Raw genomic sequence first — 276,958 nt, forward strand, 5'->3', positions numbered from 1 at the left:
AGGGACATTTGGTTTATCTGAGCCTCTGTATCATAAAAAATTTCTCAATAATAGCTGACTACAGGTTATTGCTCACAAAAACAGAGGTGTGGTGATGTGTTTGGGCAGCAGCATGGCATTCACTTCTCATCTGCAGTGCACAGCCAGAGCATTCAACTGGCTTATCCTGTCCTGGGTGTGAAGTTGGTGTCTTAGAAGGACTCCATAACCATTTAGCTGTGAGATATTCTGTGACAGTTTTGTTTAACGTTCAAAATTTTTTGAAATTTCACCACTGAAAACTTAGAATTCTTACACAGATCTTTGTGTTTCAGGAAAGAGTTTTAGGAGAAAACTTCAGTCTCAGATCTGAAAGGTCCCACAGTGTTCTATGGAGGAGCCCCCCGTAAAGGTCTTGGCATCATTCTTTAGAAAGAAATACCAAAAAGGCAAAAATGCACCAGTTGGATGAAGTCAATTTGTCTTATCTACCTGTGGCCATGGGAATAGATTTTAAATGGAAGCCTACTTCCCACTGAGAACCTGCTTGGGTTCCCATGAAGTCCCCATAGTTACTGTCAGTGATTTCAATGAAGCAGTGTCAGCTTTTTATTCAAGCTCTTAGGCACCTTTATTAGCGCTCATACATCATAGCAGTAACTGTTTCATTGTGGGGATGCTAATTATTTATATGACTGACAAAGACTTGCATCTCAATCCTCTGCTGAAAGTTTAGGTCCCTCCATTGCTTGTGATCACAAAAGATTTTACTTTGTTCATTCCTTGATGAAATGCCATAGTTGGTATTTTTCCCAAAGAAATATTTATATTTAAATATTCTGTCCCAACAGAGGCAACATGTTCAGACCCAAGATAAAGAGAGTCTTAATTCTCAAGGCATGTTTTCAGCATGGGCACAATGTACTTCCACAGCTGGGCAGACACCAGCAATGCCATACTGTACTTTCTAAAACACTTAATAATTTTTAGCCAGTTGGACATTTGCCCAGGTTAGTACCTGAATTGAAGTGCAGTTGGTGCTAAAAATGGTGAGGTTAGTTTTGGGAAGATCTTTAGTTTTCCTTTGTACTCTAGTGATCTCTGACAAATGCTTGTAGGCAGAACTGTATTTGGGAAGGAAATGAAAGAGGGGGAACAAGGGTCTTGGGGCAAGTTTAGAGGAGCAAGTGCTGTCCATATTGAATAAGCTTTGGGAAGTCTGTACTCATGGAATTTGGAAATATTTACTGTATTTTTCAAAGTACATTGCTAATTAAAGAGTCTTCATAAGGCAGATATTTTAATTTACCGAGTCACCTGTGTTTGTAGATATATATACTGCTGTTTTTTACCTGCAGAGAAGATTAAGATCCTTCAGTGAAGAGCCTGCTCATAGACTTGATAGTGCAAAAAAAAAACTTTGTAGAACTAGCTTTTTTTTTTTTTTCATTTTCAGCTCTCTTCTCAGAATTCCCACATAGGAATGGTCTGTGCTCAGGCTTGATCCGAGGTTAATGAAAATGAATTCCATGGACCTCAGGGGAAGTAGGATCAGACTCTTAATGTACTGACATCACTATTTCAGGAATGTAACAAGACCCAGTGCTGCTTGGGGAGGATAAGGCTCTGCTTGACACCATGGGAAGAGCAGCTTAATGCCCTGCCTGCAGCTACAGCTTTGAAGGTTGGGAGGCACGCTGGGGAGGTCCACAGATACTGCAAGGACCAAGTGTTCATTTGTTCCCTCCAGAACCTGTGTTAGTGGGAAAAGGCTCACCCAGTACTGTGTGATGTACTGATGTCTGATGTGATTGCCTCATGTCTCCATGGGAACCCAGATGCCCATAAAATAAAAAGGAAAATGTCAGTGGCAAAAAAATCCGTATATCAGCAGAGAAAAAGGATGTGCAGATTTCTGGAGGGAAAAGTTGGAATTTCTATTTTTGAACGTCTTTTTTTCCCAAGCTTGTCTTGATATTTCTGCCTTTCCAAAGAGATGCGGTTCATTCAGAGTGTCCTAAATGTGCATTGCATGTTACAAGTTTTACAACCCGCACACACCCAGTGCACTCCCAGTTTTGTAAGGCTGTGAAGTAATAGCTGTTGCCATGCATGAGGGTCATTTGGCCACATGGCTTGGGAGTTATGAAATCCATAAGAAATGTCACATCATTCCCGCATTAAATAAAACTCCATTAGCACTGTCACTCTTCTCTGTGAAAGCTGGGCAGAGTTAGGCAGTGCTGAGGGTGCTGAGCTCCCCCAGGAGCACTGCTGGGAGCAGAGGGTGGTGCAGCTGGGACATGTAGGCTCCTCATACAGTGCTCATTCCATTTGTGTCATAAATAAACTACCCCTGCATACAGTCATAATATACAGTGAATGAATTGCTTCATTTCTTCAGCCTCGTAATAAACAGCTTCTGCTGCCTCTCAGACTGCAGAATTTTTGGTTGTTCTCTTATTAATGACCTTGCACTGCCCTCTTTATTCATGGTAACAAACACGAACTAGATGTGAAGAAAGATTATAAATCAAGAAAAAGTGAGTTGCCGGCTGTCTAATACATGAGGATAGTAGTATTTGTGACAAACCTTGAGAAAAACAAAAAGCTTATCAGGCATTAGATGTTTGTGCATAGGTGAAAAATTACTATTCAAAGACAACAACTGTTTGATCATTTTTCAGCTTTCTGAAATGTATTAAAATATGTTGTGGTTTAGAAGACATCATAAAAAATACTAAAATTTGTTGCCGGACAATGTAAAAATAAAATTTAAATTGACTCTACCAAACTGTATGATAAATACATATGTTTTTTCATTCGTAGCATTATGTGGGGTAAGCTGTACAATCAACAAGTAGCTTTGCCACTGTGTAACACAGAGAGATCAGTAGGGTTACCATGGTACTTAGTGTAATTTATTCCCCATATCAGTGTTGTATTGCACAGTACAGTATTGGGGTTTTTAGTTTGTTTTCATTTAAGTCAGGAGAGTTAGAGCAACATAAAGCTGCAGTAGTTCATGGGTAATTGAAGCATGTTCCTCCAATTTTGCCTTCACTTGCACAAGTACGTATTCCATTAGCACCCCGGTGACAAGAGAGGAGACTGCATTGCTCAAAAGACTGTCTTGCCATTTCATTCCTTATTTCAGAGAGGTGCTTACAGATAGATGTCTGAGTACCTTTATTCGGGGTCTGAAATCTTTCACAATTTTCAGCTCTAAGAGTTACAGTTAGGTGTACAATTGTCACATTTCACATGATGCTAAACATGTTGCATGTTCTGAGAATGCTTTTCTGTACTTGTAAACAGGATGGAAGAAAACATTTGCTCTTGGAGAGCTCAGAACAGGGCTCCTTTGCTGTTAAGCTGATAGTTCCGAGTTTGCTTTTATGATGTTGACTAATTAAGTCATAAAACTTGTGCTGCAGACCCTTTGGGCTCTGTTGCCCTTCTCTGGACACACTCCAGCACCTCAATGTCCTTCTTGTACTGAGGGGCCCAGAACTGGACACACTGTTCAAAGTGTGGTCTCACCAGTGCCAAGCACAGGGAACAATCATTGTCCTGGTCTTGCTGGCCACGCTGTTGCTGATCCAGCCCGTCCAGATCCCTCTGCAGAGCCTTCCTACTGTCCAGCAGGTCAACACTCCCAGTTAACTTGGTGTCATCTGCAAAATGACTGAGGGTCCATGTGATCTCCTCACACAGATCATCAGTAAAGGTACTGAGCAGGACTGGCCCTTGCACTAAGCCCTTGGGAACACCATTGTGCTGGCTGCCAGTGGGAATGGAATCCATCTACCAACAGACCATACAGCCAGTTTTGTACCCAGTGGTCCGTGCACCCATCCAAGCCATCAGCATCCAGTTTCTCCAGGGGAATGCGGTGGGAAATGGTGTCCCTGGCACCCAGATCAGAGTGGACAGGCCTGTAGTTTCCTGCATCCTCCTCTGGTCCTTGTAGATTGACATCACATTTGCTAACTTCTGCTCACCGGGGATCTTTCCAGTTAAACAGGACTGCTGAAAATGAAAGGGGCTTGGTGAGCACTTCTGCCAGCTCCCTCAGTGCCCTTGGGTAGATGCAATCCAGCCCCATGGATGTGTGTGTTTAAGTGGTGCATCAGGTATCACACCATTTCCCTGTGGACTTTGGGGTTTAATTCTGCTCCTTATCCCTGTCTTCCAACTCAGGGGGCTGGTACCCAGAGAACAACTGGTCTTACTAGTGAAGAGGCAAAGAAGGCATTAAGTACCTCAGTGTTTTCTTCATCCATTGTGACTATGTTTCCCCGCCCCCCCACCCCCATCCAAGAGAGGACAGAGATTCTCCTCAACACTGATGTTGCTGATGTGGTTATAGAAGGCTTTTTTATCTTTCTTGTCTTTTCTGGCAATGGCCAGGTTAAGTTCCAGATGGCCTTTGGCCCCTCTAATTTTCTCCCTACAAAGCCTCACAATATCCTTGTGGTTGTCCTGAGTTGCCTTTCCCTTTTTCCAAAAGACCTAAATAATTTTTTTTCGTATATATCTTTGTGGATTTTTACAAAATATCTCTGTGTTTTTCTGGAGGAGAATCTGGTTTGCTAAAAATTACTTGGCATCCCTTCAGAAGAAGCTTCTGTCATGGCTATGCATCTTTCTTTCACCATATGTGTTGAAATATCTAAAAATTCAATGGTTAAGTGCAAAAGATGATAGTTGGAGGCAAAACCAATCATTCTGATGTGTGGGCCATGATACGTGCTTATTTTGAAAATGTTACTTCCATATATAAATACAGCTGGGAAAAAATTGCTTTTTTTCTCTCCAGGACACATGGAATTGATGCCAGTTGAAGTGGAAATATTTGAAAGACCGAGCACCACTGACAATATTTTATTGTGTTTGAGAAATGAATGCAACTAATCAATTAGCATTCAAACACTGGACTCCTACACGTCTATTGTATGTCTGTTCTTGCCTCATTTAGCAATCAACCTGCTCAAAATTCAGACTGGTGGTCTACAGCTTCCCAAGCTCTTGAATATTACTCTGAATAACTATTCCAATGAGGCATTAAAAACATGCTCAGATTTTTAAACTAGGCCATCCCAGGATAAAGCATACCACGCATGCATGTTTTGGTAGATTTTGGTATTAAAACTCTCAGTGCAATCCTACCTGATGTATTGTGGGCAATTGTTGACTAGGTACTTCCATTGTTTTATTTGAGTTGTGTCTAATTTTGACCCATGGCAGCACCACATTTAGACTTCATGTCTAATATACGTCTTTCAAATGTCACATGTTCTGGTGTGAAAATATTCTGATTTCAGAGTTTAGATCAATCTTCTTTAAAGCAAAGTATGTGGATCTGTGATGATCCATGAGAAGAGGATATGGATGTGAATTTAAATTACTAAAAAAGCAAAGAGACAAAACTAAAAAGAATTTGCAGGTATCTTCACACACAGCAAAGGAAACAAGTAAAATCAGAAGATGAAATCACAAGTGAATATTCATAATGTTTTACCAGTTGAACATTTTACCAGTTGAAAATGAAAGCTAGTGCACCAACATGGCAGGAAACATAATAATCAGTTGCTCTTTAAATAAAAAAAGCTGAGATACTAATCTAGTAATCTACTAATCTAGTGCAAAAGAAGCGTGAAGGATGCTACAAATACTCAAGACCCAGAATGGATTTTCCTGTGTAATTTTTCGGGGGTGAGGAATATGGGAAAGGAATTCCATCAAGTTGGTTTCAATACTGACAGGTGTAAAGGACTGTGCTGGTTTCATTTAAAACTACTTGATATGTAAATCCTTTTTGCCTAAGATGGAACTCCTGGATTACATAGCAGCTATGTTATGGGTATACTGTGTATGTACAAATACAAACCAAAAATTGCCTTGAAATAATTTATTACCTTTATTTTTTACCAAATAAAATGTTCTTTTAAAGCTCAGCTCATTTCTGTGTTCATTTTTTCACTGGCTCATACTGTTATTAGCAATTCTCATTTCAAAAGTTTAAACATCTTCAAAAACATGCAGACATCAGAAATGTTGAGTGAAATGTGAAAAAAATGAGGTTTCAAAGCTATTTTGTGGTAGCATCACTGTTTTCAGAACTGTTGCACCTTCTAGGGGACAAGAGCTCCCAGAAACCACAGAGAAAGGACCAAAGCCAACATCACTAAAATAAAGTAGCTGGAATAAAATATTAGTATAATAATAATGAAAGTAAGTGGGATCAAAAATGTAAGGGGGTAAGGTCCACAGTGTTAGTATCCCATGTTTGCTTTCAGAGCCTTCTCTCACTTCCTTGCTGTAATATTTTGGGTTTGATTGCCTTTCTGTTAATTCTGCCTTGCTAGTAATGTCAGGTTCTATAGTGTTTTCTTTTCCCTCCCAGCTCCAACTTAATTTCCCTATTTAAATAAAACATCCTTCAGAAAATCTGCTTGACTATCTCTTGCATCGTACTTGCTACTGGAAAAATAATTCCCATCACATGGCTTATGAGAATTAACTTCTGACAACTCCATGCATGAGTTGTACCATGGGATGGCTCATGAGAAATTGATTTCGAATCCTTAATATTTGCTCAATACCTGTAAAAAAACAGTAGAAAATATAGTAGCCTTTCTGAACAGCTTATGGTCTATATTTAGACTTAATGAAGGAAGGAAATGAAGAGAAAGAGAGGAAGTTTGTGCTTTTTCAGTTGTAAAAGGTTATAAAACACTGAGGTGATTTACCACATATGGGGACTTGGATGGTTGGGGTTGTGGCGTGGTGTCTGCAGGCACCCATGCACACACCTGTATGCATAATACTGAGCCTCCTGCTTGTGCAGGAACTTCTACTTACATTGTAATTTAAGTAAAACTCATCATGTTTCATTTCCACTTTTGTGTGTGGGAACTGGGAAAAGACTGAGTTCAAGTCTTTTCCCAGTTCCCACACACAAAAGTCATTATAATAATTACTGCCTCCTCTCCTTTACTTTGTGTTTTCCTTACTTAGGACAAATGTATCCTGCCAGCAACTCTGTGTGCATCATTCTGAAATGTGTGATCACTAAGTAAATATATAAAAACCAAACCCTTTTTCATTTTTGGGACATATCAATTGAATTGAGAAGGAAGGTATGCGTATATCCTAATGAGGACAAGACCAATGAATGTATGAGTTGGCGATTTCTGGCAGGAAAATACTTGCATGGCAGTTATTATTGAAAGTCAAAATGTGAGAAAACATTTTTTCTCAAAAATTTATTGAAAACAAGAATATTTAGAGTTTTGGCAGAATTACTTTATTATCCAATAATTCCTCGTAGCTGAGTAAGAGCTGTCATCCCCTTTTGGCATATGGGAATCCCAAGCTTTACTGCTGCATGCCAGAGAAGCTGTGGCTGCTCCTTGTTTTACTTGCATTTGGCTCCACTGCCTTAAATTTACCAATAATATGGTGACTTGGAGAGTCCATTTCCAGCTGTGCAAATTGGGTCTTGTTTAGCACAAGCACATTCCTAAAATCTTGCTAAAAAACTAAAATCTTGGTAAAGTCTGTATCCATAGACTGGACTCAATTGATCTCAGAGGTCTTTTCCAACCTAACTGATTCTGTGATTCTGTGATTCTATTAAGTGCCTGTAAAATTGCAGATCTTTGTATATACTAAATGGCCTTTCCCTATGTATCTCAAAAACTACAAACTTTCACGCTGTATTTGTGATACCCAGCTATTTTTATCTTGAAGTAGTGACTAGTAGGACTTGGGGCACTATATTGTGATAGATGTCAGTAAGTAGACAACCCTTAAACAAAGAAAAAAAATAACCATTACTCTGTGTGCAGTGGCCAGTTTCAAATCAGTTAGCCATGGTCTTCACAATTGTTCTGCTCAACTTGCTCATCAAAACAAAAATATCTTCGTGTTTCTAAGGTGGGACAGGCATGTGGCTCTTAAGTCTGTTCAAGCCCGTTTATGCCTACACCAGAGTGATGCAGAAGACTCAGCCTGTAAGTGGATAAATCAATGGGGCAGACAGGCCTTGGAGTCAAGATGTTCTCAGAAACTCCTCGTGTTTGTTTCCCTAACCAAAAACATTACAGCAATCAATGCAGGCCACAGGGAAGCAGGTGGTTACCATATATTTATTCTCACAGTTAGCTAGAGAAGTTCCTTAAAGATGTCATGCACGCCTCAAGATTCATATCCTCTGTTCTTCCTTCTCTGATGAGAACAAGGGTTTGGGGGAAAACTGAAAAAACTGGAGGAAAAAAGATCTGGGGAGATCAGAAGCCTGTTGGGCAGCAGATTTTTTTCTCATGCTACATAAAAAGCCTTTAGGAGGACAGCATCTGTCACTGGTTACTTGACAAATAAGTAACTGCTGGGTTTTAGTGACCTCGTTGACACCCATCTCGGGCTCATACAGTCCCTGCACTGCAAATTCTTGGTGGTGGGAGGAATATTCTGGAGCCATGCATTGTATACAGCCTCTTTTCAGCCAGGTAACTCTGCCACTGTCCAAGGGATTGCACCATTGTCCAAGAGATTGTGTCATTGTCCTTAGATGCTGCAAATGTTTGGGCAGAGATAGGACCACAAATCATGGATCTGTAATAGTATTCTTCTCACTGGCTGGGAAGACATGAGCTGTGAAAGGAAAGCTTGTTTTGTTCTGCAGATTTCAAGAACAGATGTTCCACAAATTAGCTTTTTTTTTTTTTTTAACTGAATTTCCTTTTTTTTTTCATACACAGTGTGTAGATTTCAAGCAATAAAACTTCTCAAACAATAGTGTTGAACTTTAGGAGATTATAAGCAGAATGAAGGTTTTGCCTGAAGCATTTTTGTCCTTTTTTCCCCCCACCCGCACCACAAATGTATCCAGAGAGGAGAAAACCCCATGAAAATAAGAGTAAACCAGAAGGCATATTTATATCTCATACTTGCTCATACTTTTTTCCTAACAGGACTTCTGTGCTAGCTATTGGTTTTATGTCTCTGCTGCAAACCTGTCAGCTCAAGTTGCTCCTCTTACACTGCTCCTCAAACCCACATTTCACAGACTTGTGTTTAGCCCTGCTTTCATCTCATCATATTACTTCTTTCACCTCTCTGAGAAAAGCATTATCTATATGGGAATCTATTTTTCCTGAGGAGTATTACTTGTTATAGAGCTAATATTTTAAGGGTTATCTATATTCCATGCATACATTCTCACATGAGCTTATTTTCCAGCTTGATCAGCTCTTAAGACAAGTATATTCAACAATGGTCTATAATTCAAAAGAGATTACTTTATCAGTAGATAAAAATTTACAGTCTATAATCTTTAGGTTAACAAGGAATATTTGATTCGGCCAACAAACCAGTAATTTGTTTGGATTATTTTTCAGGTCAATTATTTATAAAAATGTTAATCTCATTACCTTGAGAGTTTAATAATAAATGAAGTTGATAGTTGACAGTTTAAATTCAAACAACATTTACTTCATCTGCATTTCCTTGAGCAAGTATTGTATGTTTCTTTTTTTTGTAAAGAAACCCGTTTAATTTTTCATTTCCTAAGATCAAAATTATTTTATTAATTATTAGATCTTATTTCTTTGAATTTTAAATAATTCACTCCATTATAATCACTGCCTTGGGTTCCAAAATTATTGAAACCCAACTGACATGACTTTGCAATTTTTATGTACCTTAAGTTTCAAGAAATATACCATTAAGCATATTTTAGCATGTTCCTTCACAAATAATGGAATGCTTTCTTCTCTTATTGAGAAACAAGAGCCATTATGCTCTTGAACTATTTAGAAATACATTTTATGTGGGAGGAAATGTAGGTCAGTACATTTATATCACAAAAATTGTATGCACATCTGTACATCTGTTAATTAAATGCAAAAAAGAATCATAGGGCAGAAAGATATATTAATCCCTCCACTTGCTTAAGGCAATCAAAATGTACATTGGCATATTTTAATTCCCTGCCAGCAGCCAGCCAAATCAGCAGTGCTTCAAAGTGACAAACAAAATAAGGTGGCAACTAAAAATCTCATAAAGCCCAGGCTAGCATTTCACTCAGAGCACTATGCTCCCCTGTGCCTTTAGTCTTTCACACAAATCTCAGATGATTACCAGAGCCAGACCCCACTGTTATTTTCATGAGCAGAGAGCAGAGTTTGCCCACTCTGAGCAGCAGAGGTGGGCAAAGCCCATCCCAGCAGCGTGCTCAGCGCACAGCACAGGGGATTCCTCACCTGGCATTCTTAGCATTTCCCAGCAAGGGCATGAACTCCTGTCCAAATGCTCTGTGTGTATCCCCTAGCCTCCCTATAATTGCTTTTATTTGTTTGAGTGTGAAGCTCAAAACTAGAAGATCTGTATCCTGTTCTGACTCATGCACTGTCAGATAAAGCAGTTAGAAAATTGAGTCCCAAAACTTTTTCTCTTGATGCTGATGAGTGACCACACCAGGCTTTAGTGAGATTGCTATTACTGGCAGGGAGGCTGTTTGATAAACTGAAACAATCTTCCTAAATATCACAAAAAGGGAGGAAGCAAAAAAAAATCTCTCCTATCAATAGTTTTTATGGGGTTTTTTATGTGAAAGCAGACTGTTGTGGCAGGGAGAAGTGCTGAGAAGGCCAAAGCAGGAACCAGTGGTGTGATTTTTCACTTCTCCACTGGAAAGCACACAAAGTGACACAAAACCATACAAGCAGGAATCTGACCCTGTGAGATGAGTTAACAGCTATTCCTGAAAGCACTTCTGAGAAGTCTCAAGCAGGTCTGCTCTGTGGTGTTTGGTGTCTGATGAAAATTTCACAGATCAAAACCACACAATCATTGTAAAGGACCTGGCCTTCAGTTTTTCCTCATTTCCTGGAAGAAATTTTCTTTTTTTCTCCTCACACTGCTACCCATGCATTCATGGGTCCAGCACAGCATCAGTACCAATGCATAATGATACTCCAGAGAAATATGCAAGATACAGTCAATTTTCCAGGTGTAATGAGGCTGCTAAAATATCTGAAGTGCCACAGTTCACAGCCTGCTCAGATATCCCTGTTCTTTAGCACTGACAAAAGTATACACATGGCTACTGAAGAGAGGACAAAACTGGCATTTAAGCCACCCCCAGTTTTTGAGGTTCAGTGTCAATGTACCAGTGTGATAGTAGTCTTCACAGAAGTGATTATATCTTGTGATATTTTTGTACATATAAAATTTATAGAATTAAATAAATAGTCAATACTTAATACTGATTTGTTTGATCTGACAAGGTAGTAAAATACCCCAGAATAAGGTGCATTAATTAATAAACAACTGGTTTTGCAGATGGTTCCTTACTGACCTTCAAGTAAGAACAGAGTGTTCTTTGAGTTTTACTTTAGCTAGTAATCACTTACAGGAAATAATACTTAGGAAACATGCAATTAATTTGCTTTCAGTATGGTGATGATGCAGGCAGAAAAACAGGTACAGAAAACAGCAACCTGATGACAGAGTTTTTTAAACATCTTTTTGGGGTTTTTGTTTGGGGTTTTTTTGTTTGTTTGTTTTTTGTTTTGTGGTTTTTGTTTAGTTTTTTTTTATTGTTGTTTTTCTTTTGTTTGGTTGGTTGGGTTTTTTTGTTTGGATTTTCTTTTTAATGTATATGATGCATACTTCCTGTGTAGATGAAAAACTACAAACCAATCATAAAGTGAAAGTAGCACGAATGATGCATTCTGCTTGCAGTAAAACAGCAATGTATGCATTACTTCCAGCTAATACTAGAGCCCACAGCTGCCACATCTAAACAACCCTAAGGAAATTTCCATGATGATTTACACCTAAGACAGGGCAGTCCCAAGTCCTGATTTTCAGGATGGGCAATATTTTTAAATTAAGTACTGGACTAGCATATGGGAGATTGAGATTCAGCAGCTCTTACACAGGTTTCTTATGTAGCCAACTAGGATTTGATTTCTAAACATCGCATGCAACCCCATTTTTCTATATTTTGTTGGTCCTCTAAGCTAAAATAAAGAAGCAGCGACAGATACAAGGACCAAAAGGAAGGATTTCTTCTTCCAACAATCAACAGACACTCTTCTCTTGTCCTGGCCTGTTTTACTACCTGATTGCTCATCTTCATCTGTGGTGCTCCTACAGGGGTAGCTCTGGGGAGATACTGGTTCTCCTTCAGCTCCATGCTGACTTCTTTTATCAACTAGGGACACAAAAAGACCAAGGATAGATGGAATAACTTGATACCTTAAATGCAAAAAATGGAGGAAATTTAACTGAGAAATTTTAAAGGCAGAGATACAGGAAAGATGAGATGACTGTCTCTGTGCCAGCAAGATCTGGGCCCATTAGGGGTGACCAAAGCAGAATTCAAGTGGTCAGAAGACAGTTTATGTGTTTGCAGTGACTTTCTAGTCTGGAAGAAACCAGGTTGGCTTTTGAGGCTTAATAACTTAAATCAATGTGAGTAAATTGGGTGTTATGCTGGAGATACTTTAGCTGGGGTAGTTTCTGGTCCATTTTTGCTCCTACTGTATGTAGTAACCACACTGTAAAAGGAAAAGAAACAAAAAACAAATGCAAAACAAAAACAAAAGCAAAACAAAACAGATAAAAAACCCCCATCCAAACAAGAAGACCCAAAAAACTCCCTAAAAAACCAAATGCTCTTCCATTTACCTGTCTGCATCATACCCGGGGCAAAATACATCTCCTGTGTCCATGGTACAGTTGGTGGCTGCAGTCTCATATCTTTTCTGTCTAGACAGTAAGAAATACTAAATTGCCTCTTAATGCATCTCTTTTTAAAATTGTCTGAGTTATTATAACCTTCAGGACAGAGTGATGACAAAGTTTCTCTTGCTTCTTCACTAGGTGAAACTGCTTCTATAACTTACAGCTCGGTTTATTTGAATAGGTTGAGTGTAACTTTACAGGTTTATGAAAAAAGATGGAATCATCTCTGCTGTATAAATATCTTTAACATTGGTCATTGCAATCTGCAGCACTTGCAGCAGTATAACTAATAAATATCTGTGGATTTCTGGAATTTTTACTAAGAATGTATGTACATGGCTTGTTCTGCAATAATTGTATTTGTTTCAATGGTGCTCTTAAACTAAAATGCTTGATTTTGGTTTGAAAAATGTACTGTGGCAACAAAACAATAATTCTAAGTTTGCTGCTTTTTAAGGTAACATTACTTAACAATTGTAGAATTAATTCCACTCTGTTGATCGTTTTTTTTCTCACAATTTTCTGCCAAAGTGGAAAAATGAGCTGACAAGTGCTAGGCATCTGTGTGTCTGCTTCTCCTCATGGCACTGAGAGCAAAGCCAGTGTGCTATAGGGAAAGGAAGGCTGCTGGTGATTCCCATGGAATGGAGAAGGATGTTGGGGGCTACTGGGCCCACCACTCAGAAGGGAGGGTAGAAGATGTAAAATTAATCCCCAAGTCTCTGTCAGTAGCTCCCAATGTTTTAAGGAGGATTTTGTTCCTCATTGCTGCTTCTCAGTTTCATTTTGCCCCTTCAGAGTGAGCTATTTTTATGAATTTTTACACTTAAAAGTATTTATGAAAAGTTTTCCAAAGCAGCTTGACTACTGCATTGAGTCATTCTGGAAGTGGAAATTTCAGACCAACCAGTTCAAAAAGGAACATTTACTTTCAAAGAAGAAGAGTGTACAAAAGGGCAAACATAAACAACAGTCAAAAGTGATTGACTGGAATGACTTATCTTGAAATGGTTCCATCTCTCTTGTGTTGTTCTGTGATTTGGGATATTTTACAACGGCTGACTTTGTGCGGCTGCCCAGCATCACTGAGCTCTGCTGAGCTTCGGAAGCTGCCTGGAGTGCAGCAGTACAGTGAGGTTGGTGTGTCCCATATCTCTCCCTGCCCTCAGCCCCAGCGCCGGGCAGTCCCTGGGTCCCACAGGAGTCACAAAGGAGCTGGGCAGCGTGGCTGGAGGGAAACTCAGCTGCCCCCCTGCCCTGCTGCTGGGAGCCTGAAACTGCTGCTGCCAATGGAGCTGCTTCTGTTCTTCCCACCCGGCAATATTTCTTCCTTGAGGGAGGATCCTCAGGGGATGCACGGGTTATTTAGGTTATTTATTGTAACCTTTGGGTTTAATGTGCAAGCTGCACTGTGCACTTCATGACTCTGTTGGAGCATCTGCAGACCATGTCTATGTAAGCCGCCTCTGTGGGCTCTGGGATCTTTTTTTAACAGATTCAGCGTTTCCTGATGCAGTTTAGCATTATTCAGTATTATTCACCTGTGAGTTCCTGTTGCTCCACAAAACATCACAGGTGTTCCACAAAATTATTTCAGACTCTTCCTCCTTCCCACCCCAGAACAGAGGCCACAAATAACCCTCCTGTGTAGTCAGGTACCAAATGAAGCAACATGAGTGAAATCAAATATTAAATGAGAACTTTAAATTTAGACCGTTGTTATGTGTTGAAAAGAACAACTTTGTGTTGGAAGTTTATGAATTAGTCTTTCCTTTTTCTCTGTAAATAGTAGAGAGTCCTTGAACAAAATAACTTGGCTGACAGGCCAGTAAAACAAAATTAATTTGCATTTTGTTTTAGAAACTTCAAAAGCCTTTTTGCACTTTACTGATATTCCAGCCACAATATAGTCCCAAATTGGGCACTTAAAATTTCTTAGCCATATTTTTTTCAAAAGTGTAGCTTGCTAATAGCAAATAGGCTAATAATGAGATTTTTTACAAATTTGTGTGTAATGGATAAAACCATGAGAAAATTTCTTTACCATTAGTATTTCTGTAATTGCCAGCTATGATAGCAGCTGCATTAGACTTTGCTTTCTGAAACAGAAGGAAAATATTGCTTCTTTTCAGGTCTGTGTTAAGAACATCGTGTGGAAAAATGTGTTAGAATACCTCTTAGGGAGTGTGAAGGATAGGTGTTGTGCTTTTATCCCAAACAGTACTTTTGTTTTCAGTTAGTATCTTATCAATACATCCTCAGAGAAAACTTGCAGTTAGCCCCAGATGCAGCTCCTGTTGATAAGCAACCTCTCCTTAACCTGGTTTTAGGAGAGCCTTGGGGTGCTTCCTTCACCCATGGCCTCAGAGCAGGGCAAGTCAGGGTGCTCACTCTCACGGGATGGAGACCATCAGCAGCTGAGAACATATTTCTCAATTAAACAAAGCAGTGTGTTGTTGTCTGAAAGCAGTGCAGTCTGTGAGGAAGGCTGCTGTGTTAGTCCCTGGACAGCTGGAGAGCTGGCCAGGCTCCTGTCTGCAAACCCCAGCCAACTCCCCTCTGCATCCCAGCCCTCCTCTGGCACAGGGTCGGCTCTCCCTTTGCTCCCTTTATCTGTTTTAATCACCTGATGCCTTTGAAGTCACTTCAAAGGTCTCCTGTTAAAAATTCATATCCAGTAGATGAAGCTTCCTGTTGTTTTAGGCAGGAAAACTGCCTCAAGTAATTGTCCTGTTGGTGTCTTGATGCTTCATTCAACAGCTGGCTACATTTCCCTGCATCTCCTTGCCTCCCAACTTTGTGGTTAACCCTTCAGAACCTCTTACAAACAGCAAGCAGGAATGAAGACAAATAGTGAAGACAAAGTGTTTTATTGCATTTAAATGTGCAACTATTGTGCCAAGTTTGCCAGGCATTGTTTGTGAATATTGCGCAGTAATGATTATCACAGGATCTGGAGAAAACTGCTTATTTTCCTACTAGCTTTGCATCTGAACAAATCCACTGGCCTTCACAGTGATTTTCTTACATTTCAGTGATGTGAGATTGCACAAAAGTTTGCGTGTTTGTTCCTTACAGAGGATTTACTGTGCCATTGTGTGGGTCAGGATCACCCACATTGAAATCATTACTCACGGTCATATTCCATAAATATTCCTTTACTGCTGTTAATGTTGTTATTTTGTGTGAAGTTGTAATTATTTCATATTCACAATTAAAATCCTACTCAGTGTTCTCAAGGTATAGCTGTCAAATGTGCAGTGAGGTGGTTTTATAGGACTAAAGCTGAGATGCCTTGGAGCTATCAACTGGTGAGCCTTACCAATACTCCAAAGGACTCAGTAGGGCCAAGAGAAAAATGTCAGGCCTCACACATCTGTTTTGGCCTAGGTAATTTACTAGAAATGGCAAACTGAGGACTTCCTCTGTGTTCCTTCTACTCTCAGCAGTGTCCACTTCTGTTTCAGCTTGGTCACCTTCCAGTGTAGGTGTCTGGGGAGGGAGCAGAGCCCAGAGCACCACTGATCTAGTTTCTAGTTCTCATGTTGCTCTCTGAATTACAGCTAACCTAGATACTCTCTTGCTCTTCTCTCAGCTGTGAATATCTCAACCCTAGAGAAAAGATGACTCATTGTGTGCTGGGAGTCTTCATTTTATCACATATGTCTGGGAAATTTTGTGCACTCTGTAATAAAATCTTCATGTTTATGAACAGACATTCAGTACATATTTTGATATTTTTTATAAAGTGCTAAACTGATTTATTTGAATCAAAGTATTTCTCTTGAAAACACCTGGTTCAGATCTGACCTACAAATATCAGTCTAATAAATAATTAGCCTGCAACATAAACTCTTAAAGGAATGCAAACTAAGGCAAAGGGGATGTTGCTCAATTCTTTTCTAAAATTTCTTCTCTGAATCTACCCTGGTATGACCTAGTAGATGTCTATATTCCAATAGAAAGTGGGGCCTGCAGGTGTCCCCTGTGCAAAATGTTTAGCTCTAAGGAGAGGAGGAATCAAGAACATGCCCATAGTAATGACACTGGCACAGCTGAAGAAAAGGTGTGACTGCAGAAAATAAAATTTAAATAAAATTTAAAGGGTTTTCACTAGAATGGCATTTTTTATTCATCTACTCTGAACTTTCTTAGGCTCTCCTCAGAGATGTCACACCCAATGAAGACTCTGAAGTCTGCAAGCCAAGCCTCTTGATTATGGGCATGGCTATCCACTTAAGCACACTCCCTGCTGACTCACCTGAAAGTGCAGGTTACAAAATGTCCTGAAAGGCTCCTATTCATTGAGGCAAAGTGAACAGGCAGAATTTCTCTGGGGTGATTGTCTTGCATGCTGCACACCTGCCTAATAACAAAGAAGTAGAAGTCATTCAGGGATGAATGCATTCAAAACCTTCATCTCCATGGAAATAGATGTAAGATTAGTGCAGAACGAGGAACAGGCCTTCAATTAAGTCATGAGGTACGAAATCTAACCTAAGTTAGCTCTTTGCAATACTTCTGAGGCATGTTCATTACTGAAGATGGAAGAAGTGTAATTCATTGGGATATGTTTATCTCTCCCTGCCCTCAAGCCTGCTTGGCTAGAGAAGGGAGTTTATTTTCTGATGTCACAGGAAAATGCATAGTCCTTCATGAATATTCAAAGTTTTAGTCCCTACCACAGGTCCTCTTGAACTTAGCACATGCTATTTTCTTGACTGTGTTTATCTTCAGTTCTACCTCAGGAAGGAATGTGTAAATATCATGCTTAATTATAATTTAATTGTTCCCAAACTGCAATATTCCCAACTTAGAGAAAGCTGTACTCCAAGCAGCAACCAAATTGGAGGCAAGACTGCCCTGTCTGGTATGATATCTCATTCCAGCTCTGCCAATAGAAAGTAAGGATAGAGGGCAATACAACAGCAAGATTTCTAAAAACAACACAGGAACTGAATAGTTCTTCATTTTATTTATTAACCCATCAGCCCGTAAAACTCAAGCCAAGGCGTGTCATGAGGATAACACAAAGAGACAAGCCATAACATTTCTTATCTTACTGATAACAGAATCAAGGTGACTTTTAAAGCGGAATCTCTGAAATTATGAATACTGCAGGATAATGAAGACTGATTACCATCATACAGAATCACAGATTATTCTGAGCTGGAAAAGATCATCAAAGGATCCTGAGCTAGGGTCATCTAAGTCCAACTCCTGGCCCTGCACAGGACACCCTGTGCCTGAGAGCATTGTCCAAATGTTTCTTGAACTCTGTCAGGTTTGGTGCTGTGACAACTTTCCTGCCTGTTCCAGTGCCCAACCACTCTCTGGGTGAAGAAGCTTTTTCTAACATCCAACATACACCTCCTCTGACATAAGTTCAGGTCATTCCCTTGAGTGTTTATGCCATTTAAATGACACACAACTTTCTTGTTAAGCCATTTGTCAGAAAATTTAAAACATGAGCAAGCTAACATGAATAAAAAAATCTTAATGTATATATATTTTTTCTTTTAAAAAATTCATCTTTCTTTTAAAAAATTCAACTTCATGCAGAAGTTGTGGGGCTAAGAAAGGAGAGGTGGGAAGAGATGTGCACCGCATAATAATATTCTTACTATTCAAGTGTGAGCATGTTTTCAGCTTGACAGATCTTCTTTCTGACAAACTCTTATGCTAGTCAGACAACCATGATTATGCCTGTGAAGAGCTGATTTTGGGTAGATTCTGGTAGAAAAGCTGATGACTTTGCCTCTGCTTGGTCCATCTATTTAGAAAGAGAGGTATTAGATATGTGGTGGGGGGCCAAGTGTCCTCAAATTTCACTTATCATAGACCTCTGGAGTCAAGGCAATCTCTGTACATACCCATGAATTTGTGTGCAAAAAACCTGTTTGTGGTCAGGAAATATTAAATGCAACATGGTTGAAACCTGTCTTGTATGGATATAGACTTATCCTTTATCTCTGTGTGTCTTTTGGTTTATGGTCTACCTCTGACTCTCCGGGTACCACAGTTAAAAGGGATAACAGAAGCCTGCTACAGCAGACTCAAGTCCTAAGCCCCTTTACTTGTATTGTTATAATATGCTTGTCTCAGATAAGCTCCTTCTTTGCCTATTCTTGAATATTTTCTTTCTTCCAGAAGGATAAATTAATCAAAATTCCCTTTCAATAGGAAATAGCTGGATTTTAATTTAATCACCATTTTAAACCAGATCCTTTCTATAACAGAATATTCTAGCAGAGGCATTCAAATAGCGTGCCATCAACTTCAGGAAAATTCTAGACAAAATCAAGAGAGTATTTAAGTAGTTGTCTGTGTTAGAGTGTTTAGAATTCTGTAGCTACATCTATGTATATATGCTACCATGTGTAGAGTGGGCAGAAAGCACTTTTTATTTCACTTCTGCTTTTCTGATTCATAGCAGAAAAGCAGAAGTGAAATAAAAAGTGCTTTCTAACTGCAATCTGGAGATCAGTTTTCAAAATCAGAATGATGCAGAAGTATCTAACAGTCACTTGATAGGTTTGAAAAACATTTCATGCTTACCTTACACCAACTTAACTGCCATGAAATCAAAGAATTCTCTTCAAGCTAGTATTTTGGATTGGTGTGGCAGTTTTCACAAAGACTGAAGAGTCTTAAGATCTGTATTTTTCAAAGTCAGATGCTCTGATGCAGAAAAGGCACAAGTACCAATGTCGTGTGTGAGTCACTTAAATTACTTACCTATTTTCTCGCTCCACCAATGCAGTAAGAAGAAAAGCCCTTTAAACCAATACACTCATAAAATTTGTCCAAAATTATTTTAATTCCTCTGTGATACCAGAAGGAGACTGTAGGTCATAATGTAACAAATTCTCTCTTTACAAGGTGTTCACATCTAACATGTTAGTGCTTCTTATTATCTGTGTTATGGTATCTTGATAATCAGCACTTTGGTTATGACATGTGCCATTTGGATCTGCTGTTGGAATGAGCATGTGCTGTTCTATTCTGTGTTGTAGCTCTGCCCTGTCCTACAAATTGCCTTGAAAAGAAAGGCTCCTGTAGGTTTTGCTCAAATAGTCTCAAGTTAGGTGTGTTTTGTGGCCTAGAGCCTGGAAATATCAAACCCTTTTCTGTGATTCTAATAATTGTAATCACTGTAGTCTACTCTTATATTTCCCATTAAATATGTTCCAAAATTTAATGTGTTAATTGGGCAGTAAAGAAGATTTAGAGTCTATCAATCATGAATCAACAGAAAATAATATATCATCTTTCATGAAAACAGAATATTATTTTCTTATTTAAAAAAGGTACATTTACTACTTTGCTCAGATACAATTGTAATGTTTCCTGCATGATATAGGTATGAGGAAGTCTGCCCCAATAATTATTAAAGGAAAAATACAAGGATTTTAAAAATGCCAAGTTTGTCCTGAAAGTGAATTAAGTGACTGCTTGTGCAAGCACACTGGAGCATTCAAGCTAGAAATGGTTGAGCCAGCTCCAAGACTGGAAGAATGACAGATGTATAGGCAGTATGCACCAGCCTTATTGAATGTATTTATTTGCAAGGATGCAGTGTGGAGCAAATGCAGCTGTAGAAATCTTTGACATGTAATTGGTACATCCCTGCTGCTATATATATATGGCACACATAGGGCAAACATTTATATAGCAAACACTTAGGGCTAATCTGGGACTTTTTATACATTGTATTCGCTAAGGCTCTTACAAAAATGTTACCATTTGACCTGGACCACCACTGTATATATTGTGAAGCCATTGGCTTCTCTCATGTCTGTACCTCAGAAGCCAATGGCTTCCATCTCAATGTTGAAGATGAGCTTTTGTCCACATCTGGTTCTTTTTCCCTATCAGGGCCAGTTCCCATGTATTTGTATCCTATTTGAGCTTCCTTGTCTTTCTGTGTGAGGGCAGGGTGCTCCTGTTTTGTGTGCTGCACAGGGAATTATAATGTCCGAGGACTCAGTGCTTGTAAAACCAAATGAAGGTGTGGGTGCAGGTAGGTTCCCATTAGCCCTGTTGTACTCATACTGATGTCATAGGGACACTTCCAGCCTCTTCCTTTCCAGTTTGAAAGCCAGTCTGAGTTCCTCCCTCCAGCATCCAATCACACCTTTCCCATCCTTTATGTGATTGCAGTCTGCAGAGTTCTTCCTGGGGTCAAGCCTAACTAGAAACTGTCTCACCATGGGAACTTGAAAGAAGCCAGCAAGATTCCTATACATTTCAGAACACTAGTCTGTAGCTTGGACCACTGATGCTGACAGGGAACCCAGAAGGGTCATATAATTTTTTGTATGACCTTTTCAATTCCAATTATATACTAAATACATTTGAATATGTTGGCATGTTCTGTGACCCATTAATTCATATGCTAAACAACAGCATGATACAGCTTGCAGAATTTGCTGTCAATACTTATCATAATTCTTGCTGGCATGATTTAGCACTCAGAGACTGATAATTTTGACCTTGTAGTTCTTTACTTTAAAACTGTAGAGGCCTATCAACCTTTTCTTTAAAAATGCTGTGATTTCTGAAGTCTGAAAAGTTTGCTTTTATGAATGACCAAAGTATTCCTTACACAGCTTGTATTTTTCCCTGTATGGGTGTTCATGGCAAAATGCAAGGTCTCTTTGCTTTTAGGCATTATTTTATCTCCTGGCATGAATTATGCATCAACTAAATGCTGCCATCTCTTAAATCTGATATTATTGCTATCTGGATCCTCTTAAAGAGACAGTTTTCCACCCACAGTGCAGCACTTTGCTGACAGAAAACAGCAACTTCATGTGATCATTATATCTTAGGTTATGGCCAACTCGAAAGTTTGGGAACTCTTTTACTGTGTGTAATACCACATCTTCTTAGTGTTGCCTGGAACTGCTCATCAAGAATGCAAATCTAATGCAATGTATTAATTAATGTCTTTCACAATGTGTTATGATATATAGAATTAGGCCTCATATTCATTCTATTCAGCAAAAGTTATCTAAGATGTCTTCTTTTCTCTTATGGCAGTTTGTGACTAAGTTGTCTGTCTTCACAGAGAACTGGTAGAACTGTCCCCTTCCAAAAGCATTTCTTTTGTCAGAGCATAACTCCCCTCTGTGACAGTTACCGTTGGAAAATGGCTCTTTTATTGAAAAGCAATCTAAAAAAAGGCCAAAAAATTCTGAAAATATTTTCACATTGACCTAAAATATTTATTATTTTTATCACTGAATATAGTTTTGTTGTCTTCTAGTCCTGGATTTTTTTCAGATTTGACCTTATAAATTTTTGCTGTGTTTTATCAGCGTCATAATTTTGACCATGGTTTTGATATTTTCCTGCCAATTCTCTTTAACATTCGGAGGCAAATCTCACTTTCTCTCAACAGGCTGTCCTAGAAACTAGGCTGCTATACCTCACAAAATAAGCCTGTTATTAAGATTTTCTCCTTGATTTTCTTTGTGGATACCAGATTACCCAACTCTGCAGCATATCTACTGTCTCTGCTGATTCTTGGTTTTAGTTTTAAAAGATAAGGCAAAACAGTCACCCAATTATCTCTTTGCAATCTCTCTCACCAAACTTTTAGCACTGTTACAGTGTTCTGAGCATCATTCCTTTGGCTGCACTTCAGATCTGTTTGTTTCATGAGTCTTTGATTTTAAACTGAGATTGTAAATTGTTACTTACTTTTATAAGGTGTAAAGAGATTGTAAAGCCTTACTTATTTTTCTGAACTTAATTTTCTGATCTCTATCTTCCAAGGGCATATCTGTGTTTCAGAGTGCTTTGTAGCTCATAAAATCATGCAGCATTTTAATCTGCAAGACCAGTATTCCCATTGGTCTCATTCCCTGCAATCTATTTTCTCTGCTTCTCATACCTGTCTGGCTTCCTCATGGATCACACCTCCTTTTTTGCAGGTCTAGCTAAAATGTGTGATGCCAAACAGCTAGCTAATAGCACAGGAAGAATCCCTTTCACCATGAGAGCAGGTGTTTGATTTAAATGCCAATTTGCTACAGCCTAAGTAAGTTCAAGTAACAGTCATGAAGAAAAGCCTCTGAATGCCTTCTTACTTTTGCCTCCATTAGGATTTTGATGCTCCAGTTCACAGAGGCTGCAGTATCCCAAAGCCAGTTGGCTCTGCATCCTTTGGGCATTATGGCTGGATAGTTCAATGATCCAGGACATCAGTTTCATGTTGTTCCCTTCTATCTTCAATTGACATGCAAGCCTTGTTATGAGGTAATTGCAGTTTAATTAACATCTGTTTTCAGCTGTGCTCAGCAATAGATTAGGCGATGGGCTTGGTTTCTTAGCTAAGCCTTCAACTTGCCCTGACACTCCTGAGTGTAAACTGGTTCCATGGCAGCTCTGTCAATGCACAGGGACAAAATATCTCCTCATGTAAGTTGTTTGAATGCCAGCAAACACCACGCACTAATGTGATTTTAATCCTTCAGGCGCATCTGGCATACATAAGCATAGATCTGAGGAGAGATGTAAACATGAGGGCACAACTTGAAAGAGGTTTCTCAGCTGTGATACCAGGTCTGTGAGATGGTAGGAGCTGCATTTGCCATGTTTGAGAACCAGGCCAAGACTTCAGGAGTGATTTTGCCAGAGGAGGATGACAAAATATGGCCTATGTAGATATTCTTTAAAGACTTATATAATGCTCTTTATTTCAGTCTTCTTTATACTCAGTCCCATGCCAAAACATAGAATACAAATTACAGGACATTAACATGTTTTATAGGGCATGGGATATTTTTGATAAGTAACTTCTCAGAGGATTCCACAGTATATAAACTCGGGAGTTGTTATGGAACATGGTTGTTAATCGGTGTTGTGCATTTGCAATACTCAGGCATCCTGGAGAAGTAAAGATATTGAAATATTGAAGGGGAGCCTGAATTTCCCATGATGTTGTTCTATGGCATATCAACATTCAGCTAGGAAGTCTGGAGTTGAGGTATGACTCGTACAGAAAAATCCTATGGCTTGTGGCCTCAGTCTCCAAATATGAACCTGGTTTGGTTTTAAAGCAGATGCATTAAATTAACAAATATATTGTGTAGAGTACATCGCTGTGAAAGAGCAGGCTCAAGGACCAGATTCTAGTGATAATTTGGGCTCAGATATTATTAAAATAACCTATTTTTTTGATGGTTTCTTGATATATTGAGAATAAGGTATAGAATAAAATAAAAATAGAGTTTTTTATAGACAATTATTGCTTAATTAAAAGAAGTAAGAAAATTCCCTGTCATATGCATAGAGCTTTTATGCAGGTCCACAGAAGAAAAGAGGTTCACCAATAAGGAAATAATTGTAGGATTGGTGTCATAGATTAATATAGGCAGCACATAAAGGAACAAATACAAATTAAATAATTAAAAATTACCTCAAGCATCATATTAAATAATTTACAACCATCATAAGATATTGCAATAAATGAATGCCATTAAAATCATAAGCAATGCAGACAGGCCAGATGCCAGGCATAAAGATTCAGCAGTGCCTCTTTGGCTGCACTTCAGATCTGCTTGTTTCATGAGTCCAAAAGCATAGACAGAAGCCCGGTAACCCAGAGGACAGGGTCTGACCTTCTCTTCTGCAGTGGCTCTGCTTTGCCAACTTGCTATAATAGTTTCACTAACTACCTTGTCTTCCATATAGGCAGGATCTTTTTCCTAGATGTTAGTTGATGCTGAGCTGCAGCTGGTGCACTGGACACCAGCCACCTCTTCAATCTCTTCCCCTTTTTAAACCTAAAAACTCTTCTTTAGGTATGGTAGTTTTTGTTTTTTTTTTAATGTTCTTAGACTCTGATTGTATCTGTTGTGTGTCTTCCACATTTCTGTACATCATGGAGAGTTTTTGTCTCTTCCCTTTCCACTTTCACCCTGTGGTTGTTTTGATATGCCTCCTCCATTTCTTTTGGTCTCATCACCCCAAAATGTGGGTAGGTAGAGTAAACTGAATTGCTGGCACTCACCACAAATGAGGCTGTGGAAATTAAATGTCTCAGTATACCGACAGGGACTGAGCTGCATAGACAGACACAGAGTCCTTGCATGTGCATAAGCACCTATGCATGTGCTTATGACTTAAATTTCACTAAAACTCTGAAAGAGAAACGTCCTTTTCCTGACACTGTATGACCTTCCCAGAAACAGAATACACTGTTTGAATGGCACTGTTTTGTTCACTTGTGGGGGATTTTTGCAAGGCTTTATTAGAGTTCTGTTTGTTCACATGTAAAAAAAGCTGCAACATTTGCTTTGCTTTTGTGTCTATACTTAGCTCGTGATGGTACCTTATTTTGTGGGTTCTATTTTCAAATTCCTCCCTTTCAACACTGTGGCATCTCTTCCTTTATAAACACTGAAGATGTCTCATCTAGGCTGTATGTTCAGTCTCTGTCCTGGGCCAGAAGTCCTCTGTCTATCCTTCATGAGGACTAGGGGGAAGAAAACTGAGCATCAATCTTCCAGGAAGCTGAACTGGGCTCCTGGCAGTGCTTGCTGAAGCATGTATCCAGTGAGCAGCACTGTCTCTGCCTGCAGAGAAGCAGAAAATGTCTTTATCCTGAACTTTATCCTGATTTACACTCACAAAAGGTTGTCCTTGCAAAATGGAGACCAAGCTTTTTAATTTTTATTCTGTAAAATGTGCTCCTTAGGAATGTAAAAAATTTCAGGTAATACTAATCAAGAAATGTGAGAGAAAACAATTGTTTGTCATGTTACTTGCTTTCCTCTGTCCCGCAAGCCAGGATACACGAGACAAGAGCTTTAGCTCCATCTAGGAGGCAGAAAGACTATTACTGTATCTGCATGAAACCAGATCCCACAGGTTTTTCTCATTTCTAAACTGCGTTTTAAAGGCTTCAATGAATTAGTCTTGCTGTATCTCCCTGAGTCAGACTGCCATTTCTGCCATCATTTTTGTGCATGAAATTCTGCAATGCAGAGCCAAATTTTTCCCAGTCTAGCAGCATCGAAGTTACCATTTTATATAACTCAGTTAAGATAATGGAACAAATAGAAAATAAAAAAGATATTTCAACCAAAGTATTTAATGCCTGAAAAGGGGGGGAAACAATTCTCATTTATTTACTGAAAAGAAAGATCCATTTTAATAAAGCATAAGAAGTACATTTGGCCTTGGATACCTCATTCAAGGTCACACAAAAAATCAAGTATATAGCTGGAGCCAGCCCCCAAAACATCAGGCCCCAAAAAACCTTCTCATACTCTACTCAGCAGGTGATCCACTTCTTCCCAGTCAATAGGAGCCTCAAAGGATCACAGAATCATAGACTGGTTTGGGTTAGAAGGCACCTTAGAGATCATTAGTTCAAACTGAGCGAATTCACTCCTACAAAGAGATTATATTTTTCATTTTTATTAGGCTTATTTACTTTTGTGCTGTAGTATCAGTACAAAGGAATGGTGGATTTTTACCTGCCTGATGTAGTAATTATCTGAATGTCTTCTGACCATCAACAACCTTTTTTCATTCTTTGTATGAAAATTTATCAATCTAATCAGTAGATCATGAACTTAATTTCCCACTTTTATGGTAATCTTCCCTCTCTCTTCTCCATACACACATTCTACCTACAAGTACTGTCTGTTCCTTATACCAATAACTGATTGCCCATCTTTCATTATTTTTTCCTGCTTGACAGAGTTGTCATTTTGCAACTTTTTCTGAGCTTTAAAAAACGCCACAGAGAACCTCCAGTTCTTTTCACTTAAACTCTCTGGTGAGCTAATCCCAATTGCACAGGTTTTTGGCAAGCCTGGGAGCATGTCTGCAGTTTTCTGATGTCTTAATAAAATGTAATACATGGCTTCTGACACTAAACTCAGACAGAGAACAGAGGGAGAAATAGGAAGGTTACCACTTTCTGCCTAGTGCATTTTGTATAACAGTCCAGTCTAGACTACCTAATTTATTATCATTCTTCATAACATGTATTCTGTATGCACACATAGAGTCAAAATGTAATTCCCAAATTCAATGGGAATTTAAGAAGCTGTCTAATTTTAATAACTGTTTCTGTCTACTAGCTTTTCTGTTGCCCTGAACCATTCACAGAATGAAAGTACCCAGGTGAACTCCATTGCTGTTTTGTCACAATGTTTAATTTTTGTCACAAAATTTCACAAAACACATATAATCATATAAATTTCTTCTCCCTGTAACCATTAAAATTTATATCACTTTATAATAACAAGATCTCTTTACAGCAATTTATAACAGAAGTGGGAAATACTTCTCTGGTACACTTTCTATTCCAAAATTTACAACTGCAAAAGAAGTAGCAGAGATATAACTAGATGTATTGGTTTATTCACAAAAAAATAACAAGTAGAGGCCTTGACTTAAAGTTTTCAGCCCACCACTATCTAGTGAGCAAAAAGGGGGGCTTGTTATTAAAAATGTGAATATATAGCTTTGTTGTCTTCCCTCACTTGCTTTTTTTTTCTCCAAGACTGGTGCTAATATCATAAATTTTTGTTGGTTTTTCACTTACATGCTACAGAGGTTCACATTTTTACAAGTTACATTTTGTACTTTTAATATCATTATCCTTTAGAATGCAGGTACACAACAGATGGAGATGTTCTTATATTTAGAGTAAATATATTTTTTATTTCTTGAAATTGCCATTTTACTTTTTGGATCAGAAGATTAGATCTATTTATATAAATACAGCTCTCATGTGTTTCTATGAAGGAGAGAATTATGAAAAATTAGTCAGGGCCAAATGAAATATTCTAGCCAGATTCAACCTGCAGCTGAATATGTGCAGACACATTTAAATAGTAAGAGCCAGATACCCTGTAATTTTTTTTTTCCTTAGTCAATAAATCTTTCAAACTTCCAGACTTTCATTTCCAAAAATTATCCTTTTACTTGTAATGTTTGCTGTAAAAATGCATAATGTAGCCAGCAAGGTTACGAAACTGATAAGCAGAGATATTAGGAATGAGCAAACCATAATAAAGTCAAGGGCAGAGGATACATGCTGAGAAATCACTTCTACGGTGAAGCCATGACCTTTAAATTAATGCAGTAGGATTTCACATGTAACTATCCATACACTGAAAATGATCCAATTTACTGAAACATAATTACCAAGTATAAAGATTTTTTCTTTTTCTACTTTGAAAACCATAATTATATCTGTAAATTTTGTGCAAAAGCATCTTATTTTGAAAAACTTGCATAAATATATATTTTTCCACCTGGGATTTTCTGCATTTGTTAGATTTTATTGCATTTACAAGATAAATTTCAATTGTTGTTTGGCAGAGTGTCTGCTAAGGTTTAGCTTCTCCATAGTATGACTATGAAATTTTTACTGAAAATATTCAGCAAAATATTTGAAGATTTCATTCAAAGTTATCTGAGAGTGCTATGCCGATGTTTAAATAGCTAAACTTTCTTAAAATTCAGAGGTTTTTTTCACATCGTTGCATGCAGTCATGGTTTCCATGATCTCTATTTTCATTCCCATACAAGATCCCAAGATATTTTCCACAGAAAAAATCAGCTGAATTCGGTGAATATTTCAGTGTTCATCAGTATTCATTCAAGCCCTGAAACTCTCTGCTTTCAGAAGAATATATCTGGTCAGAGAGTTTGTTTTCTTGTGCTTATTCTTAAGGGAAAAATACTGGGCCATACTGTCTCTCCTGTTGGCAGCTACAGTGGAAAATTAGAATCAGGAGCTGTATCTGCTCTTCGTCTTCTGCTTCTTATGAGGGATCACCCTTGTGAGCATTAAGGAGGGAATCTGAAGGCTGCTGGCAATTTTTAATGTGAGGGAAATAAAGACAGGGAGAGTAGAAAGGATGACCACACCAGTCCATCTGATTCTGCATCATCTCTTCACCAATGGCCTTTGGGAGATGCACAGATTACCAGGAAATCAGGATACTCTGAATGTTCACCACCCTGCAGGTCAAAAATCTCTTAATGAAGAGGTATATGTAAAAATCTCTTAATGAAGATATGAATTTAATGAACACAGCTTACACCTGCACTAAGAAGAACCACCTTCTCTTTTGGAATGACCAGCCACCCTCTGGGTTTATATAATTGCTCTTATTCTTTTGTTGGAAGACATGGTGAGCAATTCCTTATTTGTTTGCATTTTAATCTCTCATATGACTCAGGCTGTTTCACCAATTCTTCTTCCCAGTCACCTCTCTTGGGTCCTAAGGCCTGGTCTGGGTGCCCTAAAATGCACCCTGAAAATAACGAAAGTAGGTACGGTATCCAGAAGGAGGCACTCACTGCTGGAGCTGTAGAGGTACACAATCCTTTATAATGCCAAAGGACTTCAAGTGACAGGAAGCAGGCTGCAACACCTCTCTGCTCCAGCTGGTAGTTGAGAATGGATGATGAGTTTCCCATTCCATATTCATACTTTCTGTGCGCTGATTGTATTTGCCAGCTGCTGTTTTCATATAGTAATAGTAAAATTAATCTTAAAGGATGCTATTTATCATATTATTATTATTATCCCTAGCTCTTATCCCCCTTTTCTCTCTTTGCTCTTCATCATTTACTCTGGCTAACAAGCTAAGAAATCAAGAAGTAATGTCCAAAATCAATGTTGGTTGTGTTAGAGGTTATGTTAGAGAACATACCTCAATTAGAGGTATGTTTTCTGTCCTCTGAAGATTGACAGCTTTAAAGAAACTCTAGTGTACTGAATCAGTATTGCCTGAAGCAAAGTACTGCATCACTTCATATGAAAATTAACTTAAAATCCACTGATCCCAAATGGTAAACAGCAAGAATAGTCTTCCTTTTGGAAATGCTAGTATGAACACTAATTACTGTTCTAAGAACTAATAGCTGCTGATTCCACATTGATCTGAATATTTGTAGCTTACTTTATAGGTCATAAGATCAGATTTAATGAATTGAGAGCCTTGAGTGTGATTTTAAGGGACTAAGAAGAAATGTATTTCTTCTGAAAGCTGACAATACTCATGCTCTCAACAAAAGTTTCAACAATTTTTTAAATAAAAAATTCCTTTATTTTTTAAAGAGTTGTAGCAGAGGAGAAAGGATTGTGACCTTGAGGTTTTTATGCTTTCCATGCTCCTTTGACATCTGGCTATTGAAAAAGGATAAGGGATGGTGACCTTGCATCTGTCTCCACAGCTGATGTGGGAAAAGTTTCCATATTTAACAGACAGAATGTAATTTGCTCTCATAAAAGAAAGGTTATATAACAAACCTAGCTAAATCAGAGCCAGGAAATACAAAGGTTGGAGAAGTTGCTCAATTTTTAATTAAACATTCCATTAAACAATTGTGTCAAGTGCCAAACCCAATTTGTTTCTCAAATTGACTAAATTACTTCTAAAGTTCCTGGTTATTTGGTCATGAATACATCTCCACAATTCATTAACTGGCTAAACTACTTTGATGCATGTGAGTATAATTTCTTGGTACTGGGGGCTTTTTTGCATGTACTTCTCTGACGTTATAAATGAGCAAATTTAAACATGATAGGTATATCATGAGATAAGAACTACCTGTTTGTCTCACAGAAAGCCTTTTGGTAGTGGTTAAGTGTCACTGTCCTTGTTAAAAACACATCTCCAACATCTCTAAGGAAACCTACAGTGAATAGAAAATCTAATACACCTGCAGATTAAGGAAGACATCACTGTAAACCCATATGTTCCCCAGTTGTGATATAGTGCCTTCTTTGCTGAATGGATTGTGTTAGTTAGCTCTAGAGGGTCCAAGATTCAGTCTGGTTTAAATATTGCTGGTAAGATCTTTTGGATTAATTTCCTCTTTATGGGTTTAGGTTCTTCTTTCTCACTCTTTTCTGTATCTACAACCCAATTTCTTGAGAGGAGCTGGATGCACACCATGCAGTCCTAACTATGAGCAAAGGTGGAGTCTGGTGTCATGTACTGATCACTGCACATATTGTCATCTGTCGTGAGGTTGTTCTCATCTCTTGTCCTGAAACAAGAACATGGTGTCCATAGTGATCTTATTAATGATACTTATTGAAAAATTGCCCATAATTTGATAGTTTCTGTGGATGACTAATTAAATCCTTTTCTTCCTCATTCTCAGTCTCTTCAGGACTGCATGCAATGCCTACATATTTCTGAAAATTAAACATCCTGAAATAAACATTCTAAATAACATTCTGAAAGGAGCACACAAAGTATATGAGTTCTGCTTGAAGTTCTATTCCTTTTGGACCAGATTGTCCAAAAAGATCGAGCAGGCTCCATCCCTGGAGGTTTTCAAGACCTGGATGAAATAAGGGAATGAGCAACCTGGTCAGACCTCAGCTGACCTGCAGTAGATAAGACAATAGATTTCTGAGATCTCTCAAACATGATTTATCCTACTTTGATCTACTATATAAACTCTATTTGATCTAAAAGCTTCTGAAGCCTCTAACAACTAAAGAAAACATGGGATATATCCCGAATAAGACTATTTATGCAACTGCATCTCAGTTAGTTCTTAATCTTTCAGGTGAAGTAATGTAATTTTATAATTCATCTACCCATGTCAGCTAATAACAAAAAGTTTGTTACAGCTCATGCTTCTTATCACATACAGAGTTTCTGTAACAGATTTTGGAGGCAGAATTTGTTCAAGACTCCCATTTAGGTGTTTAGGTGTGCTGTATGTGTTGAAATTTTCTTTTCAGCAAGAGGAGTGAGTTAGTTGAAGCAGTATTATGGGCAGGATTCAGCTGCCTCTATGTAATCCCCTAGTGCCAGTTCAGACACACTGGGAAGTGGGTTACACCTCCTGAGGCACAGATTGCATGAGACTTGCATCCCTCTGAAAACTGGAAACCAGGTATTGTACCATACACCGACTGAGAAAATACTTGACACCAATATATAGGCAAGTGAACTTCATTGTTGGTTACTGCTGAAGGATGAGCTGCTTTCTCTACAACTCCACCTCCATGGACCCTAACAAAGAATGAGATGTGCCTACAGACACTTATTAATTTAAATATCTTCATCTTAGATTGAATCCCTGCATAGATACCCACCTGTTCTGCATGTAGAGAAGGGACATGGCTTAGCACCATGTGGCATGGCCAGGGTGGAACATCATCACTGGTGACATGGTTTAAGCGGGAAGAAAGAATGAATGTATCACTAGAAGTGTGACATTTTGCCTCACTATCTCCATCAGGGAGGTTGCTGGGATCAATCCTGCAGACATTGTCCTCTGTTGCGGCCTGTACCCTTCCCATTCCCCCAGGACACAGCTCCAAGGAGTGGTGCTGAAAAGTGGTCCTGGTGTGGGAAGTATCCATGGGCGACAGAGCAGCAGAGGTGAGCCTGGTCCCAGCCCAGCTGAATGGATCCACACAGAGCCAAGTGGAGTGTGGCGGAGCAGTGCAAAGCAATGGCACCCTGTGGGATTGAACCGGCAGAGCACAGGGGCCCAGAAAATAACAGTGACACAGCACAGATGGTCCAGATTTTGGGCCTTTGTCAATCATTGTTTTTCATTGTCTTGGGCTCAGGGTCTGGAAAACCATCTGCAGGGAGCGGCTGCCATCTTGTCTTTGTCCCAGGGGCCGTGCGGCCTCAACCTACAGGGAGCGTCCTCCGTCCTGCCTTTGTCCTGGCAGCCACACAGAGCTAAGGCAAGGAGCTGAACAGCTTTTGTGTGTGAAGCACCTTCTCCTTCCCTATACTGTTGTCATTTATATTGCTGCTGTTACTGTGTGCTCCTTATTCCAAAGCTGTTTCCTTTCAGTAAATTGTTACCTCAACCCACAGCCTCTGCCTTTGGTCATCTCTTGTTGGAAGGGGCAGGGGGAAGGGGACTGGCTTATTTGGAGTCTAATTTCCAGATGGTGTTAGACCACCCCACCACCTCAACTTGATTTTCATATTTATCACAGTTGATGAAGTATATCTTTGTCTGGGATGAACACGTGAAGTATTCAAAGGCTGATTTGGGGATGGTAGACAGAAATAACTGCAGAGACATGTTAACATGTTCAGCTTTTATTTTGTGATTTCTGAGCCATAGGAAATGAACTCCCATTTCTTACTTCAGAGTTTGTTTACACATTTTTATAGCTGAATCCTTTACCCTTTTTCTACTTGTTTAGACATGCAATTGTTTGGACACCCCAGATTTTCAGTAAACTAGAAATTATTTTCTTTATAAGGCACCTAAACCAAAATAATATTTCACTTCTTAGTTTTTATAAGGCAGCATGCCCTCTATTCTCATGAAATCTCTGCTTAGCCTTCTGTTTATTTTTCTTGTTTCTGGGCTTCATCTACTATTGAAAATTAGTGTATTGGCATACTCTGTTACCAGTCAGACTCTTAAGCTATTTCTCATTTATTTTATGGTGTTATAATACTATATAAGCACTTACAGAATGGAAGATGAAGGCAAAAGGAACAGCTGGGTAGCACTAACATTATGTTCACACCACATATTTCCCTCATAACAAGGCTGCTATCCAGAATAACATTTTAAGTTTTAGTCCTCTCCTGAAACCAGAGAATTCAAGTCCAAAGTCACACTGGATATTTTCATGGCACTGTAATTTAATCACTGTAATTGTGATGCTCTTAGTGTTGTGCTGCTGAGATACCTGCCTACATCTCTAAGTACATTTATTTCTTTAAACAGGCTAGAGGACAGACCCAAGCAGCATTTTCCTCACCATTCATTTCTCAGCATTGGCCCTGGCATGGCTGGGCATAACAGCAATGTCCCAGCCCAGCTCAGGAATTAGTGCATGCTGTAGATCCATCCAGTGTAGTTCAAATGTGTCCACCTCCTGGGTTTGTGGAGATAAGGACTGAACAAGGAGTGTCAGCTGGCCTTCAGTGCATGAAATATCAGTCAATCCATGTTATCAACCTCTAGGTTTGCCAACACCATTCGCCAGGAACCCTGACTAACAGATTGTTAATGGTGTCAATTATGTCCCAGCACGGCCACAATGTGCTGGGAGCTGGCAGGAAGCTTAGGCATGGACGGCCAGAAAATATTTATTACTTCAACGGGAGGAAAGAGAACAGGATTTTGGAATTACATTTCGTAACAACAAGCTCTTAAAATTTTGCCAATTATTCCTTTTTATTGTTGTCTAATCTTCCTAATAATCATTAAAGTGTTTGATTTAATTCTCCTTTTACAGTCGCAGGAGTATTTTCAGCTGCTTTCCAACAGTCAGTGGTGAAGACTCTGCAAAAGCATTCTGTCAGTATTCTGTCAGCGTGTTGTAGAAGGGGTCTCTTGCTTTTAACACAGAACTCTAGCAGCTATCTTTTGACCATGTATGCAGTGGGAGATAGGGGTGAGTTTCTCAGTCTGAGAGGTGCTTTTGTCCACAGACTAATGTGAATGAGAGTGATAGAACAGAATTCAAAACCAGCCTACAGTGGTTCCAAATGAAGAGTTTGAAACAGGCTGGAATTATCCCCCCTGCAGGGCTATCACAAGAAGTGCAGAGAGCCTCAGGGTGGGACACAGCTTGCTCTGGTAGCTCCAGAGACACTGGTCCATACTGGGGTCACAGCCCAGATCTGGGCACAGGGCATGACGGGACATGCATTGAGGACTCTGACCCAGTCTGATGTGCCATGGCATTATACCAGGGCAGCTCAGCACAGAGAAACACAGATGGTGCCACGGGATCACATGGTGGTCTGTGCAGGCTTGCTCTGAGCACTGACTACAGGATTGCTCCCAAGAGATGGATCAATGGCTGGCTTCTAAAATGAAATTCAATATCTCTGCAAGAGCTTAACATTCCCCCACCTCTTCTTATGAACTGCTCCAACATTTAATTTTCATCCTCAGGGAAGTGGCCTGAATTCAACTTCTAGCAACTTTGCAATCTCATGCTCTTTTCTCTAGGTTTGAAATATTTCTCTATATAGTAAAATGGAAATTACAAACACACATTAATTGTTATGGACCAGTAACATCTATGACTTCTCTCTGACTAGCTGGATAGAGTGTGCTTTTAAAGTTTTGCATCGCGAGGCTCTTTTTTCTTTTTTTTTCCTAAATCTGCCCTCTTTTAAGACTGTGCTTTGAACACCTTGCAAGGGGTGAAGTGTGAGTATATAGTCGGTCACTCAGTGTTGGTCAGTTACATGTAAAGTCACTGCTGCTGGCCCTGAATTAGCTATCACATTGTTTAGAAGTGATGCTTCATTTCACCCTTTTTATCATATCTAAATATTGGAAATATATGAGCAGATATCTTACAGAGGGTTTTTTCCATATTCAAAGATTAATTCCTAATATATAATTCATTAAACTATATTATGTTCACAGAGCTTTCTGGCTCTTTTCTTTAAGGCCATTAGGTGTAATTTGTCTGGGCCACATGATGCCATGACCTGAAACTTGCATCATGCCAGAACACTTTTATTGCTCATAAAATAAAAACAAATAAAAATTTGTTTTCTACATATAAAGACTTATAATTCAGATGTTGCACTGGGCTACAGATTTTCCTTTTAAATTTTTTTTAAACATTTTCTTTTGCCATTTTACCTACTGGTATTTACTTCAAGCCCTTTTGCTACCTCCATATTAGTAAATTAGGCAGCATGGTAAAAGAAACTCAACTATTTAGTTGTTATAACCCTACCTGGCAGCCTCAAACAATAATACTCTCCCAAGCACTTCCCAGAGTTTGGAATTTAGCCTAGTCCAAACCTTCTTTCCAGAAGATGGGGACTTTTAATAGATAGCATGCCTACGTTAGCCTTGGAATCTCAAAACTTTTAGCTTGCAAGTTAAGAGGCATATTTCAATATGTAAATGTAAGTATTCCCCCCATTTTTAATGGGGATATTAAATGCAAAGTTAGAAGTGATGAGTAATTAGGTAAGAACTAAACTTTTTAAAGATAATTCAAATATTATTGACCAGTCCAATGACATGAAAAGTTTGCAGGAAGTAAAAAAAAAAAAAATGCAAGATATCAGATAAGTGTCTTTCACATGGAGATTACCAAAGCCATGACCAGTTATCTTCTATACTTTATGAAGAGAGATGAAAGACTCAATTTAATCTTAGGATATCTGCAGCATGACTGTAACATATATGTAGAATGAATTACAAAGTCACATACACTGTAGGTCCTTTACAGCAGGCTGCTACATATTCAGCTATTTCCCAACCTTATTATTATTAAGGGATCATTTTTCTCCAGGAGCAGAACTTTGCACTTCTTTTTGTTGAACTTTGTAAGGCTTCTCTTAGCTCAGTCCTCAAGCTTCTCAACTCTCCTCTGGATTAAAGCCCTCCAGTTTAGCCCTTCACCCTTTATTTATCCTCACCAGGTAATCTACTTACAGTCATGTTGATTAAGCAGGGTTTGCAGGCTGCCTGTTCCTTATTATCTTCTTGTCTCTCAATAAACTGGAAATAGACTGCAAGAAAATGTGCTCTGAGACCTTTCCAGGGACTGAGGTGAGGCTGATCAGCTGACTGTTCTCACTGTGATTCTTACTTCTCATGAAGATAAGCAAAGCTTTAAACTTTTTCCACATGGCAGAGAATTTCTCAAGCTCTCATCTACTTTCTGCAGATAATAGTCAACGTCCTCATAACAATCTACCATTTCAACACCCTTGAATTAATCTCTTACAGCTCCATGTATCTCACTACTATCAGCTTCTCTAAGTAGCCCCTAACCTGTTGATTCCCCACTTCAAGTTGTTCTCTATCTCAGCAAATTTGCAGAGACACCAAGCTGAGTGGTGCAGCCGACACAGCAGGGGGACCCGGATAAGCTTGAGAAGTGGAAATCATGAGGTTCAACAAGGCCACATGCAAGGTGCCACACCCAGGCTGGGGTAACCCCTGGGGTCAGTAAAGTTTGGGGGATGAAGGGGTTGAGAGCAGCCCTGCTGAGAAGGACTTCAGGGTGCTGATGGATGACATGAGCTGGCAATGTACATTCACAGCCCCAAGACCAGCTGCATCCTGCCTCTAATGCAGTGTGGCCAGCAGGGCAAGGAGGGGGATTCTGGCCCTCTGCTCTCCTCACTGCACTCTACCCTGCTCTGGTGAGGCCCCACGTAGAGTGTTGCATCCAGATATGCAGTCCTCTGCACAGAAAAGACATGTACTTATTGAAGCAATTCCAGAGGAGACCATGAAAATGATCAGCAGGGCTGGAGTACCTCTTGTATGAAGATAGGCTGAGAGATGTGGGGATGTTCAGCCTGAAGAAGAGAATCTCTTGGAAGACCTTATTGCGGCCTTCCAGTAATGAAAGGGTACTCATAAGAAAAATGGGGATAGACATTTTAGGAGAGTTTGTTGCAACAGGACAAGGGGAAGTGGTTTTATACTTAGAAAAGGGTAAATTTAGACTAGATATAATGAAGAAATATTTTACAATGAGGGTGGTGGTGAAACACTGGAACAGGTTTCACAGAAATTTGGTAAATATCCTAACCTTGCAAAGATTCAAGGCAGGCTTTATGGGCCTCTGAGTAACCTGGTCTAGTTGAAGATGTCCCTGGTCATTGCAGAGGGCCCGGACTAAACAACCTTAAAATGTCCCTTCCAACCAAATATTATATAATTCTATGATTCTGTGTTCTCAGACTGTACGTGAGAATGACTGAAAGCCAATTTTTACTGTGAAGACTGAGACCACAAAAAGTATTGAGTACCATCCATAAAAGGTACCATATTCTACAAGAATGTCCTCTTATTACTAGCACACTGATGGGTTCCTTTCTTCTTAGCCTTTAGCAAGCTTGACCCTCTTGCTTTTGTCCCCAAATGTCTATGCCTTTATGACTCTCCTTTGATAACTCTCCTTTTTTCTCAACTTCTTCTATGCCTTTGGGCCCATGTCTAGTCTATACTCTGGGTAATTCAGAGGGAAAGATAAGTTATATATTTGATCATCTCAATGAAAGGTGTTGGCTCCTGTATGACAAAAGCAGATGCCAGTATCTCAAAGAACCTCCAAATTATGCTTTTTTTTTTTTTGTGCCTTGAGCGACTGTGGCTGACAATCAAAGTGCTCCTTTCCATGAAGACATGAAGACTGAATTGGTGCAGACCCAAAAGAAAGCAATCTGGTAGAGATAACCTGCCTCTTCTCCAAAGAAAGCTATTAAGAGACATCCAGGGTGAAGTTAATCTGAGAGGAATTAATTTCTGATACATTTTTGACATTAAAAAAGTAATAGAAAAAATAATATTAGATTTCCAGTATCCCACTGAGTGTAGCAGGATGTTTGTAATATCAAATGCAATTGCCTCCACCAAATACTCCAATTTTGACTATGGTTATAACCAGTGCTTTTCTAATTTTACCTGTGTGATCTTTGATCTACTAGCCAAATATTAGCAACTCCAGCAGTGATGTTTCTTTTTTTTATGGATGAAGGCCAGTACACCATTAAAAAAAATATTCTGTTGTCATATACTGTCTTCACACTTACTTTCAGATTTTCATGGCTATCTTAGTATATTTGATAGCTGATGTGTTCAGCAGGACCTAACAGAAAATCAGTTTCTCTGTGTTTTTGAGCAAATGCCATCAGATGGGAACAGAAAAGGAAAGGCAAGAGTACATAATGTTCTGTTGTTAAATCTCTCTAAATTAGCTGGGTGAAGAAAGAACAACCATTTCTGCACTGATTAATTTCTAGTCAATAGAAATGGAATTGACATCGGTGCTTCCACACAAGGCCAACATAATTTTAAGTGCTATGACAGTCATATGTTTTAATGTTATTCATAAAAGAAAAATGGCATTTCAGTTGACCAGAGACCTCAACAAACCTTCAGAGAAAATTTTTGATATTGTTGGTTGGATTTTGTTTCATTTTTTATTTTACCATTCTCGTGAACTCAACCTGATTTGTAGAGCCTCAGGTTATATTTACCTTCACAGCTGAGTCTTTTGATTCAGCATTCAAGTATATCAAATAAGTTCAAAATAAGGCAAACAATCATGTTTTCATCCTTCTTTGCTGAAACAATACTTCCCTACTTGCCAAAGACAGTAAAAGTGGTCAGGTCCCTGACCTGCTTGCAGTGGCCCAGTCCCCTGCAGGCAATTTCTAGAAAAAATGGAGGTTTTAAGTTATGTCTCTAGGCAACCTGTTCCAGGGCCCCATCCTTGCAGTAATAAACATTTTTTCCATATTTAAATGGAATTTCCTGTATTTCTGTTTGTGTCATTGTTTGTTCTCCTTTTATTGAATACCAATGAAAAAAGCCTGACTCCCTCTTCTTTATATCCTCCCGTGAGGTTTATATATCGCATCATATTGATGAGATTCCTCTTCTTCAGCCTTTTTTTCCTCTAAACAATCCTATCTCTTTGAGGTTCCCTTTGTGCATTAGATATTCCTCTCTCTTAACCATATGCATGGTCCTGAACCAGACCTGTTCCATTATGACCACGTCTTTCTTGTACTGGATAGCCCAGGACTGGGCACAATACTTTAGATTTGACCTCAGCAGAGCTAGCTTGATGAGGGACCACTGTGTCCCCTTGTCCAGGTAATGACAGTGTTGACCAATACTGTCCAATACCCTCCAGTAAGCCACAGCTGATGGCCTGTTACTGAGCTTGCAAGGGTCTCAGGGGTGAAGAGAGAGACGAGAATGTTGACCTTATCTTCAGAAGGCTTGATTTATTAGGTTATGATATATATTACATTATAACTACACTAAAAGAAATAGAAGGAAAGTTCTCAGAAGCTAGCTAAGCTAAGAATAGAAAAGGAATGAATAACAAAGGAGCCCTCTCTGATTCTGTCCCAGAGAGACCTCCGTCCTGGATTGGCCACTAACTATACACATCCAACATGGGCCAATCGCAGGTCCACCTGTTGCATTTCACAGCAGCAGATAACCATTGTTTACATTCTTTTTCTGGGGCCTCAGCTTCCCAGAAGGGAAAATCCTAAAGAAAGGATTTTTATGAAAAGATGTCGGTGACAATGGCCTTGAGCTGGACATCACGTTGCTGATCAACCACTTTGAGCCAAACAGTTCATTTTGGTTACGTAATCCAACTTTCACCAGTTTGTTGAGAAGGATGTTATGGGAGCATGGGATATCTTTTTAACAACAAGATGAACAACAACCACTGGTCTTTCCCCAGCTACTCAGCTGGACATTTCATTGCAGAAGACTCTCAGGAGTGTCAGGAGGGATTTCTCCTTTGCAAATCAATGCTGACTAGATTTAACAAGCTTCTTGTAATACATATGTTTGAAAATGTCTGCTCTGTCATATTCCCAAGGAGTTGAGGTGAAGCTGCCTGGCCTGTAGTTCTCCAGATCTTTCTTCTTGTCCTTTTTGAAGATAGGAATTATATTTGGTCCCTTCTAGCTCTCAATAGTTTCTCTTGATTGACCTTTCAAATGCAGTTGAGAGTGGTCTTACAATAGCATCCGCCAACTTCCAAGTAATCATTGTTATATCACACGAGACCCCTTAGACTCATGGATGTCCAGTTTATTTAAATATTCCTTAATCAGGTCCTCCTCCAAGGAAAAGTCCTCCTTGCTCCAGATTTTCTCATTGATCTTAAGGACCTGGGAGAATCAGAGGCCAGTCTTACCAGAGAAACTGATATAGTCAGTAGTCCTTCTCAGATTCAGCTCCCCTGTTTCATATGCCTACAGACTGATTTTCTAGAGTGCTAAAAATTGGCAGTTTCAGAAATTTTAAACTGAAGTTTTGCTGCCTATTCATTTTTTCACTCTGCAGATAGGCATCTAAAATTCAGGAATCATTGTCAAAAGTGCTAATATTCTTGACTGCTGTTCTCAGTTAAACAACACCTCATACGCCTCCAAGACTGTGGTGCTCTGCACCCCATCCTGAAGTACTAAAGAGCTATGCTGAAGAACACAACCATCAATCACACACCCCTGGTTTACTTTTCATGTGACAGCCCTTGCATACCAAAAAGGTGTATTCTGCACCTGTGCATCTGTAATTCGTAATAAATTAAGAATTTTATTAAGAATTTAATTAAGAAACAAGTAACAGAAAAGAAGACAAGATTAATACATTTATTTCAAGATCAATTGTTGAACGCTTGGTCCCACAGTTCATCCTATATCAGTGGGCTGAACTCTGAAAAGAATGGATGTTGGAGGTGATTGCTGTATTCTGTACATCTCCTCTCACCTGGATTTTAATTGAGGGTTACATGATTGTACAGAAAGTCTAGTGTTCCTGAATGAGAGGCTTAAGGCTTAGTAGGATGAACACAGGCCTTTCTCTTCCATTCTTTAAATACTGTTATAAGTTGGCTCTGGACACTAAGAAAGGTAGCTATCATGACAGCTGTTAGGGGTTTTTTCCTAGTGTATTTCATCTGATGACTGGAAAATATTTCTGTGATGTTAAAGTAGAAGTGAATGAGAAAGAGTAAAAAGTATGTTTCTGTGTGATCATTTAATCTATATAATGATTCCTTGCAGGAATACATTAATGAAATCTGAAAAAATGGAACAGTGAATGAATCTCATAAAATGTAGGAACTTACCTTTTCCTATTCTGGTTTGCTGATAATTTCTTACTATAACTATTCAGTATACACTATATTGAGGGAATATTTATTTTTGATTAAACAAGCGTTTTGGAATTTGAGTCCAACATGAACTTAATTGAAAGCTGACATTTCCATTTTCCACAAAACCTTTCTGTAATTAGATCTATCGAAGAAATAATTACTTTTCCTTTTTCTTACGTATGTGGAACTGTATAATTATTGCTAAATATAAAAATTATGTGAACTAATGTTTCTTGGAAATGTTAAATGGACCTTTTCCAAAAGTCATTTTGGATACACATAAGTTAGAAAGTACCTTAATAATGGTTTTCTTTTCTCCAATAACTTCCAAAAAGAGGGTAATTATTTCTCATAGACTAAAGATTTATTTCTCATAGATAGAAGATTTAAAGATCAAAAATTTGTATTATTGACTATTGGTTATTGTAAAATTGACTGTGGTTATTGTTAAGAGCTGCTAGTGGCAGCTCCCATCTCCTGCAGGTCTGTCCCAAGACTTTCTCCTGCCTGACCTCTGGAGCCCAACCTGGTGCCCCAGAGACCTGGGCTTTCTGCCCAGGCTGTGGGATATGGCTGCCCCTTTTCCTTTTCAGGTTCATCCCCTAGGGAAGCTGAACCCTTGTCCCAGACAGGCAGGAGACTTAGAGGACATGGTTGTGGCTGGCTGCACAAAGATGCTGCACTTACACAGGACTCACATCACGTCAGGGAAGCACAGAGAGCACCATGCCCCCTCCCCAGGGCTGGCAGAGACAGCAGGTCTTCTGTGAGGGACACACAGCAGTGTCCAGGCTCACTAGCACACACACAGTCACAGATTCCCTGAGTACATCATGACCTTTCTGTCCATTTGATGCCCCTGCCAGGACTCCAGACCCTCTTACCCAGCCATTGGGTCCTCGATTCGCCAGCTGGTCTAGCTCATGGCTTGCTGCAAAATGACATACAGATTGACATTCTCATTGCACAGGCACCCAAAAGCCCCCCATCCCCATGGGCTCTACCTGCCTGATGTTCTTGGCCCAACGTGGGGCATCTGAGTGCTGCTGAGCCCAGCTTGGAGTTTGCTGTTGAATGACAGATGTACACCCATCTTGAGAGTGATACAGACACTTGCACCCCTCATCACCAAACGGGTGCCAGGCATGTGAGCTGAGAGCCATGGTCCTGCTGCAGCTGCCACTGCTGAACCAGTGCCTCACCCACACCAGAACCCGAGCAGGCAGCACACAGACCTTGCCCTCACCCATGTGGAACAGGGGGTGAGATCATGCAGAGCTACAATATGTAATAAAAAGGATTAATTGTGATGATCAGCTGGAGGGCTCCATCAGACAAGTGTGTTAATGGCTCCATTTTACATGCAACCAGCCCATTTTATACCCTTTTCTATCAGTCTCCCCCTTCATTCCTCCCTGCTCCCCCTTCCCCTGCATATTCCCTCATCAGCATGCATAGCTCCCTTGACCCCCTTCCATCTTCATTCACCCTCAGGTTTGCAACGTCCAGGTTTGCTTGCAGCTTCTTGATAGCCCACAAACTACTGGGACTGGACAGGTTGATTTCTTGTCTTTGTCTCCATTATGCTTGTCTGTCAGGTTTGTGCCTCTGCATCTTCTTGTTTATGTCTTCCATCTATTCTTATTATCCCTTTCTTGCATTGAAAAGATCCTTGACCATGCATCCTTAAGGGAGAGGATGCTCTCTCCTCCCATACATGCTTGAAGTTTATTCCATGAGTTGGCTGGATCACATGTCTGTTCCTTACAGGCTTCTGCAGGGAAGCGTTCAGAATACTGAGTGAGGGTTTAATTCTGCCACAAGGTATCATATTAATTGTAATATCCAAATATGTATTTAACCTACTACTGCCTAGTGGTTTGGGCATTTATAGACCTGTAAGAAAGCCCCTGACTTGAAGAGTTTATGGTATTAAGGTAATTAGAAGAAAGGCTCACTTCAATGAAGGGGAGTGAATCTTTCCAAAGGCATTCTATCCTCAGTGAATGAACAAATGCCTTCATAAAGCTGTTCAGATTTACTCTTAACTCCTTTCTCTTTCTGGAGAAGGAGCCTTGTAACATTAACATTTCAAGAGATGTTCTCAAAACTACCAGACCAGTGTCAGTCACCTTTGGAAAAAAAAAAAACTGGATATGAAGAGTTAAGCAATGCACCACAAAGAAGGTGAGAGAGAGGAAAATTGTGGGAAGAGAAGTTAAATGGAAGCAATAGAGACTATGCCTAGTGTTTGAGGTACCAAAACATGTAAGGAGTACCAGGAACCCGATCTGGGTTCAGAAAAGGTCTGTTTAGACTGATTGTAAAGCATGCATCCTCACATAACCCTAGCCAGAGCCTCCATCAGCAGATACTTCCATATCTGTTACTCTCCATGGCCTGGTTTCTCTCCTGAGGGAAGCAGGATTAGGAAAATGAAGCAGCACACTTGTGTATGCTTCACTCTAATCAGCACAGACACAACATGGGGGTAATCTCAGTCTTCCCATTTACACATACCTTGACTAAGTCTCAGAGGGAATCTCCCTCTTCACTAGGTGGGAAAATTAATGTGACTAATCTCCTCAAGGAGTTTCCTAAAATACAGTCTGGCAGCAGGAAAGTTGCCCTTCAAAATTTAAATAAAAATATATTTTCTATTTGACTTTTTTTAAAGGAGATTGTCTGGTGTGGTTATGAGCTCATATTCAACATACTGTTGATTCTGCAGTATTTGCTCTCAGCCAGTCCTGGAGTCTTGAAATAATTCACGCTTCTGATGATATTTCAGGGATTAAATCACAGATTTTAAGGAGAACTGATAGTTGAGCTACAGAAGTTATACTTGACTGCATATGCTGCTGGTAAAGAATGTTAGTGGAAAAAAATCAATCATACCTTCCTGCTATATTTGTCAATAAAAGTTCTAATTTCAAGAAAATATTGCTTGTTATAAATTAATGTTTTGGGTTTTCTGTACTAGTCATTCATTCTCACAAGGAATAATTGTTATACATTTAAATGACAAACTCTTTTCAGAATCAGCCTTTAGGTTTCTGTGTCTACAGTAAAAATTAAAGTCCAAACTGTTGCTTAGAGTACCCAAACCTGAAAGTACCTCAATTTACCAGGATCCTCTGCCACTTTGGCTGTGTGTCTAGTTTGTTGAAGCTGGGCCATGCTGCTAGCTTTTTTAATCTTAGACACTCAGTGCCACCATTCCATGAGGACCCATGTGAAAAAACAGTGAATGAGAGCTTGTTTCTACAGAGGGAATTCTTATGGCATGCAACGAATATTCCTTAATACATGTTCACAGGGCCCAGCTTCTCTGGGAATAATAAATAATAATACATTTCCTGATGTTTTCTCTTCAGTTGGGACTGAGGAACTGCTTTTACTCACCAAGGAATTAGGAGCTCTTGCCTTCTTTAGAATGAAAGTTTGTAATTCTGATCTTCTTTTTTGCCAGGATATTTTCTTAAAGAAGGAATTTTTTCATCCACAGTAAAGCAGGGCCACTGTGGCAAAATAACTCATATCTTTTGTTTCAGAGAGCAAAAGAGCAGATGAGAAGATCAGAGGAGCACGATGATGTAGCCTACTGCTTCCTGTCATCTAAGATATGGAAACCATGCCCTTTATCACCACCACCATCCATGCAGCTCTTCAACAACTCTTCAAAGAGTCTAGACTGTGGTTCCTTAGCAGGGACCAAGCCATCGTATTCCTAGGAAAAGCCCTCTGAAACATTTATAGTGTGAATGTCAGATGCTCAGCACCAACTGTTTTCTTTGTTGAGGAAAACAGAATTCACTAGTTGCAATGTAAACAGACCAAAAATAACTTCTGGGCTCAATTGTCAAAATTCTAAGAAAGGTGGGTTTTAAAACCCTTTCATTTCAGTGAGTTCCTTCTTTGCCAGCTTTAAGTGTAGTTTTTTACAAGCAATCCAATTTAAGTGTAGTTTTTATAAGCCATCCAGAGGCACAGAGATGGGGCTTTGAACTTCAGGTTTATTGTGATGGGCTTAGAATTCAAATCGTGACTCCTTAAAATGTCTCAAATTTTAAATATATATAGATTTCTAGGACTAATCGATAAATAGATTTCCTAGTGTAGCACAGGAGGACTCTTAAATGCTATTCAAAATAATTTATAAATATATTGCATACACTCAAAAAAGTTCTGTAAATTATTTTTGTAAGTTTATATGCTAATAAGTAAGACAACAAATTATTGAGCTGAGATATTAAGAACCTCACATAACATAAATCTGTTGATGATCAATTTTTAATTGCCACATATTGAAGAAAAGTTCATACAAACAACAAAAATTGGGTTTTTGATTGAATGTCTGAGTGAGGTCAGTGTATTTTTATCAGAGCCTCTGCAATGATTCATCTATCTGTTGTCTCATTGCTTTCTTGTTCAGAGGCTTCTCCCCTGTACTTATTTTGATATCAAACCAAAAGCAAAAACCAGCCCATTTCTTTGATTTTCCCAATCATGTTACATTAGTGAAGGATGACTTCAAAAGGTCTAACTCCCAAATATTTGTAATTTAGCATGGACGTCTATATACTCTCACCAAACATACAGAGCAAAACCACAAAACTTTCTATGTCAATTTCCAGTCACTAATAATTTGAGAAGTCAATTTGAAAAGTTACGTTTTAAGCAGTTGGATTATATTCTCCTATTGTTACATAAATCTGATCTGTAAAACTCACAAATAAAATAACTGATTTCCTCTCCTATCTGCTGGTACATTGGAAGGGAGACTTTACCTTACTGCTCTCTACAACTACCTGAAAGGAGGCTGTAGAGAGGGGCAAGTCAGCCTCATCTTACAAGTGACAAGCAACAGGACAAGAGAAAATTACTTCAAACTTTACCAGAGAAGGTTTAGATTGGATATTAGGAAAAACATCTTCAAGCAACGGGTTGTCAGGTATGGGAACAGTCCAAGGAAGTGGTTGATTCACCATTCCTGGAAGTGTTCAAAAAACATGTTGATGTGTCACTCAGGGACATGGTTTAGTGGAACACTTGGCAGTGCTGGGTTAATGGTAGTACTCAACAATCTTCAAGATCTTATCCAACTTGAATGATTTTATTAAAGAAGAAATAGCAAACCTTCATGAAATAAGAATTTTCCCCTAAAGAATTCTCTTTCAAGGAACTAAAGTCTTTCATTTTTTACACATGTTCCTTCTACATTTTAATTATAAATTTTACCACCAGGAAATGTCCCCCCTGCTGTATTTATGTATGCCTATCTATATCCATCTATTTAAATCTACGTCTATCTGTAGGTAGGTGTATAAATATATAAAAAATAATTCTTTTTATGGTGTTCCACCTACACATACTGCACAATCATTTATTTAATCACAAGTAATCTAAAATTCAATGCCATTTTACCACTAAAGACACAGAGTCCAATCTCAAATAGGCTGTAATATTCTTAACACATATAAATCTTCGTAATTATGCTGGATGCAGAATTTTGTAAAACGAATATCTCAAAAGTCAGTTTTAACCAAGTTCCCCTGGTTTGATACCTGGAATGAAATGCACTTCACCTTCTCAAACAGGAGCCAGATTTTGGCTGGAAGAAGACTTGCCGAGTATAACAGTGGATATTCCTGAGTTCTGCAGCCTCTTTTAAACCGCTAATAACTATCAGATAATTTTTGCTGATGTGGCAAACCCTACCTGCAAATAGTAACATTTCAACATTTCGGATTTATAGATCATTTAATCATTGAAAAATACAAATCCTTTTTTGTTTTCTTCAGATCTATAATTTTTAATACTGTTTTTTCCATTTTCTTTATAAATACAGCACAGCAATATGTCCAGCACAATATATTTCATTGATTTGTATATTAGATCAGAGTTGTGTTTAGAGTTTTACAGTTGCTACGTTTGTTAATGTGTTAGTTGTTTTCTAAAATGCAAAATCATGCATATCTACATGTATTAAACTGAGGTCTGAGTTTCTGCCTTTGAATTCATCAATCTTCCTTATAATTTGAACAATCTGAATAATCCAATATTTAAAACAACAAATATGTTCTTTGATTATTCAGCATTAAAATCTGATTAAATTCATACTGGCAGCCTACCATGTTGGCACAACTGCAAGGACAATTCTGCAGCACTGAAGGCATAAGGCATCTCGGTTCCCCTGGAAGCAAGTAGGGCAATTCACAGAGGCACAAAATTGTTGAGACTGAAAGAGACCTCTGGAGTTCATCTAGTCCCAGCCTCTGTTCAAAGCAGGGTCAGGTAGAGCAGGTTATCTGCAACCATATTCAATCAGGATTTCAATGTCTCCAAGAATAGAGACTTCAAAGTGTCTTTGGACAGCCAGTTTTGTTCCAGTATTTGATGACTCTCAGTAAAAAAAAAAAAGTTTTATAATGTTTTAATGGAATTTCGTATATTTGAATTTATGCCCCTTGCCTCCTGTTATTTCCCTTGATACCACTGAGATGGGTCTGGCTCCAACTTGCTCATTACCCCCAACCTACACATTGATACAAGTGTATAAATCTCCAGTCTTTAACAATCCCACCTCTCTCTGCCTTTTCTTGTGTAACAGATGCTCCAATCCCTGGGTCATATTTGTGTCACTCACTGAACCCACAGCAGGGTCTCTCCTGTACTGGAAATCCTAGGACTGAAAATAACACTCCAGATGTGTCTCACCAGATCTGAGCAGAGGGGGAGCATCCTCTCCCTAGAACTAATTGCAGCAGTCTTCCTAAAATATTTAGGATGTCACTGGCTTGCTTTGCCACAGGAGAGCTTCATGGAGCTACTCCTTTCCAAAAGCATTTGGCTTTTTGACGTCCTTTTCCAGCTACTACCACCTCTATCATGGTCCTTCCTTCATTTGCTGTAGTAGTTTGATGAGAATGAAGCAGTTGCCACTGAACACTGTTACTCAGTTTCTGGCTTAAGCTTTGTGTGCTGTCTGCAGATCCAAGCCCAAATAAGAGATCTGATGCTTTTCCAAACTCAGCTCCTACTCATGGGAGACAACCTGGGATGCAATTTTCTTCTTTCTCTTGATACCTCTTTCAGAGCAGGAGTTTCTTGCCCATCTGTACCTGGGAAAAGGTGGACCCTTCCTTCTTCTAGCATTAGGAAAAAACCCATGGAGATTTAATATGCTAAATGCATATGCAATGCATAAATATGCTAAATTAAATGTCTTAAACCAAGTAGAATTTGCAGCTGCTTCACTAGGGAATTAATTTTGAAGCCTGTGTAGAGGAGGTAACTTGAAAAAAAGCTCATATTTTTTTGTCCACTGTTGTACCATTGACTTTGATGTGTCATGCTTTGTCTTTCTCAAACTTGGTTCAACCCTATCTTACCCTTGAGGTCCTTTTCTCCAGTCAACTTTGCCTGCCACCAGCGCAGAAGTGAGGATATGCCATTACTGAATTACAGTCCAAGAGATACTGAAGTTCACAAAGGACATGCCTAAAGGCTACAAGGTCAGAAAGAGTTCCTATGGTGCCCTAAATCCCATTGCCTTCCTGTTGTCATTACATTGCAAGGGTTCCATATTGCTGGAGTTTCATACCTCCTTGATGTTTCTTGTAGGCACCTCCTCCAGGCACTGACTCTTCCTTGTCCTCACAGCAGCCAACCAACCCCAATTCCCCTAAACCAACCAATCCACTGTTTTATAACACTCTTCTTATTGGCTACAGCTGCGGCCTGTTAACATCAGGCTGTTCCTAATCCTTAATAATTAACTCAGCTGCAACTCTTTAGGGGGTAAGATTACATTCTATAGCACCCTCATTTACCCATACTCTATCCCCCTACACCTTCCCACTTCTCTGTTATGACATTTAAAGTCCTAGTGAAACAACCAGTGCAAGGGCACCTTACTGTTTTGTTGGTCATTTTTAAAAGGCTTCAGTCTTCTCTGTGGAGCTAGAACATGCCTTCCCAGGATATTTTTAATGGGGGTGTGGGCAGCCCCATTAAAATTCCCCAGACTCATATAGACAAAATGGTTTAAATGCTGATGACTGCAACAAAACAGAGACACTTTATATTTCTTCTGATTGTAGAATTCTCATAATTCTCAGTTAATTTGGAGAAAAAGTTGACAAAAAGCATTTGCCCAGTCCTGTCTCTGAAACACAGTTGTTCCACAATACTGCCTCCTACCTGATCAATTGTGGGATCAGTGTTTTGAGCAATAAAACAGCTATCATGTGCATCTTAAAACTTCCCTGTGCTAATGATGCACTTGAGGAGTAGGGAGTGGGAGCTCTTAAGACATTCTGAAACCTGAAAAGAAACCAAAAGCCTTCCTAAATACAGCATTCACAAACACCCTGTCTGTATTGTAGAATGCTAGCCAATGTTGCCAGTGTTCAGGATCTCATGTCCTTATGATGGATAAAGAATACCTATAATTTAGTCTTCCACTCATCACGAGGATGCATGTTTGCTCCTGCAGAGATACATTTTCTTTGGTGTATTTTCACTATAGTCTATCAAACTGTATGCTTATCTACCAAACAGACAATATGACTGGCATGTCAAGGAGTAATGTGGGTCTTCATCATTCTAGATAAATCTAAAAATAGTACCTTGAAAATGTAAACATGAATGTTTCTTTGTTGAAATATCAGAACAAAAGCTGTTCTTGAAAAGAAAATAACCTTGGCACAAGATGAGGGAAAGAGAAAGGTAGATGGAAGAAAGTAATGTCTTTTCTCTGCACTTTTGTCAGTTATGTTACACTGGGCTTTTTAACTTACCTTTGGGAGAAAGAAATGCACATCTTATGAATCACAGCTGAAAATTAGTGAAAATAACTCATTGCAGTAATTTCCTTCTCCTCATATTTTTGAATATATTGCTCTATGAGAGGGAATTGAGTTTTATGCAGTCAAATTAAACTAAGTCTCCGAGAACGGTGTTTACAGTGACCTTATCCCTCTCTACAACTGCCTGAAAATGGTTGTATCCAGGTGAGGGTTGGCCTCTTCTCCCAGGCAGACACTGACAGAACAAGAGGACACAATCTTAAACTGCGCCAGGGGAAGTTTAGGTTAGACATCAGGAAAAAAATTTTCACTGAAAGAGTGATTGAGCACTGCAATCCTCTGCCCAGGGAGGTGGTGGAGTCACCATCCCTGGAAGTGTTTAAAAAGAGTGGATGTGGCACTCAGTGCCCTGGTTGAGTTGATAAGGAGGTGTTAGGTCATAAAGTTGGACTTGATGATCTCAAAGGTCTTTTCCAACCTAGCTCATTCTGTGATTCTGTGACCCCAAGTGTGATGTGGATTTACAAAGCAGTTTTGAAGTGGCAGTGTCAGCAAATAGCACGCGTGTATCCCTTCACTGAGTAAGTTTTGTTATCAGATGAGATTCTTTATTTTTCAGGGTTTAGTCACATACTTCTAATTGATAAAATTTTATGTACAGAGAAGAATATGAAATAGGACTGTAAGGGATCTTCAGAGATTGCCTGGTCCAATACTATCCATGTTCTATTACCCCCTCATCCATCCTGCTCAGATAAGGTTGTTAATCTTATTAATAAGCATTCTGAGATGGAGATTTCATACCCTATTAAAATATCTATTCCAGTGCTTGTCTAGCCTTACTGTAAGAAAATTCCCCATTTCTGAATCTTCTAGGCTATAACTCAAGGTCATTTTTCCTTGTTCTATCCTGAGTATAGAAAGAAAAGAAAAATAGATGTTTTTCTTTTGCTTGCCATAGATTTTTGTGCACTTGAATGCTGCTATAAAGGTTTCCCTAATCTGCTTTTCTTTCTCAGAAAAAATAACTTATTCAATCTTCCTTAAGAGGGCACATATTCTAGCCCTTTTAATTGTTTATGGTTCTTCTTTGGCTCTTCCCAAGCTGATCCACTGTTTCTCAAACCTCTTCAGCTGGCATCCTGCCAGTAATGGAACAGGTCAATTATTTTTCATGTTGCTTGTGTTTGTAATACTAGGCTAAAATTTTGCCTTTTCTCAATGTAGGGTTAGTGCATTTATTTATTTTTTGTTCCTAAATTCCAGGCCCTCTTTTCAAGACCTGAGGCCTAGTCAGTGTGCTTTTTATTATTCCTTTTCTGTCATCTAACTTCACTGAGTTGTATTCTATTTATTTTGTGTCACATCTTTCTTTTGCTGAAATTATATTAAATTTTGATCCTCATTGCCAAAACATCTCAGTCTATCCCAGCTTGACATGACCTACAACACTGACTTTTCCAGGTTTGCAGGGATGCACAATTTGTTCCCAAAGTGTATGAGCAACAATTACAGTCTCAAATTGCTGATGCTGAAAAATCTCCATCTCTCTGGAAATGTTTTGGAAGTTTGCCAGCTGACTGAAAACTGTTAGAATAAACATAGCTTATTCATGCACCACATGAATCAGCCTAATGTAGTAGTCTAATTCAGAAACTCTTTCTGTTCCAAGAACTGATGGTAAGTCTATAAACTCAATATGTTCCAAACTTGGTAGTGCTAGCTAAAGTATGGCTGCAATATTAAGAGTAAATATAGAATCAAAAAGGTGTATATATATATATATATGGTTTTGTGGGTTTTTCAGCTGTGTTTAAATGGAAGACTTTACTTGTGACCATGAACTTTGCTCTATATGTGACCCAGCTAGAGATCACAAAAATGTTGTTTTCTAAAGGCAAATTGTATCTATATATGACAAAATCTCAAACAGCATAATAAATTTTTATAATTTTAAATATCCCGCTCTGTTGACTGCTGACATTAGTGGCAATGTGGGCTTGACTAGCTGTAAAGCAGATTGCAGGACAGGGAGTTTCCTGTGCTGCTGGAATCTCTAAGTGGGGCTGGGGGGTAAGAGGGTAGGCTGGCAAAGTGAGAAACTGCTTCCAGTTTCTGTATGTCCCAAGGAAGCTCAAGTCTACACATCTGAACACAAATCCACTTCCAGGGAGTTTCTAAATAATCTGCTTCCATACCCTGCAGAAACTGGATCAAGAAGCAGCCAAAAGCATTGGTACTAGAATAGGTACAGAAAGAAGGAAGCTGACTATAACCAACCAGTTAACTAAGAGTATGTAGGAGCCTGAGGTCAAGTCCTGTCACTGCAATTTTCTAGGGAGTCTTCAACATAAAATGCAGAAATTATCCTAGCAGCAAAAAACAGAATGAGAGGTTTCTCTTTTGCTTCCTCCATCTCAAGAATCTTGCTTTCTCAATCAACAGGGCTGGTGTCCTAGTCTGTAAAGCTTTTTAGCCCACTGATCATGTCTCTATCCCAGGAGTTAAATGCTGGTGGAAACCTCTTTAAACAGAGGGACACCTACAGTTTAAATTTACCATTAAATAACCAAGATTTAATAAGGCTGGGTCTACTCTTGCCTTCTTTTAAAACAATTTTTTCCCCCTTTACTTAAGGGCGCCTGGAATCAGGAGAAGACTTGCTATGTTTGTTTCTGTTTAATTTAAAAATGAACCTTAGACCTCCAGGGAGGTAATTGACCCCGAGGAGAGACAAATTTCAGAAGCACATAGACGCTGGGTTTGGCTGGTGTAGGGTTAGCTTTCCTCATGTCTGGTATGGGCTGCGTTGATAGCACAGGGGTGTTTTTGTTACTGCTGAGCAGCACTTACAGAATGTCAAGGCCCTCTCTGCCCCTCACACCAGCCCAGCAGTGAGGAGGCTGGGGGAACAGAGTAATTTGGGAGGGGGTGGAATCCTCCCTCAGACTTCATTCTTAGAAAGTCACGTGCCCAGGTAGCCAAGAGGGCCAATGCCATCCTGGCCAGTATCAGGAACGGTGTGGCCAGCAGGAGCAGGGAGGTCATTCTTCCCCTGTACTCGGCACTGGTGAGGCCTCACCTGGAGTATTGCGTCTAGTTCTGGGCCCCTCACTTTAGGAGGGACGTTGAGTTGCTTGAGTGTGTCCAGAGGAGGGCAACGAGACTAGTAAGGGGCTTGGAACACAAGCCATACGAAGAGCGACTGAGGGAGCTGGGGTTGTTCAGCCTGGAGAAAAGGAGACTCAGGGGCGACCTCATCGCTCTCTACAACTTCCTGAAGGGTGGCTGTGGTGAGCTGGGGGTCGGTCTCTTTCTCCGGGCGACAACAGATAGAACAAGAGGACACAGTCTCAAGCTGCGTCAAGCGAGATGCAAGTTAGAATTAAGAAGGAAGTTTTTTACAGAAAGAGTGGTCAGATACTGGAATCATCTACCCAGTGAGGTGGTGGAGTCATCATCCCTCGAAGAGTTCAAAAAAAGACTGGATGTGGCACTTGGTGCCATGATCTAGTTGAACAGTTAGAACATGGGTTGGACTTGATGATCTTATAGGTCTCTTCCAGCCTTGAATTTCTGTGATTCTGTGATTCTGTGATGATTTGGTTATAGGCACTAAACCTAAATTGTGTCATCACAAGCTGATTCAATTCAACGGAAAACAAAAAAAACAGAAAGCTTGAAACTTTTTTTTTCCCAAGAAGGAACCTGTAGTTTGAATCTATGTTATGAACATTTAAGAACTTATAAAGTGCTTTAAGCTCCATCCTTTCTTTTCCTACCTTCAGTTATAGGCTTCTATCCCTTACATCTTCACCTCTTCAGAGAAATTGGAGATACCATTTCTTGTGCTTCTAAGCTGGTTATTTTGCTTTAAACTGGATGCGTAAAATGACACTAAAAAAAATAAAATCTTTTTGTTGTTGTTAGAAGACTCACTGAAGTCAGCTGGGGTCATGGATTAGAGGCTTAGCTGTAACATGGCATAGGGAATTTCTTTTAAGCTGAATATAAAACTCTGATGCTTGCAGCTCGTGTCAAGAGGAAAGCACATTGAGGCTCCATGTCTGCACAAAAGAAAAGCCATTTTGTACAGAATATTGGGAATAAATAACAACCTGAAGTAACTAAGGGGAAAATAGAATGTAGTGAAGATAGCTGAGCAAGATCTGGCAAACTGAAGTGAACCACAAAATGTTCATTCAAAACCCATAAAAAAAAACACAAGAAAGGAGTAGAATTGATCCTACACCAAAAATGGGGAAGATAAGCCAGTATCTTCAGTAGGATACTGAATTCTACTTCAGTAGGAGTAGAATTGATTCTACACCAAAAATGGGAAAGATAAGCCAGCATGATACTTCAGCAAAGGAATATTTTATTTACTTTTGGCAATGTTGGTCTTCTTTTAAGTATTGGTCTGTAACTGGGAATAAGTCTACAGAAATAGAAATACTGAATTTGAGGAGAAAACACAGGAGTGCTGCATTCTGTAATCTCTCAAACTTGAAAAAAGAAACAAGTGAAACTAATACCCTCCAGGTAATAATTTATTAAGTCACTAATTCTGGGATTTATGATGCAGAAACAAATTATAAGGCACATTCATCCATTGTCAAGTTTTTAGATCAAGGTTTAAAGGAGAGACAATCTTCAGCAGATATAGTTAAACAAGTCCCTGAGCCACAAAACTGAACACAAACTCTTAAATTTGCCTACTCAAGATCCTCACCAGAATTCTATGTCATGAACCCATCTTTAATTGAAATTGATCCCAACAAGGGTTTAAGGAGGAAAGGGCATGGAAGGCCAATATAGCTAATTAAGGAGTACGAAGAAATAAATCAATAGCACAAAATGCTCATAAACCAAAAACTGCTCAGTAGAAAAAGGAGAAAGTGTGACCACAGTGAAGATTTAAGCAATCTTCAGAACAGACAAGTAAAAAAGAATCTCTTAAAAGGGATAGGCTAAACAATATTTCAAAGCTTTAAAACATGTTGGCTATGATTACTGTCCTCTGGGACAATGGTTCAGAGACCATTATCCTGAACTTGTTTGAAGTTAAAAAACACTTTCTAAATACTGTGAGGGGTTTTTTTTGTGCCTGTTGGTTTGTTTTTCAGTATTTTAGATTCAGACTTCTGGAGCTATTAAGCCTTTTTCTGAACACTTTTCAGCTAGTCACACAAGAGGTTAAAGGTGAGAGGAATAACTAGCTCTCTACCCCACCATATTTCTGAGCATGCACTGGTACCAAATTTTGATCCTTTAAGAAAACTGGGAATGTGCCAAGTGAAGGTGGGGAGCTCTGAACTGCAAGATTTCTAGGCTGGATTTTTTGGATATCAACTTCTACAGTCTACATTAAAATTATACAGCAAGGGTATAAAATGTAATTGGTAGTGTTAAACACAGAATTTGGTTTTAAAATAGCAAGCATCAAATGCTCACCGTGAGCTGCTCAGGGATATGTAGGAAAAAAACCATTAGAGCTAGTGAATATATTGAAATAAGAAAATACTGAGTAATGTCAAAGTTTTCAGACTTGGAATATATTTCTGTCTCATTGTTCAATGTCTAAATTCCCCTGGAACTCCTATAATCTCTCAGATCATTCATTTCAGCCTAGTTTGGCAAACCTTAGCTGTCTAAAAAGGACTTTGAAGCAGTTACTATATCAAATTATTTTTATCTAATGATAGCTGACCATATAATGTGTTTCACGGGATAATTCAAAGCAGTTCACTAGCAATAATGCTAGATTAAGCATGTGCTAAACTGCAATGATGTGTGTTTGATATTGTGCCAGCATTGAATAGTCAAGGTTCAATGGACTTCTAACTGCTTTTCCTCTTAAACCATGCTTTCTTTTTAACGCATGGAAAAAACCTGCTACAAAGTTGTCTAGTTTAGTCAAAGTGAAGAGTTTTCTATGAAATAACCTGTTAGTCAAATTTCCATTTTTACCTCATGCATATGCAAGATATGCTGTTTGTCCATTCCTTTATTTTCTAAAATAAGTATTTTTAAAAATAAAGGTTGGTATACTTAATGCCAGAAATGGCAACTTCTCCATTTCTTCAGAAAAAACACATTATTTACAAACATTGCATTTTTGTATAAGCAGATCACTGTTTTTAATGTATGGGCTATTTCTTTGCTGTTTCTCATTCCTGTTTTTATGATGTTAACTGCATTAATTTATTTCATTAAGAATACATAAGACAAACATTAAAGAAATTAGTTGAAAATGTCCATATTTTCTACATATTCTCAGATTTTATCCAATCTCTTCCTTAGTAATAGCTGTTACTGACAGATTTTAATATCTTTGGCAGTCACACTGTATTTCTTCTACAAGGCGGCACTGACAGCATTCCTGTAAGGAAATACAGACAGCAACTTTCATAGACACAGCTCCTCTGTTCCCACTTACAGCTCTCTACACACAAGGACATCTGATAGACCTCAACAGGATATAAATGGAGCATTTACACACACTCTTTCACAGAGTAACTTCAACAATTGTAAAGTACAGCTGTAAAGAAAGGAAATCCTTCTCAGAGCAGACAGTGCATGCTGAAAATACAATAGGATTAAATGACAATATTGTGGAATAAAACCCAATCTGCTGTTGAATACCAATAACCTAGCTCAAGAATCACTAGAAGCTGGGATTTTACGTGTGAGAAGTATCATTATATGCCTGTTGTATTCTAATACTCCTCCTGGGCTGTCAGCAGCTGAGGGCATTGCCTCAGCACTGCTGCTTTGCTCCCACTGAGCTGTGTGGAGCCCAGTGTGGCCCTGAGCCACCTGTACATAAATACAGTGTACAGGGGATGTCAGGCATTCCATACCCTGCTGCTGCCTGCAGGGATCAGCTCTGGAGCTTCAGAACAGCCCTGAGCTCTGCTGACAGAGTTAGATGATCCACCAGGGTTAGCTGTGTGCAAGGAGGGACCAGCAGTAATCCAGTGATGTCAGAATGCCATCCTAAAACAATTTAATGCCACTGATAAAATCTCACTCATGGAATTCATTCTGTTGGCTTTCCTGGGGTGTCTGGATGTAAAAGGAAACAGAATTTGATTCTTGCTTGCATGTTGTGAGTTGGGTTCCACATCTGTGCATTATGGTATAATGGATATTATACCATAAAAGACAAGCACAAAGTCCAAGCTCTACACACCACAGAATTATTATAATCACAAAAATAGATTTTACCTTAAGGAGGGCTCATGTATTATAAACATGGATAAGACCTTCCAGGCTACAGATGAATATAATAGAGGTACTTGCATAAAAATATATTTTAAATATGAAAAAACTCCAGGAAAATTAAAAGGGAAAAGAGATAGGGATAGACTTTCTCCTTTGGTTTCATTGAACATACACTTAGCCACTTGAAGAAGTTTCAAATAGTGTAGTATGTGTCAGAGAATGTTGGTTTGTTCTCAGAAAATGTCAGATATTTACTAAGTTTGTATTATATACCCTACTTCTGAGAACAAAAAAGAAGGCATATATATATATATATCTTGACAGTATTGATTTTTGGGTGGTTTTTTTTTTTTTTTGGTTGCTGTTGTGGAGTTTTTTTTCTTTACTTTTACATTATATGGTCATAATTCCCATAATTCTGAAGGTTACCTTTAAGTCACTGTGTTAATGACACACTTTTGGGGAGTAAATCCCCAAAAAAACCAGCACAGAACCAGTTATTTTTAACTCTAGTCTGTTTCTTGAGATGAAAATCTGCATGGCTAAATCATCGTGTCTACTGATAAGACAAGCAGATATCCAAATAATAGAAATAATCAAAGGTTTGCAGACATTTTCCTAATATTTACCCAACTATTCATTTTGCACCTATTTTATTTTCTCTTCCATGCATTAAATTTTTTTAAGGGAGAATTTTTCATTGTAGACAATGCTTCACCTTCAGGGAACTGGAAGATCACAAAACCTATCAAATGCATTATCAGTTACAGATATGTTTGAATTTGTACAACACATTCATATTACTGATCATTTTTCTCACCAGCCTGTGTTGAAAATGATCTCATGATTCAGAAGTAGTACAAGTTAACTATAGGCAACAAAAAGAATGATGCAAATCTCTCAGATGTTGATACTTCTGTATTTGTTTTGAGTAGTCCTGCACTTAGGTCAGCTGCCATTTCTTTTCTATCAATTAACTTTTCTGGTGAACTGTTTGATAAATAACCTAGACAAAATACTAAGAAGAACATACTGCAGATTCTTATACCAATATTAAAAATAGCAGTAAACTAATCAGGAAGTAAGACCATGAAATACCTTATAACCTATCAAAACTATTTTTAGCATCCATTTATTAACAATGGGAAATCAAGGAAGAAGTTACCAGTCAGGAGTATGCTGTACACATTATTTTGCATTTTAAAGAATTAATTGATGTAATATCATCACATTCTATTAAGTTGGTTTATTACTGATAAGAAATTCACTTATCTTGTACAATATTTTGTCTTGCATGCTAATTAAAATTGTCTGAAATAGCAGACTTTACCACATCTAAAAAGCAGAATAGTCTTGCAATAAACAAGAAGGTCTAATGCTATTTTATCAGCTTAAAATGTGAGTCACAGTAGAATGAAAAAGTTAGGAGAACAAGATATTTGCTGTAAGTAGATAGAATCTTAGTTTAAAAATATAAAAGTAAAATTAAACCTGGTTCAAAGATAAAATTTGTGTTCAATTATATTTAATTATCAGCTTGTAGCTCTTTAACTCAAATATCCAAACCTCACAAACAGACTTACATAAAAGGAAAATCTTTTAAACATAAAGAATTAACAGAAGAAAAAATGAAATCTTACATTGATGTCTCTGCATTAAACTAAGGGAAATATAGCTTTCTGCTCAGCATAGAAAAACAAGATATTTCTGAAGTGAATTCAGAGGTAGATTCTCTTCCATATGTTAATAAGAATTGGCTAGGTAGCATCAGAAAGTTCCACCTTTATTTTTGAGAGTGATCTGAGTTATGTGTGTCAGGTTCAGGCTGGGGTCTAATGATAAAGCTCCCAAAGTTGCAGATAGAAGGCACACAACAATCCTTTATTCTTACTCGGCACCTATTCAAGCCTTATACTGGGATAAAACCTTTCTGCCTATCTTTAACCAATTGACAGGCACTAAAGTTCAAAATGCAGGTTCTTCAAGGTCCTTCTGTGGTCAGGGAAGGCTTCCAGACAAGTCCAAGATTTCAGCTCTCTAGGGACTTTTCTGCCTTGCTTTCTCTCTGTGCTCTGACTCTAGGAGGATGACAATCCTGTCTTGGATATTCCAGTTCAGCATCTAAATTATTTTGTCATAAATAAAGCATTTGCCAAGAGAATGCCCTCTATTAAATAGAATCTGGTATCTGTGTTCTATCTTCTTCTTTGAACACTTCCTGCAGCTGTCGTGCATTCCGTGTGGAGCCAAAGGACTTGCTGACCTATTTGTCCAGAGGAGGTCCTGTTCATCCTTCCCAAGTTGTGCCTGTGTAAGCAATGAGCCATTCAATTTCTGATTAAAGGGAATGCTAGTATTATTAACTTTTAAGGCAAAGAGAAATCAGGGGATTTTTGTGATAATGAACTCTTGCAATCCCTATGCATGCTCCAGTTTCTTATTCTTACTTCCCCAAGGGAAGGTGCATACACGGCCTTCAGGGTCAGACAGGTTTTCCAGGGTTTCTTGGCTGACAATTTGTGAAGCTGGTCCATAGCCAATGATTTGCTGGCATAGCAACTACACATTGATGGAGTTTTCAAGTTTGGGTGAAGTATCAGGGCTGCCAGCAGAACTGCAGCAGGAATTCCAGCAGGCAGGATTGAATATAACTATCACCAAACTTGCAATGGTTTTCTTGCACAGTGAATAATCACAGGAAAGAGTGAAATCAGAATAGATATTTCTTGTACTGAAAGGTGTTACTATTTTCTTTGAATGGGTCAACAGACAACAAAAAACTCAGTTTAAACAAAACAAGTCTAGTTCAGCCTTCTTTACAGGTTGACAGCTATAAAAATTAACAACTGCTAAAAAATTAGCCAAATATCAGAGCCAGGACAAAGATGAGCTACACTTTGTGAGAGGTTTCCCTCTGACTGGGTGCCACTGCAGAGGCCTGAAGACTCTTGGAAGAATGCACACCCATGAGGAAAAAAAGGGTGAAAAACAACCATGAACCTGGTTCAAAGAAGTGTGCTCTATGGGTGCAAAACTGACTCAGAAGGTGACCAGAGAAACTAAGAGAAATGTCCTTTCCCTCTTGTACTGAGGGAAAACAGGCTTTGTGTGTAGGACAAAGAAAAATCCCATTTTTATCATTTATTTATTCTGAAAATGAAGACAGCCATGGGAGTTCCTGTCTACTATCAGCTCAAAAAAGTAATGAATAATGGAAATCACAGAACTCTCACTAGGTTGTCTAGGAAATAATTCAGTGAAAGTATGTGATTTTCAGTCAGTGGAAAAAGCAAATAATTTAGCAATTACTATCAAATGTGCTACAGTTTGAACCTTATTTTTGAAATATAATTGTGCTGAAGGTGGGAGAATTACATGGGATGTTTTTAATCATACTTAAATGGCATTATCCTAATGATAAAGTTAGATCCCTTGAGATCAGGAGATCTTTTTTCTTCCAACAGAAGCATCTTAACTATCAGCAACTGTAACTATTATTTTCACATGCTACTTACATATTCACAGAAGATCTGAAAAGTAATTTTTCTGTGTATCAGTGCAAAATGGAAGACAGGGACAGTTCCTAGATGAAAGGTATAAAATAAATCTACATTTATAATATGTTCAAAATTTTGTCCGGTTACATCAGCAAAGTAACAATGTCCAGGTTCATTTTCCAGTCCCAAAGAGAACTGACAGGATTAGGCTGCCTTAGTATAGGTAAGCTGACTGCAGGACAGGAGGTTTGTTTATTCATAGACCCTACTGAGAATATCACTTTGCCTGTGCTACCTGCTGAACAATTCCCCAGAATTTTTTAGCAGAGGAACTATTGAGTAAAAACCAGTTCCAGAACAATTTTAACCAGTTTGAATTGTGGACATTGAAATTTCAGTTCCTGGACCCAGACATTGGCATAGAGATAATTGTCTGAATAGGTTTTGTCATGGAGAATTTTGGTAAGGTCTTTCTTTAATTTTTTAATAGTTTGCTCTTTTAAGCTTGTATCCTAATGTATACAAGAGCTTTTATTTTCAAATTAAATGGAGTAATTTTGGGTGTGAAATATGTCTGCCATCAGCATTTCAAATTCTTCACAAATAGAAACAAGTTGTAAGCTTCCCATGAGTTGATGGTATTTCATTTAATCTTCCTCTGTACTCTATCAAGCATCTGTAATCCAGGACACATTATTGCCTCCTGTATTATTGCCTAACACAGGAACTCTGTGGGCTTTGAATTTTTGCTGTCAGCCCAATACATAATCACTTTGGATTCCTTACCCTTTTTGTTTTTAAATCTCTGTCGCCTCTTTTGTACATAATCATTCATAAAATAAAAAGAAAATCAGAGGGTTTACTTCCTTATTCACTCCAGATAATAAAAGCTTGTCACTTGCACCCATGCAAGTATGCTCAATTTTTTTTAAGGTTCTATTGGCTAATCCTTAAGAGAGGGTGAGGGGAGGGGAAGTAAATCTTAGTGTGCTAAATGTAGCATGTACACCCTTCTGCGCCTAGAGCTATCTGTTTTATGTTGAAGATGTGACTCTCTACTCTCGTGCCTTTCTAGAAGTGAAGAATCATTGGGGATTTTGCTGAGTGTTTTTTTCCTGTAAGGCATTCCCTATCAATTTTATCACTTGAAGTTTTATATCTCAGAAGGAATCAGCACCATCCCCATCTTTGCCAGTACTTGATAAGATGAGACCTCCCATGGCAGGTTTATTTAGCTCACATCTTTGTAAGAAGTTATAATCCTTCAAAGAATTTGCTAACAGTCCTTGGATTCCTGGGAGCAATATAAATTACAGATTACAGTACTCCTTCCTTATAGTTGAAGCTACTGACCAATTTTTTTCAAGTTCCTCCCTAGGAACTTTGTGCCATCTCTTGCGTCACTGAAGAAAAATTTCCGGGATGCTTGGATAGGTAGCAAAACCAATTGGCCTAAAGTCAAAACATTGAGAATGTTTCCTGATTTTTTAAAATGGCAATTCTTTAGGCTTTAATAGACACGTTGCTGCAATTGTATTTCTGGTATTGAGCGAGCCTTGAGGCTAGGAGCAAGTGGAAGAATTTAAAGTGGCCCTAAGCTATCTCTTGCTCTAAGAACCTTGTTGAACCTCTGTAACAGAAGTCCGTGAGTTATAATCGTTGACCTGTCTAGTCATGCTCATGCATCGATGGAAATATTCATGGGATGCTGCACCACACAGCTTTCTTCAAACACAAATGATTCTTTGTGTTTCACTCAAAATTACATCAAACTTCCAGGGACCTCTAACTGACAGGAGCTGTACACATTCAGACTATGCCTGGGCTGATATTCGTGAATTGAAATATAGTTTGGACATAGCGTCCTGCTTTGAAGAGTAAAATAGTTCAGTAGTATCAAAGCAATTTCTGGAGAATTGTGTCTGGAATACTAATTTGTTAGTATAGGCATAGCCTCACTTTCATGATAAATACCACTTGTTTACTCAGATGGAAGCTCCCACAAAGGGCTGTGTGCTGTTGGCGATGGTACTTGGCTGCCTGCCTCGAAGCACAGTGGTCTTCTGTACCAGCACTTATGATGTCTTACATTAAACATCACCCCTGTGAGCACCTGACCTACACACAGCTAAGTGACTCCTCCATGTTCCAAGGAGCCAAACTATGCTCAGGAGAAAACTTAATAGGTGCTGATTAAGAGCAGCATCTGTCCAAGCCTTTCCAGCAGCCTCCCCTGTGTGTAACCCTCAACAGGTATCCAGTACAGGGAATGGAGGCTTTGATTAGCAGCTGAAATAACATGGCACACACAGTCATAGCTCATGGCACACGCAGCCATAGCTCTGCTGTGATCCACTACTTCAAGGAAAGAGTATACTTTTTGAAGTAAAGAATATATTAAAATGCTCGGGCTTGTGAATGCCTCTTTTTTTTGTGGACCACATTGCCACACTGGTCACAGTCTTGCAGTTCTGAGATGCAAAGGTCTGATGTATAAAATACTGGGAGAAATCAATGAGTTTGATTTCCAACAGTGTGAGTGACTCTGGGTCATTAGATAGGTCTGCACATCTCTATTTTCCTATTTGCTCTCCCACATTTTTCTTTTGTGTCTCTTCCCATAATAACTTCTTCAGAGATGACTAGTTTTCTTTTAATTCTGGGGGTTGTTTTTATGTTTTCTAGGCTACTGTGGTTTTCTTTTAAGTGCTGCATTTTGGAATAAGAACAAGGCAGTTTGTTCTAATTTTCAAGGGCTATGATTTATTACCTGCACTGCCTAATTTCATTTAACTGCAAACTCGGTCCAAACACAATGCATGTAGTACTTGTCACAGAAAACATCAAAGGCACTTCTCTTCCAAGTAAAATCCATCCTAAGTGAGTAAACAGTGTGTATTCCAGCAGGAAATAAATATTGACATAACAACCTGTCATATGGATGACAGGATGGGCAGCAGGAATGGACAGCAGAGGCAACCAGCAGCTCCCTGCTTGCTTCTCAGGTCCTTGTAGGCCATGGCTCAGCCATTATCCACACAAGGTCTGAGGGCTGCTGGGTCACCTGGCAGTACTAGCTGTACACAGATGAAAAATGAAGGCAGGCTGGTGATTCTGCGATTCTGTGTAGTGGGTTATTTATTAATAGTTCATGTTAGTTCTAAAAAATTGATGATGCCTGACCTAACTTAAAACTCCTCAAAAAATTACGAGCACATTTGAAGTAGAAGTGCTTGTACAAGTTGAGCTTTTCACATTGGATGACTGTGAATATTTTTATCGTGTCCAGTTCTGAAAGCAGATTTACCATTGCGTTGAGCCAAAAAAAGAAGGAAATACAAAGAAGGTGAAAATTGGGATGGGCTACTTGGGGAACTATAGAGATATTGCCTAAACATCTAGGGCTGAAGTTAGCAAAGTCAGGTGTTAGCTGGAGCTGAAGCTGGTGAAGTCCATGAAGGAAAAGAAGAGTTTCTTTACATACAGCAAAAGCAAAACTAAGAAAAATGTGGGTTTGCTGCTCAGTGTGCTTATCTGATGGTAAAGGACACAGAAAAAGCAAAAATATTCAATGACATTTTCCTCATAGTCTTTTTTGGCAAGGTCTGCTCTCAGGTCTTTTGCATCTAGTTGGAGAGGGTGTGAAAATGACACTATTTACACCAGAGGAAGCTACAGCTTAAGGAAGTCTTTAAAAAATTCAATTATTTGGGGTGGGATGAATCCAGTAATGCTAAAGGAACCAGCTAATGTCACTGACATTGACTAGCAAATTTCATTTCTCTATCATCTTAAAAAAGTCATGACCATCAAGGAAGATTTCTGCTGAGAGTAAAAATCAAAAATTTTTCACCCATCTTCAAGAAGTGCAGCAAAGAAGATCCAGGGACGAATACACAAGCCAGGAACCTGGAGCTGCTCATATCAACAGAGTTTGGAAAACATGTGGTGTCCTGAAAACTATGTTGGAAATGGCTCCTGTCCCAGTTTAACCTCCAAATCACACTCAGGCACTGCAAAGGTTTTGCTCAGTTTTCTGTACAGATACAGCCAGTACCAGCAGAGAGGCCAACAAAAGACTCAAAGCAGAGAGGAAAGTAGTGTTGACATATCTAGCCTGTGACCCACTCACTCAGGACCAGACAACAGCCCCTGGCTCCATTTAAATAAATTATAGATGCATTCATTGCTTCACTAATTAGTTAAATGCATGCATAGCAACTACAAGGGCAAGCACATAAACAAGCAGGCTGTAAATGCTTTGCTCACCTGAAGTCAACTTCTACTCTAAGCAGCAGGAAGTTTCTCAAACTAGTTAACAACTATTTAGCAGAACATCTGGATCAGAGGTGAACAACTGAAAGGTGCTTCTTTTGATCTGTGGGACATCCCTATGTGTTTGATATATTTTCCAGATGTCTATTCAAACCATTAATTCTAAAATGAATATATGATTATTTGAGTACTGCAGTATTGAGTACTTTGTTAATCTTTAATAACTCATGCTTGATTTGTTCATTACTGCTTAAAAATGTTTGCTTTAAAATAAAAATATAAACAGAAATTAGCAGAGATAACTGTAAGTTTTTAAAAAACTATATTTCCTCTTAACTGTATTCCTTTCCACAGATTGGAGAAATATTATCTGGCTATGCTGGGTCTAGCAGAGTGAGGGAACACTTTCTGGATACTGAATTAAATAGTAGTTTCCTAGAAGATGGATTGATGTACAGGAGGCAGTGTGAGCCCTTTTTCTTTAATCCAGTGTGCTCTCAGCCTACAATATTAAGCTCTGCCAATGGGTCTGGGAGGAGGAAACTTTTTCCTGTGCAAATATCTTGAATTGCTGAAGAGCAATATAGGACAGTCTCCAGGTAATTTATGCTAGCCTCTTGTATTCTCCGTAGAGGGAGAGCTGAGTAAGACCCAAGTACAAGCTTTAAGAATACATTATTACTACAATTCTGTGAGGTTATTTTGCCTACCACACAGGTACAAATTTGGGAGGGGGGTTAATCTGCATATCTAAATTGAAATTTTTATGTTTTTGTTGCTTGATAGCCTCTAAAATTATGGGCCAAACAAGGTTAAGATGATAAAATGCGCACATGATACAGGGCTTCAACACTTTTATAAGTTTAGCAAATTAGCATAATTGACAATAAAACCCAGTTAGAAGTACTGAATTCCCCTCTTGGCTGAGCCCCCTACTGAAGCCTCCCCTTCGCTTCTAGCCCTACATTGTTTATGTCTAAAAAATGGGAAAGTGAAACAACCTTGGTTCACTGAAGAAGCAAGATTAAAATATGATTCCAGGAATGTATTTGCCTAACAGGGTAGGAAAATTATTTGAGTTAGCTAAGAAACTTTATAGTTATACAACAATAGTCTACAGAGCTACAAATATATTAAAAATATATAAAAAGCAAAATCTTTTGGCATCATTCTGATGTGTACATTTTTTCATCTTTAACTAAAAGCAAAGCCTGTTTTCTTAATTATTCATAGATATTGCAATCTTATATTCAAGATGGAATATATTTTCCTTAAATTATTTTGAAGATAATAATGTAACCTAAAAAACATTCAGTTCAGCTGTAATCATCCATGTTTACTGTGGTTTTGTGAAAACAGATGTATAGTTTATCTGGGTATAATTGGCTTACTTACAGTAAGCTGGATTTGTGGAGAAAAGAAATTTAGCTTATTTTAAGGTGCATCTTATTACATTATTAGTGGATTCCACAGTGTGTTAATTTATGGGCAATAGGATTTCCACAGGAAACTTCAGAAATCTCATCTAATTTCTAACACAGGAAAGCTAAGTCAAAACCTTTAGTTATAATTAGCAGTGACAAGCCTGAATATTCTTGTTGTATATATTGATTATGGGACCTTCTAAAAGGTAGTTAAATTTTTTACCTTAATCAATTTTATAGTCTATTTTTACCTTGTTGGAAGAAAAGCTGTTGGGTCTATCTTTTATTTCCCACTACTGTTTTCATTCTGTGATTCCTTCTTTTGCCATGAGCTAAGAGCAGAAACATGTATTTTGCTTTCATACTGCTGTTAATTTTTGACCTTTCTGATTTGTTTCCTGTGGTAAAATATTATAATTTTGTAAAGAAATTCTCGTGGTGTTTATCATTCTCACCACTTTTTTACAAAGATCTTCAAGACCTTCAAGAGTGATAGGTTCACTAGTACTTCCAACAGTATTACTGATGGGACAACACTGATCTGTGTAATTATACCACACTCCTGTATTTTTCCCTTAATTTTCCTTTCTCCCTGCATATACATATCAATTAGAGACCTTCAGTAAACTGTAACAACAAAGTAACAAATAATTTGGGGTGCATTTTCAACAGCTCATTTTTCAGTGTAGATTCTCCATCTCGTGATCCAGCTCAGTCTTTTTCCTCTGGGAAGAACAATGGAAAATGAAGGAGCACTTTATAAGTCCTTAAAAAAAATACATAAATATTTACACAGGTTATAAATAACGTCTGTTTAGGTAATTGTAGATGTGAGTAGATCTACTGAAGCCAGAAAAAATGTGTGGGGTTTTTTACACAATTGAATGACTAAGCAAATTTACAGAAAGGAAACAAAATATCTAAAGGAAGGGACGGATTTCTCATGTTCTGACATTTAGTTTGGACTTAGTGGACTCAGTCTGGATATTTTCAGTGCACAAGTATCAGGATTTATGTAATTCATATAAATTTACATGTTAAACTTGCCATCCTTCACCCTCTTCACTTATAGCACCTAAAATTTATGTTTTTACAGAAATTTACACTAAGGAAATTCTGTGAGCTCAGTTTGTAGATGAGTAGCTGTAAGCTGTAAGAGGTTAAATATGACAGTTTTCCATAGATGGTTGCAAGCAATAGACAATGATGTATAGAAACATACAGAATCCTCATAAAGTTGAAAATGCTGAGATTAGCAGTGCTTCACAAGAAATGGTCTTCACACCTAAAGATTTGAAGTAGTCAGAAGAAAAAGTCAGTAAAAAAACCAGCAAAAACCATCTGAGAAGGTCTAAGCATTTAAACAGGCAGCAAACTTTGAAGGAAAAATGTGAATAGTGCTTTTTCAAATGATACTTTTCCAAGCTTTGCTCATGCTTTGCCATGAGATGTTTAGATTTTTATTTGAGTATCTTGGTTAATCTGATCCAGCTGAAATTAAACTGAGACAAGGATGCCTTGTTTGCAAGCTGTTCTATAACAGTAAATGAAAAATATGTAGCCAATATTATTACATTTTAGAAGAGGAAAGAATGAAAAGTATCACAGACTCAGTCTTGTTTATAGTCTTGCACCCCACAGAAGTGGATTATTTATCTTCACAATCACTGGAAGAACTGCAGAGACTGAGACATCCTTACCCCCAAACCGTTGCTGAAAGGAATATAAAGGTGCAGGTCTGCTGCAATCTCCTGGTTCATACTCATCACTCAAAGCATATTAAGCATTGCCTCACATTTTTAACTTCACAGGAAAATAGGTCTGTCTCCTTTTCAGTGTTGGCGCCTCAACGTGTAACAGTATTGGGAGAGATTAAAATAGTTTTTTAATATATGACTCTGAGCTGGCAGCTTGCTTATAAATACAAGGAAAAAGCAAGGAAAGTCCCTGTGCTGATGGGTTTCTATCTGATGGCCCAAATCAACAGTGATGTGTGTATTGTCACACATCTGAGCCCACTGAGGGCCCTGCCAGCCCCAATGTGTGGCTGCACAATAGGTAGGTAATTCTCCATAGGCTTGGTCACAGGGCTGATTCTTCCAAAATTGCCTTTACCAGCAGCAAAGGTGGTCCCTAAGTCACTTCTTCCTTCACCCCTCCATAGATAATAGGCTCTTCCTGCAAAGCATACACACATCTTTACAGTAGGAAAAGCAGAACTATAATTATCTGAGGCTCAAATAATGCCAAATGGTAAAGGGAAGAGAAAAATCTGCCCATAAAAATAAGTAGTGCTATACTCAGGCATGAGAACTGAAGCTAGATTTGACTTCTAAAATGCAAGGTGACTTGACTGAGATGAAAAAATGTGGGTTTAATTCACTAAAAGGCTCATCTGACATTCAGGCTAGGCTAATTTCTGCAGTATAATGTTGATCTGTATCTAGAAACTCTAACATTTTCTTTTCTTTTTGGCATTTTGTAGCATTTTATTTTCTTCTTTTTTCAAGCTGAATTGTTGGCTTACGGTGTTTAGCAAACTAAAAAACCGAGGCAGCCACTGTCTAATAAGACATTGGGCAATAATAATATTCTTTAATGCACAGTCAATCAAGGTAAGACTTACTGAAACATGCAATTGACAGTAAAAAATGAAAAGAGAAAGCAATGACCAATATTTGAGGAGCTGGAGAAGACCACTAAAGGTTCTCATTTTAGTAATTTTGTAACATAGGCAACTAATTTTTTTTTTTGGCCTAGCATATTTTACAGCCTGAACAATCAATTTCTTCACACTGTCTTGGTTTTGGGTTTCTGACTTCTCTCTAACACTATCCTCAGTAAATACACATTTTATAGATTCAGTAGCTAAGTGCAGAAGAGAAACAAATCAGTGCAGTCTATGCTGGCAAAACAGAGCACTTTGGCCCCATAGGCTGAAAGATCTTGGAAGACAAGACTAATGAGGAGCAGCTGAGGCAACTGGGGTTGTTTAGTCCAGACAAAAGGAGGTTCATGAAGGATGTTACTGCTCTTTACAAGTAACTGAAAGGACACTGTAGACTGGTGGGGGCTGGTTTCTTCTCCCAGGTAACAAGTGATAGGACAAGAAGAAATGGTCTCAAGTTATGCCAGGGGATGTTTTGATTTGATATTAGAAAAAAATTCTTCACTGAAAGGATGAGAAGCATTGGAACAAGCTGCTCAGGGAAGTGGTGGAATCACCATCCCTGGAAGTGTTCAAGAAAACATAGTAGATGTGGTGCTTGGGACATGGTGTTGTGGTGGACTTGGCAGTGCTGGTTTAATGGTTAGGTTTGATTATCTTGGAGGTCCTTTCAAACCTTAACAATTCTATGACAAAATGTATAGGAAATTCTATGCTTTTCTTTTGGAATGGAATGCCATTATGACTTCAATTTTTGATGTGCCAAACATGTTTTTCTATCACAAGAAACCTTGTAACAATAGGGGAAATTATTGCAAAGTTCTGCATGTTGCAGTCCAAAGTAATGTATAGCCACCCACAAGCTCATAGAATGAATGAGAAAAATATTCCTGCAACAATTCATTGAAAATAGGAGGAAATTAAGCCCTTCCCAGTTTTATTAGGCTAGGAAAGAACAAAGAAAGCAGGCATGGAATAAACTATCAAGGTAGCACTAAAATCTTGAAATGCCATGTGAAAATAGACATACTTAACAGAAGAAGAAGGCGCACCTTAAGAAATGAAATAGCAAGGGGTGAACAATGACATGAAAACAAATGCTTTTGATGCTTTCCTCATGACAAAATACTTCTCTTTTGTTCACTGAAAACTTAACTTTAAAATGGAAATCTCAAGAGCTCATATTGTAGAGTAGTAGCAACAGATTATAGAAAATCTTTGAATAAAGATGACCTGAGAGGTGTTCTCAGTACCACAAACAGGGTTAGACAGAGTGCAGTGTCAGTATGTCTGAGAAATGGCATAAAGAGCAGAGTCAGCTTGTTAAGAATGGGGAAAGTTTAATAAAAAATTTAACTGGTATTAGGGACACAGTCTATCCAAGGAAAAAGAAATCCATTGATGAAACTTTAAATAAAAATGGGTACGTTTGTAAACTTAGTATCAGAAAGCCAATGTGCCAAAAAGTGTGCCATTTGAGTTTATTCATCTGGTAGTGAAGTTACAGAATGCTGTACTCAAATGAAGCATAGTGTATAGAACAAACCAAAGAAAATTCAAACAAGTGACAGAAAAAAAACCCCCACTGAGTTAATTGGACCTTATTTAAACAGATCAGAGATGATTCAGGGCATGAATATAAAAGGTAACAAATTTTTCAGTTATGCTAAGTTAATTAGCAAAAACAAAATGATTGTTGAAATGGAGATAGTTTGGAGGAGGACTTGACTGAAGAAATTGGTATGGAAAAACTGGAAAGGGAAATACTCAATTTTTACACTGTATGAGCAGCAAACCAAATACAGTAAAATTATTTAGAAACACTTTTAACTGTAGAAAAGAAGGGCCACTGTAAAAAAACTGTGGAAGTCATTGCTTCTAGTTTCAGTGGAAGCCAGAGGTTCAAATGGGCTCAGGAAACAATTAAGCAAAATTGTTGGGAAAAACTTGCAAAGACATATTTATTAGCCAGACATAATGATTTGCCTCAGGAAGCTGCTAACTAGCAGCTTGCTCAAAGAGAGAAAGCTGGGAAGTATCGCTGCAAACTTGCTTTACCCTTATGTTCTCCTCTAGTCATCTATTCCCGGCCACTGGCAGAGATGTAACCAAGATGGGAGGGTTCGCTGGCCTTATGCAACAGGAGGGGCTGGAGAGCAAAGTAAGAACCAGTTTGGTGAAAGCAATAGCACAACGTAGTTCTTTTACTCTGCTCTTCTGTCAGGGGGCAGTGAACCCAAATAGAAAAGTACAGGTCACAGGCCTCTCATACACGTTGGTGTGCTTTAGCTTTGATAACTCTGGAAGTGATAAGTCCCTTAAAGCCATCTTTGTCACTGTTCACTTCCCATTCCTAATCTATCTCATCTGCTTAAAATGCCTATGTTGCTAAGGGGAGAGCCAATCCTCTAACCATCATGAAAACATTGCAATAACTCATACATTTTTTTGTGCTAAATTTATTTGAAAGGTCTTTATTTCCTTTAAAATAACCAACATATTTATTTCCTCTTCCTTCTTGCTCCTCAAAGTACTTAATATGAAAGCATCTATCTTGTCTCAGATCACACGACAGATCCTCTGCTATTTCCACATGGGTCAGAAGAACATTCCAGGTAAAATAATTTTAAGAAAAAGGTTTTATTTCAAGTTATAGTTTCTCTGGCTTCAGAGCTCTTGACTGCAGTGTAGCATTCAAACTGCTTAATTTAACAGCTTTTATGGACTTGTAATAAATTTGTCTTAGATTCTACAGATATGACTTTCAGTGCTCACATATATTTATGAAGTTAAGAAGAGATTTTTTTCCCCACATATTTAAACTTGCCAACTGAAATTAACATTGAGCATGCTTTAACAAAAAAAAAAAAAAAAAAAAAAAAAAAAAAAAAAAAAAAAAAAAGAGTAAACAGACATCTGTTTTTCAGCTTCCATATACAGTTCAGAGGCATTTTCAGGAAAGGTGTCTTGTAATTTGTTCTATCTATGTTTGGATTTGTGCCCTGATCATTAAATGTGTTTGCTTTTAAATATTTGTAGACTTGGTGGAGGAGAGAATACTGCAGATGGTACACATCAATTTTCATATATCAAAACAATTTTTTTTGGTAAAAGAAATAAAAAGAAGATTTAAAACCCCTTTTAGTACTTGGCTGTTAGTAAGCACATGGACCAAGAAAAGCATGGTACAACAGTGTACTTTTTTATATATTAGCATTGCACACCCTTGGAAATTATATCTTTAACATATAGGAATGATGTCAGGCAATTCTGTTCCCAGCTGGACAACAGAGTTTTCATTGAGAGTCAGATTCTCCTATTGCTTTCAGTTTGTCTGAATTTGAACAGATATGCATTCTATTATTCTAATTTGTATTACAGCAGCATAACTCTACGGACATGAATGAAGATACTCCTAATTTACAGTAGAGTGAATGAGACTAGAATCAGAGTTTTTCACTTCAAATATGTTCTGCATTGGTGGATATTAATAATGAAGATGGCATGAGCTAACCAACAGCTAATTTTTCTTATCTGATCACTACTAGAAACAGAGAAAATCATCTTAGCTTTGACTTATTTTAATGGTGCTAGTCAGCTAATAAATCAATAGAATGTTGCTTATACTCTTGTTATTATGGGGTAATAATACCTTTGCAAGTTTTTGAATTGTTTAAATAAGATCCTGCTTAACAGGATCTTGCTTTCTACATGCAAAGAGAAAAATATCTGAGGTTGCCTAAACAAGGATAATTGCTGGATGCTTCCCATATCCCCACTTCAGAAAATTTAGCAGCAGGTTTGAGGACTGTCTCTTTTGTTAAAATTAGTTTTGACTCTTTAACCTACAATTCATCACTGAATTGATGCTAAGAAAAGAACACATCTAAAGGAAACCTGAAGTTGCAAATGCATTTTGTGATGTAACATCATTGTTTACTTACAAGGGTAACTGATTAATTAATTCAAAAAAGTACAGAAAAATATCAATTTTTCTTTTGTGGTCCTTTTCACCTCACTGTCTGATGATCCCAATGAAATTTATGGCTGTATAAACTTCTAACCCTGGCTTTTTCTTTCAGTCTTCCTTTCTTGCTCTTACCTTGTTTCTACTTGCTCATTTATTGCCTTCACTATTATAATAGTTCATCTCCTTCTCAGAAACTACTTAGAACTGCTGCCAGAAAGCAGCACTTCCACCTTGCAATACCATTATAGAAGGAAAGATAGCAGAGGATCTTCATGGGCAAAATTTGGAATATGACTGGCCAAGACGAGTCATGTAAATAAACATTAAGGCAGGTGGTTTTCTACTCTCGGGGGCATCTTTCATGAGGGAGACAAAAGATGAGAAAAAAAAGCTGTTCCGTGAGAAGGGAGGAAGGGAGGAAGGGAGGAAGGAGGGAAGGAGGGAAGGAGGGAAGGAGGGAAGGAGGGAAGGAGGGAAGGAGGGAAGGAGGGAAGGAGGGAAGGAGGGAAGGAAGGAAGGAAGGAAGGAAGGAAGGAAGGAAGGAAGGAAGGAAGGAAGGAAGGAAGGAAGGAAGGAAGGAAGGAAGGAAGGAAGGAAGGAAGGAAGGAAGGAAGGAAGGAAGGAAGGAAGGAAGGAAGGAAGGAAGGAAGGAAGGAAGGAAGGAAGGAAGGAAGGAAGGAAGGAAGGAAGGAAGGAAGGAAGGAAGGAAGGAAGGAAGACATTCACACAGTCTTTCTCTTAAGTGCTTGTGTTTATGTGGTTTGCTTCCCGACAACAAAATCACCTGCTAAAATTTTCAACAAAGGTAGAAACTCCACAGCTGAGCTGCATCTTCAACCAAGTTGAAAAAAAGCAAAATTAATTCTGGCCTGAGAAAAGGGCTCCAAATTTAATATGGTATTTTACTACTATGGAACTAATCTTCTGAATCAAATAGATTTTTAAATGAAAGGGCTAGTCTCTGACAGAAGAGAAAAATGCTGCCTATTTGTGTGATTAAGAAAAATGTAGGTCTGCAATAAAATTATTGTTATGGAGAGGGAAATGTGTTTGATGAAGCAATAAACTTGGATGCTGAAGTAAGGTTTGTTTATTCTCTATGAATGTCAGTTCCTGTGAGCTATCAGATGCAATAAAGCATAAAATTCTGTTTGATTTATATTCACATGGTCTAATATCATATAATAAGTGATACTGAAAGCCACAAGACATATCTTCTAGGGCTGGTAATTTAATTTCAGTATTTTTGGATTAGTGATGGAAAGTTATGGATTAGAAAAGATATCAATGTATGTGAACCTTTAAGATAAATAAAGTACCAGAAAGTACTCTCCTGAGATAAGAAGGTTAATAGACATACCCTTGAATTTAAGCTTCTTTTAAGTGCTGTGTCACCAGCATATTCTTTGATTATAGAAGTTTGCAAAAACCCCATGTTAAGCAGGCTTTGAACTGAAAAAAAAAACCCCAAAAACCAAAAACAAAGCACCAGTTAAAATAAGAATTACCTAATTTTCAACATTTGCTGTACACTTCCATATGAAAGGAACATTTAAATTGTTGCACCAAGTTTGTTGCAGATAGTATAATTAAAAGAAAAGATAAATCAGAACCAAAATTCATCAGGGGAATTGATTTAGCTAACACACTTTCACAAATTAGAAAGCCAGAGGGGTACAACCATAATCATCCAGTCTGACCTCTTGCATTCCATATAATGTGATTTTTCTGAATTAATTCTCATCTCATCTAGCACTTTTCTTTTAGAAAGACATTTGATCTTGATTTCCTCGGCAGCAGAGTTTTTGTAGATGTTGAATATTTCCCCTAAGTTGAGTTTCACTCATACTTTAAAATTTAATCTGTTTTCACAGGTACACTCATTTATACAACCAAGGATCAAATGAAGCTTTCTGGCTACAGATTTGTGATGAGCATGTGTGTTTAGCTGATTGTGCCTGATCTTTGGGTCACCTGCCAGCTTCTTCAAGGTCATTGAAGAATAAGTATAACAGAACCAAGAACTGACAGTAGGAATTCATAGGCTCAGCAATGATTGTTTGTCTACCTTTTCATCCTGGGATCTGTTAGCTAGCCCATTTTTAATCTTTATAATGTATGCCATATTCAGTTTTTTACTAGTCTGCTCCCTGATCAGAATGTGTGGTATCAACCAAAACAAAGTCTTCCTGGTTTCTAGGAATACTGAATTTAGGCAGCTAATTAATCTGCATAATCTATTACTTATGTATTAACAATCAGATTTGTAATCTTGTTGAAAGAATGAATCTTGTGACAAGTTTTTCACAAATTCATGTTTTTTCCAAATATGTATGCCTTTTTAATTCCTTTCCTTACTATTCATAGGAATCATAGAATGGCTTGGGTTGGAATGGAAGCGACCTTAAAGATCATCCAGTCCCAATCCCTTTACTATAGGCAAGGAACCTTCCAGCAGACAAGGTTGCTCAAAGCTCCATCCAACCCAGCCTTGGAGACTTGCAGGGATGGGATATCCACAATTTCTCTGGCAGCCTGTTTCAGTTCCTCACCACCCCCACAGTAAACAATTTATTCCTGATGTCTAGTATAAACCTACTCTCTTTCAGGTTAAATCTGTCTTCCACCTTGTCTTTTCTCTGCATACTTTGTAAAAAGTCCCTCTCCATCTTTCTCTTCAGGTACTACTGGGAAGCTACAATTAAGTCACCCCTAAGCCATCTCTTTTCCAGCCTGAACAATCCCAATTCTTTTAACCTTTCCTGATAGGAGAGGTGCTTCATGCCTCTGATGGCCCTCCTCCAGACTAGCTCCAAAAGGTTGATGTCATTCTTGTGCTGGGGACCTCAGAGCTGCATGCAGCACTGCAGGTGGAGTCACTACTGGTGACAGAGAAAGAAACTTTATGTCAAAAAAGATATGACTTCATTTTTTTGGCAACTTGGAAGCAAATAGTGGAATTTCAAACATTTTAGCAGAGGAAACAAGCTGGAGCATGAGTGTGATTGTTATTGATTACCAAATGGTCATTCTCTAAATCTTTCCCCACTAGCAAAGACCATGACAAGCTCCTTAAATAGTGCTCTTTTTGTGTACCAAGTAATCCTGCGTTCCCACAGGAGAGTTTAAGTAACTTCTCAATATTCATACTTCAACTAAGTTCATACTAATTCATACTTCAACTAAGAAACTTCATACTTCAACTTTCATTAGCTGCAGATATCTAATCTTTGTTTATGGTGTTTTCAAACTCTACCCTTCTAATTTATGTAAGAGACATGCTGATCCTACCTGTATATCTGAGTATATTTCACTCTATAACATATTTAGACTAAAAAGTTCACTCAAGTTCCCTGTGGAATAGGAAAGATTTTTTTTTTCTTTGTTTTAAAAGGAGCTAAAACAAAGTGAGCAGGTTTATAGAAATAGGAGGAGGTATTCCAGGTATGCTGCATTGAACTTTGAAGGTAGTAGAGATGGCTGCACACCGACAAAAAACAATTGGGTAGCCTAAAATACTGTCTAGAGCTAAGCACTCTACATGCAGTGTTAATGATTGAATATCTGTCTCTCTATTATGCTTGAGTTGGAAGCAGAGTGGCATCATAACACTTCCTCCATTTCTATGGAGGTGCAGACCCTGCACTGAAATGCTTGACTGAGCTAGTTGTGCCATGTCCCAATAGAAACGGTGCTTTTATCAGGCTCATTAAATTATTCAGATATGAAGTGAATAGATTGCCTGAGTAAGAGGGTATTTTATCAGTCATGGAGCGACAAGTTCAGACCTCTCCCTTCTCCTTTAGAGATTGTACACTTGGCAAAGTATGAAAATATTTCAAGAAGTAATGACCAGAAGCCAGGAAACCTACCATGCTGTTTAACTGGCACTTCTGGGTTCTCTTGAACTGCTTTCTGCCAGCTGAGCCCATTTCAGAATGACTGAGGGGTAGTTGCTGTATTGAGATCCCAAGCTGGATGTCTGAAACATCCTCAGCGCAGTGAATGCGTGCTAAACTCAAGCTTCAGTGAGGTCTCACAATCTTCAAATCCAATGAAACCTCCCATTTATCTGCTCAGCCCTCTTAGGGATTTTCCTACCAGTGTTGGGAAGCCCACAGTGTTCCCATTTTAGCCTAACTTTCAAAGCAGCACAGAAATGAGGCAGCCTCATTAGCCACTGATTTTTAATGGCTTCTTTAACCCTGTGCTTCCCCCCACCACAGCCTTCCACAGCCTTTAATTTACAAATATCTTGAATATATCTGGAATCTAATGTTGAAAGGTCTAAGGGGAAATGCTTGTGTAAGAGAGGGTGAGAAACCGAGGAGAAGCCGAGAAGAGGGATGGGCAAGCTGGAAGTAGGGTTGGGGGAGTGATGAGGAGCTGGGGATGAGCTGAAGCGGGGGGAGGAAGAGAGGGGAGGCGTGCAGAGATGCGGGGTGTGCGAGGGTGTGTGTGCATGGTTTGGGGAACAAAAATCGACATCGTCTGAAACGGACGTGACTTTTCCCGCGGGGGCGGGTGCACTCCGGCACCTGAGGCATGCAGCCTACTCCGATCAGCCTTTTCCACGACGGTGCAGGGGGTGAAGCGTCCCCCGCGGAGGCTGCACCCCTTGCCCGGTCGGGGAAAAGGCTCGCCGGGGCGGGTTGGGGACCGACGCGGATCCCCAGCCTGTTCCCGCATTGGTTCCCGTAAGTTCCCGCGTCATTTTTCTCCCCACACCCCGCTTTTCGCACTGGCAACCACAAGCCTCGATGGACGGGCGGGAGAAAGCTCGGATGCTCTGACGGGTCTGGGTTTGGGTTTGTTGGTTGTTGTTTTATTCCCAGCCTCCGGAATAACCACTAGGGATGTCCGGGATTCAACCAGAGGATGGTTCCCCTCCGTACAGGAATTGGACGAGTGGGTCGGAACTAAATGAAACGCGGGAGGCTCTTTTAACCCCTTCCTCCGACTACGATGATGAGGAGTTCCTGCGGTATCTCTGGAAGGAGTATTTGCATCCCAAGGAATATGAATGGGCGCTGATCGCCGGCTACATCGTCGTATTCATTGTGGCTCTCGTTGGGAACGTCTTGGGTGAGTCGAGCTCCCCAAAACTTCCCGTTCTCCCTTCCCGAGATGGGTTTTGCGCGGAGGGTGGCTGGAAACCGCGGTGGGTTTGGCACACCCCGCTGGAAAGGCGGCAGTCCCCAGCCGAGGGGGAAAGTTGGGGCTGCACGGAAGGGGCCATAAAAAATCCGCTCCTCCTACGCGGGCGAGGGGCTGCGGCGGCGGCCGCCGGCGTCCAGGGCCGGGCAGGGGGAGGGGGCTGGCGGAGCGCACCGGGGCGGCCCGGCGGCGGAAAGCCGCGGCTGCCGGCCGGCTCCCGCCCCTGTCCCCGGGCCGAGGTGCTGAACCCTCCCGGCACGGCGGCAGCTCGGGAGGATGCGGCTCCCTCGCGGAGCCCCGGCCCGGCGCTGGGGATATGGAGCGCGGGGCGGTGTTCCCGGACAGAGACAGGGACGCGGGCACAGGGACGGCGCCCGGGTTGTGAGGGGAGCCGGCGGGGCCCCTCAGCTGCCGGAACGCGCGGCTCCTTCCCCGGCGGCGCAGCAGCGGCCGCGCTCCGTCCCCCGCCCTGGGAGCGGGGCCGTGAGGCGGGGGCGCGGCGGCCCCTCCCGGGCGCTCATTGAGGGAGCGAGGCGGGGCGGCGCCTCTCCTGGAGCCCGCCTCCTCCCGCTTCCATTCATCCTTGAAGGAGGCGGCGAGGCTGCTCGGCGGCCGCCTCGAAGGGAGCGGTAGGGGCGCTGGAGTGTGGCGGACAGCTGAGGAGAGCGAAGGGAGGGAGGGCACGGGGGGGCTGTGGCGGCGGGCGGGAGCGGCAGCGGCAGCGGCAGGGGGGTTTGGCTGTCAGCAGCCCGCCCGCTGCCCACCGCTCCTCATCGCTCCCCACCGAGCGTGCTGCCGCCACGGCGGAGGCTCTCGGAACAGAAATCTGTGCTGGTGCAGGGGAGGGCGGCCACGCGTGTGCACACACCCGCCCGGGACGGCCGTGCCCCCATCCCAAGGCCGTGCCCCCGTCCCAAGGCCGTGCCCCCGTCCCAAGGCCATGCCCTTTCCCAAGGCGGCCGTGCCCTCGTCCCAAGGCGGCCGTGCCCCCATCCCAAGGCGGCTGTGCCCCGTCCCAAGGCCGTGCCCCCGTCCCAAGGCGGCTGTGCCCCGTCCCAAGGCCGTGCCCCCGTCCCAAGGCGGCCGTGCCTCGTCCCAAGGCCGTGCCCCCGTCCCAAGGCGGCCGTGCCTCCGCCCGGGCTGCGGGTGGCCGGGGCAGCGGAGCAGGCGCTGCCCTCAGCGGTTCTGCGTTTCTGAATGGACGCGGTGTGGCCGCCGGAGCCACAGCCCCTGTGCTGCGGTCAGGCCATTGGCATTCCCGGTGTCCATCCCGTGATACTGCCGCGAACGGAGCGCGCTGGGCCCCGCCCCGCCCCGCCATACGGGTCTTTCATTCATGTTTTTCGGAAGGAATTGTGCCTGTCAGGCCTGTCACTGCAAACTCTACAGGCTTCCCGAAGTGAGATGCAAATGAGACTGCAGCCCAAGGCAATATTTTAAAGGCATTTTTTAAAATGTCAACGCATTGATGATAGTGGTTTGGTTGTTTTTAGTAATTCTGTAACATTGCCCTAATTCCCTGTGTGCGCATTTGCTCAGTCCATTGCTCGGCAGCCAGCTTGATCGACAGTGTAAAGATAATAACCCTGGCAAAGATAATGGCATTTTATTTTAAACTAGGATAAAAGCTGTCCTTTTTTTGTGATTTTGAGCAAAGACTATTTTAGGAGAGCCATCTGTGCTTACCTATTGTCCTCCACCGATACTGTAGACAAGCTTCAGAATGCTGTCCTCTCACCTGTAAAAATTCAAGGTCAAATCTTCAGCTATAGGAGTTTTCGCTCTTTTCCCCTCTGAAGCCACGAGGAGAAAAGCTTTCCTCTCTGTGCACTCACAAATAGATATTATTCCACTACAGATGTGCAGCTGTTCTTTCCTTGCATTTGTGTACATTAACTCTTTGCTTGGGGTGGAAACTGGCATCTGGCTCTGCACCCACCTGCATTCCGTCTTTTACTGGATGGAATGTCCACCTTTTGTCCTCTGAAATCTCTCTCTCCAAGTTGTAGTGCATGGTAGCAAATGTCTGTCTTAAAATGGACAGAGAAGTAGCTGAACACTTTTCTGTCCACTCCTCTAAATCACAGCAAAACCTACAATAGATCATTCAGCTTTACAGCTGGACTCAATGATCTTAAAGGTCTTTTCCAACCCAAATGATTCTATGATCCTCCTCAAGCTGTTTGCTCCATATTGCTGGTTCTGTTCATGGAGGAATTGTTTGTGGTCTCTGCAGGTGCTTGGTCGCTGAATACTGTCTCATCTTTATTCAAGAAAGCTCACACTGCACTGATTGCAGGCTCATGTGATTCTGAGGAGAGAAATGGATGTGATCTAATGCTCTTTACAAAGACATTTTTGAGGAACTTTTTTACTACATGTGAAATCTGATGTAGAACAGTACACATGTTGATATCTCTGAGAAACTGATTTCTGCTGCTTGAAAAATCCATATTGAAGCTTAATCTGGGATTTAGTCATGGACCTTCTCAAAGAGGAGCAGGAGTGCTTCTAAAGAATGTTTTAGTTGCTTCTAGTGCTTTATAGTATCATCCTTAATGCTTTATAGTGTCATCCTTGATGATGCATTGAGTTCCTTTGCTTACATTTGCCCAGTGTTGAGGAGCTCATGGCATTTGGAGTCAATGCTTTGATTCTATTTTTAACACATCCTATTCAAATAACACTTAAGTAACTGGGGAAAACCCTCCCTTTCTGTATGTGGTGCTGAAAATTGAATTTCTGCTTCTTATCTTGGTTTGTGCACTCACATGGGATAAGGAGTGTCTGTGCAAGTGGAAGGCACAGCACATTCCTCAGATATTAGTAATAAACTGGATTGAAGCATTCTGACAGTTGATTAACAACCAAGGGTAGAATCAGGAGCTTGAACTTTGATTGACATCTGTTGGGTTCTTGAGTGAAATACACAGCAGGAATTCTGTTAATAATAGCATATAACAAGGGCTGCAGCGCTATTTAGCTTTCAATTTAATTAGGAGAGTTGACACAAACTGTCTGAGCTGCTGCACATACCAGCTAAAGTGAAAAACATTAGCAAGTCTCTGTATTTGAATGCAGGTTTCAGTATTGCACACAGTGCTTCATGTCAATGATTCTCTTGTATGCCTGGGTAGGCTGCTCACCAGGTATTTCAGTGGGACTCAAGGAAAAGAAACAGATTTTAAGATGATTTTATGATATATTTGCATGACCATTAAGGGAATTTGAAATTTAGATGGCAATATCAGTATGATGATTTATCCTATTTTCTTCTTCACTTGCTCACTATTTATCGCTAGAAGCAGAACAAGTGTGGAGGATAAGGATTTTCTGTTTTGCAAATAAGACCAAAAATTTTCTTTACTATTGCAGATCAATGAAACTCTTTGATCAATGAAACAATTTCTTTGCACATCTAGTGCGAATCATAGGACTTCTTAATGTTGAATGTATGTTCACTGTTAAGACCTTTTTCTTCTTTATTTGAAAACAGGTCATTAAAAGCATTGCTTGAAAATAGGAAACTAGATAATTAAAGAAGAAAAGGTATTTTTAGGATGCCTGGAGGTCTCTGGTTACTGAAGCCATTCCAGGCTGATCAGTTACAGTAGTTGATAACTGGAGTAAGACTACAAGGTAATGTGCAACCACGTACATTTAATTCTGTTTATACATATGAAGAATGCAAATGACCCTTGTTGAAGTTATTCATTCATGTGGGTCAGGATTTTTCTAATGAAATGGCTTCTCTCAGGGAACATGCATTCATCAAAATGAAAATGTGCAGCAGAGATCACTTGGTTCGATCAAGGACTGAAGGCAACACAAGCAACCCTCTGGCATCCCCCCAGCTGTGCTGCTGGGGCTCTTGGCAGCAGCCCCTCTCAGAGCTGGCAGGAGCTGCAATCTTTGGCAGTGCCCAGCTTGAAAGTCCTCAACACTGCTGGCTTCCAAGGGTGAGAGGCCATGCAATACATCAGTGAGAAGTCTCAGAAACTTTACTCACACAGTTTGGTGATACTTGTTTTTCATTCCAGCTCAGAAAGAGATTGGGAGAGACTTACCCCTCTCTGGATAGATGTATTATTTATTACCTGTTTTACAGTAACTGCTGGTTTTGCTGAGATCTGTAAGAACCGAACTATGCTTCTTTCTTCAAAGAGTTCATAGTCTGACTCATAGAGTTCAACAGCCTCCATTTGATTTCTCTCGGGCTAGAGCAGAAAAAAATCAGTGTATGGCTCTAATACTGGAGTCCTGCTCAATGCCTATGAATAGGCAGCTCTCTCAAATGCTGCTCTGTTGTAATTTTAAAGATATCCAGTGAATACTGAGGTCTAGGCATACATGCCTATGTTGGTAGAATTGGATGAGTCATGTATTCTCCTAAATGATCTTCATGAATCCTATTTTGTTGCTGTAGATGAGGCATATTTCATTTAATTACATTTTAAATTATTGCATTTCATTTTTTTCAGATTCCTTGGGGAACCTGGCATTGAAAGGACTTTGTAATATCAGCATGAGAGTCACCTTTATCTCTTGGATGAATAGCTGGAATGGCTTTATCACTATTAAGACAGCATTTAGGAAATGAGACAATATGTATATATTTTTTCTACCTAAGAGAATGTATGAGCTCAATTTATAGTAGAGTTTGAGTACCAACTAAAGTACATTGCTATTTGCATAATATAGGGATTACTCACCATTTTTTCAAAACAAAAAATTGAAGGGCTTGGGATTTTTTTTGTTGTTGTTGTTTATAAAGCATATTTTATTTTTTGTGTTGCATGTCAAATTTGTTTTCTTGGACATAAGCAGCTGACTTACTGCCTGTCTCACAAGTGGAATGTGTCAGAAAAGAGCTATGATGGGCTGTTCCCCAGGGGAGGGGGTGCCAGGAGCTGAGGGCAGCAGCAAGAGTGACAGGGCAGTGCACTCAACAACACAGTCCCACAGTGCCTGAGCCTTGGTAGGTCTGAGGATGTTTACCAGGTTTCAGTCACATCCCAGCAACCACCAGACAAATCTATTCTGATGAAAAAGGTCTGAGGTTAAGCCAGAAAATCAAGTCCATGGATGAGTTTTACTATCAAATTCAGCAAGGCAAAACCATACTTACAACCAGGTCTTTGCCTGAGCCTATTGTGAGAGCCTGAGCTTGACTGCAGCTCTGAGGCAAAAGACTGAGTCCCAAAAGAGTACTCCAAAACTCCAAAAGCTCTGTTTCCAGAAGCCTGGTCCCAGCTTACGTGCTGCCCCATGCCAGAGCTGGCCTCCAGCATGGACAGGCAGCTCCTGAGCGGGGGGCATAGGTGGCAGAGCCTGGGGGTGCCCCCAGCTCTGACAGAACTGTGCTTTTTCTCCTGGTTCTTAGCACAGTAGGACTGCAAGGATTTTAGCTAGTTTGTGGAATATTGCAATGAGAATCTGTGATACAGATTCAGAAGTGGTATAATATGCAAGGTGGAACATGTCACTAGCATAGTGAATTGTATTTTCTTCGTATATCCTGCAGAAAAGTCACTAAGTCTTACATCTCCAGTAGAAACAAATGTGGACATGGAAAGGTTTTTCCTAGTGCAACTCATGTTGCTGTGACTGATGGATGCTTTTTGAAGCACATTTTTGCAAAGTTGCACAGCATTTCAGCTGTGAAACACACCTTCATTTTAATGTCATGCAGCTTTCAACTGAATCAGCCAAGTGTAAAATCTTTTTATCATAGTGTCATATACAGTATGACATCTAAATTTTTGACTCTTCCACCTGTAATAGGAAGTGTAGATAAAGATTTTGTAGGCTGTATTTGTAATAATATCAATTATTATTATTAAACATCTAGTCAATCAGTACAGCCAGCTCTGCAGAGATGACTGGGTTTGCCAGTTAATACTGGTAATGATTTGGGGGGTGGGGGGTGGATATTTTAAACCAATCTGTTAGATTAAACCAATATAGTTAGATTAGGAAAACTCTGTGATGGAACCTTTCACTTCCTCCAGAGCTGACTAAACCAGGCACTTTGGGAAGTCTGTTTTTATAGCATAGCTGATTCTCTGCTAATAACTTCCATTTCCATTAGATTGTTGAATGCCTAATATTATGTAATGTGGCTGAGTTAGAGAATTATTCCAGTGCTGATTAGGTGGTTGTGCTTTTACTCCCAGTTGTGATCCATACAAATAAGCTTCCACTACACAAAATTCAGTTCTTGTTTTCTTCTCTAATGCCTTGATAAGCCAGTTCTTAAGATTTAGAAGTGTGCTGGAGCAGATGAGTAACCCAAAACCCACAACTCTTAACTCTTTGGTACAATAGAACACGTGGTAGGTAGAAAACCTCAGAAAACATGTTGCTGCAAGCAAACTAGTTGTTGTTACCTGGTTTTTTATTTATGTTGATCCTCACTGTCTTTTGTGGGTGACAGTTCCCCATGAGTACATTCCAGTAAGGCTGATGTTCAACAAAATACTTTGGGATTTCATGGGTTCTGTGTTATTCAACTGCATTTGTTACAGTTTTGGTATTATTTCTGTGTGATGGAACCTACACATGCACGCTTGTTTATATGTGAGACATAGGGAGCAAGACCTAGCCACCTGCTCCTTTTGTCATGTTCCTAAGGATTTCTTCACACATGTTTGAACACATTTAGTGTTTCCTGTTGATGAGGAGCTATTGCCTCACTAGTAGGCCATGGAATTCCTTTGCTCAGAGTATTGTCTGTCTTTTTAGCTATCACATCATGTATTCAAGAGCAGTTCTTATCTGCCAGGCATTGTTACCAGACACAGGGGTTTTTTCCAGTATTTCCTCTATAATAAACATTGTATAAAACAGTGTATTTTCTTTCTGCCATTCTATTACTTTTCAATGTAAGCCTGGTCTCATGTTGGTCTCCTTCCTTTCAGTTAAGATTAGTTATGTAAAAATTAAGTAATGTGTGAGTTTAGAGCTTAATAGTGGGTAAGACGTGGACAGCCTAAAGATTAGATAGCTCCCTATTCACAAAAGATATTGCTTTGTTTTAGATCATTTGTTCTCAATGCTGGTTTCCAAAACCCCTAATTAAATATCCTCTGCAATTTAAAATGCTTCTTTCCCCTTAATCAAGATCATCAATGAAATTATTGAAAGACTAATGAGAAGCCTTCCTTAAATAAGCTTAATCTTAAGCACCTAATTTTTAGACTTTTAAGTCAAAGTAGAAGAATCCTTAATCAGGAGTCATTCATAATGAAGATAGTTTTAATGACAGCCTTTTTCCTTCCAGCAATATACATTCAGTGTTTTCACAGGGGCTCTAGCTCTCCAGAATTCCCTTTGGTAGCATATCTACTTAGCCTTCCTCTCAACCTTGTGTTGCTTGACATCCCACCATTCAGATCTTGATTTGCAGCAGGTAGTATCACCAAAAGAGAACAAGAGGAAGAATTCCATATGGAGAACCAATTAATTTTAAGGAGAAAACAGTTGGGGGTGGTTGGATTACAAGATAGAGAATAAAAGAAGAAAACTATTTATCACATGTTTTGTCACTGGTTGAAAAGTACTGTGAAAGAGTAAAGTTTTTTAGAAGCTTTCTGCCTCATACATTTGGACATGCTGATTACCAGGTCTTATAATCACAGCATCAGTTCCAAATAACTTCTGGATGACTATATTATGACATTTCAGTCAAACAGTTGTCAGACTGAATTACCAAAGCAAAATAAAATCATTGTAGTTTAGAATGAAATATGATAATTCTTTGTTTACTTCCATCAGGCATTTATTATTCATCAAAAATTAGATAAGAGATAAAGTTGTTCCTTTATATATGAAAATGTCAGTTATTGCTGGTTATGGAAATTGCATTTCTGTTTTCGCCAGGAAGTTGCACTGAAAGCTGACCCACTGAATAAGAGGTTGACAAGACTTCTGGAGTGTAAGGGAAATGATTTAGGGTTGACATGTAGAAAACAAATTGACAGCTGACCCAGGAATCCACCAGTGGAAGGACTGCAGCACAGTGTTTAATATGCTCAAGGCAGCATAAATCTTCCAGGAGGCAAGCAGCTGCACTTTATACCAGATGGAGCCTTTTTATTGTTTTCATATTCAGCTTGAGATACAATGAGCTGTGCTAATTGATTAAACACCATTACAGCCTCTAATTAAAATGCCTCAAGACACTAAACCACAGGGACTAAATTTGTACGTGAAAAATAACAATCTCACTATATTGTCATATTAGAGAAGGTTTTTTTCTTCAGGAATATGAGGTGAAGCTTTCTTGATTGATTTCTAACAGCAATCCATCTTAAATTTTAACTTTGATTTTAACCTTTTTTTGTCCTTGTTGGGACTTTTCTGTGAAACTTTTTTGGGGAGTGGGAGATCATCAGTGTTTGGAGGATGCGTCCAGAAAGTAGCTTCATTATCTCAGAGCTATCCTGGCTTATGGAGAGCCTCCACAAATTTTTCCAAACGCTTTCAGCCCGGCGACTCCAGCTGGTTTCCGAGCCTTTACTGGCACTGTGTGGAAGAAGTGGGAACAACAAGTGCTTCGCCTTTTAAAGCTCTGCTGAAGTCTGGAAAAAGTGGAGGGAAATGTCCCCGGTGAGATGAATGGTCTGGGGCAGTCTAACAGCCATTAGAAAAACAGCTGCTCCTTGTGGAACCTGCCTGCCTGTTTGCACTTGCAGGAATAGCTCTAACTCCGACTGGTTTTGTAAAATAAAAGCAAAAATATGGAAAATTAGACAATACATTGGACAGGTAATTAGGTTCCATTAGCACTAGGGAAAATCATGCACAGCAGAAGCATGTTTCATAACTGCTTTTTTACATTTCTCTCCTTTCTAATCCTCTTTTCGTCAGTGTCTGTGTTAACATCACTTTCCCCACTTTCTTTCTCAGTCCCATTTATAGCTAGGAACGTCAAAGGCTACATAAAAGCTTTGCACACAATGTTAAATTGAAGCTTTATTAAATTATTTTTCTATTTCACAGCTTTTTTGATGGAGGTCTAAAGAGCTTAGTTTGGGCCACTCTCCTGTGCTCCAACTAAACAGGCATCCTGTTAACACAGTGGTATCTCCCAGTTTTTTAGGAAGGTTGCTGCTGGCCTCATCTCCTATTTTATGATTTTGAAGTACTTTTTGTTAAAATACACTCCCAATTGAGACTCTTTACTACCTTTCTTATCCTTTCTTCTGTTCTTCAGGATAAGTGGAAATTCACAGCTCTCTGCTATTTCTGTTTGGGTAGGCAGATGGCATTTCACCTCCATGGAACTTTCTTTCCCTAGCCTGTTACTTGAGTGTTTCTGTGTGAGCTGAGTGCTTCTCTGTAAAGCTGCCTGGGATGAAAATGTGTAATTAAAGGAGTGTGTATATTAAATTCTTTTGTTCTGACACTTAACTAGCTGCACAGTATTCAGTGGCATAGTCAAACTATTTGTCATGCCTATAAAATAGCAGGTTTTGAGCACAAGCTAGAGAATCTTTCTTGATGAGCTGCTAGGACACTATCAATGAAGCCATTGTCCAAGACTACTGAGTAACCTTGGACTGTAGTAAACTCAGAAAGAGACAGTCTGGGAGCAATGTATTCAACTAACTTTATGTCATTTAGGACTTATTTATGACTTTTTATCATTATGTCCTATTCAAATAGCTCATAGCAGATCCTCACAGATTTTTCGCCTTGCATTGAAAGAAAATGTTACCAATGCTTGTGGCAGGTTCAAAACAGTACTGCAAACAGCAGAGGGCAATGAGGGCAGAGAAAGCTGACTTGGTTTTAAAATACTTCCTCTTCAGAGGCTTTTTTTCACAGGCTCTCTTTTTTTTTTCTTTCTTTTTTTTTATGGTAGTATGTAAATACTTATGTAAACTTAAAGGTGATTAAGGTGCTCTTGTGCTATGTACCATAAAAATAATGGGAAATACTTTATGCTATGAAGAAGAGAAGAGGTCAAAAGGGGAAATATACAAGCATAAGCAGAGAAATACAAAGTAACAAATTATCTTGCATTTCTATGCTTGTAAGCTATTGGGCTTTTTCACCTTCCAGGTGCCTATCCCCACGGATTAGAATTCAAGGGAATTCAGGAGAAGTTTCTGTGTCTTGGCTTTCCTGAACACTCTATACCCTGAGTAGCAAGAGGCCCAGTCTTTTATGTTACTCTGAGGAGCAGCAAATACTGAAGTTCATCTGAATTCCATCTGTGTCAAGGCAGTGGGATCTGGAAGGTTTAGTACACGGCAGGGAATTAGGAGTCCAAGTTTCTCATTCTGTGTCTGATTTACTGTAGGGCCTTTAACAACTTCTGTTCTGCACTTCACTATCTTTGTGTCAGAGATGAAAATGGTAGTAATTCTTAGATCTCTGGGGTATCACAAAGTTTCATTTGCTCATACAGCCTTGAACTCAACATGCAGAATGCTATGAATTGATTTCTGATACAGCTGGCTGCCAGTGAGATTGACCTCATATTTGTCAATTTAATGGATTTGTTTTACCAGAAATAATGTTTATGTTCAGGTCTTTTTCACATGGACCAGCATAGGAATGGGAATAGGCCTGGTCAAAGACCAAACATATCTGCTTAAAACTTGCACCTTTAGGCACTGACATCCATGGCTGTAAATGATGTATTTGTCTGAACTGGGTAGAACACAGGACTGTTGAAACCAAAATATGAGAAAAAAAGTAGCCAAACTGTGAATTTTTAAGCAACTTTTAATGTAATTTTGGCCTGTTGATAAAAAGAATAAGAAGTACAGAAAAACATTGCCGCTTAACATCAACTTTTGTCCAACTAAAAGACAGGACCATACTTTCAATATGAATTGCACTTAAGACAAAGAACAGCCATAAGTAAATGTCCAGATCTTCAAATTTTTAAATATTAAAATTATGGAAAGTGAAATGGTTTTTGCATTTTTTTCCCCCAGCATTGCATTTCCAACTGCAAATAACATTCCAGAGGGGGAGCAATGTATTTGTTCCCTATCAGGTGCTGCCTCTGTACTATCAGACTGTAACTGTGGTAACCCCATGCACTAATGACAGTGATAAAGCTCTGATTTGCTATGTTGTATCAGCATTGTAATTATCATGCAATGCTGTAGAAATAATTACTTTGGTAGGTACTTTAAATCTTCCAAATGGGAAGAAAATAGAATTGATATGATGTTTCCTTTAAGCCTTTAATTCATAAGCTGTGCCTTTTAGGTATCTGAGATCAAAACTAAGAAAACCTGAAATCCTGTATTCAGGAAGAAAACAATAGAAGAAATTTATACTGTTTTCTTTTCAAAACCAGTCCAAGAACAGTGAAGATCTTTGTAGAGAGGTTTTCATTTGCATTTATGACAGCATGATACATATATAGCAAAAATTAAATTTATACAAGAGACAGAATCCAGAGCTATCTCTGCAACACATTAAAATATATGAAGAGCATATGTTGCATCACAGCAGAGGTTTAAATGAACCTTGGAAGCCTATATCTTAAGAGAGTTAATAAAATTACCTGGTCTTAGAGAAACTAAAGGCCACCTAGCCTCTCCCTTTCTCTGTGTCCTAGTCTAAGTGTCTAAACATACCCCCCATGGAGAAGTACTGCAATCTCAGCTCCCAACCCTGCACTGGTAAGATCCTGAAAGCCTGTTCTGCCAGTTATGGTCACTGCACTCTCACCAGAAAGGTTCAATTCCATCTGAAAGAGCCTAGAGAGCCAGCAACAAGGATGATTGCAGAAGTTCTAGGAATGACTGAGAGTAAAAGATTAAGAGCTCTGAAGTTCTGAGGAAATATAACAAAAATCCTTACATATGTAAAGCATTGCTGCAGGAAAAAAAAACTCTTCCTCATTTCTGCCTATGTGCAGAAAAAAAAAGGTATATAAATAGCAGCAAAATAAAAGTAGATTAGACTTGAGAAGAATTTTTTTTTTTTGTAGGGAAGGGAAGATAATGAAACAGTGCAACACATTTAAGAGATGTGTGGTATCTTCAAATATAGCACATTTTCAAATGTAAACTTGCCAACAGTTCCTTAGTTGTAGTCTTGCTGTAGTTCTGTTGTTCTAGAGACATAAGATTTGTGGAATGAATTAATATATTTTATGAGATCAACTGATAGAGCTGGAAGATAGACAGAAGCTTTCAGGCACGTCATCCTTCTTAGGATCTAAAGAAGCATCTGATCTCAAGAGCTTATGTGCCTTAAAATCTGTGTATTTTTTTCCAGCTGTTTTAGATAGTTTAATGACTATAAGAGAGTGGCTTAACTCTGGCAGATTCCATTTTAGATTTGGGCAACCTCTTGAGGACCTTTTTAGCTCAATTTTTTAACATTCTCTGATCTGTTTAGTATATCTAAATTAAGCACTGTGCTATATCCTGACAGATTAGGAGACTTTGAATCTTCATCTAGATGTGCATGATGGATGAATAATTGTTTGCAGGGAAGACCCTTTGATGTACAATGAACTGTATTCTTGTCTTACAAAAAGTATTGTGGTGTTTCTGGAAAATTTTGGGCATCAGTTTTTAAAGACCTTTGTATGAATTAATTTAAAAATCTAAATAATTCAAAAGCTTTTGATTGCACCAGTCACTCAGGGTTTGACTTCCAAAATTATTTTAAAAAAAAAATTACTTTTCTGCTACTTTCCTAGACCTAATTATGGCATTTTCAATTCAGCAGCTTATGAATTTAGTGTAGTGATTTTAAAGATTGATTTGATTCATTTCTAAAAGTCTTTCAGTGTGAGAAAGAGTGAGATAAAATATACAAAACAAGCTTTAAAGGCACATCTTATAAAGTGACTGCTACATGCTGCTTTTGATCACCCTCAAAAATGTGACATTTAATACAGCAAAAATTACTTTTATTAACTTAATTCAAATAACAGTTACCCAGAAAATTGTTACAGATTCTCTGCAGATGAAATAGATATATTAAATCCAGCAAAATATTTTCTAAAATTATATTTGTACAGCTTACAAGATTTTGTGTTGCAGTAATTTGATTTAAGCATCATGCTATTACAAGAAAATAGATAAACATTTACAGGTATAGATGTGTACTGCTGTAGACTAGAGCTAATGGCTTGAAAGAGAAATGAAGTTGTATAAGTAGTTAGTGAAGATTAACTAGCAGAGAAGATGCTTTGTATGTTGGATTATTTCCCACCCTGCAGTCAGTCTGTCTACATGTACCCTCTTGTTTCTACTCTAAAAGAAAACAAATGGTTCTTACATATTCAGATATTCTGTGTGAAACAAAGGACACAAACATTTCCTTAATTCCACAAAGTCAAATGTTTTCCTCTTAAAGCATTTCCTAAGTCGTTTCCATCTCACTAACTTGTCTTTCCAAATTCAGTTTGCCTTGCAGTGTGGAAGAACCATCACATGCGCACCGTTACCAACTACTTCATAGTGAATCTCTCTCTGGCTGACATTCTGGTCACAATTACTTGTCTTCCAGCAACCTTAGTTGTGGACATCACAGAAACGTGGTTCTTTGGGCAGACCCTCTGTAAAGTGATTCCCTACTTACAGGTATTATTTTTCTGTTTGTGTACACTTTACCCATGTTATGAGAACCAGAAATGACAACAGCATCTTCCTGATACTTCTAATCCAATGAAAGTCCATACCTGACACTGAGTAGGTATCCCAGAGTACCTGCTGAGGCCTAAAAGACTGTTCCTCTTGGGAATATGATTATGCAGAATAAAGGTTTTCATCCCATCTAATTGTAGGACTTCAAAAATGCATCTTTTGGAACATTTTTCTATGCTCTTTACTTTGTGATCTTTTTAATGATTCAGAAGGGATGTAAAGCAATAAAAATACCTGTAAACATAAATAAACTCATTAATATTCTCTCTGTGTGAACAGCTACACAAGTGTCTAGGACAGAGAATCCAACTCCTGAAGGCAGTATGAACTTTTTTTATGTTTACTGAATTTGTGTCAAAGTATCCAGATTCGCTGGGAGTTGATCAGATTGTCTGCCTTAAGCAATAATTGCTTCTCATTTACCCATGGACTTAGCTAGTTTTGAAATAATTTACATCAAAATGATTGATAAATACCTTTTCTAAGAATAGGTGAATGGATGAACTGACTGGGTAAACTAGAATGGCAAGTGCTTGGCTTTGTAGTCATTAAAATTAACAATAATTAAGCAGTGCTCAGAGTGTGTGCAGATCATCAGCTGTGTGCCTCCAGCACAGTTTATATTTGCAGAAGATACCTTGATGGCCAAAGAACTATAATGTCAAAGGCAAAGTTCTCCAGCAGCTACAACCTCTACTTGATACAATCAAAATCACAACTTTTTTGTTCAAAACCTCCATTCTAGTGAAAGAAAATCTGAAGAGTGAATGATCACCAAGTATACAAATTGAAACAATAAAACTGAAGTGATAGGTTATTTCCTTTACTAAATAAAAGGTAAAATATATTAGTCTGCCTAAAGCTGATTGTTGTCCACGACTTTTTCATGAGATCCTGGGTTTCATTGTTCTTGTAAAAATAAAAAGTAAAATAATGGCTCTGGTATGCTAATATAACATAGAAACCTTCAAATAATTTTTTCTACAAAGAAAAAAGATAAAATTCACTGTCTAATATTTGAAAAGTTTTTTCAGATAAAGTTTTATACATTCCAAGTTGATTAAATTTTCTATTTCAAAATTTGATTTTGCAACACCCATTCTGTTTAGTTAGCATCCTAATGTGTGAATTGTCTTGTGGATTCTGGCAGGATACAGCAGCTGAGGATATCTGTTGTAAGTCTGTAAGAAGTTATTTTAAATGTAGTATTTTTTTCTGGGAGTCTATTTAACAATTGCAGATAAAGAACTAACAATGTTGAAAACATAAATAATTTTTAAAACTCTGGGGGGAAATGATGATAAATAATTTTTAAACTCTAGGTAAAATCCTCACATTTAAATTTATATAATATTTCTTTTTCTTTAGACAGTTTCAGTGTCTGTGTCTGTCCTAACACTCAGCTGCATTGCTTTGGATCGATGGTATGCAATTTGTCACCCTTTGATGTTTAAAAGCACAGCCAAGCGAGCAAGGAACAGCATTATAATTATCTGGATTGTGTCCTGCATCATAATGATTCCTCAGGCTATTGTTATGGAGTGCAGCAGTGTTTTCCCAGGATTAGCCAATAAAACCACCTTGTTCACAGTGTGTGATGAGCACTGGGGAGGTGAGTCTGTCATTGACCATACAAGCTGACTTTGTACTGCTATAAAGTAATCAAAATAACAGGAGGTGTTAAATGAAGTAATCAAAATATCAGGAGATGTTAATATGAAGTCAAGTTGTATAAACATAACAATAAATGTTCTTGATTATATAAGCTTTCCAAGAACTATAATTTTTTTCAAATTTTGTGAAATTTCTGTGAATTTCTTTTGTGTTGCTGAGGCTTAAAATACATTTTAAATGAAGTTTAAATGAATGAGGCTGACTAATATCTTGACCATATTAATGCTTCCCAGAGGGCAGAAGTGTTCTGTCCCTTCAATGCTGATGCTTATATAATTCTGTGACTGATGTACATTGATGGTTGACAAAGACTTCAGTACTTAGCCTTGAGAAGTAACTATGCAAGAACAGATTTTCTTTTCACCTGATATTTTGCTAATTGCTGGCATTTGACTCGTGTTTATAGGTATCTCCTGGGAGTTCAATGCAAATTGCATGTCATTGCAGAATTTACAGGGATGTAATCCAATACAGGGTAGTGAGTTAATGTAAAATTTGAAATTTGTCATGGACAAAATAATTTAAATACCTTTGTGAAAGTGATCCGTTACAAATTAATCTATACAAGAAGTGTAACCCTGCCTTTCCAGAGTAACTTTGATTCTAACATGTTCTGTGTCTGAGTGAAGCTGTAAGGATTGCCAGGGAGTAACTGCATCTATTTTGTCTTTGGTTCACAGCAAGTGGTGTGAGCCACCCACCCGAACGGCTGGGGCTCGACTCTGGTGGGCCTTGGCACACCTCCAGTGCTAACAAAGTGCATGAGTTACATGCTGTGACTCTGACACTGGATATAATAGCCATCAGTAATACCATTCTTCACACACAGGAAAATAAAGCCAAGTTTGCCAAAACACATAACTAAAAGGTGCCTGTTTAATAGCCTTGAGTCCGGCTGAAGCACAATCAGATATTTTCCCAGAGCTGTCTCTGTAGAAGAAGATTCCAGTCCTATGAACAATTGTGATAAAATACAACTGGCTCACCTGTGTTTAATTATCATGATAAATTAGCTTAAACAGCCTGAACTGCTGGGGACTCTTCCATGTGCTCTTCTGAAAGTTCCTTTCCTGCTAACAGCTTACACAGAGCCGCCAGAGGATTAATGAGAAGACACTGGGTATCACATTCCCTGTTCTTTATCTCCTTCATCCCAGTTAGTCCTCTGGGACAAGGCAAGGGAGCAGAGGTGGCCACGAGCTCATTGGCACTCACTGCTGACAAAGGTGTGCTCTGAGTTCATAGCTGAGAGGGACCCTCTGTTAAGCTGTATTGTACTTAGTGTTTCATTGGAGAGGACAAATCTCTTCTTTACTTCTGGTGTTCTTCCTTCATCTGTGAAAAATTTTGTGTCCCCTTCTGCTGCAGGATACTGCAGTAGTTAATGTTACTATTTTCTTTCACAGCATTCATTCCAAGTACAATTTTTGTCCACTCATTTTGGTGCAGAAGCAATTATTCATGCCCTCATCACTTCAGGGTTAACTCTGCAGCAAAGATTCTTTTAACCTCAGCCTAGGAAAGGATGTGGTTAATTTATTAGGAGATCAAGAGAGCAATTCATCAGGGAATGTATTCTCAGAATTTCCAGATCTGTATTGGCCATTTTTTGATTCCCAAAGGAAAAGTGCTGCTTTTGAACTACAGATTCTGTAGTAGGTTTAGGAATATTTTAAATGGTGCCTCTTGTTCAGTTGTGCTGAAGTAGTTGCAGCCTGAGCTAAAGCACCCACTATGCAAAATAACCCCAACAAGAAACAACCAACCCAAATTCCCATGTGCTTGCAAGACTCTACTCCTATAGAGTGTATTTTCTAAACTTAAATCTGCTGGTCTTCAGGTTATGATGTGAGCCTTCACTTGGATGTTTGGAGAGATAGAGGGGATTATAATAAAGGCAAGTGTATTTCTGTATAGAATCAATTTTTCTGTGTCTGGCTTCAGAAAGGGAGTACAAACACTCCAATTTTTAAAAATTATTATTTAGATTGAGCATGAAAAGAATAATGTTATATCAAAAAATTTTCTGAAATGGGAAGCTTTTCACTCCACTGAAAGATAACAATCCTATTTTTATCTTGCTGCCTTTTATACAAATAATTCTTCCAATGGTGATGCACCATCGTTGCTAGTTATTCTGTTGGTGCATTTCAGATATCCTTAAAAAATCTGCATGTTCTAATAAAAGCTTGTCATAGTAACTTGAAAGAAGAATCTTTATATGCATTAAATTATGAGCAGATTTCTCAAAATCATGGAATTGACTAGTAAAAGTAGAGTTAATCATATTTTATCAATGAGGATTTTATATATATATATATATGTATACACATCCCTTTCAGACTATAGCAAATAAAGTCTAATTTAAAAATAATTTCCATTCTCTTGAAAGTTTCTAAGGACTCTGAGTAAGTTCAGAGCATAGAATATGCAGTTTTTCTACTGAATAATAGAGTTTGAAATCATAAAGGCCCAAAAAAAAAAGAACAAAAGAAAAGAGTAAGGCAGTGGTTTGAAAAGCATTATGAGCCTTAAAGCTGGAAGGAGAAATAAAAAGCTAATATTTTTAAAGAAAATAGCTACATTGTTGTTGGATTTTGTTTTGCCTCTTTTGACTATGCAAATATAGAAGGTCAAAGAAAGAGCTGTCTAGGAGGATGTTGAAGGAGAAAGAAATTAATTTGCTGCTACAAATAACCCATATTTGCAAAGAGAAAGTGGAGATGTAGATGTTGCATACACTCAAAAGTTCTACAGGAAAATCAGTTTCAAGAAGGGGTTGTATTTTGGGTGTTTATTGCTTTGTTTAGAACTGCATACAATTAATGCTGTCTAAAATTACAGTACGTCAGATAAAATCTTTGCAGAATATCATGTACACCACATGTTCTGAGGATGTTAAACTGTGAATGTTAAAGACTGGGAATGCAAAAAGAGGATGCTTAATAACACTTTCCAAAGTGTTTTGGAAGTCTGTTGTAATTCTGGGACCCCAGGGCCATTGAAGCATGAGGTGCTATGGAAGAGTAACTGAAAGCCATGTCCAGGAAGATGTCAGGGATGCCAGAGCAGGAGACAGCCCTGTACCCTACACAGACTGCTGGAGACCGTAAAAGTGCGATGAGTGTCTGGAGGGAAGGTCTGATCAGTACTGTGACACCTGGGCTCCCCAATGGTGAACCAATAGTTGCCACCCTGACTAATAAGATTTGAGCATGCTGTTGGAAAGCTGCCAGTGGCTGCAAATGGAGCAGTAGTTCAGCCTAAAACAGGGTTCAATTTCTTTATAATTGCTTCTGGCATTCCTGAATGTAAAATTCATTGCCAGTTCTAGGCTGAGGGTTTTTCATCTTGAGTACTGTCTAATAACAGTATTTTATTTGGGAATGCAGAAGAATCCAACATGTGACCAATGCAGGCTCACTTAAGGAGCCAGAGTTGGCCACAGCTCTATAATAGTCTGTAATTGCTGTGCTGAATTTGATGATAAAGTGCCAAAATAAAAGAAATGTATATTAAAATGAGTTCACCATGTGTCCAAGTCAGCTAAGTACATTGTCTTAGAGCTGTTCAAGAAGAGAGTGTTAGCCAAAGTGCATTAGCCAAGCCCTTTGCAAATGATAAAAAGAATATGGAGATAATTCTTTCCCAAAACTGCATGGCTGAGTGGAAACAAAGGGAAGACTTCGTGTTCCTTTTTCTCTTAGACTATTGATACAATAGTACAAAACCACATTGTCTTAATTCTGGAAAACAAATAGCTGGAAATTGCAGTACTACAAGAAGATTTATACATCCTGTTTATCAAAGTGTTCATAATTTAATGAAAAACTCTCGGCATATTTTAATGTAGAAGGAAGTTAGAATATTTCAAATACTGAAATTATGCTGGGTGTTATTGTAAGTTGATAACTCAAGCACAATATATTCAGTTTCAACATGTAATTTTAGTATTAGCTAGCCCTAAGTACTCTGACATAGGAACTTAGCTTGGAAGCACTGCATTATGTGTTTGATATTTTTGTCCTATAGGCATCCACTTCCTAACATCCCTGATTATTAAGCTTTATTTTAAAGATGTACACTTTTAGTTGCATTGCTTCTCTATGTTGGTAACTCCAGAACCTCACAGGTATCTTCCTGAGAGAAGGGAACCTGGGAACTCCACTGATGCTCAGCAAACTTGATAGTCCTGATTTTCCCTATTCTTAAGGAAGCTGTCAGGAGTACCAATTTTGTTAAGCACTATGGCTAAAGGGACTATTGCATTTGCTAGACATATCAAAACATTTTGAGTGTTTATTTCAATTTGATTACATATGTATATGTATACATGTATGTATATATGTATTTACACAAATATAGTAAAATTCTGGCAAAAATCCAGAAGCTGCAGTTTCAATCTACCAATTTCAGGCTGGGACTGGAAGACCAAGCTTTAGAAAAATTTAAAATGTGTATAATAACCCCTGCAGTAGACAGATGAAAGCTCAGTTTAACATACTGATCCTTTATTGGGTGGGGTAATTACAGTGTATGAATGAAGCTGAGTAGGAATGCTGATCTGAATCCAGTCCAACCCCTGTGACCACCTGTTTGCTTAAAGTTTTACTCTCTCTTTCCAATAGAATAGCAGCCAGAGGCATGAGAGTCATTGTTTCATTCTTAAAGGGATGGCTACTCCAGCTAAGAACAATCTCCCCCTGTCCTGAAGTCCATTATGCAACCATAGGACCCTTTTCTCCCCCTCTGCTTGGCAGTAAGAGTTTCAGCTGTCCCATAGACCATAGACTGATTGATGTTTGCATTCAAGGAGCCTGGAACTCACTTGATAAATGAATAGTATCTTTAGCCAGCCCTCCTCCTTCTTGCTGCTGGGACTGTCAAACAGCTTTAAAGCTTTTCTTTGGCTTGAGAAGCTAAGCAGAGTCATGTTTCTTAGGGAAAAGTTCTGCAAAGGGCTTTGCCCTGGGTGGAGGAGGGACAGGTTTCCTTTGATGTTTAGCAGCTGGCACTTTCCAGGTGGCTGAACTTCAAAGGCAAGTGTTAGGATCTTCCTCCAACCTGGTCCTCAGTTCTTTGTAGATAGCAAGGCTCATTTAATGTTTTACTTTACTTGGAATGCTAAATTGGAAGTCATAAACTCCAGATGGCCTTTTAAATATGCACCGTCCTTCCACCTGAAAGGGGCCCGGCTGCCGGCAGAGCCCTGACGAGGCAGGTGGCACCTCCTCCTGAGCACAAAGAATGTTCTTTCGGTTCTGACCTCCTGTGATCCCAGCAAGTCACGTTACTCCAGTTGCTCCCTAATCTCTCCACCTGTGGAGCATGCATGTCAATACTTCCCTGGCTAGCAGGGTTGCTGTGAGGCTGCATTTTCTGGAATGCAAAGCAAGTTTGAGATCATCAATCAACATATAATCTCAGGTTAATGCCAATTTTAATGAACCTGCCCCAAATGGTCTGGCTACCCCAGGGACATTGACAAGAGTTAGTAGCTGCAGCTGCTAGTCAGGAGGTGGTAAGTTGGTTTGCTACAGGATCTTAGAGCAAGTAAGAAGTCAAATACTACTCATCTGAATTTTTTGAACCCTGATGTATCAAAACTATCAAATGTCAGTTGCAGCATCTCTATTACCTTTGCTGGCAATTAACATTGGCTGGATTTTGCTGTAGCAGGTTTCCATCTCCTTCACACTGAAGGTTTTCTGGGTGTATCAGCAGGTACTTTCAGGTCCAATGGCAAGTGTGAGACTACCTGAGTCTGCATTTGAGAGTGAGCCTGGAATTTACATTATGGTGTTCTCTTCCCTGCTATGAGAGTCTTGGGGCAAGTCTTTGTGTATCTTTGCCTGAACAAGCTCTGAAATTCTCCTGGCATGCTCTTCTTTGATAGGGTCCACAGTCTCAGTCACTTTAACAGGCAGAAAATAATTTTGATGCACCAGTTTTGATCTCATGCAATTCTTTTTTTTTTCTTTTCTTTTTTTTCCCTCTTTTTTCTTTTTTCTTTTTTTTTTAATTTAAAAAGCAATCAATACAGAATTTCACTTGCAGATCTTATCATCCTGAAACATTTGGAAATTCTGGAAATTAAAATAAAATTTCCTTCTTTATCCAAGATGCAATGCTTAGTATTACCTTGCAATTTAACTATTCATGGGATACAGTTTCTCTTCTGCTATGTGTTGTTACTGTCCAAAAAGTTCTTTCCTTTTCTGAGGCCATCCACAGATGTTAAGTTGTAATTAATACCAACAATTGGTAATAGCAAACTACATTTAATGTTACAAAATAGAAGATAAGTTTTCAGGCAGTGCACATTCTGGTGTAAACTACTGATGGAGCTTAAGATGCAACATTCTTAAAACTCAATACAGGCACAGCACTTCTAAGATATTTACTCTAAGCAAATAACATTCATAAGTTTTCTTTTGAAAACAGATACCTGGGAAATTAGAACACAACACTTAACTCAAATTATTGTTAAATTTGAGTTAAAAAACATCTTGGAGATTTCCTAGGTTTAAAGCACTTGAATGTACTGATTCTATTTTTAAAATTTAATCATAATAATAATGACTGCATCTTAATTAGATATATTCTGCCACCAACGAGTGATTTATGGAATGTGTGTCTCTCCTCCCATCAGTGTCCTCTGTGCTGTAGTTTGCAGTTGCAGTCTTTGTAGGTGAGGGATTGTGCAGTTTATTCAGGAATATGTAGTATCCTTTGCAGAATTAAACTAATGACAGACAACCTTTCAATATGTCAAGGATGAGGTAGGTTGACTGATTACTTACCTATTTTTAGATAGAAAAATTTTTCACTTATATATAACATTTCATTTTTAGATAAAAAAATTAATCCATTACTGTTTTAACAAAAAGTAAAACTTCTTAAGACTCCATACATAAAATAATAATATGATAAGAAATCAGTAATGTGATATAGGAAATCCTTGAGATAAAGAGCATGTTTCTAATAGAATGTATCTAGAAGTGATTAAAAAAACAATCTTGACCATAATATTATTTGGTACATCTTCCTCTTATGTTGAAAAATACATGCATATCTATATGAATAATTTTTCTTAAGGTGATTTTGAAATGTATGTATATTTAAACGCACCTTTCCTATTTGAATTCTCTTTCCAGCTGAGGTGTACCCCAAAATGTATCACACATGCTTTTTTCTGGTGACATACATGGCACCACTGTGTCTTATGGTGTTGGCCTATTTGCAGATATTCCGGAAGCTGTGGTGTCGCCAGGTAAGGCGCTCGGCACTGCCTCTGCTTAACTGCTCCCGCAGCTTTGTGCAGATTCCCATGTACAACCTCTGCCTTTATAAACTCCATTTTGTCACTTGGGACTTTGATTTTTCCATCCATGCAGGTATACAGCCACCTTGGAGAGGCATTGAGATGTAATGAAAAATGAAGGCAGTCAAATTAAACAGCTTTCGTGCGTCTGTGAAGGGCTTTGTCTTAGAGAGAAAGAAAGCAAAAGGCATCAGAAAAATGGATTATAGGTAGAAGGAAAATCTCTCTCACTTGAATGTACTGAATGTATCTGAAATGCTTGCCAAAAGACCTTAGATGACCTTATTTATACTGCTAAAATATCCTGTAGCAGTCAAAATTTAAGATTGACCTTCTGATTTTGTTAGTTTTATTTTTATTTTTGTTACTCAGGTTGATGGCAGGTCCAATCTGAACAAAATTTAAAGTAGAAGATCCAGCTATCAGTACTGGGAGACTGGAATTTCCTGATGTGAAGCTGGCTGTTACCAAAAACATTTGATATGAATTGGTATAAAAATAATTGACACAATTTCTCACAATTTCTAATGTGAATGCTTTTTTTTTTTTTCAAGATTCAAATAAAAATACAGGAAAGAACACTAAACAAAACAAAAAACCCATCAAGCAGACAAACAAACAAAGAACATTTGAATTAAAGTGGCAAAATGATGTATGTTTTTTTCAGGAATCTTTAAAAAAATTATTTTTTGTGTGTGAACTGTAATTTATCGTGCACCTGTCTGTGGTGCTCTCTGGTGTTTTCTGCTTTGTCCAGGATTTATCTATAGCTGCAGTCCACTACCAGCTGCCCTGTCATTCTGAAAAAGACAAAATACCCATCCTGTTGAAGAAATAATGCAAGATATTCCATCTCAAGTGGCTCTAAAATAGTTCATATTTCCATTAACATATAGGCATGAATCACTTCTCTCTCACCAGCATGTTTGATACCATTCAATTCTGAGGCTGTCCTGGGCAGGGGATAATACCTGCCCCATCAGGAGCATTTTTCATGCAGTTCATAATAATTCATCGGAGAAACCACAAATAGACTTTGTATTTCTAAATATGCATATGATAAAATTAAAAATCAAATCTTATACTGACAGAATATGTCTCTCACAAGTAACTCATACACAGGAAATACCAAATCCACTTTAAGGCTTTTTGATATTGCCCATAAGTCATAAGAGCAATTTTTGTCACTTCTAATCAGATTAGGTTAAACCAGAATTTCTGTTTATCCTGCTTGTCAGCTTTAAATTATTATTTTTGCTTTTAATTTCTTAGGTTGATAAGATTAAATAACAAGATGGCTTGGAGATTAAATTTAACCTTTACAGTTTGAGGGGACTCTTCTCAAGCAAAGGATTTCTTGCTTAGTTTTAAGTCTAGTCTAAACATAGTTCTAATATGCTCTGCCTTGCTGAATCTGTCCTGTATCACCTAATGGCTTTATCACCATAATCCTTCTCAACCTCCTCTTCTTTACAATCTGCCTAACCTCTCAAGCTCTGCTTTAACTAAGTTAATGCAAAGCAGTTGTTCTTAACCTACACGTAGCTGAAATTGCTGGCTCAGATGCAGAGCAGAAGTTGAATGACTGAAAACCAACCTTTTTTTTTGGGTTCCCCCACCTTCACTCCAGTTGTTTTAGCTGGTCTATTTGTTCTTCAGGTTTCTTCTCCCTATTCATGTTGCACGCTGGCAAGGTTAGGATGATCCTTTTTTTTTTCAGTGACAAAAAGAGAAATTCTACTGCAGGCTTAGTGCTGTCAGTGGTGCCAAATTACAGCTGTCTCTCTGCCTGGCCTAGATAATAGCACTAAGTATAAGAGGCTGCACTAAGTGAAATTAAAACCACTGCACATCTATTATCAGCTATGACTTGGCTGCAGGCATCAGGCACTTTTCTAGGTGCAGCAGGTGTGCTGTAATCAGTCATGTAGCACAAATTAATGAAGTGCTCTAAATGTGTTCTTTGGTAACAGTTTCAATAAAAAAATCATGCTGTTTACCAGAAATTCAGTTAAATATGGTGATCTTATTGCAAGGTACAATGAGCCTTTCAGATGTACATGATAGAAAAACCAACTAACAGTAGATGCTTTCTATGCCCTATATTTTTTCTAAAGGTTATTTTTTAAAATGTACTTGTGCGTGCAAATTTTCAAATGAAAAAGAGAAGACTGAATTACAAGTTATCATTGCCATACTTTGTGTAATAGCTCTTAAAATTTCTGATTGTATAAATCAAGCAGATCTTTGAATTAATGACTCAATTTTATAAAGACAAGTACAATAATGCAAAAAATTCTATAAATTTTGAGTAATTAATTTTAATTATTAGTAAGGAGGTAGTAATTTAGAAGCCTATGTTCTTGTGTGGATTTTAAGTTGATTAAAAATGGCTTCTGTACAAACACAACTGAATATGATGAAAATGTTGATACACAATTTGTAATATCAAGTTCCTAGTATGCTTCAATTTCCTCATGTCTGAATGCATTATCACTAAGCACATTTGAATTAATAATTAGGAACTTTATCCATTTTCTTTTTGGTAGTTGAAATTTACCCTCCCAATCTTTGCAAGTCGATACTACATTTGAGAAATTTTCTTTGGTTGTAAGCCCCTTGATAACTATCTGAGGGGTAGAGAAAAGGTGCATAAGAAAGTAATACTCTAAATTTTAGTACTTGTATATTCACAGCTAATAGGCTTTTCATAACATGTTGGAATTACACAAATGCTTCAAAATTATCTCTCTGACTGATTAATTACCAACAAGCGAATATATGCATTATGCTCCCATGTGTACACTTGTGTATATTTGTGCATAATCACAGAATCATAGAAACATTTATCTTGCAAAAGACTCTTAAGTACATTAAATTCAACCATAACAAACATTGAATTCAACCATAACAACCATAACACTGCCAAGGTCACCACTAAACCATGTCCCAAAGTTCCACCTCTGCTTATCTTTTAAATATCTCCAGGAGTGGTCTGGCAGTCTGTTCCAAGGCTTGACTATCCTTTTTGTGAAGAAATTTTTCCTTATATCCAGTCTAAACCTCCCCTGGCTTAACCTGAGACAATTTCCTTTCATTCTATCACTTCTCTGCTACACCCCACAGCCAAGTAGGGCAAATCCCTTGCAATGGTACTGATGTGCAATTGTCAAGCTGGTAATTGATGATTTCAGCTGTGTGAGTGGGAATCCACAGTAGAAGTGTAAGGGGCTGAATTGTTTTATTCATGTTGTTAAATCCATGGATACATTAGTAAAAACTAAATGTTAGAATTTATCCCCAGTTTTGTTTAATGGATTTTCTGCTCATTACATGGCAACTTTGCCAAAATGTTCCAATAGTTGTAAATCATGTTTGGTGTGTACATAAATGCTGAACTAAGGGCTTGTCTGAAGATATTCACACACAACTCCCACCCCAGACAACAAATAAATAGACCAAAACCAAAAACCAACAAAAAAACCCCCACCCAACCCCACAAAACCACAACATAGTAGGTTTTCTAGAACAATTCTGAATGTGCATGCTTTTTGTCTTACTTTTATCTTTCTTAAATAAATACTAAATTTTCATAATTTGCTGGTCAGTTTGTCTGGATAAGCCCTGGTTAAAAAAAAAAAGTTACAATAGACAATGTGAACTTTTCAGATAGTTTTGAAGTTGAAATATTTCTCATTATATTAGTCACCCTACACACAGTTGTACTATGCATAAATAAAACTGTATTTCTAGCCAAAAGGTTTTCACACTGTATGACATTGAAAATATCATAAATGTAATTGTAATAGAGTTCTCTGAGAAAGTCCTTGACATCTGCAGTCTTTCACGTTTTGCTGCGGGAGGAAGTAATTTAGAAGAACTGAAGCAAAATGGTTTTACTTGGCTTGTCTTATGTAAGGGCACAGGAAACAAAAAACCATTTTTTTAATAGCATGGTCCTACATGCAACTCATTGCATGTCTTTGACTAATCTAATTCTTCCTGTGTCTTGGCAGGACAAGGTGATTTCCATGATTTCCCTCAATTTAGAAGAACTTTGCAGAGAGATCCACACTTCAGCTGTGATTATTTCTTTAGCTACTTCACTGTCATATGAGTTGCATGTATGGAAGTTTTATGGCACTTAAAGCTTTGTAGGCTTTAAATCCTTGTTTTCCAGTACTGAAAAACTGTTTGGTATCTTATATTATCAGCATATTAATGGGGAAAGCTACTCTGCTATACCACAAAACATTTAATGTAGAACTTTAAAGCAACGTAATTGCAGCAATAGGGTTGGTTTTGTTGATAGTCTGAAGATGCAGGCAAGGTAAGGTATGTGGGAAGTAAAGAAAACTTGAGAGCATCAGTTGATATCTGTGTATAAAACACAATTTTTTATGCTGTCCCTCTTGTGTGTCTCAAATTCAGTTTGTTTCCTGCAGCTGCATCAATTAAATTAATTTAAAAATCCTTTTTATCCCTGTGAGCTTACACTGCGTATGTTGAGGTGTCTATTTGTCTTGTTATATCTGCCAAAAAAATTGGTTTATTAAAATGTTTTTCAAAATGCCCCTTATTCTGTTTGCCTTAGATCCCAGGAACTTCTTCTGTTGTTCAGAAGAAATGGAAACCTCAGCAGCCTTCAGCACAGCCCCGAGGGCTGGGACAATCAACAAAGTCAAAGATTAGTGCTGTGGCAGCTGAAATAAAACAGATTCGTGCAAGAAGGAAAACAGCACGTATGCTAATGGTCGTCCTTCTGGTTTTTGCACTTTGCTACCTACCAATTAGCATCCTTAATGTCTTGAAAAGGTAAACTTTATCTCAAAATATAAACACTTGGTAAAGCTTTCTGTCTAAAACCAGAATTCTCTGTTACAAGATTCCTTTTATTCTGACAGATACTATTGAAGGATAAGCTTACTTATTTCATGATAAAGAACTGGAAAATAAGCATAGTATTGCGAGAAAATAATATAAATAACACCTATATGTTTATATATACATAAAACCTATCCATAGTACTTAAACTAGAGACCAGATTGTGGAACTCTTTTTAACAAGATCTTCCTCATGAAAATGATCTAACCTATCTCCTCTTCAAACCTCATCATTTATGTGGAATTGCAGCTTGTTTGCTGTAAATGCCCCCATGGAAGTGCAATCACCTAAAGCAGCAGCTGAAGGTTAGCAGCAGAGTGCAGTGTTGTGGCTTGGCTCTAAGTGCTGTGAAGTGCTGAGTTCAAACCTAAGCTACTCATGTACAGTTTTGAGACCTTAGACTAACACTTCCATTGTTCCTATGAAGCTGTATTTTAACTTTTTATCTTTTTGTCTCTGTGCATTTCGTATGTGATTGTGTACACTCTTGGTATTTGTACAGTGCCTGACAGACTGAGGCTTTGGTAAAGTTACACCTCATGAGTCCCCTGGAATACCAGTAAATAATGGCACACAGCCAGAAGATTTGAATATCCAAAAAAAATGAGCATGTTATTAGTGTTTTTTTTAATTGGAGTGTTATTGGAACATTTTAGTTTTTAAGGGAGATTTTCAAGGTTTACATACATCCTACTCAATTCTAGCTCTTCCCTGAGGCCTACTTTAAATACTTTTCATTCTCAAGTCCCTTTGTAGGAAATTTAGAGAGAAAACTATTTCCAGAAGATGGTTCATGGCTCCTACAACATGAAAAAGAGGAAATAAACAGGCTACATCAACAACAATAGCAGAGTAGGCCCAGGGTTAGCCTCAGGTTTGGGGCCAGTTCAGTACCTTTTCAATTCCAGAGATATTTGGAGAGTGGCCTAGAGAGTGTCTTGGAGAGTGGGCCTAGAGCCAGGAAGATCAGTGACATAAGTACATCAAAAACAAATTTTCCTATCTTTTCTTGGCTTATGTTACACCAGATGACTTTAATTACTTGGCAGAAAACTTGTGCATCTTCACCATGGTAAAGTCTCAGTTGTGCCAAACCACCAAGACAGGAGGCTGAGGGCTGGGGAGAGGATTTCTTTCTCTCAAGTGAGAGAGCACTGCTGAATCAGCCTTTTTGTGGTACTGCAAATAGGTCATCAGAGATAATATCAGGCTAGAAGTTGTAAAATTTTTTAAGATGAATTCCAATTTTGCGATCTTTCAGGTTTGCTTTTCTCTTGCTGTAGGGTTTTGGGGATGTTTAATCATGCTGATGACAGAGAAACTGTATATGCCTGGTTCACATTCTCACACTGGCTTGTATACGCAAACAGTGCTGCCAATCCTATTATTTATAACTTCCTCAGTGGTAAGTTACTGTTACCTAGAATTCAAGTTTAATGTGTAATTTGAATGTAATGAACCATAGCAAAAATTAATGACTGTGTAACTTCAGCTCAGCTCCTCCAGTGGGAGCTAGATCCTCTTCCTAGAAGAAGTTGCCTGAAGTATCCCATTACCCTCAGCTGTCTACCAAAAAGTAACCTGGAGTGTGCCAGGGCCTGAGTCCAAGTGCTAGAGTGTGACATTAATGTGGCAGAGAAGTTCCTGGCATGACTTTGATCTGAAACAACATTCCTCTAAAGACTCCTGAATGCTCTCTGGCAGGTAGCACAGTCTGGGGGCTGTCCCCAGCTGGTGTGTTATATCCAAGTCTTGGGATTTGGAGGCTGTGAGTCTTTAATAGTACCTGCATGGCCAGACTGTGCCAAGTAGGGTCAACTTCAAAAACCAGCTGTTTACTTGCTAGTATGGATTTCTCACAGTTTGTATTTGTGTCATTTGGCTTGGAGAGCAGAATGAGGACCTGACCTGGTAGTATTGCAGCTAAATACAGGGAGGCAAAACTCTATTGACTATCACTACGTATTGGCCCACTGTAGTTTTTTTGTGGTGTGTAGTATGATAGTGATCTGAGCAATTTCCTCTGAGCCCCAAAAGCATGGAATTGTCAAACATTGTGAATCTTCTTTAAAAATCTATTAATGATAAAACACAAATTAGCCATGCTCTCTCATTTCACATATCAAGTAAAGATACAATCATTCAAGCCTATATTTGCTCAATTATTTTTATGTTACATACGTAAATGATCAGCGGACTATCTATGAGGTGGTGTCATTAATCATTCTAGTTTGTCCGTTCTGTCCAGCCAAGAATAATTCTGTCTTCACATCACACCTCACGTCTTCTTAGAAAGGTTGTCTTTTTTCTGTCTTTCTCCAAGATGATTAAACTGTGATTTTCTCCTTTTGCATTAGAAGAGCATCTGGGTGGTTCACATTAATTTTGCTTTAGATAACTCCTTTATATCCTAATCTATAAAGTTTGATGAAATGCAGTTTATAGTACAATTTTTTCATGAGTCATTTTTGTGGTTGACAGGGAAATTTAGAGAAGAATTTAAAGCAGCATTTTCCTGTTGCATCTTTGGCATTCGCAGCCACCATGACGAACGGTTCAACAGAGGTCGTGCCAGTACAGAGAGTCGGAAATCCTTGACCACCCAGATCAGCAATTTTGATAACGTTTCAAAACTTTCAGAACACGTTGTATTGACCAACATAAACACAATTCCATCAAATGGTACTGCATCTATTACTCACTGTTAGTATACTAGTCCCTATGCCTTTTGATCCCATAGAAGGAAATTCTAATTCTGCATCCATCAATATTGGGATCCGAGCACAAAGAGAGAAGGGTGTTAAAATTAAGAACTGACTTAATTTTAAGAAGAAAAGAAAATTAAAATAAATATTTTATAGAATATGCCATAACTTTGATTATATAATGAGGAAAGAAAATTTCTCACATTTATTTCAAGTCATGTTGCAGATAGCTAGGGAGCAAAGCAGTCATGTTTTATACAAATATTTTCTTTGGATACGTACTTCTTTTAGACTCGTAAGTAAATAAAGAACAAGTATCTGAGAGTATGAAAATTATTTTCCCTATCATTGGATTGTGTATATAAACAGCTCTCATCTAATTAGCTGAAGTTGTGGTATATTTAATAACAAATGTTTTAATCAAAACTGAGTGTAGAGATTGAACTACTGTTAATGTCTTTTACTATTTCAAATTATCTGCTTAGCATGCATTCTGGTGTGAGTTAGGCTGATCAAAAGAGCAATTCATATTAATTTATTTTCCAAAAGTTTTGTTCTTTTTCATGGTAGGCTATTGAATGTGTCCAGGAACAGCTGGGAAGCCACTTTTCACTTAATGTAGAAGGAATGGGGTTTTTCACCTGAATTCAGTAGCATTGCCATTCCTTTATGTACAGCACAAGCAAAGTTACAAATATGAAACTCATATGACAGTGTGACTATAAATTATGTTTTACCCTTTGTTTCTGATTTATTCTCTTCTCTCTGTCCTCTGCTCATGGCAGGGGAGTTAGACTAGATGGTCTTTAAATGTCTCTTCAAACCCAAACTATCAGTGATTCCATGACTGATTTATAAACAGGAAGCCATGGTGCACTGCTGGTCAGAAAGGCATCTGGATAAGGAACCACAGGGCAATGTACTTAATAGTGCATAATAATAAGTAGTAGAACACATTAAAATGTTGAAAAGTTAAAAAATCTATATTTATGCCTTAGAAATGCCCTTAGTCTTCAGTCAAGAAGCTTTCACTTCAAATTTTCAAATGCAATTTGAAACATTTTCTGGAAGACCATTTTACTAATAGATAATCACCTGCATAGTGTTCAGAGAGAGATAATCAGAGAGTCAGTTAGCCAGTCACCTGATACAAGCAGTGAAATTATTTAAAATCTTTATTTTATCTACAGATATCCCAGCGATACTCAGCCCATTGAAGTCAGCAGAGCTGCATCTCCACATACCTGGGATGAACGTGACTTCAAACATAGATGAAGCCATGAGGGTTTCTGCAGAAGACACTGTCAAACCAGAGAATGCAGAGTGGGATAAATTTGTCCCTATCATAACTAAACTCACTTCGATGGAGTTACAGCAAGGATGACTTTGGCTCAATACACTACAACTGCCACAGAGTGTCACATGCTTTTAGCTGTGGTACAGACTACAACTGGACAAAAGGGTTCCTTCAAAATAACTGCCTATCCTCTTTTTTCTCAGTCTTACAGAAACCTACTTACCTCAGTATGAGCTAAAGAACATGTCTTTACAATTCTTTTTAAGGATTGGATTGTATCATACTTTGTAAATATTGTAGATATTTATTTTTATATATTTTAGATGCTGTGAAATGTTCTAAAATGTATCATATGAAGAAATCTAAGTATTTGAAAGAAAGCTCAAACACCATTTATTTATATCCTCTTTCTATAAATGATTGATTCATGTACAAAGAATGCTTACTTATGCACTAGTGATATTCTGGCATTACTTTGCACTTCTTTTTCTGCAAATCCACTTGTAGTAAGTTCTGTGTTTCTTATGGAACTTTCACTTCAGACTGACTTGGGGAGAGTCCACATTACTTTTCTAAGTACAGACCTGCTTCTAAGATGTGAATCCAAAGTGCTGAAAGTCACATATTTTCATAAGATTACACTTAAACAGCCTTTTATTTTTTTCAGATTTGAGTGCCTAAAAAGTAACCATTTAAATAAAACTTATGTGATGCTCAAAGGTGCTATAGGCTCAAATTTCCTGCTCAGGCCAATAGGAATAACAAGTGTCAGCACCTCGGAAGGACTGGACATTTTAACTTTGGTAGCTCATTTTAGTCCGTGATGTGTACGTGTTGCCCCAGAAGATCTCTGAAAATCTTTAACGTAGGGAACATGAATTGTCTTTCATTTTCATGACTTCCCTCTCAACTGCCATTTATAACTAAAGATACAATCAATTCTAGATCTATATAGCTATTTATGGGATAATCTCTCTGGCCTGGAGCTTCCTACTATGTATTGTATTTTTCTCCTTAAAGGATGAACATGGTGCATCAGTGGAGACTTAGTCTTCTAGAAGAATGTGGTCTATTGGTTAGAAAAAGGCTAATTATGAGAACCTGAGATACAATTTCCCTGTGGCACTATTCTTGCATTTCAGTCCAGATTTTTCAAAAGAATAGGTAAGATGAGAGGGAGGACTTTTCTATTAAAAGTTATTTGGCATAGGAAGAAGACAGTCTCATGTATTCAAATGTTTCTATAAAGCCAATTATTAATTGACCAGGTGTTATTTGATTACCTTTTGTAAATATTTTTCTAGGTTTTTCTTTGACCTAATGTCATGCAATGTATTATCTATCATGGCAACTATAGTTTTATGAAGTGCTCAATCACTTTATGCTTTAGCCTTCCCCAACAGCTGTTTACTTGACATTGTTGCAATTCCTCCTAGTTTTCATTGCTGTTAAGTGAGAGAAAGGGATTTGCATTCATTTGGATATTAAAGTTTTCTATTTAAAGAGGAAAAGGAGAATACTCTTTTTTAATTAAAAATAATAAAGAAAAATATCTAAATGGACAAAATGTTTAAATATCAAATAAAATAATAGGATTTTCAATATTCGTGTGTGTAAGCTTCATTTTAAAGTATAGCTATTATATCAATGTTATTTTAAGACATTATTTTTCTTCGTCTCTGCTAAGAAAACTAAAACCCAAATAACTGTGGAAAGCACAGCAGGATTTGATTTCATAGCTATTGCAATTCCTTTACCATAAGAAGACTATTTTCAGCCATGGAAAATGCAGAATTGTTAAAGAATGTTGAACAAGATATATATTTTTTCTATAAAATTTGAAATGATTTAACAAACACATGCTGAATTAAAACATTACAGATATGGGGAAATGGAATTTCAAAAGTCCTCTAAGCTTTTCTTTTGTTTAGTTATAAGCAAATAAATAGTCATAAAGTTAAAAACTAGTATAGCAACCGAGCTGCAAAATAATTATCAGTAATCATTTATTTGAGACATAAAATATCTCAGCCCACGGTTGAAAAATGTCTATTATGCCCAAATTTGGGAAAGCTATATTTTTATTTCAGAAAATGTATTTTTGGCTTATCCTTGAAGAAAGAGAAAGAATGTAGAAAGCAAAGGTTATTTAAGGAAACTTGGACAGCAGAAGAGGGGAGTATGTATACTTTTCAAACATAAAGGGTCACCGTGGAAGGCAGCCAAATTTTTATGCCTTGTCAGGTGTGTTCCCCAGATCCCTGTGAGACAAACAGAGAGGAAGAGGGTTCAGTACTCCTAACCTGGGCCAGCAAAGAAAGAACAAAAATTTCGATGCTCATGGACAAATCCTAATTAGCATCTTTCTAAAGAGGGGGTGAATAGCACCTGCTGACACAATTTGTATTCTTGCTGCTACCTTAACGCCAGGGGGATAAATTGTGTTAGCTGAGTTAGTTCTGAGAAAAGAACATCACTAAAGGTCAGTGGCAGTTTTTGGAGGTGCTCTGTGCTGTGTTAGAAAGGGAGATTCTGGCCTTAATTTTGTCTTTGTAAGAGAAAGCATATCTTGATTCTCTTCTTTATCTTTTCTTATTTTCACCTAGATCTCCAGAATTAAAATGTTCCAACATTTCTAGGAATTTCTTTTAACCACAACTTTAACGTAGCAGTACTTTTTCTGTGGAGAAGATAAATAAAATATGAGACATTCATTAGCAAATGATTCTGGGTTTTCTCTGGACAATTTCTACAGCATGTCTTTCAGACACAAATTATACACTCAGATATTATATCAGATTTGAAATTCTAAGGAGAGCTAGAGAGCATTAACCAATTTTTGCCAGACACTCTGGCCATCAAGCTAAATATTGGTGAAATATGGTTATCAAGAAAAATATCTGGTTATTTTTATGAAAAGATTTTTCATTAAAAAATAAATATTTTTGATAAAAATATTTTTATTCTTTTATTTCTTTAGTTTTTAAAATTTCAAGAAATACCTTTTTTTAATTGAAATAATCACAAGGAGAAATAAACCCAATAGTGAGCAATAGCCAGCAATGGAGATAGAAATAGCTGTGAGAAGAGAGTGTATAATGAATTAACATTTCTTATCCAGCATATAAATACTGAATGTTATCTAAAATATGAGCCATGATTGGGCTTTGCTACCTCTAGCTGCTTTGTTATTCTAATATTTCCACTATTGAAAGGGAGATAAATGGAGAAACGGAGTTCTCATGCCATTGTTTCTGCTTGTCCACAGCAGCATTAAACATAGGGTTTAAATCACAGCATATTTGTTCCTGCAGATATGAGTTCTTGTGCCACCATCATTCTGGTGCTTTGTGTCTCAACATATTTCACAGTCTTGAAGGTCTGATTTCCTGACCTGTTTCTCCTTTACTGTTGTCACTGTAGTGATAAGCTTGTGCCTTGCAGTCACAATGAATGCAAGATAATATCTCCCTGTCCCCGCCTCCAAAACCACAATGTTTTTCCTTTTCTTCTGGACTAAATAGAGAGAACCATCTCATTCTCTGTTTTTAACAAAACTGATATGTGTTATTAACCTGGAGAGTGTTTTATAGGATGGAGAATACACCAAACATTGCTTTAAGTCAGCCCTCACTCAATGACGTATCATAACCTACTGTTGCATATTACAATGGTTCAAAGCAAAGGCAAATTTAGCTTTCCAACCTAGAATTTGTCTAACAGCTAAAATTACATTAATCTTTCAAGCTGTTCTTTCTACTTGACAATTAGGTTTTTCTGTGGCTGTTGGATATATTGGGTGAAGTAATATATTATTTATTGAACAATTAAAAAGCCCACAAATATTTGGTAATTTTGTGATTAAGAGCTTACATAAATAATGCAGTTTAAAAAACTAGCTAAAAATATGCGTAAAATAAAATAAAAAGAGAAATTACAGGCAAGATAGATTTTTCCTGAGCTAAGAAAAATAACCCAAATTTGGACTTTGGGTCAAGTTTTGCTTTGTCAGCAGGGACAAGATTTCAACCGCTATATCTGTCTCTCCAATAGCTAAGCTGAAAATTTTATAACATCTTTTTGTTTAAGGACCAAATACAGTAAAAAAATTGTGAAAATAAGATTCATGAGTAGCGTGGGGAAATCAGTAGGGATCTGATTTTTCCTCCTCCTTCCACTGCAAAAGAAAAGCACACACACTAGAGCCAGCAGGTGTATGATTGCATCCTTTATGGCTGACTGCTCCATTGTTAAGTACCAAGTCAGCTGCTGACTTATACAGCAAACTGGTTTTTGAGGTATTTTAGTGAAACACCTGAGGTTACTCTCATAGTCCAATCTGGGACCAGACTATAGATTAATTATTTGTTTCCCTGGTCTGCCATCCAACATATTGCATAAGTCTTCTCTCTCCTTAACTGATCAAGATTGTATTCCACATGGGAGATGAAAACAAATTTACTCCTAAAATGGGTTGAAAAGTGCTTACAGAAGGTGATAGGACATAGCAACAGGCATTTCCTAAGGAGTTTAGAGGCGGCAGCCAAAGACCTCCTCTGTTAATTTCTCTAGAGATCAAATGAGAGAGAACTAAGCGCGGAGGGAGTGCCAGATCCCGTGGAAGCTGCCGAAGAACTGCTGCGTGTCATCTGGACGCGGTCCGGCTCAGCGTTTGTGTTAAGAGAAGAAATGTACGCAGAGGGTGTGCCAGCGGCAGCCGAGGCCGCTCCCGGAGGCGGGAAGCTTCACTCCGTGCCCTGGCCGCAGGAGGTGGGCAGAGGCAGGGGCAGCGCTGCAGGGGCAGAGGCAGGGGCCGCGCTGTACGGGCGGGAGTCAGCACGGCCCCCGCTCGGAGCGCCCGGAGCGGCGGGCGGGCCCGGCGGGCGCTGTCCCCGAGCCGGTGCTGAAGGGGCGGCCCCGCTCAGCGCCTGTGGCCCCGCTCAGCTCCCGTGGCCCCGCTCAGCGCCTGTGGCCCCGCTCAGCTCCCGTGGCCCCGCTCGGCTCCTGTGGCCCCGCTCGGCTCCTGTGGCCCCGCTCGGCTCCCGTGGCCCCGCTCGGCTCCTGTGGCCCCGCTCAGCTCCCGTGGCCCCGCTCGGCTCCCGTGGCCCCGCTCGGCACCTGTGGCCCCGCTCCGGCACCTGCGGCCCCGCTCCGGCACCTGCGGCCCCCCTCGGCTCCTGTGGCAGCGCCATGGCCACAGCCGCCCTCCTCGGCCCCGGTAAGTGCGGCGGGGGGGCAGCTCCGGCCGCCCCTTCCTTCCCTCTGTCCCTCGGCACGGCTCCTGCTCCCGCGGGTGTCAGGCTTGGCTCGGCCCCGGGAGCGCTCCCCGGCAGGGCTGGGGCAGGGCGGCGGGAAGCAGGAGCGGAGCGGAGCGGCCCGGACGCCTGCTCTGGGTGAACAGCCGCTTGTCTGCTGGCCGGGGAGCGCTGGGTGCTGCCAGGGCTACACACAGGGCTGCTCACACTGCCTTTGGGCTTGAGTGGAGAAAAGGGGAAAGTCAACAAGGCTGGTACAGAAAGATTTGGTACAGGAGAATATGGTGAGACAAGTATGTTGTATGTTAACTTTTGTTATTCTCCTTTTCTCCTCACTATATACATGCTCTTCTCTCTTTAACACCCCACTACTCTAAACTGATATTTCCGTGTTAAAAGTATTCTGTAGGTAGTTCTGTCCTAGGTTTTGTTAAAATAAAGTTGTCTTTTTATCACTTTTCAACTATATTCAAAGTATATTCAGCTGTAGTTTGCCATTTTGCCTTTGGAGCTTGTTATCCTACTGCTCTTGCCATTGGATAGAAACCACAGCTTGGCTTCCTAATATTCATTATTACTTACTTGCATTATTTTAGGATTGCAGAATTGGGAAATGTAATTCTTCCATTCCTTGATTCCCAATCTGCAAAATGAAGGTGCTAAAATATTTCTATTTTTCCTCCTTTTAAATTTAGGCACCAAATTCTACAGAAAACAGAGAATTGTACACCTACCCAGCAAATCAATAGGCCTTTGCATAAAAATACAGACATCTGTAGAAATTTAAATGTGTGTCTTCTTGTCAATATGGATCCTGCTAAAAGTTTTAGCTGCAAACTAACTCTTAAATACCCTCAACTCTTCTATGCAGAATCCCTTAGTATTCCAAACACTAGAGTAAATAATTAGAGAGAGCAACTAAAGTAATATCTGTCAGTTTAAGAAATTGTATAAGCTACAGTGCCCTGGACTCTAAAATCGTATGGGACAGTTTGTTTCATGTAGGTTTCTGGCTGAGTACCCCCTCTGTACTGCTGAGGAATCAAAGACCCATCCATAATAGGTCATTAGACCTAAAGAAGCCCTTCCTTCGGCTGAAGGGCCTTAAATCATAGATTATGCTACTCACCTCTTTATTTTGCAAAAATATCCCCTCTTATTTTGGGACCACTTTCCAGTTAGGTTCAAAACGGGCAGCAGTGTGAAATACTCCCTAAAACGTAGCAGGAAGGCTGTGCAGTCAGTCCTGTTTTGACTGTCCCAGCCACTGGTCCTTGAAAACTGTCTGAACACGAGGAAGAGAGCACAGAGACTTTGTGATGTGAATCCTAGTCAGATGAGTAAACCTTCTGTTGTGTAAGAACCTAAAAAATAGATAAACAGTCATCCAGAAAAATACCTTTTCTTAATAAATATGTGGGTTTATAATTTTGTATTGTTTTATATATGCAGTCATTTTGCCCTGTAAGGTATTTGGCAACTTTTTTTTTTCCTGTCATCTGAATAAATAGTGAGGAATTTCAAAATAAGAAAGACCTTTTGGAGGCAGTCCTAGAACTAAAATGCTGCCATAATAAGCCATAATTGTCCTATGGATAGGGCCAGCTGCACATTCCTCAAGGCCAAGAGGTAGGAGCTGTTTCTGTCAGTATGTCCTCAAGGCTGATGGGCAGACAGAGCCTGGGAGTGTTTGAGGCTGGAAATCACCACCAGTCCTGCATGGATCTGGGAACTGTCGGGAATATGCACCACTGAGCAAGGATTAGCACCAGCTATAATAAGCACATGTGGCCTCTTTGTTGTCTCACAGGCACACTAGTTGCTGTTGCACCTGTCCATTGTTATGTATTAAATGTTGCTTCATATTTATTGACACGCGTCCGAAAAGTGTTCCCTACAGCAGCAGCATTATATCCCTGGCAAATAATTTCCAGAAGGAATGGCATCACCTCTAAGCAGTAGTGGCTCTTTGAGGTTATCAAGAGGGATATTTGATATATAATTTCTTATTCTAAAATGCATAATTGAAAAAAAGTTAATTTCTTCAGCTAGGGTCTGAACAAATCCTGAAGCAACATTTCATGCCTCTTGCAAATGAGGTTTAAGGGATTAAACAATGCTGGAAACCACTCAAATTCCACAATAATTTACCTGAACATGACGGTGGGGGGGGAAGGTATTTTGTCAGAAAGATGCTGTGTTCTTCAACAACTAAAGAAAACACATCAGGTGTTCAGCAGGTAGTTTGATAAGGTCTGAAATCAGTGACTGAAACTTAATTTTATAGAAAATAAAGACACATGATTACAAATTAGAGGTTGCCTTACCATGGGGATGTTAATGAAAGAGCTAAACCCCATCTGATTTATCCTTTCTTAACAAGGCAATTTAATTTTCTACTGATAAGTCACAGGCAGTGCTGCTATAAATTTTTTTTTTACCTTGAAACCTCCAGAACTTTTTAATGTAATTAGCAGGCTCAATGCACTCAGGAAAGCAGATGAAGACATATATGTGAAGATTGCTTTCAAGAAATTATGCATCTGTGAAATAAAAATAAAGAGAGTGAAGAGTACTGTATTTATAAAATAAAATCATATTTATTATTTAACAGTTTTGTAGTTGTCAAATCTCTTTCCCACACTCTATTCATAGGAATTCCTAAACAGCTTCGTTTGGTGAGATTTCATGTGAATAAAGTACTGTTTATTCTGAATTTTATACTGTCTTCCTTTCTGTAATTTATTATGGAGCTCAGAACTGCAACAATTTCTATATATCCATGCATCAATGTCATATATAACTATGGTTACTGTTATAATACTGGGGCAAAACCAATGCAAAATATGCCACACTGAAACTTTGAACATTTAAATTTAATTTTCCAGTTACAAAGTGGAGGAAAACTTTGTTCTGCTAAAATTTAATTTGATAGCAAACTTGAATCTATAGAAAAAACCATAGTAAATTATATTTTTAAAATCTGTGTTTAAAGGAAAAGGGTCAGTACAGTATCTACTGCTTTAAATAGTCATTATATTCTGTTTTTACAGTGTTGTTCATTTACTTCACATGTATATCTACTGTCCAGACTACTGACTGTCTGCACTTGAGGGAGCAATGTATTAATGCTGGAAATGGATGTGAGAGTGTCTGGAATGTGGTTGAAGATGCCTGCAATATTTCAGGTAATTCTGTATGGTGTACGCACCTTGATTTTGAATTGCTATATGCAATTGCATGTTCATAGTTTATTACAATATTGCTCGGTAACTAAATGAAGTCTGTGAAATCTCAAAGAGAAAAATTAGGGCAGAATACAATCAGCTTCTGAAATCCTTTGCAATGGCCAACCCTACTTTTAGTAACAGTCACACTGTCTCTTCAAGAAAGTGATAGGTGAAATTTCTGCACTAGGAACAAACTCAGAGCCTGAACCAACTCAAGAAGTCTGAATTCAGCAGAAATTAGGCTTCTGTGGGATCCTGTTAAAAAAAGCCTGTGTGCAACTGGGGAAGAAGTTCCAGCTTTGTTTTACACAATTTGCAGGAGTTGATCTGCCCCTCCCTGGCAGTGTCCAAGGCCAGGTTGGACGGGGCTTTGAGGAACCTGTTCCAGTGGAACACATCCCTGCCAATGGCAGAGGGGTTGAAGGTCCCTTCCAATCTAAACAATTCTGTGGTTCTGTAATATAACACAATACCCAAAACAATGTGGTAGTTACTTAGAGTAATTTTTAATTATTGTACTAGAATAAGAAACAGATAAAACATTCACCTCTAGTATGAGCTACCTGAATGAATGCCTCTGTCTGATCTGTTGCATGTATTTGATGTTCCAAATGTCCCAAGTCACAAGACAATATTTGAAATAATTAGAGTAGAAAATTCTCTTTGGGGTCTTTCTTAGTGTGTCCCTTTCCAGATACTTATCTACTTTGCATAAAATGTCTGAATACTTTTAAGAAGGGATGAAGTAAATGAAAAGTATATGATAATATAACAGTTACAACAGTTCCCAAAGCAGCTGGGCTTCAGCCCATTTTTTATTGATCTGTTGAATATTTTATGTGAAATGAAACAGTTTCAAAAGATATGGCTGCTGTTTAGAAAAAAAATAAATTGGAATATGCAGTACTTTCTGGCTCAAGTGCCCTAAAGATGAGCTCTCCAGGACCAAAACAGAACAAGCTGAATTTACTTCTCTCACATCATTCACAAACACATTAGCACCAGGACTACTTGCCACAAAGATATATATTTGTGCTGTAGCCTGTTAATCTTGGTACCCTGCAGCCAGATGAAATGGGCAAACATGATGGCTTCTGTGGCCCCCCTTTGGATGTATGACATTGTCCCATAATATGACATTTCTCTTTCTTATTATCCTATGTACTTATTCACTGATATTAAAGATATTTGTAACTGGGCCAGAGAAATCTTCCAGAAATACTCATTCTTGTGACTGCTTGTTTGGACTTGCATCTGTATATTTCCTTAGGACAATAGCTTTTGGCAAGGACTCTCCAGCATTGCAGAGCACCCAGATATTGTGTTGGGTCTAGGACAAATTATACTAAATGTGCTTATTAGTACCATGATCCTAGAGCATGTGAATCCATTCAGACAGCTGGTGGTACCTCTCAGACAGCCCACAGAAACAGTGATAGAAAACCCACCAGCAGCATCTTCAGTAAGAGTAACATTACACTGACTGTCATGTGCAAGTCTAGAAACTTCATGCTGTAGGAATGGAAAATGTCCTTTGAGCACAAACATGTTACTTGGAGGCAATAGACAATGGGGTAAATACTTGTTTTGTTAGTTTCTTTGTGGAAAACCTAACTACAAATTATAATGAAACTCCTTTGGGGTACGAGTTCGATAACTCAGTTCCCATCAGACTGTAACCTCAAAGTTAAATGTGTACATTATCAGAACCTGCATCTTTTGCTCTTCAGTGCAGGTCTGGGAACACTCTCCAAACTACTGCCTAAGTCACTCCTTTCCTGTCAAATTTTCCATCACTTCTTCCCCACTATCCAGCAGCATTTCAAGAGTCTCAGTTTATAATCTTCAGGATCCAATCCTTCTTTCACCTCTGTGGCCAAAATGTGGTGGAAAGAAAAAACAGAGTCAGGATAGAAAATATAGAAATATTAAATTTTGATGAAATAAGATTTTTCATTTTGAAAAGATCAAAAGAGTTTCAGCACTGCTGAATGAAGATTTTTAGGTTTGGGTTTTTATGGTGTATTTGTGGGATTGGTTATTTGTTTGTTTTCCTTCTGTTGTTTCAATGTGAAAAAAGACATTTCTGAACACTGATTTAACCATAAGTATAAATTTTCTTTATTTTTTTGAATGGGAAACAGGAAAGGTTTTCAAAAAAAAACCAACTCAGATCTCTTTCATTTTAAGGAATCACATTTTGAATTAGATCTGTATGAGTTTAATTTTCCTAGAATAGCAGACTCATTGAGGTTGGAAGGAACTCTGGAGATCTATTCAAACTGTGGTCTCACCAGTGCTAGAGAGGAAAACCTCACACTTTCCCCTGCAGTCTTCAAATTCAATTCCCACTGAGATGACTGAAGAGCTGATTAAGCAAAAGCAGAGATTATCACCCTGGGAGTGTCAGCTTCTACTCTGCCATGCCTCTATCTGTGGTCCTGTGTACGTGAATTGTGCACCTATAAATAAATCAAATTATGAATAATGGCTGCCAAACATTAGGTTGAGAGAGCATTTTTTTTCTTAAATGCCTTAGAAGCATATGTATAAGATAAAATATATTACCTAGAACTAATCCCTGGTAAAGCAACAATAATTGAAAACCAGTAATAAAATATTTTCTGCTGCTAATCACAGCTGAATCAATACCATGTACAAACAGAGCAATACTGATAATAGGTTATTTCTACACAGTTTTTAAGAAGTCATGCAAGGGAGCCCCATAAATCTGATGTGCTTCCTGCTTGTGTCCGTGCCCTTTGCGTGTTGGTGGCCTCACAGCCTCTCCCCAGCTCCAGCTGTCAGGTGCTGACTCAGCACGGTGAGATCACAGCACAGGGGCACTGAACTCAGCCCCAGCTCCTGGCCACGACTGGTCAGTGCCATGCAAACAGGTGAGCTGAGTGAGGCTGGGGTGCTGTGCAAAATACACTGGGGCATGGGGGTTTGTTCTTCTAGTTCTACTCACCTTCACCCTTGAGGTGTGATCTGGACCTTGAAAAAGACAGTCACAAATTTTCAGAATAAGCTAATTTTTACACCAGCCCCTCCTTGATCTTTATTGCTGTCTTTCTACTGGAATATATTTTCCTGAAATTCTTTTATTCTCCCTTTCTTAGTTGATAAAATGCAGAGTAGAATATCCACACACTCATCTTCGTGGGCCATGTCACTGCATCCTTTCCATCCTGTTTATATGGTCAGGAAGTATCCTATGTCTGTGACCTTCAATAAATCTCCTGAGTTCCTTGACTTGTGGAACTGTGAGTGCTAAGGGTCTGGGGTCATGATCTACTTCTGAAAAAGCAGAAGGAAATTTGAAGATGGGGTTGGAGAGATACAGGCAACCCCAGCCACCATCACCTCTTTCTTTGCTGATGGAAGAGGTGGAGTGGGAGCAGAGGCTGGGACCTGCAGCTCTTGCTGGCCTGGGACATTCCCCACTGGCAGTGTATTATTTGATATATCCCCCAAACCCTCCTTAGTCAGCAGCTGGAGAAAGGGCAATGCAGAGACTGTTGGTAAAAAGGGGGATCAGGACAGGGATGTGAAGTCAGGAATAGCTGATTCTCATCACTTCAGGCAGTGGCAAAATGCAGTGTTTCCTCCTGCAGAGCTTTGCCTCCACTGCCTTCCACTGCTATTTGTGTCAGCAACATATAAGTGATTTTAAAGACGTGTTCACATCAAAGCTTGCCCGTGGTGCTGGTGACAGAGAACTTCTTGTCACTTGCAGTTTTACTGAGTGCAGAGTCTTTGCTGCCCCACACCTGTGGGGAGCAGCCAGGCAGGGAGCAGGCAGCACCATTTGCAGGGCAGAGACATCAGCCTGTGTGCTCAGGAGACAGAAACCAGCCCTCATGCTGCCCTGTGACCTGGCTGGATCTCGTGAGCCACAGACTGCTTCTCTTACATATTGTGAGACATTTAATATCTATGAGGTAAAGAGAGGAAATGTGCTGGTTTGGGGATCCACATACCTGTTTTGACAAGGTAAATCATGGCTTTCACAAAATAAAACTTATCTAAATCAAATTAAATTGCTTCACTTGTAACATTCTTAAGTAATGTATAACTTTCTTAAGCAATAATAAATCATATAATCATATCATGATAACGATTGAGGGGACCTTAGAGATCATCTAGCCCCAGTCCCCCCTGCCATGGGCAGGGACACTTCCCACTAGACCAGGTTGCTCAAGGCCTTACCAAACTGGCTTTGAACATTGCCAGGGATGGGGCATTTACAGCCTCCCTGGGCAACCTCTTCTGATGTCTCATCAACCTCACAGTAAAAAATTTCTTCCTAAAATCTAACCTAAATTTCTCTTCTTTCAATTTGTACCCATTACTCCTTGTTCTACAGGAGTTCTACACTACAGTTCCTGACAAAGAGTCCCTCTCTGGCTTCCCTTAGGCCCCTTCAGATACTGAAGGTTGTGAGGTCTCCACACCACCTTCTCTTCTCCAGGCCCAGCTTTCTCAGCTGTTCCTTGTAGGGGAAGAGCTCCAGTGCTGTTATCAACTTCCTGGCCCTTGTCTGGACTTGCTCCCACAGTCCCATGTCCTTCTTATGCTGAGGACACCAGAGCTGGATGCAGCACTCCAGCTGGGGTCTCATGGGAGCAGAGTAGAGGTGTAGAATCACCTCCTTCCACATGCTGGCCACGCTGCTTTTGATGCAGCCCAGGGCACACTTGGCTTTGAGTGAGCGCTCACTGTCAGCTCATGATGGGCTTTTCATCCACCTTTGCAGCCAAGTCTCATTCTGCAGGGCTGCTCTCAATCCTTTCTCTGCCCAGCCTGCAGGTGTGTCTGGCATTGCCATGACCCAGGTGCAGGACCTTGCCCTTTGCTTCATTGAACATCGTAAGGTTTGCATTGTCCCACTTCTCAGGCCTGCCAGGATCCCTCCAGGGGCATCCCTTCCCTCCAACGTGCCAACTGCACCACACAGCTTGGTGCCATCAGCAAATTTGCTGAGGATGCACACAGTCCCACTATCATCATAACAATAATATTTTTTAAAAGCTTTCAGCTCATAAAGTAGATGGTTGATTGATTTACCTTTGTACCACAAACTAGTACATGTTCTTTATTTTCACCACACATACGTGGAAAATATGACCTGACATCCTGTGTGTCTTTACCATTGAGTCCAAGTGCACATGCAAATAGACTTGAAACTAGGCCAGCAAACTAAGGTTCCTGGACCTTTTTTTAAATGTTAACTTCTCCCTCATTTTTATTCAAAAAATCCTAAAAATCAGACTATTCTTGGGCTGCTTTAAATTTGTTGTCGTTCTTAAACTTAGGCAGTGAAGTTGTTCTGTGGGGCAGGGGTTCAAGGGAATATCCAAATGGCATTTTTAGGCTTGCACCACCCTCAAATGAGAGAGAGAAGAGCAAGCATCTCCTCAGCCTGGGGTTCTCATCACCATTATCATGGGGCTGCCTTTGCCCTCTGTGTCCTGTCTCTCACTCCATCACACAGTGATGCCTCAAGCCTGCACTCTGTGTTCCTGTCCCTGTACCAGGCACCTCATTTCTGCTACACAGGACCAAGATAAGTCTCTCAGTTCAGGCTGTACCCCTTCCACGCCTAGGCACCTTTTTAGTTTGGTCTCAGTGCTTGATCTGCCTAAAATAAAAGATGTGAGTTTAAGGTTTTATGTACTTTGAGAGAAGATCTTCTGGCAATGGATTGGATCAAATAAAAGAACTCAATATTGTACCCACAGCTTTATTATATTACTTTGAATATTATTTAAAATTTGTAAAATAAGACTGTCTTCTCTTGGCAAAGCATAATATTTTTGTTTTTCAATTGAATTGTTTTACGTAACCATATCCCTTAAGCATTCATAAGCATTAATGAAATTATAATTTTAATGGCAAGTTCTAGGTAATAGATGCAAGGCAGAAGACAGTGTTGGATGTAATAGAATAATCCAGGTCCTGGCTGATGAATACCCAGAATTTAGAAACTGTGTCTGCACTAAAGACGATATCTGTAGCATCACAACTTTGCTTGGGGAACTGTGCAGCATCAACAAAGGTAACTGAACATGAAGGTGTAATTATGAAGACCAAACCCAGTAATTTTGCAACCACCATTTTAAGTGGATTCAACTTTCTTTGCATATTCTCAAGTGTGATAAATGCCCCCCAAAATTAGTCTTGTCTTCTCTTTGATATTCATGCTCCATCATGCATATGAAAGAAATGCCACAAAAGCAATGAAATGCATGTGAGAAATCCAAATGACTTCTAAAACTTTTGTTGAATCCACTGGAAAGCAAGAGTGAATACACAGTGTGTGTTGAGGGCTACTCAATGCCCAGGGAAATTTAAGAGCCACTGGATCTAGGTTGTGCATATAGCCACTTTCAGTAACTTCTGAATGGGAGGATGAGTGCATGGGGATGCACAGGGGTGCAGTTGTGTCACACTGTGTTGCACGAGGACCTTCACTACATCTAGGAGAGGTTACTGGATGTGTGAAACATAGTCACCACCTGCATAAAGCTGTACATAATATTCAGAGTGCATCTTTTAAAAATATTATTGTAATCAATGAGCCAAGCTCCCCTCAATTTATTTTTATTTTTCTGAGAACCCCTATCCCTGCAGAAAGTCTATCTCTGTAATTGAGAATTGCTTAGTACATGAAGAAGTTGCAGTTTCTGGTTCAAAGTCTCCTGGCATAATGATTAGCAAAGCTGACACAAGAGATAAAATCAGCCAGTGAATGAGAGTGCAAAGTGAGTTTCAAAGTGATTCCTGGCACTGATCCATCACACCCTGCTGGCCTCACACAGCATTCATCATAGTACTAGACTGGACATTCATATAGTACTAGACTATGTGGCCTTATTGCAGAGGGAATAGTAACATCCTGATCTGCCCCAAACTCCTTGCCTCAAACAAGAAGGATGGATATCTGAAGCCTAATGTTGCTGTCATTGGAACAGTTGCTTTTGCTTCTAGCAAAATGATATCTTTTTTTTTTTTTTTTTTACAATTGACATTACATTTCTCACCACTATAGAAACAAGTTTGGATAGACTTACAGTAGTGTTGAGTTTACCTACAAGGGACAGCATATGGTGTTGCTAGGCACTTTCAGGAGTAATTCTCCCTGTCTAACTTCAATTGCTATTTTAGGTAATGAATCAACCATCTTCTGGAGTTGTCATTCTCTCTTTAAAAATGATGCATTTGCTTAAGATGATAATCCATTATATGTCCAAGCTGTAGGTGGTTAAAATTATGAGAAGTTAAACTCTTTATACAGTAATTTTAGTGAGGATTTTTTACTATTGTTTTACTGCTGAACTGTTAGAGTGGACTGTACTATACAGCTAACAGCACACAGTAAACACGAGGAAGATTCATTAGTTTGTAGGACTGGAATTATTATGTGTTTGCACACAGCTCAGAATTAAGCTAGGGCTGTTTCACTCGCTGTAATACATTCAGACAAGCACCCTTTTCCCGAGTTTTGGTGCTGTGATGATGACCCATCATCCATTTGATTTATAACTGTTTGTACCTATTTCTGCAGACTATTTGGAGTCTCCCTCGCGGTCGGACCCTGAGCTGGGTGTCAGGCCCCCCAGGAGCCCCGAGGATCTGGGGAGCTGTGCTGTGGCGAGGCGGCTGTGCCGGGGGCAGCCGCGCTGCTGGGCCGCGCACCGGAGCTTGCGGCGGCACTGCCGGGCACCCGCGGGCACCTGCAGCTCCCCCCGGCCCGCCAGCTGCCTGCTGGCCTGGAGAGAGCTGAGGACAACGGCCCTGGGAAGGTGCACCTGCCCAGAGCCGCGTCGGGCCAGATGCATCAAAATCTGGAAGGGAATATTCAACAGCCCTTGCTTACAGCACTCGCAGGAGAGCCAGGCCTCGGGAGCTGGTGACAGTGATGGCAGCGATGATGACTATAATGCTGATCTTGATGGTGAGAAAAATCTGGTCACTGACACAAGTTAGTGCTCTTCCAGCAGCCTAATGCTTTCTACACAGCAGTAGTGTCCACAGTCTACAAAAAGGGATTTTTGCCTATTTGCAATTCAAATTTGGAAATATGTCCATTTTAGGAGGTTTATTTACAAATAAATTCAGAATCTGATACGATATGATAGTCTGAGTGCAAATACTGTTGTTCTTTAATGAGTTAATTTGATACAACCTGATATAAATCAGTCAATTTCAGTTTTTCGCTATAACTAGAAGCAGTATAAGACCAACAAAAATAATTTACTAATAGCAAGAATTGTCTGCTACCCTTGACTTTAGGTCATGACAAGCAGTCAGTTGAACTTGAAAACTGGTCCATTGATAAACATAATAAGGCCCCTGGTTTTTAAATATTTACAAGAAATCTGACTTTATAATGCACTGAGAAGCTCTACAAAACTCTTACTGAGTCCACAGGATCTTTAAATATGTAAAAAATGCTAGGAGCAGCCTTTGATAAACTGTGCTTTGACCCCAAAGCTTATGAATATATGTAATAGTGAATTCAGAATTTGTTAGTGGGTTTTATTTGGTCAAATTAATTTGTTTTATTCTTATTTATTTTTATTCCTGGTGCTATGCCAGCAAGACAGCCAATACTTTAAACTTAAAAGGCTAAGATATATTTACAATTTATGCCTGTACCTGTATCTTTTTCTTCTAGACAATATTAGTATGGAAACAAAATTACAATGGGGTTTATCTGCTCTCTCCAAACAAGGTAAGTCTGAATTTACTTATGAATCCTAATAAATAATTTCAGCTCAATTTTCAGAGAGTGTACAACATTCCTTCAGATTAAAATTAATACTTTTCATTGAAATGGATGAGCAGGGAGTTAAAAGACCAGACATATCTTTAGTTAAGGTACTGGGTAGAGAAGAACCCAAAAATCAAGTAATGTAAAAGGAAATCAGGTAACAACCATGATTCTGCCAAACTTACAGAGGCAAATCTTACCCCATAAGCATTTTAGGGTCTAGAATTTTCTAGATATCTTTGGAAGGTTTATTTCAGTCTCAAAATACCTAAACTGATGTTAAAAGCACAAAAAGGCCATTTATATTCTCTTCATTACTTGAGCATAGGACTGCACACTGGAGATTTCACCTGTTTCAGGAGGGTTGCTTGTGAGCAGTGCAAGCAGAGCAAGAAAGAAGTATGAAGTTAATCAGTAGGCTTAAAAGAAGCAAGAAAGAAGGAGGACCTGGATCACAATTTTGGGAATCAAGCTTGATTTACTGGAATTATGTAGACAAGACACCTACCATTCATCACTTGAGAAAAATTTTCTTGAGATTTTATTTTAAAAGCTGTTATTGGTTTTAGCACACACAACAAACAGGAGCTGTTTGGATGTGAACAGGGAGTGTGTTGAAGATGAAGTGTGTAACAAACAGCTGTCCCTGTACCTAAAATTGTGCTCAGTAAATAAGAAGTGCAATGTGGAAGGATGTCAAGCAGCCATAAGGTTCTTCTATGGAAACATGCCTTTTGAAGTTGCCCAAATGATGATATTTTGTGACTGCATCCAGCATGATGAATCCTGCCACAGAGCCAAAGAACTTCTCCATGGCAAGCCCTGTGCAGTTACCGTAGTTCCACCCCCATCATGTCTGAATGTAATCCAGATGTGTGAAGAGAATGAATTGTGCAGGTGAGTAGAAGTATTTTGCCCACTAAGGTGCTTTTTAATAATGGTTTTGTCAAACCATTTTTATTATACTATATATATCCCAGCCATAACAAAATTATTTTCTGCAGTGTATCTGCTGTGTTTGACATCATCACAGATGTTTGGATCAACTGTGGTAATTCCTGAAGTAATCCCACAAGTAAACTGAAGTGATTAATTTTCAGAAAGGTTCGGAATCTAATGCATGCTTTTCTTCTGCCTGTATCATGACACTTAACACCATTTCTGCTGGACAAACTATGCTATTTCATATTTTCATTACCCCTTTCTTCAGATAACACCTGCCTGTCTGTACCTTTGCCCTCCAGCAGTTTGCCCAAGTCGTGCAGCAGACCAGACAAAGTTTGTTTGGTAAAAGTAATTACCTTTCAAGGGCAGAGTCTGACCCTTTGTACCCAACAGCCATGCAACCAGCTTGGCCTGTTCAAAAATCTTTTATCTCATTCTCTTCATCTCAAGGATACTTGCAAAAGCTTTGAAAAATCTGGCCTGAAACATGCATAGACCACCAAACTCATGAAGGATAATGCCTTTCCAACATTTCATTTTATATTTTTAAAACATGCAACAGGATTACCCATATTTGCATTTCTACCTAATTGCCTCCTTTTAAGGACAGTCAAGTGGCCCACTTCGTTTTTCAGTGTGGTCACCTTGTGGGTTAGAGTTGAATTTTACCTCAAAGCTGTGCTGAAATTAACCTTCAGTCAATAAACCAGGAGGCTAAGAGATGGCTTTGGTTTTGTGCAGATTATTCAGATTGATGTCAGTGAGAACAGCCAAAGGGCTATAAATGTATGTCTGTACATGTATAGACATGTAATGTCATTATGGCTGAATTCCCCATCATTTTGGGAACATTAATGTTTCCTGGCACTGACAATAAATGCATATAATTAGCAAAATTAGTCTGTGAATTACAGCTAGTCACATCCATAAATCAGGAGGTGAATGAAAATAATTCCATTAGAACAGAGGTGGCATCTGCTTTGAGATCCTTGCTTGTGTAATAAAAATATTTACAAAAATTTTCTACCCAGTATTGCAACAGTCCGTGCTTTTCCATGTGACATGCCTGTGGCTACTACACAATATCAACAGCAAATTAATAACATATATAACATATATGTTATTAACATATATAACAAATTAATAACATATATAAATTATTATATGTTATAACATAGATGATTAAGGAAGAATATTTTAATAGCTTAAGGTACTATATACTAGACTTTACCTTTATCATCCCCTAAAATTTAATATTATAAATTTGTTTTTAACATTTATCTACATATTTTTAGTTAATTTATAATGGATATTTTCTATTGTCATATAGAGTGCATTAAAAGCCAATTTTATTCCATCCCAACAGCAACTAAATGGAAATAATTTGAGATTACTGAACTGGGTAACAAGTTAATTCTTCCTGTAATTTATCTCTACTATCAATTTATCTTTAAGTTCACTGTGCTTTTTCCTGAGCCTTTGACATTGTATATTGTGTTAACATTTGGGGGGCCAAGGGGTTGACAGTGGATGTAGATTATTTAATGCTAAATAAGTTGAATGCTTAGTCTTCCTTCACACTGCTCAAAAATGGATCCATTAGAACAGCACATGGTGTGGTTTCATTGGGATGACAGGTCTAATTCCTGTATTCACATTTCTTCTCTGAGTATCTGAGACTGTTGGAATTCACACTGTGTTTCCTGGACTCTGGGAAGCAGGGGCTGATTAGAAGTGCTGCTGCTTTTTCTCAAAATCAGAGCAGAATTTATATCAGCTATCAGCGAATATTGCAATTTTTAAGGCTTAAGTGGTACCTTGGAAATACACTCTCTTTAGTGGTGTTCATTAAACGTCTTTTTATGAAGTCACATTTGTTAAAGTGCCATTGTACACTTCTTTTGTTTTTCTTTATTTTTTTCCCCCCACCAGGAAAAAATACACAACTTTTCAGTCAAAGTGTTGGAGACATGTGACAAAAAAATGTTATAATGATGAAGCTTGTCTTGAAACCTTGCTCAAGCGTGACGTGCCCTGTTCTGCCACCACTGATTGCAAAGCAGCCTTCGTCAGCATCTGGGGCACGATGCTGCTCACAGAGTGCACCTGCCAAAACGTGCCTCCCGTGGAGCAGCCTTTGTGTGAGCTCTTCCACCACATGCTGCACAGCAAATCCTGCTTCAGGGACTTGCGTGAGTAACACTTACAACTTAGATAATCTGTTTTAAAGAGAATTAAGATCCTAATTTACATCAAATCTTTGCTACCACTGGTTTCAGCAAGATCTGCAGCTCTGGGTTTTTAAAAACACAAATCAAAACAAAAATTGAACATGTTGCCATTATAGTGCAAGAGTTCTATTGTCATTACATTGCAAGGGTTCCATATTGCTGGAGTTTCATACCTCCTTGATGTTTCTTGTAGGCACCTCCTCGAGGCACTGACTCTTCCTTGTCCTCACAGCAGCCAAGTGATTCCAGATCCCCTCAACCAACCACTCCACTATTTTAATAACACTCCTCTTATTGGCTACAGCTGTGGCCTGCTCCTAATCTTTAATAATTGGCTCAGCTGCAACTCTTTAGGGGGTAAGATTACGTTCCTAGATACATGACATACTACCTTTATTTACTATGTTCTATCTCCCTACAGAACATAGAGTTTTCCTCCTCTGGTATTGGGAAAAATGAAATTGGCCACATGTCTCATTACCTGAATTTTCTGAAATAAAGAAATAATTTCTAGAGTCTATATTAATATGCAGATTAGATAAGTCTACAAATAATACAGATAAAGTTTACAAATAATACAAAGTAGCATTTGGGGTTTTTTTCTTTTCTTCTTGGAATCTGAATATTAGTAAACCTTACACATATTTAGCAACAGAGTTCATTCTGCAGAACATAGCTTCAATTATTTAAAGAAGGCTTTAGGATTTGGTCTTCAGTAAAAACACTGGATGTAATTAAGATGAACTATAGTTACTTTCACAGATTCAGTAATGAATTTCACGTGCTTAATTAGCTAAATATTTTTGTCAAATTTACATGTCTTTGCCAAACCTCTGATTTAGAGAATTGTTAATGCAATAAATGACAACATGGGAGCAAACGTTACTGTCTTAGTCTGAAACTGCAAAGTGCCTTTGAAGCAAAGCTCCTCTTTGTCCCCACTTACTGTGTCCTGGGTCACATCACAGGGTGGTTCTCTATCATAGGGTGCATGGGCCTCCTGTGGTATAAACTGAACCTGAAGGTTCATCTGCAGCCTCTGCAGTGCTCCACCTGCATGCAGACATCTGGTCCATCAACCAGAACAAAGGCCAAAGTATTCTGTTCTCCTTAAATCTCTGACTCATCACACCAACTATTTTGCAATATAAATCCTCTTAGGGTATGTTACTCACTGGTGCATCATGCCCCGTGCCAGCTATCTTCTACATGTATACTCCAAGATTATGTATATTCTTAAACTAACTTGGGAGAGGTAATGATACCTAAAGATCTCAATGAAAAGAAATGGTTCTTTCATAGTTTTGCCTGATGGACAGTGTTTTGAAAACATATATGGATTGTGTGCATGCATTTCATTGAATGAAGTAGCTGCTCTTTTAGGTCTAGAAACCAAAATTGTACCACTGATAAGGATGTCTTTTCTTTTTTTCATGTCCCTCAAAGGTTGCCCTAAAATTAAAATCAAGTTGCTGAAACACAGCTCTTAGTTTAGTTAATCATTACTCAAATCCAGACTCTGAGAAAATATTAAAAATCTTGTAACAACCCCCCTGGAAAAGTGATAATATAACACACTTAGACTTGAGACTTCTAGCAGTGATTTTGCTGATGAATATTATTTACTTGCTTGCTTTAGGGCTGAATTTAACAGTCCAAATGAGTGAGCAAATCATCATGTTAGTTATTTCTTTACCTACAAAGCAAAAAAATGATCCTCATGTGTGAATAATCAAATAATTGCTGATGAGCTTTTGCCATTCCCTGAAGCAGTCTCAGGATAAAATGGTTAGAGGGTTTTTGTGATTGAAACTTCCCTAACCTAATGGGGACTGAAGAATGGAAACTTATATTTCTTGTGTTGTGCAACAATTTCCTGGCAGTTAAACAAAAAGAATGTAGGGATCCAGAGCCTTTGGTGGATCACTACCTACTCTACAGACCACTTCCAGCTTATTGTTATTTTTGCTTTTTTTTGCTTTGTCCTAGATGTCTAGTTGTGATACAGCTAAACTGATAGTGGTGATGATCATAGGTTTTATTCCAAAGCATGTTTTTAATGCTCTGCATTTTAATACTCTGCATGGCAGTACAGAGATGTGGAGTGACTACTGTACAGTGCCCACCCAACCCCATGTGCTGAATTATTCTATTCCTCTGGCCTGGGGGTGATCTTTGGCTGACTTTCACTCTTACAATGGCAATGATCTGTAACTCTGAAAGATTTCTGGATAGGCAAATACCCAGGATCTGAGAAGGGGATCTTTGCCTCTAGAACTGGTCCATGAGTGGTGTTTGCACCATCTCATCTTCCTACCCTTGCATGGCACTGCCTTTGCTCCAAGTGCTTGTTCTCAAGGCTGTGCTCACAGTGAAAGGACTGCAGACTCAGTAAAAGGCAAGAATTGTGACTGACTGCTGCTGTGTGAAGCAGAAACACAGGGTGGATCATTGCCAATGTGAGATCAGTGTCTCAGCAGGAATAAGAAAAAATGTCAGTGAGGGAAAGAAAAAATTTAGGTCTCCAAAATACTTTAAGTCCGGGCTGTACTTTTGGATCTCACAGAAAGAAAACCAAAGACCAGGTAGGTTTAGTCCATTGTTATTTGGACAGCCAATATCCAGGCTGCAAATGTGTGCCTTTCTTATATTTCAAAAATTTCTCATCTTGTTTTTCATGTGAGTGAGCAGATGTATACTTGTATGGTTTTGCCTTCCACTCTGTAAACTATAATACTTAAGTAAACCTCCTATTTTTCATTTCAACCAAAGAGATATATTTTCAGATATATTCATAAAATTATGCCCACTGAGAGGACAGGACTTCCTGAAAAAATTTGTTGAGGTCTAACAATGCAGCTGAAGAATAAACTCTGCCTTGTGGAAATTACTTCAGACTTCTATCCCTTTCTCACCACTTCTGTGTTGGTTTGGTGGACCCAATTCTTTTTGGTGGGCCTATTTTTAAAACAGTTTATGTGAAAAGAGAATTTAAGCTCTTTTGTGGCAGAGAATGTTTTCAAAGCATGCTTGTCATCCATAAGAAAAACTGAGATGGAACAGGAAGAACTATTATGCACTCATTCAATTTGTTCATCAAATATCAGTCAACAGTATTTTTAAATAGGTCTCTTTTTAAATTATATGGTAGTTAGCAAAATATCAAGCAATATTCACTTATATTAATTTTAAAGTAATATTTTAAATGGATATTTTCTTTCCAATATCCAGGTCAAATTTCTATTCAGAAGAAGGGTTTTCACTGGGTAAATACAGAAATGCCAGGGGAAAAGATTTCCGGAGCACAGCTCCATTCTTCTGCAATTAAAGGTGAGTTTGGTCAAGTCACTCCATGACTTCCACAGCACTGCTCTCCTTGGGTGGGTTCAGGCAAGTGAGCTCGACCTGCTACTCCTTCATTTGGTCTGGAAATCTCCCTACCTGTTTGGCTTAGCTTATATATCCACAAAATAAAGTTAATCAGACTGAATCAATTACCCTGACAAATGGTTTTGAAATAGATGTCTCACAATCACTGTATTATAATTGGGGAAAATTAAGCTATTAAGCCTGCCAGAGCCTGACTCTTTGTACAGTCATTAGAGAGTAGTAGTCATAATGTGTAACACAAATTATTATCTTTGATGTCACACCTACTTCTATCTCTCTTGACTTTCTGCAGTAGTTACAGCAACAAAATTAGAAGCCACAGTAAGTGGTCTGAGAAGGGGCTTGTGTTACACTTCATCAGACTCTACCTTCTTACACAGCAGAAAGGCACACAGTACCCCTTGGGCTGAAGAGCTGCAACTTTTATTTCCTTTTATTTCTTTTACTAGAACTGCTGCTTTTCTTTCCATGCGCTTACAATAAGAAATTAAGCAACATAAAGCTAAAGGATATTGAATTAATATACAAATGTTTTCATTGCTGAAATAATATTATTTTATATTTCCTTTTGAGGGGCCCAATTACAGAGTGAGAACTATAAAGAGCTTAATGCACAAATATCACCTCTAATGAGAATGACCTGTTCTACCTTGTGCAGGGCAGATTACAATTTTCCAGACTAATACTAAAATTAGTTCCCAGAACTCTTCCTACAGAACACTTTTGACTGTGAAAAAATTAATTCAATATCTGCATGCAGTAGAAAATGAAGTGACTTCTAACCTCTCCATCCTTCAACTATTGCTGAAGTGGGCAACCTGGATAAGGGATAAAAAGGATATAAAAATGGATTAAGGGAATGGGATTCCTGAGACCTGTGTGTGCATAATTAAGCATTTGGCTGTTAGCATTAAAATTCCTTAAGAATCATGCATGTTATCCAAGTGCTCTTTGTAGCCAGAAAAGAAAGTCAGGGACCCTCAAAGGGACCCTACTCTTCAAAGGAAGAGTAGTCCAATCTTTTTGGGACTGCATTTGCTGAATATTGACTTCTCCTTGCCAATTGCTGAGGGAGCCTGAATGCCTAGTTGGAACAAGACTCTAAAGGTTAAATAATGCAAGTCATAGTACAAGAAATACTGCAGTGAGAAAATGAAAATGTGAGATATTGCACCCCTGTGACTAGTTCTAACTGCAGACCCTTTCAGTGGGTAAAATGCATTTTACATTTCACTTAGAGATTCAGATAAATATTTGCAAGAAGCAGCCTGCACCCAGTTAATTGGTTCACATTGAAGTCTGAATATTTTCCAAAAACCATTCCTTGAAGTCTTAACAGAATTTTGGATAGCTTTAGAAAAATAAAAAGAATGCTGAGCAGCCTAAACCATACAATAAAATATTCTTTCTATTGTAGCTGTCATGTACATGAGATGGGAACTTTAAGCCGTGAAAGTCTCATAGGAAGTCAGGTCAAGAAGAATTTGATTCAGGAAATCTGCCTGGTGGTAAAAACCATACTGCAAATTGTTTCATAAATCCCACTGCCAAAAATCTAACTCAGTGTCCTAGATTCAAATGCTAATAAATGTGCATTACTCAGGCTGCAAAGGGAATTATCATCTTTACAAAATATTTATGTTTAACGAAATCAAATCCCAAAAAGAATTCAAGGCACAGAGGCAAAACAGATTAGTTGTCAAGTATGGCCTTTCACGTGTGTGAAGACTTTTGAAGGCATTTGCTTCTTGGCTATTTTCTGCTCAAAAAACATGAGATAAAATCTGCTGATGTCTCTACATTAAAATCTCAGAAGAATCCTTTACTTAGTTTGTCACTGAAAGATACAAGGAACTCTTTCACCAGATGAAATGAATGGCCATCTACAGATGAACATGCTCAGAAGAAACTCAGCATGTCTTCAGCTTTTTCTTTTTAGGTTTATACTTAAAAATATAGTGTACTGTTCAAAAAAACAGTTCAATTTCTCTGTTTTATTCAGCAGCATTGCAAATCATCCCATTGGATAACATTGCTTTAATAGAAGGAGTCTTTCACAATAAATAATAAATCTAAGCATATATACCTATATTCAAATATATTTGTAAATAAATAGAACCATGGAAGTTGAAAAATTATTATTCCAGGTTTGGTGTAAAAAATGTGATGCCAGGATTTTGTGAAAATCTGGACTGGATTTAAACACATTCACATTCTCAGGAGGGAACAGGCCAACAGAGTCATCTTTGGGCTGATGCAACTCTCTTAACAAAATGTGATGTGGGCAGAGTCAGAACCATATAAAAGTTAATGAGACTTTTCCTGCAAGCATGAATTTGATCTCATTTTGAAAACAATATCAAAAAGTTATAAATCAAATAAGATTTCTCTAAACTCCTAATATGCCTACCTAATTATGCATCTTCAGCCTGGCTTTGGCTTTATCCTATGCAAATGATATCAATGACTTTACAGACCCAAATAATTTAGAAGATTGCTTCCTGCACATTGGTTTGAAAAGTGATTCATGGGGGAAGATAAGGATTTATTTTCATCACCATGGAGCTTTGAGGCTAAGTTTTGGGTTGTTTATGGAAGAGGAAACTAGAAATACAGAACACTTAGCCTGCTCTTGTGAAATACAATATAATTGGACTTGATCCAAAATTTTTGAAATTTCATCTTAAATTGTAGCGTTATCATATATTTCCTACCAAGGAGTAGAATGTTTAGATAAACAGGTAATTGGCAGGGTTTATCTGTAAGTATATCATCTGCTGTGGGAACTGAGATTAGTTCAGCTCCAGTGACTTTAATGTGTAAGGTATCAAACATTGTCAGTCTGACAGTTTTATAAATGTAGAAAAAAGCCTGTGACAAGCTGCAGGTAGCCAAGAAACCTCTGAGCAGAGGCTGGGATTAATCTGTTTGATGAACATGCACTAGCTATACCTAAGCAGGTAGATCCACAATAGCGTAAGAGTCACCAAAATTCGTCTTTGTTCCTGATAGAACTGAATCAACATCTCTTTTACCATCAATTCATCAAAAATGTAGCATTTTTTCAGATTTTGTCAAGAAAATAGAAAAAAATTCAGTTGGTCACGTCAGTGTTTTGATTGAAATGAAGCACCTTTTACAAATTTTATAAGAAAAAGATCACAATGTTCTGTTGAAAAATTTTTAGCCCACTTTTAAGCATCCATGACTGTACAATATATAATGTTAGATATAATAATTTTTGTGGTGACATACTTTAAAAGTTTCCATTTGCCTAAAATATGTGTGAAAGTCACTTTCCACTTCACAAAAGTAAGAAAGTGTTGCCCCTACAACTGCTCCTACACTTGTAAAAAGTTTTCAAAAATAGCTGCATGTACAGTTCAGACTCAAACTGAAAACAATGTCTACAAATGACTCTTTTGCTAAAACCCATCATTTCATATAAATGCTGTAACTCGAGAGCTAGGCCAACTGCTGATGTAGTTTTTAATATATGTCACTAGCAGTCCTTCTCTAAGACAGACCTCAGACAGACCTCTTTCTTCAAAAATTTACCATCTTAAATATCTTCCAGTAGGTTACTGGATTAAATGGAACGTTCACTAGATTTGTGCAAATTGTGTTTTGATCACTGCTTTCATTTTCTTACATCGGAAAACTTGAATGTGGGGTAGTTTTTTGAGAAAAAGTGAGCACAGTCCTACAATGAGTGCCAGGCAGGCCCAACACCCTGCTCAGCTCCTTGTTTTCCTTGCTGTGGAAACCATATTCACTCTCTGCTGCCAGGGCTGCTGCAGCATCCACCCCACCGGTGCTTACATTTATATGAATTTATATGACACACTACCCCTGCTGCATGCATGCAGTGCACACAGAAATGCCTCATTTATGTTTTATGTGCATATACATAACACATGGAGCACCTAATAACTGATAACTTATTCAGAGACCAGAATATGGCCTTCTCACAGCCCAGAGTGGTGGCTCAGTGCTGAGCCCAGGGATCCATCCCTTCCTTAGGGAATGTTTCACTAGCTAATAGGATGGAGAGGCTTTGGAGCAGCCAGGGCCCTCTGTGTTTGAATTCCTCTGTTAACAAAACTTACCTGAGTGTACAAAAACGGAATCTGTGCAACAGGAACGTCACAGAAAGGTCTCATGTTTTATGCTTGTGGCTCTGCATTTGTGGCCACTTGTCACACCTCTCCATCCTGTGTCCAGGGCTTATATTGCACTCCCAAGTGAAATGTTCCTTTCACATATTTGATCAAAACCAATGGATTCATTACGTCAGGGAAAAAAAGAGTTACCCCTCCTTTGGAAAATAAAATTTGTAACAGCTCCCAGTTTTTCAACAGTTGGAATTTTTAGCACATAAGCCACCAAAGTGACTTCTTGGTGAGAAGCCTAACAGAAAAAGGAAACTCTACAGGAATGGGGCCCAGAAAAACAGTGTTAGATCCCATTTGATGTTAATTTGATTCTAGGTGGAACATTGCTCCACACTGTAATTACAGTAATACATAAAAATAAGTCTAGTTGATAAGTAAGAGCCAATTCTGCTCTGATACACAGAATAACATTAAGATTTTAAAATCAAAAGGGAGAATAGTCCAAAATAAAAGTCATAGTAACAAGCTGTTCCCCTGCAGCAGAGTGAAAGGTAATGCTATACATATGAAATGCTGTTGAAGCTGGTATTTACTAAAAGAAATCTGAAAATTGCATTGGATCAAATGGCAAAGGTAGAATTATTTCTACCACTGACATACATCTAGATCTTTTCCCTCCTTTTAATTACTTTTGTCAAAACTGATAGCTAATTTGGCTCACATATGTATGATTTCCAATACAGATCTCAAATCTGATTCTTATTACTAAGCAAGCAGATGTTTCATTTCTGATTTCTGTTTTTATTTTTAGGTGAAACTGTCTACATTATTGCTTACTCCTCCTGCATAGCTCTCATCCTAGGAATAGTCCTGTTGACTCTCCTAAAGATGAGGTAATTTGATAGGGATATTAATCACTGGTTCTAGGAAATTGAAAAAACAGAAAATAAAATGTTTTGACTCAGTTAAAAGGTGGGCATTGTGATTGTCTTTAGAAACAGTCCAGCATGCCCCAGTGATGGAAAGAACTGACATTGTGGGTGTCAGCAGGGAAGGGTGAAATACGAGATGTATCTACAATGCCCTCCATTCATGCAGAGATCCCAGGCTTTGGGAGGTTTCATTTCCTGTCCCATGGCAGGGGAAGGTGAAATCTGAATTCAAAAATTCTGTGAGACTACTTTCCTAGCCCCATAGCAGGCAGGGGTAATGCAAAAAGGAAATGAGAATATTCAGCATTATAACATATTTTGAAACCAAATCTTGAATGCTGCTATTGTAGTTAAGATTCTTGCCAAATGCCATTTTTGCTCATAGGAGTCTGTAAACAACACCCACTATCCCTGCCATCCTTTTCTTTTCCTCCCTCTCTCCCTCCCTCCCTCCCTCCTTTCCTTCCTCCCTCCCTCTGTATGAGAAACTGCACATACACCAATGCTTGGTAAGAAAACAGAAATGTGCATTCACTTAGTTAAATGAACATGGCCTTTTCTTAAATGATACATTTTCTTGGACCAAATTAAATGGCCAGATTTCAAGAATTACACTGTCAGATGATAGGTAACAGAACATGATGTAGCAGGAGCTATATATAGTGGGAGGGATATTGAGTCAAATTTCATTATTAAGTTCCGAGGCAGATCAAAGAGGAATTGTAGAAAAATGCAAGAGGCAAGTCAAGGATATATGGGAACAGAGGCTTTCTCTTTAGGTTTGCAGTTACAGAAATATCAGCATATAAAGAAAATTCAGATTTAAAGAATACAGAAAATGGAAGAAAGAACAATGCATTAATAACAATGAAGGGGATTATTTTATACCACAGTGTTCATCATAAAAAGAGGAGAAATTTGCCACTGATTTCAATTAAGCCAAAGTTCAAACCAAAAGCTGTGTAGTTCATTGTTAAATACATGCACATTCTTTGTTTTCAGAGCCTGCAGAACAAAACATGAGTCAAGACGTCTCTCGCCAGACCATTCTTCTGAAACATTTATGGCCCATTATAAAAGTCACAGATGAACTACTCTCTTGCTTGTGCTTTTTAAGGCTATTCCTGAAAGCCAGCCTGTTGTACATATGTGATAATAAAATATATATTAGAAAAACTACTATAAATTATGAAATTTTGTAGTTAAGCATACAAAATATTTTTTATATTTATTAGCTTATTTTTAGCCTTTCAAAAGCTGAAAAAAGGGGTAAAAATGGTAAAACTGTGCTGTCTCTTATTTGTGTAGATCCACAGATCTGTCCTGAGCTGTACATTTCCTAGATTTTTAGATACACATGACACTGGTATAAATGCTGTATCAACAATGGCAATCTTTGAAGCCCACCCTTTCTGATCTCTACTCACCTGGAAGAAATTAAAAAAATCCACTCAGAAACATTTTAGAGACCTGATAAAGAGCACATTTGTGTCATTTTTGTATACCTGGCTCCCAGGTACCAAGTACCTGAAGCAGCAGTCACAGCAAAGCTGCCTGTAGTTTGATGGTGGAGCACTTGCAGGGTAGGAGGAGGTCAGGGTTACAGCCCCCAATGAACTAAAATGACTCTCTGGAATAATGCTTTGACTCCAAAATGTTGTTGCTGAAAATGTTTTTAATTTCTCCTCCAATATGCTTCTAAAAGAAATGAGTGGGGTTTGTCACTTTAAATACAATAACTTTAGAGAGAAATTTTTGGTCTGAATGCCCAGTGGAGAAAGTCACTTGCTTGGGGCTGCAGTGTCTGCTTCTCAGGAGAGAAGCTGTGACCCATCTCACCATCTGTGTTTCCTATTCATTGTCCCTAGGCAAGACACGAAGTGCCTGATTGTCCCCTTGCACTGTTCTGGGAGCCATGGTCCCAAACACCATCCTGGATCCCACCTTGTGCCTAGGAGCTCTGGATTTCTCTCTATAGCTGCGTTGTTTGGCTAGATTTCAGCTTCTATTTACTACCAGTGAGTTGTCTTTGTTAAATCTTCGTGACAATCTAGTCCTGGTGAGCACAAAAGAATGGACTGCTGTTTCTTATTCAGCTGTTACCATGAATAGCACAGGTGTTGCCTTGTTATAATAGCATTTGATTAATTAACTTCATTTTGAATGTGATTAGTTTTAATTTTGTTTGAATTGTCACTAAATGTAACTCAACTCCAGTTTTGACCATGAGACCAATGGTCTAGGGCCACATCTAGTGCTAGATGACAGATCTAGGACTAGAAATAATGTGATCAGAAAAGTAAGAATCTCTACTCTTCTATGTGACTCTTGCCTCTGGCTTTGGTAGCTTGCAAAGTTATTACTGTAGAGCAAAATCTTAAGTGTGCAGTTCTGTTGGGGAGAGGCTTAGAAATCTTACACAATTATTACAATGTGGAATTGCTCTGTCTCTGTTATCTGCAAAAACCAAAGAAAGTCCTTTTTGTTTTGCAATCAAATGTTCTGGCATTACAAAATCAGCATTTGGACAAAAATACAGAAACAGAGAAGTGAAGTTCATTTGTTAATCAAAAAGATCTGCTTTAGCAGTCCAGCAATTTGCAGCATCTGGCCTAACTCTCACCAAAGTGCTATATTCATATTCTTCATTTTAAAACTGTGAAGTGGGAAGATTTCAAACTGAAAATAGTGTTGAGAATATCTTGAATCAAAACATTTCATTACACAGGAAATGTACTTTTGACATGAAACCTGTGTTGGTTTTCAGTCTGACTTCAAACACCAGTGAATCTTCCATTCACAAAATTTGAGGAGATAAATTTAAATTTAGATTTTACTAAACCTCAACAACAACAAAAAAATTACCTTCTGTCTTAGAAACTTTTTTTTCTAATTATCTTATATTTAGACACTAGAAACCCAACTCAAAGATGTGTTTAGATGCACACACGGAGTCACAAACAAGTATGTAAAATGCATTTGAAACTGAGGGTATGTTACTCTGAGAGACAACAAGATATTTAATGGCTCTTGTGTTCTTCTGCAATTTCACAGGCTCTCTCTCAAGAGATGACTTAGGATGCTTAGTGGGAAAAGTACATTCCCTCCACTCCATGTGTACAAAGCAGTCTGTCAATTGTATCTAGGTGTTAGTAGTTAAATAAAGGAATTTCTGCTGGGATGATCTGTATTCCTGTAATCCTCATTATACTCTAACTGCTTCACAGTTTTCTGAACAGAGAATCATAGAATCAGTTAGTTCGGAAAAGACTTTTAAGACCTTTGAGTCCAACCATGATGGAAGAAAAAGCAGTATTTTGTAAGAGCTTCATTATTAAAATATTTTCCCCTGAAGTATGACACCTGCATCCAGTACCCAGATGAGGAAAGTTAAGTCTCTTGATGACAAGATTCCCAGGACACATGTCATTTTGTAGCATTCATCCTCTTTCCACTGGAGCAGGGACATCACAAAGGGAAGAAATGAAGGCTGATTGGGCTAGAGGGAGAAACCATGAATTTTTGCCTTACAGCACTCTTATCTGAAAGGGACAATGCTGGGTTCCAGTATTTTCTTTGAAGATTGTTTATACATTTTATCTAACAATTGTTTCAAATTAAATGTGTGAAGATTTTTTGGGACAAGTACACAGGACTAGCTCTTTCTTGTGCAGTGTGAAGCTGTAAAGCCCAAGTTTCTATTTCTGTAATGCCACAGTGGGTCTTGATTTCTTCAAAATGAACATTTTTCCTTGGCTGTCTCACCTGCTTGTGTGGTGAAAAGAATGAGATACTTGGATAGGCAGAGGCTCAGCCTTTTGAGGCTGTTGTGGGAATCACATCCCACTGCCCTGAGCTAGATATCAGACCAAGCTAGGAACAGAGAGATGGATGGAAGCAGCACCAACACCAGAAGATATGCCACAAAACAGAGAACACCATTCAGTTCTTTTTAAAAATGACTGTGATTGTCTTTTCACCAAGGAAAATACTAACCCTTGTGTTCAACTATTGAAGATAACTAACTGCAGGTCATGTTCAGGCACTTCAAAGTAGCATGGGGTAGGGAATTTTGCTGTTGATTTCGCCAAGAAAGTTGCCTCATCAGTATTTTGATGTTTCAGACCACATGCTGAAGTCATTCAGTCTCCCATGAAGTGTGTAGGGAATCTTAGACATCACTTAGACAGCACAGATTTCTATCCTGCATTGGAACATCTGAAGTTAGATAATGCCTCATTGAGTTTTTTGAACTCCTACCTCCATTCCTGCCTGTAGCTTTTAATGTTTAGTTAATGGAGGAAGGAAATGTTTCCCCAGTAACTTAAAAGAGATTTGTCTGCTATAAAAACACACAGGAACGCCAGATTAAAAGGTAATCCTAAGAAAAAGCACTCCAAATGTATTACAAGGTAACAAAGTCAACACAGGCATACACGTCAGTGACAGCTTATATTTGCTAATGCTGTATGCATGAGCTGGTCAGTTAGAGCTGCTGAATCTGGCATAAAACATGAGCATATCGGTTTCAATAAACAGCAAGGGAGATTTTATTTCAGCTGTAACACTGCATATTGCAAAATCACAAATGCATTTAACCAGGCAGATACATGACAATTCCTTGACAAACATATCGTCTCTTTGACATTGTTTTCAAAGGACTGAGTTGACTTTGGCTGTAGTCCTTCTGCCTGCTGTGTTATTGCAGCAATGAAGATCAACACTGCATTACAGCAGGACTGTAGAGAAAAATAATCTTAAAAAATATAACAAAAGAAAAGTTGATTAATTTTGATCAGCAAGTCAAGAACTGGAATTTGTTTACTTGCCACTCTTATACCTGTTTAGCCACTCATCTAGATACTTCACAATCAGTGAAGAGAACTGAAGGCAGTGTCAGAAAACACAGAAAAAATCAGTGGCAAAAAGTATCGAATTTCTGATACCACAGTAACTAAACAATATTTCTACCCCTTAAACTCAGTGGAAAAAATGGGCAGATCTTATACATTCACACTAACTCTTTGGATAAGCATTATTTCATTTCAACAACACTGATCCCAAACATAAGAATTTTATCTCACAGACTTGTAGTCTTCATTTTGTGACTCCTTAATACAATAATAAAAGTTTTATGAACTCAAATGACACTATTAAGAGTGGAAAATTAGCCAAAGCCTCTCTGGACTTATTCACAACACTACAACATTTAGTTCTTATTTCATAAGCTCTGGTTATACACAAAAATGAGCCATTAAAGTGTTGGTCCAGAGCCAAGTTGCCCTAATACATAAAAGTTTAAACTACAAAGCAAGCTGCTGCTGGAAGACATTAGAACTGTATGGAATCTATGTTGTTGCTGGGTTCTGGAAGGCACTGAAGAATGAATATGCCCATACTACTGGAACTGATCAACTTTTCCTCCAACAAAGGATACCAGTCATACCTTCAACAATGTAACATCTTGACTTAAATTTTTATAATGACACAGTGATAAGAACACCTGCTCATGGAAGCCAAACTCCTGGATGCAAGCCCTCCGCAGCCAGGGGGCTACTTCATGGTGAAGTGACAGCATTGTATTCAATTGGGGACAGTGATAGGGACTAAAAGAGCAGACATCACTAGTGAATATAAGCATATAGGTTCTTCTGAATATAAGCAGATATATAATATAGGTACTTCTAAATATAAGCATAAAGGTTTAGGGGTCAGGAGCACTGGAGAGCCTCATCCCATGTCTTGGCATGTTTTTCAAGCGATATAGTCTCAGCTGTTGTCCTATGAGCTGAATTCAGTGCTACCTATGTGAGTGATGCACGCTCATGGCATGGCTATTAGATTAGTCTTTGCTATTAAAAGTAATAGATGCTTATTTTTTGAAGCCAGACATTAGGTGTCATAATGTTCTGCAAAGTCAAAATTATGCCAACCCAGGAAATCAGAGCAGCAGCATTTTACAAACCTAAAATATGTTAGTAGGCAGAAGGTAAGATGTCTCAAGTCATATTACAACTAAACAAGGATTTCATAGGGACCAATGACCTGGACCCACCAACCTAAATTCATCCCAGGTGGCAATTTTGGCACATAAACACTGGGTTGTGGTTGCTCTTTTTTTATTCTGGCTCTATGTTTCTCTCTCTCATAACAATCATGACAAACAATCTATTTGTCTGTGACCTCCACCCTGGATTACAATAACTCACAATGTGGGTGAAGCTGAACATGTGGGTAAAGTACAGGCTCCAGATGTGACTGCTCATCTTTTCCAATGCTCACATCATTACAGAATAACAGACCTGCAATTAAGGCTCTCCACAAGTTTCCAAGTAGTTTCTAAAACAGACCCACCCAATAAAGAACTGAGACATTTTAGATTGTTCATCTACATGATTTAATAGGTACCCTGTTTCACTGCATGGGGAGAATCAAGAGCCTTGAATCAAGAGCCAACTGTCTGCAAACCAGACAGTCCAGATGCTGAGAAGCCTAGGATGCACTGTGCACAGAGGCATAAAAATGGACACTATCTGTTCAGTTCCTTACTTGGCTGATAATTGAAGACTTCACCACCACCTTCAAGAAAAAGAACCCTGCCTTGCAGAGGCACTGACATTCTTTTCTTGGGATTTTTCTGGGCTTAGGAATTTTTAATTTTCTATTTTACCCAGTGACACAAATTATTACAGATTTACGAGAAAGTGTGTTCTTTTTCAGTTCATAATCACAGGAAAAGCTGAGCTGGAAGGGGTCCACAAGGATCATCAAGTTCAGCTCCTGGGCCCTGCACAGCACCATCCCCAAGAGTCACACCCTGTGCCTAAGGGCATTGTCCAAACACTTTCTGAACTCTGTCAGGCTGTGTTGTGACCACTGCCCTGGGGAGCTGTTCCAGTGCCCAACCACCCTCTGGGTGAAGAACATTTTTCTGATATCCAACCTGCACCTCCCTGACACAGCTTCAGGCCATTCCCTCAGCTCCTTCATGGGTGGGTATTAATCTCCCCAGGCTGAGCAGCAAGTTCAGTCTCAGTTCAGTTGTTTAGTCTCACATTCAGGTTTGCTTCACAACTGCTTTGTTTTCAAGGGCTGACTTCCCTTTCAGTCTTTGAGAAGCTTGATAATGTTTCTGTTAATTAAACATGCAGGCTCAGAGGGTCTTGGGTGGAAGAAAATTCATCAGGACCTACATGAAAACTGCATACTTCAGCTCAAAATGAGCCAAATCTGTGCCTACAGAGAAAACTAAACAGGAAAAATTATTATTAAATACGAAAGTATTACAGTGAGGTTAGTCACCTTCAAGGGTAAATGACACACAAATTAGGGAGTTTTTAAGATGTCAATTCTGGCACCATGTTCAGGCTTAACTGCACTGCTGCAGTTTCCTTACCTCTTCATTTGGTCAAATTCATTACAGAATTTTTAAGTCTGTGAATGGTTCAAGACCTGGTTTTATTTAAGTTCATGTTTTGGTATATAAGCTATAGTGGCTGCTAAATAACAAAGCCCCAGCTGAAACATGGGAAAAAAGAGGAAAGAGTTTTTTTGTGGTGATCCAATCATGCATCCAGAGCAGGTCAAGAAAATCAGGGTGTTCTTACCTTCAGGAGTACTTCAAAGTCTTCTTACTAGACTCTGCAGGAAAGATTTAGTATTTTGGAACAATAGGCAAGATATTTCTTGCCTCACCTGAACACCTTTCTGTTTTTATCCTTTGACTTTTACCATGAGAAGAGTGAAACAAAGTAGCTTATATTAATTTTGACTATAATTATGGCATAAACAGAATAGGAGTGTTATACCAAATTTATAGCTTTGTGTTGCTGGAATGCAAAGACTAACTTTGTTAAACAATGCCAATTCTAAAGTACACAACTGGCTAAAAGATGTCAGAAAAATTCACTTTGGTATTTCAAAGGCAAACCATGACTCAGCTGTAACTTGGCAGACTTGAGTTCCAGACAAAAAACTTTCAGCCTTTTCTTTTTTTGTGTGTTATCTTCCACTTTCTTTCAACTTACCTTTTGACAAGACTTCACATTTTTGAGGAAAACTGAGAATATGGAAGAAGACCACAATCCAGGGTTTTAGATTTTCATGTCAACAGGACATGTTCAGAAAATATAGATCAAAGTTAAGTACACAGAGAAGCACAGATCCTACACAACCAACCAGTAAGAGTACTGAAGTTTCAGGATGAAAAACATGACAGTATTTTCATGGCACACTTGAACATTTATATATAGGATAAGGCTTTTTGAATTTGTCCATTTGTTCATTATTGATCTAATCTATTGATTATTGAACAGTGCAGTTCATTGGCATCTTGTTGAACTAAGGCATTTAAAAGAACAGTATCATTTTCAGTAGAGCACACAAAAAAAAAAAAAAATTCTGTGGTCTCCTTTGTTTAAGCTAGTCCAGAAAAATACTACTATCCTAAAAAACCTGTGATTTCTGGATGAGAATGTCAATTCGTAGCCTACAGCATGAAAAATCTAATTTTTTATGAAACCTTGGATGAAAATGTAGCCCCTTCTACACCACTATGAACCTGAATGATGTTGAAAACCTTGCCAATTTTTATTTGCTTTGTATAATTAGGTTTTAATAAGTTGACCAAAAAATGCAACTACAACAAATTTAACATATGTAACAAATAAGGAAATTTGCTGGAGGATTGGAAGGAGCTGGCAGAGTGCCACTCACCACAATGTCTTGGAACAAGATAAAGTCATCCATAATTTAGCAGATGTTAAACAAAATTTAAAAGAAGTTCTATTGCTAAAAAATTCTTACAGTGAATTCAGATTTGGCTCTGTGTTCATAACACAGTGACTTGACAAATGAAAAGCAAGAATTCAGATAAATAAAACACATAACAGGATGGCCACACACAGTGTGAGATCTCATAAACTACTGAAAATATTTGTACTGTTCTGAAAGACATCTTGATTAAAATTTAACTATGTACTCACTGTTTCTACCTGGTTTTCCTGAAAATAACTAAAAATTCAATTTAAAACATGGTAAAATTTCCTGATATTTATATATTTCTCTTGTCTGTAGAAGTACAGAGTACTTCTACAGGGTTCTGTACTACAGTCATTTATTTCTTACTTACAAATCAGACAGTTCCTGACAAGACAGTACAGTACAATAACTGTTCCCATTAAATAAAAATTATACATAGGTTCTATTTTGTTTCTTTGATGCAATGGTTTCCTTGTTTCTTTTCCTAAAGCAAATGTCCTTGGTCAAGGTAAATGGAAAATGTAATCAAGCTGCAAAAAGAAAAATCCATTTAATTGATAGTTCCAGTACTGAAGGAAGCTTGTGCAACCTTTGAGTTTGTTTTCTTGTTCAAAGCTGTGCAGATGAAGTTTCCAGCTTCCATCACGGCACAAAGATTTACTCCCTAAAAAAGAGGGGAAAATTGTGAAGAATAATAAATGCACATGTTGAAAATGCTTAGACTCCAAGTTTTTTGCTCCAGGGTCTAATTTTTGCAAACAAAGGGCCTGATTCATGTTATAGGTCAGTAATGGGGATCAGTAAAGCTACAGTGATTTACAGGTAGTTACAGCTTCTAGTTGTTTGGAAGGTTCTACTACTTTGAGAGTGATTTCTTGTCCCATCAGCAGTGGACCAAATACTGGAGTAATAACCTTCAACCCCAGAATAATCTGGAATAAGGAGCTGGAATTACAACTAGAAGTTAGAAGAAAAATACAGAGTCTAAATATATGCTATACTTATTTATCATCCAACACTACAAAACTTTGTGCAAAAAGCTTGAAAAAGGATTCAAAAAGTGAAGACTTGTGTTTTGCTATTGCTATAATCTAAATTTAAAATTACACAAAACCTAAATAAAATCACCACCAAACCAAAGAAAAAATAAGCATTTGATGGTGAGATTGTCTCCGTGGGATTTCCTATCAACCTTTAGGACAAGCTGTATTCTTGCTTGGCCACCAGATTGTTAACAGATTAATCAATCTTATCAAGAAGCCTGGTACATGGTATATTTCATATAATCCAACTATTTTTTGCTTAATTGCTTCCTTTTGCTATGAGTCACTTGGAAAGGTCAATGAGTATTTTGCCCAAGAAAAGACTATACTGAAAGCATGAGTCTAAGGTGCACAGCAATGTAAAGTGAAATGCATGATTTCTCCTCCTTATTTCAAAGAATTGTGTTATTTCAAAAGAATAAACATCGTTCTCATGAGGAAAAGCTGCCCCAAAGTGTGTACAAGCAGTTCAAAACTTGTACAGTGGACACTTGTGATTGAACGTTTTCTGATATCTACCCTGAACTCCCTAAAAAGCAAATGATAGCAGATAAATGCTTACAGTGAACTCTGTAAGGCACTGAATATGCTTTAACAGTGCCCAGGGAATGTCCAAGTTCTGTAATCCTTTCATGTCAAGGGAATCCACTGGCCTGTACATCACACAGAACTGAAGCCCACCAACAAGTGAATGATAAGTTCCAATGACCTCAGTAATGCAAATCTTCCTATTTCAGATATCAGGCATTTAGATTTCTTTCTGTGGTGATTTAAATGCAAACCACACACTTTGTAGTTTTGGCAGTTCTTTATATGTTCTCCTTTGAACTTGACTCTCCATGTCCATGTGTAAATTAAACATAAAGTTACAGCAATGCCTGAGTTAGCACAAACTCATTATGCCACACATCCAGATAAATGGGGACAGACAGGAAGACCAAAGAGCACATTTATTGAAGAAGGCAGTAAATGAGTTCTAGGAATACAGAATAATTAACATGCCAGCCAGCCAGGGATACTAAATGAGTGCTCTTGAGGTGTGGATGCTCACTGGTAAGGCTCATTAAAGTGCAGCTCAGGGTATGTGAGCTGCTCTGCCCTCTCCTCCAACAACAGGACTGGTAATAAAAATGACTGTGACTCCTAGCCAGTAACAGGTTCTGTACAATTTTGAAATACATAAAGTGGATACCCGAGAAATAACAATGTCCTGTGCCTGGGTGCCAAACATCACAATTTTTTCAACTTTGAAGTCAGAAAAATTGACAACAAATTAATAAGCACTATGAGACAAATCCAAAACTGTGACAAAAGCTGAGCTCTGCTCAGTCTTTCCACTTCAGCCTTCTGTAGCAATGTCTACAGTACTGAGTTTTTTTGTGGTTACTGAGACAGAGCAATGACACAAAGCAGATGCTACTAAATTCCTCATAGTTCCAGGTAGGAAGAAGTAGATTATTAAAATTATGTTAAATACACAAACCATTTCTAGTCTAAATTGCTAATGAAGACAACATCATTCCTGTTATGTGTCAAGCCATATTTAAGCACTGAGTTTGCAAAAACTTCTATGGGCTCTGAATATTTTGTTGTACAGCATAAGTTTTCGTGAGGTACGTATTGTATGTTTCCTAGAATTTTTTTTTTTCCTTAAAGTCTTAACTGGAAAGTAAAAATATCTTACTGTGTTGATCCCCAGACCATTCAGCATATATATCACATCCTCTGTGGCTACATTTCCAGTAGCACCTTTTGCATAGGGACAACCACCAAGTCCTGCAACAGATGAATCCACCACAGAAACTCCCATCTGGAAAATAACAACACAAAAATGAAGCATCAGCACAGAGTATTATTTATAATTTTTCATAAGTGGCAGGCCATATGTATTAGTTACCATGCATAAAATACACATTTCTCCACAAATGGATGTGTTCCTTGGAGGAAATTCCTTATAATGGTTTTAATCCTGACATCTTTATAAGGTAAGACATTTCAAACACAGGATACGGAACAAAGAACTAATGGTCCATTACATGTGATTTTGGCAGATAAGATGATTGCTGTTTTATAGAAAGAGGTCTTTTCTCTCTTTATCTTTCAACTTGGTGCTTTTAAATAACATGCATCTAATATGAAAGGTTTTCATGCAAAAAACCAATCAATGGAAGTTCTCCATAGATATATACAGGTTGAGCTCGGAATATTTTTAAGAGAATACTTGATGCACAGTGTTAAGCTTTCTCATTTAAACTAGACTTAAATTAAGACTTGAAAAAATACTCAGCAGTGGTAAATTAATAATTGTTTGCTTTTTGTTTTCTTCCTGCTGCATTCAAATATCTTCTCTCTTCTGATCCACTCAGCATATTCATGATAAAAAGTAGTAAACCAGTTACCAACTCTATCCAGAAGATAATATTACATTTCCTATGGGATGAAGTCTTCCCTAGGAGACTGATAAGGGAGGAGGCAAAAAACTGAGGCAGCGACTTCACTGATATGTTTAGGAAGCTTTTGCACCCTCTTCTTTCTATTATTTGATGTTTAAAATAAAGCTGACACTGGAAAGCAATTGTTTTCTGTTACAATGCATTAGGTATGTGATCCAGGACACTGGGTCTCCCTTGTCAGAGAAAGCTCTTCAGTCTTCCCCTGCCTCTGGAGGCATTCAGGCTCGACAGATAATCAGAAGCAGGCAAGGGAATTAGGCAGAACAATTATTAAGTCTTCAAAGACACAAGTTCTTAAAGAACACAAGTTGCTCTTAGTGCCTTAATAGCACTAGAGGGTTCCCTTCCCCACAGGAATAATTTAGACAGACATACACCAAAACTGTAAGACAGGTCAGGCAGACTGAAATTCAGGACGGGAGTTCCTGTGCAGAGATAAATTTTCAAAACCCTGACTTTGGATACAGAGAGATTCAGAGGTGAAGCCATGCTTGTTATCCACATATGCAGGTCAGGAATTTGGCTTAGAGGCCTGACTGCACAGATTGGTGATCACTCTTCTGTCCCTGCAGGCTGCTCTGGGAGCCTGAGCTTCTCCTTCCCAGACATGCACACAACTAGCTGGCAAGGTAGGTAAATGACCATCCTGCATGTTGCAGTTGCTAAGTCCCCTTTCCAAATATACCTCGTGGTTAGTTTTTTAGTTCTAAAATAAACTAACCTAATGTGGGCGTTTTTTTTGTACTTGCTTCTAGTTTTAACAGTGCACTCCATAGTTTTATCATTGGCCTTACAGACTCTTTGGACTTCCAACATCTCTGGAGAGCAACAATAAAGAAGGAATTGTTGTCACAGGTCTTATTCTTGGACAGAGAAAATTATCTTGATCTAGGTAGCTGCTCAAAGCCTGTAATAAAGACCTCAAAGGAGTCAAGGTGCATTACTATGACAGGCAAGAGAGTACTATTTAATATTGCTCACATAATAAGGGTCTCTAAAAAGAGGTACCGTACTTCAAAGTACACTAATTTGTGACTTATGGAGTGAATCACCAAAGTGCACATTTCACATTTCAGTCATTTGTCACACTCTTTGTTTGTGCAGGCCACCAGTCAGAAAATGTCCAGTACACAGAGGATGTGCATCCACAACAGCTGGAAGTTCTGTCTCTTTTTGCACTATCTGCTAAGATTCATGCATTTTCTCTAGAAGTCATTGGCCTGAGCTCCACAGTGGCAGCTCTCAGCTTACAAATGTCCATGCAGAGACACATGTTGGGCTTCTTATTGGAAAGATTTAAGGTATAGTGGAGGTCTGCAGAAAAGGATGTCTAACAGGCAGATGTACAGGTTGATACAAGCATGATCCCACTACTATGCCTTCTCTCTCAGTCTTATTTTAAGATTTACATCAGAAATTATTGTTTCAGAGAGGCAAAGATAAAATAAAGTGTCTTTCATGGAGGTTTTCCCAATCTGTCATAACTGCTAGAGCATTCTTCTTCATGCACTCATTTTCAGTAATTTTTACATGAGGATAAAACTATAGACAAATAATGTGTTGAGGTACATCAATGCTGTTAAATTCCCAAGGAATATCAGCAGACTCAGAAACAGCTTCAGTATTTATTATTAAAAAATTCAGTAGTACTTATAAATAACTTCAGTAGTTATTAAAAAAATTATGAACATTCACTTTCTAATCCCCAAAAATTATCTCAATAAATTCTTGTCCTTTTACACCAATAGGAAAAAAGTATCAACTAAATAGTATTTGGTAAAAACGGGCAAAAAAGTCAGTAGTCTGCTCCAGTCCTTCACAGGGCACTCACTGTAAGCAAAACCAAAACCAATATCCTCCAGCATTAAAGGGGCATGTTTTCTAAAGACATTGAATTGACACATATTAGTTCTTGATTTCCTTGTACAAACACTAGTGATGCCACTGTGATTCTGAATTTGCAGTGCAAATCTCGCAGCAGTGGGGTACAGGTGGCTGATAATTGTTGCAAGTGTTGGTGACTATGGGTGGAAATGAGATATCACAGCCACCTGAAGGTAGCATGGAACACGCCTCTGTGTCTAACCACACCCTTGTATTCTCAGGCAGCCTTGTCTGAGTTATTCAAAGTACCCTCACTGGAAGCTGGAGAAAGCTCAGACAATTTATATTACTGTAGATGCAAGAGCATCTAAAACCCTGATGCCTTCTGCTGACTAAGCATTGGGAGCAGTAATTTCCACATGACAGACAGTGATAATTGCTCTGTCTTTTAAATCATTGACTATTTTGGCTAAATATAAAAAAAAGGAGGTCTAATAATATCACCTTTACATAGGTTGCATCCTTGGGGGGATGGCTGTAGCCCTAGTACAGGACACTTAATCCATTATTTCCCAGAAACAGTGCATAAACATGAAGTCTCTAAAATTGTATCTCTATCAGGATGTATTTGCTATTTGAACATTAAGCCACTGGTAGACAAGGTCTAAACATGGCATATATAATACAGCAATCCTGACTGATCTCCAAATCTGACAGTTCCTCAAATCAGTGGTCTTAACATGCAGTGAGCAGGTGTCTCTCCTTTAAGATAATGTCTTTTAGAGTTCTCTTCACAATGCTTTTGAAAGGAATCTACTGTAATGTGCTACTATTTCAGCAACAGGCAGGGTCAGCTGCATCTGTGTGCTCTTGCATGTTGTACAGACAGTTATAATTCAGTGTTTGCTAACTCAAGTGCAGAATCACTCCAGTTCGTCTTCAGTGGCCCCATTCAAAAAATCCTTAAATAATCCATACTCTAAACTCCAATCTAACAGTGCTAAAAAAAGATGTTGGAAAACATCCCTCAGCAGTGGTACTAACTAATTTGGAGGTTGATATTACAGCCCAGCCTGTCTAAGCACAGAGTCTGAAATAGCACCTAATAAATAACTCCTCTGCACATTTGAGCAGCTATGAAGCTCTTTTGTTTTTGCAGCCATTAAAAGCAAAAGCAGCTCTAAAGTAAAACCTAAAAATTGGCCAAATATGTAAAACTAAGTATTTTCCTTCATCTTCCATATTTGTCACACTTTTACAGGAGATAATGAATTTCAATCCTTTAACCAATTGAAGCTTGCAAAAAATTCACTGTCAATATGATGTTTTAAAAGTCCAGAGTCTCACTGTCACTTCCTGACAGGCACTAAATTGTGCTGACATTCATGAGAAGTTGTACTGCAGCTATTTCATAGGTTATGTCCTAAATGAGCACTCACTGAGCTGCTTCCACATGGACATATGTGGAGGTGAACAATGGCTTGGCTTCCAGGACAACTACAGTACTTCAATATTTTTGACACTTTTGAAAATCACAAAATTCCTGACAGTGGTTCCTGAACACCTTCCAAACTTTATTTTTGGCTAGCTTTAGCTTACTCTCCAGAGAAGGCAGAGGACTTTTTCTCCTGTCCCATGCTAAGTTCCTAATTCCCCAACGAGAAAGCAAGGAATTAAATTCATCACCTTTGTCAAACAGCCAATTTTAACAGGAAACCATTATTGCCAGTGAATAATAAATGCTTCATGTTTCTCAGTTTGCTTTAGTAGCTCCCCATAACTTCTTGTTGGGACAGTCAGTCTCCTTCCTTACTGATGTTTAAACCTGGTTTGTCTGGCAGAAGTTTGACTTTGTTTCTCTCTTAAAAATGGCAAGGTCAGCATCAGTAACTCCAGGAAAGTATGTGGTATAAATCAGAAGCTATAAATCAGATCTTTCATAAATTTGGCTTCTTCTAAATGATGAGATTTTGAAAGCATAATATCAAGGTATTGATATTATGCAAGGATACAAGGTATGCATTAAAGAGGAAAATATTTGTGCCACAAAGTCAAGGGGCCACAGTGCTGTGAAGCTCAGTGCCTTAAAGATAGGAGCATGTAGATTCTGCAAAGAGTGGCTGCATTAGTTCAGCTTTTGCTCAAGGAAGGCAGCAGGCAGAAGTAAGATTTGTCAGGCCAAAGGCTGCCCACACAAAAGGCAGTACAGGACTAATGCTATTTAATCCTGCAGCCCAGTCAGTGCCGAGCTGGCACTCTTGGAATGGTGGCTTCTGCCATATCACTGTGTCTCTCTGGCATCAGTCTGCTACCCACCACTACATGGCATGTCACTGGCAGAAACAGCCTCTCCTGCAGAGAAACACAGAATTAGCCAGACACAGAAATGACTATGCCAGCAATGCTTTGTAAGGTTCAGTGGCTACAAAGACCCTTCCCTAATTTACATTGTCAAGTTGTTTAAAACCAAAGCTTGCCATTCTCCTGTATTTCAATATAATACATGTATACAAATAAATATTATTTTGGTATTCAAAAAATTAAAATCATCATTTTCTATGTATAAGGCAATAAAATGAGATAACACCTCTCTGTGGAAATCTGTGAAAGTTATCTGCATTTCCTTCCTGCTTCTCTGCTTTTGCTAAGGTTAAAAAACTGCTAAGAAACATCACAAAACTGCTTTTGACTTAACACCATCCCTACTGACCACAGGGTGTCACTGTAACATTAAAATATCTAATTTCCCAGTTCCCGTTGTTTGAAAATTAATACATTCATCGAGGGGAAAGAAATCCTTTTCTTCCAAAACATATTGAGATGCAAGCAATTTGTGGGCAGACGTGCCACATAAAATAGGTTAATACTACATTCCTTTAACTCATTGTACACATCTTTTCATATTGCTACTGACACATTTATTATAAGCAAAGCTGGCAATGACATCTAGAGTTAAAGTTCCCTAACACTTTCTGTCATAAGGCCCCACTTTCAGTTGTTTATTATTTTGTCAGCCTTTAACTGCTGGAACTTATATTTTCCATACCTTGTCTCTGCCTCAGACTGGATTGTTTTGAAAGTTTCAGTGAAAAATGGGCTTGGCCACTTCCGGGAACAAGTTTTGGGGAAGAAAACCACTCTGTTACATTCATATTCAATAAGTTTTACACGAGTTTCTTGGAGATATTTCTGTAGCTTTGCAGTCTCAAGTTTGGCACAGAAGGGGTACTGATCTTAAGAGATCCCAGTCTGGACTTAGTTACAAGCTCAGGGAAGTTCCACCTTATTTACCACCCTATTGTCAGGAACTGGTCAGTCTGGGAGTTAAAATGCCCAAGGGTCAAGGGAGCAGCAGCTGACCATGATTTTTTTTTTTTTCTTAACTTCAACTAAGAATTGTGAAGCAATTTCTCTGAGCCTGAGTTGAAATATCTGTGTCCCTGACTGACAATGCATCACCTGCACAAAAGCTAGAGCAGTGAGGTCTGTGTTGCAGATCTGGTTCTTCAGAAAACATTCATAGATGTTTAGGGGGAATCAATTCCATTCAACATGAGACTGGTTTTGAGATTTTGGAATGCTAATAAAAATCCTGTGCCATAACACAATTAAAGAAGCAGATGTTCACAAATCATTATTTTATTGCCCATGGAGGCTGATTGTGCTCCTTTCAGGAATATGTGCACTCTTATATTTAGAAACACTGGGGTTTGCTGGTGTGGGGCTGTGCTCAACTCCAGCTCTCCCTTGCTAAGGATCACAAAGCTGCAGGGGGAGCAGGAGGCACGCCAAGATCTTGTTGGAACCCATGAAGATGCAATCATCATGCCAGATGATGCTGCTGACTCAAAATAAGCAGCTACTGCTCAGGATGCTCTTCAGCAGAAGTTGCTGCTCTCAAGCAAACCTGTGATGGTTTAACAATTTATCTGCTTTCTATGTAATGAAATAACCTGATCTATAAACACATGGTATTTTTTCTACAGACAAAAATATGTTTGAACACAGTCAGGAGACCGATGAAATAGGTAGGGAAGAGAAGATAATAATCTTGTGATCTGGAGGGAAAGGGGAAATTAGACAGAAAAGGCAAAGGGCAGCTTTGGGGTAGGCTGGGATGGAACTGTCCTGTCCAGAGATGCAAAAGCTGTGCCAGGTTTCCTGTGCCCTACATCATCACGTACCAACAAGGTGTTTCTCATATGCTACATGCACAAATGAATAAAAATAAACTGGAAAACAAACAGAGGGCTTTGAATGGACAAGGGAGATAAATGGTTGCTTAACTCCATGGTAAAGTTACTGAGGGTAGCTTTGGGAGAGGAAAATTTAACTGGAACTGGACAAAGAATGCTTGGAGCTGCTGACTGTTATGGTCCAATGAATAAAGAAAAAAAATATCCACTTACTTCCATGGGTGGCTTACAGAGGATAAGCTGAGTAGACACATATCCACTAAAATAAAATGGCTGAATTATCATAATATGGGGCATCAGCTGAGAATGGATTGAATGAAGGACAGAACAGGTAAAAATCAATGTTTGAGATGCATGCTGCAGGCAGTGCACTTCTCTGTCAGCCACAATACCGAAAAGGGCAGAGGATTGACATGAAGAATCAGGGAAAGGCACTGATTTGAAAGGCCTACTATTTGAAGTACACGTGGCAAAAGTGGAACATGTGAATCTATCAATGAAGCATGGCAGCAAGCTTGGGCATGACCCAAGCATGACAGCATTTTAAAAGGCCCCTTTTTTCCTACATTCAGGGAGCATATAATGGAGTTAATCTATCATATGTACCCCTCTTACTGTGTCTATACCTTAGAAAGAAACTACAAATTCTTTTGATCTTATTTTTTTGTCCTTGCTAGCTTCTGCCAAGTCCCAAACCCTCTAGTTACTGAAGACCAACTTGTGTTGAGCCACTCTTCAGCTTAAGCTGAGTGACCAAATTGCTCTTGAGGTGTAATTTCTCTCACTTCTTATAACCAGAACACTTGCAGCATTATGCACTAAGTGGCAGTGGGCACTACCTTGTACCAATGTGAGCAATCAAAATAGATTGATGACAGAAAACATCTCTTGTTTTAAAATAAATTTGCAGCAATGACAGCATTTATAAAAACACAGGGAAAGTAGGGCAGAACTATTTTCATTCCACAGTACCACTATCATATATCAGCATCAGGGTATCTAAAGGACTAAAATGCTAGCATTTAAAAGGTCATCTGACTTCACTTCAGCCTAAGCCTTCATGCATTGTTACAATTTTTCTTATTATTTTAGAATGTACTACAAGGATATGTAGAATTTTGAATCCTAGTTTGGTCTTCACAAAATCCATGGTATCTTTTGCATTTTGTATTAATGCATAATAGATACTTTGTACTAGGAATACATAAGATATTTTTATAGCAGTTATTTTCTAATAACTAGCAGTTAAGATACATAAGATATTTTTATAGCGGTTATTTTCTAATAACTGCAAGAGAATTTTTGGAGATAAATCTCACAACAGAAATGAACAATTGTGCATCCTACTCAAGCTGCACACATATGTATCTCCATCATTCACTATTACTCCATATTAGAGTCAACCAAAAATAATTGGTATAGTTAATGCTGTTAAACAAAACCTGCACTTTTTATTCAGACTTAACTACTATTTCAAATCTCTTTTAATTCTATTTTCAGAATCCCCTGAGTGAAACAATACTTTATTCTACTTTAGCATGTAGGATGTATGGAGGTTCAGAGGCTCTGCTCACCAACTCATTGACAAACCACACTCAGCATAAAGAAACGTGGATTTCCAAGATGTAAGGTAAACTAACCTTAGTAAAAACACCTGGCATTCTTTACATCTTCTGGATTGCACAGGTGCACATCCATCTTCTCCTATATATGGAAAATAAGAACTGCATCCTCCATTCAAATGCTTTTAACTTATTTACAGCTAGACTGGAGACAATATTTATCATCACAAAGTATAAAGCCAAATGTCCTTTTTCTTCAGGAGCACCAAAGATTAACAGATTAGAATGTTTTCCACATGTCCACTTTGGTGTCAAGAGAATATTGAAGAAGTTTTCCAGCTTCCGCAGCTCAGCCAGATGTCAATGGATCCCACAGTGAAGCAAAATTGGCAGAGTAGCCTTCTCATGACCCCGGCATTGTTTTATCAAGGATCAGTTTAAAAGTATAAAGGGCCCATTTCTTGCTGAGATCTGTAATGTTTTTCAGCCCTTTTCCCCTGCAATTACACAAAAGTGCTGACTTTGTTGAACTACTGATATGCAGTAGTATTTCTTATGCCTTCTCTCACACTGTGCTGTAATTGCTGTTTATGTTGGCACAAGAAAAGTACCACGTCTTGTTTCCACTGTACATTTCCGGACTCTGGTTTCAGCAACATCAGTGGAGGATATTGTACTGGGCATATGTTTTGTTGTGTAAACATTAACTGGTAATTTACCCTGTCAATCTCCACAGCATGGCTTCTAATTACCAGAGGTTGAGGAGCTTCAGATGGACATTTTACAAAATATTTACAGCAGCTATCCTGCTTCTTTTTTTTCTTCTTTACTGCTATTTGTGTTTTGAAAATCCTTGCAAGAGTAAAAACTCCATCAAATGGAGTAAACAACTCCTTCAAATGCCATAAAACAAAACTCAAAACCAAATGTATTCATTCTTGTGCACCTCATTCTCTGGAGTAACTGAAGACCAGTTTCCTAACTAGTTAAGTAAAAATCATGGCAATATTACAGTAAACATGATTGTATAGTAAAGTACCAGATATTTCTGTTTGCTTGCAATTTGATTATTCACTTTATTTTTTTAAAACAAGGAAAAAAAACTTATATTGGCATTTTTTTCCTAAAATTCATTCTTGCCAAATAGCCTGTGAACTTGCAAATGGCTGTGCACATCCTTATTTTATTCAAGACTCAGACAAATGTACTTAACAAATGGGACCTCTTAGGTCTTGTTAGAAAATCTACTGCAAAATTCAGAACCAAGGAACAATCTCCCTTTAAGAGCTATGGAATGTATGTTTTAGTCATTCATCTGTATAATTTCAAGGAAGTAGCACTTTATATGTTGTGCAAAAGACAGTGTCTTGAGTAGAATTCCAGGATGGGAATCATTCCAGTAACAATAATTACAGCAACATGGGCAAAGAAGATGCAATCAAATAGGGCAGTTTTTGTCCACTCTAGGCAGAGAGAATTTTTATTTCAAATAAAATTTTCATCACAATTTTCATTATAATGCAAGAAACTTTTTTTTAAAGTGTGATAGTTTCTTTTCATCTACTGATCTATTATAATTGGATCAACTTTATAATGTTCATCACATTACAGCACCTTAGCATGTTACACTGCCTCCCCTTCAAATACATTGATTAATTAATTGGTGGCATTAAGGTGGGGAGCCATGAAATGTAAAATGTCTTGAAAATTTTCTCTTTTTCTGATGGAAGTTTCTTTTTATAAAAAGACATCTGTAATTGTCTATCCAATGTATCTGCCAGCAGTACAGCCAGAACACTTCTTTTGTTTAAAAAGCCATTCAACTTAGCACCTTGTATTTTACTATAGATGCATATTATATTGCTCTGCTAAATCTACTTCTATTTTGTTTACTTGGCTTATTCTTTAGAGGAAAAATACTCCATCAAGTTAAAATTATTTCTTACTGTTGCAGTTCTTAGTGCAAGCAAAATTTAACTGCTATGAACATTGGAGAAAAAATCTTTCTATAAGAGTTTACTTTATGCATTTGAAAGAACTCTGTTAAGCAAATCACATCATTTGCCTCTGGCAATCTTACCACATATCATTTGCACTAAGCAACAAAGAACAAAAAAGTAAACAGGCAAACATGCAAGCTGGAGTGCATAACACTACCGTTCATTTATGTTTAAAAATTATAAAAATGTTTTTATTTCTGAATGCCTGACTGTTTAAATTCATAGTGCAATATTTCAAAAGAAAAAAAAGATAAGTGACAAATTATTTGACTCAAGAGACTGTTTCTGCCTTGCTTCTGCACAGCACAGAATGAAAAAAATGATTGTCATACTTTAGGTACTACATCAGCTTTGGTTTCTGTCTTAGCTGAAGAGTCATCTTCAACTTATTCCACTTATGCAAATGCTCATTTGTACTCCCAAGCTACAAAGATCCACCCAACACTCATTTGGAGTGAATTCAGAACTCCAGCCTTCTAGGCACAGTTATCTACAGATTTTCTGCAGGTATTTTTACCTTAGAAAACATCCTAAGATCTTGTTTAAAGCCACTTGATACATCTCAAAATAGGAAATAACTCTCCCTCCCTCATTGTTTGCTAGATGATAACAAAATTCCTTCTGAGGAGCTGTAAATATTAAAGAATGGCCAGAGGTTTAGTTCCACCCCGCCAGCACAGCTGTCTGTAGAGCTGCCCAAAAAGGAAGGAAGCATCATCCTGTAAACACAACACTTCCCTGCTTGAGACCCTGGGATTTGTCATTCCCCAATTCTATTCCAGAGATGGCAAACTCCTCTGACCCTTGCTTAGGTCTCAAAATTCAGGTTCCATGCAATGTCCTCTTTTTCCAGCAAAAACTAGAATGCCCACACTCACAAATAATGAAAGGTCATGAAAACAATCATTTCTAAGAGGGAAGCATTGTAGTGATTCTGTCTTTTTTTACAGTTGCTATTAAACTTTAAGAAAAACTGCTTTTGGGTAAAAAGGGAGAGGGAATAATTCCCACCAAGTAGAAAAATAAACATGTCTAAAAGCCATTTATCTTCTAGATGTGTACAGATTTAAGTTCCATATGATTATAGGGAGAACTTCTAAAAAGTCAAGCAACACTTATAGAAATAATTTATTTTCAAAAAAGAATGCAAATTAAATGAGGAATTAAATTCTGAAAAAAAAGTTTTAAAGGTACTTAATTGTATCTTGACCAAACTTTTGAAAATTTTCTTTCACAATTATTTTTTAAATTATGTTGAAGTATTGCATTTTATTTCTGTCAGTGCTCCACATACCTTTTTAGCATCCAGCATATAAGCTGAAATCCCCAGAGACATCAACAGCACACTCAGAGCTGACCAAAACCTCTGAAATCTCATCTGCAGAGACATCCTCAGATGTCACTATGGAATGCCATTTGTGGAATGCCACAAATGCTACTGGGAATGACAGCAAAAACATCTCTTTTGTGTGGCTATTGCACAGGCAGTTGTGCTCTTTTGTGGCCATGTATATGACCAAAACCCTCAATGGCATCAGGACTAGAATTCAACTGTCCACTGTGGGTAACTCTTGCATAGTCCTTGGCACAGCTTTGCCCTAGGGCAGACAATTCCACCAAGCAATTCCTGGCACAGTCTGACAACTAGCACCCTTTAGGGACCATCCATAGCTGTCAGTCTGGATTTTTGGTTTTTGGCATGCAAGGTTTACATAGCAATTGGCCACAGAGCCAGAGAGGCCAGGATGTGCTGAGCATGGCAACCCTCTAAAGGAGTGACACAGCAACTGCAGGAATGCAAACCCTATGGAGACAAACAACCTCAAACCTCTCAAATTACCATGGCAGCTGACAAGATGGCAACTGAGGAAGAAATGCAGGTTGTGGCAGGGGTGCTGAGAAGGGAAAATGGGATGGGCCTGCAAGGATGGGTTCTGAGATGAGCCAGTTGTGTAGGTTTGTATTTGTGGAAATCCCATTTCATTTGTTGTGGAAGTTGGAAGGTGTGGGAGAGACAAGCAAGATGCCATAAAACTAAAAGGGACAAGTAATAATTGCAGAGGACTAGCTTGTCTTTCTGTGGATGAGACAGTGCTTATGTGATGCTGAATAAGGCACAAGAAACGATCTTCAGACCAATGAAAATTCTTTATTTTCCAGTCATCTAGATAATCAAAGCTTTCATTTTTAGGAATTGAATCAAAGACTGTTGTAAAATAGTTATCAGTTCAATTTCTGATTGCTACAGGCAGTCATCTCATTAAAAGCACAGCCAGTACCTATAAATCATGCAAAAACCACCCCAAAATACTACCTTTTATGCATGCAATCCAAGGCACAACAGAAATATGCATGGGGAATGTGACACCAGTGTGCCCTCACCATACTTCTTATGCATGCTAAGGATCAGTGATTTCAGGTTTGTAGTGCTGTATTTTCACAGCTTCTAAAAGTACTAAATATTTATTTTAAATGTGGCTTAGCATTTTGAAAACTATTTTATACTAATTTGTTCTATAAACACCTGAAACCCCTTTTTTTTTTTTTTTTTAAGCCTTATTACATTTCCAGCATTTGGAAGTAATTTGTTTCTAGTCCAAAAAAATGAATGTCTGTCTCTAACAAAAAGAGCTGGATTGCTGCCCAATCCACTTCAGAACTGGATGATGCTGACTTTTAGCCATTTAAATAGTCAAGTTAAACAAGACGCTGCTGGGATGATAAAAGGGGCTCTGTAAAGAGACTGTTGCTCTGGCTATGTGGACTTAAACCTATCAAACAATGACTAGGAAAACAGTGAAAGAGAGAAAAAAATTAACCTAAGTACCAGGGAAAACATTCGGGTTAGGTGAATGCAGGAGCACGGTATCTGCTCACATCATTCTTTCCTCTTGCCAGGGAGCTGCCAGCAGGATATTTACTCTGTTTAAGCACTCAAAGAGGCCAAGAATGGAAAAAAGGAATTACAAAGGGCAGCAAAGTGAAGGGGACTTAGACACTGACAGGCTGTGTGGAGTATTACCCTAAAAAGCAACTGTAATCTGCTAATTTTGTACCTAAATTATATTCCATGCAATTTTGTGTGAGCCTTGTTTGCAAGCTCTACTTGCAAGCTTCTTATAATCTTATACTAGTATCTTATAATTACTAGTTCCTTTCCCTTTTTCAGACTATACTGCAACATATGACAACTAAAGATGCAGCAGAACAGAATCTGATGAAGACCAGAGAATCATTTGAAGTAAATTCTCTGAATCTGCTTACTTTTGCATAGAAAAAAGTGCGTTCACAAGAGGACAAAGATGCACAGTAATGAAAGCAATATTAGAAATGTATTTTAGGTACTGATCAACTAAATCAGTATGGCTTTAATGGTTCTAGATTTAATGAAAATGATCATGAGGCTTAAATTGGAATGTACCGCTGATACTGCAGAATGAAATGTGTAAATGAATGACATTTACAGGATGGAGATCTCAGAAATTAAAGCACTTAAGACATCACTAGGCAGGATACAATAAAACAGCATTCCAAGAAAAAGAAATGTACAAGGAGGATACAAGCACAGAAAAAGAGTATTTGGGCCAAATTAATTTTTTCATAAATACACAGCTTCAATACTATTTATATAGAAATTATCTTTGCTTTTAAGACAGAAAACTAAAACCACCTCAAATTTTATTTGTATAGTTGCTGCAATAATTTTCTGTTAATATTCCATTTAGACATAGAGTGATATGTATGAATTTGCAGGGATATAAAGAAAGATGCATACATTTGCATGTAAAAATCAAATGTTTAAAAACACATTAGAAGAGAGCTGAGTTTGACTGTAAGCCAAAGGAAAGTCATGTCTACTGTTGCAAGTCAGCCCTAGTGAGTAATTTGAAGATGAGAATAATCTATATATGATGAAGGCTCTCTTCTCTTAGTATCCTGAAACAGACTTAGACTTGAAGTTTGTTGGTTCAGTAACTAGGTCTGAAAGCTTCTGAAGTCCAATATTACAGCATATTACAAGCAGCTAAACAATGTGTATTTCTATTATTCAGTAATCTTTTATAGTAAGCTAAGTTTTATTTCAAATAAAAAACAAAACCCACAAAACCAATAGGCTACCTATTGGTATATGCATGTAAACAAATCTAACTCAGGAACTCTCACTGCTATTTCAATACACAATAACAAATATATTCCTCTACCTATCTTAAAATATTCAAACAATAAGAACCTTGAAACAAAGTCTACCATTTAGGTTTTTCCCCAATTATACTGTGACAGTTATAATCATAGTAAGGATTAATTTATTTGTTGCCTCTCAGACTATCAACTTTTTCTGAAGCATAAGGATAGGGGTCCAAAACTTACAGTTCCTCAGAAATTGCACACTGCACATTCTGCAAAAAGCAGCAGAAAGCAACAAAAAGGCAGTCACTAATTCTTTTGTACTGATCTAAGAGAAGAGTAAAACTAGGGCTGCTAATTCTTTAATTCTTTTGTGCTGATCTGAGAAAAGAGCAGGACTGATGCTGCCTGTTCATTTCTTTAATTCCTTATTTTGCTGTTATTAAAGGCAAAAACATTAAACCAGTACAAAAAAAAAAAAAAAAGACAAAATACTGGAAAACATCTGCCAGATTTTGAGCATGAATGCCTATGTTTTCATTTTCTTCCCATATGTAGGTCTGATTTATCCATTTGTGCAGTATGTTTTTTCATTTACAATAGTAACTAGCTGACTGCTCACAGTAGCAATATCATTTGATTGAATACAAGGTTTTTTCCTACTTTCTTAAAGTAGACACCCTCTCTTTAGTTTTCTGCAGAGGAAGAAAATGAATATTTTCTTCAGCCTGCTACTTTTGCATAATTCACCTGCCATTTCCCCCCCAACTTATTTGCTTTCAAATAGAGTATTATTCACCTGTCTTGTCAGCTTTCAATCTCAAACAACTCTACTTACATGCCTTCCCAATATCATGTACTTTGTCTCCAACATCTGCTTTTTTAATTGCTAGCTTTAGCTAAGTGCTATGTCATTTCCACAGGGAAGGGGGAATAAAAGGAAACAGAAACAAAAAGGCAAATTGATGTTTTCTAAGGAGTTTTATTTTACTGACAACACTTTGCCTAGTTTGCTAACAATTCAAACATACTGTTTACATTTTCAAACCCAGAAAATACCCAGTAAGTGCCCTGGATATTTTAATTCTTAGAAAAATCCAAAAGTAGAAATCTGGGAATACCCTTAAATAAACAGGCATCTCACAGTGAAGTCTCTTGCTTTACCTAAAATTTTGTGTATTCCCATTATCTTATGTTTGATCTCAAACATTTTATTTTGCATGTTTTAGAATATTACACAGATTTCCACTTACAAATTGGGCTAGCTATCCTGCTTCTCACAATTCAAATCTAAAATTTGAAAAAAAATTAATTTCTACAAGTTAGAACAATTACCCTTAACATGAGCATTACAGTATTGCAAATTATTCATTTAAGCAGGAAAACCTAGGATGCACAAGCCAATATATCCACAACTCTGCTGATGGGTGCTTTCCAGCTTAAAGAAGTTCTGTTTCATAATTCCATTTGTTTCCTGCCCTTTAGCCAACTTTCCACTTATTGCATGCCTCCACACCTTAATATGAACTTCCACTGCAGAAAACTGCAGATTTCTTTCTAAAAAATCAAAGCATGTGATGGCCACTGTACATTCTTTGTCTTCTTTGGCAGTGATTGCCTCAAAGAATTCCAGCAAAATACTGAAGCATGACCAGCCCTTCCTGAATTCTGTACAGCTACCCTCAGTCAAGCTGAATTTTTTGGTCATGTTTCCCTATCTGAACCTTAAAATTAGTTTCTGGAGATCTCTGTGAAGTCTTCTGCAGTTTCCTGGCATATATTTGTAAACAGCAGAAGAAAGCAAACTTGTGAGGTCTGCTGAAGCCTTGCCATCTCCATGCTTTCCTCAAAGTAGGAATGCAAGCATATTAAATTTTTTTCAATATCTCCAAATATGTGCATTCTTCTATATGGCAAGTGTCTCCTATGCTCACATTCTGTTTCATAATGTCTTCAGAGGGCCAGGTTGTGCAGGACAAAAGAAGTGGAAGGTTACAGGGTTCAGATAATTTGATTAGGCACATAAGTATTTTGATCATTTGCTCATTCATATACTTTAGCTTTTTAAATCTAAAAAGTACATTCTAGAGAAAAGTTGAAATCTATTCTGTTTTTAAATTTTAATTTCTTTCAAAAACTAAGTATGTTTTAATTCTTCACAAAAACTATCTGTACTTGTCTGATGATCTTCCTCTGTATTTTTCCTAGCACTTCACAAAGTGAAAGAGATAAGCCTTACTTCTGTTTTACAAATAAAATAAGAAAAAGTAAGAAAAAGCCATGAGTACAGTGACATGTTAAATTAGGAAAGGACAACCCAAGATGTATGTTATGGTTCCTGTCTCCTATACCTCCTTAATTCCATACAGTATCTCCCTATTAGCTTAGAAAAACAGCCTGTAAGCCAGCATTGAAATTTTAACTGAACTGTCATGATTATTTTTTGCTCTGTCAAAATTTAGTTCAGATATAAAGAATTTAATTGCCAGGTAGCGAGTGCCCCAGCACACTGCTGAAAAAAAAACCCCAAAATGCTAGTATCATTTAATGCACTATTGAAGCAAGAATTTTGGCAGGTCAATACAAGCTCATTCTGTCAGTCACTACAGAACTCCCCAAAACCAGATTTTTTGATGTGTGTAGCAACAGACAAATCTGGCTGGCAGCTTCCTCAGCTAAAAATTGCATATTCACTATTATAGGAGGAATTCCTAGCACAACAAGTACATGCTGGGATTCACACTTTTTCACAGTTACCTATCTATCTTCTCTGCCTTAAAACAGAAGTGTCAATTCCATGTACTGCACTATAGCTGTGGATGACTGTGCTTTTCAGGGAAATAAACAGACAATGTTGCTTACAAATGAAGAATGATAAGGTATTGTTTTTTTAAATTTCTTTCTTGATCAGTACATAAAACTCATGAAAACTAAATTAAAGGTATTGTGTTTATAACTTTTTACAACATAGTTTCATAAAACTGTACTTGAAATTGTACTTGACATTTTCATGCCATTTTACCATTATTTTCTTTTATCACTCCTCTATTCAATTAGCTATTCTATTCAGCTTCTAGCTGTAACTACTACTCATTCACTGGGACAAGCTAGGATGAGCCCTCATCCTTGTAGATACCTACTATAATATGTCAGACAAATCCAAGGTGAAAGAATTGACTGCAGGATACAAATGTTCAGTGAATTTTCTAGTTCTTACATATGATGTATTTATTTGGAAATTCATCACTATGGGCATTACAGGTATATTCTCTCATGTCAGTCACAGAAATGCAGACCTGAAAACTTAAAAGGAAAATATCAGCAAACATAATCTGGTACCTGAGAGAGATGTTTAAGTGCTGTCAAACACCAACACCAATTTCTCAGGCTTTCTTGAGTCTGTTTTTTTACCAACAGAGCTGCAAGTGGAGAACTGTTAGGGCTTTGTGTACACCCAGACACCAGGAAATGCTTTCTGAATTTAACTGAGTAGGAATACCTTGCCTCTGCAAGACAAAGCCTCCAGCTGAGCTCCAAGATCAAAGCACGAGACCTGCCAACTCTCAGCACTCACTCAGCACCACCTACCATTAAAAACCATCCTTAAAGCTCAAGTTATTGGTTGCCAGTCCCTTCTCTAAACACTTGACTGTCTTGAAAAGCAGCAAGGACAGACAACTCCATAGAAGGAGGCAAGCAAGGAGTCCAGAGCCATAGCCAGGCAGGCAGTGGCAGCAACATCACCAGAAAAACAAAGCCATGAAGCTGAGTTAGAGATTCAAAATTGGAATGAGCTCTGGACACATTAACCAAGATCAGACAAGACCAGCCAGGTCTGGGGGTAAGCCAGTAAGTCAAGCCAGCAGGTGAGGATGAGAAGGAGAATCAGGGAGGTACCAGATGGCACAAGTGCAATTGCAATGCTGCTGCAGAGTAGCTCAGGCAACGGCCAAGCACTAAAGCTTCAGGTTTAAAGTCACTGTCTGCCTGGCAGGATGGAGAGAGAGCCTGCACTGAGGATCCTTAGCAGCAAGCTGCTCCTGGACAAGAGATCTCAGCAGCAAGCTGGCCTCTAACTTGCACCTGAAGGGGGCCATGACAGTTTGTGACTTCAAGCAAGCTCAACAGCTATAAAAACCTAAGCCTGTATTTGGGAAAAAAAAAAAAAAAAAAAAAAAAAAAGAATAAGATGGACAGCTACATACAGGAGATGGTTTGGGGTGGAAAATTAATCTCATCTAATGTTTTGCATGGAATTTCATGTAAATCATGGAGGAGGGAATTTTAAACATAGGAGTTGTTTTAGCTGCTTAACTTAGGCTCTACCATTTCATGCTGCTGGCTGTTGTAAGCTCTATTCCTGTAAAAATGATCCTTGTAAATTAATAAACCATTAACTTCAGCACCTACATTCAGATTCCTCTCCTGTTTTTGGCAGTTAAAATGTCCAGGCCAATCCTGAGTGCCTTTTAGTAAGCCTAGATTTTACTACAGAAGTAAACTGGATGCACAAAAATATGCAGTTTAGTTAGGGTCTCCAGCATACACCAAGAGACTAGAATCAATTTAGTTAAGTGATGCAGGGAAAAGGTCAGCAGCCAGCCATTTTTATTTGGATTTACTTTTATTTCATCTTTAAAATTCAAGGATCTTAAAGAAATTAATAAAATGTTATTAAATATTGTAAGCTCTCAAAAAGGACGTATATTATGTTTGTAATAAAAACCTCAAATCTGGATTTTGCAGTCTGAACCTTGAAAGTTTAATTAAAGGCTTGATAAATTCTGGTTTTGGTACTAAAGTGGGTATTTTATATAAAAATTCCTGTTTTCTGGAAAAAGACAGAACTCATAAAATGAAGTTTCATTTGGCATGCAATAAATCTCATTCATCTCTCTGTGTTAGGGCGAACATGATTACACAAGGTGGTAAAAATCCTTGGTCTTTCTAAGCCATTAGGGTTTTACAATTGTTTTTTTAAGTTAGAATTTGATCCTCACCGTGTAGAGATCAGTTCATTTTAATGAATTAGGACAGCAATTTGTATTTGATAAAATTCTGTGGGACAATCATGTGGTTGTTTCCCTTATTCAGGTATCACAGCCAGACAAATATCCTCTTTGCCTCTCAGCATACTCTTTTCTCTTGTTTGAATCTATGTTATAAAGACACACAAATCTATTTCTGGCAACTACACAAGTTTTCCAGGAAAAGAGTTCTTTAACACTTCCATTAAACACTTTCCACACCCGTTTCCACTTCTGTGCACAAAACAGAAGTCAACTGTCAATGAAACTCAAATCTCCTTAGATAAGGTAAGGTCTACCTTAGCAGGGCCTCTCCAGAAAGAAGTTTCCTGACCCATCTTTTTACCCTTCCTTGGAGATCTGTAACATTTTCCTATAAATGTTTTACTATTTCTGTTACATTATGTGTTTGTCACATTATCTAATGCACACATGTAATTTTACTCAAAGTACCATAAAATCTAACTAGATCTCCACATCATTTCCCATCTTCTGAATTGTCTTTTTAGTAAATTCTATACTCTGGTAGCTTTATATTAAGCCATGTAATCAAGAGGCAGTCATGTTTCTACTTTAAATGTTTACTGGTTTCTTTTGAAGCATCACTTCATGTTCCTCACATTTTTACATAGATTCTTTTCATAAAATAAAGTGAATTTCCTTCCTAGCTGTATTATTTGCTTCAGCAATTCAAAAAATTACTTATGCTTTAAAAGTTGGCTAATCTCTCTCCCATCTTTCACTACCTATCCTTTTCTTAAAACAACACATATAAAACTGAATACTAAAATTGCAAGACTACTGCCCTCCTAATTTCTTATACAGATACGGCCTGTCAGTTCTAGATGACTTTGGATCAGCCCCAAACGAAAGAAAATATTCTGGGTAGTATAATCCTGCATGAAACAATGTGATCTGTATAAAAAATCACTTACTGAATTACCAGCAACTCTTTCCACTCCTAGGAGATCTCCCATCGAAGCAATGCCTGAATTAGTGCAGAGTGATTTGTGGCTTTCCAGCTGTCATTCATTAATTCTTAGGAAATACAATATACAGTGCAACAGTACTCAGCCTGGGATTGTTCAGCAATGTCTTAGGAAGAGTGTAATTTGTCTGCTGAATGTTCTCTAAACTTGTTTTCAAACAATAACTATAGCCTATTATTTCTATGACCCCCCAAACACATTTCATTCTTGCTGAAATATTGTGTTGGTCACGCAGACCCATAAATGGGGAAGAGAAAGGAATTGTGTCTGAGTAGAGTTTGGTTCAGGAAACAGCAGCTGAGTTAAAGACAAGGGGTTTTATCCCAGTGCTCTGCCATTCCTGTATCTTTGGCAGAAAGAAAAGCACAGGCAAGGCTGATAGCAGGGACTAGAAGTGACCTGGGCACTCTGACTCACCAGCTTTAGCACTTCACCACACAGCCAACCTGCAATTTAGGAGTCCCTGTTTTAGCAGGAGCATTGCTTTAGGAGTTATAAATCCCTGCTAGCTGCCTTGGGTTTCTGACCAGAGACAAAGAGGACACTGTGAGGTGCAGGATCTGTTTGAGGATCCAAAAGCCTGGGGACCTTCTTCTACGTGAGCCAAGGAGCTGCTTGTACAAAGCCAGTCAGAGAGGCTGTGTAATGCCTGCTTCATCAGGGCTTTTGGCAAACCCTATGACAAGTTCAGCTGAGCCAAAACCACTGCACCTTTAGACATGTACTTTAGGAGACCTTGACAACAGAGGGAAGTTTTCTGGTGGGTCTCATGCACCCTTGCCTTCCCAGAAATATGAGAAGGTTGCACAGGAATTTCTTTTTATGTCTTTTGCTCTCTAGAATTTGCATGTTAATTATTCTAAACAGCACATTAGGTACCTAAGAGATTTTTTTTTCCTTTAGCTCTTACACAGTTGGTTTAAGAACTAAATAAAAAGATTACAAGATGTAAACATGAGACAAGAAGCACTTACAACAAATGCTGGAGTTAACAAAGCATAGCCATTGTTCAGTGTTTAGTAGGCACCATGACAGCAGTTATTTAAAGGAAGGATTTGAAAAACAATGCTTCAAGTATTTTTATGGCCAACTCCTCCCATGCTCAGGGGTTTACATGCTTTAAGCTATTGCATCTGCAACTGAAGCTAACTGTGAAATTAGTAATTTATTTATCCCATGGTACATACACAAACATTTGTAACAGTAAAAGTGAGTAAGGGTGAAGAGCGAATGCTGTGAGTAAAAGTTAGAACCTTTCTTACCAGATTTTGTCATTTCCTATTTAGTCAAATACCTGTAGATTCCCATGTTGGAACCTTCCTTGTTCCTTCTTGTGCCATATACCACTAACACTGTTAACACAATTGTAGCTAAATAACATAATATGAGCTCTGCCAAAATAACAAGTCAGACAAAGGAAACTTTGACCTTCAAAATGACTGCCTGAATTGCATGGAAACCGAAGACACCATTAAGTATAAAATAGAAAAATAAAGGCCGACAATTTGTAAATAGCTAATGACTCTGTAACGCTTAGTAAAAGTAGGTCTCCTTAGCAAAGCATAGGCACTTTAAGATATTTCTCAAGATTGTATCTTGACAAAAACTACATTAGAACTTGCAGTCTGTTTTCTGCGTTGTGTCCTATTCTGAATCTCTTATGGAAATTAATTCTGATAATTTAGGCACAGATTTGAAAGCCAATTAAATAGGATATAAAGTTGTCACTAATCTTACTTGGAAGGCATAACTGATTAACAAAAAAGAATAATGAAGGCATATGAATAGTGATAAAATTATCCAGACTATTCTATGTACACAACTACTAATATTTTAGACTCATCCATCTGAAATCAAGATGTAATTATGCATGATTCCATTTTACTTTTAGACACATCCACAAAGTAGTAATTTTAGTTTAGTAGAAAACAAACATACAGATGTTCCTAAGAAAACTGGAATCTGAGATATCAGAAAAGAATTATTTAATGTCCCTCCTTCATCTAATGTAATGTAATAATCATAACTGTTTCTTAGTGATTTTGTATGGAATTGAAGGTAATTAATATATAAATTTTGACATTTCCTGGTAAAAGCAACAGTAATAATACCAGTAGACAATTTGATGTGTGAGGAATACTTTCCTAAAGTTTAGTGAATGCCTTTTTGCTCTTCTAATGATTTCTTTAATGGCAGGATTTTTTAAAATTGCACACTGAATTAAAATAAGAATAGTATTATTGTATATTATGAAAGGAAAAACCAAGTCACCTGCATGGCTGTGAGGATATTGGCTAACGCCTGGCCATACGTGTCATGACAGTGAACAGCAAGAGCACTCAAAGGAATTTCTTTCATAACAGCTTCCAGCATTTTTTTCATACTTCCAGGTGTCCCCACACCAATTGTATCTCCCAGAGAGATTTCATAACAGCCCATACTGTACAGCCGCTTAGATACCTGATTGGAAACAGAAAAACACCAAGAGGTCAAGATGAAAGAGCATAAAATAGGGTCAAGAACAAACACTATAAAGGACATACTTCTGTACAGGTCTTAGGTTTGGACCTACTGAGGTGGATCTATTTATCAGACAACCTATATTCGCTGTTGAAAACTGCCATAGAAGAAGAACATCCCACAGATCCTCTTATTTTAAAATTATAGTTCTGCTACATTCTGTATGTGGAATAGCTAACCAAGTCAAATCCATCAAAAACTTGCATTCTGACTCTCCCACAGAATCCAAACAAGCACAATTTTAAAATTATGAATTAATTTCTGTCAAGCCCTTTCCTAACATTTTCTTATCTCTGGGGACTTCCCAGCTGTTTGGTTTTCTCCATGTACTGTTCAGCTTATAAGTTGTGCAGGGTAAAGACCTGTTCTTTTGTTTGCATATTACATGAAGCCAACAAAGATAATAAATAATTAACAAAAAGCCTCATTTTTCTTTCTCTTGGCACTTAAAAAAATCAATGAAAGCTGAAATTTTAACGTGCTGCAGTCAACATTAATTTTGCAATATCAATTTTGCTTTCTTTTCATGAAATTAAACATTAAAATACTAACAAAGCAAAACGGCAACTTAATTAACATTCTGGTCCCTAAGTTTTAAAAATTTTCTTAATAAAAAACAAAACCATATACAAATAGGTCTTACTTATGTAAGCAGAGCCCTAAATATTTCTGGAATTATGTCTTCAAGGAGTTCTTTGCATGAGTGAAAACTGAGGTCTGGCTTCATAATTTTTGCATGGAGAGAAACACATTCGGAAGCACAAAATCATATTTTCATGGAAAATATTGCTTCAGGAATTGGATGCAGGCGCTTTCCATCTTATTTTTGTTGGATTCATTTGGAAAGATTCCACCTTATTTTCAGCTGCTCAATATGTTTGTCCCCTTTAGGATTCCCCACTGTGTATGAAAGATCCCAAAAGACCACTCCACTGGAACGGAATCCCAGTTTAGAAACTAACTGTTTAGAGATGAAAAAATACAACGCTCTTCCAAAAAGACATCTTAAGTCACACTGCAGTCTGCTGTTAAAACAATTCCAGGGCTCCATCAGAGGGATTGCTGTGAGCAAGTCTGAGGAAGTGCACAAAGTGCTGCACCAGCAGTCTCGGAAGCACAGGATTAATATTGCTGTTCACTAAATTCAAAAAACAGCTGAAAAAAAGAAATAGTCTGAATCATCCTATTTAAGGCTTGGAAGTACTATGACTATTGCAAATGTGGTAAAACTGTGCTTTAAAGTCAGATTCCCTGGTTCCTATACACATAAATTCAACACACATTTTAAGAAAGGGACATTCACTGGAATGCAAAAGGGATTAATCTCACAGCATATTTCTGTATCATCAACACATGGCAGGCATTTTAACTAGACTACTGTTGTAAGAAAGAAAAAGGATCATCTGCAGTTAGTGGTGGATTACAGTCAGTTAAATCCCAAACCTTAGTGTTTCTTCAAGACCAGGGCAAAGAAATGTACTGCACTTTCCCCCCTCTTCTTTTTAATGCACAATTCAAAGTTTTTCTAGTAAGTATTTTAGTCATAACTTGGACCATATAAACTGCTAGAAATCATATTGCATTCACTTCTTTTTCATGCTCAGTCCTTAGGTTTTTCAGTTTCCTAAATGCAGAGTTCTGAAAGACGGAAGAAGAGAGGATGAAACAAGCTGAGTATCATCACTGACTCGTCACAACCTAAACTGAAAAAGAGATCTAAATTTAATGTATAGCTTGGAAGCAGAATGGGAGTTTTTGTACTGAATTTTCTATTCTACCATAGTAGAAGGCAGATTGTTAGTTATAGTTTTGTAAGTTTTCAACATGGATTTTTAGGAGGAGAGTGTGGGAGAAGAGAACACACTGTTTTTCTATATAATCAGGATGTGAATATGAGCTTTCAGCTTTGTTGATTGAACAAGGTTGTGTTCTGCACCACTGAGCTATTTTGCTATGCATATGAGTTTCCCTTTGGAAACGTTGCTTGGCACCAAGCATTGATCAAAATGGGAATTGGGGAACCAGCACTGCAACTTCTTAGGCATGTGAACAGTCCCACTCCTGGAAATATCAAAAACTATACTCCTATATTGAACACAAAAAAAGCTGATAATCCAGTTATTGATTATTTTAAGTAATTAACAATCTAAAAAACCTTCAGTTCTTGTGCTGTAAGGGAAACTTTAATGATCCAATAATATTCGAGTAAGAGTAGGTACATTTTCTATAGTTTAGTCAGAATGCGTCCTGGATAATATTTAACTTAATGAATTCACTGCTTTAGGTTAAAAGGAAGCTAAAGAAAGACATAAGCAGGCAGAAAGACAAAACCAGGCAAATATATGATGGAATTAAATGATAATTCATTATACAACTGGCTTCAAGGATGTTATATAGTGTTTCTGAAAACTTTCAGGCTTTATCTGTCTAAAGTTGAAATATTCAAACAATAAAATGATAAATGGTTAAGCAGTGATTTCCTTTCAAGAATCAGCAGAGTAACAGGACTAGGCAATTTATTTCAGGATATGAAAACTATCTGTTTGTTTGTTTTAAATAAAGAACCATACAAATATATCTGATAGATTCCAGAAGTCTGAAGGCATCTGAATTCTGCACTCACTTGATAACTATGTGTAAAGAAGTTACGTATCTAGTATGCCAGAAATTAATGTAGTCTGCAAAAATGTGTAACAATGCATGTAGTCTGAAATAATCCACCTCTCCTCTCAATTGTTTTTTGCTTCAGTTAAAAATATTTTGCTTAAAAAAATGAAAATGGTCATTGTTACTGACAGGAGGAGAAACTGTCTAAACGTTTCAATCACAGCTGCTGATTGCAATACACAGTCAAGGAAGTCAAAATGCTCCCATCCCAAAAAGATGATGACCAGAGCAGCAGCTCTCTGAAACAGTTTAACAACTCAGCCAGTAATTTTGGTACATGCTGATTCTGTACATGTATTTATACAAAAGCTAACAGATGCTTCTATATATGCAGCAGTACTTGCTGAATCAGGGATGGAATTAATAAATTTAATGTGTTAGCTTTTATCATGAACACATACACAGTGGTATACAGGTACTCAAGATGACACTTAATAGGAGGAAGATAGAAAATAAAACAGCTGTGTAGTAAAAGTTTCCTGGTCTGGAACATAAAATAGCAATCCCATGGGCAAACTGAGAAGGAGCTCTTCTCAGTAAAAGGAGATTTTCTCAGTAGGAAACAAGCAACACATGGAAAGAAGACTTTTGGGGAACATGGTAAGCAGCATGTTATCACTGCTCTAACTAAAGCTGTGTCATTTCTAACCTTCACTTCACATTAAAACAAATACATTTAGAAATACTGACAACCTTCCAGGTTGTTTTTTTTTTTTTTCCAAAGAGTCTGAGTATGTGTGGATGCTGTGGGAGAAGTATTATCACAAATTCTATCTGGAGTGTAAACTAGAAGAAGATTCAGGAGAACAGGACCTGAAAACCACCCACACAGAACATAATATATCAGACAAATGTTGACTCATTGCTAGTGCTACAAATTAAAAAATAATGGTTTGGATATTCTGCTAGATCAACAAAAATAGGTGATTAAGTGTAACAGAGAAGACAAGTCAGTCTCTAGGTGGAAGGACAGCATGTTCTGTCTTAAGCCTCTTGGAATTTTTACTCCACTTTTGTTTTTTTCCAGTCCATTTAAGCTTTGATGCCCTCTTTGCCTTCCTGCAAAATTTTACACTTCTGTTTCACTCATCTCTCTTCTGGAAAAAGGACTGGACTAGGATATCTTCTTCCTTATCCTATATTCCAAATGAGGAAAAGGGGCAGGGAGGGAAGGTGCAACTTACTCCATCATGGCACTAGAGCAATTTAAGAAATCATACTGGGGGTGAGTTTTGGTTCATGTCCATCGCATGACCCTCACCAGAAGCATAATGACAACACAATGTGCTTATTCCAGTATAAAATGGATTTAAAAAGCAAAAAAAGCTGTGCAGGAAACCCTTTTGTACAACATAATCCACTAACAAATGTGCTTGAGTCTATTTGCTTAAGTAATTTCTTACTTTCTTGCTAGGTGAAATACTGCATAATATTTTTTCTCATGACTGATAACAATCAAAATGTGCTATTTTTCTCAGATTTGACTGTATATGGTTAAGTGAGGTTATGCACCAAGTTTTAGTTTTAGCTAAGTTTTTTGCTTGTTTTCCTTAAATTTTATCCATTAAAGATCTTTTTATGATTAAGTAGAGATAATTACATATATTTTTGATTTATTAAAAAGACAAGCCAGAAATTCACTCTTACTTCTGCCACTTTATCTGGTACAATGTTTCCTTCATATGGGCATCCTAAGGCACAGGACACATACCTGTAGCAAAAAGAACACACAATATTCTGGTTTATATATATATATACACATAAATATATATATGTATGTATGTATGTATGTATTCATACACGTTACGTTAAAAATAGATTAAATATAATTTTGAACACATAAACCAATCAACATAAAGATTTGAATAAAAAGCTAAAATTACATCAGATGACCAGAAAAAAGGTTTATCAATTCTCCTTTCAGATCACAGAACAGCAATGCAAATCTTTATTTATGCTCAATATATGTTACGAGTTGTAAAGGACTGGCAAGGTGGCCAAGTTTACAGTGTTGTAGGAGACTTGGTTTTTATTGGTATTTCCACCTGAAGTTACAAGAGTCAGCTCAAACTTGACCTTGCCTTGCCCTCACAAGGTATTCAGAGAAAGATATCACTTTCTTCCTTGTAGTACTATCCATATCATAGCAAACATGGACACAGACTCCTTCTGACAGCCCCACCACTCATCAGAACTGTAATGAGGACATACGTCATCAGAACTGTGGTAAATGAGGGACCTTTCACACTCCCTCTCTACTGGCATTTCTGTCCCAGTGCCCCAGAAGAATTATAGCTCCATTGCAAGCTGTAATTTAGGCATGACTTGGGACAAGAAGAAACTGAGAAGCCAAACTGTGTCCCTCAGCAGCTATTGGCTCCACAAAGAACAAAAACTGAAAGCCGCAACCAAACTCCCATTGTTCAGCCCTAATGGTCTATTAGCATAGAATTCAGTGTAAATTCCTCTTTTTAATGACAATTAAGACCCATTAAATTCTAATTAAACTTCTAATTGTTTATCTTAAATTGATCAGGAATATGATTAAACCTAACCAGAAACATCCAGTCAAAATCAAAAGTGTGACTGTAAAAGGATTTACAACAGAGGCCTGCAGAGCCCCAGTCCCAGTGGGAGGTTGCTCAACTGCTTAATAGGAGAACAAGAGCCCTCATCGATCTCCCATCATTCCCTTTCGCTCAACACTGAAGGATATAATGTAAAATTATACTCTGTATAATGCAAAAGGGATTGAACAGATGCCAGTTTGTATGTAGTCAAGGTCCATGGGGTAAAGGATGTATTGTTTCTTTGCAGTTGAAGGAGAAACTGATTGATAGAATGTGAAATCAGGATCAGTAACAGGCAAAAACAAATTGTGGAAAAAATGTCCATATTTTAATACATAGAGCATATTCCATCCCTTATATGAAGGCATGTTACTAGAAGTAAGAGTAAGAATGAAGCTAACCTTAAATCTAGAAAGAGCTTGATTAGCTCTGACAAAGAAATGGAAATTAATTTTGTTCCCACAAAAGTGGTTGGGTCCATTACATCCTGCTCACAATTTTAATCCAGATGCCTACTAGGCATGATTTCAATTATCTATATGTCATTATGAAAACCAGGTTTTTGAAACTTGGCCACTGAATTCATTAACTATCAGCCCCAATTTAAATGTCACTGTTTAAATTCCAAAATTCTGAATTTTCATATCTACATTAAAGATAATGTAGCTACTGTTAACACCTAAAACTGTCCTGATTTTCAGTGACACATAACTGAAAAGCAATTCAGGATAATTTCCTTAATTTCTTTTATGCATACAGTTTTTCAAATGAAATTAAGTGCGAAGAATTTCAGACCCAAAGGATTGCTTTTTACATAATACTACAGTGCCTAGAGCTAGTGACTGCATACACCTACTGAAACTGTTTTCAATATTAGCCACAGCACTTTTTATGAAGTGATTAAGAACAGAACTAAATTATAAGTAAATGCAGAACATATAGTATGTATGTGCACATGTTCCCTTTACTTACATATCTTTACAGCTTCCTAATGGCTGCATCTGTCAGATCAAGAAGACATGCATTTGGTAGTGATAATGTGGCATGAACGGCATCTGGGATGGAGTAGGGCAAACAAAAGTAAAAGCAGGCCAAAAGGTATCTAGAGAACAACAGAATACTCCCTGTGGTTCACACCAGAGAGTAGAAACTTGCCTGAGCTCACATAATTCAGCTGGGCCTGCTGGGGTATGAAAGTATGTGGTGACCTGAGGAATCTGCCTGCTACAATACACAAATCTGTTTGAGATTATGAACTCTCTGCATACTTACACCATTGCAACCAGACTGACATTTTAAACAAGGAAAATATGGTAGATATAATCTATCTGGGCATCAGATATTCAATATTAAACTGGAGAAAATAGGGATTACTGAAAGAATTTGACAGGAAAAGAACTTCCTATCAGATAGACAACAAAGTCCTGTGAAGAATGAAAAAAACAAATTTTCAGTAGAGTTCATCAAGAATGAGCTTGGCAGAATTTTATCTAATATTTTCACTTAATAAGTTGGAATAAAAAGTAGAGGTGTGGTGATAACATTAAATTTGAAAGCGAAATACTTAAAATGCAGCTGTAAAAGAGCAAAGCGCACTCCAGACATACATCAGGATAAGCATTTTTAATAGAGGATATAAAATAGCAGACAGAATCACAAAATAAGCTGAACTGGAAGAGACTCACAAGGATCATTGAGTCCAGCTCCTGGACCCTGCACAGGACAATCCCCAGGAGTCACACCCAGTGCCCGAGAGCATTGTAGAAATGCTTCTCAAACTCTGTCAGGCTGTGCTGTAACCACTGTCCTGGGGAGCTTTCCCAGTGCCCAACCACCCTCTGGGTGAAGAACATTTTTCTAATATCCAACCTACACCTCCCCTGGCACAACTTCGGGCCATTCCCTCGGGTCCTGCCATGGATCACCACAGACAATAGAGCAGTGTCTGGGCCTCCTCTTGCCCTCATGAAGAAGTTGTAACTGCAGCGAGGTCTCCCCTCAGTCTCCTCCAGGCTGAACAGAACAAGTGACCTCAGCTGCTCCTCATACAGCTTTCCCCTCCAGGCCCTTTGCCATCTTTGTTTCCCTTCTCTGAATGCTCAGAAGTATCTTTCTTGTATTGTGGCACCCAAAACCGCACACAATATTCCAACTGAGGTCACCCCCGGGCAGAGCAGAGAGGGACAATCCCCTCCCTTGCCTGGCTGGCAATGCTGGCAGGGCCTGATGCCCTCAGGACAGGGTTGGCCCCCCTGGTTGTCAGGGCACTGCTGACAAATATTCAACTTGCCACTGACCAGGACCCCCAGGTCCCTTTCTGGGGCACTCGTTCCAGTATTTCATTCCCCAGTCTGACTGTACATCCAGACTTGCCTCATCCCAGGTGCAGAACGTGGCTCATTCCCTTCATATGCTTGGTGATTGCCCAGCCCCCTAATTTTTCATTGTCTCTCTGCATGGCCTCCCTGCTTTTGAGGGAGTTTGACAGCTCCTCACAGTTTTGTATCATTTGCAAGCTTGCTTAGTATCCCTTCCAGTCATGTGTCCAGGTCATTTATGAAAATGTTGAAGAACATAGGCCCTAAGACGAAGCCCTGTGGAATTAGTTTTGAAAAGATCTTGCTGTATTGTTATAGGAAATGAAATACAATTTGAGTCAGTTGCAGAAAACTCCATGCAAGCTGGAACATAGTCAGGCAAGCACTGAGTACTGCTAGTGGGGTACAGAATGCCTAGCATGTGAAAACACACATGCATGTCTGTGTGAAAGAGCAAAAATAATCATGTGTCTGGTCTGAGTATTTGCCAGGAAATCTAGAATTAAGGCAGTGCTGTGTGGGATGTTTTGTAATTCCATTTGTGTGTTTCCAAACCATTAAGTGGATGTGTGAGGAAATATGTTTCAATACAAAGGTAGATCTGTTATCTACACATACATTTGGCTGTTACATTTTTCTTTTATTTTTGGGTATGAAAGAATCCAAAGGGCATTAATATCACAAGAGAATACAACCAAATCAGAGCCCCAAGACCTCCACCCACATAACTCTGACACGGGAAACAATTTTGAAAGACATTCTGCAGAACTGCTTGGAAAGAAGAAAATTACCAAAACAGAGCCACAGAGAGCAGCAAAAGACACAAGTTAAAGGAACAGTCTGGTCAACTGCAGCAAACACTACTGACAAATCAAGAAGAATGAGGAGAGACTACTGTTTCCGAGATCTTGTCATCAGGGAGTTTGGTGAGAGTTGTTGCAGTTGCAAGCAAGGAACAGAAGCCAAAGTGTAGGAGTTACAGGAGGGAATCACAGAAGAGGGTCTCTAGACAGCAATTATAAACAGCGCCTTCAATGAGCTTAGGAATGAAGGAGAGATAGGCAATGAGATATGATATGAAGAACCAAGGAGGGTCAAAGATGCAATTTTTAGGAGGCAAATGCTTGCTTATATTGCAAGTGGAAAAGAGCCAGAGGACAGTGAGAGGTTAAGAAAGAGAATAAGGGAGGGAAGAAATAAGAGGAAGAACAGAACATGGGGTCACTGGGGCAAGTGGAAGGGGTACAGATGGAAAGTAGACAAGAAACTTCTGCTGCTCTGACAGTGGAGAAAGGACAGAAGGAAGAGGATAAAGTATCTATTTTTCTTAGGAGAAAAAGCAAGATCCTATGTGAAGAAAAGCAGCAGAGGAAAGAGAAGAGTTTGAGCAATAAATTACAGAGGCAACTGGGATTTAATTTGTGAATTCAATTAAGTTGGAGAATATAGCTGTTTTCTAAAAAGATAGCAGGACTGAAACTAAAAAAATATACCATAATGAAAGAGACTGTTCCGGTGTCAGAATATTCACCAGAGACACTCCACAGTATGAGAGCAGAAGCAAATATCTGAGAGTTCACAAAATGGAATCTGCAATGGAAGTGTTTAATTCTAAGTATGTGCTTAAATCTTTGTTGAATCAAGGCCAGACGTAGCTTAACTAAGTCTTCAGCACACAAAAAAAGAAAACAGCTCATGAAGCCAGAGATGGAAAGAAGGACTTGCAAGTGAACACATTGATACATGATGCTTTAGCAACACACAAGTATTTGCTGGTTTGCTCACTCAGATTTTGAAAAATCAGAATCCTTGCCTTTAAAAAAAAGTGATAAAAAATAAGTTCTCTACTTGTTTCACCTGGCAGAGTTTACCCAGTCTCTCATCTGTCTGCAGATTTCACTGCAGATCAGTATCATTCAGTCTTCTACTAAATTGTTTGCTATGCATATAAAACAAAAACAAAATTAAATAAAAAAAAACCACACAACAACTTGACTGTGTAATATTTTGCACAAAAATGCTGAACAGCCTCTGGGGATGGGGAGGGAGAAGGAAGAGGAAGAGAGTTTTCAATTTCTTCCAGTATGCCAAAACCAAATTTCAACATTCTACAAATGGTATAGACAGCACAAGGTCCCCATGATCAAGGTCACTAGGAATGGTGATAACCACATCAGCCCAGCGCCTGTGAAGGATATAAAACCACAAACAGGGTAAAGGAGCAAACATTTCTTAACCAAAGTGTGTTAAAGGGAAAATGAATCCAAGCAAAAACTGAACTCCATGTTGTAATCAGCCCTTTGTCAACTTGTTTCAGCAGGAATCCCAGAGCCAGATCCACAGCTGCTACCACAGCTGGAAGCATGAAGCCTCCTGAGAAGCCAGTTGCAGACTCAGATGCTGCTGTTTCCTGTTTATTATTATAGTGTAAGTTTGCATATAATTTACCATGTTCACTGCAGATGTATTTATTTTTACTGGATTTTTATGCTAAAATGTACATGCCTATCATTTGGTGAATTCATAATATTAAGGTTGATCTATTCTGTCTCTTTCCAAAGAAAACCATTTATTAAAAACAGGGAGTCTTTACTGTAGGGAGAGGAAAACACAAAGAAGTAAAGAGAGAGAAAAAGGAGATTCCTCCAGAAAGAGATTCTCCAGGCAAAGTCCAAAATGTGTAAATAAGGCCATGATATTTTTTCACATTTGATTTTTAAAACAACCAAAAAAACCCCCAAACAACCTCCCGCTCCCCCCTACCCCTAAAAAACAAAGAAAAAAAAAAGAAACTATCTCTCCATGTATTCAGTGTCCAGTGAAAAGTAATATGTATCCTTTTCACAGTGAATACTACAGAAAAAATATTTGTTCATATTTTAAATGCCATAAAAACCACTACTAAATTGTGAACTATGACAAAATACTGAATTACGTTCTACAAAATAGTTACTTGTCTAAAAAGTAACCAAGCTGTTACAATAATGAAGGGCCACTAAACCATTTAACTTTCAATAACTCTGTCTGGTTACCTATGGAGCTATTAGCAACATACTATTGAGCACACCACCTTGTTACCTTATAATTTCATGCTAATATTTCATATCTGATTTACACTACTCTTCTGGAAGACATGGGGATCATTTTTACTTCCCACAGAGACCCCTCTTTTTTTTCTTTTTTTCTGCCTTTTTTTTTTTAAGCAGCTCTTCTGGCCTGCTATTAATATTTTTCCTCTGTAGGTACAAAACAATGGCTAAAAGTTGGTAGAAATTTATTCCTCAGGAAAACCTTCACACAGTGCAATCATCCAGTATGATAGAGTCAGTACAATGGCTCCAAGATCCTTTTCTTAACCTGTTCCCAGTTCAGAGAAATTCATTACATCCCTTATTCCAGCAATCTCTGGCTCCTTAAACCTCTGCAGGGCACTGATTCCAGCTGGCTTAATACTGTGTAACTCTGTGGATTTTTTTACCATTCACATAAAAAATCGTGTTCCTTCCAAGTCTATTAAATGCTCATCTACATTTTCTTGTTTCCATAACCCCAACTATAGGCTCACTTATAGTGACATGAAGGTGTTACACTGGTTTTACTATCTAGAAAAGTGATAATAGTATAAGTCAAAATGTTCTCAAAATAATTGTGAGTATGCTAAATTACACAGTGTAGTCTTTAAAATGAGAAATTTAAAGCAAAGTGAAAAAAACATGTATTTGAGCCCTAAGCATTCCAGAATACAAGAAAATATGAGTTCTGAGTTTCTGTCTGTATTTGTAAGACACACACAGCTTCGAACTGTGTGATTTGTGCAAAACTGAATTGATGAGTTCCTCTTATTGTATTTCTAAACACAGCTAAAAGACTCTCTACTGTAAGGCCATCCAAATATCTCAAGTTATTTAGGATGGACTGTAATAAAAGAAGAAAAAAAGAACATTGTTGAACTGAATTATAAAGATGTGATTATCTTGATAAACAGGAGTTTTAGATAATCAGGATGTGTCTTTATAAACAAAATAGCCTTCACTATTAGTTTCTAAAACCAATTGTTGCAAGTACATTAAAACAAAAAGAATTTATTCTTCCACATCTTTCTTTTCCAAAAGAAACCCGATATCATTGGCACAAGACAAAGATAACTAAAATAAATTCTTTAAGTCTTGATTATATTTTGTTTAGTATATATTAGCATCAAAATGAACCAATAATTATTTCCTATAATCAAAAAAGAATTAAGTATGTTGCAACCTGTAAGCATCATTATAGCATAATATAAAAGGTGGTAATAATAAAAATATTTTTAAAAATACACAACATAGTTTGTTTGTTACCTATTTCTCAAGGAAAAAAATATTGCTATATTTCAACTATATCAACCAGTATTTGAATTCTGTACAAACACAGAGGTAAGCCAAATAGTGATACATTTCAAAGTGCTTTTATGTACTGCGAACTGCATCATACAACTTTTTTTAAAAGGCATAGGGCATAAACAAAGGAATTACATAGAGCAGTTCAGAACTAATGTGTGATTGCATGTGCTTTAATTTATGAAGCAGCAGCTTTGTAAGGAAATGTCACTAGAGGTATTCTGCAGCAATCATTTGCATCTGTTTTTTTAACACTGAATCTCTAAATATTTGCATACACATTCACATTTGAACAAATGGCCTTAAAAGGACTGTTCACATGAACATTTTTCAGGTCTGGGACATAAATACAGCTTTTAGTTGCTAACCATGGAGACGTGCTTTTCAGTAAAGGAAAAAAACTACAACCTTTCAGGCTTATATCCCTGGTTCATTTTTTGTTAGGAATAAGGAAGTCCTGTACACTATTGAATGTTTCAGAATGAGATAGTCTGATTTTATGTCATGGTCAGGACCCAAAGCACCATTTTTGGAAAAGAAAGAAAAATACCAGTCCTTACCTCCTTTACTGCTCTATCATACTAATTGCAATCCATTCTGGTGTCTTTTTAAATTTTGGAATACATAAACTTAGAAGAATCTTGCTTAATGGAATAGATTAACTTGGAAGAAACTAGCTTATTCAGAATTTACTTAACATTTTCTTCAAACATACGTTCATGATACACAAGGACAATCCAAGTGACTACTTCCAATTACCATTTCCCACAATTTTTTGTCAATTCTGGCCGTTACGACTTAAATTCTAATTTCTGAAGTTGTGATATTTTTAATAGTATCTGAATCATGCATTGAAAGGTGCAAATTTAAAACCAGCACACATTTTGTGTTACTTTGTATGTAAAAGGCACATAGTAGTAATTAACTGACCACACAGTTCATAACTGATTTGGCTGAGTTTCTTCACAGAGTGTGTCCCAGATGTTATTGTAAAGTTTTTATGCATGTATTAAAAAACTCCCAAACTAACTCATAACCCCAAACAAAAACCAACAGAACCCCGCCCCTTTATGATGCTAATAAATGGTCCAACTTCTAAGACCATATGCAACATTTCAATTCTTCATAAACATTTGAACTGATTTAGTAAACATTTAGAAAACTGTGGACTGTGCTACAGTGACAGCTTACAACATAAATTTTCTGGATGATGATGGAGTCAATGTTAGTGCAGCTGTAGTAACAGTAAGACATGCAAAAGCTAAAAGTTTAGTTTCAACTGTTTGAGTGCATTTTTCATAAGATTCAAGTATTGCCAATGATTTATGCCCAGTACATAAATTGTAAATTGCCAGTAAAAATAGGAAATACAATTTGAACCCCTTAAAATTATTTTTGGAAGTATTTTTCAACTGCTCAAATAAGGAGTTAAGGCAAGGCACTACATTATCCATTTCCTGCAAATAAATAATGCTTTAAACAATAATAGTGCTTTAGAAAGGAAACAACCTCTGTAATGAAATGAACTCAAATACAGTTTATGCAAATTGTTATTTTTATTACTTCAATAATTGTAGCAAAATATTTAGCCTACAAAATTTATATCAGAAATTCAAATGTGTAGTTCTGGGAGCTTGTCTGAGAAGGGCTGCAGGTTTTGGTGATGGTTCTTTAAATCAGCCAATATCTAAAAGGGTCATTAAAAACTAAGTCCACAGAGTAAAAATCTTTCTCTGTACAGTCAACAGCTTCATTGTGTGATATCTTGCAGCACAACGCCTATTATTACATTTCTTCTAATTCTTGTAATTTTTCAAATTCTTGTATTTACACAAATTACAAGATCCTAATCCTTTGGCTATGCAGAAACAGAATGAGATTCTATTTGTTGATGAGATTTGTTCTTATTCCTGATATCAGAGATGATCATCCACAGCCTAGCCTTAAATGGGCCACCTGCCATCCTATGGCAGGTACTTTTAGAAAGTACATACAGTAAACCACAGCAAGAAGGTTGCCTAATTCCCTCTAGTAACTACTAGAAAATTTAGGATGACAAGCTCAGGCTTGTTGTGTGGTCATGCTCAGATGTGTCTCATGTTACAACAATAGTGAAAAACAATATATAATAATTTTAAGTAAATAATATCTACACAACAAAACCCCTGAAACTAATCTTCTTCAATTGAGGAACAACCAGTCAAACCATGAGTATCTATTCAAAACACTGAATATCAAAAAAAACTTCCCACAAACCCTTGACTGTCTCAGCATTTTAAAAAAAAATCATGGAATCAGGATACCAAAATGCTGTTTATTGTATCTGTCACTAAAAGCTGCTTCCTTAGCAACAGCTAAAGATGGGATCAAAAATCACAGACTTTAATAGCTACTTCTCTTTTGATTCTTTTATTTCCAAGAAAAAGTCACCTGGATTGCACTGAATATTTCTGTGAAATCTCAGTTTAACTTTTACTTTCTGAATTTATTTTCAATTTTTTTCATTAAGGAAGAAAAACCCAGAGTTTTATCTCACTTAATGCAATTAAAAACTCCAGAAGTCTTTCAAATGTACTGCAATATTTGGGAACTAATGAACTAATTTTTCTCAAGTACTAATGAATTCCCTATAGTAGTGCAGGCTTTTCTACCAGAGAAAAGCATAGTGTAAGTTTCTAGAATTAAGTCTGAAATGTTAGGCTGGTTCCATAACCTCCCTCTTCATGTGCATCTGCAATGTTGTAAACAGGTTTACTTCCTGGACGTGGTACTCAAAACTGATGCTTCTTCTTTAAGGGCATTTTTTCATTTTTTAACTTATTGAAAGTTTTAAGTCCACCATTTAGACCTTTTTCCAACTGCTGGGAGATCTGCTATTAAAAAAAGAAGTCCTTGTGAATCCTCTATTTCCATATTCAGGCTTCTGCTATTTTTTTCTGGTCTTCAGAATTCTACTCAAGAAAATACAGCAGAGCTTTAAAGAAAGTAGTGAAGTAAATGGGCACTAAACAATCCCTTTTGACTATTACTTCTGAGAATCATTCTGTCTCAATGCTTTCCATAGACTCTTGTTACTGCAACCCATAAGGACTGCATCTGAACAAGTATGAACAGGGAGGGACACAAGTCAAAGTATCACAATACTTTTATTCTCTTTAAAACATATTTGTCTAGAGTCTGATCCATAGTACTATTTTATTTGTCATTAATTACTACTTTGACTCCTCAAAATCTTCCCAGGATGGATTTTTTAAAAGTGCACTCAAAATCCAAATGTACGGGGTTATCCAGTTATCTTTTATCTTCTAACATATAATGTTCAAAACCTTCTTTCCAATATTTTCATATACTGAAATCCATGTTTAGTGGATACTGAGAATTATTGTCTCAGAAAACGCTTTTTTTATGAAATAAGGGTCCATATTCTGCAGTTTAGATTCTCAGCAGGTTTTTTAGCAGATTGGCTACTTTATAATTGAGTTATATTAGATGACCTGGAAAAATACCAGCAATTCTCTCTTAAACTTTTTGATTTGTCGAAGTGTAACATTAGTCATCTCTTATGCCTCAACTTCAATTTTTTACTGGATAAATTAATTCTCAAACTAATATAATATGATGAAGATACACGTAACATTCACTTAAATGTAGCTTTTCTTCAATATTCCTATCTTCTCTATTTGGATCCTTTACATCATTACAATCCCACTGATGCCAAATGATTTTTTGCCTTTTATGTACCTTTTATACGACTTTAATGTATCCTCAGTATTCTTAGCATGCATACTTGTTATTCCTTAAGTCCAATAACTTAGCATAACCCTAGTATTTTGTTAGGCCAGGAGACCAAACATCCTAAAGGGCTCATAGCAGGAGGCTGGAAAACCCCACGCTATCTTGGGAAACCAAGATCCCAAACCTAGTATCTCTCTAGAACACATCCTGTAAATTAAACATTTGGCCCATCCAGGGGGGAATTTGACGGGAAATATCACACCATTCATCCAGGCCTCCCATTGGGGCATCCTTGCTAGATATGCTGATTTGTAAAGTCTATAAAACTGTACACTGATTTATCATGTGTGTGTGCGTTGTGGCACACTCCACCTTGGTGAAGTGGTGCACCGATCAGGAAGGATCCTTATTAAAATACCAAGGCAAAAACCCTTATCCCTTAACTGTGTCCGGCTCTCAATTTTCTAAGACCAGGAAGAGGCATCATCACAAATTGAATTATTCTGTTAATGGCTATTTAATTCTGAATTATTCACTTTTCCTGCAAGCCTAAGGAAGAAAGGTGGAGTGCACTTACATGATTTTCACTCACAACTTTGAATCTGCTCACTTTGTAGCATATCCGATATTAAGCATTTCTCTGTTGAAGTGTTCTGCATAACATACTGCACCTGGTATGACAGACTCAATAAAATTTTCCTGTATGTACTGTATGAAGTATATCTTATGTTTGCATATTGCACTGAAATTAGAGATATCTCTACTGGATACACAAAGTAAGCACTTTCATAATATGATCTGCTTGTATTTTCCCTGAGTTCAATTATATTCTCTTCATTTCTGTACTGTTCTGTTTGCTTCACCACTTGGTTCTTGATATTCCTCCCTTTTATCTCTTTGCCTTGTTTCCATTCTTTATTATTTTTTTTGCTGTATTGTTCTCCTGTTTTACCATTTTCTGCCTCCTACTTCTTTCTCTCTTTTCTTTTTTTTTTTCCTTTTATTTTCTTTCTTTTTCTGTGTGAAGGAAAATAAAAGCCACATGGTTTGTCAGTAGATAATAAATGTTTGGGAATGTTATAGAATTGTGTCATGGGAACAGTTACTTCCATCACATCAGTGTATTTGATGCCATAATAATTGCTCTGGTATGTTACGAATGCAATAGTCATAATGTGTGGAGTGGGCGAAAGTACCACGCTCCCACTTTTTTAAACATATGCAAACTAGTGCACAGAAGACAAGTTAATATTTTAAGCAGAAAATCAATCTACAGTACACCACAGGGGCTTCTGCATCACCTACAATTTACATCTTATGGACAAGTTGCAAAGTTCCCTTTTTGACATCCTCCATAATTATCCAAAAACTACAACACATAGGCCTTGAGGATGGTTGGTTGCCTATATCATACCATTTAGTGGAATTTTATTAATTAAACATAGGAATATAAAACAGAAAATATCTCCTGACATGCCTAGACATCTGAAAAAGACAAAATCAGGAGTTTAGTGTAAAAGTGTTCACAAATGGATAAAATTTGTTGCTATACACTTGCTGTTTTGTCTGAATTCCCTAAACCACGCTTGTCTGGGACCTAAAGTTCAGGCATCCCTTAGCTTAATCCTCCTGGAGAACTCAAATTGCTTTTTGTGTTCTCAGCTCAGATTTTAGTTTTAAAAAAAAAGTGATGAACAGTGATGGCAGACAGCTTTTAAGGAAGAGATCTCTTATATGAGAAGTTGCTCAGGGAGGCAAATCATGACTCTACTAGCAGATTAGCAACTGGAAAAAGTATTTAAACTCTGGTACAAGTTACTATTTCTTAATACAGTGAACATCCCTACTTCTCTATTCAGTGATTTTCCTCCTGAAATATACCCAGGCAAAGGAAAAGGAATCCAAGCATTTATGAGCTATCCTTGGTTGGCCCATGTGTGTGTGTGTGAAAATCACAGAAACACAATATGGTTTGGGTTGAAAGGGACCTTTAACATCTCTTAGTTCCAACACCTCTGAAATGGGCAGGGACACCTCCTTCCAACAGATCAGGTTGCTCAGAGCTCATCCATCCTGGCCTTGAACAACACCTCCAGGGATGCAGCATCCACATCTTTCTGGGCAACCTGCGCCAGTGCCTCACCATACTCACAGTAAAGAATGTCTTCCTAGTATCTAATTGAAACCTACTCTTTCGTCCTGAAGCTTTTCCTCCTTGTCCTGTCATTACAGTTCCTGATGAAGAGTCCCTCTCTGGCTTCGCTGCAGCCCCCTTCAGATACTGGGAGGTTGCTATGAGGTCTCCACAAAACCTTCTCTTCTCCAGGGTGAACAGAGTCAACTTTCTCAGCCTGACCTTGTTAGTGAAATGCTCCAGTGCCTCTGCTGGACTTGCTCCAACAGTTCCATGACCTTCATATGCTGGAGAACCACAACTTTATGCAGCATTCTAGGTGGCATCTCATCAGAGCAGAGGGGCAGAATCCCCTCCCTTGCCCGGCTGGCCATGCTGCTTTGGATGCAGCCAGGACACAATTGGCTTTCAGGGCTGTGAGCACACACTGCTGCCTCAGGTTGAGTTTTTGCCAACCAACACCCACAAATCCTTGGATTGGACAAAATGATCTCCAGAGTTCTCAACCTAAACCATACTGCTGTTCTGTGATCCTCTGGGGCACAGTTATAACTCGAAGTCAGATTTCCCTTTCTCCAGGCAAATGCCCAAACAACCACACACTGTTGTGGAAAAACGTGTGCAGTAGCATTACCCCATCACTATTTCTGGAGCAAAGAGGGAAACCAGTATTTATTCCCAGACTGGTTTTCAGGTACTTAGCCTCAGAGGTATCTACCTCCACCTATTTTCAAGTCCAGGTATTTTCTGAGCATGATGTAGTTTATACTACTAGTAATCCTCAAGGAATCTCACTGCTGAGTTTCTCCTTGAATCTACATGAGCCCTTCTGCATTCACAAGGACCTTCACAAATAATCTTAGGTAAGTAGTTCTTACCTGTGATGCAAAAGAAAGTGGAAATTAAATTCTCTACTGTTCAAGAGTGAGTACCATTCAGGATAATTTTAAGTTTAAAAAAATGCTGGATAATTCTAGAGTTTCATGCACTGGAGACTCAAAAATTTCAATGCCTGGGTTTTCGGGATAACTTATATACAGAATAAGTTTTTTCTTAGGAGTAAATTTGTTTTCTCACTTTTATACCTTATTCCTGCAATGTATGTAGTGATATATTATGAATTCTACAATAAAATAAAAGTTTGTAGGGCATTTTTAAGGTGCTAGTGTTACAAATTCTCAACAGCAAAAAAGAAATTTTATTCTGTCATCAGTGACAGTAAAAACTAATTTATATAATAAAATCTCATAAAAACTCCTTTCTTTTTTCAATTTCCACAGCAAAAGAGTTATCATCAGTAGTAAAAATGCAAAATTAACTAAATATATTCAATCCTAAAAATAAAAATCACAGTAAATATTATTATTACAATTCATCTACAATGTAAACATTTGGTAATAAGCTTTTCTACTGGTACCAAATAACGCCTGTAACAATGACTCCAGTAACTCTGTATTACTTTATAATCTGTATATTTACCCACGCACTGGAATATTCATACTCCTTGCAGATTTAGTGACTTCTTCAAACCTTTCTATGCTTTCTTCAATTGAACAATTAATATTCATTTTGCTAAAAGATTCAGATGCTGCGCCAAATACCGAGACTTCTGTAGCTCCTGCTGCAATCTAAAAAACACATTTCAAGAAAACATAATTATAATACTACATTAAAGTATTAGATTGAGCATTAATTCTGTACAACATTCTAAAATGTTAAAGTACATTAAGTATATCATCCATATCAAAAATCTAATTTTAGTTCCAATTTTTTTTAAGCTATAGCATACAGACATATTGAATCAAATTTTGAGATCATTCACTATGGCATATTTTCTGCTTTTCTTAGCAATTAGTTAAACATGTTTTTAAGATGATGAATAATAAAGGGAATAAGATGTAGGAATTCACATGAACCAGCTATACAAAAAACCATTATTAATACTTGTATGTATCTTTTCAGAAAAGGAAAAGATCATACAACAACTGTCATACTGTCTGTTCCCCCTGAATACCAGGAAGTCACTCTCATGCTTGGCAAAGCCCTCTGTGTGCATATGCCTAGAGCAGCAACAGTAATCAACAGGGATTTCTTTGTTAAAGCCAACTCTAGGATCAAGGACTCCATTGGTCTTGGTGTCACAGTCGATAAGGATAATATGGAAAATGTGTACATCAGAGTCTGCTGAGAGAAGTCTTAGCAAACACCAGTCTAGAAAATGTGTAAATGTGGTGTTTTCACTGAAGGGGCAACTAGCCTGAGCTTGTATTCAGTACCTCAGTAAATCAAGTAACATGAGGCAAAGTAGAAGGCTGAAAGCCAACGACTGGAGAAGAAATTATTTTAGCTTAATAGTTCGAATAGTTAACTAACTCTCACTCTCCAGGCAGAATAATACTCTTGTTCAATGAAAAAGGATGGAGCTTTTGCCTTCACTCTCTGCCTCTGCAGGATCATGTCTAAAATTCAGCAACCCACAGAGGGACAAATATTCTTTCAAACAGAGGGGAAAAAAACATCAGCAAGAAGGAATGTAGAAATCATCTACAACTATTTTTTCATTGTTTTCTCTTCATTGTATCACTAAATACAGTATAGAGATAAAACACCATTAATTAAACTCATACAAGCTACCATTGAGACAAATTTGCAGCACTATAACCTGATGGTTGATAGTTAAGTCAACCATGCACAGGATTCTGTTTTAACACTATTTCAGTATAGGAACTGAATGACACTAGAACACAAATGTCCACCAAGCAGTAGGCTTTCCAAATACAGCCTGTCCTACATGAGGACAAAAGCAGAAGCACTAAAAATTTTCAAAAAAAAAAAGGTAAAGATTAGACTCACCATGTGTATATTTTAAGACTGAACTGTTCCATTTTCACTCTTTTATACACTTCAAGGCTATAATTTTGAATATTTTGGAAGAACTGAAATAATTTAAACTTTCAAACCCAACCAAAATGAAATCCAGAATTGCTATAGAGCCTTTTCATTTAAATGAATGTTTCCTCATCGTTCTTCAGTGTTTTCCACCAAGACACCCTTGAAAACCTTTTCCAGGGACAACAAGTCAAAGAGAAAGAACTGTCTGGCCCCTTATATACAAGCATCATGTAAAGGAACTTACAAAGTTCCTGGTCAATGCCTCCACTAAAATATGAGCTTAACATCACTCTGTGAATTTCCCATTTTTTCATAAAGGAAATTGGGAGTTTTCAGTGAAAAAAAATATAGTTTATTTCTGACATTAAATAGCTAGATTCTGGTACTGAACTGAAAGTGTCTGAAACATAAAAGAGGTAAATGTAGACAACACCTATGAAAGTACTTACAGCAGAATGAAAACCTTGAAGATTAGGTGTGAGAACAGGATACTGGACTCCAGGATGCCGCTCAATGCCCCTCATTACTTCTTTGTGATCTGCCATCTAAAATAAAATAAATAAATAATTTGTATTGATCAGCAGTTCTTTTCTGATTTTATATAACCAAATAGAAACTGGCTTAGGCTCTGCTTTTGCCTTCATTACTTTTACAGTTCATGCAAAAAGTCCAACAACAAGGGCGTTAAACTGATTTTGTACAAATACTCTTTTTTAATTTCCTAACTTTTGAGTATTTGTGCTGCAATTTTTTCAGATCTATGTGAATATAGAGCTGGGGCTAAGACTTCGACAGTGTTCCTTTGTGTGTATCTGTAAAAATAAAATTTGCATCATGAATTGACAGACTTATGATCATGCTGTTCATGAAGTGTTACAGCAACTTTAACTTTGCTTCACTGGACTTAATAGGTGGAAGTAACAGAATAATGAGATTTAAGAAACATAGAAATCTTGAAAAGTTCAGCACTCTGATAAATGCAACCTCACAATGTTAAGCATAACTGAACTTGAATTACTCAACACTGTCATCAGAACATTTCAAGACTAAACATGTCTATTCTGAAAGAGACAGCAAAATCTAGATGTCCGCATAGTGCAATGTTTTCTTATATTCAGAAATTTCTTTCTGAAGAAGAAAATACTTCTTTATTATAGCAAAGATCAGAGTACTTGTTTTCCTTAGTCTCCCCTCATAAAAGAAAATCTGCCTATTTAAGATACGCTTACATTTTCACTCATACATTCAAGATTAAATATACTCCCTGTACTGATGAAGATGAATGAAACACTTATTCACTTAATTAAAGGCAGATTCTTTAGAGAAGCACATTTTCTTTAAATAAATAGGTTGAAAACAAATATTTTTCAATGGTGTGCACACCTGAAAACAATACAAAATAAAACATATCCCTCTTATTTAATGTCTTAAGGATTCTGAGTTTTAAAAAAAGAATAGTGCACATTAAATGCTTTTTAAATGAGTTCTCATAAAAGCAAATCTCTCAAGCAAACACTATTAAGTTGGATTTCTGTTTCTTTCCACACTGGTGAAAAGTATTTTGAGAAACACCATCTAAAAAGATATATGAACTACAGAGCTTTCATTGCTCCTTACTTTCAGCCAATGCCTTCCTGATAGCTATGCAGTACCACAATTCTAAATACATGTTATAAAATTATAACACACTATAAACTAAAAATACTGCTTATAGCCTGGAATCTTCCAGTCATCAGCTTCCTTCTGTGAAGATGAATGGATTAAAAACATCAGAAAAAACTCTGAATTCCTCTTCAAATATAAGCCAAATATGTATCTATAAGGAAAAGGTACAAAAGGTGTTCTATAGCCAGACACAATTTCTTATCAGGAAATAAGTGATAAAACAAAACTTTTTCTATTTGCTACTATGTGAAGTAAATTGGTCTGATAACCTCACAAAAAACCCTCTGTTAAGACCTAAGTTATTTGTGAACAATTTTTCATTCCTTATTTTAATATAAGTAGTAGCTACATTTCTCAGGGCAAAAAAGAATATCATTGAAACCAAATGATAAATCAAATGGCTAATGCTGGAACTAAATTCACTCTCCACAATTATAGCCTGTCTTAAAATATACTGGAAAACCAAAATGACACTTTTTCAACCAATATAAACCTGCCAGACCCAAATAATATTATAAATATTAAATATGTCCCATTGCTATTTTTCCTGTAAGTAAAATCCCATCTTTGCACATATTGCATGTTATAAGATTTTAAATTGTAATAAAATACTTTTTTTCCCAATTTCTTTAAAAATAAGCTTCCTAATAGTAGATATTTATAATTTTGGCTGTTTATGTTATAGGTGTGGTATCCTGTTTTATATGGCACCTTGCTACTGTGGAACTTTTTCTTTTAGATTTTTCAGTTAAAAAATATCTTTGCCAAAGACAACAGTGGATGGGAAACCATAAAAAATTTAAAATACTAAAACAGAAATAAGTGAATGAGTGATCTAAACATAACTGTGAATTCTATTCCCATGACCTATGAGAAAAAGAAGGAGCAAAGAAAAGACAAAGTCACGACTGCACTCTCTGTCAAAGACACCCAATCTTATCTTTTAAATTAAAAAAAAAAAAAATAGACACCAATTAAGCCATTAAAACAAAGTATTCCATGAATGAATTTGAGATAAGAAGGGATTGCTCGATTTTTTCTAAACTGACAAACCTATGCTAAATTTGGTACTCGCAATGGCTCACAGGAAATGGAAATAATTAAACAAGAAAGGAAGAAATACACCCTTGATTTAGAAATTTTCTTTGAACATTTGAAAAATGTTATTGTTCTCTGTTGCAGTAACCGACAGTGTGAAGGCACTTAGAAAAATTTAACCTATTCCCTTTTAGCAGACAAGAGATCATTGCCCCTCCATTGATGCCAAAGAAATTCTGCTTTGTCACTCTTCTCTTTACCTTTCCTATTACCCTTCTTCTAGACTCTTCTCTGGTGACCCTGAGAAAACTGAAATAAAGCAAAGGAGTCCTTCAGAGTGCTGTACAATTTGCTTTGTTAACTCTTGAATAAGCATGACTGCATTATGTTTTTCTCAGAGAAAAGCCTAGAATACAGTCCAGGCCCAGGATGTATTCTCAGTTTAAAATGGACAAACTTTACATTTTGTCAGATGTGTACCATGCAATAGACATTGTAAAAATGGAAGTATTTTCTCAAATTAATTAACTTCTTGTTTTAATTTGTAAATAACTTGTAGGCTCCTTGTCAAATACAAAGTATTCAAATGCTTCTGTGCAAACAAGTGTGCAATTTCCTGAAAAACAGTTGGAATTATAAAGATAAATACTGACTTATTTGCATGTTTGCAGGAAATAATTAATTTGCACAAACAGGCGCTAAATAGTAAACTTCAGGACTAAGCCTGAATTTGCAGTATTAAATTTCAAATGGAAATGTGGCACTCTAATGCCAATGCAGTTTTGCTGCCAATTCCAGAAAGGCTAGGTTTCTGCTGAATTCTACCAAATGTAAAAATTAATTCTGGAAAAATAATAAGCAAATTTTTATGATTCATCAAAATTTAAGTGAAGTTGCTGATAGAGTGTTAGAAGTCCAAAATAAGTAACGTGCCTAACTACTACTACATATGTAGAAGTCCCAAATTTCGATCTTCCAAACACTTTTGCAAATGTGGAAAATTACACTTCATTTACAGAAAAAGAAAATAACGTATACTACTTTTCTTTTTTACATCAATGCCTACTAGTTTTAGTAGAATAGAAAATAAGTAGGTACAACATTAAATTGTATTAATGATGTGTCACCATCTCAAATCTTTAGTTACAACTGAATTCTACATAAATAAATGGAATGGCATTTAAATTGAAATAGTTGTGAATAGAGCTGATTTTACGTACCTGAGGCACCCATTTGGATGAAACAAAACTGGTTACTTCTATAGCAGGCAGGCCTGTTTTGGAAAGCTGGTTGATTAACTCAATTTTTATATCAGTTGGGACTATCACCTATAGACATGGAGACATACTTAAGCAAAGTATTTCATACATAAGAAACTTTTTTAAGTGAAACTTTCCTTGTATGTAAGCAATACTTTTTTTATACAATAATGAGCTATTCTTACACATTTTACCATAACTTTTCTGTTTCCTGACAGGAGTAAGTATAAGGAAGGTATAAGGAAGGTACTCAGCAGTATACATGATCTTACTCCATTTTCTGTTCATCACAAAAGGAGGCACTTCTGTAACTGGTTATAGATCTGGCCTCATTATTTGTTATTAACCAAACACCAAACTAGCAAGAACTGACAGAGGAAATACTAACAGTGTGACCAGTGAAAAATGGGAGGAAAAAAGCTCCCCGGCTGCGGCAGGGTAACTCTATTCTGCTAATACCATTAACATCTCTGGTATCAGGAACAATGATATATGTGAGCTTATCCTCCTGTCTGTGGAAATAGATGATTGTTTCTACACATGTACCCTATAATCTCTTTCAATCTTCTTCCATGCTTCCCTACCACCCTTCAGGCAAATAATGCTATCAAAAGACTAATATTTTTCTCCTATGTCTCTTCAGCAGGAAACATGATAAAATCTATTTTACTATTCCTTCTACATTAACACTTGAAGCAGAAACACAAGTTACAGAGATAGCCAGTGTTTCATAGTGTTTACAAATTATGTCACAGCCGAATGTTATTGACTGACAAGACAAATGCCACTAAAATGAAATGCTGAGTAACAGAAAGGCTAGTTAGCCAAGTGTAGAAAGAAATTTTATGATCTAAAAGTTGAGCAAATAGGAATACACTTTCATTCTAATATAAAGGTAAGTTATCAATATGAAAATATATATATTTAATAATACCAAATGAAAGAAACATAATTAGCAGGATGTACATGTTCTACACAATGAAAATAACACTAAAATCCATGTCAAAAAAAAAGAAGAGAAAAGTTACCTTCTCATTTTGTAAACCATCCCTTGGCCCAACTTCTACAATCTTTATGTACTCAGGCAGTCCAGATGCTTGTGGTTCCTGAAATAAAAATCAATACTGAAAAATAAAACAATTAAGATCAACACCAAGATCAAAAGGTACAGCTTGTACTTGTCCTTTCATATGATTCTGGGTATAAAGTCATATTTTCAACATTAAGTTTGCTCAGCACATTTAAAAATCTCTGAGAACATGTTCCACACCTTGACCTAAGGAACAAAAGTTAAAACAAGAAGTTAGTGAATGTTCCACTGCTCCTTTGAGGTCACAAAGGTTCATTAAAAATGTATATAGAACCATAAATGAACATTGAGTTTTACAGTGAGAAATATTTCCATTTCAAAAATCTTTCCAATGAACAATCCAGCCCTCCAAACTTATAACTGAATGTTCTCAATTTAACAGGTACTTCTCTGTAAACGTTTGCAAGACCTGACTATAAATCTGAAAAGAACATAGCAGTCAAGAAATGTTAAAGAGATTATTAGTGAAAAATGAAAATTATTTCTCTTACTGAAGATGAAGGTTTCAAAAAAGGATTTAAAGGCAAACAAGGAAAGCCTCTAGTAAATAAGAAGGAGATTTTTTCAGGTGTAAGAGCAGCTCTGGAAAGGCAGGAAGTTGACAGGGGCAGGAGGGAAGGAAGGCAGCAGTAAGGTCAAAGGGCTAAGGAGAGCATGGGGAACTGGAGAGGGAGGAGAGAGAAACGAGAACAGGAAAGCAGGTGAAGGGAAATGAAATTTCCTTTTTTATTATTTAACTGCTCTGTGATTGAGTCAAGTTGACATGTGTGGCAGTTAACGTAAACTGGGCCTATAGGTCCTGGAGCAGTTCAGAGAGTTGGCTGGATTGAACCAAAAGCTGTGTGCCCTTAAAAACACACCCCGTGGCTAATTTGGGCACGCTGTCCATGCTCAGGAGTGGACAGGAGAGCCACAAGAGCTCTGGAAATCCCCTCTTTTCTGTATTGCACTGAGGACAGAAGCCAAACCAGCTCTCCATTCCCGTGTTGAAGGCCTGAGCTGGGATTAGCACGAGCTACCTGCAGGACAGCTGCTCCAATCCCCACCACCTCTCCTGGGAGTTTACACCACTGGAAGGGTGACACTTCAGTCACTGTCAGCACAGGGGGACAGCTCTTGCCCAGGGAGTAACAGCTCCCCCAGACTGGGGACACTCCGTAAATACAGCCACTAACCTCACAACATCCACAACCAAAGGAAAACCCCATCTTTTATTCCTCCCTGACTTGTATCATCAGAGCTGTTCAAACCAAATGGCTGCTAATTTCTCCTCAGTAATGGAAAATGGGCATGCCTATGAGCACCTTTGGTTTCTCCCTGCATTCTTGGTGCCTGTGGGCAGTTCTCTGCAGGACTTGCCAAAATACAATAAATATATTTCAGACCATTTACTGTGTATTTATCTGAGCCCAGTAAAAAGAATAGGAAACAGCTGTATAGCATCTATTTGATCACATGGAACATCTGGTAAGTTGAAACTCTGTCAAACCCTGCTAAGCCCACACTCACTGACAGTATAAACCTACTTAAATGTGAAGGTAAAACCTTCACATCTGCTGCATATTGTTCCTCTTAAGTTATTTTCACAAATATGGCACCGCTTCAGCACTACAGGCATAAATCTGGGTTATTTCATGATTATCAGATCCTTCTTGTTGCAAGACAAATGCCACAGCTGTGCTATGAGTGAAGCTGTGACTGGAAAATAAAAAGAGAGCTAAAATAGATTATGTGAACCAAAGCATAATTTAGAGCATGAAAAATGTCCATAAAACTTCGAGAGCAAAAGCGTTCATTTTCTAGGCCAAATCTTGTAAATCCTATTTAGTGCCTACTGTGGCAAAATTTTGTGAAAATCAAGAGCTGTACTTGTCTTTTCAGAACAGTTCCCACAACCACATCAGGTGATGTCCACAGCCCTTGGAGTTCAAAGGGGTCAAAAGTTTGGAGGGGATATTGCAGAAAGGCATTCAAGTATTGGGTTTTATTTTCTGTCTGTGATATTACAGATACACAACCTCTCTGAACCACAGTCCAAGCCTCTCAGCCCCTGATTTTCTCTATAGCCTTCCTGTTCACTAGTCAGACTCAACTTGAATTCACTGTTCATGGAGTGAGAACAACACTGAGAACTACAGAGGGAATGACTCCCACATACTGGAAACTCAAGGCAGTACTATAAACAAATCTGTACATTCTTCAAGCTGATGAACTAAAAGCCTAGACTAAACTTCTTGCCTCTGAGTCTAGAGGAGTCTTGTTTTGCATCGTATTTCATTTAATTTTATTTCTGGTACATTGATTGCTCCTATCTGCAATGCTACTCAGTTCCTCCTGTATGGCATCCAATGTTGTACTGAGAATGTCTCCTGTCCTTCAATTATCAGCAGATATTAGCACCTTCATACTTTCTTGTGAAAGCTTTTGGACTATCACTACCTTATTTTAGTACAAACATGTATTATCTCAAAAAGAATTAGAGTAGTGCTATAGAAGAAAGATGCTAAGAAGAAAGAGGAACTTCACCAGCAATGTCTTTCCAGTCTAATAAATCTGCTTTCGACATTATCTCCTATTTCCTCCTCAGCCAGTTTCTTATTCATCTCACATATTCTGTTCTGATCATCCTTCTCCCCAGCATAACTAATAATTTCTCTTACACTGCATTGCTGAAGCTCCGATAACAGGCAAGTTAAAGACAGGCAGAACACTTAGGTTCAGGTCCCTATACATTTGTATACTATTTATACATTTTACAGTCCATTTCTGCTGGATACGACACAGAAACTAATTGGAAACTATAAGAGTATGTGTACCATCTGCTAAAGTGACTCTAGCTTTTGTCTGTGCTGTGGCCCAAGCTGAATCGAAGGAGGACTGAACTCCTTGGAATCTCACCTGTCCTGTGAATGAATACTCAGTAACTAGCTGTTGGGACATTCTTCCAAGAGAAAAGGAAACATGTACTTGGCAAAGCTGTTGGGAAGAAAAAGGAGACTCCACTTTCTAGGAAGTTTTCTGATCAGAGCGCTGCACTTGCAGAATATCTGGACATTACCTAAATAACATCTTAAGAAATCACCTGAGCCACAAGTCATATTCTGTGCCAGGCTCAATGCCATCTGCACTCACTAGTCAAGCTTCAAGTGCACAGAACACACTGAAGTCTGTAAGAACTTAGGCAGAGTCTAAACACTTCTCTGTTTACTACCTGGATGGCAGCAGACCTCAACCAGGACTTGGGCTTCATGAATTTGAGGACTCATTTCCTCAAACTCTGATCAGAGCATTTCAAATGTACATCACACCCTTGGGTAAAAGGAATGATTTTCTGAACCAACGGGACCAACTTAGAAAATTTCAACACCTTTAAGTATGGCATTAAATGCCCTACAGATAATAATTAGAAAATAGAAATAAAATGAAATATGCAAACCAGTTTTCATATTTTAAATTAATGAGAAATGGTGAACTTTGTAGAAATACACAAGTACCAATTTTAGTACCACTAAACATGTCAGGTATACAATTTTGTTTCAGAAAAAATATTTACTAGATTGAACTATAAGAACCATTTGTATGTAACAACATATGAAAAGTAGTAACGGCAAATACTTAGGGGTGACTGCTTATTGAATAATACAGGGTCTCTGTTAAAAAGTAATGACCACCAAAGTATCATGTTTTAAATATCAAAAAGGAAATAGCTGACATAAAAGACTAAGAGCCTGGAAAATTTGTTTTTCCATGTATCAAGCCTTGCCAAGGGAGCACAAAAAGCATATAAAACCACAAAAAAATTGCCTCTCTCAAAACAGAATGCAGCCAAAGAGTATTTTTGAAAGAAATAGAAAAAGGAAAACCAAACCGCTTAACTTGAGACGTTGAATGCCAAATTTCTGTATGGAAACATTTTCTCTCAACTATAAATAGCTGCAAATTTAGGTTCATTAGAGAAAACCCTAGTAACTTTTAATTAAAGCAGTATAATCTCCCTAATGTAACAATAAATGTAAAAAGATTAAATAAACACACTTTTTAAGCTCTGTCACTACTTCACTACTTCATTACTTCTACTTAAGGTGCTGAGGTTCTTTCAGCCTTCTGATTTTTATTCCATGAAGGTCATTCATAAGGGCAGAAACAGCAATGGCAAATATTACCCAGAGCTTCTCAAAGGTAACTGAAAAACACAAAAGTAAAAGAGAAGCATCTGGAGGTTCAGGTCTTTTCAATCCTTCTAAGATAAAGCTCTCCTTTCCTTTTCCACAAGGTGGTGTTCTGGCACAGAGGACCTGAACAGAGGTAGGTCCATTCTTGTACAAAGAATTACTCAGGAAAGCAGTTTTCAACAAGAATCAGCAGGGAGGTGGCATCGTAACTCCATAATGTATACCTGCAGTGACATGGAAAAATGCCCAAAAACCGGGAGAAGGCTCTAAGATAAATAATATGATTGCTGGAAGGAGAACAAAGAAAACTGGTCAATCTTCTGAACACTTAGATGTCTCTAAACTTTACAAGATATAGAGGAAATAAATAGGAAGAAATTAAAATCCTTCTTCACATAGTTCACACTACTAGAAGGCAGATATAAAACATATTAATTCCCAGCTTAACTAGAGAAAAAATGGAGAAGATTCAAAAAACAGTGGGATGCACCTGAGGAATATCCCTCAGTAAAGATAAACTGAGTATTCTTCTTGAACTTCTGCTGCATGCTGCTGACATGACCACTGGGAGAGGAGTAGCCATGAATGGACCATGACTAGCAAAAACCTTCAACCCCTGAGAATCTTTCATCACGTGAAGTTTTCTTATTATATCACTCCACATTCATGACCTGAATGTTAACACAGACATACCACAAAAAAGCAGTTACAGCAGAGTACAAAATTCCATCGAATTCCCCAATGCATTTAAATAAAAGCAATATGCAAGATAACACTTAGGACTCTCCATATTGTTTCTCAAGTAAGAAAATGAAATGACAAACTTGATCCTGGGCTACAAACTAGGATGTCATAGATAAAACAGTAGCCTGGAACTTCATGAGTAGAAATACTGGGACTTCCAACTTCAAAAAACAACTCAATCAACTGGAGATTGTCCACTGAATGGCAAAATATAAAATCCAAATAAATCATTACAGAATAAAATTAGTTAAGTGCAGAGTTAACTCACCTGGAAGAAACCAAATAATTGTTGAGGTCAGAAGGTTTGTTTGAGTCTATGAACAAGTAGTGATTTACATACATCAGGGGATTGTCTGAACTGGGAGAGAATTCACTGTAAGGATTTCTATGGTAAAATTGCCCTAATTATAGCCCTAATATTTTTACTGTCATTTACATTAACTATTACATTCCAATATAATCTGCTAGTATACTACTTATTGTTGCAGGGTTGTTTACAAAAAAAGTAATTCATATGAAAATGTAAGAAATATGATTTTAAACAAAAATGAATTTAACTGAATTATGAGACTTGTGCTCATGTTGCTGGAGTGGCCAGTTGTTTGATCTAATCCTGTTTACAAAGAGGATTTTAATGGTAAAGGCAAAAGTGATAAAGTACAAATAATATCAACTAATACACAAAAAAACAACTATTACTTTTATTTAGAAAATAGAAATTAAGATTTGGAAAAAAAGAATTCTGTCAAGTTCTCTGATGAGCTGGCGAATCAAAAGGTAACAAATGACATTACTAAGGGATGCCCAAAAGACTGAAAAAAATGGTTGCTGTGGTAAGAATACTATTCTTACACAAAACTAGAACATTCAAGTCACACTCACCTACACTACTCACGGACATAGTTACAAATTTCAAAAATCAAAAAAAATCTATAAATTACTATTCCTTTTGAAAATCCTTTACAATAGGTCTTCCAAAGCCACAGCAAATGTATTCAGACCAAGATTAAGAAACCTCAGCTAGCATCAGTCCAATGAAGAGGATACTAAGTAATTTCAGAGCATCTCTTTGGAGCAACTGGCATGATCTCTATTCCTCTGCACAAACTACAGCCTAGAAGCAAATCAGACCAATTTAATTCTTTCCTCCTTGTTTTCCCATGACTCCCCTGTAAACAGAGTATTCACATCCATCCATAGACTCATGGACTGACTTTGCAGTTTGACCTTGGATCCCTCTCATCACTGCGGACCTGCCTGATGGGCACAGGGTTGCACGGCCAACTCTGCTTTCCACCACTGGACTAAAGCCTGACCATGACTCACTGACCTGAACTCCCAGCTGTAACCTGGGACCTCCCTTAACACCACAAACTCACCCAATGACCTGGACTTGTGCTTGAATGCCTTCTAGGCCCACCCTCTAGGATACCCCCTCTAGGCCTACACTTCTCACCCCACCCGGCTCCTGTGGCACTGCCTGTTATCAGCCTCAGGTCACTCCCTACTCCCTGACAGAGAAATTTCTTATTCTAGAGTTCATTGTAATATCTGAACCTTGTTCCTTAACATTCAATTCAGAGATATACTCCTTGAGTATTTCTTTAACCCAAGTCAAACAGGCTAGGATTAGAATTAGAAAAGGAGAATAGAGCCTATTTCTCCTTTCTTTGACCCTTTCTATAAGTTGCACCTAAAACAAAGCATAGTAGTTGTTAATGCTTAGCACCCTAAGGATAAGTTTTGTTGATGAAAGCCAGAAATCTCACACTTTTCAGATTAGAGTAGCAGCACTCATAAAATACATCTGAACATTAGTGTTCTGAGTATTAACTCTATCTTCTTATCCATTGGAGGCTACAACTATCAGATGCTATGACAGTAATCCCAAAAAGTAGTTTTATTCAAGCAACAAACAAGGGTTTAATAAGAAAAAATACACCAAAATTCAACTAGTAGTAAAAGAGCTCTGCCGGATACACAAACAGAATCATGGTTATAAAAGGGAAAATTTAAGCATAATATGCAATTGTGCTAAATCACCGATCACACAGACAATTGCCACAGAGGTACTAAGTTTGCAAACCAATTTCACAGCACAGTACTTCCCTGGTCTTAGCAAAATGCAATGAGATGCAGCAAAACAAATAAGGAACTTCTTTCTATAAGAAAGAACATTTCTTTCAGACAAACACAAAACAGCACATTTTCTAAAGAGCTACAGAGTTAATAAATCAATATAATCTCTGCCTGCAGGAGTCTGAGAGAGAGGACAGAAGGAATTCCTCACTTCCCAGACTATTTTCCTTTATATCAGCTCAGAGAACTCTCACATACTTTGGGTGAAACACCTGCTGATTATTTTCTATGACTTTAAGTTTACTCTTTTGCTTACAGTGAATGTTCTTAATGGATAGGAAACCAGAACCTGCAGCTGCCTCCAGTACACAATTTACCTCATATAACCAACTGAAGTGAACTCAGCTTGATCTATGACAACACATAAACTGAAAGCCTGGAACTATCTGTTTTGTTTAATTGAGAGTGTAGTCATATATTTGAAAACTATTTGGAGGAGTCTACGTTCACTTTTATTTTAAAATCATAAGAATAAAATGTAATAATTGTAACATTTAATAATGTAATAAATGTAACATTTTTAAATGTATGAGAGGGTGAAATTTGTTTTCTATTGTACTTTTTATATCACAGGGCGGACTAAACTCAAATTCCCTGTTAGATTTTTACTAATTTTCCCCTTCCATGAGGAAGTGCAGAGTTCAGAAGTAGTAAACAAGCTTGAAGATTCTTCACTGGTTGTTTTGAGCATGTCGTGGGTTTGGAATGCATTCTGAAACTACTACTTCTAGGCAAACAAATTATATGTGTTACCATACTGATCTTGCAACAATACTATTCTATCCTATATTTCTTTATGACTTTCTCAGTTTCTTTATAACTAGATTTTTTTCTTGATCTCTCCATTACACAAAATGTAAGTGTTTCTTTCTAAATTGATGAGCTACACTGAACTACTATGCCAGGCAAGTGTTTTTCTGAGTAGCAGGATATAAAGCCATGAATTGTTAGCACATATTCTTTAGTCCTGATTTAATCCTTGCTTTTTAATTTTTCATATATGGCTTTCAACCTCCAAAACTGGGGGGTTGAAATGATAGCGCACAACTTAACTGTTGGTGTTATCTCAGGGACACAGTAAAGGCTATGATGGATAGAAAATCAATAAAGCAGTATTTCCCACTTTATGTAACAGTCATGAGCAAAATCTATTAATATAAACATTTACAAAGAAACATATGTAAGTTTTACATAAAATACAATTACTAATATTATTTCAAATAATAGAAATAAATATGGGGAAATATAAGCATAGAATGATCAATATTTAATATTATTAATTAAGACATTTCATTGTTATTTTTATAACTTAATAGAAACAAAGGCAGTGAAAGTATACTGGAAAATATCTATGAAGCAATTTTGATGTGAAGATAGTTACAGACCCCCAGAAGTTTTTCCCTTTAGTAAGCAAAGAAACGTGAATTATACACATTACAATTTTTAAATTGATTATCAAAATCATAAAAGTCCATGCTACATTTCAACTATGAGGCCAAGGACAACTTACTACATGTCAGTATAAAGTCACCCAGACATCTCCTGTGGTCACGGCTTAAAATTACCTAATGCAAGCTCCAGTGGGTCAGAAAATTCCACAGGCATGTGGCAGGTTAACAAAACTGCTGCTCTGACAGCTCTTCAAAGAAGGAAATCTCAGGAACTGGAGACTGAGTGTCTAATAGACATGTCCAACTCTCTGCTATGATGTTGCATGCTCTTAAAAAAAAAAGAAGCAGCATTACAGGACAAACAAAAAGATAAAATCAAGCCCAAAGATTTTTCACTACCTTTGAAAACAAAAAAATACCTTCTTTAATATTCATGTCTATATTTTACAAAAATTCATTCATAACCTGACAACAAAAATGACAGGCCACATTTGCCAAATAATGGTCTCCTGGATGAGACTGAACTTTCTGAATTTTCACTGATGACTTGACACCTTCTAAAAAACATTTGTTGCTGTGTAGAATACATGGATTAGCAGAGATCTGAATACCCAAATTACAGCCAACAGTTCATGCAACCTAAAAAAGCACATAGATGTGCTGAAGTCACAGACAATTTTTGATAACTTGAAAAATAATGATCAAGGAATCTATTAGTAGCATCAGGTGGTAGCAGAGACATAGACAACCACAGTTAGACTTGTGTTACAATGAAGTCAATAATAAATGGTACTAGAGACCTCTATTATTAACAGGAGGCCAACATAGCCAGTCACTTCAGCAAAAATTAAAAATGTATTTTCAGGACATGGTGTATACATTACCTTTTTCTATTTCCCTAAATGCTTCCCTTGGCTAACAAGCAGCATTTCTCCATTAACCAAGCTGATTTACAGCCAACTCACTTTCATCCATATCCCTATCTTGGTCAAAGCCTGGAAAAGCAATTATACTCTGCCATCTGGCCTGGATGAAAAGGATACACAGAACAGAGATCAACAGCACACTGATGACACTGGAGCCAAAACCTCCCACACTTTCCTTTGCTATTATTTATGGTAATAGTATTATGGTGTGTATGGTGTTTTACAGGCAAGACTAAAGACAGAATTCTAGAAGGGAGAAAGAGTGGTGTTTTTCCACACACATTGAAAAAGCAGAGGCATGATCATCATTACAAATCCAACATGTGCAAGTAATTTGCTCTTTAAAATACTTTGGGATATCTATGGTGGGGGGGGGGGGGGGGAATATGGGATATACTGCCCATCCACCCTATCAGATAAGTCTCTCTAAATAACTCATTGTCAATAAAAGTGAGCCACGCATAGATTTTTAAGAATTAAAATTAAAAGCTGAAAGTAAATCAACTATTCTCCATTACTATTGCAATCAAAATCATCTTCTGTGTCCAAAGCTGGGCCTAAAAGATGAAGTAAATCATGAATTTAAGTACAGGTGGCCTAGCACTATATTTTCCATAGCTCTCTTTCCAAAAGATACTGATTAAAATGACAATATTTTAATGGCTATTTATTTCATCACTGTTGGCAACTCATCCTTCAGAAGAATTTGAGATTTATAAAGTTCTTTATAAAAATAACATCTGTAAAGCATTACCATAATAATTTCCCAATAATGGTAAGGAAATTATAACTTTTAACACGACGCCATTCACGATGTTTTAAAAATCTTCCATTTTCACTATGAAATTAGTCAAATGTGAGCATATTTAAAGAATATTGTTTTCTTCCTATTTTGCTGAAAATAATTAAAAGAATTTTAAAAACTCCTTATATGAAATTTAAAAAAGATATCATGGAAACCTGAACACATTGAAGTGGAACAAGTAGAAGAAAATATACTGGTACTGGAGGAAATATGACAAAGACAAATTTAAATTTGAAACATATTACTTCAGACTGTTTGAGAAGATTAAGGGTTGTCATGGCAAAATGAATCATGATATTTCCCAAATGTGATTGCTTTCACTTCCAGACTTTGCTCATTTAGGAAGTTTGTTTGGTTTTTTTTTAAGCCTCGATACTCTGAATAATAAAGTGCTCAACTGATGAGAAAGAAATTTATGTAGTTTTAAAATTAGTAATAAGACCAGTATTAACTAAGGACAAAAAAAAAAAAAGATAAATATCTAACAGTACTAATATTAGCTGTATTAGTACTAATATTAGCTGTACTTTCATTTTACTGTGACACATAAACTCAACTGAGGGATTTTTCCAATGACTGACAATAGATAATACTAATTATGGACTAAATGGCAATGCAGTCATTCCACTCATTAAGCTCAAAATGCCCTGAAATGTTCTTAATAATAGGACTCAACTGGACTTTAAAAATCCTAAAGTCTGGACTTTAAAAATCCTAAAGTATCGACACAGTTATATCCACAGGTGTCCTGGGTATCCCTGTGCAGTCAACGTATATATTCACATAACATGTCTTAAGGTTCCCTCAACACAGCATGCAGGACACAGGACCTGTGGCTTTTTGGAAGCTGGAGATAAAGGAGGACACCATAGGGCATCTTAAATGGTGTCATCAATGAAACATGGCCAACTGAATGGAGCCACTTCTCAGCACTGCCAGCAACGGCCCAATGCTTATCCAACAATGCAGCAAGCAGCAGGGGCACAGGTCAGATGGCTGAGTACAGGCACCCTTGTGCATGTGGGATGCATCTGACTTGACCTCTAGCCATTGAGCCAGAAGGCAGAGTCTCCAGTAAATCCTATTCAATACCTGCCAATCCTATAAGCCATCTCAGCTACCTTAGGGTATCTCACATGGCACCAGACAAGAGTGCTTAGGAAATTGAATCAAGTAATGAATATCAAAAAATGGCCGGGAGACAAGAGAAAATTCTCACTCACCAGCTGATTTCTCTCTGCATAGCCAACGGCCAACTGGCTTAGTAGCTTAACCTCCACAGTCTTCATTCATCCATTCTGGCAAAAGTGACGTGCCAAGGCCAATGAACTGGTCTATACCCTGTCTTCTCTTTCCCCAATAACATATTCATGTACACCACTTTACTTTTTATTAAGCTAGTATATAGTTCAATTCAAATTATGTTTCCAGGGTTTTAAAAATTCAGATGTGATCAGCTGTGGATTCTGTTCAATCTTTTCCCTAATCCCAGTGTTCTACATGATATACCTTCATCACTAACCTTGTTCCTCCATTTCTCACATACTAACACCTATATTTAATCTCATCTTAACTACTTGCATTAAAAGTAAGCCCTAAAGCCACATACAGTTCCTTTCCAGATGCTGCTGTTGAATTATTTCCCTATGGGTTTCACCTAACATTCCAGCAATGTCCTCTGGCGCTTCAGTCCACACATCTCATCCATTCAAAGCCTTTAAACTTCTTTTTCCAAGAAACTCATAAACTAACACCTTTATTCCCATACAAAACAGCTAACATCTGTGAACAAAAAAACCTCATTCAAACAAAGAAGAAATGTCTACCCAGCACAGTTTTTTCACCAGGGCACCTTTTAGCAGTTTCCTCATGTAATAAATCTGTGTTTTTGTCACAAGAGCTGCTGAGAATTACTCTCATAAGAACATTTAATCCAAATAAATTCAAATGTAATGCCACAATTGGAGTAACTTTCATGCATTTACACCAAACTGTAAAATAAATCTCCATTTAACAAGAGAATTATCTAAAAATAATATTGGCTATAACAACATTCCAACAGTAAATATAATTTCCTTCTTATCACCTGCAGCATCTTTCCCATCTCTTGCAATATTAGAACTTTGTCCCAAATGTTAATCAAAATCTTCACCATTGACATGATACCTAACCCAGTTAAGTTATAAAAGTTAGGAAAAAAAAAAAGCTATGAGCTAATTACTTCTAACTGTAATAAGTTTGAAAGGCAATCCTTAAAACTGCCCATGGAAATATTTTTCTGAAATGTAAACCATGCACTTAGCAGTTTTTCTCTGAAGTGACTGATTAAAAGACCAGATAATAAAATATGTGTCTGATTAATAATACCTTATATAATTCTTATTATTCATTGTATATTATGTCCCTATCAACATACACAAAATAGAAAAAATCCTTCATCTCTACTGCACTGCTTAATTTTAAAGTGTGTGCACCATTGTGACATTTCTACCCCAAAAGGGCTATATAAGCATACATTAACACAGCAGTAATATTTCCCTTTTGCTGAAAAGCAAAAATGCTGGATTTGTTTTACAGGTATTTAGCACAGCATGAAAGTCTGATTTTGATCATGCTCTTATCTCAGAAATTTCTGATCAATCAAGAAATCAATCAAGAAAGCAACTTCTCTCAGAATTCCAATGAGTTTTCCCAAGTGACAGAAGATAGATGGATTAGACAGACAGAGAGAACCTTTTCCTACGAATTTCTATGTAATTTTTATTCCCACATGTAAATTTATTATTTTTCTGTTCAGCATTTTCTGAGGATCAATTAATTGATGAGCCTTACTGAGTGCATAGTACCTCATAACACTGTATGTCAAGGTCCACATCAGCAATATCATGTGCACCAGCAAACTTTTAAGGTAGCACATTTTGCCCAGCAAGTTCACAATACCACACAACATCACCTCTTTCATACTTCATCTATCTTTTAAAATATACATTTTGGGGAAAAGAAGGATGCTACAGAAAATATTATACCTTTGTTATATGAGTGAGAGAGCTAAACAATAGAAGATAATTCAACACAGCCTGAAGTACTAAATAACTACTTTTCTGAAGCTCTCCACAGTTTCTTTAAATGTAACTTCTTTCATATTGGACACATTAAAAATTTTCAATAGCCTTCAGTTCCTAAAATTTCAGAGAACCATCACCTTGTTTAAACAACTCAAATATCTATGTAGTGAAAGAAGTAAGGATGACAAGAACTCAGCTTCATCTGTGGACTATACCTACACTGCAGCAGTTTCTTACTGCATGCTATTCACTTATAAACTGAAATTCAAACACACACTTCCATAAACATGTGAATCTTTCAACACAGGTGCTGCAAGAGTTGAAGCTACCTTTTTCCAAAGAAGCACCAAAAAATAATCCTGTCATTAAAATGTAGAGAAAACAAATAACTTCATCCTAGGTACCCAGCATTCTACCCTGAAGCATTCCAGGTACTCAGCATTCCTTCTAAGTGGAAAAAAAACAACCTAAAAGCCACTATAGAGACAACAGTTAATCAGTTTATTAGTCACCATATCAGAAAGCTAAAAACCAGAAAATTTTATTAATTCAGAGCAGTAAATGTTCTGCTTTATGAAAACTTTTATGTTTGACCAGCTGGTACAGTAAACTTCTAAGGTGAGATTTCTTTACCAAAACTAAAAAACAGAAAAATCACAAATTGTAAATAAGAGCCTTATTAAAAGATACTCCCATTTATTTCAGTAGGAATTAAATTGGCATCTGAGTGATCTTTGGCAGTTCACTTATCTTCACTCCCAGCCAAAGTAATGAGAAAAGACTTATCTCAAAATGCATGAATTTTAAAAGAATTATGGCATGTGGGTGTCTTTAATCAATCCTCCTCTTGAGCTGGCATGAGAGGAAATGAACATCACTGTGCCCATATTTAGGCTCTGAAGGAGATGGAGTTGGGAGAAGTCACAAATGGGATTTCAGCAAAAGGCAGATATGGGGTCTGAATAAAAACTTCCTGTGCGTTTTTTTAGTTCCCAAATGTGCAAAGCAAATACTTTACAATATTTTCACCTTTATTATAAAATTTTAAATTCACTTAATAATCTCAGTATAGCATATATCTCCATCAAATAAAAAGCTCCTGTTATCTGTCCAGTACTTACAGGCCAATGGTATAAAAAACCTGAAAGTCAGTGACTCAGTTTAGGTCAAACCTACAATTTATCAGCTTCTGAACTTCTAACATCCTGTTTGGCACCCCTAGCAAACCAACTAATCAGTCTTTTCAGCCTCTCTCTCTTCAATGTTCTTGAGATCTTACTCTGCAGCACATAAAATACCTGACTGAAAAAGCTGGCATGAGTCTAGTGACTTGCTCTTCTGAAGGGGAAACTCCTCTTCACTTCAAAGAACATTTTAGGAAGAGCTCAGCATTGCACTCCAGTTCAATTCAGTGGGAGGGTGTTTTATTTACTACCTTCAGTGTCAGCATGTATCATATGTCATTCATAATTTCCAAATTCAACAAGAAAAAACAGCATGCTGATACAAACTTAATAGATTGCTAAAATTTAAATTATAATATCTTCCATTTTATTATTCTATTAATTTATTATATATATTTAATAATTATATTTATATAAGATATATAAATATATTTTTCTATTTAATAAATTTGTATGCTTTAATCTTATGAAGACTAAGAAAAACAAATGTTCCCTGAAATCTGCAACAAAGCAAAAAAAAAAAAAAAAGTCCCATTCTTGGGACATTCTTAAAATGTATTCAATGAGAAAAAGATTCCTTTAATGACTCTGTATTGACAAGGCCTCTGCATATAAAAGAGTACAGAAGGGCTGGAAAAATGTTGGACTGGAAACAAGGAACTTCAGTGATCATTCTTAGTGATCAATTATTTGGTCTTAGGTTATATGAAAGACAACAAAAGGTCAGGATGAAAACATAGAATGAGGTAAAAATGGTGGACAAAGGAAGGTGAAAAAAGACCTTTGTCCAGTGAAATTACCATACTTTCTCTATGAAGATTTCATTAAGTATCTTTAAATAATGCCATCCATAGAAAGAGTTAAGAAACAAAAACTGTAAGATAAAATCCTAGAAAACTACCTTGTTTTTTCTCTACTCACATGCAATTTTCATCAGATTAAAAAAAAAGGGGGGGAATAAACAATGATGTATGATAATTGTCACAGTAAATTAATAAACTTGTAATATTGTTGTCAGCAGTTTTTTATAGTACTTCTTAGCTTGATAAATTAAATTTAAAAATGAAAATAGCCTAAATAGTTATTTGATGAGAGCCTGCAAATGTTAATTTATTCCTGGAATATATAATTACATGGAGATATAAAGAACATGAAATACAGTATGTTTCAAATCAGTTGCTCTGAGTTGTACCTAAAAGATTCAAACAAAAGAGATTTGCTGTCTCCTCCCAGGCTGCACAATACCATATGCTTCATTTTTTATGCTGTAATTTGAATCAAGAATCAAACATAAGTGAGTAAGACACATATAATTGTCACATGGACTGTGGGTTTTGTTGTTATTCTTGAGTTACTTTAAAAATAAATTTGAGAGGTTTCTAGCATCTGTTTAAAACATGACAATCTATTACAAAATCTAAACTAGCACATTAAAACTGAAAAAGTAAGACACTTGTGTGCATCTCTAGATCCAAGAGTGTCATGCAGTGAGGAGATGAGGCAATCTTAGTCTGCGCATTTTCATTCTGGATATTTAGGCACGTAGCACATAAATCATTGGCATCAAGGCTCTAAAACAGAAGTTAGCTGTCTAAATCAGAGGAACCAAGTTTTTGCTCATTATTTTACGCATTTAGCACCTGGCATTTCTGTTCCTCCCCAGTTATAAAATTTTCCAAGGGTAATATCCTGAACAACTGTTAATGATTCTGGATATTGCATTCCATATGACAGCCTAAGTCTGTGACAGAAACCCTACAACATAACATTGCACACATTAGCATTATTTAGACAGATTACAATTCCTAGAGTCACAGCTACATCCAGCAAAATAAGAGACTAGAGTCTTATTTTTGTCTTATTTTTTGCTTGATTTGTTTTAAGTGTAGGTAGCCCTCACCAAACCATGACTCCTAATACATTCTTATTTTACTATACCCCTTAGTACACCTAGCTAGTACTACATAAATGCAATGGTTTAAGAAAAAGATGCTTATAATTTAGCCAGTGTTTAGCCACTACCCCCTTGCAGAGTAGAATTCCCCAGTTTAAAGTGGCAGATGAATGCTCAACTGAAGTTGACACTCTGACCTTAACAAAGTATTAAGCCATGCAATGTAATTAAAAAAACTGGACATAGATTGTCTCTTTCAAAACATTTAAATATCTATCCTCTATTCCTTATTATATAATCATTAAAAATTCTTAAAAACCAAGTAATTTCCACTACTATGGACACCACATCATATAATCCTTTTAGTAAACCTAAATCATATCCTCCTTACTGTGATTAAAAAGCTCCTAAAGAATTCCACCAATGTGTAATTTGTTTTTCAATTTCTACTTTATATTTATTATATGGACTGAGTATAAGTGTGTGTTTGTGGGTAGCAACATCTTCCTTTATTTTAAACAGCTAATTCCTCTTCTTCCCACCCTGCCCACACATCCTCCAGGTCTTAACACTAGCTATCAAACAAACCCAAGCATTTTACATTTCACCTCCCTGTTCCCAATCATTGTTCCCAAATCATGCTCCAATTCCAGTGGTGCAAGACCTAACTTACCCCAGCTGGAATTCAATTTCTTGGACATGACTAACCAAAATGGAACAGATACAGTTTCTTTGCAATGGCATCAACATCTCCCTGTTTCACTGGAAATATCTGATCTACTCTATCTGAGGACCAGGACCTAACTTGATTTTTTTTAACAACTATATTGGCAGCTCATAGTCATCCTATGATTTGTGAGGATTCCCAGGTTCTTCTTCAATCTCTTCTAACAATAAAGTCAAAGTTTCTAGTTTGGGTGATAGGTCTCAAAGCACCTAATCATTCTGTATCCTTGAATTTCATCCCAGTCTTTAATACTTTAGCCATCCAGCTCTTCCTGCTGTGTCCTTAGCACATTCCTAATGCAGCAAAATTCCATTCTAGCCTGCACGAAAATATAACATTAAGTCTGTAGGATAAGACCAATCAATGTCAATTACTCTCAGACCATCTCTTCTCCAAGAAGGTTGCTGCTAAACCAGAGGACACCAGCAGCAGATAGACACCTTCCCTGCTGCTCAGCCTGAGCACTTCACAAAGCAAACCACAAAGGACATTACACACTGGTAAAATCCTGTGAGTCACCATCAGCAATGACCTTGACTCTGCAGAAATCTCCCCAATACTGCAATATCTGTGGCCACCTTTTTTTTTCCATAGATGCCAGCACATATTACAGTTCTGATATAAACCCATGTCTTTAACAAAATCTTGTGTACTATAGCTCTTATTTAGTAAAAATAAACCAAACCTTTAATATTAAGTTAATCAGACCTGGTAATAAAAACCATATACATTGGGGTAATGCTATGAAAATGAAGCTGAACTGTATTCCTTGTATGAAGCATAATGGAAGCATTCTGAAGCAAACAGTTAAGAAATTAAGAAGATGGAGAAAGATGAACACACCGGAATGCAACAGGAATATGGTGTCTCATTGACCAGTCAGGTGTTCAGTAATTTTTTGATGTAACACAGACTAGTCTAAATAAGACTGAAATAGGTATTAGTAACTTCTACAAATATGTAGTAGAAAATTCTATTGAATGTCTATTTAGCCACCTAGACAAATTACCTATTACTTTTCATCTCTCATTTTAAACAACTTTACTACTCAAGTCAGTCTATCTTTTAAAGTCAAATATTTGTCTAAAAATACCACAAAAATGGTTGGCTAAATGAAACAGAAAAAAAGAAGGGAAAACAAAGAATAAGATACTCTACTACTCACTTTAGAACCCATTATTTCAACTCCAGTAGAGCTTCAAGTGGTTGAACCTGGACAGGACTACAAATTAGTCAGCACAGTATGTAACCAAATTATTATGTATTTGGGGTGTTTAGACAAAATAGAATGATTTTATTTTTACAAGAGCCCTGGCAGCAACATTTACATTTTACTTGGTGGTTAAAGAAAAATCCTGAGGAACTCCCGAAAATATTTCAGCAAGTAAATAAACTCTATATTTTTATCAGCCATGAAAGCATTATTTCTGGGAAATTGTTCTCCTACCTAAACCCTCTTTCCTATTTTATTCCTTAGTGTACTCTCATAAATATCATTGCAGTGGTGCTGCCATAAGTATCTTGCATATGCTGATCATAAAAAAAAATAAAAAAAAGACCAACAAACCTTTTACAACCATCACTTGAGCCAGTATAGTTATAGATCATGTAACTAGGAACACTTTTTTTCTTGACCAGGATTGGTATGGAACGCACTCCTACATAAGGAAAACCTCTGGGGGTTGTTTAAGAGTCCATGTGAGAAATATGGAAATTTGAACAGATTCATGTAAAATCACAGCAAGGTAATGCAGAAGCAAATGTGAAAAAACATGAACAATGACCACCTCCGGATTTAATTAGTTTACTGTGCAGCTCACACCCACATCAATGTGCACGGGGGAGATGCTTGCTGTATATTCTCATGTTTGCTGTTTACTGATGACATCCTTCTGTATCCTTGGACGAAGAAAAATGGTGATGAAAATAAAAGAAGAGCACTGCAAAAATTAAGTAAAATGATCCATTACAATAAAGAAAACTTTTTTAATCAGCTATTTTCTGAGAAGATGTTAATGATTGTTCTTGACTGCAAACCCACTCTGTTGCAAAAGACTTTTCAAATGCTTCATCTGATAGGTGGAGAGAGACTGACACAATCAAATGGCATATCACTTTTAAAAAATGTTCAGATATTTTGAAAGGAAATGATGCACCAAAATGTAGTAAGGGCATGTGAACAGAATTATAGTGCTTTGCTTCAGGCCTAGTATGTAAAAGTCCATTAATCCTATTTTATTTCTTTACCATTAAAAAAAAATCCACTAAAAAAAAAAAGTAGATTTTTTTTTCACTGATTTAATTCTGGATAGACACTATTTCCAGGGAAGTGTGATAGCTGGAAGGTGTATGGGGCTTACCTATACAAAGCCCTATGCTCACAACAATGTTGCTTTGGGTATTCCATATATGCATCTTTTGAGATATGAGGCTCAGAGCATCTGAAGCAAAATTAAAATGCTGCCAGTTTTCGTATCAATCAGAACATTTTTCATCTTCTCTCCACCTCTGAAGTTACATTGCTACATAGGAATTAAATTTCACTTCCAAAGAGTGGAGAAAAATGGGAGATGATCCCACCACCTATCTGAAAACAGAAAACGCAACAAACAAGAGCTGCTCTTAAAAAAAGAAAATTAAAAATGTATTTAACTACAGTTTAAATTATTTTGTTCTAGGCTTGGCTTATGTTTTTAAAGGTTTGAAGCATTGACTGATTACTGGAGCTGGAGTTGGACTGGATGACTGTTCAGAGAAGATATGCTGGTAACTTTGCCTCCCTTCTTTCCCATGTTCAGGACAGTCATGGCCTACGCTGTTGATTTCGCAGCCTGCCCGGGCACCTCACTAACCTTCACTCCCAGCAGCCACTGTCCACACCTGCTCGCAGCTCACAGAGCGGAGGGTGAGCAGCCACCGTCACCCACCCCTCCGTGACTGCCCCCGGCTCTGCCTCCGCACCCCTACGGCCGCAGGGACTCCTCCCTCGACAGCAAACGCGTGGGAGCAATACAAGGGCGTGCAGCAAGGGCAGCCCCCGCCCAAATGCGTCTCACCCTGCCATTTTATCATTTTCACACGGTGAATGATCACGCGTGGCGAGGACCACTGCTGAGTGGGTTTGCCACTGCCTCACCACGGCCCCAGCGCCACCCACCTGTGTTCGCACTGCCTGGAACACGGCGTGACACCGGCCGTGTGCCGAACACTGACCAGACACACCCCAGCGGTGCGGGGCGGGGGGTAAGGGCCCCCCCTTCCTCGCTGCTCCGGGCAGGACGGAAGATGGGAGAGGGGAGAGAGCCGGGCGCTGCGGGCGGGCAGGGGCAGAGCAGGCAGGGGCAGCAGCGGCGCGGGGGACGCGCCTGAGGGGCGAGGGGGCGGCGAGGGGGCGGCGAGGGGGCGGCGAGGGGGCGGCGAGGGGGCGGCGAGGGGGCGGCGAGGGGGCGGCGAGGGGGCGGCGAGGGGGCGGCGAGGGGGCGGCGAGGGGGCGGCGGCGCCCCGTCCTCCCCCTGCTGGCGGCCGCGCCCCTTCGGGCCGGCCCCGTCCCATTCCTTGACCCGCGCCGGGCGGTACCTGCGCGGGGTGCGCGGCCGCGGGCGGCTCCGCGATCCACAGCTGCTCCTTGAGGAGGTGCTGGTAGCTGAGGCAGTGCTTCAGCGCGGACGGCACCGTGCCCATGGCTCGCCCGGCTGCCGCCGCCGCCGCAGGGTGGGCGCAGCCTCCGGCCCGCGCGCGAGCAGCCCCGCGATTGGCGGAGCGCGAGCGCCGCCGCGTCCCCTCCCGCGCGGCTGCGGCGGCCGCCGCCTCACGCCCGCCGGCCCCCGGGCTCGCCCGGTGCCGCTCCTCGCACTCTGCCCCCGTCGCCCTCTGCGCCCCTCGCCTCCTGCCCCTTCTCGCCTTCTGCCCCCTTCGCCTTCCCGGCTGAGGAGCCGCGGCTGTGGGTGGCCGCGCTGGCTGCGGGCTGGGCCGGCGCCGCAGCAGGCTGCAGTCGGGGCTGCGTGCGGGAGAAACCGCTGAGGAGAGAGAGCCGAGAGGGCCGAGCGTGGGGACGGCCAGCCGTGCTGCCCCACACGCTCCCGGCGGGACACCGGGCCCAGCCTGACCTGACCTGGCAAGGCTTTAGGCAGTAGAGGGGAAAGAGAGGAGCAAGGGGAAGGGACAGGGCTGCTTCCAGACGTGTCCTGTTTGACTCCCTGGGCTGTGCTAACGATGTAAGATAAGATAAATCACGTCGTGCTCGATCGGGCGTCCAGGTGACGCGAGGCTTCGTGCGCACACTGGCATTTCTGCTTTCCATTTAGATAGCAAAAACTTAGAGCTTTGCAAATGTACTGTTCAGGTTTCGATAGCTCTCTCCGCAGCTGTAAGTTATATTTGGTCTGCTCCCTTACATTCATTGTGTCAGCCAACTTTCCAAACTCTTCTCAAGCAAAAATTGCTTCTGGATCATTCGTTTTCTGTCCTATCAGGGATATTTTGTTAAATTTATTAACCTTTCCATCAATCATTTTCTGCAAAAGATTATCAGGTTTTACCACCAAGTCTCTGTTTCATTTATTCACGGATAGGTATGATGCTGTCAAAGCCCCATCTTTCTTTTGCAGTTTTGCATTTCATCCTTGTTGTTCTGTGCATCTAAAAATTGTATTTTCATAGGAATTGTAAACCAAAACTGGATGCTGATTGGTTGGCTGGGAAGCTTTTGTTCTTCAAGGATAATCATGGCTTTTCAGAAATAAGATATTTAAAATCCAGTGTAAAAGTTTTAAAATATTACTAGTAGTCATCTGCAATTTCAAATCTGGCCACTGAAAAGTGCCAGGAAGTTTTTTTACTGACTAGTATCTGATGCAGTTAGTATAGTTTCTGCCTTTTTCCAGTAAAATGTTTGTGAATGCAACATTCTTTTATTTTCACAGTTCAAAATTCCACTAAGCTTTCCATAAATGCTGTCTCTAGGTATTTGCTTTGGTCTTGTTACCTATAGTCAGGGATAAAATATAGAGAAGATGGCAAAAAAATCATGCCTTTCTTTTTTGTCTCACAGTGAGAGAACGTTTATCAATGATGAGGTATGTGTGAAGGGAAAGGCACTTTATTAAGATCAATAATTTCATTTTCACTTTTCTGTACATTACAAAGCCAGCTGGAAAAAGGTTAACAGCAATCACAAGAAAGTTAGGACTATGTCTATGAATGAAGTGTACCTCTCCTACTACCTCACCTGTTCTCGAGTTGCTTCAGTTTCAAAGTCAAATTTCTTATGGCCTTTAATCATCTTTTTTACAAATACCTCTGACATTAGCTGCATTGTAATGCTCTGCAGGCAGCTTATATATCAAAGTGCAATTTTCTGCACATTAAATCCCTTCTAATGGTATTGGTTTTTTGTCTGTTACTGTTTTGTTTTTGTAGGGCTTAAAACCTCAGTGGCCTCTTCCAGCCTAACCCAAGTGTGGATGTTTACTATTACAAACCTGCTTCAAGACTCAGAGCACCACCACATATTCTGAAAAAGAATATCTTTACCTGAATTCTTGGTGTTTGTTGGGCAGAGAAGGAAAATATAACAGATACATTCTGAAGTAATCCCAGATTGAGTTCTCATGCAACAGTTTCTCATTGTTTCTTTTCTGTTCTACCTCTTATTCTCCCTGCAATCAGAATTTGTTTTTCACGCTTGCCAATTTTGCACTGAATTTTTCAACTGGTCCTTCTAAATGCAAGGAGTTGTTTCAAAAACAAGAGACACAAAAATAAAACACATTCGTATGAAATATGCATGTTTCTTGGGAGAAGGGTGTGATAATTTTTCTATTGGAAAAGGCCCTGTGTGTTAAAACCTCTAGAGCTAAAATGGATTGTTATTGCTAAATAAGAGTTGCATTGGACAGCACAGAGTGAAAGATGCTCCAAGAGGATTGTGTTTTAGGCACACACAATCATCTTGATACTCTTCTTTTCTTGCAGAGGCTACAAAACTTACTCCACCCCACTTTATGAGTTAACATGAAGGCAGACACGCTTGTCCTGTGATAGTACCAGTGTATTTACTAACGGAAGATTTGCAGGATGAGGTAAAGAATAGTGGGCACTTCTGGCAGATCTTTCTGTAGCATCATGTGGGCCTCTCGTGCTCTGGACTTTTATGTGCCCTGTGCTGTTCCTTATTTTAATTCTGTGTATCTTTTGTTCAACAACGGCATTTTGGAACAACTTCAGTTTGCTAGAACACATGGAAGGGCTCAGATGTGTTTAGTGCTGTATCAGGATAGTGAGTAGAAATTGTGCACAACTGGCTTTTGGCTTTCCATTTGTCTCTTGAAACTGTTTATCATTCTGATACTCCTCTGAATTTATCATTGTCATTGGCTCACGCTGCGTTCTGGTCAAAGGTTTTAAAACGTTTATTAAAAGGAATGCTTTTGACTAAAATAAATAATCTCTCAAAGAAATCATGCCACCAAGCCAACCAGATGGGGAAAACAGGCATATTTGTGTAATATGCAGAGTAACTCCAAACACTACCACAAGAGATGTTTCTGTACTCCTCATTGTTGCCATGCAGTTACACAGGTAGTTGGCAGTCAGATCATTAGGAGTGGAAACATAAAGCTGTTGGATCTCCTGCAGTGTGACACAAAACCTTGGCCAAGAAAGGCATGGTAAAAATAGATTGATCATTTATAAGCATCTGAAAGAAAATAAGAAAGTTGGTTAAAGAGTGATTTGATGACAGCAAGAAGGACAGAATCAGAAGCAAGGGAGCTATTCATACTGATGATAATCATAAGTGCCAAACTGGCAAGCAGCCAAAGTGCCTACTATGCAGGGATCAAAGACACATATGGTGAGTCTCAAACAACAAGTAAGCCATAGAATTCTGGCAAGCATTGCAGGAATAATATGCTCCAGCCCTGACAAAGATGAGGGCTAAAAAAAACCAACAATGGGGCTACCAATACTGGATCATACCTCAGGGAAAGCAAAGCTTTCATCATTTCAGTTTTATTGGAGAAAAATGTAGATAACTTCTCACATATGGTAGGTCTGGTTGATCTAAATTGATGGGACGTGTAACACAATGTTTAAAAATATCCTTTACAGTTGTGGCAGTAAATCAGTATTCCATTAGCTGCAGCATCATTCAGAGACGGCATTCTTCAGAGAGTTAGTAATAGATTTACTTTGCCAAAATAAAACTATAGCCCAGGTGATAGACACCTGGCATTTGAAACAGACACAATCAAGAAGAAAGTCCAAGTTAATGTCTTGCCAGATGTTGGAGCTTGTTCTTTTCTATTCTTTCAGTAATTTGGTCAGATGGCAGGGTTTATGGTAACTAGATCACAGTGTAAAACAAGCAAACACAAAAAGGGACACATTTTAGCTTTATTCTCATGCTACTATGCAGCATCAAAAAGGAAAAGAAGGAAATTCTTTTAGAGTTTAGACCTGGTTTCATAGTTATACACCCATACACAGAGTCATTAAAAAGGGGACATGTCATGAGCTGTGTTATTTTACATTTGTAAAGGGTGCTGACTTTCACACTGGCAGGAATGGTACTTGGCAGCCCTTGGGTCTATGGGTGGTCTCCAAGGTACCAGCCCTGCATAGCTACCTAAAATTGTTATGAGGCATATCAAGGACAGCAGAGAATTGTAGCAGGAAGTGCTTATTTATGGATAACGTTTTCCATTTGAGACATTTTCATAACTGACAAAAATGCTGCTGAGCCAAATGTGTCCCTTGTCTGACTCCATCATTTAGAACTGTGATTTCTTTGTCTCAGCGACCTGACCTACCACTTGACAGTAACGGGAGAAACCGTAAGGCAATTCCTGAATGGATTTTCAAGGTGCTATTCTAATATTTAAGAATATATTTCCTTTTCAGAGCAAGTGTTTTGCCTGCTGTTATACAGACTTTGTTTCCATCTCTTTTTTTCACATCATGTACTTAGTATCTCCATCTCCACCTAGTCTTCTCTGCCAGTAAATGCTGATGTGATTTTTATAGGGATTATAAGGTGCAATACGCAGTGACCTCTGATTTCCTTCCTCTCTTTATGTTATTAAGAGACAACAAAACAGTACTGATTTTCAGTGAAGCCGGTTTTCTTGTTTTTCAAAAAAGTGACCCTTTTACTTCATGTAGGATAAACTATAAATTACTCTTAGGAAGTGTTTATTGGATAAAGAAATGCTGGAACAGCTTTTATGCTATGTCCATTGCTTCTCAAATAGAGAGTTTTTACCAGAGTTTAGTCAAAACAGAAAAAAAAATAGCCACCTGAAAATTGTACATGCAGTGCATTCTGGGAGTGGTGCTTTCCAAACAGGAAAAAAAAAAAATTAAAGACCTGAACCTTTTCTGTTCTCTTAGGGAGCAATTCTTTTGATTTGTTTTAGATATATATTTTAGTATCAAATGAACTATCTTCTACAAACCATATGCAACTTCTCTATTTCAACCTTGTCCATCAATTGAAAATGAATTAGGCATTATCCAATAAAACACAAATGTATATGGATGGTACAAACCCAAAAGCTAAATGTACATGTTCTTTTTAAATTGTAATATTCTAATTACTAAGCTAACATGCAAAACATATTTTGTGAACATACTAGGAATAAGTTTGAGGGTTTTTTGAGGCATTTGCCATCAAACTGAACTTTTAAATTTACTTGCAATATGTCCCGAATTACTGTGCCCGAGTTCCAGAGCAATAGCAACAGTTTAAATTATAGTGTAGTGACCAGTCTGACCCTAGAATTTTTCTATTTCTTCTGTCACCAACATTACTAAGGACAAAAAATAAAACCAAAAAACAACCACTGGCAAAGTTTTCTGGTGCAGTATAAACTTGCTTAATTTGACAACTAAAAAGTAAAAAAGGCAGAGTTATTACTTAAGAGAAAAAGGAAAGTTTGTGTTCGCACATAAAGGATGTGCTTGCCAAGATAGTTTGCTTATGTGTGATATATCAGGTTTTGTGTTTTTCAACTTGCTTCATATAATTTTGCCTAAACATTGTGCAATTAAAATGTATATCCACAGTAACTAAAAGCAGTTTTTAAATTATCAACACAAAAAAACTTTTGGAGAAAATACCATTAAATAATAAAAAATAAATTGGAATAGTGTGTAGTGTAGGGTAAAAACAAATATCACATGTGCCATAATGCAAAGTAATCTGAGATCATCAAGTAGATGTGTGCATCATTTTTTTCTCCATTTCTGTTTGTATTTAACTTCAGAGTCAGTTTGAAGTTTTCAGTTGAGTCCTATGATCTAAAATCCTCTTTAGTAGTATGCATAAGTAGGACAAAGAATTGTAATTTTTGGCTTCAATAGTAAAGACTGAACCAGGCAAATGCATACTGTAACTCTAGAGGAAAGACTGACATAGGAATTACTGGAATGATATTGACATTCAGAGATTTCCTTTTTAGCAGAATGGTAGCAACAGCACTATAAAGTAAAAAAAAAACTTGGAAAAAGTCCGATTTTTTACATCTTGTTTTGCTATCTTCATCACTAATGCAAGATTTAGTCACATAAAAATTGACATGCACTATTTCATATTGCATTTACAACAAAAAGCACATTCTTGAATCCACATTTCTAACAAAAATCTATCTGTAAACTTTATCTGGGCAGAAAAACCTACAATACCTTTAAATTAAAATGCTACTGTCATATTGTGAAGCAGAATACATCTTATTTTTGTTATGTTTAGGACTCACAGTGTTGCTTAAGCAATATTCTGTGAAACAGAACAGTGTTCTTTTCACAACCAGAATGCCATTTGCAGCATCAACCATTCCTTAGTAGCCTTAATTATTTCTTTCCCCAATTTAAAATACAATTCACCTCCAAAGCAGATGTTTGTATACCAGGATGAGAAGAGATTTGTTTCTCATACTACATCTGGGAGTTTTAAGGTCTGTGTGTCAGCTCATAGAATTATCAGAGAATCGTAAAGTTGCTTAGGTTTGGCAAGAATTTTAGAATCATTGAGTTCAGCCATTAACCCAATTTGGCCAAGTCTATCACTAAAACATATCTCTAAGCATCATAATTACTTGACAGCACAAGAACTAGGATTTTCTTAGGAAAATTCATAATTTTATCATCCTTCTGATTGCAAATAATGACTTTTAGAAGTGTTCGTGTGGTCCTAGTACAACAAGGTGCTAGTTTTAGCTGGGATGGAGTTAATTGTTTTCATCACAGCTTGTATGGTGCTGTGTTTTGGAATTGTGATGTAAACAGTGTTGATAAGACACCCATGTTTGATTATTTTATTCCTGATCATTGTCAAATCCTTCTCTGTTTCTCTCAGGGGTAGACTGGGGGAGGGCAAGAAGTCAGGACACAGCTGGGACAGCCAACCACAAAAGGATCAACATACTAATAAAAGCTGAGGAAGGAAGAAACAGGATGACATTCAGGTTTATAGCATTTGTCTTCCCGAGGAACAGCTGTATGTGATGGACCCCTGCTTTGCTGCAAATGGCAGAACACCTGCCTTCCAAGAGGAAGTGCTGAGTCCATTCCTTAGTTTGCCTTGCATACATGCACAGCTTGGCTTTACCTATTAAACTGTCTTTATCTCAATTCACAAGTTTTCTCACCTCTGTGCCTTTATTTCTCTCCCCCATCCCACAGTGGGGAAGTCAGTGAGTGTCGGGCTGAATTGCCTACCAGGGTTAACTCACAACAAACAGATCCAATCTGCATGAGACTGCAAAGGAAAAAAATAGACATGAACAGCATTAGTCAAACCTACTACTTTAGGCACTTAAATTAGGCAATGCCTAATTTAATTTATAGTCTTTTAGAGAGATTTAAGCTGCCTGAGCTGCATTTTTTCCTGGAATAAATGGAGGGATCTAGGTGCCCACATCACCCTCAGGGAAGCATTTGCTCCAGTTTAGGTACAGACTTGCTTTTCCAGTGTGGTGAAGGAAACTTTGGTGTTTTCTAGGCAGGGCAGCACGTGCACATGTTGAAAAGGTAACCACTGAATTTTGGCAAGTAGGAAACATCAAGCACAGAGGAATAGCTACAAAGTTCCTGGCTGAGTTTGAGAAGCCTTCAGAGTATTGGACCTACGCTTCCCATTTACAAGGAGAGAATCCCAAATGCCAGACCTAATGCTGACAGTGCATCACTGTATAGCCAGGAATTTGAATGATAAGGAATCAAAAACAACACATAAAGTATTTCATTAGTTCTATAGTAATACATTAGTGTTACAGTTCTGACTTTTCTTTGACCTTTATGTATTGCAGATTCTAGTGCAGTGAGATTCTTTAAGATCTATAGTTTTATAGAAGGTCAACAGGTAAACAGACTTTTGGACTTAAAACTATTGTGTTTGGGGTTTTTTGGTTTGGGTTTTGGTTTGTGGTATTTTGGGTTGGTGCTTTGTTTGTTTGGGGTTTTTTTGGTAAAGCTTTTTTGTTCCTTTTCTGCTCATGTAGAATTTCAGAATTTAAAATTTTTACGTGTTTTGCACCATGTCAAGGAACATCATTTGACACAATGCCTCAATTTTTATAAATCAGATTTGTTATATTCTGAGCTCAAGGAGAGTACTAACAGAGATTGGAGGTAGTATAAGTTTTTATAATTCTCATTTAGTGGGTCTTTTGAGAAGCATGAGCAAAGGGGAACAGATCACCCTGGGGTGCCAGCGCAGGCAGGAGAGACAGCATTGCAGCCACAGAGGCAGTAGGACTGCTCCAGTGCTTGACAGCCAGGAAGGGGAGCTTTAACTTTCTTTCACAATTGGTCCCAGAGAGACTTTGGCTATTCAGCCTCATTAGCATCCATTTCCTGCTCCTTCCCATAGTGTTGTCACCAAATATGTTCATGAGACAACGAACTTGTGTTCCCACTGTAAACACAGCGGTGTTTACCCATGTTACATCTGGACCTGATGTAGTCACCACTCTATTTAAGTTGCCAGAACTTTTCTGTTACAAAAATATGTACAACTGTTTCTAAAAGGACAGACATCTCCATGTCTTGTAGCAAGAATTTGGAGTTTAGCAGCGGTATAGCCTGGAGTCAGGAACATGTCCTCTGTTGTCTCAGTGAATATCACTTTAATTTCTGAAATGTTGAGAAATGTGATTTTCTAGCTGTGATTTACTCTTTTATGTTTGCCAGAGACTAACAGCTAAGCAGTTTAATATTCCAGTTGCTCTGAGCAGATTTTTCTCTTGCATGTTACTCCAGCATGGGAAACAATACTGAACCTACATCTGGAGCCCACATAACTCAATTCCTGCCACTGCTCCACAACAAACACTCTCAAAGAGTAAAACTTAGTGAGACACTAAAGTGGAATTCTGGAATGAAAATAAAACTTCATGCTTTTGGGCTTCAGACAATCTCTTAAGCTTCAGGGTTTCGGATGAGACCTCCTTAATAGAGAAATAATCCAACATCTGCCTACTGTAGGGGGATTTTGCACCTTTATGTGAAACATCTGGTGCTGGCTACCATCACGGACAGGATTCTCTTCTTCAGAGATTACACATTTGATGCATATGTTTTTTATAGTATGGATAGAAAGTTCATAGGATGCTAATTCAGAAAATGCGAGTTCTAAAGGAATTTGGTTGTACCTGTAGACTATTTTATTTCTACTAAAACAATGATTTCCAGCAAGAGATCATTCAGGTAATGTGTATAAGATGCTAATGATGAACATATGGAAATATAACCACACTTGCATGCTTGCCTTGAGATTGACTGTATCCAGACATCAAATAAAACATGTTTCCTATCCCAGTTTATCAAAAGAGAATAGAAATGTGGTTAGAGAAAGGTAGTCAGAAAAAAAGATCAACTTTTAAAAGCCTATTATTGACAAAAGAATATAAAATGTAGCCAGCCCAGTTCCTTTTAGACAGAAAAGCTAGGAAAATATGGTAGACAGGGTACAGGATCTCTTGCTGTTCTCTATTTATGTGTGACAAGGAGTTAATATTGAAATTATGAAGTGTGTGCATTGTTAAAAACATTTTAAGAAAACCAAGGAAAATTTTTGTTTGCCATAGTTAGATATCTGAACAAATCATTGCTATGGCATTTGACTAGTGATATGGTACAAAGGGAGTTCATTCAGCCATTCTTAGAGGGAAGAGAGTTCAAAGCCAGCTCTAGTAGCAGAGGACTAGGTGGGGATCTCTGAAGCTGGAGGTAAAATTCTAACCAGGCATAAATTTTTACTTCAAGGGACAAATTTGATGAAGGCTTCACCCAGAAAACAATTGTATGGAAAAGCAAAAATAGCTGAAGTGTCCTTTCTGCTGGAAACTGTGCAGCAATCAGCTAAATTAATGAGCACTTCCTGATGAGTAATTCACCACCATTATTCTCATTAATCCTGTAGTCTATCCAGACAGATTTAGGATTGTTCTGTAGAAACATAAATCACCTGTTAAGGGCAGTAATTGTTGCATTATAATCAAAAACGTGGTTTATCTGAAATGAACAACCATGAATTATTGTGCAACTTGTGCAATATGCAGACGTGGAATGAAATAATTCATTAAAGAATTAAGGAAATGTAAAATTTTTTATTGTCAGCAAGCCTTAAAGGTCTTTATGAACAACAGCAGTGATTTGGACTTTCCAAAGAATGAATCAAAGTGAGAGTGAATGAAGTCCACAATCAGTGAGATGCAAATTCAGGATTAACTGGGCATATCATAAGTGCCCTGTTATTCTACATGTTCCAACAAAACATGGAGACTTGAAAAAAAAGGTGTTTGAAAGAAATCTTTATGAAAAAAATATAATATCCCTTGCTTAAATAGGTTGTGTTGCTAGTCTGAGAGAAAAAGGGGAGGAAATACCGAAAATGTATTTCCTAGGAATAATATGTTAAACAGTGATTCCATTTTTAAAAACAAACTGCACATTTTATTTCCATACCATTAAGAAAAGAAGTGATTCCTTTGATTCCTAATACATCATCATGACAAATCAAAAAATTATGACTTTTTAACCAAAGTTAAAATTGAATGTGCCACATTTTGCCTTAAAACTCCAAAACAAGGATCTATTGCATATCAGACAGAACACTTCAAGCTCATTGCAGTGTTCTTATTACAGTACATATTTAGACAATTCTTAACGTGTACGGATTATTTTCTTTGCATAAGATATCTTGGAAGCAAAGACCTCAGCAGGCTTCTAAGAAGGGCTACTGTCTTTTTGCATGAAAAGATAGCTACAAAAGAAAATTTATAAATATAATAATTATTTATGCAGTTGACACTAGGTGGAATTAGAGACTTCTATGTAGAAGCATATTTAAATTACTGTATGATTTCCTGTAGTAACCAATGGATTCCAGATCCTGAGAGGGGTTACTTCCCAGCTAGACCTTACAACTGGTGTTAATTGTATCTTAATATGGTCAGAAAAGGTATCTTATTCATACATCTGATGTAAACAAAACACATCATGTGCACCAATATGCAATGTCATGTTTTTAATATGGATACTAATCAGGTCATAATTTTAAAGACTTGGTTGCTCCCTTTTATGGTGCCATAAGTAAGCCCTTCCATCTGTAGCACTACAAAACATAAGACTATATATGGTACCTGAATAGGCAATAAGCATGATAACAGGAACAACACTTGCTCAATTGTGATTTCACCTAGCAATACAGTGAGGGATGACGTCAGAGGTCAATAAAGTTGATGGATCTGTGGCTGTGATAAAGTCAACTTGCTCCTGAAAATGCTGCCTAGCAGTAAAGGATATCCAGGCAACAGGGGACACCTGACTTCATACGAGATATGAATCAAGACTTTGATACTGATTCATCTTTTGGGGGGGCTGGGGGATAAGCAAGCAGAGCATCCTGCTCTTGGTGTCGCTCAGTACTCTGCAGAAGGAAGAGAGCTCACGAGCAGCTGGTCATTGGGCTGGTTCCCATTCTTAGCCATTCCTGGTACTCTGCTCTGTACAGAGACATACCCTCAAAGTCTGTCATCCTGCCCTGTGCTGCCAAAACACATGTGCAATGTAGAAGGAGTTGTCTTGGCCTCAGAATCAGGATTTGCCCCTTCGCAAAGGGAGAAAGAAGAAAAAAGGGAGAAAAAGCACTTTTTTCCTCCTTGCAAAATAGGAAATCCTGAAATCCTGTGTAATTACAAGGTAGTTGGACTTTGTGCAGATGTTGCATCTAGGCTCTGGAGGAAGACAAGTTGCCTCATGTTCACTTTTGCTCTACTCTTGCGCTACCCCAACAGTTACTCACAGCATCACAGAATCAATTGAGTTGGAAAAGACTTTTGAGATCATCAAGTCCCACCTATGACTGAACACCACCTTGTCAACTAGACTGTGACACTGAGTGCAACATCCAGTGTGTCCTTCAACACCTCCCTGATGGGATGGTGACTCCACACCTCCCTGGGCAGTCCATTACAATGTCCAATCACCCTTTCTGTGAGAAACTTCTTCCTAATGTCCAGCCTAAACCTCCCCTGGTGCATCTTAAGACAGTGTTCTCTTGTCCTGTCACTGGTTGTCTGGGAGAAGAGACCTCAGCTGGCTACAGCCTCATTTCAGGCAGTTGTAGAGAGTGATAAGGTCTTTCCTGAGCCTCCTTTTCTGAACAACCCCAGCTCCCTCAGCTGCTCCTCACAGGACTTTTACTCTAGACCCTTCATCAGCACTTCTTTGGACATACTCCAGCAGCTTAATATCCTTACTAAATTGTGGGGCTCAGAACTGGACACAGTATTCAAGTTGTGGCCTTACAGTGCCAAGTAGAGTGAAAGAATCACTTCCCTAGACCTGCTGGCCATTCTATTATTGATACAGGCCAGTATGTCACTGGCCTTCCTGGTCACCTGGGCACACACTGGCTCATGTTCAGTCTGCCATCAATCAGTACCCCCAGATCCCTTTCTACCTGTTGTCCAGCCACTTTGTCCACAGCCTATAGTGCTGCAGGAGGTTGTTGTGGTCAAAATGAAGGATTCAGCACTTGGTCTTGTTAGACCTCATAGTATTGGATTTGGCCCATCTCTCCAGCCTGTCCAGATCCCTCCCAGAGCCTTCCTACCCTCCAGCAGATTGACATTGCCCCCAGCTTGGTGTCATCCAGTATTTGTAACAGATGCAAAGCTCACCTTTGTATGAAGCCCACTATACAGTCACCCCTACTTCCTTACTTATCCCTTCTCAAGAGCAGTCATATAATTTAATCCAGAATTTTCCTACATTAAACTTCTTCCACTACACAAGGATCAAATATATCTTATGATAATATCTGAAACTCTTTGTCCCTGGGATTTTACACTACTGTCTCTTCCTGCAGTATTTGATTGCTTCATATAGATACAGCAACAACAATTATTTTGGAAAAAAATAAACTTCTTTTGGACTAGAGTATGTTCTTGAGAGGCAAGATTATAGTTGTAATTTTTTGTTTAAATGGATATATTCTCAAATACTAACACTAGAAGCAGTGCTGTGACTGTGATGGACATGCGCATGAAGGTGTTGGTCAGATGCAATATCCCTAGCAGTATTTATGAATATTTTTAGAAAAAAAGCAGATGATCTCTTGGGCACATTAAGCCATCCTATTCCATCAATTTCTAGCTACAAGGTTAAGGAACTCAACTAGTTGACAAATTCAGTCTTTTAATGATTTTTATGAGCAAATGGTAAGTCAGGGTTACAAGTTATGTATTGCAGCAGCAAGTTTCTTCACAGAAGGATTTTGTTAATGGAATCAGAAGTTTAATGTTATAAAAAAAAGGAAAAATGTTTTGTCTAGTCTTACCAGATTAACAGGTAAAACAAACATATAACTTGGTTCCTCTGGAATATGATCCTGTAGATTTCCATGTGTTGCTGTTAATTTAATGCTTTGTATCTACTTTTACAGCTGGATTCATGAGCTGAAGCTGTTAAATTTAATTTCTAGCAAGCTAAATAGCTTATGGTCTAGTTTTATTATTATTCATATTTCTGAACCTTAAGCAATAAGACATTGCCTGTAGGGATGTTTTAAACCCACACATAACTAATCCGCCCCATGAGAGCATGAGCAAAGAAGTGGCAATATATCCACAGCTGATCCCCAGTGACTTTTTCTCATTATTCCTGCAGTCAAAATAGTGTAATTTAAAAATTAGTGTAATAATAGAGAATAAAGCTTGGTGACTAACCTGATGAACTGTTTAAAAAATTCAGTAAAGCAAAACAAGACTGAAAGATAAAGTGGACTGGAAGTCTTCTTGGTATCGTTCTTCACCTTTGACAGACTCACCTGCTGTGAAAGTAGATAAAGGACCTTTCCCACTGAGATGTAAACTTTTTAGACCCTGATCTGCAAGTCACAAAGTGTGGAAACCACTCTGAGATGGGCCTTATTCTCCAACTGGAATTTATATGAAATCATTCTGGAATTTTGCTAACATTAATCCTAGTGATAAAGTATATTTCCTCAAACAAAGTACCAGTCTTCTATTAAAATAACAATTCTCTTTTCTATTTAAAGTCTATGTAAGCATTTTTCAGCAAAATACCAGTTATGCATATTTTTTCTTGAAAAATGACAGGCAGACTGCAGTTGTGTTATTTGATGTATGAGTTATGCTCTAAATTACATCTTTCAATTTGACCCATTTTGTTTAGGGGAAAGCCTCTGTATGGATGAAACCTCCCTCATATCAGATGAATGCTTCAGAGACTTGCCACCCAAATTTGGCCGCTCAGCAAAATTGACAGGGTCAGGTCTGTGATAATCCTGGTGTGGCTAATCAGAAGCAAAGTGGAAAGGAGTCCTAGGGATGGTTGCTTAGCATTTCTGCAATATATTTGCTTTTACCAAGGTGCAGCTGGTTGTGCCACATTGTAAACCAGCCTCTTACTGTAAAGCAAAAGCAACAAACCTGAAAACAGCAAGCCGCCAAAACATGTGAACAGTATAAAATCTATACCTAGTCTGAAAAGTGTGTTTAATATCAACATAATGAAACACAACTTTATGACTGTGCTGCTTAAGGACTCTCTTTTGGGAGGTGCTGAGCACTCAACTTAAGACACATAATATTTTATAATGAGGAGCTGTGCAAGGCAGAAAGAAAGACATTTCAATATGCCATCAGGTTTCATTAATCAAAATGACAGTGCTTGAGGGTATATATCCTATATACCAATTTATATGAAAGTTATTAAAGTCCATAAGTTCCTCAACACCTTCAGTGTCTGAGCAGATTCATTATTATTATTTTGTTCTGTATAACAAGGCTGTTACACTAGAAAGTCATTAGCTGCTGTGTTTAATGTAAAATTTGGAAATCTAAATAAATGATGGGAAGGATACCTATTGATCTCAATTGGATTTTATAAGCATGTGAGTTAGAAGATTATGCATAATGCATACCAATAATGTATGTTAAGTTTAAAGGAATAGTTCCTTCTCAATATGTGGGAAAATGTATTAGGATTTCCAATAATGTATTTTCTAGAGAGAAAATTTGCACATGTAAATGCATGCATATACACACAGACCACACACAAACACTTGGAAGTTGTTAATATTGAGATGTGAGCTTGCACATCATTCACACCATTCATATATTTCTACCAACATTCACATGTAGATGTATCTACATTTACTATCTCTAAATTACACACAGGGTACTTGTTTATCCATGGAAGCAGCGCCAGACTTAACCAGTGATCCATCTTTTATAAACACTTGCAAGGACCAGTTTCCCTTACGGCTTCTTCACAAATAGTTCAGCAGTCACTCCGGTTCATAAGCATGGATGCCTGATGTTTTTAAGCACCATAGTTTACAAGACATTTGTGTGAGGCTAACAGACAAAATTAGAGAGGATACATGCTTTGAATGGGATTGGCAGCCATACAGTACTATGGCCTGTGCCTTTCTAGAATGGCTGTGCATCTGCCTTAGTTGTCTAACAAGTGGTTTAAGGCTAACAAAACAATAAGCAGTTCCAGGTCCTCTGGATTTTAATCTGTCTCATGCTCTGTCACAACTTCTGGTTTTATATTCTAATGAACAAAAGAGAAAGGAAACAAGGGCGTCCATATATATTGCCCCATCTTACTTATTCTGCTGTGTATTTTGCATAATGAAGCAAGATCAAACAGCTTTTCTGATAGATCAGTCATTTTGATTTAATGTCTCCCATGTGGCAATGGGGAGTGTCAAAATCTGTTATATAACTTCATAAAGTTTTGTTCTTTTCATTTTGGGATCATCCGCAGTGTTTTTGTTCGGCCAGAATTAATGATTTTTTTTTTTGCAATTATATATTTTGGGCCTGACAACTTCCAGATTCCACAGTGAGAATTTATTTTGTTGGGTACCAACAGTGTCAAAATACCCCAAAAACTTAATTTTCCAAATTAAAAAAGATAACCCATAAAAATATTAAACATCTATTTTTATATTTTTCCTCTATTTATATTTTGAAGAGGTATTTTATTTTTATTGTTATTTTCACAGCAAAGTACATCTAAAACACTGAATTTATCCATAACTCCAAAAGCCCAAATTTGAATCACAGCATAATAGCAGGCAGTTCAGAAAACTGGCCTCTTTAAACATTTTAGAATGGCTGGAAATATCATCTGCCAAAAGCACATGGAACACCTCTTAAACAGATGCAGATCAGTGTGCTACAAAGGACACTGAATTCAAGTGCCCTTTAAAACAGTTATCCACCTTTAAATACAAGCTGGCATGAAAGCCAAAAGACATTCATGAGACTGAAACACCACAGCTTGGACTTCCTCAAACTGTGAGCTGAAGAAAAAGCTGGACTGTAAAAAGTCATGAGCTGAGCTTCCATTGACCTTTGCTCTGCCTTCCTAACTGTGAAGAGTGCAGTGCTTCAGGACTGTAGATAACTATAGTCATGCTGCAAGAAGAGATATTCCAGATTCAGGATACCTGCTAATGTGCATATAAGTACCAGAGAGGGGAAAAATAAAATCCTCAAAGGTTACATATTTCTATTGGATAATTAAGCAAAATAAAGTGGTTTAGGAATACCACTTCTTTTTGATAACAGAATTTTAAATTCTTTTTTTTTTCAAACTCCATACTAGTTCCTTTTTTACAGTGGATATTCTCCTGTTTCCTGTTGGTTTCACAGAAATATTACAGAAGGCTGAAGGATGAAAAACTACCCTCATATTTGTAGTCCAGGTTCTTTTCTGTAGGTTGAGAGCAGTCATTTTTCCAGAACCTATATTAGACTAGCATGCTCCCTTTCAAACCCCTTCTCCTTTTCCTTCCTTCTCTTTGCCCTTTTCTAGACACCAGTTGCAAGAAATTTCTGTATGGCCTCCCCAGGCTGTGGAGTTATTGTATTTGCTGAGTTTCACCAGCAACAGCAGAAGCAAATCTGTTACCATGATCTCAAGGGAACTACCTAAGTTATGTCTTGAACTTACAACATAACTAAAGATTTACAGAAAATCCAGGAAAAAATATCAAATCTTACTCTCTCCTAGCTTTATTGCTGATCTTACTAGGTGCAAGATGGAGTCTCATAGATGTATGTAAACTTTTGTTGTGTATGTGAGAGACTTTTACAACTTAAAGTTTACCAATTCCTGTGATCTTTGCAAATAAAAGGCAATTATCTGGTGGCATTTTGATTAATAATTTACTTTTTTTTTTTAAACAACTGTTTCTCACAGCTCAGATTGTTAAGAACTGCACCAAATTCTTCCTATAACTGTCGGTTTCCAGCTGTTGAGATTTGCACTCTTCCCACACCTGTGAATCTCTGCAAAGCACTTGTAAGCAAGGTGTGGGACCAGGAGGCCTTCAAGTCTTTCTACTGAAGAAAGACAGCAGAAAGGATAGCTGGTAAAATGATTAAGTCAAAAGAGAAAAACTTTCTTGCCTTCAACAGGTAAGAAATACAAGTCAGAGAACAAGGGAACCAAATGCTTCTCAGGAGAGTCACAGAAGGGTTCGATTTCTCCCACTGACATGAGATGAAGGTAGGAGAGAATGTCAGAGTGGGAAATAGGTGATTAGCATTTCAGAAGAGCTAGAAAGCAAAAATCCAACTGGAAGGGACATGAGCCACAAATATGATCATTACATTCATTTTTCAAGGACAAAGAAGAAATGTTGTGAGGTACTTCAGGGAATACACAAAAGAGAAAATACAAGTAACAAGTTGTAACTGGGAGGGAGGGAGAGATGTTTTCTCTACCAGTGGGCTTTCAGTTTTAACCTACGTGTGGATTTAGAGAGTAACGGGGTGTTGTCAAGGCTGGGGACAGTTCTTTATTTTGTAAGCAGGAAGGTCCTGAAATGTTAAGATTTGAATTGTGGAATGATACTAAGTGTGTATTTCTGAAAAAGAATCCATTAATTATATGTATCTCATGTCAGAATATCAGTGAAACTGGGTTTACTCCCCTACCAAATTAGCAGAGGGAGATCTTTTTTGTCCTTCTTATCAGAAGGCAAATCTTTTAAAACCTACATGGAATCCAGACTGTTGCCTATACCTTTTCTGTAAAAATACTGTGAAGAGAAGATGGAGATATTCTCTTTTCTGTCCTTCCCCAGTGCTACACCTTCCATAAATTATCTCACTATATTTGTGAAAGGCTTTCTTCAAGGTTAGAGGGGGAAGAGCAGAAGCAACTATAGGTGAAGGTAAAGTCAGTACTCAAAGGGAGATAACAGTGTCTGCTTTTAACATTCCTCAGCATCCTCTCTTTCCTTGAACTGAGGCCCCCAGTACTTATTATAGCAAAGATGTTCTCTTCCTGTAAGCTACATGTAAGAGTTTGATTGCTTCACCATATTGAAGGCAAAATACATACTTTGAAGAAAGCACAGTCCATATTTTAAGGTATTTCACCACTCAAGTCCACAGCTGGCCAGTACCAAAAGAACAATCAAGAGACTAAGGACTGTCAACAAAAAACAGTTCTCTACATCAGAGAATCAGACACATTTACACTCAATTAACACTTTGCTTAAAAATAGACAAAGATAAGCCCTAAAGAGTGTGGTGCCCAGCAACCCCATCATTATATATACAATAGCAATGCATAGCAGCAGTTATCATCATGCCTTACCACTCCATTTGCTATAACAACAAAAACATCCACTATCAATTCCTTATCATGTTTGGATATATTTGGAGATATTATCATATAGCTGTCTCTGTGATATGGTCAAAGGGATGATAATCTAGTTTGTTTTAAAAGTGAAATTTATATAATCTTATTCTTTTCTACTTAAATTCCTCACTAAGTGCTGATCAAGCACAAGTCTCTGTCATGTATGAGTGGGAAAGATGGGTTTATGTCACTTTCACTGTTCTTGAGGTTCAGCAGAAACTATTTTGACTGTTGTATAAGTTAGCTCTGCTTCAAAATTACACAGGTCTGTGCATAGAGCCAAAGATACAGGAATCAGTGGAGTGCAGAAATGCCATGGACTATCACCTCTTCAGGGTGAGCCCACTTCTTTTTTTTTATGGCTGGAAATCAGTTGGTACATAGTTTTTCATTCCTTTTCTATCCCCATGACATGGGGATTTAGGCACACAAGAGAATTCAAACCTGCATAGATCAGCTAATCCAGCAGCTGTTTTGCAGCACCTGAGTAGTGCAAACCAGAGAGAATTAGGCTGAGAAGAAAACTTGTATTATAGCAGGTCACAATTCAGTAAGACATTCATCCTCACCTCAAATATTTCCATCTGCAAAGCAGTATCTGGAGAAGGCATACAGCATTTACAGAGCACTCAACAAAAGAGTAAACTCTTTGTCATTTTCCATGGCAGCTTTCTAATGAAGGAAAGCACTTGTAGAACAGCACTAATAACTTTCCTTTTACAGAAGTACAGTTCACTTGAGATGGTTCCCACATGGAGAAGAAATGCCTCAGATTTTTTTTAGCATTTACTTGGCAGTTGGGACCTATTTATTACTTCATATACTTGGATGTAATGGCAGTTAACACACAGTTATGAAGGGGAAGTGATGTAGGATTCTAAAAGATACAAATTGCAGTACATATTAAACTTTAATTTGCTGCCAATCTCAAGTCCTTCAGCTTTTTTAGGGCTGAAGGGCTCTTCCAGTAGTGGTGGACATAAGCTATATTAGCTGTTGGTCAAACCCAGTACTGCTAGATAGCTCACTGGGGGAGTAATATCAATGTGTTCTCTTCTCTTTGCACTTTCCTGTGGAGAGGACATGCATAATTGCAATTTTTGGGAAAGTCCGCACATACAATACCTGGCTTCCATGGCCAGTGTAGAGTTAGGTGATTTTCAACATTTTCTTTCGTAGCAATATGTTCTCTAAATCCTACTAGTTTTACTGATTACAGTGAAAGTAGTGGAAAATATGACAACTAATTATAAGATTTGGTGCATGATTAATTCAACTGAATTTATATGCAAAATGCTATATGAGAAAAATATATCTACATGCAAATGTCTCTCCTTGTGCTAGGCACATGATCTCCGGTCAGGAAAAACTTAGCAAAAGCAGTCCTTAGAGATGGAAAAGCCATTCCCAGCTCCAGGCACAAAGACACCACTCTAGACTGTGCTGATTAGATAACTGCTATCACACCAGTTTAGATACCCTTACTGAGATTCAGTTGCCTAAACTTAACATGCCTGCTTACAAAATCTGAGATGCCATAGTCCCCTGGATGCCCATCTAGAGAAGCAGTCTCCTGCAGGCCCTGTGGCATCTGTCAAACATGCCACAGATGTCTTGGGCATCCCTGAGCACATCAAATTAAAATGCTATAAATAGAAGATTATCTTTGGCTTGATCCCTTTAAAAGTTTGGGGTGCTTAATTAAAGATTAAAGAGATACTTCCCTCTCGTGATGTTGAGAGCAGTTTTCTTTTTTTCTTTCAAGGAAGCCAGGTCAATCAAATGCCTTCTATTTGGTCCATAGTCCAGTGGTAGCAATTCACATCCTGCCTGAGCAGAGCTGAGCACTTGCATTTAACTGCAGAAGTTCCCTAGCCATCACTATAATTTTTCCAGGGGTAATATGAATCAGCAGGCTGTGGAGTTACTGACTTATTTAATCACAGCCACTGACTAGAAAACATTTAATCAGGCAGTGGAAAACATTAATTAAGCAGGAGAAGCTGACAGCTCCTATTCCCTGAGTCCTCTGAAGCCTGGCAGTTTAGAAACACTGTTAGACTCAGACCCTTTCAGCCAAAGGATGGAACTGAAACCACATTTCTCAGCAGTGATAAGTGCATTGCCTACTGTGGAATTAAAAATTAAATCTCTGCTCTCTCTCAGCCTTAAGACCAAGTTTCTGTAGATATGCTGAAAAATAAAATTTGTGATTCTAGAACAACTTTGAAATCATAAGTTTAAATCCATAGGAATTTTATATACTGCAGTTAGTTGAGTAAGGAGTCGGAAAATCTGTGCTTTACAGTTAAGCAGGTAAAGAGGCATTTGGGTATATAAATTCCTCTTTAATCTCCCTTAGCCCCATTCTTAAGTAACTGAATAATTTGTCAGGAAGGTAATTATCGTTGATTTAAAATGTTTAAAATCTTAAAAATCTTTTAACCTCAAGTTAGAAGTTATGAATTATCATGTTTTGTGTATAAATCTGTTGTGAATTAACATTTGATTTTTCTGTCTTGTACCTTAAATCATTATACTGCCTAAGGAAAAAGAAACATTAAACACAAAAACAGAAGCAAGCATATTATTACTTGATTATTTAGTACTGAAGTATAAAACTGTCAAAAAATTTCACTGAAGTCAGCTATGAAGTCAGCTAATCACCACAGAAATAAATATAGATTGGAAATACAAGGGAATCTGAAAATAACTATGGCTATTTTTAGATAATGGCATCCTTCCACTCCTTGAATGATGATACAATAACCTTCAAGTTGGGAACTTACGAGGAACTTGGACTGAGTTCCTTGCAGCACGTGTAATCTCGAAAAAGGACAGTTCACAGAAACACAGATCTGAAATTTTTCTTTTGTCTTTTAGTATTACCTGCTGGAAAATGGTATAATGATTTCTTTCTCTTTTTAATTACATTTTTCTTGCCTCTCCCTTTAGAATATTTGTAGTTTTTCTGAAAGATAACAGCAATTAGGAATGCTGTGGCAGTCTAATAGTGATAAAGCACATGAAGTCAAATAGTTGCCTTTGTGTTCATTCATGCTACTGAAGGGTTTCTCAGTGTTCAAACAATACACATATTTAGTGAATTATTTAACTTTTACATATTTAAACAATAAACATTCTGTGCTCAAGGGAAAAAACAAGGATACAGTCTGAACTGTACTGTACTCAGGTTCAAATGATGAGCATCTTTCAGAACGAGGAAAAAATTGTCTCTTAGGCAAGAATGGATTAATTTTTATCTTAATCTGGTTTATAGAAAAGCATTTCCTCCTCTTTGATGTGGTATATGCTAAGTGAAAACATCATGCTCTACCCATCAGAATCATGCAAGTGGTCACTCTTTCTTTTGCACTGATGTTACAAAAGGAGATAGCCTGCATGGCTGGAAGGTATCCATGATATTAAACAGTTCGTGGGGCTGTGAAGTGCTGAGAGCAATCATGCAGAGCAACAGGCCACAGGAATGCAAATCATCCACAAAGCCAAAAGTGGAGCTAGCAGGTGGCCTCTCCTATTCATCTGATGTCAACACACTGTTCAGATCAAGCCCTTTTAACATCTGGGTAGGCCCACTATTGCTTTTAATTAAATATAATACAGCCATTCAATGTTCTCGCATCCATGAAAACCACGCAGTAAAAAGCATATCTTCTGCACACTGAGGGTCACTCTAGCTGTATAAATAAATAGTACCATTTAACTTAGATTGTAAGGTCGTTTAAATTTCATATACTTTCCATATACTGCTCAGTTAGAGCCTCTTTGACATTTCAGTCACTGACCATACTTCCATGGAAAATGTTCCTGCTCCTTCAGAGGATTTAGAAGGGGGAAAAAAAGCCTTGTAATTAACTTTTTCTACCTTTGAAACATTTCCACTGTAAAAGATTTTGAACAAAAACATTTGTTCTCAAAATTAGTTTACAGAGAGAATTTAACTGTGTTAACATATAAGCCATGGAAACTGTCATAATATCTAATTAAATTATTACTGACGTTCAATCAGTAGCAAAAAAACATCTGTAACTGTAATTCTACTACAGAGCAAGTATAATTAAATCTATTCAGTAATGGGTAGCAAGCTATTGCAGAAGTACACTGCAATGCTTTAGAAAGCTAGAATGCTTCAAATATCTTTTACAAGTATAATAAACCTTTTTTAAAGTGGAAACATGAATATTCTTCTGAAGATCCTTTATTAGGATTTAATTTCAATGCATTTATGATTACATTAGTTCTCCTGTTTGAAACAGACTGGAAAAAATAACTGCCTTCATTCAGAGCTCAGGACAGAGAAGCTTGTGAGTGTGTTTTCGTTCTATCTCTATGGAGAGCAAACGGCAACAGTATGCTTAAATTTGATTTCAGGAGATAAGCAAAATAAAGCGCACAGTGGAGTGTTTTCTTGAACAAAAACATTTTCCAGAACTGGAGCCAGAAATGTGTGACAAAGCTGAAGTGCATTATTGTAAAAAAATTAGGAAAATAGATGACTTGGGAGGAAAGTAATGGGATGTGAAGCATTTAATGTAAGGTCACAAGGTCAACTGTTGGTAATGGACTGGGAGTTTTTATGTGAATGGTGGCTGCTGGGTAACTCTGTGTTAAGAGAGATGGATGTCCAGCCCCTAATGGGCAGATGTGGTCACCCCAGAACTCCATCACAGTTACCTTTTTCTCTTTCTCCAGTCAGAAAAGGCTGCATCCAACTGGAATCTCAGTCTATGATGCCCTTTTCAACCCTAACCCTAACCCTTTCTCACCTGCACTGAGGTAGACTGATGTTTGGAAAGAAGGTTTGCCTAAATTGGTCTACTTTCTAATTATGCTCATAACACGGATACCTCCTATAAAGCTACAGTTAGTGCTGAAACAGCATTTTCTCAGGAAGAGACAACAAAAAACCAGCAACACATCAAAATTCTGTCTCAGCCACTCATTGTCAGAGGCTGAATTATAAGCAGTAATTTTTTTCTACTTCCTTGGGCATGCTATTCATCCATAAATTCCATTTCGTTAATTCAGATGCTCAATAGCATATATTACAAATAAACAATGTCTACTTTTCATTCATTATTCTGATATAAAAGCCCATATGTCTACTAACAACCATACTATGTACAAGAAAATGGTATCTCAGTAGCACTTTCAGAGCTACCATCAGGTTTCAGCTGCATAATCTCTTGTTTTGCAGAAGATTATATACCTAAAAGCCCCATTAAATGTTTTCAGAATTTATGACTATATAACATTTCCCAATGTTAAGTCTAACTCTAAGTAAAAATATGTGGTCCAAATATGTCACTGTCACTGTGTAAATAAGAAGTTTCTTGGCCTGCTGGCCAACTTCTAAAAAGAAGTTTAGAGAGTGCTGCTCCTACTGAGGTCACTGGAAAAACCTCCATTGGCTCCACCTGCCCCAGACTTAGGTGTGGAGGGAATGAGATTTTCTTTCTCTTTTATGGACTATGGAGTTGAGTTGGTTTGGGCAGGGGTGGGTCGCATTGTGTTGGGTTCTGTTGGGGGTGGTTGCCTGCCCTGAAGAGAGAGGAGGAGCAGAGAAAATGCTGTCCAGGGCCTTGACACTCCTGAAAAACTTCAGGGCAGGAGGCATCACACGGAGTAGAGGTCTGCCTATTCAGCTGATGGCTCTTGAAGAAAAAATATATGATAATAATGTGAATTACTCTGTTCTGATCCCCTGGCAGCTGATATTAGGCAACAATTGACAACAGATTTACCAACTACATAGTTAAGGAGCAGCTATATGAGGTTATGCAGTTCAGACACCTTGCATTGCATTAAAGCATAAACAGAAAAAGGACGCTATAGTTAATTTTGTTAATTGCATAAAATTTCTACATTTTTACATTCTGAAAACATCTGTTTCATATATTATGAAATATTTATTTTTGGACATAAGAGAATTTAAATATATACATAATGAAAGATTTTGTCAGGTATCTATCTTTTTAACAATTTTCTTTTACCCAGATATGCTTTGTATAGTTTGCAATCTCTTCAACAAAGGCAGAAACACCATCTGAAGTAATCAAAACAAAATAAGTGTCTCTTTAAGTATAGCTTTACAAAATTTTGAAATCTCAGAAAGATAGCAGAAAAAAAAAAGGCTCCAGATTTGCCCTAGTCTATAAACCAGTTTGGCAGCTATACTTATTCAAAATGTTTGTTATCTCGTGTAATGAACTGTAGTGGTTTTGAAAACAAATCATTAGAATAATTTTCATAAGCCTTAGGAGTTAATTTTAAAACCCAAATAAAATGCTTCTCCTATCAATGTATGTCTTAAGAGTCCTAAAGTCACTTAAAAAATTGGTATTTTGGAAGCCCTCTTTAGAGTTCAGATATTCCGCCTCCCCTTTTGAGAGGGTTCAGCACTTTTCTTGGGAAAATTGGTCTCTCTTGGGTACTTCAATAAAATATGTAGGCTTTCAGATTCATTATATTGAAGCCTCTTTTTATATTAATTTTAATTTGGAAGTAATCATGTTTTGGGGGTGTTATCCCTGATAAATACTTTGTGAACTGTTGTACATCTGTCAAAGCTATTTTGCAAATATGATACTCATCAGAGGAATTCTGAGGCATTCATACAGAATTCAGCTGGATTAAGTGCTGTAATGAAAATGCTGCCCAAGTGTATTTTATAGTACAGTAAGAATTCAGAATTCAGTTATACCTACAGGAATATATTCTATGTCTCATTATCTGGGAATGCCAAAGATACACAGTGTTTTGGCAGAATGACTACAACTCTGCTAACTAAGTTAATGACTTTGAAGAGGAAATTGAGTGAAAATATTACATACAGCCTGAATTTCTTCCTCTAGTTTACCAAAAAATGGCAATTACTTGATAGAAATGTGAACAAGAGGTTGGTATCTTTGCTGTCTCTGTACAAGCTTTTCCACTACAGCTAAATGATTGGAAATGTAGCTGAAGAAAAATAAGAAAAAGAATATGATAGTCAGGGATAGTACTCTGTAAGAGCTGTGCTAAGATCCTCCTGCAATGCAAACAAGAAAGAAGGGGAAAAAGAGAGAAATTGCTAGACAGAAGGATGGGTTGCCTCACTATTTCATTCTGAATATGTTTTGAGAAGTAGCAATCTCAAATTTTTACTGTGTTTGATTGGCACTGAATAAGAATAATAAGTAACATTTCTGTTTGTAGTAAGCAAAGTAGCATTTCTTGCCATTTACATCATTCACTCCTAAGCAGAATTCATTGATAGTCCCTCCCCCTTTTAGCTGCAATGAGTTCAGTTTTATTGGTTCATTGACTACTTGAAGACTTCATATTCAAACAAATTCAATTTTACGATCAGTTTGAACTATATTTAGTTGTTTTATTTAGATGTTAGATTTATGACCCATTTAGGACAGTTTTTTAATTACCTTTTTTATTATCTTTATTCTTACATTATAATTCTGCAAAATATTTTTTTATCAAAATAACGTTACAGTCAATATTAAGTATATTGCTGCTGTGCACATAAAGGGCAACATCTGATGGAGAATTTAATTCCTGTTAAATAGTATTATCATTTTATTTATAATTTTGCACCTCTTAATCTTTAGCAGCTTTACTGTTCATAACTTACTGACCCGTCCTTTTGTCTTTATTAAGAGCTAACGAACACATTCCTTTCTTATCTTTCTGGCATCTTGATACAGTGAAACATTTTAAACTTTTAAAAGTTTTACAATGTGTTATATGATAGTTCCCACATAGAATTGCCCACATCTTATCTTTAAAACAGTTTAGAAAACTCTGTATATTTAGCAGATACCCAAAATGAACTTACAGACAAGCTCAGAATAGATCTCCTACAGATTCCTTAGTTTGTGGTTTTCAATAATACAGGGCAAGGATTTTAGGGGGAGTAGGTGTTTACTAGATCAATGGAGTTAGAAATAACAGATACACTTACAAACACAGAACGTGGCTGATCTGAAATGCAGGCAGCAAACTTCAAATTATTTACAGACTGATTTTAAGTCTTCTGAATTAATTATGTTGTTTCTACTATTTGAATAAAGGAGGATGTCAGCAACAGGAAAACTTACCAAGTTTGTAGTCCTTAAAGAGCCAAAAGACACATATTAGGGAACCCTGTTCTCTGAAGGATTGTAGTTCAGAGTTAAGGGGTTTTTTGAGTGTATTTGAAATTCTTTTCTATATATTACAGTGAACAACTTCTGTCCTAAGATTCCTCCAACACCTCCTTGCTGAAAGCAAGCCAATGGTTATGTCAGGCAGGTAGTTAAAGAAACCTTTCCAATATATTCAGGAGACCAAAATATCAGGTATAAGGGGGAAAAAGAAGTTTGGAAAGAAGTACAAGTGAATACAGAGATGAGTTGTTCTCCAGTTGATCCTCTGCATACAACAACCTGTGCAATTCAAACTGCAATCCACTGTAATGTACACTTGGTGTGAGTGATATTCTCTTGCTTGGTTATATTCTGAGAAGACCATGTTGATGTGGCTTAACTACATCTGATTTGCAGGTGCCAGTTCTAGGAAATGGAATTCATGACACTGAGTCAAGATTCTGCATTCCCTATAGAATAAATTGAGAAAAAGGGATTTCTTGGAAATGTATGGATAACGTTAGCCTACGTGAGTATGAGGGACAGCCAAAGGATTGTGCTCAGACTTCTGACCCTCATCCATACTTCACCTGCTTTTTAATATGGATTCCGATGTTGAAACTGCTGTTCTAAAACATTACTTTTTTTTTTTGGATGCAAATGTTTGTTCTGTTCTTCAGATAAGAGGTGACAGTAGTACTGCCACCGTTCAGTCCTATTCTGATGTCTGTAGTATGCAGCCAAGGTCCCACTTTAACTTCAGGTGATTTGGATCCTTATCTTCAGAAAATGAAACCCTTTAGTGACTGTTTTGCTGAAGGTGCACCACTGGACTGCCAAGAACACAAATTGGGAAACCTAAGGGAATTATGTTTCTCAAATAAGGGTAGAGAGACATATATACAATATGGAATATATTATCTAGAGAAGTTGTGAATGTCCCATCCCTGGAAGTGTTCAAGACCAGGTTGGATGAGAATTTGAGCAACCCAGATGTCCTTGCCCACAGCAGGGGGTTTAGAAGTAGATTATTTTTAAGGTTCTCTCCAATCCAAACAATTCTATGACTGTACAAGTGCTGTGTATATAAGAACAAGAATATGCTTGCATTTTTTATCTATATGGTTTACATGCATAGAAAGAATAAAGAATATAATCCTGATAGAAGAGACTAAAACAGATAATTTGTCATTAGTTTATGCTGATAGATTTGGCTAGAGAAATATTTTTTAAATCAGTGTTCTGATGCTAATTATTTCTTCATTGAACTTGACAAATATAACCATCCTAATTTCTGCTTCATGAAGAGCTGTGTTTAACAGATTACAAGAATCACTGAGTACGCTGCACTTAATTCTATTGACGTGACTAAAATCGGAAAATGTGAGTTCTTGTCAGACAAATTTCTATTAATTTTCAGATTATGAATATCTTTTGGCTTGTGACTGTCTATGCTAATTTTATGGATAACAGTTTTTTTAATTAAGGTTCTGTAGTGATTCAAATAAAAATGAGTAACTACATCAATTTGCAATACATTAAGATAAAAATATCTATAGTGTTCAGAAACAAACTTGGCAATAAATTGTTATGCTTTGACTGAACAATTCAGTGTTTGGCTTCAAGCTCTTCTTAGCACTTCTCTCATCCAGGCTCCTACGAAGTGCTCAAAATATGCAGAATGATATATGGTGTTCTGTTTAATCACTGAGCTTATGAATTGATGGGAGTTTTCTAGATGGGAAAAGGGGCACTGAAGTGTATTTTTATGGTCTACACTTTTTTACTCATGTTTAAGCAAACACAGACAAGCCCAGCATTGTATATTCTCTTAGTGAAAGAGCATTATAATCAAGCTGATATTCTTCTCATTTATATAAGCATGGCTGCTTTTTTTCCTGTTTTGGAGTCTTATTGACTAACATAACCCATCTGTGACAGCTGCTGTTGATAAAAGCTTTTTAAAAGCTGCTCTACTTGAAAACATCATGTGCTGTTTTAGGGGTCCTTTTCTTTCTTTCACAATACTAAAAATTATTAGAAATGATTGATTGGCTTTTTATATCTAAGTGATTAGGTTCATTATCCATGGAAGGCAATTCTTGTAAGAAGGAGCAATCAAACAGGATTTTTTTCAGCAGTTTATATTTATATTTAATTTATATTAGACAGCTAATAATTAATAAAAAAAATAACAATTCAAGAAAACTTTGTAAAGAAAAGTAATAAAAGATTACATGTTTGGAAACAGAGAAAAATGCACATTATGATTAAGAATTGTAAAAAAAATTGTAAAAAAATCTGGTTATGTTTTATACCAATGCAAACTATACAGAATTTTCTATATTTATGTTTTATTAAACCATAAATAAAAATCACATATTTAAAAATTTTTACTGAAAGGGTGGAAATGTCATTTGGTCAGGAAATTCCTAAATTATGACTATCTAAATAAACTATTAGATTACTATTCTTTTATGTATGAAGAATGTCTGGGTTTTTCATTTTAAGGGAAATTTAATAAATAAATAAATAAAAAAGATAAAAGAGAAACATGATATAACAGCCCTTTGATCTCCCACTAAACCAGACAAAGTTTCTTCCACTTGAATAAATGAAGTAACTTGATATCACACTTGGATGGGTCTTCTCTTTGTTGATTATCACTGAAGGGATAGGTCACATTGTTAGCATTTGCTGATAGCAGCGTGATAGCGGGGACAAGTGTTGGGCTCTGGATGGAGAAGAGTTGCCTTTGGTGAGGAGGGACTGCCTGCTGTGGTGTATCCTTCTGGTCCTCCTGAGCCACCTTGATGTTGGCCTCTCCACCAATCAGTCTGAAAATATGATTACTGAATATGATTACTGAATGAGTTTTGCTATAAATACCCTTACTTTTTTCTTCCAGGAAGAATCTTTGTCTGGAGGGACTTGCATACCCAATTGTGTGCTTTTCTGCTCGGGGCAGTAGCTAATTGGGCTACTGAATGCCCAATCTGAGAAACATCAGAGTGGCTACAATGCATAGGCAGATTTGGAAGAGCAGTGAATTCAGTACATCAGAGAAAAATAGATCAGCACAGTAATTTTAGCATGTCACAAATGAAAATTTTAGGTGCATATATGTATTGCACATATTTGGGGACACTAGATTGAGCGTTATACAGTATGGATGCAGCCAAGTTATCAGGTGTCAAAGCTAGAAGGTGGTTCCTGGCCCTTTTGGATCACTGAATGTTGGTCACAAGCATAGCATGACGCTATCAAATGCATGATGATTTGTGAGGCATATCCTAAGGACTCACAGGATGGGTGTCAGCCACCTGAGCTCTGGCAGCAGTACAATCTGGAGCCCTGTTGATTAAGGGACACTAGAGTGGAGCTTACATCCAACCAGTTGATGTTCCTTCAGGTGGCTGTAGCAACAGCAAACAAAGCTGCAGTTACAGGGCAGATTGCAATTTCTGATGTGTTCACTTAAATCTCAGTCAGATTTGGACTCATTATCAGTGAAAGGGTACTCACCTAGGTCAGCAGCTGCCAATATTTCAGCAACTGGGCTGGCAGACACTCCTGCTACTGTGAAGGCATTGGCTCTCCCCAGAGAACTGTGTTCTTCAATGTGGCAAAAGTACTGCTTGGAAAGCAAAGTATTGGTATCCTTAACTTTCAGGAAACTACTGAAGGGGCTTACCTGATAACTTCAAATAAATGCACACATGCCCCTTGCAAACTTCTGAATCGGAGGTTGGCTGTTGACTTGAAATATGTTGGATAAAATAGTTCAATCTTGGCAACTGGAAATTAGATTTTATAGTGGAAAGTGCCAGGCAACTTTAAATAAACAGAGCTGCCAGCCCTGCAGGTAATAAAAAATTGTGCATACACAAATGCCCACACATGCACTTCCTCAGAAAGCTCATTTGTGCCCATGTATCTGCTCCTGGGTAGGCTCAGCAGACATGGCCAGAGGCAGATGGGAAAAGAGTTACAGGAGCAAGAATAAACAATCTGGAGTCAGCCACCTCTGCAGATGTTGCTTGTAGCTTGTGGCTGTGCAGCATGTCTGAGTGACAAACCTGAGAGCTAGGAGTACTTAGAATGTCCTCCAGGTCATATATGTGTGCAGACATGACCAAAGGACAACAGCAAAGCTGGACATAGTTCTGCTAATAATGAGGGTGGCACCATTCCTTTCTCCTCAGCACTAAATCAACCCCTCTGCACATTCCCGACTGAGCAAATAGCTGTCAAACAGGACAAGGTCCTCACAAAGACAGGAGTAAAGAGGCACACAGAGTATTTCACTGCACCTCTTGACATCATTCCCATTAGGCTAGCTGCCATTAAGAGTGGATAGAAATGTGAACTGTACTTCTGGAAGGGTGGGTGGCCTATTTAATGCCTAGACTAGTATGTGGTTATTAATGTACCCTCTCAAAACAGAGGAAAACCACTAAAGCTGCGTGTTGAGGGAGTTTAGGGGAACTCCCATAGACTGACAGCTTCAGGGAATGCTCTCTAATAAACACAGGTCCCTAAGAAACAAACCAAATGGTAATATATTATGAAAATTAAACCCACATTATTAAAGGAAGGACTTTATGAAAGTACTTGGACTATTTTTCAGGTTTCTTGGCTCACACTTTCCTCCCTGCTGTTCCAGACTTTCCCACAAGCATTGTCACAGCTATAGGATTCGACAGCCCTTCATCTGCTCTTGAGATTCTTACAACTTTTTTCCCCCATTAAAAACGGCACATAGAGCTCTTTACTAGTGCCAGTTTTGTTTTTTTTTAATTTAAAAAAGTAGCTTATAATGGGAGAACTTCTTTCTTGAAATGGGAAGTAATAGTAAAAACACACTAACACAGAAAGAGAAAATACCAAAAATATTCTTTTTCTATTTTGCATAATTTCTTTTCCTGGCTTACACTTATATTGCTTATTTCATTTCTCTTTTTGCAGTGGTGGTCTCACCTTTCTCTCCATGATGGTTTTCAATGCCATCACTGATAGCTATGAGAGGGGAAAGAAAGGAGAAAAGAAAAATCAAATTTGAGCAGTAGTCAGATTCATGGCTCAGAAAACAATTGTCCTCTGCTTTAGGCAGTGGGGGATTAAGAAGTAGCTAAGTACTTGTTTGGGCTGTCTGAGAAATGTGTAGGTTCTATAGGTTGGAACCAATAATCCATTTACTAGTACTTAACTTCTACTCTATCCCAGTTGCTCTGAAATAGCTAAGCAACAAATAGTATGGGGATAAAATTTTATACTTCTTATAATTATAATTGTAAATAGTGTGAGATATTGTTCTAATACTCTGTTACTTTGATAAAAGGGCAAAAAAAGGAAAGATATTATCATGCTATAAACAGTTAAATCTGTTGCAATTGGTACTGCATTTTAATATCAGAGGTCATAGTCAAAAAGAAGTATTTGCACATATTGTGCTCTAATTATGGAACAGCATGTCTTTGTTTTTCATCTTCTAGCATCATGACACAGTTAACTTTTTTGTCCCTTTGTAAAATAAACTATAGACAAGCAATGCTGGTCTCCTGAAGACATTTAAAACAGCAGCAAGCATCTAAACAATACTCAGGACATTGTTCTCATAAGAGTAACAGCTGTTGTCAGGTCATATCTATCCAGAAAAGAGTGAAGACAGTATATTCGAAGAGATCATATCCAAACATGAAGTCTAACTATGTATGAATAAATGTGTTAACACTTTGACAAAATTAAAAGTGCTAGAACATCTTAACAGTAGTTCACAGTGGTAAGAAGGTGTGGGTTTTTTTTTCTTGAAAAGTTCCATTTCAGTCACCTAAAACTATACATAAATCCTGCTGAATATATACAATAGTTTCATTTGGTTTTCCTCAAGACAAATTTTTCACAAAATATCTGGTGTGAAGAACCTTTCTCTATTCTTTTTATCCAGTGGTTTAGGGGTTAAAGCACGAATTCATAGGCAGTAGCCAATGAATTTTCTGGGTTGAAGGATTTTAACCCTTACCTTTAAAGAAGGGCTAGAAAATTAGAAACCTTGTGGATGCAAGTGGGTAAAACCATCCCCTTCTGTTGAAGTATTGCTGTTTTATACACTGGGTCAGGGACTGAAACCTAAGGAGCAAATAGTTGTGTGAATAACTTAACTAGAACCAGAATTCCTGTTACTGAGTCAAGAACATAAATCAGCCCTGTCCTGTGCATTTCTGGGCCTGGCTCCTCAGCTTCCTCCCTCTTGCAGCCTGGTTACAAGACCAATATTGACATTGTCCTGCAGAAACAAAACTCATTAGTTTAGACTTGATTGCTCATTTGTATTCATTGTGATCATGCCTTATCTTCCAAATTGGAAACCACTGGTCCAAGGTTTACAGCATTCATCTGGAGGAGGATAACCAAAAGTTGAATTTCCCTGCTGGTAGAAGACAGGATGGTGCAGGACGCTCAACCCCAGCTTGCTTGGTGGTAGCTTTTCCCAGGAATATGGGAATATGTTCCTTACTTCTTAATCACTGAAAGTTCTCCTGTTGGTAACTTGCACCTTCCATACTGTGGTTTCTGCCTGAAATAAAATAAAATCAAATTTTTTCTTCCTCTCTTTATTTCAGATCCTCTCACCAGGCACACTTCTTGAAATTTAGCACTACTCATTCATGCTTCCCAGATAAGTAACATCTTCAAGACCTTAGATACTTCACTCTGCTTTCCTTTCTTATTTGAAATATATCTTTTTCTGAAGTGTGAGGCACAAAACTGGGCACAGCAAGACTTGATCTGAATGGGACTATTTAATGAGCCCTTCAATCTGTTAATCTTGGAAAGACCTTCCTTTATATTCAGAGACTCCTGAAAAATCCTTGCTGTTCATGACTCAACATGAGTTGAGTTCCTCTTATAGATGTTTCAGAACGTTCTCCCCACTCCTGCCACAGCTCCCAGCAAATGCTGAGGGGGCTAATGATTAATTAAACCCAGCTGGCTTTTTCTTACATCTGATAATTCATCCTGCCGCAACAACCGTGGAATTAAAACAAAATAAAACAGTCATTAAGAACCTGGGTTGTCCTATGGTAATGGTCACTAAGAAGTAAGCAGTCCTTAAGCCAGTGACTAATCCAGCCAGTTTTTAGACCTTTCCCTCAGCATCAAATTTCTGTACTAGCTCAACATAATGTATCCAGGAAATCATCACCCAAATATTTAGGGTGTGAGTAGCAGGCTGTGCAAATAATTGCTTTTTCTATATGACCACAGAACCAGAATATACAATGCAATTCTTATTTGCTCTCTCACAATTCTTATTTGCTCACTAATCAAAGTAACATTTACTAATTGTTTCTGAGATGTTTTAGGAGTTTAAACAGGAGTTCACAAAGAGTGGCAGTGAGAGCCATCACACTGCATTCAACTGGAAAAGGCTTGAAACACTTCAAATGATAAGACAAAGGGCTTGAGTAGGACATATTTTAATCAAATATCCAAGGTAACGTGCATCTTACCTATGGGTGCACTGACAGTGGTAAGAGAGTTAAGAATGGCACCTTAGAGTTGCTGTGAACAAAACCATAGGATTGAAAGCACTTGGAAATTTCTCATTACCAGATTTGTCTTTATTTTTCACTTGGCAGTAACAATTTAAAAAATGCAAGTTACTTTTGCAACTATTTTATAAATCACCTCAAATGTTATTTTAGAAAAGGAAATGAAGGGGTAAAGGTAACTGTTATGGGAAGAAAAAAAAATCATCCCGCTTCAGTAGTTAGACAGTGTAAGCAGAGTACACATCTGAGCCTCTATTCACAGCAAAACACTGGGAAAAAAGCCTGCAAATTTATCATGACAGTATAATAAAAATTTAGACAATATAAACCACTTTAAACTGCTATAAATAGTAACTTCTACTTAAATTCACATGCGGATGAATTTTTCTTAGAATGGAGGGCAAGGGATTAAAGATGTTCTGCCAAAAAACAGGATTAAAAGATAGAGTTCAAATGTATATTTAGGGCTGGGAAAGATGAGGGATGGTAGTGATTATTGTAGAGCTCCACCAAGCACCTTTGTCCAATTATTCAAATGCTTTCTTTTTCAGAACAGCTTGGAGGAGTCCAGAGCTGCTGGCTGGCCTATGGAGCAGATGTAAGTACAGTTGCTGGAGACTGTTAATCTTATTGTCTTTAAACTTGGTATTCTGTACAGCAAGAGAAAAATATACCACTTACTCCAACATATTGACTGCAGGTACAAGAGATGCATAAACATATCAATACTTGGCTTCATAAGAATTTTGAAAATGTATTCTTTCACTTCATATTTTTCTTTCTCTCACCGACACCCCAAGCTTGAGATTCCTGTTTCAGAAAAAAAAGTTTGGGTTGTCCCCCTAAGGGGCCTATTTCCCAGATTGCTTCAACAGTCTAACCCTGATGTCTATTTTCCTTGAATTCCCTACAACCCTGCATGTGACAGTTTAAATTATCTAAAATATTTTGGTAAATGTGTGGGAATCTTCATAAGGATTATTTTAACAAATACTTTTCATGAAGCTGATCATCTTCAAATCAAAAATATTAGATGGTGTAAGAAAACTCCATCTGAAGGTAGCTGGTTACATCAGAAGGTTCTCATGGGAAAGATTTAAATTATTACTAAGGCCAAAAAACAATAGTAGTAATAATATTAATAGGTTTTCCCTCTCCTTTTCAGTATATGTGAGAAAAACTATCGGAATTAAATGTTGGTATGCCATGCTCTAACTTTCTCATTGCTAGACAATGGTGGTTATTTGCCTACTCAAGAAACCTCAGATAGTTCCAGAATCTTGTTGCATTTTTTAAATTACATCAGCTTCAAAGTACAAAACCCACCCCAGGGGATTTCTCTTCAGCACTAGAATAATTAACACAGTGATAGCTGTACCACTAGAGCAGTTATTATCAACATAATGAGTCAGCCCAGTGTTTGCTTTAACAAACAAAAGGTTTGGGTCAATATAAAATGATTAGCTAGGCCCTTTTATTTAAGTCTTTTCACTTAGTTAAATCTTTAAATTAAAATCTTTTCAAATGCAGAAATAAGCTTTAGCTTTAAAAGTCCCAAAACAAAAAGATTTTCCGCTTTTGTCTCTATGCTCTGAATTCATTGACATTTGCTTGTGGTTTCAGTCCTCATCAAACTCCTGTTCTGTATAAGTTTACAAGGTCAAAACGTTTCAGCAGATGTACTTAAACACAGTGAGTAAGTCAAATTTGTCTTCTTTTTGATAACCTAAGCAGATTGAGGGGGTTTAGACATTTTCCCCAGCTCTCAAATCATGCTGCAGCCTCTCCAGTTTCTCAACATCCTATGCAAAATGCGAAATTATGTCTATGATGTTTTTTTAGTATCCATCTCATGGATGAAGTTGAAAGTTAAAAATCTGCTCCCTGTCAGGAGAACAGGATAGGAAAAAAATAATCAGGAAAACTCAAAGTATCAAAAGAGACTATAAACAAAGTGGAACTACTGTTCCTTTTCAGCTGAGGATGAGCCTAGATGGTAGGAAGATTATGGCTGTGTCTGTGGACAGAGAAGCAAGTTTTCTGTGAACAAGTTCAGAACATTCTGCACATCTCCTTGAAGGCAGTATGAATACTTGTATCTTTAAAACATCACTAATACAGCACTGATTTCAGAAGGGAGAGTGCCTCATTTTCAGAAGCAAACTGATACTGAGCAAGGAAGAAGCAGTTTCTCCAAGGATTGTGGTGTTGTGCATCTCGGGTCTCCCTGAGGAATGAAGGTAAAGATACAGAAATGTGAAACTGGCCATTCTGTTTGATCAAACATATCTCCTTCAATCTCTACATCCCTGTGGGTTAGATTCAACACGAAGCCTGTGCTGCCTTGAGGGCTCCGTGTGTGCTTACTGGTATTAATATAAATATGTCATGGAAACGAAGGAGATGGCCTGGAAATCAGCACAGTCTGAAGCTTCTTGCAGAGGAAGGGGGAAGGGTGTATCTTCAGGCACACACTCTTTTGACAAGCCTGCCATTAGTCCCATCTTCCGTGGCTCCTTTGGTCAGCAGCAGTGGCACAGCCCTAAAAGAAAAAGCAAAGTCTGCCATGAGAAACAGCCCAGCATTAGCATTCCAAATTTTATGTCCCAGTAGCCCCACCATATTGATCTTGCAGACAAACACCTTCCTTCTGCACAGGCAAGTGGACAAGATTCCCAGCACTGTTGTCAACCTTATCTTGATGATGAGAATGACTATTATTATTAGTGGTGGTGTTTTTTTGCTAACTTTATTTTTATACTCCTTTCTTTTTATTTTTTGGCATCCTCTTTTGTTACAAATGCCCAGAACACCCCATTAGGTACACTGGAAAAGTCAATCTTCCTGACATGCTCTAACAGATGAAAAACAGGCTGTTAGAGGAATAAAAATGCAAATATAATTACAAATATATATTTTCTTTATCGTCATTCTTTTGGGGTTATAATGGAAATTGTGCATTTGTTAAGAGTGGAGTCCTTAAATTCTTGGATCATGATCCCACTAAGGTGTCAAAGCTGGTTAAATCCCCCAAATTCCTGGCTTTCCATTCGCTGCAACAGACCATCTGCATCAGAAATGTCCAGCAGAACAGGTTCATTCCAGGAGGGGTAAAACATCTTGGGCAGGACTAAAAGGAACAATTCAAAGTACAGTGGACGCTGGAGTGGAAACCTAACCCTGGTAAAGTCCATGAAGTGTAGAGGGGCCAGGGTTTCACCCCAGCCTCTTTTTTCCTGCTTTAAGTGTGTGATTTGGCAGGGGAAAAGTTCAATTGAAGGCACACAGTTAGGCTATACATACAACAAAGAGGCAGGCAGGGGGGAAAAAGGCAAGACAAAGGATTACTTTAAAGTTAGACATCAGCTCCTTTAGCTTTACACAATGAAGGAAAGCACATAGGTTTCAACAGGATAAAAGTAGACTTTATTTTGTAAAGAGATCTCAGGATGAAACAAAGGACTGTAATTGTACCTCCTATCTGCAAATCTGAGGTGGTGAAGGAAAAGAAAGTGGGTGGATGGTTAACAAGAATAGCTTGAAACCATGCTTTGTTAACAGAGTAAAATTAGCTTGCTGAGAACCTTTATTTTCCACACAACTTTTAACAGGAGCATTATTTTACATATCTCTATGGTAGAGACCCCATTTACAAATTTGCAGCAAGTAACCACTGAACTTCAGCTAATTTTTCTCTGTTTTCTGTTTCATCTGCTGAATTAATGACAATACATCTGAGGTGGGTTGCTAACACTTCCATAGCTGAGAGTTTGTCAGCATTTCCACTGTAGGCACCTCAGGCTATCACACTGGATTAATTTCACCCTGTGAAATCAAATCTGGAAAAGGTTTAGAGGTAAAAGTATTGTTTGATTTTCAAAAAAAGCATCATTCATATAGCTCTCTTTGAAATGTTGGATGAACCAACTAAAATTAAAACAGCAGAGGATTCAATTCACATGTCCTTTTATTTTGCTGGTTTTTGAAAATCTGAAAAGCCACAGATAGGTCGGACCAGATATTTGTCCAAGCTCAGCATCTGCCTGGTTAGAGAAAAGTGATCCCTCTGCCCCTCCTGCCATGCCTCTCAGCTCCTGTCATAGCATTGTCTTACATGTCCATCATTGAAATTAGTTATGTGATTTCCCTTTTTTTCCTTTCACAGTTGCATCTTAGCAGATGTATACTGTACTTGACATCATCAAACCTGCTCCCAAGCACAGTTATATTATTGTTGGTTCATTCTGCCATGTCTCCAAAACATCTGTGGTGGGGCGTGTGGGAGCGCGCTTTTACTGGTGAACATTTCTCTTTGCCTGGTGCTTAACACCGAGGAAGTGGTGAGACCTGTCAGTGCTGCCATCCAAAACCAGAATTCACAATTCTCTTTTAAAAATCTGACAACTTCTCTCTTTTTGTTTTCTAACCTCTTCCACAATCTTCCAAATGCAAGACGCAGGATATCCCTGTCATCCATTTCAAAACCTGATCGGCTTTTGGCTGGAAGCCCCCTCTACAACTCCACTTTCAAATTCAGAAATAGAGATTTTTCCACTCATTTTTTAGGACTTTTCTACTTTGTGAAGTGAATTTCAGTATGACTTATGTCATGGCAGGTGTTCATCTCCCCTCACCTTCTTAATGCAGGAAGCATATGGGGCATTACCCACAATAATAACCCCACTGAATGTGTCTACCAGCAACGAGGACTGGAAAGGCAACTGGCCAGCCTGGAGTTCCCTTTCATAAGGGAAATTCCATGGGAGTTATGGGGCTTGTATAATAATAGCCTTATTCTAGAATATTTTCCTACATGAACTTCATGTTCAGGTTATGGTCTTGGGAAAACATTTTTTTGAAGAAGTAAATGTTTCAGAATAGCAATTCAAGAACACATCAATTCAGATTTAATTTCAAATTGTCATGTTTTGGGGATTGTAGAGTCAGACTCTTGATCTTATCAGACTGTATTTTTCACACGTTTCATTCTTTTTTAAATGTTTTATTTCATTTAAATTTATTTAGCAGATCCCTCTTTGGAGCAGGAAATCCCAACATTATTAAATTCAAGGACTCAAGAAAGGAAGGTAGAAAAAATATGTTATTTGGAAAAAATCTGTTGATTAATATTGAAGGGCTCTCTAACCAATTTAAAATTAAGATTAATCTGAATCCATATAATATATGGAAACTCATTCTAAAATTGAAACTTGAGAAACTGTATTTTAATCTTGAAAAGTTTTATTTCTTCTACTACACCAAAGTGAATATGTATTTACACTCTGAATTATACACATGACTCATCCTCCAAATAATTTTTTTAGAGTATTCATTAACTTTTTAAACATTTTGTACTAGCATTTCTTTTTGCAGTACAAGAGTCACGCTATAAAAATGCGATACAAACCATATAGTATAGATGAATGTTAGGGGTTTTACAGTGCTTCGTTATTTCTTGGAATATTTCCAAAGATTTTTTTTCTTTCTAATTTAACACATCAGTCAGTCTTTTCTTCTTCTGTGGTTTTAGCCAAACTGTGCTGCCCAGTTCAGAGTGTGTGGTGGTGTTTGTACTCTGCTCTCAGACTGAGACAAGGAAATCCATTTCCTTGGTAGTGGGAAATACAGGATTTCCACTGTTCAGTGGAAGTGCTATTCTAAAGAAAGCTTCATGTTTGGCCAGACACTACACTACACAGCGCAGGGTGAAGATTGACCCAAATACATAGATTTCACAATGCTTTCCATAAAATTTTATGGTAAAATACATAGATTTCACAATGCTTTCCGTAAAATTTTATGGTACACCCTGTCTGCATGTTCTCCTACTCTCCTTCTAGCCAAGAAATACTTGCCAAACAGTCACTGAGATAACAAGTGAAAAAACAGATCATGAAAACTCTTATTTGTTTTCTCTTTTCTCAAGTACAAGAAAAAAATACAAAATGAACAGAAAATAAATAAACGTAAAAAGTCAATTTTAAAATTTAAAATAAATATTGAGAGCTACTCAAAGATATTTATTAACACAGCTGAGGGACTTATGGTCAGAGACCATGAGCTGGGTTAAATATGATTTCCTACTGCTACCATGCTCCTGCAACAGGGAATGCTGCACCACCAGACAACCCCCTGCAATGGGACTGAATTTATAACAATAAACTTGTGCAGAGATTTACTGATATTACGCTGCCTAAAAACCTTTGTAGTGCTAAATCCTGTGTTTCCAATCATGTATAAGTTTCCTCCCATTCTATGTGCTCAGGTATTTTAACAAGGATTTAAGTGCTATACTGGAGGAGGGTTGAAAATACTTCTATTTTCTTAAATATTTGGAAAATTATCTTAAATCTCTGTGACACATACTGATCATCTGAATAATTTTAAAAATGAGAAGTTTAAAGGTCCTTGTATGTGGGGAGGAAGAAGTTTAAAAAATGCAATATAGGATCTCTAACTGCGCTTCTGTGTAAACCATGCTCTGCCTAAGGGTGCAAGAAGTGCTCTGATCTGGAGCAGAGCTTGCTTCTTTTGCCTTTTCCCAACATTATAAGGATTTCCCAACAACAATACTACAAGACCAGGGCAGGAGAAGACTCCTATGCTATATTTGAGTGTAGTGAATAGTTGTAGCCACAAAGACTGAACAGTATCTTGATGTTAAAACTTAAGCTTTTTTCAGATTTTTCAGATGTCTAATTTCACTTCTACAAATGGTTTAGCTGTTGCTTCACTGTAAGGGTTCAGTAACACATATTGTGTTTACAGGGAAAAGGTGATAGAAATTTGTTTAATCTACTTTAAACACCAAACAGGTACAGATTCAATAAAGTAATAACAATAAAAGGAACAGTAGATTTCAGAGAACAGCAAGAATAGTACACTGTGACTATAAGGATTCCTCTTGACAGACTCTGCTCTCACACAGATCAATATCTCTGTATGAATTGTCATTGCATTGCATTTTAAACTAAGAGATTTTTATTCCCTGAACTTTTCTGAATCTACTTACTGCTTAGAATATAAGTTCACCACATGATTTCCACCATTTTTAACATTTGGTGGTCTTATTTCACGCATGCAAAAGGGACAAATCAGGTTATCATCAGGATCAAAGGCTTTGTGACAATAAGGAGAAGAACATAGATTGTTCACAGAAGCTAGAAACTAAGATGGTTTGCTAGTTAAACACCACAGCATTAAAACTTGTGTTAGGGCTCAAAAATTGTAGCATATACTTGATGGGAAGTGGTCACAGCACCAAGCATGTTCAAGGAGCATCTGGATGAGGCTCATGTTCATATGGTTTAGTTTTAGGTAGTCCTGCAAGGCGTCAGGAGATGGACTTGATGATCCTTACAGGTCCCTTCCAACTTGAGAGATTCTGTGACGATACCAACTCACTTTTGATACAAACTGCTGCAGAGGTGTTTGGTAAGGCCCAAATTCTATTGTAAGCAGCTGTCAAATTATCACACTGTCAGTCACCTGACATGCTTGGTCCAACTACTATTTCTAATCCACTTACAAATACTGGTGAAATAAATATGCATTGTCAGATGTTCTTGCAAGACACAGAATCACAGAATAGGTAAGGTTAGAAGGGACCACAATGAGTCCAACTTCCCTGCTCAAGAAGGGCCATCCTAGAGCACATTACAGGGAGTTGCATTCAGATGGTTCTTGGGTACCTCCAATGAGGGAGACTCTGCAACATCTCTGGTCAATCCATTCCCAGATGTGATCATTTGTGGTGACTTCCTCAGATTCAGGTGGAATTTACTGTGCATCAGTTTCTGCCTGTTCCCTCACTAAGACGAGCCTGGAAACATCCTCTTGATACCCTCCCTTTAGATACTCATAGACATTGAGGAGGTTCCACCTCAGATGTCTCTTCTTGAGGCGAACAGGCCCAGCTCCTTCAGGCTTCCTTCATGAGAAATGGTCCAGTCCCTTAATCATCTTCATAGCCCCCACTGGATTCACTCCAGGAGCTCCATGTCTCTCTGGTACTGAGGAGCCCAGAACTGGACACAGCACTCCAGATGTGGCCTCACCAGGGCTGAGCTGATGGGCAGGATCAGCTCCCTCGACCCGCTGGCAATGCTCTTCCTAACAGAGCTCGTTGGCTTTGGTAGCAGCAAGGGCACACTCTGGCTCATGGACAGCTCCTTGTCTAACAACTGGACAACAGCTGGATCTCCACCTTATTTCCTGAAATATGTGATGTTTTATGTCTCTTAGCATTCTCGTCTGGATATTTGGGCTTTACTAGTCTAATTCTTGAGGATCAGAAATATACTGGTAGATATCCAACCTCCCTCAGATCCAGTCCCAATGAACTCTTGCAGCAATGAGTTCCACCAGCTAACCATGAATGGTATGAAGAAACTTTTCCACATATCACTTTTCATTCCAGTTGCTGGCAGTAAATCACTGTTTTTCCTTCTTTATTTCAGCCAGTTGATCTTTCTGCTGAACAAGGTGATCCACCCAGACCTAGCAGCTGTGACTTGCTGTGATTCACACGCAGAGGAATGTGGTGATAAATGGGATTTTTCAAGTCAGAAACAGATCTGTGGGTTTGGAGGGCTGACCTACAACATGCACCCTGGCTTTCTTTGCAGTCAAATTCTGCAGTAACCTGTAAAACTAGTTTGCAGGTTGGAAGTGGGTGAGTTAAGTGTCACTGAAGTATTTTTTAAGTGTCACAGTTGTTTTTAAAGTAATTGTCTGTATTCTTTTGATGAACTTTGCCTGAAGTCTAAAGACTGTAAACATTCCTGTATAATAAGAGGCCTCATTAGCAGATTGTCAGCAATTGTCTTGGAAAGAAGAAAACTGTAAAATTTTCATGGCTTGAAGGAACTGGTGTTTTTTCTTTTGTTTTTACTTTTTGAAAACTTTTTCTGGTGCACTTAATGTGCTGATGGTTTAGTTGCTTTTTCAGTTTATAACAGTATGTGTTTACCACGCTTTCCCCTGTGACATTATGAAACAACTATGTTTTAGTGATACTAGGAAGTTATGAGGTTTGTGAGGCAAAATTTGGATCCTTATAATGACACTGTCTGTTTTATTCTTATTTTTTTTAAGATGAAATTGTTCTCTAAGGAGTTTATTCACATGCTATATAGTTGTTGAAAGTTGTTGTGAAATCTGGCTTACTCAGTAGCATGACCTGATTCAACTGCTCTCCCCATCTCAGGCCAACTAATGTTATTTGTCTTTATTATTAAGTGACCAACAGTGCTATATTGACTTTCATGAGTTTCTACCACAAGATATAGAACATAGGTAAAATTATGGAGGGTAGATTCATCCTGGAAATCATAACATACATGGCAAATGTTCACTCCATACTTGAGAGGTTAATTATGCATACTTTTATTCCACATCCTTTTGTGTATAAAGTGTCCATTATGTACAAATTTTTTCCAAGATATTTCTGAAGGTCTTGCCCTTTTGTCATTATGGAACATTTGAAGGAGACAAGTCTGGAGTCTCTTTTTGTTTTTCTTCTAAGGAATAGACAGTGATGCAAAACAATTTTTCTTCAGTCTTACTCAGGGAATTTTGAAAACAGTGCTAACTGAGCAATAAGTGCAAAATCGATCAAAAATATTAAAAAGACATGCATTAGAACATTCTGAAAATGAAAAAGAAATATATTTAAAAAACAGGAAGTTACACATAATACAAGATATTAATGGGTTTTTAAAAATTAATTGTTTGTAGTTACGTTGCCAAAACTTTTTCTATATCTACTAATCAGTGGGAGTATGGATAACCTTTTCCCAAATTTTATTACATTTATAGTAGTTTTGGCATCATACCACAAGTGCTGTCAGCAAAGGCAGAAAGCACACATGGCTGTTTCACTCCCAGAGATACATAGCAGCTACTGCACCTGGTATGACCTAGCTTTGCTGCAGGAATGGTCTTTGCATGCCCACAAACTCTGCTATTGATTTCACCGTGCTCCTTTCCCAGCAACCTGACACTGTGGAGCGCTGGCACCGATGAAATCTTTCAACATGGAAGCTCTGCATCACCAAGGTAAATAAGGAAGGTACAGTTTCAGCAGCTGAAGTTTGTAGCATGTCAGATTTGAGTTATCTCAGTCCTGTAGTGACTGCTAATCCCTCACCTTGAGCCTTACTGTACCCGCTGGTTTCTGCTTGCTTGTTTAAAAAGCACCCAGTGATAAGAGTCTCCTCTTCCAACATATGCTGTTGCTGACTTGCTGTTGCAGACCCATCAATCCACCCCATCTTAAGGGTTTCCATGCACAGAAAAGCTACATTTACCCACATTCTTAAGATGTTAAAATTTATGTTATATTTAGTCTTTTTATGTTAAAAGAGGAGTTACTCCCAGGAAGACTTGGTAGCCTGCCTTTCATTGGTTAGAGCTGATTTTCCCTCAATTAATTCAAAGTTCATTTGCTATTTTAAGGGAACCCAGTAAGATTTTATTCTGTGGGAGGGCAGTACAGTGGGGAAACAGTGAGGTTTGGCTTGCAGCCAGAATTAGCCAGAGAATTTCTGGATTTTGGCTGCACTTGCTGTAATAGCAGATAAGTCTACACTGAGAGATTTATCAGGGACTGCACAAAATTAGAAAAACAAATCTGTTTATGGTGAAAACTTCTCTATTGTGACAAAGCCTGCTTGGGTGTTCCCTGTGCAATCCACCACTACCTGTTTCCCTCAGGCATCTGATGACTGGATCACAGCAAAGCATCTGAGAAGTCATTCGTGTTGGTCCCTTGGATGAGCTTTCATGAGCATATTGAAATGAAAACAAAGCCACAGAAAGAACAGAAAAAGTCTTGAACTTCATTCTCTTCATTGTTTCTCCATAGCCTAGCAATTATTCATGAGATAATGACTGAATTTTAATATACATGGCAAAACATGTTTCCATTAATATTTGTGAATGAGCTACAATTATGAAACTGGTTTGCTGTGTCTGATTTTTTGCCAAACCTCTTCCAGGCGGACTATTTTTGTCATGGGAATTGGCCATAAACATTTTATGCTTAAGCATAAATTTAAGATAATACATTCTGGCTTTATATCAGTATATCTCATTTTAGCTTGTGGCATTTTCCTTATTTAAAACAGTATGAATCTCAGCAGCATCTGACTTAGTAAAGTCATGGAAAGTGAGAGTCATACTTTTTTTAACAAAAAAAACCTGTCTGCCTATGTCAGTACTATTGAAAAATGTTTGTGTCATAATAGTGCATAAATAATAATTAAATCTTAGTCTGCTGTAAGGGACTTCAATCATCATTTCTGTAGCTTTTTCCCCCACTTTTCTCACACAATTTGTATAAATTTTTTTATACTGAGCAACTTTGAAAAGAGTAAATGTATTTGCATATATAAGTCAAATTTAGAAATGAGAAACGTGAGAAAGCTATTTCATGGAAACAGCATCAGGAAATTGTGGAGAAAAAAATATTATATCTCATCTCTGACCATGAGGTCATACTACACCCAGTTATGAAAAGTCATATTTATAAACTCCTACCGCTGTGGTTTTGAAGGAGGGGGAGGGTATTCTGAGTTTGCACACTGCAAATCACAAAACCAAGGGATTCATCTTATGGGAAGAAATTTGTGAGTTATATCAGTCTAAAACTGGATACTGCTCCTAAAACCAGGTTTACATTATTAAAACACATAAATACATAAATAAACAGAAAGGGATAAGAGAAGTAAGTTATTTGCACTGTAGCAAGAAATCCTCAGATCAAGCAGCTTCTTTTCCAAGTGTGATTGTGGAATGTAGCAGCTGCTCAAGGTTCTGCTAACTGTGGAAGATTCATGACCAGTAGATTAATTTACTTTTCAGCAATTATAACTTATCTTACATCAGCCTGTTTACAATTTCTCTGCCATCTACATGCATTAGCACCAGGTTAACGTGCAAAACATGCACTAAATTATGTCCTGGATAAATCTCTCCTGCTAAATGCCACAGTCCTTGTCCCTACTTCCTGAGAATAACCTTTGATCTTCACATCAACAAAAAAAATAATTACTATCTTTGCCCAACCCGGGACAAGTAATTTCACTCCTAAATAAGTGCACAGCTGGAGACAGATGTGTTATTCTCTCCAGGCAGACCCTGCAGGGTCTTCCACAAGGCTTTATATCATACTTGTCATTCGTTTATCAGGATCCAAATGTTGTACACTGAAAATGTGTGTAAAACATTCTCAGAATTTCAAACAATAACAAATCAGAATGGGGGAGGGGGAGAAAAGGCCGCAGGAAAAAATAGAAGTCTCCCAGCTGTGCAAACTTAAGTAGTTGGATTAGCAGAAAATGTACTCCAAAAGTTACATTTTTGCCATCTTCAGCAAAAGTTGATTCAAGGACTATATTATCAAATTTTAAATTCAGTGCCAAACTAATGAAAAAAATGTTTCAAATCTTCCTTTACCATGCACAAAGACTCCAGACTATTCTGTTCAGAGAAGTCTTGCAATTCTTTTTTTCCACCCTCCCCCAATAAACTGCTATTTTCTGATGAAGACAAAAGAACTCCTTAAATCTTTTGTTTCTTCAGTTAAAGAAGATTTTTCTTTGAAGCATATGTGTTCATGTTTGATTCTGGTTTTCCCTTCTATCTTCATGTCTCTTTTAGGTACTCTGTGGTTTTTGTTCCTTAATCATGTAAAAGATTGTATCATTTTTGCTACATTAGGAAAAAGAAAACTAAGTAAGCAATATCATTTAGGGAAATTATTTATTTCAAATAATTTTTGATGTTACAATAAAAAGGAAAAAATTGAAGAGCAGAATTAGAACATATAGATGAAAGAAATGCTTTAAACGGCAACTTGTGAAATTCAATATCACAATAAATATGAATATTACAATCAATTATATGGCTACAGATATATAATTTATTAAAGATTAACAAACATAGCTGTATATCCTAAAAGGAATGTAAAAAACCTTAAGCCAATTTAATGAGCCAACTAACATTAAAAAAACTTTAAACCATGTTCTGAGATCAAATGTCATATGAATGTGCAAATCAGAATGAGAACGAAGCATGAAGCTAAGCAGTCTGGATAATTAATTTTTTTTCTTTAATTCAGAAATCAGTAGTATTCAATCAGAAACTATCAATCATGTCTAAATGAAGGAAGAATTGCCCAATTTCATGGATTTTTTTTTTCTGTTCTTTATAACTATTTCCTTTGTCTTGAGTCTTCCCTGGTCTCTGCAGGACAGTCCTGGATTGCTGCTTCTTTGTTCTTCCTAACTTTTTCCACCTGACAGTCGCACCTCTCGCAGCTCTTTTAAAATATCAGGGTGAAATCAAGTGGGAATACAATCTGGAGGGAAAAAAAAAATTTAAACAGCCTCCTAGCAAATTACCATGTTGAATTGGCTACTTTTTCTTAATACTCTGCTATGTGAGAAGTCTGGACAGATCAGTCTTCTCTGGCTGAAACAAAGGTCTTGTCCTTGCTGAATGTTCTTTTCCATCCTGGGTCTGTTGCCCTCTGTAGATTCATATTAATGAATAAAATCACTGAGGCTCACCCTGTGGCTCCAAGGACAAATGGTTTGGCAGGGTGATGTCCAGACTGTGTACTTGTCTGCCATGCAGGAGGGTCTCACCCTTCCTGCCTGCTGGCAGCCGTCCCCAGCACACATCCCTGAACTGAGCCTGTGAGACAGGGCTGGCTAGCATGAGCCAAACCTGTGTCCAGAGAAAAACCTGCAGCTATTGACCAGCAGCTGGGAGATGGACTGCAGAAGAACACAGAAATGAGGTGAACCCATGCCCCATTCCTGTTAAGCTGGAGCAGACAGAGTTACAGTGACTAAAATTGCCATTCTGCTTCATGAGATATATTTCAAGTGTGTAGATGAGGCAAATGTGAGCATTTTCAGATCTAATGTGCATGGTCTTACAATTTTTTATAGACAATTCTCAAACACCACAGTCATAAGGAAAACACAATTTCAACTGGCAATCACAGAATAGAATTAAAGCTAACAATGCAGGACAAGAAGAAAATGCTCCCATACTTTTAAGCTGTTTGCTGAAATACAGTCATGGAAGCAATTCCTTTACTTTCACAGTGAAATCTCCTAATATAGTGAGCTGAGTGTGATGAAAATTAGATCAGCTACTATGTAAGGGTCTCACATTACATTTGCCAGAGAAATGCAATAAGCTTTCTTGGTCCACATCTCTTTAACTTGTCTGTGAATGGGAGGCTTCACAGTGACCACAGGGTTCAGAGTCCAGATTACATACCCTGAAGCAAGCAGGGAGTATCACATTCTGCATAAAACATTTTTCAGCTAATATGGCAGGCAATGATACTTCCAAAAGTTTCTAAGGAACTTAAAGGTGTGAGCTCCTTTCCAGCCAGGACCCTGGTCTGTGCATAGGGTATAGTCATGAAAAAGTTAAGTACCACAGCCCCAAGGGTTTGCATATCTCACTATCCCCAAGAGTAATCAGCGAGACTGAAGCTGCTGTCTCTGAACAGAAACTGACAGGAGAACTGACTAAGCTAAGGAGCAGATACTGCTAAGGTAATTTTTGAAGATCTGCCAGAAAAGAAGGCCCTATGTAACTGGAATTCATGCTATGAATTCCTTCATGAACTAATATGTTGCAGTCTTAGGCAAAAAAAAAGCATGGTATTGGAGGTAAAAAGTAGTCATGCCAGTGCCAGTGCTCCCTTTTGTCCAAAAAGCTGAGTGCTAGAGAGCAAGATGTGGTAACGTGGGGTTCAGAGCAGCTTGAGGAGATTACAGCCCACATTTCCCATGGGAGTTCTTCAGCCATGAAGGTAATGATCCTCATAATCATAAACATATTTTCTCTCCTGCACAAAGATTTAAGTATGCTACTGAAAGAAGAACAATACAAAGACCATTTCATCCCAAAATGTCCTTCAGAAGAGAAAGTCAACTTGTAATATCTAGTTAAGGCACATGTGGCCGAGAATGGCACATTGTGTGGCACACACTGGGGAAAGCAGAGAGGCATGGAGGAGCTGCAGGGATAGTCCATGGGTGGAAGATGACACTGGCAGCTCAGATTCCCAGAGGGTGGAGTAAGCTGGACTGGATGCTCAGTGAGGTTCCAGGAGGGTCTGGCAGTGTCTGCTTCAGTTCTTGAGTCACCTGCTACCACAGAGAAAATGTGGGATGCACAGTAGCCCATGTGATAGGATCAGGGGATTTGGCCTCCAAGTGAGAGACCAACTTAAACTGCTCATGGCAAATAAAACAGTTGGAAAAATGAATGTGCAAATCTTCCACGGTTTAGGTAACTGGAAACAACCTTCACAACCACTGGGGTGAAGAAAACATCTTTATTCCTGCTTTTTCCATGTGGTGTAATGCAGCATTTGCCAATGGTGGGTTTCTACAGCAGAAAGGCTGAGCCAGATGGTTCTGCCCACCCTTTGCTCCCACCCTTCTACCACACTTACCTGAGCATTTGGCTGGTTTTGTGCTGACCCTGGTCAGCATGCTGAGGGACAAAACATCTTTTTTCACATCCTATATTTTCTATTGAATGATTCAGCACAGAGAAGGCCAAACAAACTGAGAAATGGAGAAGGGTGGCCCACCTGGCCAAGAGTGGGCTCCTGGAAAAGCCAAGGCAGGTTATGATTGCACACAGCCCATTGAGCCAGCAAGGAAACAGGCAGGGAATGCCTGCTGCAGACATTAAGGCATCAGGCTACCAAGCAAGTGCAGCCAGTACTGAAGTACCTCCCAAGGGGAGGTATTTAAGCATTTTATGGAACTTTACCAGAAGAAATTAGACTTCAGGCAGCTTAAGGATTCAGTGATGCCTATATTAATGTTTATCTGAATTTATGTTTGGATAATAGTTTTTGCAGCATTTGAATAACATTTGGTTTCCTATATCAATCTGAGGTTTCTAACTCATGATATCAAAAATACTTTTGAAAATGTTATGGAAATCCTTAATTACCCTGAGTATCTTTGAGAATTTTAGCCATTCTGTTTCCAAACCATTCAAGACCAATTGTAAAGGCTGTAATAATTTCTACGTTATACAACAGACTCCTAAATCCAAATGCCAGGTATTACTAAGCGCCATCTTATCTGGTACTCAGCTAGAGCCTTTTTGAATGACAGATTGTAATTGAGTGTCATAAAATCTGTTTTCTGATAACTATTATTACTATAGTGCTAGAATAAGTGGCTGAAAAATACATGCCTATAAATAAGTTTTAATTATATAACTCGCAGTGCTTACTTTGTTACTTAGCCTCAAACAATCTTGTTTCCCAGTTCTTAAGACATAAAAACCCAGTCCATAATGTCTTACTCTCCATATGGCACTTTAATCCAAATCTTAATTAGATTTCTCTCACTTTCTGAGTGAGGCCCTAAAGAGCATGCAGCAAAGCCAACAGTCTGCCATTCTTAATCTTATTATTATTCTTCAAACCTTTGTGAAAAAGTTTAAAATGCAATTTTAGCAGTTGTAGCAAAAATCTGTTAGCCAAAAGGACAATAGAGGATCGCATCTTCATGCATTTTTGTGCATTGCATTTTATTATTAATAATATCTTCTTGTGAATATCTGATCACTGAGAAATGAGGAAAAAATCTAAATATCAGGTACAAATAAGAGGAAGGCTAAATTCTCAAACTCTACTTCAACAGAATTAAAACAGAAAATTTCATGGGAACCAAGAGCAAGAGAAGTTTATACTGGCATTCTGATCAGATTTCCTATTACCTATATTATAATTATAAAACCTATAATATTAATTTCCTATTTAAATTGTTAACTTACAACATGTGTATCATTTCATAAAATAACAAGAGTATAATAAGAAATAATCATATTTTAAGACTCCTCCATTGCCAGCACAATCCATGGGATTAAAATCTGGGTTTTTTGCATCTTTCCATTGTTTGGAAAGATGCAAAAATTATCATTGAGCTAAATGCTTGCTGTTGAATCCGGGCTTTCTTTCTGTGCACACAGCACTGTATGACATGGGAAAGCTTCATTTTTCTCTGCTGCAATAAGATGACAGTGTCAAAACTCTAGGTGATACCAGCCAAACGTAATAGCACTGCTGCAAAATGCACAAATTTCAGATCTAGCTCAAGGATCAAAGCTTCCAATCTTATGCATGACATCCCAAAAATTAATAAGCAAAGAAATATACAGTAGTACCAAAGCAATTCTGTTTTCATGGAAAGACATTGATGCCTTTTAACAATGTCAATTTGAGCTGATATGGGTGGACGAACACCAGTGCTCAGCAATACCAAAATAACAGCAAAACTTGACCAAAGGAGGACAGGGGAGCCCTAAAGCGTGTGTTACCTGTGCAGCCCTTCAGGGAGAAGTCTTGTTTTACTCTTGAACACTGTGCTGCATACCCTGTCTGGAGAAGCCACAAATCAGCCAAACACAGGTCCGTCACCCTGAGAGACATGGCTTTTTGCATGTGATTTTTACTTGTCTTCCAGGGAATTCAGAAAGATGAAAGTAAAATGTAGAGCTTGGTACCATCACATTGTGTTCTGATCTTTTCAGCAGTATACTGAGTCCATAAACCAATTTGTTTTGCTCAGCAATTCTTTGCTTTTTTGAAACAAATGGAGTGAAAAAGTATAACATCCTCTACAAAGACCAATCTGTATCCCAACAACAGACATTTTCTTTATTTATACACACAAATAAAGCACAGGAAAACAAATATCGAATGGAAAGACACAGAGATATACAAATGCTGAGAACATATGTTGACAAATAGACATCTAAAACCATTTTTCAATGATAGTGTGGGAAGAAGAAAAGTGCTTAGATATCAAAGACATGCATGGTGCAGTCACTAATGTATTGAATGCAAATTCAATATGCAGAACAGTTCACCATTGTAAACAGGAGCTGGGAAAGAAGAAAATTAAGATAGTAATGAATTTTGGGGCATGTATATTCTTGACTAAGGAGTTTTGGTCCCTTGGGGTGCTCTGACCCTACTTTTTGTTGTGCGGAAGATGAAAAAAATGTATATAGCTAGAAACCAACATAAGAAGTAAATCCATCTGGGGGTATCTTCTCACGAATATTTTAATTGAATGTAGAGTCTGTCATCTTGCTCCAAGCTATTTTGAGATAGTTCTCTTTCTCTTGACCTTTTAGATGAGGTCTACAGCTACATCTACCTTTCTTTTTGCTCTGAAAATAAGTGCAGAGATGGTAGCAAGGAGTATTCTGATGCCATGAGTTCACCATGACTTTGGAAAAAGGCTTCTGGAGTGAGCAATTGTAGATGGCCCTGAGTGTGCATAAGCCCCAGACTGCTCAGTTTTGGTGACACTCAATATCACTATGGAGCTACACAGCAAAGAATATTGCTATAGCCAATGACAGATACTTCTGTTTGGTTATTCACTTTTCTGTCATGAGGGGAATAAAGATCAACACAACTGCAATGTCTATTTAGGCATTTATTTCTGTTCTCTCTGCCCTGCACCTTGCATTAACATGTAAAACTCTGCAAAGACTGCTACAGTGCAGTGAATCATCCCACTAAGTCACTAACTAGAGAAAATTGCTCTCAGATTCTGTGAGTCATCAGCTCTGCACATTATGTTCTTCAGACTTTTTCACAATATCTAGAAAATTCTGAGAATTTGAACAGCAACATGTCGTAGACTGGAGAAAATCCCTTCGAGGGAATAAACAAAAAAATAGCTTGAACAAATTTTATTTGTTAATGACTGAAGGAGTTCTTTAGTATTAAAAAAAATAATACCTTGAAGGAGAAAATTAGAAAATTAGAAAAAAGATACAATTTTATAATGAAGGAATATTCTTTTAATTAAGAACTATATCAGATGGCATCTGTTTACACACTTGTATTTGTACATGCAAATAACAAATATGCACAAACAGGACTATCTGTTATCTGAACCCCTCATTAATGTTAAGGTATTTAATCTTTTAATTTTCCTTTGATACTGGTAAATGTTATTATTGTACTACGAATGAGAACTGAAAGAGGCTAACAAATCTGTGAAAATTTTGGTTTCTCACAAAAAGAAGGGTATGGCAGATAAGAATTCGGAAACAAACCAATAACAGCATCTAATGCCACAAATAGCACTATTTTTGCTCTGCTTAATGTCAAAAGGTCTCGCAAAGCCTAATTAATTTCACTTGTCCTTTGTCAATGCATGACCAATTCATGCAGATATGGGATACTTGTTTTCCAAAGCTTCATTGTGAATCAATGATAAAACCCAGAACTTTTAAGCCCGTCTCATTTTCTTGCACCCAGGAAACATCTAACTCTGGTTTTGTGCCCTGTAAACTGTATCTGAAGTTTTAATAATTTATATTAAATGAACTGGATAAGTGACTTCAAATATTAGTCTCTAGACTTTCCAAAAGTAATTGACTAAATTGCTTTGATAGTCAGCTGACAGTCACTGTCTTTTCTTTACTGTCCAGATAGAAATGGGAAGAAAAGATCCACATGTATTAGAACATAGCCAAGAGTTAATGTGTCTGATATGAAAATTATATCATTTCCTCTTGCAAAATCTATCCAACAATTTCTAGTAATTTGAAGATCTACATCTTTACACACAATCAAAGGTTAAATAAGGTTAAAACTTTACTAGCTGGGTTGTATTCGTAGTAGTATAGCAGTAGTAGACTCTTCAAAATAGTTAGCATACAGTCTTGACCTTGGAAGAGACTGAGAAGGCAAGTGCTGTCAGTGGCTCCTACTTATACAAAACTGAGTCAGCATCAAAAATGTCAGCAGAACACTCTCCGTTTTAATTTAATTCTCTTAACATTTTCATTGGAAATGTGCGTGCATTTCAACACTGGGCTGCCAGACTTGAGGAATTCCCAGCTCTGCACAGATGATTGCACTGCATGGTTAACCACTTCACTGCATCTCTGGAGCACTGCACAGAGCAGGGGAGCAGCCACCTTTGCACAGAAGTAGGACCCTCACAGTTGCAATGAGCCAAGGACAAAAGGACTCAGAAGTTCTCGTGACAGGATGTTAGTCAGAAGATGGTGCTATTATAACAGAACTTTTAAGGCAGCTGAGTCTCCGTGGGAAAAGGCAACAGAAAGTAAACCCTAAATTAAAAGCTGATTTCCATGTGAGCTGGTGTTCTGCATCTCATTGAATACACCTCTCAGAAATGTACTCACTAGGACACCCTTTAATTCTACACCTTGTCTTGCTTGCATCAAGGGGGAAATGCACAGGAAAACACATTTTAAATTGCTATTCATGAACTTTTGCACACAGATTTGGGTCATTTCAGCAGCCCTCAAATAAAAAAAAAAAAATTTAAAAAAGACATTTTTATGAATTTCTATCTCATATAGCGTGTTTCCATGTCAATATATGGGTTCAGACTGAGTTGATTCTGGTACTGCAAAAAACCTGGAAATAGGCAGTAATATAATTTCACAGCCTCTGAAGCATTATTAGCTCAAATATCTACATAGAACCACTGTTTTGTGTCATAGAAATTGCTTTGAAAGCACTTGCTTTTGTCTTTACAAAGGTAAAAAAAAACTCTTCATAAAGAGAATACTAAATTTTCTGCAACGTGAAAATATTTCATTGTGACTGTGAAGGAGAAAATGCTGATGTTGGTGGGAAAACGAGGAAACAGATATATAATTACTAAAACATTCAGTTGCAAGTAAATGAGCATAGTAATTACCTACAACAAATGGGTGATTAGAAATGCATGAAATTAGAGCAGTCCACAGGAAAGCTAATTGTTATAATTGATATGATGAGTGATATGGATTCTGTAGTCTTTGGGCAATCATGAAAACTAGATTATAGAGGCAGAAACACTAAGTAGAAGTGACCACAGATGTGTTTTACTGTCTGACAGAGATCTCTTCCTTGCTTGAAAAGCCATAGTAGAGTTCTTAATATCTAGAATATAATGAATGTGCACGCACATAAAGAAAACCAAACTGGGGACAAGTGTTGTCATCGTGATCCAAATACATTAATGGGAGAGGTAACCATTCCTGGCTGCATTCCAGTGCTCCTCTGAAGAAGGTTACTGTATTGAGTAAACTTCTAGAGGAGCAATCTGTTTAAAAAAATTGCAAAAATCATATCTGTGAAATGCAGCAGCCTGACAGCCTGGCATTGCTTGGAAATTCCAGCAGACTGCTCTCCTGGAAGGCTGATAGGCCTTGGTGCTTGAGTCAGGGCAGTGCCAGGTAACTAATGACTGTAAGGGGAATGATATAACAGCTGTGTATCATGTTTAGTTACCTAATTAAAACAATTTAAATATGATTTCTGCCTTAACATTTATTATTTGGCTCATTTCTTACAGCTTTTTTCAGCAGCAAGGTCAGCTAAGGGAAAAGATTCAGAGGAATGACAGGAAAACATTGAAGGAAATATTTTGCAATTAGCTATTCTTAGCTATTATTAGTTACTTAGCTATTCTAGAGTAAATCCAGAGGAACTCTGCTGCTTCTACTGCAGTGTGTATTTACATCATGGGAAAAACCAAGAGAATGGGAAAAGAGACAGTCAGTGGAAATGGGGTGTAACATGATTGAAGAGAGGGGTCAAATTCTTTCCTGCCAAAAATGAGCAAACCTCTGTGAAAATGTCAGTGAAGCTTCACTCAGAAATGTCAGGAGAAATTTTAGCTGGAGTGGGAATTTCACAATGAATACATTTCTGTTTTTTTGAAATAGAGCCATATCTTTAAGCACTTTTATGACTAAATGTAAGCATTTTCAGTGGTGTCTACTGCGCACCATTCTATGAGACACTTCTGCTTTCTTGCTGGACAGCCCCTGTGTCTGCACTGTGCTAGAGAAGGGAGCCCTGCAGCTTCCAGGCTCCTTTCCACAAACGTGGGCTGCTGGCTGCTCACTGAGTGCCTCAGTGCCCTGCAGCCACAGCCCCTGCCAGGCTGATGGGGCTTCTGCCAGGTGCCAGCACAGTCCTGGCTTCCCTGCCCAAGGGGCACCTCTACAGCGCTGCCGGGAGCTCTGCAGATATGCAAGGATCCTCTAAAAAACTTCTTAAAAACTGCTTTCGTGCTTGTTTTTAAAACTTCTAATTTAAGTTTTGGAGCTTCCACATTCAATTCAATTCTGAAGCATGAAATTAATTTCCTATAGTTTTAAGTTATCTTCAGCCATATTTTGTTGTAGATGAGTGAGAGGAAAGAGTAAAAACATCGGGCCTTACTTATAAGGTGAAGAAATCTGGGAATTAAGGAGTTAATTGTATTCTGGCATTAATACCATTCTCATTACCTCACTGTGCAATATGGGTAAACAGAACCAGAAATATGTTTACAAGTACTTCAAGGACACTATTAATTTTGATAGATTTTGTATGTACACCAATATATCTGAGAATATTGATCTGGTCCTAGGGTATATGTCCTGAACTACACAGTATAGGTCCTGCTAATTAGAAACCCTTAAATTTTCACTAAATTAGTAGATTTCAAAACATGAAATGTTTTGTTTTCAAGCACAGTAGCTTGCTAAAACCTCTTTCCTTTACAGGGAATAGAATTAGCTATACTAATTCAATTTTCAAAGATGAAACCAATTAGGGAGTTTTGTTTCTTACTAAATGCACAAATCCTTTTCACAGACATGTTTCATGGAACCCTCTGCAGTTACCTATGTATTTTTATCCACAAGAATTCATACCAAGATAGCAAACCAAGAAAAATCCAAGTACATGCAAAAATGAAAGAAAAAATAAGTAAAAATATTTCTCAAAGTTTCTCATCCCGGTTAAACAAGTAACAGACTTGGCAGGTCTTGTCTTTGTTCTGTCCCTGCAGCACAGTCTAGGAAAGAGCACTCCCGGTGGGAGCTGTTAGTCCTGAATAATAAAACAGATAACATGCAGAGAAGGCTGAAAAGAGCCCT

General features: G+C 38.0%; 3 protein-coding genes across 4 annotated transcripts; 2 read left to right on the forward strand and 1 right to left on the reverse strand.

Moving 5' to 3' along the window:
- The first annotated feature begins 77,787 nt into the window (after positions 1-77,787).
- On the forward strand, positions 77,788-110,004 carry HCRTR2 (hypocretin receptor 2). The gene is made up of 9 exons (XM_059469191.1): positions 77,788-77,939; positions 78,140-78,327; positions 91,792-91,970; positions 93,402-93,645; positions 100,865-100,980; positions 105,626-105,846; positions 107,199-107,320; positions 108,397-108,597; positions 109,811-110,004. The coding sequence occupies exons 1-9, from the start codon at positions 77,788-77,790 to the stop codon at positions 110,002-110,004; spliced, it is 1,617 nt and encodes a 538-aa protein (XP_059325174.1).
- Positions 110,005-112,979: 2,975 nt separating this feature from the next.
- Positions 112,980-139,884, forward strand: GFRAL (GDNF family receptor alpha like). The gene is made up of 11 exons (XM_059467685.1): positions 112,980-112,997; positions 114,490-115,135; positions 118,226-118,360; positions 124,305-124,463; positions 125,973-126,389; positions 127,086-127,142; positions 127,751-128,078; positions 130,059-130,318; positions 133,589-133,687; positions 138,674-138,755; positions 139,797-139,884. The coding sequence occupies exons 1-11, from the start codon at positions 112,980-112,982 to the stop codon at positions 139,882-139,884; spliced, it is 2,289 nt and encodes a 762-aa protein (XP_059323668.1).
- Positions 139,885-143,312: 3,428 nt separating this feature from the next.
- On the reverse strand, positions 143,313-219,792 carry HMGCLL1 (3-hydroxy-3-methylglutaryl-CoA lyase like 1). 2 transcript variants are annotated; one of them, XM_059469088.1, is made up of 9 exons: positions 219,661-219,792; positions 198,976-199,053; positions 197,909-198,016; positions 194,435-194,530; positions 192,573-192,721; positions 177,608-177,671; positions 173,045-173,233; positions 150,282-150,407; positions 143,313-148,218 (listed from the first exon to the last, which is right to left on the reverse strand). In XM_059469088.1, the coding sequence occupies exons 1-9, from the start codon at positions 219,763-219,765 to the stop codon at positions 148,105-148,107; spliced, it is 1,029 nt and encodes a 342-aa protein (XP_059325071.1). In that variant the 5' UTR covers positions 219,766-219,792; the 3' UTR covers positions 143,313-148,104. The 2 variants fall into 2 exon arrangements, with proteins under 2 accessions (XP_059325071.1, XP_059325072.1); XM_059469089.1 differs by lacking the exon at positions 219,661-219,792 and adding an exon at positions 196,949-196,997 and having other exon boundaries at positions 198,976-199,042.
- Positions 219,793-276,958: the final 57,166 nt, after the last annotated feature.

Source organism: Ammospiza nelsoni, chromosome 3 (genome assembly GCF_027579445.1).
Source record: "Ammospiza nelsoni isolate bAmmNel1 chromosome 3, bAmmNel1.pri, whole genome shotgun sequence".
Classification (NCBI taxonomy): Eukaryota; Metazoa; Chordata; class Aves; order Passeriformes; family Passerellidae; genus Ammospiza; species Ammospiza nelsoni.

Bases quoted from the DNA above. Each gene is read 5' to 3' on its own strand.
- HCRTR2 (XM_059469191.1), top strand. From the start codon at position 77,788: ATGCAGCCTACTCCGATCAGCCTTTTCCACGACGGTGCAGGGGGTGAA. The intron at 93,646-100,864 runs GTGAGTCTGTCA...TTCTCTTTCCAG, and splicing joins GTGTGATGAGCACTGGGGAG to CTGAGGTGTACCCCAAAATG. The intron at 100,981-105,625 runs GTAAGGCGCTCG...TGTTTGCCTTAG, and splicing joins GGAAGCTGTGGTGTCGCCAG to ATCCCAGGAACTTCTTCTGT.
- GFRAL (XM_059467685.1), top strand. The intron at 118,361-124,304 runs GTAATTCTGTAT...TTTAATGGCAAG, and splicing joins AGATGCCTGCAATATTTCAG to TTCTAGGTAATAGATGCAAG. The intron at 133,688-138,673 runs GTGAGTTTGGTC...TTTTATTTTTAG, and splicing joins CCATTCTTCTGCAATTAAAG to GTGAAACTGTCTACATTATT.
- HMGCLL1 (XM_059469088.1), bottom strand. From the start codon at position 219,765: ATGGGCACGGTGCCGTCCGCGCTGAAGCACTGCCTCAGCTACCAGCAC. The intron at 192,722-194,434 runs GTAAGTACTTTC...TGTGTTTTTTAG, and splicing joins TTCAAGGTTTTCATTCTGCT to ATTGCAGCAGGAGCTACAGA. The intron at 173,234-177,607 runs GTAAGAGTGAAT...GTTTCCAATCAG, and splicing joins TACCAGATAAAGTGGCAGAA to GTATCTAAGCGGCTGTACAG.